Source organism: Pelophylax lessonae (genome assembly GCF_965119305.1).
Source record: "Pelophylax lessonae genome assembly, chromosome: 5".
Taxonomy (NCBI): domain Eukaryota; kingdom Metazoa; phylum Chordata; class Amphibia; order Anura; family Ranidae; genus Pelophylax; species Pelophylax lessonae.
The window spans coordinates 87,659,833-87,948,190 of record NC_138772.1 but is presented as its reverse complement, the minus strand read 5'-3'; the positions used below and the strand labels follow the sequence as shown (position 1 = coordinate 87,948,190).

Sequence of the window (288,358 nt, the reverse complement as noted above, 5' to 3'; positions counted from 1 at the left end):
AAGTACATCTAATCCCTGACCAGAAGACATTTAGACAGTTCAAATCTCTGCCGGTTCAGCAGGGACCAGCCAAGATTCTAACCATGCATGGGCAGGCTGACTGTACCTAAATTGATTGAATAGTCAACTTGGGTACAACCAGCCAGGGCCGGTGCTAGACTATCTTGCTCCCTAGGCAAGACCAGCTACTTGCACACAACCCCCCCCCCCCCAAAAAAAATAAAAAATAACTGTACACATTGCCACCTTTCTTATACATAATGCCCCCTTTTAACACTACACTCTGCTACACCCCCTTCCTGCACACACTGCCCCTCTTTAACCCTACACCCCCCTTCATATACACACTGCCCCCTTTAACCCCACACACCCCTTTATATACAAGGTGCCCCCCCCCCTCTCTAGAGGTGACATCCACCGAGGATAAGGAGGTGACAGGAGAGGAAAGTCTCACTGGCCATGGCTGCACCCTAGGTGGTAGTGCGCCCTAGGGGGCCGCCTAGTTTGCCTAGTGGTAGCACCGGTCCTGCAACCAGCATGTCGGATTTTACATGCAATAATTGCCAGCGGCTGTTATAGTCGCTAGCAACAATTAATGTGTGTTCTCCAGGCAGGAACAGCTCCCCCCCCCCCCCCAACCCAGGAGAACACAATAGCTACATGGGAGGGATTCACTACATGGGAGGGAACACTGACTGTTGATGGGGGAATCAAGCTATTTTATTTTCTGCAACAAAATCTCACCATCTATGGCCAGCTTTAAAGAGGAAGCAAACTTCCATCTTTAAATGTTACCTGTAGGTAAGCCTTTAGTAAGACTTACCTATTTGTAGTGTAAATAACTTCTAAACATACACCGTTTAGGAAATATTTACTGTACATGCAGCCAGTGACATCACTGGAGCATGTGCTCTGAAAGAACGGCCACCTGTGTCATTCCTTCAGACCCCTGCGCCGTGACCAGCGGCTCCCACGCGCATGAGCTGGAGTGATGTCATCACGGCTCTGACAAGTCACAGAGCCGGAGTCTGTGAACCCGGAAGCAAGTCGGGCGAAGATGGAATCTGTGCATACTAGCACATTATGCCTTTGCCTTGCAGATGAGAAAAAAATAAAATTAAAAACATGCAGCAGTTTTCAACCACCTCGTACACACTGCTAGCTTTTTTTCGTAAAAGAAAAAAAAAAAACGAAAAAAAAACTGACATTTCAAGTCGGAGCTGCTGTACTAAGAATCCGATGTTACTACAGCGATCTCCCCTGCTGTTCTATTGTTTCCTGACAGGGGCACGCCATACCTGGCTGAGAGCGCTGATCGGGAGCTGATCGTCAGATCTTTTTCGGTCAAGCCCCTTCAACAGAAGCTGGCCAAATGGCTGGCTTCCTTCGGACCAGTTGCAGTACACACAGGTTGAATGTCGGCCAGTTTCTACTGAACCCATCAATGCTGCCCAACATTCTACCCTATGTACGGGACTTAAGTTTGCTAAAGTACCTTATATCTGTAGCACTGCCCCCTTGAGGACTGCTGGATTTCCCACTTATGGATCCCCCCTGGGTTACCAATAGCAACTTTTGACATTTACAGTCTATGACTTTACTTCTTGGCTCAGTCAATAATCTGTCCAGGGGTATGTAGTTGTTTTGTATTTTGTTTTATAAATTAGGGATGGGGGAAGGGAATAGTAGGATACTCCAGATTGATCCACCTTGCCACTTAGGTGGGTTTAGGGTTAAGTCTCTTTCTAGATGACTTGATGAACTAAATTATCTTCGGGACACTGTTCTAGTATCCTCTTTCTTGACTACCGACACCCGTCTGCTGACTAGCTTACTCTTGGGGTGGCCCCCCTCAGGTCAGGCCCATTGACACAATCCCCTTTACTTACTATACTGTTTTTCTAGGGTCTTCAGTGTCTCCCCCTCAGTCAGCTCTCCTGGACCTCTGGGTTCATCTCCGTTCCTCTGGCCCTCAGGATGACCCCCCTGAGGCCACGTGCCACTGCTACAGAGGAAGAGGCAGCCGCCATCCTCCCTCTCTGCTCACCAGCCAAAGACCTTGCAGTACATGTGCCCCTGGCTTTTATACAGTATCCCACAATGCACTAAGGCGACCTGCCCCTGCCAATCACCAGGACTGTACCAAAGCCAATGCATCCATTTGTCAGGTTTCCTCCCGCTGTCCAACATGCCTCCCTATTGGACCAGTGTGAAACATTCTTTTGACATAATGAATTGCATACTGAGCACACTGAGCAGACCTTACTAACAGATCTTGCTCTTCAATAAGCAGAGAGCAATATAGATTTGCCTGCTGCTCCTCTGATAGGCAGACAAAGCCAAAAACTACACCCACTCACTAGCATCTACCTAGGAGGGTGCTACATATCATAAACAACTGCCATTGGTTTGGTTCCTAAAATACTGTATTCTGTATTCCTAATACTGTATTCCCCTCTTGACAGCCTTTTTGAATCTCATTGCTGCAGTTTACATCCAGCTTTTATTAGCAACTTCCTACCTACATGCGCTCATTCCAACATCACCATCACATTGCTCTCCAAATTACTTTTTGATGGCGACAACAGTGGACTCTATTCACATTGGTGCGATGGAAGATATTGCATGTGATTTGCACCACATTTCTGTGCAAATCACATGCAATGTCTGTGCGATGCAAATTCGGCCATACAGACTGTATGACTGTATTCGCATCGCATTCAGACCAAACTAGTGCAGACCCTTTTTTTTGTCCGCATCAAAATCAGATCGCGTGGCTGTTCACACCTCTGTGGTCCGAATTGACAGTTCACACTGCGATATGCGAACCGATCTGGGGGTGTCATTAACTTTGTGTTGACACTCCCAGCGGAATCGAGCCTCTGTGCAGCCACATTTGTTTATAGTCTTCACCAGGCACTGTTGGCAGGATCGCCAGATTTAATTTTTTTGAAAGCTGCAGATCCTAAAATATTTTATCCATGTAAATAAAATAAAACAAAAAAAAAAACAAGCAAGTAATGAACGTATATTGAAAGAAACAAGTTGAGCACTCTGTCTAGACCAGTCTTTCTTAGCCAGGGCTCAGTGGTATCCTAGGATTCCTCCAGAGGATGTTAGGGGTTCATTGAGCAGTGAACAGTTTCTCCATTTCCTATACAGTAAGTAACCTCTGACACCAATTATCTTTTTAGCAACCTGTAAGTGGGCATTCTTCCCACTGACCACAAATGTAAGGAGCATTCTTCCCACTGACCATCACATTAATGTACCATGTGTTGTAGATGTAGTAAATATTAGCAGAGGTTCCCTGAGACCGAAACAGTATTTCAAGCATTCCTCAGTGTTAAAAAGGTTAAGAAAGGCTGCTCTAGACCATCGCTATATTTTCAATTGAAGAGCAATGCAGCAATTCAGTAGCTCAGCCAGGTGAATTTGTGCTCTCTAGGTGAATTTCCACTAATTTGGCTTGGCACATGATGTGAATGTCATCAAATGTCTTCCAGCTGGATGTGCAGAAATTGCCCATCTATTTTTTTCATAAATAGACCCCTTGGTTAGCAAAGGCTTAAAGCAACCTTTCTCAACCTTTTCAACACAGAAGAACCCTTGAAATAAATTTCTGGTCTCCGGGAACCCCTGCTAAAAATGAAATATCTACAACTCAGGGCACATTAGTGTGACAGTCAGAGGGAAGAATGCTCCTTACTCTGGTCATCATTGGTAAGGATTATCCCCTTACAGCTAAAAGGAACAATGGTGTCATTGGGAACTTATCTGAGAGGCTGAAATTGTCCATTGCTCAAGGAACCCCTAGCAACCTCAGGAGGAACCCTAGTTGAGAGACCCTGGCCTAAAGTGTTACTAAACCATGGCCCCTGCATTCACTATATGTGGTCTACCACAGTACACAGAACATGGAAATGCAATCATTTTACTAAATGTAAACTGCTAAATACCTTTTCTCATCAGCCGTATCTAGCCATCTTGTGACTTCTATCAGGGTCTAGTTAAAGCTAGACAGGGATACTTAAAACCGACAGGGATACTTAAAATGATCAGCTTTTTTTTTATATTTGTATAAAACCTTTATCCCATAAGTAGAAAATGTTGCTCAACTGCTTATAAAGTTTTAGCTGGAGTTTGGCTTTGATTTGTTACTGTATTTAAATGTGTTGGTCCATCTAACACTTCTCTCCTCCCGGGTTAACAATGCTGCTGCCCTTCTTGTCTGGAAATTGTATTGTAACTGTACTTTACATTGTAAAACACTACACAAACTGTTGGCACAATATTAACCTTCTATGTGAATAATATAAAATAATATATTTTTTTCAGCACTTGATACACACAACGACAAACCTTTGTTCTGTGCACACTGTGAGTGTATATTGGTGTGCAATGACATGGGCACAAGACATTAGGCAACACTGGGTTGCGGGTCTTGATGCTTCTTGATGATTCTGCAATGCTGAACCGTGGCTCATACTAACATCAAACTAGCTGAACATGCCAGCACTTTGTGTGTCAGCCCACCCACTTGTACTGCAAAAGAGGTACACATCCCTAGGTGACAATGTCATGTCTCCATAGACTTACACAAGGCAAGGCAGCGTTGCCTTAGGAATGGAAGTCAAAAGCAAGGCTGATACCAGAGGGACTACCAAGTCCAAACAGGGGACTTGGTGGGAGGGGCTAGCTCAGCCTCTCAGCAGATTTCTGAGAGTCTGGGCTATGGAAGGGCTGGAGGAGCTGGCTCAGCCTCTCAGTGGATCGCTGAGAGGCTGAGCCAGGTGCCAATCCGGGCTTCTGGGTGGATACTGACCATATGGTCAGGATCTTTCCCAAACCTGGAGCAGCTCAGTGATGGCTCAGCAGCAGCAGCCGACAGCAGGCTTTAGTCTGCTGTCAGCTGAAAATGGGTCACAGGAGTGCAGAACGAACTGCACTCCTGTGATCCATAGGAGAAGTATGGCAAAAAAAGCTTTGGCCATACTTCTCCTTTAAGGTTGATGGTATATGGGTCACACCCCACGTAGAATCTCAATGGTAAATCAGGATCCCCTTCCCTGCCCAGCCAGGCACACCAAATCTTCAAAGTATCCCAGAGCCAAGAAACAGTCCAGTGCTTGTTTTTTATGTTGGATGGGGAATAGGTAAATTATGGGATGCCCACTCTACTTCAGAACTCTTCAGGGACAATATTCCTGTATACAGTCTATTTACACTCCTCTTCTGCCAGCATTTACTTGCTTTCAAGAAAAAACACAGACTCAGCTGAAACACTGTTTGATAAATCTGGCAAAGCACTCAGCCAGATCAAGAAAAAGCCTTTTACAGGCAGAGACCATGGGCCCCTTTGGTTGTGTAGCAAAGGTCAGTGTCCAGCTTAAATTCCACCTGTGGGTACTGATCCCAGCACCCAGGGCTGGCCCAAGACATTGTGCTGCCTGGGTCCGAGAATGAAATGCTGCCCCCCCCCCCCCCCCCAAAAAAAAAAAAATTCACGCCCTCCAAGATGTCCCCACATTCTATAGGACTATGAAAGCAGTCAGAGGGGTGTGAGTGTGTACGGAGTGACAGCAGGAGCAGGACAGAGCAGTAGACACTGGGCAGATGAGCGCACCAGGCTTTCTACTGTCTATAGTGCCACAGTGCCCTGCAGGGCTGCGGGCATGGTACAGGAGAATGCAGTTCTGCGGGCATAATACAGAAGAATGCAGGGCTGTAGGCATGGTACAGGAGAATGCAGGGCTGTAGGCATGGTACAGGAGAATGCAGTGCTGCGGGCATGGTACAGGAGAATGCAGGGCTGCGGGCATGGTACAGGAGAATGCAGGGCTGTAGGCATGGTACAGGAGAATGCAGTGCTGCGGGCATGGTACAGGAGAATGCAGGGCTCCGGGCATGGTACAGGAGAATGCAGGGCTGCGGGCATGGTACAGGAGAATGCAGGGCTCCGGGCATGGTACAGGAGAATGCGGGGCTGCGGACATGGTACAGGAGAATGCAGGGCTGTGGGCATGGTACAGGAGAATGCAGGGCTGTAGGCATGGTACAGGAGAATGCAGTGCTGCGGGCATAATACAGAAGAATGCAGGGCTGTAGGCATGGTACAGGAGAATGCAGGGCTGTAGGCATGGTACAGGAGAATGCAGTGCTGCGGGCATGGTACAGGAGAATGCAGGGCTGCGGGCATGGTACAGGAGAATGCAGGGCTGTAGGCATGGTACAGGAGAATGCAGTGCTGCGGGCATGGTACAGGAGAATGCAGGGCTCCGGGCATGGTACAGGAGAATGCAGGGCTGCGGGCATGGTACAGGAGAATGCAGGGCTCCGGGCATGGTACAGGAGAATGCGGGGCTGCGGACATGGTACAGGAGAATGCAGGGCTGTGGGCATGGTACAGGAGAATGCGGGTCTGCGGGCATGGTACAGGAGAATGCAGGGCTGTGGGCATGGTACAGGAGAATGCAGGGCTGTGGGCATGGTGTATGAGAATGCAGGGCTGTGGGCATGGTGTATGAGAATGCAGGGCTGTGTGGGCATGGTGTATGAGAATGCAGGGCTGTGTGGGCATGGTACAGGAGACAGATATGGTACAAGAGAATGCGGGGCTGTGGGCATACTACAGGAGATGCAGTGCTGTGGACATGTACCATGCCCGCAGCACTGCATCTTCTGTAGTTTGCCTGCAGCCCTGCATAATGACAGGTAGTGTGCAGTCTCACTTACCTGTTCCTAAAGGGCGCTTTAGAATTAAAAAATGGCGCTGCCCGGCGCCACACGTCAACATGTCCGCGGCCGGCCTGACATGCACACTGCGCATGCACCGCCGCCGCTCGGAAAAGCTAATACATGTTCGGCTATTCCCGGAAATAGGCGAACATTTACGGGCTTCGCCGAGCTGCGGCGGCGCATGCACAGTGTGCATGTCGGGCCAGCCGCGGACCTTTTTTTTTTGCGATAGGCTTAGAAGAGAAGAGGCGGCCGGGGGCCGCCCCTCTCTAAGTGCCGCTTGGGACCCATGGTCCCACCGGGACCCATGGTAGGGCCGGTCCTGCCCCCATGCATCTCTATGGGGGAATCGGATGTCAGCGGAGACATGTCCACTGACATCTGATCCGATCTGTCAAATCTGGACGGATGGAAACCCTATTTTTCATCCGTCCAGCGGATCGGATCGGATGAGAATGGACCAACGGTCCGTTCCCATCCGATTCCCGCATAGGGATGTATTGGGAACTGACAGCTGTGTCTCCGCACACAGCGCGGAGACACAGCTGTCATCCTCCTGCTCAGCGGAGGATCGACGGATGGATCCCCCGCTGAGAAAAACGGAATCCGTCCGACGGACGGATAGTGTGAAAGGGGCCTTAATAAGGTTGCCACCGATGTTGAGAGACATCAGGAGGAGTGCTGGCGGTCTAATTTAAGAGGCTCCTGATCAAAGTGTGAGCGAGACCGAGTGGACTGATGTGGAGAGCCAGGCTGAAATAAGCATACAAAGCAAGCAGCACCAGTCACATGACATACAGGTACATGTTTATAGGGGGCTCACAGAGGTATAGCAGCTAGTGTGTACATGCAGCCTTTTAGTTTTACACAGCCGTTTTCATTGCCTGGCTTAAAGTTATTATAGTAGCACGGCGTCAGTGTATTTTTTTTTTTTTTCATTTAATTTATTCTTTAAACACTCACCGGCGGTTCGTGCTCTCTCTGTCTTGCCTTGCGTGGTGCCTGGAAAGCTGCTCCGCTGAGTCCGCCGCTCTCCTGCACTGGCTCCGCCCCACAAGCCCGCCCACCCACACTGCTCAACCAACCGGAAGCCGCATTGCCGCTCCGGCTCGCCCCGCTCGCCTCGGCTCGGCCAGTCAGCACTGCAGAATAGGAGGTGAGAGACGGTGAGTGACCATGACAGAGACGGCGGCCAGACCCACCCAGACCCGTCAATTTGAACACTCTGACTCGCTCCGAGACGAGTGCAGTCGCCAGCCGCCCGCAACATTTACTGTCTGTGGTGGCAATTTTTTTTTTTCTTCTACTTCTTCGGCCCGCGGCCGCCCCTGCTTATCTGCCGCCTGGGTCCAATGGACCCACTGGGACCCATTGTAGGGCCGGCCCTGCCAGCACCACCTCTTCAGGCACTGCCAGCTGGCCTGGCTGCAGCTGCCCCTCTCACTAGCTCACATGTCTGTAGCTGCCCCTCTCACTAGACCTCCTGGCTACTTCCCACAGTCCTCCCAGACTGCACACTCACCAGCCACCCAGGTGACTTCTCATGAAGACCTCCTGGACGGGCTAACTCTCTCTCCTGCCATCTTCAAACTTGCTCACGTGCATCCAGGCAAGAATTTCTCGATGTGTTGTGGAGGATCCCTCCAGCACCCAAGTCCCAGCCTGAGGTCACCCCCCCCCCCAGACTAGGGGGCACCCTTAAGGGCCACCAACAGCCTCCTCAGCAATTCTTCTCTATCTTCCACCTGACTGCCCCTGCTGGCATGACCCAGGAGTATTTAAGAGGTGCCTGCCCCCTGCCCACCCATTTGGCTGGGGTCCTCCTCAATACTCCAAGCGGCCCCCCCCTAACCTACCTCCCATTCTTCTGGAAGCTTCTCCAAGGTTTCAGCAAGTAGGGGGAGGTACCAGAGGTTCTGCTTGCTGTGTCCTCCAGCCTCGCTAAATCACTCAACCCTGACCCAGATTCAGCCCAGGCTTGGCTGCCAGCCAAGCCAAATTTACCTACGCTAGCAAAACAAAAAACTATCTACAATGGCACCTAGCTAGAGGGTGCTACATATAGATCATTCTTTTTCAACCAGGGTGCCAGGGTGCTTCAGGATTCTATAGGTCTGCTTTGGAAAATTACCTGAAAATTGTATACAGGCCAACAGATGGATCAAGCCTGCCTGGAAAAAGCCATAGGTTTTAATTGTGCACCATTATAATAACCTTCCAGCTACCAGTATCTTAACAACCAATGATTTATTGGAAGAATAAATTGCCTCTAATATTGGATGTCCTATCTGTGTGGATGCTGCTGTGTTATGTAAAACTATTCGTTTAGTTTTTTACATTTTAGAATGGGTTGCCTCGAAATTGTCCATAATTTTAGAGACAAATATATTTTTATTCGTAATTACAAAAGAAAAAAAGGAACAAAAAACAATAAAAAGAAAAATGGGGGGACACTCCCCACTGTATAACACAAGTGTGATATAAGTAACAAATGAAACATATGTAGAATGGTACTACACTGGAGAGAGTATCTTAACTCGGTACTCTAAACTTAAAACATATGAACATTTTGTCTACAATTTTAACCACTTGCCGACCGCCGCAAGTACATATACTGCGGTGGTCAGCCCCTCACAGGCAAAGTGACGTATGGGTACGTCACTAGCCTGTGAGGCTCCGGGGAGCGAGCGCGCGCTGCCGGAGGCATGCTCCCGCTCCCGCTCGGTCACGGACCCCCCTGTGCGTGTGCCCGGCGGACCCGATGTCTGCCAGGCACTCGCGATCGTCTGTGACAGCGGGAGAAAGGCAGGCGGCTAATGTAAAAAATCCGCCTGTCATTCTCCCCTGTGTAAGAACAGTGATCATACGGTTCTACTATGTAGGACCGTTGATCACTGTTCCTACACCTCAAGCCACAGCCAATCACAGTAAGAATCATGGCCCTAGGGACACACACCACCCCTCCCTCTCACATAAAGTTAACCCCTTCACTACCAGTATCATTTTACAGTAACAGTGCATATGTATAGCACTGATTACTGTAGTAATGTCACTGGTATCCCCAAAAGTGTCAAAAATGTCAGTCAAGGGTCCGATCTGTCCGCCGCAATGTCGCAGTCCCGCAAAAAAAAAACGCAGATCGCCGCCATTACGCGTTAAAAAAAAAAACAACAAAAAGTACAAAAATCTTTCCCTTAGTTAGTAAACGCAATAACTTTTGCACAAACGAATCAAAATACGCTTTTTGCAATTTTTTTTACCAAAAATGTGTAGCATAAAACAAATTGGCCTAAAATGTTAAAACATTTTGATTTTTACATTTTTTTTGGAGAATTACATATACCTACACAGGTTGAACTGGATGGACTATTGTCTTTATTCAACCTCACCTACTATGTAACTATGTAACTATGTAACTATGGAAAATATTGTTATTTTTGCAAAATTGATGCTCTTTTTTTGTTTATAGCGCATGATCAAAAAATCGCACAGGTGATCAAATACCACCAAAAGAAAGCTCTGTTTGTGGGAAAAAAAGGACGTCAAATTTGTTTAGGTACAGTGTCGCACGACTGCGCAATTGTCCGTTAAAGTCACGCAGTGCCGAATCACAAAATACCCCCTGGTCAGGAAGGGGGTAAAATCTTCCGGGGCTTAAGTGGTTAAAGGGTGGCTTGACTAAAATAAGGTTGAAAGACACTGCTATAGATGACTATTTGATTTTTGCAACTAGAGAGGAACATTCTGTGTTTTAAAAGCCAATGGGTAAAGCATTCACTTGCAGGCCTTCAGTGCAGTTTGGAATTTTGGGGAATTTTTTTTTTTTTCACCATAATGTCTTAGAAAGCACCTATTTCTCTATTTTAAAAAAAATGCATTATAGGACTACAGAACCCCTCATCCATGGTTTAGTGTCAAAAGTAGGTTTGCTGTGTTATCAAATAATAAAGCCCTAACAACAACACCATGATTAACCCTGCCAACAGCAGAAAGCAGAACACAGAACACAAGCGTATTATGGACGAGTTAATGAGCAATTATCACCAGATGCTGCTGCTATGTGTTTGCCATACATTGCCGTTATTTACCGTCACGGTTAGTCATGGAGGGGCAGTTGTAAGCGGCTCTTCTGTGTGTGGAGGGAAGGGTCCTGTAATCACATTCTGCTTTTTGCAAGTCACTGAACCATAATAAAATCCTGCAGACAAAAGTAGATTGTGCATTGATGATTCCTTCAAGGTCTGCTAAGATGTGTTCGCTAAAAGGCTTTTATGCTGGTGATTTTGTGGCATTTTAGCACAGGACAGAAATACCTGATCAAAGCATAATAAAGAATCAATAGACCTAAAAACATAATGTGGCTTCCATAAAGGAATAAATAAAGTGTAACTCCAACTTAATGACAAATCTGATCTGATAAAATATTTGTAATTGTATGTTTTTATTTTATTATAGTTTGGTTGAAGGTAATGTATTGTGATTTCTATTTTTTTTCTTTACTATGTTCCAAACTTAAAAGTAAAATGTAAGAAATATATTAACCACTTAAGCCCCGGAAGATTTTACCCCCTTCCTGACCAGGGGGTATTTTGCGATTCGGCACTGCATGAATTTAACGGACAATTGCGCGGTCGTGCGACACTGTACCTAAATTAATTTGACGTCCGTTTTTTCCCACAAACAGAGCTTTCTTTTGGTGGTATTTGATCACCTGTGCGATTTTTTGATCATGCGCTATAAACAAAAAAAGAGCGTCAATTATGCAAAAATAACAATATTTTTCAAATTTTTTTATATGAAATTCCCCCCCAAAATTTTTTTTTAACATTTTTCGGCCAATTTGTTTTATACTACATATGTTTGGTTAATAAAAATCACAAAAAGTGTATTTTGATTGGTTTGCACAAAAGTTATCGCGTTTACTAACAAAGGGAAAGTTTTTGTCTTTTTTGTTGTTTTTTTTTAACGCGTAATGGCGGCAATCTGCGATTTTTTTGCGGTACTGCGACATTGCGGCAGACAGATCGGACCCTTGACTGATATTTTTGACACTTTTAGGGTTACCAGTGACATTACTGCAGTAATCAGTGCTATAAATATGCACTGTTACTGTAAAATTACACTGGCAGTGAAGGGGTTAACTTTTTTTTGAGAGGGAGGGGTTATGTGTGTCCCTAGGGGCGTGATTCTAACTGTGATTGGCTGTGGCTTGAGGTGTAGGAACAGTGATCAACGGTCCTACATAGTAGAACCGTATGATCACTATTCCTACACAGGGGAGAATGACAGGCGGCTTGTTTACATCAGCCGTCTGCCTTTCTCCCTCTCCACCGGACGATCGGGTCCGCCGGTCACACTCGCAGGGTGGGGGAGTCCGTGACTGTGCGGGAGTGCGCCTCCGGTGGCGCGCAGGAGCTCCCTAGACCCTCACAGGCTAGCGACGTAGTACTAAGTTGCTTTGCCTGTGAGGGGCTGACCGCCGCAGTAAATAGTCGTGCGGCGCGTCGGCAAGCGGTTAAAACAAAATAACACAGCGCTTGCATGAGAGCATAATAAATCAAACATTTAATAAAAAGTTAAAACATGAAGTGTATATATGCTCTCCAAAAAATATTAAAAATTGTGTCCAATAAATTGTAAAAGAGTTCATCAATAAATCATTGTGCACTACAACGTGTTCAATATTAAATAATAAATCAATAAAGTGCAAAAAGGTGCTCCAGTGCAAACATAGAATCATTTGTGCTCTTTGTGCCAGGTGACTTGTACCCCTCCAGGAACCCTACTCACCAGAACAAATGGACCCTAACAAGGGTCAAGAGAGCCTGTGTATGAGTAAATCCTTGGTATAAAAAGGGGGCTATATGGATATCCTTGTGGCATGGTGGTCCTGAATAGCTCCAATGAAATAATGCCAAAAAGATACCAAAAATAGTGAAGCCCGTTTTGAAATGTTTAATAATATATTTAGGCAAAGAATATACTCACAAACGTGGTAATATTGAAAGCAGGGAACAGCTGTAAATGGTTCCGGGAATGCCGCTATCGGCGTGCGTTCCACGGCAAACCAGGAAGTGAACCGGAAGTGACGTAGTCAAAGTGCCGTACTGGAAATACGTCAATGCGTTTCGCCCTCCCACTTGGGCGTTATCAAGGATAAGAAATAATTTCTAGTTTTCTAGACAACTAAATATGGATATAAATATTTCACAGTTCCAACCAAATGATTACCATGATAACCTTAGCTGCTTTACTGAAAACCTGCTCTTTGTAGAGATTTACAATTCAAGTTCTAATTTATGAACCCAACAGTTCCTACAAGGCAACAAGCAAATATGTAAATCATCGAGCTCTACGGCTTTGTTTGTATATTGGAGCCTCAAACCATTACCACCCACCCCAACGTCCCTTTAACCACTTCAGCTCCGGAAGGTTTTACCCCCTTAATGACTAGGCCATTTTTTGCGATTCGACACTGCATTACTTAAAAAAGGAAAATTGTGCAGTCGTGCGACGCTGTACCCAAATACAATTGATGTCCTTTTTTTCCCACAAATAGAGCTTTCTTTTGGTGGTATTTGATCACCTCTGCGGTTTTTAGATTTTGCGCTATAAACAAAAAAAGAGCGACACTTTGGAAAAAACGCCATATTTTTTACTTTCTGCTATAACACATTCCCAATAAAAAAATGTTAAAAATTAAATTTTTATATCAGTTTAGGCCAATTTGTATTCTGCTACATATTTTTGGTAAAAAAAAAAATCCCAAAAAGCGTATTCTAATTGGTTTGCCCAAACGTTATAGCGTTTACAAACTACGGGATAGATTTTTGGACTTTTTATTTATTTATTTTTTATTAGTTATGGCGGCGATCTGCGATTTTTAGTGGGACTGCAACATTGCAGCGGACAGATCGGACCCTTAACTGACATTTTTGACACTTTTTGGGGACCAGTGACACTAATACAGTAATCAGTGCTAAATAATATGCACTGTTACTCTATAAATGACACTGGCAGGGAAGGGGTTAATACTGGGGGTGATCAAAGGGGTTAAATGTATGTCTAACATGCTTACTGACTGTGTGTGTGTGTGTGGGGGGGGGGGGGTTCTGTGACAGCTTAGCTGAAACTGCTGATCTCTCCCTGCCTGTCTCACAGAAGATCCACCTGCTTTGTTTACATAAGCAGGCGGGTCTTCTCTCGGTTTCCCGGATGATCGCGGGAGGGCAGCGGCAATCGCCGCCGATTTAGTTTAGAAACAGCAGGAGCGCGGCTCAGGCAGTACGCACGCCACCAAAACCACATGCACTCCAGTCACGTAGTACTATGTGACTGGACGCAGCCGAGCCGCATATTACAGTAGTAATATTACAGTGGGCGGTCGGTAAGCGGTTAAACAGTCCTGAACACCGGGGGGGGGGTGGGAAGATATGATGATCCTGTGACCACTGTTACTGTGGTCACATGGCTGGAAGCCCCTCCCAACAGCTATTGGTTTTTAGTCTGGAGAGCTGTATTTGTGCTGGGAGTGCACAGTGCAGTGCAGTGTGTGGGCGTTTTGCCCACTCTTTTGCCACCACATACGTAGGCAAGTGCGATTTGTAGTCTACACTGTACGTAGTGCTCAATTGCACTAGGAGAAGGAAGTTGTGAGGAACTTGGTTCTTCTATGATTTCCTTCAGTCACAGGGAGACAGCTATCTGATTGAATGCTGATGCCCCCATGTGACTTTGGAGGCCATCTTGGGTGAGGACAGAGCCTATTAAAGACTCTGGCTCCCTGCTTTGGCATGCATTGTGTGAGTGGTTAGTTTAGGGACAGGTTACTCTTGCCAGAAATGCACTCAGCTCTTAAAATGCTATTCAAGTCTTGTTTATTTTTTGTTTCATAATAACAAACATGTTATACTTACTTCCTCTATGCAGTTGGTTTTGCACAGAGCAGCCCGGATCCTCCTCTTTTTGGGTCCCTTGTCGGCTCTCCTAGCCCCTCCCTCTTGCCGAGTGCCCGCACAGCAAGCAGCTTGCTATGGGGTCACTCGAACTGAGCTGCTGCATTGTGTGTCCATTCAGACATGGAGCCATGACTCTGCCCCCTCTCTATCCTCATTGGCTCCCTGATTTTGATTGACAGCAGCGAGAGCCAATGGCACCTGCTGCTGTGTCTCAGCCAAGTAGGAGGTAGAGTCCAGGAATGCAACATCGCTGGATCAAGATGGAGCTCAGATAAGTATTAGGGGTGGCTGCTGCACACAGAAGGTGTTTTATCTTTAAGCATTGAATGCATTAGGATAAAAAAAGAAAAAAACCTTTTGCTTTTGGAACCACTTTAAATTCTTTTGCAATGACAGCCCTGCCCAGTTGTCTTTGGCTTAACTACTCAGACCCTCCCATTCTCCCAACTCCACAATATAGATACTAATCATTCTATAGTCCAAGAAAACATTTAGCAGGACTAATTGCTCCCCTTGAAACTTCAAAGGAACTGAATACAGATCAACTCTGAATTTCTGACATGATCAATAGATATTTTATTGCACTTACTGAACAGATATAACAAAACACTGTAAATGGTTTATTTTGTAATTTCTTGATTTTTAGCTTTTCATACAAGAGACAAGAATAACAGTCAATACAGAGGTCTGTGCACATAATAGATCAAGTGTAACAGCGACTAATCCATACTGGCACAAAGGGCTAATGGCACAGTATTTAAGGCATTACATACATAGATCAAGAGATATTGTAAATCTGCCCAGAAATATTGTACTGATCCTATCCCATTCTCCCATGAAGACCCAAGACCTTTGAGTGACTGTAAGGTATTAAGGACAAGTGAGGAGTAAGACGAGGCTCATACAGTACATAGGAGATCACTCACAAAGAGAGAATTTAAGCCAGAAAAGAACTAAACTTAAAAGATCCTTCACCTCAAGGGGCCTGTGAGACATGAAAGGAGAAAAACAGATATCTTAAGTGACATAAGAAAGGAGAAAGAGATAGATATTGGAATAAGAACACAACGGAGACTAGCAAAAATAGATGAAACCAATGGATGAAAGTGTAAGAGTTTAAAGCACATTTTAAAACTTGTAACTATAGGGAATGGAGCTTTCTAAGTGGGGAATAAGAAGCAAAATATGGAGCTAAGAAATGAGCACATGCAGTAGAATGGTAGTCTGTACGGAAGTCATAGTCCCATCCAGGTATAGACATTTCTGCATAGTTATATTGGTACAGCTTGGGCCGATGCATGATTCATACCTGGTTAATGCCTGTGGAAGCTGGAAATCACTGTAAGCTGCACTGCTACTATATTAATTACCGTTAATTTCCGGGTTCTGTACAGAGAGGCTGCCTTGCAAAAAGATGCCAAATGTGGCAGCAGGGGGAGGGGAGGCAGACAAGCGGAACTTTCCCTTTTGGTTGGAGCTCCGCTTTAAAAAACTGAATGCCATGAAGGGTTTACTGTAACAATCACTGGAAAATAGTGCAGGTCCCCATTATCACACACAGATTTTGCATCATGTTTTGCAGTACAAATGCGAATTCCTGTGCAAACTTCTGTTCTCAAGATTGTTCAATGTTGGGATCATGCTAAAGCCCAAAATATTACCAGCATTAGGTTTATTTGTTCTGTACTAGACCAACGCCATCTATACCAAGTGTTCTTGTTTCATTCTCTTTCATATATACACAAACTTTATGTCTTGAAATCCTCACTATAAATTCCCTCTGAATGTTGTTTCCAGTTAGACCCGGGCTATCCTATAATCCCCAGACTATCACAATATAGATTTTCTATTCCGCTGTTCCTTATTGCACTTTCACAATTCAATATCTCTTCTTGGACCTGGAACCCTGTCAAGCTCTGAATTATGATGGTCAAAGATAACAGAGAATATTATATGTGTGTCTGAGTGTATAGGTTTTACTACAGCTCCAATATATGTTACTAAAAAGTACTAAATTGCTGTGTCTGGCTCCAGAATTATTGGGTCCATTTTCTCTGTCCATTACAAGCTCATTTTAACTGAGGGTGATTATTCTGTCTGAGTCCGTTGCTTATCACTGCCATTAAAAAGAACTGAGCAGTGAATAGTGGATATACTTTAAAAGCTGCTGATGTTTTTAGATGGCTCCCAACTGTCCCTATATCATAAATAAATGCATTGTTTAACTTTTAGATATGCTGATAATGCTCTTAAAGGATCCTAAACGGTTAAAGGATACTCCATCAGCAAGATCCCAGTGTCATCATTTCTGACTCTGTTCCTGACCTGTCACAAGTTAGCCTGTAGTTTTGTCTGTATACTCTTACCTCTTTGCTGCAGTGCTTCAATCTTGCTTCCTTTCACATGTGGTGTTTGGCTTCTCTGTTCTCCTATGGGCGTCACCTGCTCCATTGTGGGTTATATCCTTTTCCTGTCTATTACTTCCTGGGTCACCTCCCTGTTTGCTTCCCTATATATATACACATGCTCAGTGCACTGCTCCTTTGCTTGAGCGACTTCACTGTTCTCTTGAGCTCCCATCTGTATACCTCTAGGCTATTATATCTGATTTTCTGTGTACTGACCCGGCTATGTTTCTCCGTCTATGTTTGTTTGCTGCCTGTCCAGACCTTGGTTTGTCTCTTGGATATCCTTAAAGTCTGCTGCTTACTCTGCACATGCCACCAGTCTCCACATCTTCAGCTGGGCCTAACTGGGGGCTGCGGCCTGGTTCCAGTCTGCTGCAAGTCCATCCCCACCATCAGGGGCCCTGGTGAAGAAGCAAGGGGCTTAGACTCCGCGCCCTGGGGAACCCTGAGCTGGGGATCTATAAGGGCTCATTACCACAGACCCGCTGACATGACCGCCTGAAAGTTTGGGTTTTATTACCCATTTTCATGTGCTCCAGCATCTCCTGCTGCATTCTCAGTATTATAAAATTACTAGAAATTAATAGGAAGAGTAGAAGCCCTTATGATGGCCAATGCATGTGGGCATGCATGAATTATGAGGCCGTTTTACTCTCTAGCAGCTACCAAAACTGAAATATATTTTATGATTAGATCCAAATGAGCGTATGAGTGTGCGCGTAGACGGGGCCTATTTTAGGTACCTTGTATTGGGAGGGAATACTCGCACACAGGGTATGAATGTCTTTATGTAAATTGGCACAGTCTATTAACAGCACCTATAACTGCTCTTCAGCAGTAGTATTATTATACAGGATTTATATAGCGTCAACAGTTTGCACAGCACTTTACAACAGTTACAATACAATTCAATACAGGAGGACTCAGAGGGCACTATTATATGACATCCAAAAGGCATACAGTCTCAGTACTTTACAGGAGGTATTACCAGAGGATGGCTTCTGTTATTAGGGCTATATATTTTTTGGCAGTCTGTACTAGCTCCAAGCCTCAGCACTTGCTTACCAAAGCGTATACTGTGAAGAAGAAATCTTTCCTGACCTATCCCTCTTCGCTCGGAATCCGACCCTGCACTAAACACTGTCCCATACAAGCAGGTTCCTTTCCATATCACACACTCCCTATAAATGCACCATGACATGAATTCCACTATTTAAAAGGTTCCCTCGCCCACAGCGGCAGCCGAAGTTTCATAAGAGTTCAGTGTCCAATCAGGTCTTCTTCTTTCCTCTCTCAAGACACTCCATGGAAGCTCTAAGGGACCAATTGCCTTATGAGACTTCCCTTCTCATGTAATAATGGCACTATGCCAACTATAGGTGAGAAGGTTGGCTAAACCTACCTACATGTGGATGTATGCAAACCTGGCAGTTGTGATCTGCTTACTGGTCTGCTAAAGCACATACACATTTTTAATGGATATGGGTGGTCTCAATTTGCAGTGTGCATAGAAGATGCAAATTATGCTGCTTTTATGTCTTATATTCCAATAAATACAAAGGGGATACCCAACACACTTTCAAGCTGGCCAACAAAAACCCTTTCTAATTCCTTTCAACTACAGAGGTTTTAGGTGCATATGTTGGGAAATACACATGAAAACCACACTGCTGCAATAGGCACCTCTGAAAAGTATAGTCCTTAAATCTACCCTCTCTGAGTTCCCATCTATGGGACATTCTTTTGATTGGGCTGGCTAACACATCAAAATGCTCCAAAAAAGTGCAGGCAGCATTCACAAGAGCCCAGCTCATGGCAATACATGTTATATGCTGTGTGTTGGGCTACACTGCAATGAATGTGCGTTTAGGTGCATGTGTTACTGCAATGCTGTGCAACAGTGTAAACAAGGCCAAAGAGCTTATTCTGGGTTCCCACCCACTGATACTCTCCGCAGCCCCCCCCCCCTCACAGCCCCCAATAAATATCCTAAATGAGCAAAGTGACAGAGTCTATTTAGGAGTCATAGCTGGCCATTCACTAATATAAGCTTATTTGTAAAACTGTATTTTAGGAAGATTTGTTAGATTTTCTAATGGTTAGTGGGGTCAAAGTTATGTTTGTTTTTGACTGTAGTGAGAGGAAATTCAAAGGAGAGGGATGGAAACATTTTCTCAAGCAAACATAAATTCTAGCCTAATGTCCTACCAATCGCCTATTCTCTATCCAATATAAGTACTTCAGTGGCTAGTATGGCCACTGTTACTGGACAGAGAAAGAATACATGCCTGTATTGGCAGAGTGAAACTAAACCAGAGAAGTATTTTTGGCTAATAAACATCATGGCGGATAACTTTTTGCATCTTTAGTTTTTAAGTTTAAAAAATCAAGTAAAGCAGAGTAAATGGGGCTTTCCTTTAACATTAGAATGATGTCAAACTTTCGCCAGGCAAAAAACAATCTCAGCTTACAAATTGTAAACATGATTCTGTTATTTTGTATGGAAGTATGTTGAACAGTTAAATTTTGGCTTTCCTTACAAGTAAGAAGCAAGACCTTAATCGGCCATTTCCTCACTTTCCTTCCGGTCATTGTAAAATTGGGTATAGTTTGTATAACCTGCTTAGCATGAGCACTCCTTCTCTCTGTAACAAAAGAAAAGAAAAATATGTTTATAAAACCCATTGCTTTATCTCACGTAGTCTCTAGTACATGACAAAGAGACATGCTGAATTCGATTTCGGCTATTTTGTATTGTATTACTTTGTATAGCGAGCGTTGTTTGATGAAGTGACTTTTTGTTAAAATTGTCTTTGCTGTGTGTTGGGAAACAAGGGCAGGAATTATGTCAGAATTAAATATATATATATATATATATATAGGCAACATAATTTTCTGGTTTGTGGGTTTGTTCATTTTCTAAAAATCGTGAAGGTTTATTGCTTTTTGAACGCTCGCCCATTCCATACGAGAAAGTTAATTCATGAAAACTGGAGAAAGGAAAATAAAATTTGGGTTGTTGACTGTAGTGATTGTGTTTATGTTTTCATACAATAGGGGTTAGCCTAGGTTCACATATGTGCAGGTTGGGAATGCGTGCATAATCGTGCATGTTTCAGACCTACAGGCAAAATGCGCTGCTCTTTAGCAGACATGCATGGTGCCATTAATTCTTAATGTTGCCATTATTCTTATTGGCACCTCCTACACATTGGAAAATGTGGTGCATTTTCACGTGCACAAAAGCCCATGGTGCCACAGCACGTTTTTTTAAAAGGTTTTGGGTCTTCCAGGACCTGTTTCCCACAGGTACAGCAGGCCATTCAAATTAATGTTCCCTGGGTGACCTTTTGGCTGAAGCCCTGCACCAAGAAAACTGTTGTTTTGTAGTTTCTTAAAAATAAAATATATCTATTCAAGTAGAAAACCCTTCTTCATTCTATTCAAAACTAAGGAAAAGGTTTGGCTGGATATACTCCTTAAAGGGTAAGTTCACCTTGCAGCCGTACTTACCACTGTGGGTGATGAGCTGCCAGTGCCAACGCAGTTGGTGTAGTGGTCTGGGGATCTGAAATCGCCGCTGTTCTCCCTGCAGTGTTTCTGGGATGGATCAGAACTATGCTCTGTGCTGACCAATCAGAATTACTCTAATCTGCCCCAGAACTGCTGCACAGAGAAGAGGGAGATAAGCGGGGATCTTATATCCCCTTACTGCTACATGGGCTGGGTGATCATTAACAGCTCATCACCCATGAAGATAAGTATAGCCTGGGGGGGGGGAGTTGTAAAATGTTAGTTTCCCTTTTACATTTTCCTGAGAAAGGTGAACTAACACTCTAAAGGGTAATTCTACTTTCGTGGGGGAAAAAAAACTAAGAAAAAACAATATAGCGTATACAATTGCGACACAAATCATGTTGTAATTGAATGTTATTAAAAATGACCTTTCCTTTTCAATCTGCAGCTGTTGTAATTTTCTGAAAATGCAATCCAATATGGCTACCTGGAGCTGTTCTGTACACAGAATGTGTACTGACCACACCACAGAAACATAATTTCCTGCTTGTGTGATTGGCTCACTGATTTCCCCAGAAGTCTGCCTAAGATACAAGTCAGATTTCTGGCATCCCCTGCAACGAAAATGTAATTTTTGGTGAGATACTCCCAATAGGAACACGTCTAAAGGGATGCAGGCCCAGCAGATTTTCTCGTTAGAGCTCTGCAGCTGCCACAGCTGATAGATAATTATGAAATCACTCCCATTAGACCCACTCAGCACAGAGGAACAAACCGTGATTTCTTCAGAATAACAAAAGGTAGCAATCTGCTTGCTAAAATCCTTGCAATGTACAGAGATCACCCAGAGAGGAATGTATTTTTCTCAGCAAAAGTGGATTTACGCTTTAAATATACCCTTAAACCTAGTACACACAGGTTGAATGTCAGGCGACATCGGCCGGTTCAAAAAAAAAACACCTGACATTCGACAGGCGTGTATGGCAGCTGGTCCAAGAGGAGCCACCCGTTTGGCCTGCTTCTATTGGATGAGCATGCAGCCATTGGCTGGGAGCGCTGATCAGATTATTCTGGGATGGGGCCGCCCCCCTGTCAGAACACAACAGCTCAGCAGGGGAAATCGCTGTACTAACGTTGGCTCATTTGTACAGCGGCTCCGACCTAAGCTGTCGGGTTTTTTTTTTTTTTTTTAATGTGAAACATTTTATTGAAATTTTTTAAGGCATACAGGTAAGGTTACATTGAATGCATATAAAAAAAATTTAGGTTGGGTTCTTTTTCCATTCAACCCACCGGGTTGAACAAAAAAAAAAAAAAATCTGATAGTGTGTACCAGGCTTTAATAAAAAAAAAATGCCTGTTGATTTTGCCATAAATCTTTTGAGTGATAACTTTCCATGCATTGCGCTTGTATTAAAAGTTATCATTTACATTGTTCCTAGCTATCTCTGAGGACTACAGAACCATCTCCATCTATGTTATGGAGAAGAGGAGAGAGCGGAGTCCTGTAGTCCATTCTGAGTTCTGGTGTCCTGATGCAGTAGAGTATGCGAGAATTGTCATTTTAGGATTCTAGGTGTGTTACTTCAGATAGAACTAAAGAAAATATAAATGAATGCAGCCACCTCATCTAAGAACTGCTATGTTTCAATATATATACACATATATATATATATATATATATATATATATATATATATATATATATACGGTATATATATATATATATATATATTTTTTTTTTTTTTTTTTTTTTCGGTGTTTAAATACATTAAATATATTTTAAATACACACAATGCGATACTAAATGTAAATTGACAGGTGCTCTGGTATTTTAAGGGATGATGTAAGTTTGGTGCTGGGTGGAATTATTGTGGCTCCTGACAGATTTATCCTACCTTGGCTTTCACTGTCATTTCACTTTGACATGCCTGCTGTAAACGCTCACTGCACACCTGATCCCAGGGATCCTAGTTATTCAATGTACTCTGTAAAGCACTGACTTTGAGATATGTTGGCTCTGTATAAATGAATAAATTAAATAAATAATATATGGCAAGGCTTAGTCTGTCCCGCAGATTTATTATATTATTTCCTACTTTTGCATAGCACCAACATATTCCATAGTGCTTCATGGAGCACAGTGAACTGTTTAAGGTTATTGAAATGATTAGCATTCATCCTTTGCAGCATTTGCAAAATTTGTTAGCCATGTTGGATCATAAACTTCTTAAAGTGAGGGAACTGTTGTAAATGGACTATGCACTTTGTAAAGCACTGTAGAATCTGTCATCTCTATAAAGGTCCAGGGGTGAGGTGCAGGTGCTTAATCTGCATTTTTACTGCCCCGACTGCCCACCTACAATGTGACATGGTGGCTGTTTGGGTCTGAGGCTACAATGCTTAGCTTTGTGGTTTAGCAATTTTAAAGCGCCATGTTAAATTTGAAAGATCCCAATGCTTGTCAAACTCAACTATTGAACTCAATGGGATCACACAGCAACCATGTTCCATAATTGGCTGTGGCGGTTGCGACATGGTGAATCAACTCTATCAGAAAATCAAAAACAGGCATACAGGAGGTGGCCATATTGCCCCCTAAATGCCTGTAAACCGGCTCTAAACCACCTCTGGAAAAAGCAATCCACTGCAGATCACTTTTCACAGGGGTGTAGAGCCTGTCACCCACGTGAATGAGCCCCTATCAAGTACTGAGTAGAGCACGACTCTACAAATTGCTATGTGAAATACGATTGTAAAACTACAGAACAAAAAAAAAAAAAAAATAGGGATGAATAAAATTGAGAGTTTTCATTTAGCCCAAATTTCAGGAAAAAAATTGGGAGATTCTGGTTAAATATTAAAATTTTGGCGAAATACAATGGAGACAATAGCGAAGATAAAAAAAAGTTTTTTTTGCGTTGTTTTTATTGGTACAACTGGTTTTAAATGTCTCCTGAGGGTTTCAGAAGTGCATTTTAACTATCATGGTTCTTTTCTAGTGCCAAAAAACAGCCCCTCATTAATCTCATTATTTTATGTTGCCCTTTTTTAACAAAAATAAATAAAAAAAAACAGTGAAAAAGTAAAATAAAAATGTAAAATTACATGATAAAATTAATAATTGAATACACAAAAAAAAAAAAAAAAAAAACACAAAGAATTCACAAATATTACTAAATGAAATAAACCAAGCTACCCTAAATACACCTAGAAAACCTCTAAAAATGCAAAAACGGGCAGATTTTTTTCTTTCAAGCATATTTCACCTAAGGCGATCAACGATCAATACTCTTTATCGGTTTAATGATCGAGACTTTCCATCTGGGAAAAATTTAGCAATTTCAAAGAAACCCTCTACTTATCCTAACAAAGGAAAAATATGAAAGCCAACTCAACATTTACTTAAAGGTTTATGTTGCAGTAATGAAAAAACCTTGCATCCACCGGCATTGTAGTTTTCTTTTAACATCCTCCTTTCTCCTTGAGGATGGACACATGAATGAATTGTGTACTGATTCACAAATACACACAGGAAAACAAGTCCCAGCTTCCTGTTACTTGGACAAACAACTTGAACAATATAAGATTTAAACATCTTTACCCGGAGATGCGGAGGTAAAAGAATCCACAGGAAAAGTATAAAAGAAGCAAGGAAGCGTCCATTCACAGGGGTACAGTTGCTATGAATAACAATAACAATGGTAGCCTTGCATTCAGCAGCCAATCAAATGTTTTCCTCGCCAAAGAAAGTATAATCTGGAATGTCACTTCAGTGGATAACAAAACCATTTCCCTTTATTCTAGGTTTTCAGAATTACCCTTCTGGAGTCAGCGAGAATGTGCTTTTGTCTAGTACTGATACATTCTGCATCACTTTACAAAGTACATAGAACTACATATGGATTTCTGATTACTACTCCTATGAGTCTTCACTGATGGCATTTACAATTCTAGTCCTATCATACACACCAGTGTGTTCACCTACACCCCCAGTGTGTTTTTGGATTAAAGAAGACTACAGGAGCATTCAGATAGAATCTACACAAAGACAAGCGTAACATACTAATTTCATGTAATGAATGACCCTGGTGGGAAGTGAACCCAGGACATCATACTGAATGAGTTTGTTGATAACTAATCAGCCACTGTGCTTTCCATAATTTTACTCACTAAAGTTATGACCAACCACTGTTTTTTTTTAAAACAGAGCCTGTCCCTAGACCAGACTTTCTCAACCTTTTTACCCCATAGGAAGCCTTGAAAAAATTTTCAAGTCTTGGGGAACCCTTGCTAAAACCAATTAATTGGCGGTCAGTAGGAAAATCCCTCTTACATTGGTGGCCAGTGGCAACAATGCCCACTTGCTGTGGTAATCAGAATGTCACCCTTACCGACAGTTAACGACTTTACGTCTGCTCACATTGCTGCTACTGCAGCAATGTGGCTCGTTATTGTCCAGCGACGTAGACCTACAACGCTGGACGACTCCCCTTGTGGGCGGCGCGCGCACGTCGCCAGAGGCTCGCTCCCGCTGTATTCAGTTACAGCGGGAGTCGGGCCAGTGGAGGAGCAGTGGTGATCACCGCCGCTCTTCCCCCGATCATCGGGGATCGAGTGTGAAGATCCACCCGCTTGTGTAAACAAAGCGGGCGGATCTCCTAAGTGACAGGCAGGGTCAGATTGCAGGGTTCAGCATAGCTGAACCTGTGATCTGTGTCTGTGTCACATAGTCCCCTCCCCCCACACGTTAGTAAGCACCAGGCATACATTAACCCCTCCCTCTCCAATAAAAAATAACTAACCCCTTCCCTGCCAGTGTCATTTTTACAGTAACAGTGCATATTTATAGCACTGATTACTGTAGTAAGGTCACTGGTACCCCCAAAAGTGTCAAAAATGTCAGTCAAGGGTCCGATCTGTCCGCCGCAATGTCGCAGTCCCGCAAAAAAAAAATCGCAGATCGCGGCCATTACTAGTTAAAGAAAAAAACAATAAAAATGACTTAAATTTCCCGTAGTTAGTAGCTGCGATAACTTTTGCGCAAACTAATCAAAATACGCTTATTGCAATTTTTTTTACCAAAAATATGTAGCAGAAAACAAATTGGCAAAAAAAGTTAAAAAATTTTGATTTTTACATTTTTTTGGGGGGGAATTTCATATAAAAAAATTTGAAAATGTTGTTATTTTTTCAAAATTGTCCCTCTTTTTTTGTATATAGCGCAAAAAGTAAACATCGCACAGGTGATCAAATACCACCAAAAGAAAGCTCTATTTGTGAGAAAAAAGGACATCAATTTAATTTGGGTACAGCATCGCACGACCGCGCAATTGTCCGTATAAGTAACGCAGTGCCGAATCGCAAAATATGGCCTGGTCAGGAAGGGGGTAAAATCTTCGGTCTTAAAGCGGTTAAAAATACGCTCATTGAGAATTTTTTTGTCAAAGACATGTAGCTAAATACATTTTGGCCTAAATATATGACAAAAATTGAATATATTGGATATTTTTTAACTGTCAAAGTAGAAAAATATTGTTATTTTTTCAAAATTATCGCATTTTTTTATTAATATCGCAAAAAATGAAAAGTGCAGAGGTGATCAAGTACCACCAAAAGAACGCTCTGTTTGTGGGAAAAAAAGGACGTAAATTTTGTTTGGATAAGGCGTTGCATGACCGTGCAATTGTCAGTTAAAGTTACGCAGTGCCGAATCGCAAAAAGTGGCCTGGACATAAGACAGCAAAATCCTCCGGTTGTAAAGTGGTTAAAAATGATTATTGGTGCTATGCAGCTGCCTCTGCCAAGTGGAATTGGCCCTGGAACTATGCAGGCACCATCAATTGGAAGGTCAATCAGCCACAGCTTAAGGAATCCCTAGAAACCTCTGGAGGGACCCTGGTTAAGAATGATTGTCCTATCCCACTTATATCAACAACAAACCTCCCATAAGATTACATGTGAATATAGTGTATTTTATGCATTTTATTTATCTGTAAATGCCTACCTGTGTAGACACCCAAGAGCCATGAGATTGCTGCTGGGCAGCGCCATCTTGGATGTGACGTCAGCAGACTCAAAGCTCTCATTCAAGTAACACTCTGTAGTATTTTCTTACACTCCTCTCCAGACTGTCACATAAAAAGTTATGCAGGGAGGAAAGTAGAAAAGTGCAACCAGTTTTCTATCCTGGTACTAACAATATTATCAAAGTCCAAAAAAACGTAATTTGTAAATTGAGCCTTCAGTTCTTGGATATGGTCACTTATCATTCCTTCCAATAGCTTACACACTATTGATGTTAGGCTGACTGGTCTGTAGTTTCTAGAAATATATCTTGGCCCTTGTATGAATACTGGTTACTACTACCACTTTTGTTTTTTTCCATTCTGCTGGTACTATTCCAGTCAGTAAGCTGTCCTTAAAAATGAGGAAACATTGTCTGGCTATAACATGATGAGATTCTTTCCCTCAGGTGTAAGCCACCTGGTTCTAGTTATTTATTCACATTAGTTTTCTCTAGTCTTTTCTGAACACTGACATCTGTCAGCGACAAGGGTACTTTCAATATAACATGAACCCATCATTACAAGGTGAGGCAAACAAACAGTAAATGGAAAATAATTATTCTAATACCTAGTTAAAACAGCAAAACATTTGAAACCTTTGCCTTTAAGTTAAATAAAAACTCTGTAAGTCATTAAGAGTGCCTAACCTTGATCAGAAATGTTTACATTTTTTATTGGTAAAATAGGCAAGCTCCAGTAATCTGAAACATGCATGACCCTTTGTAGAACTAGCACAGACAGTTTGATACAGAATTATACAATGCAAGATGGCACACTCATGCACATGACTTTGATATATATATATATATATATATATATATATATATATATATATATATATATATATTTATACAGTATATACAAACTATATTACCAAAAATATTGGGACGCCTGCCCACGCACATGGACTTTAATGGCATCCCAGTCCTAGTCCGTAGGGTTCAGTATTGAGTTTGTAGCTATAACAGCTTCAACTCTTCTGGGAAGGCTGCCCACAAGGTTTAGGAGTGTGTCTATGGGAATGTTTGACCATTCTTCCAGAAGCGCATTTGTGAGGTCAGGCACTGATGTGGATGAGAAGGTCTAGTTTGAACTCTCTGTTTTTTTCATCTCAGGTTGAGGTCAGACCAGTCAAGTTCCTCCACCCCAAAACTCATCCATCAGCATCCATGTCTTTATGGACCTTGCTCTGTGCACTGGTGCGCAGTCATGTTGGAATAGAAAGGGGCCATCCCCAATTTGTTCCCACAAAGTTGGGAGCATGAAAATGTCCAAAATGTCTTGGTGTGCTGACTGCTTAAGAATTCCCTTCTCTGGAACTAAGGGGCCAAGCCCAACCCCTGAAAAACAACCCAACGCCATAATCCCCCTCCACCAAATGATTGGACCAGTTCATATAATAGGAGCAGGCTACAAATAATTAAAACACAGAGTGGCAATGAATGTATTATTTTACAGTTTGTCCAAAGGTACACTTTAACTATGATAGATAGATAGATAGATAGATAGATAGATAGATAGATAGATAGATAGATAGATAGATAGATAGATAGATAGATAGATAGATATGGATGGATGGATAGATAGATAGATAGATAGATAGATAGATAGATAGATAGATAGATAGATAGATAGATAGATAGATAGATAGATAGATATTTTCTTCTTTTGTTCTGAATGTAGAAATCATAGGACACAATGTACGGAGTAATGAGGGATTTTGTAGCAGAGGCTGTTTGTTTTTCTTGCTTCCCGTTATATAAACAGTTATAAGAAGAACAAGCGGTGGATGTTGAAGTCACATACTGTCTGAGATGTGGGAGAACTTGACTCAGATCCCAATTACAAGAGGTATGTGGCCTTTGACATGGAGAATGGTTTGCTATTTAACCCCCTGCATTCCGGGAGCTATTCTGACTCAAAGCACCCTGGTGGGTGGCTACTTGATGTGAAAGAGATAGCAGAGCCCATAGACACAGCATTGCTACACCATTGCCATGGCTTCAGTAAATATTATTAAGAAACCAGCAGAGTATTGCATGTTATCGGGAGGTCATTGTGAAAAGGTCTAAAAACGGAAAGCCTGGAAATCAAAGTATGTCCCATGAAAAGTCATGTGTCAGATTCAGAGGCTTGCACAATGCTGTGTTTCATTAGGAACCAAATAAAAAAGCAGTTTACGACTCTCCAGGATTGTTAAATGAGATGACATCGTATGTGGGTGCCTGAGCATTGGCTGTCTGGAGATACTAATCCCATGAAATGTGCATTCATTGGATTACCATATATGTCAAATACTTAGCTCACTTACAGCTCCAAGCTGTGTCTCTTTTGGAACTAAAAATTCTGGATGGACCCTCTGCACATTGCATCATTTCCAGCAAACTATGCAATGAAAAACAGGGATATTTAGTTTACACATATTGCAATACATGTTTAAGATGCCCAACTGCGTCAAAGTAATCCCTCTATGGCCAGTCCTACACTGCCTTGCCACTGCAAATGCTATGGTGGACACCATGCCAACATGGAGCATAAAGACTTAAGGTGGAGGAGAGGGACTAGGTCCAGATCTGGTCACTGACCTTTACAAGTTACAACAGGTAAATTATATACCTGTGTTTAAATCCCAATAGCTTGTTCATGTAGCGTAAAATGAACATAAGGAACACATAGTGTTCAAAAATAAAATGTTCATAAATAAAAAGGTGGGACTTTACATGAGGTGTGGCCAGTTGACACATGATGTTCTAATGGCAGTACATATACATTTGCGGGTAAGCATAGAAAGGCATATGATCAAACTCTAAGTGTTTATTAACATGTAAAATGGCAGTTAGCCTAGGTACAATAGATACAATAAGTTCAAGGGGGACATATACAGTATACAGCTAAATAGTATGGTAGAATCATAATGAAAAATGACAGAGGTAGACCAACAAACATAAGATTTGTACAACATGATAATTGGATGCATGCTAAGATGATATTGAGTGTACATGGCCTCTTCAGCTCGACGCGTATCGTGAAAAACGTTTCACTTCATCAGGAGCGGGCACAATTGGACTCTATGGGAACATATAAAATATATGACATAGCATCCAATGAGGGGGTGTAATGTAAAATATATAAGGACATTGGCTTACTGTTAGGATATTAGCTGTCAGTGAGGCTGTTATGGCCCCCATAAATGCGTCTGGAAGGGAACTGAGGGAGCAAAAAAAGATCCGCGCAAGGCCAGAGGCGCAAAGTCCATAGATATAGCGTGAATTGCCATATAGGTTCTCAGGCTGGGTGATCAAATGTGGCTTTATTAAGAGATAATAAAGTAATGGTATAAGTAGCGACCATAAGAATGTGTAAATGAAAATAGACCCGAGACCACGTGTATGAAGAGTTAACCGAGATTAGATAGCAAGACACCGGATGTGCGAGTAGGTGAGGTGTTGAAACAGTAGGGAAACCTCACAGCCCAGAAGCTTGTTCATGTATTTAAACTATCAGGTGTTAAAGGGGTGTGACCACATATTAATACTAAAAATTCTGGATGGGCCCTCTATACACTGCTATACCCTTTCCAGCAAACTATGCAATGAAAAACAGGGATATTTACACATAATATAGTTCACACATATTGCAATACATGTTTAAGCTGACCAACTGTGTCAAAGTAATCCCTCTTCTGGCCAGTCCTACACTGCCTTGCCACTGCAAATGCTACAGTGGACACCATGCCAACATGGGGCATAAGGACCCAAGGTGGGGGAGAGCGACTAGGTTCAGACCTGGTCTTTGACCTGCGTTACAACAATACCAATAGCTTGTACATGTATTTAAACTATCAGGTGCTAAAGGGGTGTGACCACACATAGCACCACTAAAAATTCTGGATAGACCCTCTGCGCACTGTTACACCCTTTCCAGCAAACTATGCAATGAAAAACAGGGATACTTTGTTCACATATATTCTTTTGGAACTACATCCCTTTGTCCCTTTTTCCTCTTGAAGAGGATCTGCACCCGCCATCCCCATTTTTTTGTCTTTTATTCTCCCCCCCCTTACCTTAAGGTGGTATCTGCAGATTTCAGAAATTCCCCCATCCAGCGATGTCACGTTGAGGTCCTCCCATGCCCAGCCACAGCTCTGTCCTGCACCACCATGTTTTTTACGATATCATTAAGAGGCCCGCTAGCTCTTCCTGGTTCAACAGACGGGCCTCTCGATGATGCTCCGATAGGCCTGCCCCCAGTGGCGTAGCGTGGGGGGTGCTGGGGGGGCCAGCCGCACTGGGCGCAACATTTGGGGGGGCGCATCCCGTGCCAGTGTCACTCCAGCAAACTTTAAAAATTCTTCCTAACGTGTCACCACTCCAGCCGCTGCCATCTTCAGGCTAAAGGATGGCCGGCTGGCGCCCTGTGATTGGGCCAACATTGTCATGTGCGGCAGCGGGGCTGGCAAGTAGCTGAGCCCCGCCTCACTTCTGGAGCCCCGCCTTGCTTCTGGAGCCCGCCTCGCAGTCCGAGTTGCTGTCTTCACCATGTGGCAGAGCGGATGGATCATGAAAACAGGTAAGTCATTTTGCTGGCTGCAGGACGAGACACAGTCTGGGGAGGAGGCGTAGTTAACAGTGTAGTGTAGTTTAGTGGGCAGTGTAGTGGGCAGTGTAGTGGACAGTGTAGTGTAGTGTAGTTTAGTGGACAGTGTGGTGTAGTGGTTAGTGTAGTGGACAGTGTAGTGTAGTGGGCAGTGTAGTGTAGTGTAGTGGGCAGTGTAGTGGACAGTGTAGTGTAGTGAACAGTGTAGTGTAGTGGGCAGTGTAGTGGAGTGGACAGTGTAGTGTAGTGCAGTGGGCAGTGTAGTGTAGTGGGCAGTGTAGTGGCCAGTACAGGAATCGGGTATGTTAGCGTAATGGACTGGTAGGTGAGTATAGGAATCAGGCTGGTCAGTACTATTGTAGGAAGGGACTCAGGGAGTGCTAAAAGTCCGCAGGTGAGGGGGCGCAAATGACTTGCCTTGCCCTGGGCGCTGACAACCCACGCTACGCCACTGCCTGCCCCCTCCTATTTTTCTGAATAGAAGGCTATGCTGGGATATGTGATGTGCATATCCCAGGAGGTACAGCAGGCAGTGTGCATGTCATTTGCCTAAGGGGACTGGCATGCATGGAAAGACATTTTTACCTAAGAAAAGGTAAAAAAAAAAAAAAAACGGCGAAATACATACAGAGGATGGAAGGAGGGGTGAAGTGGAGGGAAGTAGCGAAAGAGGGTGAAGGTTTAAAGTGACACTAGCAATATCCTTTTTTTTCAAAAATAATCCATACACATGCACTGCCTGTCATAAATTTTTCACAAAATTGTGTTTCCGCCTCCTTGTAATAGCCTCTGAGAGCTCAGGAACTATTACTTTTCCCTCTCACTTGCATTTTTTTGGAAAGAGCAGTGCAGGTTAGTTATGGCACTGCTATATGCACACTACAAAGTTTCATTGTCCATCCCGGGAGCGAGCAAAAAAGAGTGACTATGTTCCTACATATAGTCGGACCATAGAGAACAAACATAGTTGCCCTCTAACAGGAAGGTAGATCACAGCAGCAAATAAAAATTATTTTGTCAATTTGGAGGAGGCTGAGAGCAATAGAAGGGACTTTTCTGGATTAAGACAACAAACTTGATTAAAATGATTGTATTTATTTTTTAACCAGAGTTTAGTGTCAATTCAAGTTGTCCCTCTGTTTGGTCTGATGTGTAGATCTCTATAAAAAAATGAATATTTACCAATTATAAGTGTTATACTGTCCTAAACTTTTCATTTAACCTCCATATTGAGGGCAGGGACTAATGTGAATGTACAATGTATATGTAAAGCGCTGCGTAAATTGACAGCGCTATATAAGAACCTGAAATAAATAAATAAATATTCTTGCATGTTTATAAAACCCAATATAAAGGAAAAGCAGTGTTAAAAAAGTAAAAACATTGTGGGATCAACTATTATTTTTTTGCATATGAATTCTTCTTGGTCTGTGTATTTGGGGGTGTAGCACGTGCATGTCCTTTGCCTACATACTTTGTGTTAAAAGATGTCCTTCTCATCTCAGAAAGCTGGGAGGTATTTGTAAAATCTCAAGCAGCAGGGATGAGATTGGATTTGGACTTGAATCTGGAAATCAGCTGTATTGCTGGGGCAATGAGCTAATGGAAGATGGTTCCCCTCCCTGCAGCTGCACATATACAGAGGAGTGGGAGACAGGGCTGGAACAAGGTGTGGGCAGGAGGGGAATTTGCCCGGGGCGCAATGGTTTACTATAGGGATGTAAGCACCTTCCTTCTGTTCCAAGGCGAACAGGAGTAGTGACAATGGCAATGATTTTAATGAGTGACTGCTGGGTGTAGGATCCTCTAAGTTTGCACATCATGAATGGGGGAGGGAGGTCCAGTTTGGCATCTTTGCCCTGGGCGCTGGGTGACCCTGTCTGGCACCGGTGGGTGACGCTCATGATATCATTGACCTAATATATCCTCATGAGCTCATTCTGAGGATGTCTGTTCATCTAGCCACACCATAAATTTATTTTGGAGCCTGTGACATGTTCTCCTGATTTTAACTGGGCCCTAGATTGCAGCTTGGGGGCAGGATGATTCCAAGATTTTGAAACCATTCTTTGAGGAGTACAGTATCTCACAAAAGTGAGTACACCCCTTTTAATTTTTTCAAATATTTTATGATATTTTTTCATGTGACAACCCTGAAGAAATTACACTTTTCTGCAATGTAAAGTAGTGAGTGTACAGCTTGTATAACAGTGTAAATTTGCTGTCCCCTCAAAATAACTCAACAAACAGCCATTAATGTCAAAACTGCTGGCAACAAAAGTGAGTACACCCCTAAGTGAATATGTCCAAATTGGGCCCAAAGTGTCAATATTTTGTGTGGCCACCATTATTTTCCAGCACTGCCTTAACCCTCTTGGGCATGGAGTTCACCAGAGCTTTGCAGGTTGCCCCTCCTCTTCCACTTCTCCATGACGACATCTTGGAGCTGGTGGATGTTAAGAGACCTTGTGCTCCTCCACCTTCTGTTTGAGGATGCCCCACAGATGCTCAATAGGGTTTAGATCTGGAGACATGCTTGGCCAGTCCATCACCTTTACCCTCAGCTTCTTTATCAAGGCAGTGGTCGTCTTGGAGGTGTGTTTGGGGTCATTATCATGTTGGAATACTGCCCTGCGGCCCAGTCTACGAAGGGAGGGGATCATGCTCTGCTTCAGTTTGTCACAGTACATGTTGGCATTCATGGTTCCCTCAATGAACTGTAGCTCCCCAGTGCTGGCAGCATTAATGCAGCCCCAGACTATGACACTCCCACCACCATGCTTGACTGTAGGCAAGACACACTTGTCTTTGTACTCCTCACCTGGTTGCAGCCACACACGCTTGACACCATCCAAATACGTTTATCTTGGTCTCATCAGACCACAGGACATGGTTCCAGTAATCCATGTCCTTAGTCTGTTTGTCTTCAGCAAACTATTTGTGGGTTTTCTTGTGCATCATCTTTAGAAGAGGCTTCTTTCTAGGTCGACAGCCATGCAGTCCGATTTGACATAGTGTGCGGTGTATGGTCTGAGCACTGACAGGCTGCCCCCTATCCCTTCAACCTCTGCAGCAATGCTGGCAGCACTCATACATTTATTTCCCAAAGACAACCTCTGGATATGACGCTGAGCACGTGCACTCAACTTCTTTGGTCAACCATGGCGAGGCCTGTTCTGAGTGGAACCTGTCCTGTTAAACTACTGTATGGTCTTGGCCACTGTGCCGCAGCTCAGTTTCAGGGTCTTGGCAATCTTCCTATAAATTAGGCCATCTTTATGTAGGGCAACAATTCTTTTTTTTAGATCCTCAGAGAGTTATTTGCCATGAAGTGCCATGTTGAACTTCCAGTGACCAGTATGAAAGAGTGAGAGCGATGACACCAAATTTAACATACTTGCTCCCCATTCACACCTGAGACCTTGTAACACTAACGAGTCACATAACACCGGGGAGGGAAAATGGCTAATTGGGCCCAATTTGGACATTTTCACTTAGGGGTGTACTCACTTTTGTTGCCAGCAGTTTAGACATTAGTGTGTTGAGTTATTTTGAGGGGACAGTAAATTTACACTGTTATACAAGCTGTACACTCACTACTTTAGATTGTAGCAAAGTGTCATTTCTTCAGCTTCTCTTGGGTTCGGGAGAACTGGGTTCAAACTGATTTTGGATCAGAACCTAGCTCACTCCTATCTACCAGTCATTCTCAGTAATGGTGTGAATACACAATTAGAATATCGCCCGATCATTCGACCACTGACTTTTGAAAAAGTATTTGTCGGTCGAAAACGTTGTCAACCTACACGGTCCGAATATCGCCCGACCGTTGCCCGCCGACCATCGAAACAGTGTTCGTCGGTCGAAAACGTTGCCAACATTAACATATTATACAGATTTAAACTGAACGACCTCAACACCAACGTATAGAATATCGTTCTTTCGCAAACGAGACGACAGAATTTTTCTTGTTTTTCAAACGGTATTTTTCGTTCTCAATATCGATATCGCTCATTGATGGCTGGGCATTAACGAGCAGAATATCGGCTGATCGCTCGCTGAATGGAAATTCCAGCCATAAGAATTAGAAAAGTGTTTAAGAGGTCACAGCAGAATGCCAACCCTTTGCCAGTGCTGGCCTACAGGAAAGTGTTCTGTTGTGTATAGCAGGTCCAAATATCAAAAGTGCCTTGTTTCAATCTCTTTTCTCTATTTGGATATAGCAGGGAACAACTTCCTGCATTCATATGATTCTCTACTTCACTGCCTTTTTCCTGGGTGGATTTACTGTAGAGGCTGTTCAGTTGCAAAGTAAATGATATTAAATAAAGGGAACCTGTGCACACTTTGAATACCCAATCCTATGCAAAGGAAATTAAGGGCCAATTTACATTTATGCATTTTGGCAATACGCACATAACCACTACATACGTTACATGCATAGACATTTTGCGGTGCTATTTATTTAGAATAGCACCCTGACGCACCACACCAATGCACATGCATTTCAGCACATGCTTGCTTCACGGTGCATATAGGCGGAAATGTTGTGACCTGTCTGATTATTGGGACATTTTGGTACACCAGATTTACATTGATTTTAAGTGAACAGCCTCTCCTTTATCAAATCAAATTGTCGAGAAAAAAAAAATAGAGTTATTAGGGTAAGCATAGGAATAAATAGGAAGAAAACTGGAATGTTTTTATGAATTTTATCCTTGAGATATGTAAAGTGCTAAAAATAAATTAGAAAAACAAGCCCGGGGTCCAGGCACAGCAAGGGTCATTGGAAAATGCAGACTTGTATGTTTTCCTTTGTCTGCTTTGTGTGACTAGGATTGGGAACTTCCCCCATATAATGGGGATGTGACTTATGGGATTGGTTTACTGGAAATTGTAAAAACAAGTTACTTGTAATCATTCATTTCAGCTTTGTCATTCTTCCTCAGAAATAATGCACTCTGATCTTTCATCTATGTCTTACCCTAATGAGGGAGCTATTTACATGCTAACTGCCCTTCATTAAGGCAAGCCATACTTTTTTATTTAAAGGGTAATTCCACTTTCGTGGGGAAAAAAAAATTGCAAATAAAGAAAATATAATAGAGCGAATACAATTGCGACACAAATCATATTGTAATTAAATGTTATCAAAAATGACCTTTCCTTTTCAATCTGCAGCTCTAATTTTCTGTAAATGCAATGCAATATGGCTACCTGGAGTTGTTCTGTACACAGAATGTATACTGACCACACCCCCAGAAACATAATTCCCTGCTTGTGTGATTGGCTCACCGATTTTCCCAGAAGTCTGCACTAAGATACAAGTTAGATTTCTGGCATCTCCTGCAACAAAAATTTCATTTTTGGTGAGATACTCACAATAGGAACACTTCTAAAGGGATGCAGACCCAGCAGACTTCCTCATAGTGCTCTGCAGTTGCACAGCTGGTGGATAATTATGAAGCCACTCCTATTAGACCCACTCAGCACAGAGGCACAGAGGAACAAACAATGATTTCTTCAGAATAACAAAAGGTAGGAATTTGCAACAAAGGTTATTATAATCCATGCAATGTACAGAGATCACCCAGGGAAGAATGTATTTTTCTCAAAAGTGAAGTTACGCTTTAAAGCTGAAATCCAAGCATGGGTACTTTTGCAGCTTGGACCAATAAAAGTATACATATTTCATACCTGGCCAATCCCCTGTGGAAGAAGAAAATAATTGTAGTAGTTGCTGCTGCTACTACAGTGATCCTCATTGTCTTCCTGTGAGGGTTTCCTCTGCTGCATAAAAACAGGAGATCTCTTGCTCAGCACCGAAACCAATCAGAGAATGCATTGCATTTTCTTAATGAATGCAAATCGTTTTCTGATTGGATGAGATGGAGAAGCGGGGTGCTAATATCACAATCTTCACCTTGTCTGATCAGAAAATGCCTTGTATTCATGGAACAAGGCTTTCTGCGAATGGCATCTGTGCCAATCGAGTGACCCCCTGTGGTTACTATGCAGCAGGGCAGCCTCTCTGCACAGTATCCAGATGGCAGCAAGGATCGCTGTAGTAGTGACTGTTACTACAGTAATGTGTTGCTTCAGCAGGGATCAACCAGATATGGAATATGTATACTTACATTGGTCCTAGCTGGAGCACTGTAACTATGCAAACATATCCATAGCTTTAAAGTGGAACTATGGGCAAAACATATTTTTTCATTTTGGATAGAGTAAGGGAGGGTTATATAACCCCTGTCAGATATATATATTTTTTTGCCATCTGTGTCCCTTTGTGGAGATTTTCCTTCACTTCCTGTCCCATAGCCAAACAGGAAGTGAGAGAAAATCCCTGCAAATTAAGGGAATTCCTTGGGGACCCCCAGGTCACCAGAACTAGTGTCCCCATAGGAAGATTTTCTCTCTATTACTTTTCTGGGGACAACCCAACATTTAGGATTTTCTTTTAATTTCACTTTCAATGATAATGGTAAACAGGACAAATAGAGAATGGGAATCTCCTTAATGGGGGCACAGACAGCAATAAAAACTGACAAGTGTTCTAATCCCTCACTCCTCTATACAAAACTAAACAAAATGTTTTGCCTTTAGTTATACTTTTAAGTGGTTCTAAAGGCAAAAGTTTTTTTTTTTACATTAATGCATTCTATGCATTAAGGTTAAAAACCTTCTGGGTGCAGCCCCCCAGCTCATCCTTATACCTACCTGAGCCCAATCTCGATCCAGCTATGTGCATGAGAGCAGCAGCTCTCCTTGGTCTCTGTCTCCTCATTGGCTCACACAGTAGTGGGAACCATAGGCTTCTGCTGCTGTCAATCACAGCCCGTGGTGAGCCAATGAGGAGAGAACATGGATGGGGCCAAGCTCAGGACTGAGCCTGCCTGAGTGCCAGGGGCTGACTGGCAACCTTCAGCCCAGGGGGAAAATGCAAACCAGAGGCCCATGGTGCAGGGACTTGCCCCCCCCTCCCACTCTTCCTCTTCCCAGCCTTCTCCTGACCCCCATTCCAGGCTGAAGCTTCGCTCCAGGTACTCTCTACTCACTGACCGAATTTGGGTTCCCGATCTGGCCAGCAGGGGGAGGTTGGGGGCAGCTGGGACAGCTTGGTTGGGGCTGGCCGGGGAAGGAGAGTCTCCAGTGGGGCATGAAACTGGCCTTTGCTCAGACACAGTTTACACCATCAATGCTGAGGGAGGGAGGCTTGCGCTCTGTCCCTGTCTTCAACCTGCACTCAGTAGATCAGCAGCAGGGACTTTTCACTTCTCTTCACCAGAAATTCTTTAGGCATGTCTGTGGCAGAAGCTGTGCAGCCTTTTTACGTGGAACCAGAGCGGCCAGGGGGCAATCACCCCCCTGCCCCAGCCCTCCCCTGTTGAGTGCTCCCATAGCAAGAGGCTTTCTATTTGAGGCACTCGGCAGGGGGGAGGAGCCAGGATTGCTGATGAGGGACCCAAAAGGAAGAGGATCGGGGCTGCTCTGTGTAAAACCATTGCACAAAGCAGGTAAGGATAACATGTTTGTTATTAAAAAAAAAAAAAAAAAAAAACGTGAGACTTTAGTATTACTTTAAGATGAGACTCATTTCAGAACCTATAATCATGGCCAGGTATGAGGGACAAAAAAAACAATGATGGAGGCTTTGATTTATTGGCTTTAGGAGAGATTTCAATATGCTTGGTATTTTTTTTTTTCATTATTTACCCAATATTAAAAAAAACAAACACAAAAGTCCAACTCCGGCTACCTCCCATCCCCCAAATGAATGACCTTAAGACCCCGTTCACACTGGGGCGATCCGACTTGCCGGGGCGACCTCACAGGTGCGGCCGGCACGGACTTCATAACATTGAAGTCAATGCAGGTCGCTCCAGGTCGCCCCAAAGAAGCTCCGGACCCTTTTTCTAAGTCGGAGCGACTTGTGTCGCTCCTATTAGAATGGATCCACAGCTTCTCTATGGCAGGCGACCTACGGCGACCTGTCAGGCGACCAGGTCGCCTGACAGGTCGCCCCAGTGTGAACGGGGTCTCAGAAGGAGGAGGACCAGTGGGGATGCTGTTGATGTGGATTTCCTGCACCATAAGCTGTATTTGACTTTTCTTCATTAGAGGGTCATACATGTTGGTGGTGGTTCCTGGACCTGGTGTGACACCTTCAAAGATCTTTGCGGTGGAATCTGCGAGAGAAGAAGAAGGGAGAGGGAGGAGAGAGAGAGAGAGAGAGAGAGAGAGAGAGGGAGAGAGAGAGAGAGAGAGAGAGAATCCTCTCTCTCTCTTCTCTCTCTCTCTCTCTCTCTCTCTCTCTCTCTCTCTCTCTCTCTCTCTCTCTCTCTCTCTCTCTCTCTCTCTCTCTCTCTCTCTCTCTCTCTCTCTCTCTCTTCTCTCTCTCTCTCTCTCTCTCTCTCTCTCTCTCTCTCTCTCTCTCTCTCTCTCTCTCTCTCTCTCTCTCTCTCTCTCTCTCTCTCTCTCTCTCTCTCTCTCTCTCTCTCTCTCTCTCTCTCTCTCTTCTTTCTCTTCTCTCTCTCTTTTTTTCGTCTCTCTCTCTCTCTTCTCTCTCTCCTCTCTCTCTTTCTTCTCTCTCTTCTCTCTCTCTCTCTTTCTTCTCTCTCTCTTCTCTCTCTCCTCTCTCTCTTTCTTCTCTCTCTCTTCTCTCTCTCCTCTCTCTCTCTCTTCTCTCTCTCTCTTCTCTCTTTATTCTCTCTCTCTCTCTCTCTCTCTCTCACTCTCTCACTCTCTCTTCTCTCTCTCTCTCTCTCTCTCTCTATCTCTCTCCTCTCTCTCTCTTTCTTTTCCCTCTTCTCTCTCTCTCCTTTCTCTCTCTCTTTATTCTCTCTCTCTGCTCTCTCTCCTCTCTCTCTCTTCTCTCTTCTCTCTCTTCTCTCTCTTCTCTCTCTCTCTCTATCTATCTCTCTCTCCTCTCTCTCTCTCTCTCTCTCTCTTCTCTCTCTCTCTCTCTTCTCTCTTTCTTCTATCTCTCTCTCTCTTTCTCTCCCCCCTCTCTATCTTCTCTCTTTCTTCTCTCTCTCTCTCTCTCTCTCCTCTCTCCTCTCTTCTCTCTTTCTTCTCTCTCTCTCTTCTCTCTCTTCTCTCTCTCTCGCGTTTTTATACATACATACAAACATACAACAAAATGCTCATAAAACGCTCAAGTCGTGCATTTTCAGGCATTTCTATGCCAAAATAAACTCATGTACTTTTTTGAGCTAAAGGCGTTTTGCTTCAGGTGACAGAACACTCAGATGTGAACAGGGGCCATTGAAATGAATGGGATTTGGCTTGTTGAGCGTTTTAGAGCTACAACCTTCAAGCAGAAAATTGCTCAGGTGTGTACAGGGCGAGAGTAAATCAACCCCAGTGTGTGAACTTTTGTGTCATTACATTATATGCATATGTTTTTCACTTTTTTTTGTTTTATACTTATATACATTTAGTTATATGCTTTAATTATTAGCGCAAAACAGTGGACTTACAAGTTTGAAACTAAGATAAATATCTTATAGTGTGTTTGCTGATTTTTCATTTTCACAATCTTTACATTGACACAAGTGTGCTTTCCTTTTTCTTCTTTCAAAAATCGAATTTTTATGAAATTTTTCTTACTGTGTTTTTTTACCTCGTTGCAATGCCCTCTGTGAGCTCCTGAACCTCTCTTTTTCCCCTTAACTTTTGTTTGCTTGGAATGAGCAGTGCACATTAGTTCCAGTCATGCACCCTGCTCTATCTATGCCCAATACACATCCCAAAGCCCAGACTCCATCTTGAGAACCAGCAAGAGAGGAAGAAGTTTTAAAACCAGAGTTTAGTGTCACATTAAACTGTTTTAAAAGATCATTTTCTAATGCCATTTCTTTGGCTCCATTAAAGTAGACGTAACCTAATTACTAAAATCTTGTATAAGCTTTAACATGTTAAAGCAACTCTGCCACCAAAGTCAAATGTCCCAAATAAAATCTACTTGCAAAGAAGAGACTAACTCTAATGTCATTTCATAGTTCAATATTATCAGGGGCTGCTTCACATAGGTGTAGAGAATGCTGCCTTCAATGTACAGTTTTCTTTACGGATCTGAATGCAGCAATATTGTATCTTATAGGCCCCTGCATGTCGCTGCATTATGCTTAGTGATCTTACACTGCATTCAGCAAGATCTAAGTACAAAATGTTGCGTCCGTTGTCAGTAATTCTGTGTAGGTTAAACCACATGTGTGCCGCAGCCTATTGCATTAGGGCAGTGGTTCTCAACTCCCGTCCTCAGGACCCGAGATGTATAGTAACTAAGTAGAACTACTTCACTACTGTACTTAAGTACCGAAAGGCGGTATCTGTACTTTCCTAGAGTAGAATTTTTTTCTCCTACTTCCACTTTTACTTCACTACATTTTTTTGATGATTTCAATACTTCTACTCCGATATTTTTTTTTTGTGCTGCATAGTTACTCGTTACAATTATAAAAATTACCACTGCCAGAACAGTAGATGGCAGGTTTCATGAAGCTCAAAACATGTGTATTATCAGCGCATACGAAAATAAATGCTACTGTATGTATAAATAAAAGCTGCATTTGAAATAATAAAAAACAATATGATGTTCAAACTTTTGACTTCTTTCTTTAATAACTACATAACACAGTACTTGTACTTTTACTTTCAACACTTGAGTAGCAATTATTTTTTTCAAAACTACTGGTACTTTTACTTTCAGTACTTGAGTAGCAAAATTTTTTAAAAAAATACTTGCAATACTTAAGTACACAAAATGTTGAATACTTTAGTACTTCTACTCAAGTCACTTTTTGATCGAGCACTTCCACTTCTACTCAAGTCACTTTTTGATCGAGCACTTGTACTTTTACTCAAGTATGGGTTTCAAGTACTTTATACAACTCTGCTCAGGACCCACTAACAGGCCAGGTTTGCAAGATAACTGAAATACATTACAGGTGATATAATTTGCTGCTCAGTGATTGCAGTGCTCTAGTCTGCATCTCCCCATGGTAATACTTAAAATCTGGCCTGTTAGTTGGTCCTGAGGACTGGAGTTGAGAACCCCTGCCTTAGGGTGTGCACCCCAAAGCTCAAACACACATGCCTTTCTCTGCAGTCTCAGTTGCACTGGACAGTGAATGAATGGGGAGTGCTGTATGCTGAGCCTTTTCCTGTTCATTCACAAATGAAAGAATAGTAAACACAGTTTTCTATGCTTCAGTTATGATTGAACACAGTGAGTGAGTTTGTTCACTGTGTTTATTTAGAAAAGGAAGGGGCTGGTAAATGACATACTGATTTGCCCCTTCCCTCACTCTCCATCCTGAAACATCCCCCGGAGCAGCCTGGGGGATAGAAGGGAAGCCAGCAGCACTGTGGTGGGGGGGTGGGGTTGCAACACAGAGGGAGTGAGTAAGGTGTGCCCTGTCACACCTGCCACACCCCCTGTGCATGCCTATGAGTTATATATGTACACATGTAAATGTTTGGACATACTAGGATTGAAGCTGGAGAATTTTCTGGATGTGTTTTATGGATGTTTATGTGTGTAAAAAGAAGCACTTTATGTACCATTATATGCATTTTTGTATGCAGGATCTTTCTACCACAGCAACATATTAGAATTGTATTATGTCCATGTGTATGAGCCCTATATCTCTGGCTTCCATTACAGGGGTCTTCAAACTATGGCCCTCCAGTTATTCAGGAACTACAATTCCCATCATGCCTACTCATGTCTGGGCATGTCAGAGTTTTACAATGCCTCATGGGATGTGTGGTTCCACAACAGCTGGAGGGCCGTAGTTTGAGGATCTCTGAGCTAATACCTAGTGATCCTGACATAAGGGTCCTTGTCTGGACAATTTTGTTCTAGGGTGACAACGCTCTATCCCATTGCTTGTCACCCTGTTCCAAGCACTTTTGACTTAGGCTACAAGTGGCCATTTGGACCCACATCACGCCAGCATGGTCTGCCTTTGTCACCATCAACCCATCCGTTGAAATGTCAGAAACCCATCATGAGAAATGCCTTGCAGCCATCTTGCATGAAGACAGAGGTATCTGCAAAAAGGATGCAGGAGATTAGCAGCAGCAGATGAAAATCTTTATTATAGAATAGTAATAAATTATGATAGACATGGCATTAGAAAATGGAACTGTGTTGCTTTTCATGTGGTTGTAATTATTATGACCTGCTTCTTAGGCTAAAAAGTAACCAATCACCCAAATAAAAAATATTTAAAATGTTGCAGTTTGCATAAAGCCATAGACAGGCAGCAGCCATCCACCTGTAGACATAATATTGTAGCGATGTCCCTCCGATCATTGGATGTGATGTAGATGAATGGTGTCTGTGCCCCTCCAGGGCTTCTCCTACATCTCATACATCGTGCTGATGATTTGGAGCACAAGCCTGCCACCTAACGGCCGCTCTGCGAACTGCCGGTGAGTCCTAGAATAGAAGTCTATCACTTTGCGCTGTGCCCTCCTGCAGAGCAGACTCTTTCAGATCTGGCAAAAATCCTTTTGTTTTTCTAAATCGCTCAGAGGGGGATAATATGGGCAAAGACAACAGCTGCCCCCCCATGGGGTGACATGACAAGCCAGGGAGCCCTGACCTGCCTCCATCCAGCTAGAAAGACCTCAGCAGCTCCTGTACAAGGAAGGATAGGCAGAGCTGCTGCTGCTAAGTCTATGGACTCCTATGTATAGTCTGACAAAGAGAAAAAGTGACTGATCAGCACAAAAGCAAGTCCTTCCCTCCTTCCTCCCCAGTGATCACTCCCTTCCAGCCCTCCTCCTCCTCCTCCTCCTTACTGATATCACAAGCCAGAGAGAAGGAGAGCTCTGACACTCTCTCATGTTCCTCCCATCTCTGTGCTGACAAACTGAGATCTTACACTAGGATGTCACAACCACATCATACACACAAAGCAGCTCTAGCCCTCATCAAGGACAGGCACTGTTATTAATCACTGTCCCACAAGTGACCCTTTTGCCCTGGCATCTAAAGGGGGGGCACTCCAGCAAGCAGAAGGTAATCTGGATTTCTGTCTATATTGCTGTGTTCAGTTCATGCATGGCTGTTCTTTGCTTCCAGCAAATGTCCTGTGTGCGACATGCCTCCTTTGGAGCAGCAGGCACTGGGCATCCACAGTCAGCTCTGGGCATCCACAGACAACACTGGGCATCCACATTAGCACCTGACATTTACAGTCAGCACTGGGCATCTGCATTCAGCACTGGACATCCACAGTCAGCACTGGGCATCCACAGTAGGCACTGGGCATCTACATCCATCACTGGGCATCCACACTCAGCTCTGGGCATTTACATCCATCACTGGGCATCCACAGTAGGCACTGGGCATCTACATCCATCACTGGGCATCCACACTCAGCTCTGGGCATTTATATTCAGCACTGGGTATACACACTCAGCTCTGGGCATTTATAATCAGCACTGGGCATCCACTATCAGCTCTGGGCATTTATAATCAGCACTGGGCATCCACTATCAGCTCTGGGCATTTATAATCAGCACTAGGCATCCACTATCAGCTCTGGGCATTTATAATCAGCACTAGGCATCCACTATCAGCTCTGGGCATTTATAATCAGCACTGGGCATCCACACTCAGCTCTGGGCATTTATAATCAGCACTGGGCATTCACACTGTGCTCGGGCCACCTACACTCACCTCTAGGCATCCACACTCACCTCTAAAGTCTCACGTCTAAAGTCAGCTCTGAGCGTCTAAAGTCAGCTCTGGGCATCCATATTCAGCTCTGGGCATCCACACTGCACCGAGCATCTACAGTCCGCACTGGGTATCCACAGTTGGCACCGGGCATCTACAGCCAGCACCGGCCACCTTCAGTAAGCTCTGGACATCTACACTCAGCTTTAGGTATCTACAGCCAACTCTGGGCATCTATAGTCAGCTCTGGGCACCCACACTCAGCATTCACAGTCAGCACTGGGTATCCACAGTCAGCCCTGGGCATGCACAGATTTTGGGCATCTATCTACAATAAACTCTGACCATCTACAGTCAGCACAAGGCATTCACAGTCATCTCTGGGCATTCACAGTCATCTGGCATGCTCATTGGTGAGGGATGAAATGTACCCTAACTTGGCACTTGCCTGATGCCAGGGTCCCCTGCATAGCCTGGTTGGTGAATCCAAGCAGCTTCCTTCTCCTAATCCCCTGGTATGGATTATCTTGCTGACAGATCTGTGTTCAGTGGAAGTGTCAAGGCTTAGCAAGGCTTTCTAGTGATATGAATCAGAAGCACCAGATGTGCCACTGGTCATCCCTTTCCCTTCCTCTCTCCCTCTTCATATTCTTTATATTTTTAGTGGCAGAGGAAAGCAGTGGTTTGTAAAATGAAGGGAGTGCAGGAGCTGCCTTTAATTACAGAGCTTGTTACCTGATGCAGATGGGCAGGTCATGCCTTGTCAGTTCCACTTGTGTTTACCTGGCACAGGGGCTGCTCTCAGTAATAGGCTGCAGACCTCTTGGGGGATTCACTTGCTCTCTGATAAACAGTTGAAGTTCAGTGCCTGGGTGGATTAGTCCTTTCAATTTTTTTCTGCAGCCTTTCCACCAGCTTTGGCTATTGATCCTTAGAAAAACTAAGGTTGCTGTTTTTTCTTAATTGCCATCACCCAGTTTGGGTTGCAAGGCTGGGCACTACCTGTTCCACTGGCTGAAGGTATGGATGTGTATAGGGGCTGGGCGTATTGAGGGAGGCAGGCATGTAATGTGATGGATCGTAGATCTTGAATGCAGTCTGCTAGGGATGGTGTAGGGAGCACTTGCTGAGCTGTGGAGTAGAAGGCGTGCTCCTTGGCACACAGCTAATGCCCCTGAAGCTGGCACAGCTGCCAGTACAGCCCAGTAAGAGCCTGTATATAACAAAGAGGAGCCCAGGATGGAATGTGCCCAGATGGCTGAATGAACTCCCAGGGACACCCATGTGATGGAGACAAGTCATTAGCCTGGCCAATCTATTGAGCATTGCTGGTGGCTCTGCTGTGCTGGGCAGCTGCTCATTAATCATATATCTTCTTATTTCTGTGTCCTTCCTTATTTCTCCAGGAAAAGCCGGGAGTCGTTGGGTTTCCTTATCACTTCCCAAAGTGGCTCTAGGAGGAGCCTGTCTGTCTTCTCCTTCTTCCCCCTTGCTGTTTGGGGAGATGGTCAGACAAGTCAGCAGCACCAAGTGTGGGAAGTGCTGGAGGAAAGGCTGAAGTCAATGACAGGATACCGGACACCAAGGACCCTGAGTGCCAGCGATTTACTATCAGGAGCTGTGTGTGTGTTTTCCTGGGACCGAGCCGGAGGATCATAGAGGATTGTACGGAGATTATCGCTGCTTGTCTTCTATTCACCCAGCCAGAGGATGCATCGCAGGCTGCTCCGATTCTGCTGCTACTACTGCTTGCTTCTTCTACTGCTCATCAGTGTGGGCGCAGCTACCAGGAACGGTGAGTGGAGCCGGGGAGTCCTTCTATGCTGCCGGGGTGCGACTATTCCCTCCGATCCAGTGGGGGATCGGGCAATTTACCTGCTGGTTATGGTTACATCTCTGTTCTTCCTCCAATATCAGTCCTTACATTTCCTTCCATCTCTCTTCTCCATTCACTATCTTTTCTATCAAATGTTTCTGTCCATTCCCTCTACCTTCATCTCTACACATCCAGTATCCCCATCCCTTCTATAGTCGCCCTCTCTATAAAATCTATAAATATGTATCATATTTATAACATATATATATATATATATATATATATATATATATATATATCCCCTCTCTTATTTGCTCCTCTAGTCCTTGTATCTCTACTTTATTTTTTTTCTCTCTCTCTCTGTATATATATATATATATATATATGAGTGTGTGTGCGCGTGTGTATGTGTGTGTTTGTGTGTGTGTATATATATATATATATATATATATATATATATATATATATATATTTTTTTTTTTATATTCTTCACCCATTCTTATTTGCTCTATTTTATTTCAATATTTCCTCAATATTCTCTTCTCCCTCTTTCTCATCTGTCTTATCTACTCTCCTCTTTTCCATTTTACCTTTCCTCCCCCTCCTTGTCCCTTCTTGCCTCTACTTTTCCATTCTACCTTCACTTTCTCCTCTTACTCCCTACTCCTAGATCCCCATCTCTCTCTCTCTCTCTCTCTCTCCCTCCCTCTCTCTCTCACACCATCTCTCTCTCTCTTTCTCTCTCTAAATGTATATATATATATATATTCCGCCCTTTCCTATTCGTTCTATTTTCTCTCTATATTTCCTCCATATTTCTAAATTCTCTCCCTCATCTTTCTCATCTATTTTATCTATCCCCCTCTTTTCCATTCTTTCTTTCCCCCTTCTTGTCCCTTCTTGCCTCTACTTTTCTATTCTACCTTCACTTTCTCCTCTTACTCCCTACTCCCAGATCCCCATCTCTCTCTCTCTCCCTCTCTCCCTCTCTCTCTCACACCATCTCTCTCTCTCTCTCTCTCTCTCTCTCTCTCTCTCTCTATATATATATATATATATATATATATATATATATATATGTATATATATATTCCGCCCTTTCCTATTCGTTCTATTTTCTCTCTATATTTCCTCCATATTTCTAAATTCTCTCCCTCATCTTTCTCATCTATTTTATCTATCCTCCTCTTTTCAATTCTGTCTTTCCTCCTTCTTGTCCCTTCTTGCCTCTACTTTTCTATTCTACCCTCACTTTCTCCTCTTACTCCCTACTCCTAGATCCCCATCTCTCTCTCTCTTTCTCTCTCTCTCTCTCTCTCCTTATTACTCTCTTATCATGTAACAGTTTATTGTACATAAACATCAGACTTCTATAATACGTGTTGAATAGTTTGGAATTGTAGACTAAACACAATAAGTGAGAGAGTTGCTGCTTATGTGTAGTGACACATGTTCAGTGTAGGAAGCTGTTTAGTTATCATCAGTAGTAGCAGTTCATTTACATATTTGTTTGGAGGAAATGTCATCAGAAAAATGATGTGCTTAAGTGATAAATACTATTTTTTTTTTATCTACCACAGATAGCTGGGCAGGCATGATACTCAAGGCTTTTATGTCAGCTAGTAAGTGATGGTTGAGTAGTGCCAGCCTGTGCCTAGGAGTTTATTGTATATAGACTGTGCCAGGGGGGCACTAGATGGTTATTTTGTTCTTGGAATGTGCCAGTCTGTTTTATAGGAAATACCCGAGGGTGTGAACATTGCTTGAGGTTGATGGAGCATTGTGCATATTGATGGGATTGTGGCATCCTGTAGGAAATGGGTATATGCAAGCATGCTGGATCTTGTAGTTCTTCAACAGTTGGAGTACAGCACTTTCCTTTTTTATATCACTTCCAGCCAATGGTTGAGATGTCTATTGACAATAAAAAACTATTATTTGTAAACGAACAATATGTACTTCATATATATGAAAATAATATTTGTACAGGTTACAAATGTATTAAAGTACACAATAAAGTCAACCTTGCTGAAAATGTTGCTATCTACATTTCACATCTGCTACTATTTACCTTGTGATAAACATGCAGTTGACAAGGGTCAGATTTTACCTTTGCTCCCCCCAGCCCCCAGTGTATAGATCATGTATACAATGTAGTGTAAGGTAGATGCTGTTCTATGCTGCCTCCAGTCTTCTCCTCTACATGACTGTTGATTAAAGATTTCCCTGTAATGAGAAGAGTTGGGCATAGACTTGCCAGGAAATAGCTGATACACAGAGCAGCACTTTGCTAAACCGTATTACTTGCAGACACTATTATCTAAAGTCGGAGTGGTTAGGGACTGTTTAATGACCTTAGTGGAGTCAGCAGTGCCATTAACCCAGAGTGCAAAGCAGCAGACCTCTAGGAACTGAGTCCAGATATCATAGTCTGTTCAGTTCATTCATTAACCTTTTTCTTGAGGTCTAATGGTCAGGGAACTGTCCTCATCAATGCTGTACATTGGTGAAATGGAGCAGAAGCAGGCATTAGCCATATTATCTTATTATGGTGTCACTGTCTCAGAAGTCACAGATTAGACAGCAGTGCTTGGTACAGGATTGTGGCTGAATGTTGTACTAAGTGACTGTGTCAAGTGACTGGGACCAACACTGGTTTATGTCAGCGCCTGCCAGATCCCCCTTTTCCATGCTGTTAGCTGTGAGCAGGAGGTGGTTTTAATAGGAACTGTATCAGTCTCTTCTGTGCTCTGGAAGTGTATCTTCCTGCATATGCTTCTAGAGTGGATACTGTGGGGAAGACTTATTAAAACTGCAGCAAAGAAATGTTGAGCTTTTGCCCAACGCAACCAATCAGGTTTCATTTTACATTCTCTGGGAAAATTCTGTATTCTTTTTTGGAATCGTCTTATTTTTTTTCCCTCCTTCTCTAACACTTCGCATAATCTTCAGGATCCTTTATTGATAGCTGTTCTATAGGATCCATAAGCTTACATATGCTTATTTGGTAAGCAGAACTGCTATAGCTACAGGGCTTTTTTGGTCTTTATCTAAATATATATATATATATATATATATATATAAACAAAGGGTTCTTCATCCTTCAGTTTATGGATAATGTAGGACCCACTGACAATGGGGTACTTTGACGCATTGGTGGGCTTAAGCACGATATGGCCATATGGTGTGACCAAATCCCCATATTTACTCATTTATAACAGGTCTTAGTAGCCTTGTAAGATTTTAAATGTACTCCTTTTGTATGTGTGCGCTATCCTCTGTGGTTGTGTGTATATATATATATATATATATATAGATATAGATATAGATATATATCTATATATATATATACACTAATACCGTTAAATATATATATTGAGTACATACCAGAACCCTAGAGCTGCTGCTGAGGTTCCTAGGGGTTCCTTAAGACTGTGGCTAATTGACCTCCAATCTGATGGTGTCCACAAAGCAGACCCAGTGGCATTATACCAATGATAATTTTAGCTACCTGTAAGAGTGGCATTCTGACCACCACTGTAAGAGGGGCATTCTTCTAATTGGTTCCTATTGACCTCCAATGTACTAATTATCCCTGTGACTTGAACATTTTTTTAAGGGTTCCTCTGATGTAAAAAGAAAGGTTGCACTAAATAATGTTTTCTTACAATCACAGCCAATAGGATTAAACAATAACAGCCATATGGCAGAAAAAAGGAACTGTTCTGGCTAATAAGTTTTTCCATAATAGTAAACTGATCTTAGGATCCATTTATCTCTGTGCACTGTATTTCCAAAGATGTATTACATTTGCTGTAAACTGCCATGGAATATGATAGAGCTATTATAGGATAATAAAAAAAAAACAATAAACTGAACCAAGAGGCTTGTTCTTGACTTCAGCTTCAGTTTGTGCATTCATCAGCCCCAGTGTCTCCTCCTCATCCTATCCCAGCCCTGGGTGTTTATTACACCATTACCCCCTTCTTGTGCACCCTCCGACACACAAAAACACTTTGCTTAACAAACACCGTTAATGAAACTCATATTTCTTACTTTAATTCATGACAGGAGACATCTACAATGTTGCTGCTGCTACAGCATGCTGTATGCATTTTTCATGGGCATATTCTTTTCATTTCCAATTGACCTGGTTTTGCTGTAATAAAAAATCTGTACATTTAGAAATTCACGCTGAGAGCCAGGGATGCTATTTCCTTTTCCATGGGGAATCTATTAGGGAGCAGGACTTAGAAACAGAAAGCCTTATCAGTAATAAGGGAAGCCATGTGTGTTCATCCTAAGCATTTTGCTAAGGCTTTGTTAATGTTCATGCCATAGAGCAGCCTTTCTCAATCAGAGTTCTGTTGAACTGTAGGGTTCCTCCAGAGTTAATGAGGGGTTCCTTGAGCAATGTCTGGTTCTTAGATAAGTTAAGGCTAACACCAATGGTCTTTTTAGCTACATGTAAGGGAGGCATTCTTCTTACTGATCATCAATGTAAGACCCATACTTCCCACTGACCACCAGTGTAATGGGGCCCCCTTCTATTGACCATCAATGAAAGGAGGCCTTCTTCCACTCACCACTAAAATAAGGGGTCACTGCAATGATTACCAATTTTGGGGTCAAAGAAATGACCCTCAATGTAAGGGGCCACTGTGCTGACCACCACTATAGGTGGGGCATTAGAGTTTTCATGGTCTGTATTATACCAGCCTATAATTTAATTTTAAATTGCTGCAAATAATTTGTTGTATAGAGCAGCCCTGGGTGGGCGCCACGTGCTTTATTTCTGTATACACAAGTTATTGTTCACACTAATGTCTTGTGAACTGTGGATATAAGGAATTTTAGTGGGGGTGCTTTAAGACCTTAAAGTTATTTTAAAAGTTCCTTTGGGGTAAAAAAAAAAAGTTGAGATAGGCCGCTCTAGAGGCTTTGGCCCTAGGGGGCTGATGAAAAGGACAAGTTTGGGACAACATAAGAACCTAGCGTTCTCTCTGAAGATGTATTTTTTTTGTCTCCTCTGAGCCTGACCGAAACCAACCTCAGCACAGCATCAGGGGAGAGCACAGTGCGCTCCACTTTTCGCTCACGTTTGTCTGCTGCCTCTCTTAGGGCAGGTTATATGGGGACAGAAAATACATTCTTATTTAAAGAACACTCCTTTTCTCTATGCTGTCCTTCTCTTCTCTGCTTCTGTCTCTTCCCTGGCTTTGTACTAAAATGTGACAAGATTAGGACAGCCTGCAGACAGTTGTGTGAACAAGCTCTAATTAGTCCATGCAACTACTTAGCTATTTTCATTAGTTTATTTAATATATTTTTATTCTCCACAAAGCTGACGGCGTCAAATTTTGAATGATTCAGCAATACTTGAACTTAGATCCTATTGCAATAGAAGAGAATGAAACTGCAGAAATGACTTTTATATCTTGAATTTGTGATGGTTTTTGAAGAGGTATCATTGGTGGGATACCATTGAATTTGGTGTGTTCTTACATTTTCACCCCTTTGACATAAAGATGTAGTCATTCAGGGACTCGAGGCACTGCACTGTGCCTGGACACTGGAAATCATTATTCAAAATGACAATTTGTACAGCAAATTTAGCTTTATTGCATAAAATCAACCTGGAGGCTACTAACTCATTAATAAGCTCATATCAAATAGCTCTTTCATTGGTCACATGCTCCCTGTAGAGTTCGCCGTAGACAATTATGGATGTTTAGCAGCTCCTAGGGCATAACCTGATATCAAAATTTCACTTGTAAGATGCAATGTCTCTATAGACATATACTGAAATATAATAACTGCTAAAACATGCCATTGTCTTACATTGGTCTATTAACAGTGTAATTTCACATAGCTGGAACATTTGTCATGTAAGGGGACTTGTAAAATATTATGACCTGATTGGGGAGAATTACATGTCTATGGGAAGCCCCCAATCCTCCAAAATTGGAGAAGCCCTTCTCAACCTTTTTACAGCAGAGGAATCCTTTAGACCCCATTCAGACTAGCACGACTTGTCAGGCGACTTGTCAGCCTGGCAAGTTGCGCTCGGTCGCTCGCCATTGATTAGCACAGGGCCCGTTCTAATAGGAGCGACACAAGACACTCCGACTTAGAAAAAGGGTCCTGTACTACTTTGGGGCAACCTGGGAGCGACTTGCATTGACTTCCATTATGTGAAGTCCCTGCAAGTCGCGCTGTGCACCGCGACTTCACAGGTCGCCCCTCGAAGTCGGATCGCCTCAGTGTGAACCGGCTCTTAAAGAGAAGAGCTGGCTTAAAAAAATAAATAAATAAACACACATACACACCTAAGTGGATGCAGCATCAGTCCGATGCTGCATCTCCCCCCTGGCGCCTCTATGCCAGAGAACTGAGTGATTAAAGACTGCTGATCACTCAGCTCTCGCTCTTCAGTGAGCAGAGAGCCAGTAACTCTCAGCCACCGGCTCTCTGCTCTGCCCCTCCAGCACACACTGGAGCTCCAAGCTATGGAGGGATAGGAGCGGCTGGCTCAATCTCTCAACAGTGCACTGAGCCAGCTACTGGTCCAGGCATCTGGGCGGGTCCTGATGACCATGCAATTGTCAGTTAGACAGTAACGCAGTGCGGTATGACAAAAAATGGCCTGGCCATTAAGGGGTTAAAACCCTGTTGTCCAGAAGTGGTTAAAGTCGGATGCTACCGGAGTCTTGACTGGCAGAGTGATGTCAGCCAACAGCGGGCTTTAGCACCCTGTCAGCTAAATACAGGTCACAGGAGTGCAGAACGAAGTGCACTTTTGTGGACTATAGGAGAAGTAGGGCCAAAAGAGCTTTAGCCTTACTTCTTTAAATAATTTTCTAGTCTCAGGAAAATCCGTCTAAAATGAATTGCTCGTTAGTGGGGTAAATGCCCTTTAAATTGGTGCTGTGTGGGAAGATTGTTCCTTATATTGGTGAGTGGTAGGAAGAATGCCCCTCTTATAGCGATGGTCAGTATGCCATCCTTACAGACACCTAAAAAGATCATTGGTGTCATGCCATTGGCTCTTCCAAGTGGTGTTGGAACTTGTACTATACAGGCACTGTCAAATGTGAGGTCAAATAGCCACATTTGTAGGAACCCTTAGCAACCTCTGGAAGACGCTAAAGTTCCACAGAACCCTGGTTGAAAATGGCTGGGTTAAAGAGAGAAACAATGCTGGGAGTGCCACTCATCTCTTACCAATGATCGTTCCTGAGGGTGGTCTGATCAAAAGCGGAAATCTTCTTTATTGACAAATTTGATATTGTAAAGCAGGGCAGCTAGATAAACTCAATAGTATCCATACCTTATTTAGGATAAAGGTCTATGCAGGCTTTGGAATTACAAGTTATGCGCTGTTGAAATTGATTTTGCTTGATGCCAAGTATGGAGAGAGTCATACAACTATCTACAGTTAGGTACAGAATATAGATACAGTATTACATTATACCTACAATTCCCACAAACAAGTATAAAATAAAACAAAAAAACAAGCATGTTATACACTTCCATGCAGTGGTTTTGCACAGAGCAGCCCCGGTCCTCCTCTTCTCTGGTCCCTCGCGGGTGCTCATGGCCCCTCCCTCAGAGCAAGCAGCTTGCAATTGGGGCACCCAAGCAGGCTCGCTCCCGACCTGCGGCTCTGCGTGTCCATTCACACACAAAGCCGCGGCTCGCCCCCGCCCCCTCTCTCTCCTTATTGGCCCAGTGGCTGTGATGGACAGAAAAAAACCTTGAGCCTTCAGAACCACTTTAAGTACAACTTACCTTTGCAAAGTGAACATGTTCCTTATCCCTTATTAAATCAATCCTTTCAAGTCACAGATCAAGAAATATGCAAGCACACATCATAGGTTGAAGTGGATGGACTGATGTCTTTTTTCAACCTCACTAACTATGTAACTATGTAAGCATTGCAGTCAGTGTGAATCACTTACTCTCATTCCAGTATCAGTTTCTGATCACTGATTTACAAACTCTGGGTCAGTATGGCAGCCAGGCATCTAGCATTTTCATAAAGAAAAGCCAGCAGGTAGAACAACAGACAAATAAGGTATAATAAATGCTTACCTGCAGTGTTTATCTTTTTTTTAATTCACTTGCAATGCTCCTTTAAACTTGCTAGAAAATGTGACTACTCCAGGAGAGTACATTTCCTAGCACATCACCCTCCGTTTTTGCACATTATAGCCCCGCCCCCTTCTGGGATTGTCTCAATACTGTCTGTGCTGGTCCAGCTCCTCAACCCCTCCCTTTACCTCCCTCCATAAGCTTTTATGTAGCTGCTGGGGGAGGAGCTAAGAGGAATAGTATAGATTGACTGTTCTGAGTTTGTTGGGGCTGTTGATATCAAAACTAAGATGGCGGCATCTAGCAGCAGCCTCAGGGCTTTGGGATGTCTACTAAATGGAGGCTTTTACTGTTAAAAAAAAAATGCGTAAAGTACATTAAATGCACATATATCTGCTGTGGCTTTGGAGTGCCAATCGCTATTTTCATTACTGCAGTGTTCAGCTACTCTTAAGTTTTGTCATCTGCACAATTTTATACCACAGTGATTTCTGGTAGTCTTGGTATATTTTTCTAGATTCGTCTTTTTTTTATTTTTTTATTCTTTCATTCTTCTTTGTAAAAATGTGAAAAAATGTTCTTTCATTAAACAGTTCAAATTTTAACTTTAAATAATTTATATAAAAGAAAATGCACATATGAATATTTATTATATATTTATTTATTATATATTATTATTATTATTATTATTATTATATATTTATTATATATTTAATATTATTATTTATTATTTGAAGAATGTTGTTGAAATAAATGGTCTGACCACAGGGTCACTTTTTTGTCCTCTTGCACACGGATGCCTAACAAACACCACGTTTTTAGGCATTCATGCATTTCTTTTTGCTGATCTAAATGCAGACCATTGTTTGTATTGAGTCTGTGCACACAGGAGCAAAAACCTGTGCTGCGTAATGGTCAGTAAAAAAAAAGAAAAAAATCTGTGTTGCTGGACAGTATTTTATATGCGTATGTGCATATACAGACAAAGGCCTCTTGCACACTGCAGCTTAAAAAAGCTCAGTACAGCCTTTTTATTCTGAGCTAAAATACAGCCCATTCATTGTACTGTGCCTATGCACACAGGCGCGTAAATGAGCGCTGTGCGTTCTTCAGTATTCATTGTACTGTGCCTATGCACACAGGTGTGTAAATGAGCGCTGTGCGTTCTTCAGTATTCATTGTACTGTGCCTATGCACACAGGCGCATAAATGAGCGCTGTGCGTTCTTCAGTATTCATTGTACTGTGCCTATGCACACAGGCGCATAAATGAGCGCCGTGAATTCTTCAGTAAGAACAAAGTAGAAAAATCTGCATTTTTGGACAGTAATCTACGCCTAATGTGCGCAAATGCGCACAAATACGCCCGGTTGCGAACAAATGAACGCACTGGAACATACTGTTGATCTGAAAAATGCTAATTTGCATATTTTACAAAAACGCGAGAATACATTTGCACGAAAATACGCGAATTTGTGCAAAAAGATGCAAATTTTCGTGAACGAATATGCGCGAAAACGTGTGCAGTTCAATAAGACAAGTACGCATGAAATTTACAGCTAAAAAAGGAGATGCTCAAACAGAATTATCGTGTGTAAGAGGCCAAATATTATTATATACAGGATTTATATAGCGCCAACAGTTTGCGCAGCGCTTTACAATGTGTGCATATATGCATTTAGGACCCATCCCAAGAAAACCTAGAAGATTTTTTAGGTGTGTGTGTACGCATACGCACGAAATGTGCAAATAAATACATGCATTTACTATACTGCCTATCCTCCTTTTTTTAGCTAGGAACCAGATGTTCGACTTTGATTGACCCTTCTCTATGGGATAAAATATAAAAAAAAATGCTGTCTGCTGCACCAAATGGGCTGCAGGTCTGGGCATTGGCTGTTCATGTTGTCTGGATGAGATGGACAAAGGGTGGAACTGACCTGAGCCAAAACAGACACAAATGTTCAGTGACTTAGAAAGGTTTATCATGTAAAGTCAGGGTAGGGGGCACAGGGTATCTTTTTAGTGCATAGCCACTTAAACATGTCACCTAATAAGATTACACTGCTCAGCAGTAATCTGGAGCCTGCAAAGTGTCCAGATGTGGCCATCACTGCAGCCGCACATCTAGCCCTGAAAGGGCTGCAAAGCTGCTGTAGCTTTCCGAGGGAAGGAAGCCTTATTAAGTTGTGGTGTCTATCTAATTTACATCATGGCTTCCAATTAAGGCGAGAATCACTCCATTCAAACCGCAGGTTTAGTGGTTGACATTTCACTGCATTAACATTTAAATCATTTCCTCCCCAGACAAGAACAAAAATGGTATAGGGGGAGGAAAGAAAAGAAAAAAAACCCATCAGAGCAGGCAATTAAATACACAATTACATAGATCTGTCTGATTGCATCTCTTTTTTTTCTATGCAGATAAATGTGGTGATACTATAAAAGTAAAGGAAGCCCACTACCTGACCTCCCCTGGATATCCTGCAACCTACTACCCATCCCAGAGATGTGAGTGGACTATACAAGCCCCTGAAAAGTACCAGAGGATCGCCATCAACTTTAACCCTCACTTCGACTTAGAAGACAGGGAGTGCAAGTAAGTAGAATGAGACTGTCAAGGCTTGGGCGCCACCTGCTGGTCACCATGGGCAACTGCTGGTACCAGTTTCTTCAGTTCATGGGTTACTAAGGAGCATGGCTTGTCTGTGTGTCACATTATGATCGATCGGGGATTGAAACCCATGTCAGATCATTTATTCAAGGCCAAGATATTAAATCTAAATGTTCTGTTCGCTGGAAGTGAAGTGTGTTCTTGTTATCCACCTTACCAATGCATTGCTTGGTTTTCATCTCATTTATGTGCCTGTTCCAATTCATTCCTGGGAAAAAAAAAAAAATCAGCAGAAAGCAGGAGTGAAGGCTCTAATGGCCTGACATATGCCTCACCGCCGCCTCCTCCGAATACACTTCCCTGTGCCTTGGCTCCGCAGAGCATGTCAGTGCCGTAATGTCTATTCCATTTTGTAGCCAGAGCCTCAGGCTCTGCTCTCATTTGCTTGCTGTAAATAATGCATATGTATGTACATATTAAGCTCTTCCTTTGAGAGGGTTTATCGCTGCCTCTGTCGAATGCACATACAGTTATTTCTGGGCGGCATAGCCTGTGATGCTTAGCCAGGCTGCTGGAGGTGTTTGTATTGAACCTTGTAAACTTATTCGAGAAGAAAATAGCAAGAGCATTAACCAATCAGAATTATTACAGGTATTTATATAACCAGTGTTTTCCATATTGTACATTCACAACCATCCCTGCTGAAAGAGCTTACAATCTAAGGCTTCAACCACACATGCATACATACACATACTGGGGCCAATATAGACAGGAGCCAACTAACCTACCAGCATGTGTTTGGAGTGTGGGAGGAAACCAGAGAACCCAAAGGAAACCCACGCAGGCACAGGGAGAACATGTTGTGTTGTGATTAGGAAGGCTGGTTACTATGAGCTATTGTACATCACTATAACTCTTAAAAGGACAATTTTACTTTATGATGAAAACCTAAGCTAAATCGAATAATCTAACCCCCCACCCAATCAAGGGGCCCCCTTACCTCCAGCGGTATATACAGCCGCCACAGCCTGATGCTGCCCGCACCTGTGCAGAAACATCCCATAGGACTTGAATGGGGCCCTGGCGGGCCACTGTTGGAGAAATATAAATAGGCACCTGGGTGGGTGTGGGGGGGGGTATTTTGTTGGTTTATAATGGTTCAAAATAGATTAGGGAAGTGTGGGTGGGGAGGGTGGAGGTTTGGGAGTTTTTATTAAAAAATTAACCTGTCCTTAGCGAAATTTTGTAAGTATCTATCTTGCTTTTAAAATTTATTGAGCTGCATTTACAAACAGGGGGGCCTATCTGAGAATGTAAAATGTGGCTGGGTTGCAAGTAGAAGCCTGGACCTGTACTAGAAAAAAATATTATCTGATTGGCCAACAGCAGAGTTTTGTCTACAGTAACCCATGGCAACAATGTGACACTAGGATAATTTAGCTAAAAAACAAACAAATATATATATATATATGTATATATATATATATATATATATATATATATATATATATGTGTATATATATATATATATATATATATATATATATATAGATATAGATATATATATATATATGATCCCTGATTGGTCTACATGTGTCACAGTACAATGTTGCTCTTATTCATCTTTATACATAAGCGCTTATGTAAGAAGCTACTCCATATAATCCATTCTGATTGACTCATCGCTGGCTCAGCTCTGCCATCTGTTCTTAAACATGGATACGTTGTTGATTGTGATGTCTCCCTGACGCTGGACTGTGTTTTGTCAGCAATGTTATGGATTCAGTGACTTTCTGATGGAATTCGTATCAAATTTATCACTGAAAATGTTCATGTTAGTAAATCAACATGCTCCTTAGTAAATTAATTTCATTGTTTATAGCAAGCCCAAGTCTAGCATAATCCTGCTAAAATAGAGGTACCCTGTAAAAAAAAAAAAAAAAAGATTACTTATACTTTCCTATCCGACTTCAGCCTTAGCTGTCTTGGGCCCAATTCACACCTGCATGTTCCGGGAACATGTGAAAAACGCAGTAAAATGTGCATTAATTCTCAATGGCGCACCAAATGCGGCTAGCAGACAAAACTTGTAGAAAGCACACCAAAAATGTGTGAGATCTACTGCCCAAAAAAGGTGCTAAAGCTTCTTTGTTGGGTTGTTTTCAGGTAGGGCAAATTAATAAGCTGCCCAATACTGCTACGTGACAAATGCGCGGAAAAAAAAAGGCATTAGCGCAACGTGCTGATGTCAATGGGGCCTTTTAGAGCCTAGACCTCTGCCACTGTCTGACACTTCTACTGTGTCGGATATTGTTGGAGCATGCAAGAGGCCAAGGATTGAAGGAGCTGTATGCTGGAAGTATTGGTAATTTTCTTGTATAGGGACTTTATTTCAGCTTTGTTATTCTCACCACAAGTCCACTTTAATGTTTGCTGAATTTTTCAGATTTGTCTTTTGTAATATAGAAATTATTTTTGTTGCAATATGTATGTTGTAATTGCTGTTACTCAAAGATTCATTGAGAAAATATAGTGAATGACTCACTGTGAAGCATGTTGGTGAAGCACAGGGCTAGTGGAACTGCATTTCCCATGAGGCATTGCAAGACTCTGATGACCCTAGGTATCACCCCCAAAGGCAGAAGCATGATGGGAATTGCAGTTTCACCACAGCTGGAGTGCCATGGGTTACCAACCTCTGGTGTAGTCGATAGTAAATGCTGAGCTTTTAAACTCTAAATAGCTCCAGTAAAGTCATTGTCATAGATGTATTTTTTATCTGGTCATCTGAGATAGACTTGCATTTGAGTTTCTTTTCTTTCTAAACAATGTAGAATTGCTGATTGTAGAAAAAAACAATTGAAATAGATGACAGCTGGAGTGTGTTGAACGAAGTTTATATCATCTTTTGTTTCCCAAATAGGGACATAAGACAAATCTCCTCCAGCAGGATCACTGGGTCAGCCACTGTATTGCCTGTCCTCTTGTGACTCCATCTATAAAACATAAACCAATGATCTGTGTCAGAGGCACATTTTGGAATTCCTCTTATAAATCTATAAATGGTATTGTTTCTGCAGTCACAGCCAAAAGAAGATGTCAGCTTTTTTCGGTCCAAAGAATTGTTGTCTACACTCAAGCGTAACAGTCATTTTTTCCATCTTGAAGTAGAATTACAGCTAAAACCTAACTGACTAACCTGTGTAAGAAAGATATACACATACCTATTTTCAGCCCACTCTGGTCCAATCACGTGATCCAGCTTCTCTGTGTCAGTCAAGGATGGCTGCAGGGGAGAGGAGGGACCGCCGACAACAAATGGGTCACAGGATCCTATGGGTGTTGTCACCGCATCTAAGCATTGCCTGCCATTGTTGAGCACTTTCTCCTCTCCCCTGCAGTTGTCACTGGCTGACACAGGGGATCATGTGACTGGACCCAAGCGGGCTGAAAATAAGTATTTACATCTTTCCTACACAGGTTAGTCATCAAGTCCATCCAGACATAAAGGAGGGAGATTGGCGCAAACAGAATGTATAAACTGCTGTAGTAGTCTATACTGGGCTGAGGGTATAGGGGTAAAAGGTAGCAGTCCCAGTGTAAAGTCCGATGGAATTGCTGGTCCACTTAGATGGCTGCTGGCGGTTGAAGAGTGAAGTATGGACCATCAAGTCCATCCAGCTCTGCCACAATGCAAATTCTTGTCTGGCAAGGCAGGAAACCTGATTTTTCTCTGCTGCCCTTAAGTAACATTTAAAGTTCTTGTCCCTCCCCCAGCCTGTGATTGGATAGAGAAAGAGAAGCAGAAGACCGATGAGCTCATCATTCGGTTGCTTTACTTACTAATGAATACAAAGCTATATTAATTTGTGTCTTTTATATCTGCTTGGAGATCAACTTTAATGTTGTAAGGTTATCAGCATTTTTCATCTTGACTGATTTTCCGAGCTGGTCTAAAGGCAAATGTCTACAGATGTCTAGAACTAGTTTTCTTTTCTTTTCTTTTCTTTTCTTTTCTTTTCTTTTCTTTTCTTTTCTTTTCTTTTCTTTTCTTTTCTTTTCTTTTCTTTTCTTTTTCTGCCGCTGTTTGAGTTCCGGAAGCAGTGGCTCTGTTTCTAGTCATTAATATCTTACATTTTCTATACAGTTGGTCTCTTACAAGAGTTTGCAATGGCACTGTAATTGATGAGAATGTAAAATGATGGGTGTAACCATACAGAAAAGAAGCATTCATTGTTGTGTACAAGTGCCATGCGTCAGCGAGCAGATCGTATACAAATGGAAAACAAGTTCAAGGACGCAGGCATTCAGGCTTTCGGAAGCTCACTGGTGCACAGCAGAGAGGCATGTGGTTTTTGGAAACTGAAGGAAATTCCATTCTGAATTTTTACTGGTCTTTTAATTGGTTCCCAATGCTTAGTGCACATGAACGTCATCTGCCGTGAGACCCATTGAGCCATAAAATAAATATGTGCCTTGTAAAATGGTAATATTAATGAAGGCTGCAATGTTTATTTCCAACTAGCTTGAGGCAAGGAAACCTATAGCTTTATACGTGACTTATAACTTAAGCCTCCTTCCCACATTCTCCAAAAATGGATGCAAGAGATAAGATTCTTGGTCCCAAGGTTTTCGTCTAGAACTTAGTTTGGTTATTGAATTAAACGCGCTTCCTCTATACATTCACTGCACCTGTCTACACAGTATGTTAAAGACTTAGGCTTAAGGCAGCTCTTTCATATATACAATTCAGTAATGTTACTAGATTGATGGGATAACTCTAAAACAGCATTTCCCAGCCTTTTCACCCAAGAGGAACCCCCAAGATAATTTTTAGGTCTCAGGGATCACTTAGTAACACTGAACATTTTGTAGCAGCTTCTAGGGGCATCAGGCGTTTTTTTTTTTCTGCCTCTAAACTCCCCTGCATGTTAGCCTATGTGTCCATGCACACATAGGCTTTTTTCAGAGTTTAGGGACAGGAGATTTGGCAGAAAAAATGCTTTACGCTGCTGAATGGGCCTAGACGCTAGGCATGTTTAGCACTTCAGTGTTTATTAATTTCAATAGCCAGAATATATGATTATTCTGGCCAGTGAAATTAATTAACGTCCAAGCTCTTGACGCCTGTAAACGCATCTAAAAGCTTGTAAAAGCTTTAGACATTTTTACAAGCGTCAGGCTTTTTCTCTGCCAAAACGCTGCTGCCAGGATGAAAGGCTTCTAGGAGAGTTTGCAAAACGTCCTGTGTGCATGAGGTCATAAAATCAATTCAGTCAATGAGGAAAATGTCCCCTTACAAAAAGTCATGCTCATGGTTCTGACAAGTAGCATTGGCCCTGGAACTATGTAGGCACTGTCAGATGGCAGGTCAACCAGTCCAACTCAAGGAACTCTTAGCCACCTGTTGAGGAACCCTATGGTTCCATGGCACCTTGGCTGATAATGGCTACTCTATAATGTTTTTATTTCAGAAGATGCTAAATTGTAGGAGGAAAAAGAGCCATGCATTGCCTACAACTATTGCTGTACCACTTTTTAAATTTCCACTTCATGTTTGAAGGAAGATATCTAATTGGCTGCTTGGTCATCCCAAGTATTTTCTATTCGATTAGATTATAATGGGTCCTTCACAAACAAATGTGGGTAAAATCAAAGCAATCTAATGCTACTGTATATTGCATAAGGCAACCTATGCAGGCCCAGGTAAAGCATACAAAGACCATGCAGATAGTGTCTTTGAGGGGAATTGCTTTAAATACCCCAGGGCTGTAAGAGCATAAAAACTAACGCTATTGTTAAACGTGGTCATGTTTATGCTTATAGAGGGGAGGGGGTAGAAGCTGTCTGATACTCCCAGTAATAGGGTTTTTAACCTATCCAATAACTAATTTCCTCTGAGATTGGTTGGCCAGTAGGCATCTATTGAGACCATGGGGATCAGGCAGTTGCGAGACCTATGACTGTAGTCTCAATATCTTAGCCAGGCCAAACTATTATATTTCAACTATAGTATTCAGGTTTTAGTACAATTATACATGCATAGCAGGTAGGGTAGCTGACTAGATTTAATTTGTGTCGATGACTAGTTCACAGCATGCTCGGAACTGTAATTTTTATGGTAGCAAGTTCATTTATTTAATATTTTTAATACGTATTATAAATGTAAAAAACATTGTATAGGTTTCCTCGATTTGCTATTATCCTAGTGACCTTAAGTGTAATACGGACCCCCTACGCTGCCTGTAGTTACATATTACCTGCACCTTTGGGCTGCTCACATCGAAGGATTTTCAATTAGGACAAACAGTTGAGAGAGTGAAATGCCTGACTTAATTTTGTAGGTTTATAATTAACTTTTCAGTGCTGGCCCCTGGTGTAATGTGACCTGAGTCTCTGTCCTTATACCTACAGAGGGAAAAAAAAAACATGTCCTCTCTGCCCTCTACAAAGTACATTTCCACCAGGCCCACCAAGATAAGGGGGACTATCATCCAATTTGAAGTCTTTGTTGAGGTTGTGGTTAGGTTGTAAGACTGTAAGGTCTTATTTTTTTTTTTTTTTAGTGGAGTGAATGACTATTCTTTCAAAGCTCTTTACATTAGTGAAGGATGCCTAGACACACATTAATGGAGTTTTGGCTGCGTGGACTGAAGAATTATTTATACTGCTATTTGTGAATGTTTTATGTCTATGTTATGGGTAAAATACTGACTTGTCAATATGTTACACATTACATTTGACATGCTAGCTTTGCATTATCGTGCTTTACCATTAGTGTACATTTTTTTAAATGTTTTATCGGCATTTATTTCAGTTAACATCAATTAAGGTGCATTCTATAAAACAACCTGACCACGAGTGTTTAAAATTGTACTTATATGACACTTGTGTGAATTAGACTTACATCAACTCTAACCCTTAAATTCCTGAGAGTGACACCTTTTAGTACAAAGTATGGAGGCAGACATAGGATAGACATACTCCGGCTACACCCTCAAAATAAGAAATGTCGTAATTTAGAGGTTGAATGTAAGTTTTATGTAGTATTACACTTTGGTAGTAAACTGTATATTTTTATTTAGGTGTATATATGAGACCAAAATTAAAGAACAATTGAGGAAAAATGAAGGACAGAGTGATTTTGTTGGATTTTAGACTCATAGGGGTTGATTTACTAATAGTTAATAGACTGTGCAAGTGCAGTTGCTCCAAAGCTTAGTAAATGAGGTAAAGCTTTACTTTCCAAAGAATACCCAATCACATGCAAGGAAAATTTTAAAAAAGACAACGTTTTTGCTTGTACATAATTGAATGATCGAAGCCACTTTGCAAAGTGCACAGACTATTTGCCTTATGGCAATGTAAATCAACCCCATAATGCCTTTTACGGCTGGGTTCACATATGTGCCAATTGGATGCAAATTTTCCTGCATCCAAATCACATGACATGTGAGTGTGACCAGCTCTCTATGGAGCCCATTCACACAGGTCCGGGGTGGCTGCGGAGCAGATTGCAAAAGGGTCCTGTGCATGTTTGGGTCTGGTTCAGGTTCGTATTCAGGCAAAAATTCGCACCTGACTAGGTGTACAGACACTCACCAGACCCCGGGCACAAAGCCATGGCCACACATATGTGAGCCCAGCCTCAAGGACTAGCTACCATTTTGTTAAGAGCTGGTCCTGTCCTTTTTATGCAGAACCTTTCCCCAGATTTCTGAACTTTCCAATTTTTGTCAAAGCACTTGTCTGTATTATCTGTTAAATTTAGATACTAGCCATGAAAAAAATGGGTGTATTTTTTTTATCTTTGCTAATAATTCAAGGAATTGAGATTATTTTATTGGCTTTTGATGGTACATCATTTGGGATGTATCTATGTTAATTGCTAACTTTAAAAGAAAAATACATTTGGACATTCTAATTGTTGTCACACATGTGTTAAAACAGCTTTGATTATCCATAACAAGGAGTTTATGTTCCTAAAGAAAAAGGGTATGGTCCGCATTGCCAGGACAGTTCCAAAAGGACAGTTCGTCCAGCTGGGATCTATGCTAACGCAGCAAAATAAACCTAGATGCTCTTTAAAAGAAGACAGACTTTTGCTTATATTTGATTATGTATCCTCACGTGTGGGTGTACTTGTCCTTATTCTCTTCTGAAAACCAATAAAAATGTTTGAAACGAAAAGAAGAAGAAGGATATTTGCCTGTCCAGCAAGAGACAACTCCAGTACTTGCTCTCTTGCAGAGCTACAGCCTCTGCTAGTATCTGAAATTTTCTGAGGTTTTCAGCATTCTTTGTGGTGCCTCTTGCCGGGTCGCTTTGGAACCACTGCAAATGGTGAACAAAGTCAGGGTCAGTTTAAATGCCCATTACCTCCAGTTATTTAGGAGCAGGGGAGTTTCCCAACCTGACAGCACTGTTGTTTGTGATTACAAGGGCAAAAGGAGGCACCCAAACCTAAAGCTGGCCAAAGATGGGTCAACATTTGCCTTATTGAGGAATTTTGATACATCTATGGCCATTCCTACTCAAAAATAAATCTAATGATCGGCTTTCCTCAAATGGGACTGTTGGAAAACATTATTTGATCAGTGCCTGCAGCCACTCCCTAAGCAGAGTGCAAGGAAAGTAGCATATACTGCTAGAGGGAATTAAAGTCATCCTTTTGTTTTGTGCAGCATGGGCAAAGCACAAGTTTGCATTAGTTCAACAATTGGCATGAGTACAAGGTACCCTCACTGAAGAGTACTGATTAAATCATGCTTTACAGAAAGGACAGGGGATTAAATTATTGCTGACTTAAGATTACTTATGTCATATACTTTAGTGGCTCTACTGCATGCTTTTTTTTCTGTGATTTCACTGTCTAGGCTCTGTTTTTGCTGCAGATTCTTGAGATTCATGGCTTTGCAGGCAGACTCGCCACCATGGGTCCTGTCTGCTTCTTACTGCGTTGTGAACCAACAGCTGCCATTAATGAGTCTGAACTGTAATCTAAAGAAAACTTTCATCACTATCACTGACACTAAGCAAACAATGTACAAAGTGATGTCATGAAGGAGATAGCAGTGAACTTTATTATCCCAGATACAGAAAGTGGACAGGAGTTTGTTGCTTCTGTGCAGGCCGCTTCAGTTGGCAGATAAGGTGATGCTGGCCATGTTCCATCTATCTACGAAAGTTGGAAGATAGACGTGCGGAATGTTACTGTATCTTGTGGGATTGCTTTCAGCCTGAGCTATTCCGGGGTTAATCATTAAAATAGCCCTGGGGAAAAATGATGTAAAATCCCAGCTGCATAGCGGAGGTGATTGAGTACAAATGCAGGCTATGGGGTCATTAAAAGTAAATTACATTTTTGTGATAATTATGAGCAGAGGTTCATTTGGGCAAAGCTAAAGGGCCAGTAAACCTAAAGCATAATTTGGTTTTATAGGAGGACTATTAATAATAACACAGGCATGCAGAAGTGCCAGGAGGTATTAAAAACTGAAGGCAGGCAAGATAAAGTTATGACTGTAAGTAAAGATATTTTCCTTTGCTGGAAGCAAACTACTAATTACCTTTAAGGGGACTAAAATAAGCCTCTCTGCAGCCTTAAACTAAACCTTTTTTAAAACAAATGACAACATTTCCCGAATGCCAAGGTAAATGCCACCATGCTCAATGCCCTGCTACAATTAGTCGAGAAGGATGGTCAAAACCTCTCTTCTGGGTCACAGGAGTGCCCTTATTTTTGTTGGCCTGGTCAGAAATGTAGTGTCCTTGTTACTTACTGTAAATTAAACCGAAATCGCAAACAATGCTATCTTCCTTCTAAGATCTACCTTTTGTACCCTTTCCTGTGCCCCCCATGAAATGAAGATGAAGAGAGGAAGCTGTGTTTGTAGTCCAAAACAGGGGAGCAGCTTAAGGTGACAACCATGGCTCCTGTCATAGATATAGGCGAGAAATGAGCGTAGTTACCCAAGGCTGTTATTTGCAGGATTACCGGGTAAAAACAAAGGGGGAAAAAGCATGAAAAAAACAAACGTCTCTACCACGTCAAAAGACTCATAAGCTGCAATGAAGTATAGTTATGTTTTTGTGTTTAGAAATGGTTTATGATAGTCTACCTACATGAGAAACCCGAAGCACCACCCAACTACAGAAATATGATGAAGATCTAGGACAGCCTTTCTCAATACTTTAAACTCCAGAAGGACCTTTGAAATAATTTTCAAGTCTAAGGGAACCCCTTTTAGAAATAGTCCCACGGGGCCATAAGGAAAATGTCTCTTATATTGGTGGTTAGTAGGAAGAATGCCTCCCTTATAGTGGTGGTTACGATGCGACCCTTACAGTCAGGTAAAAAGATAATTGTGTCATGCTACTGACTCTGCCAAGTGGTGATAAACCTGGAACTTTGAAAGCACCATCAGAAGGGAGGTCAATTAGCCACAGGTTAAGGAATCTCTAGCTGAGAATGGCTGATCTATGAGGTAGATGGAATGAAGATGGATTTTACCTTAAAGCGGAGTTCCAGCCATGAAAATTTTTTTTAAATAAAAATACCCCCGGGACAGTCAGGGCTAGTACATTCCACAATGGATAGCCTCTGTACTGTCCCGGGTCGCACTTACCTGCAAGAAGAAATACTCACCTTTAAAATTTCTTCTCCAGCGTTGCCATCTCGGATGTGGGCAGCTGAAGCCAGCGCGATCCTCTTCTGCATCCTCTTCCGTGTCCTCTTCTCCCAGAATACGCCTGCACCGGCCCCGCTCATCACTTCCGATGCGGCGCCGTATTCCTCCACAGCTTCTGGGCATGCCCAGAAGCTGTTTAGCAGGGAATGCGGTGCCGCACCAGAAGTGACGAGTGGGGCCGGTGCCGGCGCATTGATTCCTGGGAGCGATGACGTTCAGCTCCCAGGAATCATTGCAAACCGGAAGTGACGGCACGGGCCGTGGCCGCCGAGGAAGGAAGTGGAAGAAAGGTGAGTATATTTTTCTACAATACAAGGTAAGAAAAAATAAATAAAAAATCGTAACTATCCATTTCCTTTTCAGGTGCCGAAAAGTAAGCGGATGGCCCCAAAATCGATTATGTAGATTTTGTGGCCGGAACTCCGCTTTAAGGAAGCAACAGGAGTAGTAAGTAAAATTAGTAGCTGTGGATTTTTACGTACCAAGAAAATCCCTTTAAAGTGACAGATTATTTGAAAAGCAAATGGAGCCTGTTCCTTGAGAAATCCAATGTCCGAAAGACAAGCATCTCAAGCAAGAAACCAAAAATATATTAGAAAACAGGATACTCTAAAATAGAATAGTATTAGAAGATTTGTTTTCAATGTATGCTGAGATATTGTTCCAAGTACAAAAATGTGAAAAATGTTCCTTTACATAATGCATCCTATTATTATAGTCTGTCTGTATAAATAATATTTACCAACATGTGACTATTTCTGATCCTATGACTGGACATTGCTGACACCTTAAGATCACGTATCGTGACCTATAAATGAACTACCCCAGACAGAACTACAAAAGCAGCATTTTGCTCAATGCATGCTTCCTTATAGAGATTTATTGCTGGCTTGTCCTACAACAGAATCACATTAACCATTTGCTGCACATAGTGTAAACATGGGGCTATAAACTATCATTTGCAGCCCTGTTTAAAGAAATCTTCTATAATCTGAGTGTATTTATCTTAATCATTTGCTTTGCTGGGTGCTATAAAAGTGATATTTATTGGTGCAATAAACAAGAATGTCACTGATGCAGTGCACTGTGTTCATAAAGTGGGCTGTTTCTTGGAAAAGTGTAGTAGTAGGATTGGTTAGAATGACTTGTGACAAATGGCGCAGGAAGAATAAGTACATGGTTACTGGGAGGTCAGATGTCATTATCTGGAGAGCTGTAAAAATTTCACAGACACAGCATTGTAGATAGATAAAGTGCAGGCTGGTTTTGGGTACAGAACATCAGAGCTAATCCAACGTCCCAGTCTGTGATTTCCACATAGATACAAAGTGCATTTGTATTGGTTTTGTTTTTTATAATATATATTTAATTGTTTGCTGGTAATGATTTTATATGGCTGCACTGGGATCACTAGGTTGTACTATGATCAGGTTGCAAAGCAAATCTTGTCACTATCATTAAAAGTAGCAACATTTGCTTATTCAGGATGCCCCTCCCTAAAACGCTGGATGAAAGTGCAAAAAAAAAAAAAAACATGTTGTAAAAGTTAGATCACATACTTTCTTCTCCCCTGGGTTCTGCCCACAGCACCTAGGCGAGGGTGACCTCTTCCTCCTTTCTGCAAGATCTAAAAGAAAGTTGAGTAACCCAAACTAACAAGAATATGATCCTGCACTGTGCTGTTGCGTCTTCTCATAAGATTTTGAATACTCAGCATCATCAATGATCTCATTGGCAGGAAAGTGACCCCCCACCCCCTGCACTATGGAAGTTGGAAATAGAATAATATATTTTTTTGAGGCCTCTTTTACATGGGTGAAAATCTCTATTGGCTATTCTGAGAAGTGATTCATGGTGGATAGTTTTTTACAGGGTTGTAGAACAGCTTTCAGGTGTTCAGAAGGTGATCCTGCCATCTCATGATTGTCTGGTTTTTGACAGATTTCTTTTTTTTTCAATCTCAAAGCGGATTTTGTATTTAAATGTTAAATACAAAGCCAAGTGTTTGGCTTGAGATAACGCTGTGGTTCCATTGACTTCAATGAGCAAGTCTGACGGCAGTCTCGCCTTTTAACCCCAGCGTGGCAAAATAAGTTTCACATGCCCTCAACATGTGCCCCCTACTGACATGGTAGCCCTTGGGTAGGTGGTCAGCTGACTGTTTTTATTGGCCTTTTCCCACCCCATAATAAAGGGGGCTAACTTCACCCCCCCCCTTTCTCTCCCCGGTTCTTTTTTGCACTTTCATGCAGTGTTTAGGGCAGGGGAAGGGCTTGAGTGCAAGGTCCACTTTAGTAAATCTGCCCACAAACTCTACATAATGTTGTCATTTTAGGAAGATAAAACACAAAACCCAGTTTATAAAAAACATACATAAACCCCTTTTTTAACACCTTGTATGGAGCAATAGCATGCAGCCACTTCACTCCACTACAATCCAGTCTAGTTTCAGCTTTCCATGGTTTAGCTACACCGTCCCCGAGTTACGAACACCTGAGTTACGAATGACTCCTACTTATGAACGGATGTCAATTTCGGTCACTTGTGCTCCACGTTGGTCACAGTTACCACTGAGCAGCCATCTTGCACCGCCAGACACATTACTTACTGCAGTAGTGTATGTATTGCATGGCTACAAGAGCCCCAGATAACATGACTGCACGCCCAGAAGCACCTGAAACATCCCACATCCCTGCACAGGCTGAAGTTGCACTGTTTCAACTTACAAACAAATTCGACTTAAGAACAAACCTTCAGTCCATATTGTGTTCGTAACCCGTGGACCACCTGTAATAGGCAATTGGTTGCAAAGGGTAACTTACCTTTGCATACTATGTTTTGCCTCAACAAGATCTGTAATGTATGCCCCATACAACCTTTCAAATGGTGCTGAACTAAAATCGCCACAACAGTCATCAGTGGGCCTCGTACTACCTGGACTGAACCTGTTTATAAAAATCTCCAGATACGAGATGCAGACGTATAAAAAGCCCAGTGACTCACTGTGATAGAAAACAGATCACACAATATATATACAAAGCCTAATACCTAAAAATATTAACAGCCTTATAAAGCAGATAAGTATTTTTCCTGGCAAATTGCTTGGCAGGTCTAGCAAACAAACACTATTTCTTGGTACTCATAGATATGTATGCAGACAGATTTCAGTTGAGATGTACAGTACAGATATTACATTTATAATCTCCTTGCAAGCGTGTCATGTGAGGATTGTTCCATGTCATATGGCGGCAGATTAAACTTAGCTGGCCAAGCCTCCTGACTGCCATCTTGTCTCATGTTAATAAAACCCTCTTTCCAAATCATAAACTCAGCTGCAGTATGGTCTCCTGTTATTGCAGCTCTAAAGTCTAGGGCAAGCAGGTTTTATGGTGCTTGCTAAATTTAGCCCGATATAATTCACACATTCGGCATCAGCTAACGCCGCATCTGATGAAGCAGAGAAAAAATACATTGTATATCTGTTTGATGTGGAGACAATACGCTCTTGCACTTAGATACTCTGCGTTTTATCTGCCAAAAAACCATTTAGGACTTTTCTTTTTCTGCTTCAAAACTTCTCCGTTTATCATGAAAGCGTTGATGTACTTTGTAGCTGAAATCATGACAGAAAATTATTTCTGGGCAATTACATTCACGGCTTCTAAATTAACACAAATTTAATAGAGAACTGAGAGCAGGAGAGAGGAGGTGACATGTACAGCAACACAAGGTACTAAAAAACTCCTTTTGTTGATGTTTGTTAGGGCGGGTTGGGTAAGTGAGGCTTCCGGTGGAATTTTGTAGGGTATTTCACGTGTTCATGTGCATTCTTTTTTTGGTAGCCAATGCTCACGGAATGGGCTGTCAATGCAGCACCATTCTCATTGACCTACCTCTACACAGGTTAGTCCCCCTCCAATCCATCAAAAATGATACTGCTAGACTCATCCATTTTAATGACTGATCTACAGCTCCCATCTTTCTCTGCCAATCTCTCTATTGGCTTGCAAATGATATAATTAAAAATATTAACAACAATATACAAAGCCATCCACAACATCAACAACCTCAACCAACCTCAACCTCATCAATCAATCATCAACCTCGTCTTGAAAATCCACCCAAGCTGGCCTATTCACTGCTCCCAAGACCTCCTGCTCTCTAGTTGCCTTGTCACCTCTTCTTATACTCTAAAAGCCTCTCCCTTCCTATGGGGCTCCCTAACCCAATCTCTAAGGCTGTCTCCTACTCTGTCCACCTTTAAGCAATCCCCTTTATCACATTTCTTTAGGGAAGCATATCTTGACTGCACCTATAAACTACTTTTAAGGCTTGTACACACTTGGCGAAAATCGGACGAAATATCCTCTGATTTCTCTCTCATGCTCAGCGGTCATAACCGTTTTTAGTTGACAGTGCATAATGTTCATGAAATTTCTCATCCACTTTTTTTTTTTTTTTGGAAGTTTGTACCTAGACTTCCGTGTCATCAGCAACTTCCGATCATGCGCGGTCTTTCGTATCCGATTTTTCGCGGACGTACTGCATACACATTGAACAAAAATTGGTCGTCTGGGGACGGACGATAAAAATTTTGGTGTTTGTCTCTCCGTTTTTTTTTTCATTGAAAATGTCGGCATCGGCTGCTGAAAGTTGTGTACACACTAGCTGAAAATCGTACAATTTTACCTCTGACAGGGATTTTTGGCAGATTTTCTACTAGTATGTACCCCACTTTACCCTCTCATCAGCTCATCTTCCAAAGCTATTACCCTTTGTACCATTCCCCTCTCTATTTGGGATTTTAAACTCCCATGAGCATGACCCTCCTAACCCTCTTGTATTGTTTATATCATAACTGACTCCCTTTATTTTGTAAAGCGCAAAATGGGCGCTATGAACTGGAACTTTTTTTTTAATTCATCACACCACAATGTGTGCATTGAGCAAAATGAATGTTAGAAAAAAAGTTAGCCTGTGTTCACTTTAAATGCTCCATCATGTGCAAGCAAAATTCGAAATACAGAATTTTTGCTAGCAAGAAATTGGATATTCAGAGTGAACACAGGTTTACCTTATTTACTAACATTCACTTTGGAGAGTAAGCATTATCTTTGCTAAATGAACAGACTCTTTAGTAAATCAACCTAAGCATCTTTTTCAGTAAAAAAAATAAATGTGCAAAGTCCAGTAATACATCATATCAAACAGAAATCTGGCTATAGCAAAGTGAAATATGATTGGTGGGGGATACTGCACCATGCACATCCTCATTGCTGCTAGCACTGCTCTGCTCCTGTGTATGCCGCACAGTTTCAGTTTAAAGGTGTCAGAGGTATTTGCCCCTAGCCACAATAATGGTGGTTATGAACATAAAAGACAAATTAAAGTTCGGGTGTTTTCAGTATTCATTTACAACATAAACCATTAAAGTGATTGTAAACGATCATCTTGTAAAAAAATCTATTCAGTTTAAAATAGAAATGAAAGGCAACATGTTTGTGTATAGATATTAAACTATATTATCAATACCTGTTTTCCCTTTTTTATAAATGGTCACATTCCCTGTGTTCTCACCTGCATAAGAGCTGGGGGAAGAAAAACAATAGTACACTGAGCTTCCAAGCAAAAGGCTGTGCAGGAGAGACATGTCAGCACAAGTCTGATTTTTGGAGGAGAGCAAGGTGAGTTCCCATCACAGCTAGAGAACTGACCATGGTGTGTTCTCCTGCCTAGTGTGGTCAGTGTTTTATAGGAAAGCAGAGGGACTGGCAGAAACGCTAGGGATTTCACATAATGGAAGCGATACAAAGAGTACAGAATACTTTTCATACAAGTACATGGTAGAGCAGGCACGTATCAGGAATATGAATGGTCGGGTAACACATTTTTTAAGCTTTCAAGTCATTTAAAGCATGGGATAGATTGACAATAATTGGATAGAAATTTCCTGTAAAATGTACGGATTCCCTTATATATGAACAAACATCTCAGGCTAGGAATTTTCCTTTTATTCCCAATGGTAATGCCTAAAAATTCACAATCAAGCTCCATAACTATACATACTGTTTTACCTTGTATGCAGTATTGGAGAGGTTTGGTTACAAATTACTCATTATAAATTGCAATCAATTTTAATTAACCTAAAGTCTTTTCTTTTCCATTAATCATTTCTGACTATACACACACACAAACATCTGGCTGTAACATAAACAGCTTCTGCTTGCATTTTCTCTGTGTAATTTCATGGCCTGTATCAGAAAGGATCGGTAACGAGCACAATCAGACCTGGAGGACTAGTAAAGTAAATTCAGATGGTCAAAGTTTTGTTGTAGTCTAAAAATATATTTAAAGGAACAAAATGTAATAAATTGCAGTTTACTAATCCCTAGATGTGGAGGCTGCACTAGTTTTCTTTTTTAAGCTTCTCTTTCTTTATTTGAACTGATGATCCTGCCATAAACACACATTTCTAAAGGTAACAACACTGTTGCCCTAGGCTGTTCTCTGCCAGTATGGACTAAAGAACACATCTCTCTCTTATCCCTTAACATAGGTGATGTTTTCTGTAAATCAAAGAGGTGAGATTTCAGTGCAGCAGAGGCAGAGTGCACAGAAAGTTAGGACCTCATTGGATTTTTGGCAAGATCAACATGTATTTTTGTGTACTTGCAAAATTTTTAGGCCTCGTTTACAGGATGTTTGGAGGAGGGATCGACCAATATCGTTTTTTCATTGCCGATACCGATATTTTGGTCATCGCGTAACGTACATTTAAAAAAAAAAAATTATTTTTTTTTTACTTCACAGGTACTGTTGTGGAGGGATTTGGGGGTCTAAAAGACCCCAAACCCCTCCTCTGCATTTAAAAACATTAAAAACGCTAAGTTTGGCTTTTTTGAATGCGGTCATTTTTTTGAGTCTGGCGCCAGTCATGACATCACTTCCGGGTTTTTGCATGGAGACCCGATCAGAGCCGAATGCGGCTTTGATCGGGTCTTCAACGGCCGTGCAGGCTGGTTGCCCGGGTCTCCCGGTGGGACAGGAGACCCGGGCGAGCCGCAGAAGGTGGCGGGAGGGGGGGGGGGTGTACCCTCCCACTCCTTCTAATGACAGCCGAGTGGCTTCTCAGCCGCATTGGTTGTCATTACAAGACAGCCGACCGTCGGCTATGGACACCGGTACTGGGGGTGATGCCTCTAGCTGCAGGCATCACTCCGGTACAAGCGCTTTCCAAAAGTTCTGTAAAATCTGCCACCTTGGTGGCCGATTCTGATATATTGGGGAAAGTGCATATCGGCCCTCGATTTATCGGCTTTGCCGATAATCGGTCGATCCCTAGTTTGAGGGATTTTCCCATGGTTTAGCTGCAGGTGAATGCCTCTAGGCAATTTCTTTTTGCATTGATGTTTTCCTGCACATGAGCATATGATATGACGTATATATCATATACTCATGTTTGTATGGCCAGCTTGTTGTTGAGGAAATGATCTAGCATACTAAAAGATCCCTTTTTTGTCCACATATATGCCTCAATACGTGTATTTCCTTCCAGTGAAATTGCATGGGAATTGATAGAGACTTATCAAATACCTGCACTGGCATTGATAAACAATAACCAACTGTCTGCAGATGTCCAGTAAAGTCGGGAGCACTTTTTCCTGAAATGCATGAGGCCATTTGGAGCAGTACATTGTTCCCTATGGACATTTCCACTGTCATCTGAAAATGAATAAGAATTGTAGGTATCAGACAGTTGGAATCTAAAATATGTATGTAGGCTCTAAAATGTCAAGGAGAAATGCACCAAAAATTCATTTGGACTGTGTGAGGGCGTTACAAAGACTTTATGAAGGGACCAATTCCATCTACTGTCCGATTGTTGTATTGTCTGTACTCTGTGGATGATGTACAGTGGAATGCATCCATTGAGGGATTCCTGCTTCCTTTTGGGTACACTGACAATGCTTTTGCAATAAACTCAATTGAAATGGAATCCTTCAAAAAATGCAAAGCGTGTAAAAAGCATGTCAACACAACGCATGATATCCCCTGCCATTTGGTGTGAACAAATCCTTACATAACTTAAAAAGAATTCAACTGCCATAGTCTCCATACATTCATGTGCCTTCACAGCATTGACCTTCTACAGGACAAACCACCATCCGCGACTATGAAAGGTCAAAAGAAAATAAAAGTGGCACAAAGCCAAATCAGTGAAAACCTTTGTTGTTGCTTTCAAAAATGGTTGTATCATACATCATTGAGCTGTCCAGTCTAGAGCCTGTGGGCTACACTGGCCTTGCAAGTAACACTATGTGGCCTGGGGCAGGTTGAGCTCCTTCATAGTCTATCCATTGTTGCATTCATGTGTAGACAAAGATAGTAAAGTATAAAAGTGTCTGAAATGGAATTAGTCTGCATTTTCCATAGCATCTTTCCGAATTATGCTTTTTAATTTCTATTCATCACTGGAAAATTGACCGGTATATTCTCACTGATTGCTAGTTAGAACACCAATACCTTCTTTTACATTAGCAAATGAGTTTGTGGGCACTGTTAGGCCTTTTTTGTGAAGCGTTTAATGAAGATCCATCTATCTTTAAAAGCCCTTTGGGAAGATTTGGCCACTTATCCTGGGTTGGGTAGCCAATCCTTTAACATATTTGACAATACACAATTTGCCACTTGGGTCTGACTTTCTTAGCTAGAATCTAGTCCTTCAATACATTTGACCATATACCTTTTGATACTTGGGTCTGACTTTCAAACTGCAAAAAAAAAAAAACCTGACAAAGATTCCCAACTTTATCCAAGCCAAAAAATGTTTTATATGGCGTTTGTCTGTAAATGTGAACTTACTAAATCCGTCATATTGCAGTATTCAAAATCTGCTTTCCTTAAGGACTATGGGCATATTTAATATCTAAGTGTGGCTTAAATTACACAGCTAGCAATGGCTTGTTTAATTCAACATCTACCTTTAGGCTGGGTATACACTAGAATTTCGTTCAACATTTTTCAATGTAAGAATGTTGTAAGAACATTTGTTCATTTTTTTCCAATCATTAGCAGTGTAATAAAAAAAATGTGAAGGAGCAGGATGGTAAAGTTTTGTGTATGTGGTATTTGTTTAGTAAAGTCCATTAAATCCAAAATTGAACGGTAGAAGCAAACTAAATCTTGAACTACTTGTAAACATTATTTGAAGTTTCTGAGAATGTTTGTACAAATTTTCATAAAACTTTTCCTAGAAATTTACGTACAAAGTGTTGTTCAAAACATTACTAGTATAGACCCAGCCAGTGTTGCCAACCTACCAGATTGACAATTACTGACATGACATCCAATATTTACTGACACAGCCAAGTTTTTACTGGCATTTCCAAAAGTTACAAAATTACAGTTTTAAGTGCAAATTTCAGTATTTAGTCTACAAACAAGTACAATATGCAATTAGCAATGTGATGTAGGATAGATATTAAGACAAAAAACATATTTCTTATTTTATCTTCAATATAGTAAGTAGATCAGGGACAGAACTCAGTAAGGCAAGAATTAAAATGGGCGGCACACACACATGAAAGTGACTCTCACAGTGACACTGACAGCAGTGTGCAGCAGCACAGAGGATGATGACACCTCTCTGACATGACATGTCCCCTCCTGAGTCACAGCAAGTGTCCCTCTCCACACCAGATGGTACCTTCAGGCCACTCCAGTCCAAACAGCACTGACAGTCCCGTTCCCGGCTTGCCTTGCTCCCATCCCATAGACCCGCACACGAGGCTACAGCCGCTCCGCTTGGCTCCTTTGCACCAGGGCGTCACACGACACGCTCATGCACTGCCTCCACCAGACCCAACAGAACACACTGTAGCAGGCACTTGGATGGTCTCTGCCAGCTCTAAACTGGAGCTGCCCATGTGAAGTAACGCGCTGAGCGTTACAACCATATTTTTTACTGGCAGCCTTTTCCTGACACTAGCATTTACTGGCAAGAGAAAAAGTGCCAATTTTTTACTGGCTGCCAGTAAAATACTGGCGGTTGGCAACACTGCTTTAAGTTGACCATAAACAGCTTCTGACACCACCCAGCTTGACAAACTTCAATTAAGAAATCAAAAGAGCTGGATGGAAAAAAGTTGGCTGAACCATGACTGCAGCTTATCAGATGCAGTGCTGTTTGTATATTCCGACAGCAGCAATAGCCGGCAGTGGGAGATTCCTCCAGCCATGCTATTTAGCAAGGACAGGCAAATCTATGAAGTTCTTTTCTTCAGCCCAGCAGGCTGTATGGTCAGCTTTAGTAGGCTGAAATTTGGCATGACCTTTTCCACCAAACAGCACTGTTATAAATATGGTATATTTATTGATAAATCATGTCTTATGCATGCAGTTCTCTTTATGTAAAGCTCAGGCAATACCTAGAAGCAGATACATGTAAAAGTAAACAGTGGCATTTATCGTCAGTATTAAACACTATCCACTAAATTGAAGGGTAGCAATGATTGAACACCAAAACATGGCAAAGGCTATAATTTTCCCACTCTATAAAAAAAAAAAAACAGGGAAAAACCTCTTGTAGAACTTCAGGAATGAAGCGGTAATAAAAGGATGCATATGGAATACGTTGTATTATAATGTCACTTGTGAATGAGTTATTTCTCTAGGCTTCAGCCTGACAATTTCTGCGCGTGAAGGCGCCCTTTTATTATTTTCTGTTTGGCTTGACTTGGCATGTCATTTTTTATTTGTTTGTTTGCTGTCGTTAAGTGGTTTTTGCCTAGTGATTTATCAGTCATAATGATTTAATTGTGGTTTGAAAAGTACAACCTTGCAAATGCACGGGGACTTGGCAAGTTATGAATGCAGCGCGAGTGCATGTAATATCTGATTATACAAAGCAGCAGAAAGGCAAATTGTTGGGTATTCATCATTTAGAATCAATGTGGGATTTTTCTGTGTGTTTTATTTTGTTAAGATTGCTGTTTAAATCACCGTTCCCTGGCAAGCTCTGAGTTTCTTCCTCCTCTGTTTGTTTTTCCCATGCTGACTGGTAGGACATAATTAGTAGGACTTGGGGCTGGACACTCTTCTTTTTTTTTGTTTGGATCAGTCTTGTCTTGTGTTTGTTCTATAAGAATGAAGTCTGATCATTTTATATGTAAATTAGTCTGCTAAAATGTTGAATTTCAATGTTTTAAAGGGCCAGTTCACTTGATCTATGAAGTACTGGAAACACCAGTCACTTTTACTGAATGCTTTCATACCCGTACAGGGAATTTTTTATTGCATTTGCATTCTTCAAGCTGAAGTTTATTCTGTTTTCCAATTTCATTACATACTTTATTTTAGTCCCAGTGATGTCATCACCTGTTCTATTGACATCTCTATGCAATGCAGGAAGACCATGGCTGGTGGGAGGGGCCAGCAGGATGCTATGCATAGCTTCCTAGAAACTTCACAGCACCCTTCCTCAATGCTCCTCTAAGGAGCTCCCAGCCCTAACGCAAGCAATGGGCTGGCTCTTAGGAGGAGCTATGCAAATATAAAAATGCCTTGGGTGGCCATTGCTAGGCAGGCTGTATTTACCTCCACACTGCCCTATGTTATGCCTGCATGTTATGCTGAGCTTCCATGATTAAAAAACTAAAAATCAATTAAATGAAAGGGGCGGGACAGGGAAGTAAAGGATAGATGATGCTGAATGTCCTTCTGCAAGGAAATGAGGGGGACTCTAATTGACTTGCTGCATCTTCTATTTCACACTGTGAGAAGCACACAGTGTGCAGTAAAATCAGAGGTTTTAGTACAGGTGAGGAGCCTGTGTGCAAGGCTGAAGGGAAGGCTGGAGTTCAGCTAAATCAATTTTCTTGCTTGTTTATGTTCCCTCTGATGTTGCTCAAGTGCCCAAATGCTGGTGATGTCATCTCTGCTGGAAGAGCATATGGGGCTGGGGCTGACTCTCGGGCAGATACAGCCAACTGGTAGGTCTGCCTGATCTCCAGCCTCCCCTGCAGATAGTGCCAGATCTATAAGTGGGCAAAAGGGGCAATTACTGGGAACCTGTATAACCTCTTAATGAGCTTTGGCAGCTTAAACGAGTCACACATAGAGTGCTTATGCTTCTGATTGCACGTGGGCCTGACCTCATAATAATGTCGAGTCACATACTTTTAAAAAGTGTGATGGTCATTGAGAGAGTAAACCAACTCCATAATTGTTAGTTAAATAGTTGGTAAAAAAAATTGATTACCAAAGAAATTTGGTGTAGAGGTAGGTCTAGCCAGCACCATCAGACTGGACCGGCCTCTATCTATAACTCATTTAACTTTTCTTCATATGTATAATTTGTCATTTCCAATGATATTCAGTGATGGGATTTAGTGATTTGCTGTATATCAGGGGCCACACTGAACATGAAGTGCCCTGGGCCCCTCCATAGTCCAAATCCAGCTGTGCTTGCAGCAAAGATTACGTGGTTGCTGCTCTGGTATTTGGTCATGGAAATTTTTGCAGAGAAAGTACATATTTCAGCTGATGTTTGTGGTGTCAGCTGGAAAGTTTAGAAATCTAGTTGCTAATGATTATCCTTTCTACCCTTTCCAGTAAGCCAAAAATAACCTAGACCCAAGCGTTCAATGTGCACACTAGCAGGCCCAGGGTCTGGAATGTGTTGGGGAGTGTCAGCAGATCCATATGCTCTCTTGTGCAAGAGATGGATGGTTCTGGTCACATTGGGGATGATCTTGTATCTGTGGGTCTTCCCTGGGCTGGCTGGCCACTATGAGAGACTATGAGGTTAAAAAATCCATCCCAATTACTTTAGGCACTCCATTGATAAACCAGTGCCACCTCATGCTGATCGCTCTCTCTTCTCCTCCTCCTCTATTGTAGTAACTTGTAAACTTGTTTGAGCTGAATCTAAAATTATAGAAATAGCACACTGCAGCACAATTGTAAGAATATAACCTAAGGGCAATGGTATCATGATGGTCCTTGATGTATGTATGTTTTAGATTCCCTCAGGTATTTTTAACTTTACTTGCCCTTTAAAGCTAAGGCAGTATAAATATCCAGACAATGTGCTATACAGCCTAGAACAGAGAAATACGGAACAGCATGAGGTAATGCAGCATACAAGTCATACTATCATTAAACAACAAGCTACACTGCCTTCAAAAGGGTCGTAAATCAGATAGGATAGCACCACTAATCTCTACAAGTCCATATAAAGGTAGATTTCTTTTTCCAAGAGCTGTTGTAATGACCTATTTGAATGAGATTAAAAGGCAGTTAGACAAAGGGCACCAGCTAGCTTTATAGCAGGACCATGCCTCTAATGTTGCTTAATGTTGGTTAGTACAATTTCCTTCAGGTCCCTCCTCTGTAAACACTACACGGGGTAATGAAAGAAAATGTTCAATAAACACACATCCAGCATGTTTTCCCCAAAGCAAAGGACCGGAGGTCATTTCACGGGTTGAAGTTGAACTCAATTGGCAGAAAAAATATTACGTAAAGAAAAAGATTGGGAAAGATTCAGAACATATATTGCTTCATTTATTTATCTGTATTTATATATAACCAACATGTTGCTCTACAGAGTACACAGGACCCTACCCAGTACACTGGATTCATATAAGACCCTAAAATGAGCTCACATTCTACTAAATGTAAACCCAATACCTAAAATAGCATCTTAATATCTTATGGATAGCTCTAAATTGTCCCTGTTTTGGAAGCAAGTCCCCCTGTCCATCTTTCTCCTCCTGAAAAAAGTACTGTATGTCCTATTTTGTCAGCACACACCACTGCAGTCCAGGTTTGTAAATTTAGCACATAGGACTCAAACTGCTTTGTCTTTGCATTGGGAATGCATTGTGCAAAGCTGCACAGCGCAGGCCAACACATATAGTGTGAACGGGTTCTACAAATGTGCTATTTAACTACCAAAATGTTATAATACAATAAACCTTTCATATACCCTTTGAGTAACTGCATTTGTTATTTTAAAGAGCCAGTAAAAAGGAAAACCAGTGATTAAAAAAACACTTTTTGCGCATTCATTTTTCATGTTTTAAGTAACTGGGGATGTGGCAAGGGTGTGTCCTTTGCCTACATACTTTGTTCTAAAAGGTGTCCCTCTTTATCATCTCATAAAGTTTTTAAGTACGTAAATTCAAATGTCAGTTTCAGTTTATTTTAACCTGCAGCTTTCATTAACCTCTCGTCGGGCACCCAACAAATATGGTGCACTGCTCACTCCCTGCACACTGGCCGGGATGTCTTTGACAGCTCTTGGTCACCATTAAAGTGCTAGTTCATCTTTTAAGAAAACACCCCCCCCCCCCCTTCCCAGGGCATGCTGTACTTACAAGTAGTAAGACCAAATCTCCTGCGCTCGAGTAATATCTTGATGGAGTAAAAAGAGGTGCACTACTAACTCAGATGTTGAAAGAGCTATCGGTCTTGCTGCCCCCTTCTGGATCAAGGGTATCCAGAACCAACTGGTAGAAAAGACAAAAAAGGGGCGCACCGACCTAGTGCATTACCATAAAACCATTTATTTAAAATATTAAAAGGTGTACAAAGTACTCACAAAGCTGGTGTGATACAACACACATCAACATAGCATATGCAATCTCCAAGGTAGCCAAAGTCCCAAATGTAGCAAATGGACATGCAGATGGTTGCATGGGGCTGCTGTGGCTAGGCTGACGCGTTTCAGGGGCGAACCCCCTTCCTCAGAGCCAGAAAGAATGCTGCTCATGCATTGTTGATGTGTGTTTTATCACATGCTATATCATATGCTATGTTGATGTGTGTTTTATCACACCAGCTTTGTGAGTACTTTGTACACCTTTTAATATTTTAAATAAATGGTTTAATGGTAATGCACTAGGTCGGTGCGCCCCTCTTTTTTCTTATTTGTCTTTTCTACATGCTGTACTTACCTCTGAGGATGCTGGGGATGCCAGTACCCACACAACCTGTCTAGCAGTCCAGGGGTTTGAAATCCCAGCTCTTCTCCCTCTGCTCTGGGTAGCGCTTCCAGGAAGGACAAGAGCAATTCACTATACAGTCGCTGACCAATCAGAATTGTTCTGGTTCATCCTGGAAGTGCTGCACAGAGAAGATGGAGAAGAGCGGGGATTTCAAATCCCTGGACAAACTCTATGAGCACTGACAGCTCATCACCCACGAAGGTAAGTACAGAGGGACCAGGAGTGGGAATGATGTACAGTGTTAGTTGACTTTTTCATTTTTTCTGAAACAGTGGACTAACACTTTAAAGATCAGGACTGGCGGGAGGGGACAGCCAACCACAGTGGTCACACGATCAGTGGTCAAAGGAACTCTGCCTCCCATTGTTCAGAACCTCCTAAATGGCTGGTGGAAGGCTTGGTAAGGGGATAAATCAGTACTTGATTATACTGCCATGATGTTCCCTGACCTTAATGTAATGCGACCATAACACTATGTCCCTATATCCAAGTTGTGCTCCTTTGTTGTCATCCTGTCATGTGGAGGCTACAGTTGGTCAAGTTGTTGCTCAAAGCATAGGCAAGTTTTCCATTGTCACCACCACAAATGCCCACCTTCAGCAATGACATACAGTCACAGCTGAAGTGCATATTGATATAAAGTGGCTGCAAAGAGATTGCAAGATATCAATATCACTGAGGATAAAAACACGTGAAAAATTTGTATTTTATAAATTTATATTTATTAAAGCAAAATAAAAATTACTTTTTTTAGAGATAAAATGTTATCAGTTTTAATAATTTTGTTTTTCAACTCCACAAAAAAGCGCTAATAACCTTAAACCACAATGATGGTGTTATGAGGACAATAAAACCTAAATTTAAAGGCAACTTAACCCCCTCTCCAGGCAACTTAATCCATTTGTAACAAAACGAAAAAGTTGTGTTTTCCTAACACATGACTCAGGGCTGGGGATTAGATTAAAAAAGGTTATTCCTGGACATTTACAGCCAATGTGCGGAATCTTCAGTTCTCCTCATGGACATTAAAGCCAGACATCAAAGAGAAGAAAAAGCCACTGAAAGACTTATTTCCAACTGACAGCCAGACTCGGCTTCCTACACACTGGGGAGGAGGAGAATTCTCCACCAGTTATAATTAATTATATAGCATCTTTCAAGAACCATTTATCAAGATTTAAAGCAGTCAGACAATTTTAAATAATTAATGGGAGGTAACCGACCACAAAAATAAACAGGGGGCAAGCTTAAATTATTTATTTTTAAAAAAGGATTTTTAAAAAAAAACTGAAAAAAGACCCTAACATGAAATAAGTTAATTAAAATTGGCTTTTGACTTCCATTTTGTTTTCACACACTGATGCCATTGGCTAAAAAATATGTCCCTTGTGCAGCAATTTAGACTTTTTAAAGTGAAAATTAAGCATTAAAGGATCACCTGATTGGCTTCTAGAGTGCTTTATTATTCCTGGCTCCCTAAGGAGGTCGTGTTTATTCACATTGATGGATAGATGTCAGTATTTCTAAGACTTTGTGGGAAATCATTAAGCGGTATTCAAAGGTTAGAAATATTAATGAAGGACCTGCGGGGCTGTCTCTGGGGTATTGCTAGGCTCTTAGTTAATTAGTTACAATTTGTCACGGAACTCCTGAAATATTAGCATGCATTTTTTTCTTTGGACTAAATTTTGTCCAAAAGATTTCTAAAAAAAAAAACAAAAACATTTTTTTGTTTCAACTTAGTTTCTGCCCAGCTGTTATTTTATGCTAATGATTAGAAATTCCAGATTTATCTAAGAAATGTGGATTTAAAGCCAACTCCATGCAGATATACAGAGGACATCAAACAGTGCAGTTGTTTTATTAACACAGTTATGTATTTAACGGTTATGTATTCAATAGGAAATGTATTTCCAAAGCAAGCTAATGTAAGCACCTACATTTGACTTAGTATCAGTCACCTGTAATCTCCTGTACAGCACTGACAGTGACAGAGATTAAGGGGGGGGCAGTGATAACAAATAGCAACCTTAAGGAAGGTGGGGGGGGGGGTTGGAGTGAGAAGAGAGATGGGCTAATCAGCCTGCTGCTGCTCCTTCACTGTCCTAGGCAGGCTCCGTTTGCATGCAGAATGTCCTCAGTAATGCCCATATGTAGCAATGAGCTTCTATGATTGAATTAATATCCAATGAATCAAAGAAGCAGGCTTGGAACAGTCAAGCTGGGGAGGAAAGGGCTAGATTAGCTTTTTTCAATGTTTTTACTGCAGAGGAACTCTGGAAATGATTTTCAAGTCTCAAGGAACCCACACAAAACAATTCTTTATTGATCAATGGGAAAAATGCACTTTACATTGGTGGCTAATACAATCATTGTCCCTCTTAAAGTGGTGGTCAGAATCAGAGGCGTAGCTAGAACCTTCAGTGCCCCAGTGCAAGAAACCATGAAGGGCCCCCTGGAACCCTGGCCGGGGCCCTTCCCTTTAAACCTGGGGCTCTTCTCACTGATCCTGGGGCCCTTTCCTCTCATTGCGGGGCCCTTTATTATGATCCTGCAGCGGGACCCTTTCACAAGTTCTGCAGTGGGCCCCCTTCCTGCCATCTTGGGGCCTCCCCACGGTGGTAGAATGCCAAGGTCTGGTCGCGAGGGCGACCTTTCTGATCCTGGGAGTTCACCCACTGGTGTCAGTAGTTTTTAGACTGAAAGTAAGGCTGAAGTTTAGTTTTAAGTTAGCCAGTTAAGGGTATCATCTAGCCTACAGACTTTCTGCAATAATTTATGACTAGCAAATTAGTCTACTACATTAGTTATGACAAAGGAAATACATAAATGGAACACAGTCTTCACCATAGTATTGCCTGAGTTCACCAGGTCCCCTCACTGATTAAAGTATTATTTATTATGCAGGTCTTTGTTATAAAACTGACTATAGCAACATTTTCAGAATCATTTCCTTTGTGCCTCCCAAATAATGTGAGCTCAGAAATTCACCCTGTTGAAGTTGGCACTATTACAAATCTATTGTATAAAGAAAGCTTTTTGGTGTCAGCTAATGAGATACTGACCAAAGCCATGACATCACTGTGCACATTCCATTCAATGCCAACATGGCTGTTAGGTAATTCTTTTCACAAACCTTTTATATGACACATTTCTAAAAAGGTAAAGTAAAACTTTAGGAGCTGTCACTGTGGAGATGGCGGAGGAGACATCTTGCTGGGATAGACAGCTGGGGGTTGTGTGGGCTGATTTACAATTTTGTTGATGATCTACTTTAGATGTCACCCTGTCCAAATCTTGGTGTCTGTCATGGCTTTCAAGATATATATTAGATTTCTGACATTGGTCCAAGCCGTCTGTATATTTTCTTATATCATGAGAGATTTATAGCACGTCAAGAAGAATATTTCATGGTTTTGACAAGAACTGAAAGCTAAGCATGTCTCTGTATATTTGGCCTGTGTGTGTATGTGAGTTTTTTTGTAATATTTTGTTTTTCGCAGATGTTAGGATTTTAAAGTAAATGTTGCGATGTCATAAATCTTTTATATCCTAAATGATACATTTAGAAAATTTACTTGCCAATAGCCAGCCATGCGGAATATTCTAATTCTGCTATAGAATAGTCAGCAAACAATGTGACCGAACAGAAATGTGCCACCTACTGTACAGAAATGGAAAGGCTTTGCCACTGAGCCTCATACATGGAATAGACTGTTAAGTATTTCTGACTTGTGGTTTGCTCACCCCTGCTAGTATAAGATGTTATTAAGAATATGAGTGACTAAGTTGGGAGAGAGTGTGGTGAGTCATGATTTTAAAAAAGAAGCAGAGAGATGACCCTACAGGCATTTAGGGTTATTTTCCTTATTGATCCCATACTTTGAAAAGCATGCCACGCTGTGCTCAGTAGGACTTCATAACAGTTTTAAAGGATAGAAACAGCATGAAGCAACTATAAAAAGAGAGATCACAGGGGCTCAATACAAGTATGGATTTAAGCACATAGTTCACTGTCCTAGCAAATTAATATTTTGTAGTATTTTCAGGTATGATCAGGCCATAAAAAAAGGTCAGTATTGTTTATTCCAAAGTATAGCAAGGCAAACACTAAAGTGTGTAACATATAGCAGTCAATAGAAATATTATGAGCTTAAAGTGATGAGTAAATGAGTAAAATCTCATTTGTTTTCTTTAAAAATAACAAACATATCATACTTACCTGCTCTGTGCAGTTGGCTTTGCACAGAGCAGCCCAGATCCTCTTCTTTTTGAGTCCCTCTTTGGTGCTCCTGGCCCCTTCCTCCTGCCAAGTGCCCCCACAGCGAGCAGCTTGGTATGGGGGCACCCGAGCTGCTGCTCTGTGTGTCTATTTAGACACGAAGCTGCATTCAACCCCACACCCTCTCTCTCCTCTTTGGCTCAATGACTTTGATTGACAGTAACAGGCGCCAATGGCGAAATGCTGCTGTCTCAGCCAATGAGGAGGTAGAGTTCCGGGCAGCCGAGACACTCCTGCAACATCACTGGATCGAGATGGTAAGTATTAGGGGTGTTGGGGGGGTGGGGCTGCTTCACACTGAAGATTTTTTTTTTATCTTAATGCATAGGATGCATTAAGGTAAAAAGCCTTCTGTCTTTACAACCACTTTAATTAATTGGCTTTGTGATTTGCCCTGTCTCCCTGAATCAGCTTTTACAGTGGGTGTTTCTTTTTCAAACTATAATGAGTATATAAAAATGGCGGCACAGTGGTGTAGTGGTTAGCACTTTCACCTAGCAGCAAGAGGGTCACTGGTTCAAATCCCAACCACTACACTACCTGCCTGGAGTTTGCATGTTCTCCCTGTGCCTGTGTGGGTTTCCTCCGGGTACTCCGGTTTCCTCCCACACTCCAAAGACATGCTGGTAGGTTAATTGAATCCTGTATAAAAAAATTGGCCTTACTGTGTATGTATGTGAGTTAGGGACATTAGATTGTAAGCTCCTTGAGGGCAGGGACTGATGTGAATGTACAATGTATATGTAAAGTGCTGCGTAGATTGACAGCGCTATATAAGTACCTGAAATAAATAAATAAAATAAAGAGAAAGTGCAAAGTCTCTTATCACTGAATTCTGGGCAAGAACAGTATAAACTAGAAAAAAAAGTAAATTTATTTTGCAAATAAATAGATGATGGCAGAGTTTCACCTCATTCTCTAAGTTAAGGGAACATTTCCCTGCAAAGTGAACAGCCTTTTTGCCTTTTGTAAATTAATTACTTTGCACCTGTTAGTGTTGTGTTACTGTATGTGTCATCCCTGGTGTTCTCCCTTTGGGACTGATGCTTGCATCACACTTAAATGACTTTTAAATAATAGGTACCATAATGTGCCAAATTATTCTGCCATCCGCCCTTTCAGCCAGCAAAATAAACCTGATAAAAAATCTGCTTCTAATCTATCAGCATTACCAGATCTAACATAAATACAGTTATGTGTCCTTCTGACCACAGGGGGCGCTGTTCAGCTGGAGTGTACAACTACCATTTGCAATGAACAATGCATCGGCTTCCGCTGATTTGATTAAATGAAGTAATCACTTTGCCTATTATTATATTCATTTTAATTACCAACCATGAAAATAACCCTATTCTGTGGAGCAGTCACCCTTGAAAAGTTATTCAAAAAATTTAAATTTACTTATGACCTTGCCCTCATAAGCAAAATAAATTTATGCAAACCTATTTTAATTAGCAACAGTTTATCGTATGGCTCTGCTCCACTGAAAAGCAGTTTGAAATAATCATTCAGCACAGTGACTTTCTTTAAAGTCTCAGAGTGCCTTGGTGGCCATTAAAGCAAATTTGTAACAAAGCAACAGCTTTGACTTCTGGGCCACATACCTGTTCAGGGTCAGTGGTGTCAGAAGCTGATGAGGTTCTGCTTTGCTGCTCCAGAGCTAGTGAAGGGCCTGAAAGTTGGAGGAAAGCAGCAGTAAGCATACTGACAGCAGAATGCCCACCCTATGGCAATAGTCAGGTGCTTTAACAAGGGGGACCAAAAACAAGCTCTCCCTTTCGAAAGCTACCAAGTGGCAAAGCAGTGCTGGCATTGAGTTTTTGTAGTATGGTTGGTTAGTACCTTTTTTAGGATGCTTTCTTTTCTTAACTGGACAAATCATTACAATTTATACTTCCCCAACCAAATCACATTATCATTTTTAACAATAAAGCTCTTTCTTGGCACAATTAAAATATTAATCTTCCAGTAACTGAATGGCTAGGCAGCCTGTATCACATGGTCTCTTCCTACCAATACATACCGAAGACAATCTGTTGTTTTCAAATTGCAATGAGTTTCAAAAAGGCTGTCAATAAATAATTAAAACTATACTGAGAATCAAGGAAAGTTTCATGTCCAACTTGAAATGATGGGCTACCACTGATTTAGAATGGTATCAATTCTATAACGAATTTTGTAAATACTGGAAAGTCTATAACCGATATACAAAATAGACTTTTTCTGGGGGTTTTTCACCTTAAGAAAAACGGTGAAGATGAGAGGAAAATGGTGAAGATAAGAGGAACAATTGCCAAGAGCAGTTTTATAAATTGTCAGAACTTGAAGAAGATGGCATAGTATCACTGCAATCATTTTATGAATAAGCCCTATAGCCTTCTATCTCCTTATTTCTAAACTCTGACTGTGACCCAGTAATTTTCAGGAAATTGTTCTTCGTTTGTAATATACTATGAGTTGGGTTTTCAGACACAATTCAGTTCCTTTCCTTCTGAATCTGTTTAGCACCTCATTCACGCAGGGGAATGAAGTGTTTCTAATTTTCTTTTTTTGTGTGTCAGAAGGATGACTAGACCTCTGGGGTATTTGTAGATTGCTCTACGAAGATAATGTTCTCCAGAGGGCTGACGCTTGTTATCAAAATATACAATAATATTTAGTAAAATTTCCAAGTTCCTCAATGCATACATAAAAAAGTCAGACGCATTGTCAAGTGGTAACTTTTAGTGTTTTACTAACAATAAGAAAAAGACGCAAGTATTTGGCGATCTAATGCTCCATCTTTAAGTAGACTGACGGATAAGCTAGCCACTAGACAGTACCATGTTGACAATATTTTTTGTTTGTCTCCTCTTCCTGTGCACCCTTATCTGCCAGACATCTCTTTTTGCTTGGAACTGATTGATTGATCAATTAAATTAGATGTATGTCTTACGTATTTGTATTTATTGTATTCCACCCAATTGCCCTTTCCACTCTACCCTGTGGAAAAAATAATGGGAAAAGCTGTAACACACAAAGATGGATGGAAAGCCCAAAGCTTCTAGGTGTAGAGGGACAAATAATGACAGAGAGTTCGTGCTTTAAGTATCCCAGGGGGGGGGGAACTCAAAACTCTGTTTTGAAAGCTTAGGCTAATCAATGATTAAAAGGGGCTCTCTTTAAATATTCTTCTGTAATCATACTTAAAGTGGATCTTCACCCTTCCAGATGAATTTCCTCCACTCCATTCTGCCCCACTCTGCTGCACAGCTATTGGTCTTTATTTTTCTCCTTTTGTTTATTTACCTTTTTTAAGGAAACATATTATGTCGATCTCCCTCCTCTGTCCTTTGCATTGGTGGATGATGTCAGTACCCCTGGTACCCCCTGGGATATGCATGTCACATATCCCAGGAGGCACCAGGGGGTACTGAGGTCACCCCCTCCGGAAACATCATACTCATTCCATTCACAAAAACAGGAGGGGGCGGGCCTAGCATCGGATCATCAGGAGGTGTCCCTGTGCCTCCCAATGACATCCTAGAAGAAGAGTTCCAGCTATAGAAAAGGGAATTTCAGCGGGAAAACACTAAATCCACTGCGTGGGTGAGTATTTTTCCTTTACAGTACACCGCATCAGGGAGGCAGGGGGAAAAAAATATATATTAGGAGGTAAAGTAAAGTTCCTCTTTAATTACCTGGTGATCCTGCTCTTTACATGGTCATGGACCTATTACCTCCTTGGTCTTTAAAAAATTATGAAGCCACGATTGAAGTAGCTTATTCCCTTAGCATTGTCGGGACCCAGAAGCATCAATCTCCCTGCAGGAACAAATTTTATTTTAAATTGCATATGTTCTAGAAACAATCAAGGAAAGGACAATGCAACATCGCTTCCAGTATAAATGTCAATTCTGAAACAAGTCTTCTACCACTGGCTATTTTTATCAATATCCAGCATAAATGGGTAGCAGTCACATGGCCGTAGAATTAACTGCTAGAATTACCCTAAAAAAGGGTATTCAAAGTTCTCATTTTGAAAAATACTTAGTGAGGAAAGACAGAGCACTACTCGGAAGACCAATATTTAGGTTGTGTTCTTAATGCCTTCCCATCTAATTTAAAATGAATGGAAAGATTTCAACTGTTCAACCAAGTGGGCTGAATGAGAGAAATCCATAGATTCCTCACCCATGCTAAACAGTGGTTTCAGTTTTTTTCTGCCCCAGCCCTTTCAACCCTCAATCAAAGTTTTTTCAAGTCCGGTGGTGTCAGCAGAGCCACCTACAGCTTAAAAGTCATCTGATTTACAGGAATCCCCCAAAATTCAAGCTGTTCATGTCCAGCTTTAGCCCAACAAGCATAAATATCACTTTTGGGTGGTCTGAACATTCAACACAAAGACCGATATGACGATGTGGTTATTATGATTTTTATATTTTAGCATACTGAGCTATTTTGGTGTATCCCCCTAGTTCTACATATGGAGACTATGAATTAATTCCCATATGATGTTCATTTACTACAATAAGCCATTATACATTGTTAGAGTATGAATGAGCTCTTGGGCTTTTTACGCTGTTTTTTTTTTTTTTTTTTTTTTTCCTATAAGCTCCTTCTGGTTGCTCTGTATTATGGCAGATGGCAAACATTCAATCCTCTGAAGATAATGAATGTGTTTTTCTTTTATTCTTGATTAAACAGTTCTGTACTTGAGCAGTTGTATTTATTGTCTGTCAGCTGTGCTACATATTTCACTGGAACAGGTAAACCTAGGGAAACTTGTGTGTTCCAAAAACAGATTAATTACACCAGACGGCCCGTAAAAATCTCACTGGAATAAAATGCTTCGGCAAGCTCCCTGCTCCTGTACAATCGGCTCAAGGACAATGGCTGGAACTGCAGAGCCATTTCAAAATGTGGCAGGACAAACATACATATAAAAATATATTTTGATGGAAAGGATAAGATCATGACCGGTCTGGTGAATGTTTACCCAGAATTCCATGGCTGTCAGGGAGATCCCTGTCAAAGACATGGGCATACCTAAAAGTCATGTACCAGTAAAGAATTTAAACTGGGTCTCATATATGATATAAACACCACTCTTCTAATCATTTTTTAAACTGATATTTTTAAACAAAATTTTAAAATAACCCTTTCTGTTTTTTTCTGTGATCTGCTTCTCATATGGTGAATACAGTTTTTCTTCCTGGCCTGTAGAAACATTAGAAAGTAAGTGAGGATATCTTCTGTAAGACAGTTGTCGCTAGAACAGATTTCACCAATATCCCTGTTCCAGTGACACCTTAAAATGCTGCAACAAAATGGTGAGCGTCTGCACACAGACACTGACTCCCTGTTGCATAAATGTGAATGTGATGAGTAAAAGACGACTTCAGCTCCTGATCTTCACCTGTAGTGAACTCCTCAGACGTGTTTCGTCCTTTTTGGGGCTTAATCATAAAATGCTGGATTTTCTTTTAATTTCAGTACTAGTGACAATGGTCACTAGGACAAATAGGATGACTCTAAACCACAGAATGAAGAAACCTCCCTGCCTCTATCCTGTGATTGCACACTAAAGGCACAGTAGGAAACTGACAAGGTCATCTCTCTGCTCTTGCTCCTCCTTTTAGCATTTTGCTTGAGGACTATATTGCCACCCCTTCCTCTCTCAGTTTCTCAGTTTTGTTGTACAGGCAAGAGGCCCTGTTTCAGTGACACCTTAAAATGCGGCAACAAAATGGTGAGTGTCTGCAGACAGACAATGACTCCCTGTTGCATAAACATGAATGAGATAAGTAAAAGGCAATTTCTGCTTCTGTTCTTCACCTATTGTGAACTCCTCAGATGTGTTTCGCCCTTTTTGGAGCTTAATTATAAAATGCTGGATTTTCTTTTAATTTCAGTACTAGTGGCAATGGACACTAGGACAAATAGGATGAATCTAAGCCACAGAATGAAGTAACCTCCCTGCCTCTATCCTGTGATTGCACACTAAAGGCACAGTAGGAAACAGTGACAAGGTCATCTCTCTGTTCTTGCTCCTCCTTTTAGCATTTTGCTTGAGGACTATAGTGCCTCCCCTTCATCTCTCGGTTTTGTTATACAGATGATTACAAGAGGCCCTGTTCCAGTAACACCTTAAAATGCTGCAACAAAATGGTGACATCTGCATACAGACACTGACTCCCTGTTGCATTATTGTGCATGAGATGAGTAAAAGGCGCCTTTAGCTCTTGTTCTCCACCTGTAGTGAACTCCACAGACATGTTTCCTCTTTTTCCGGGCTTAATCATAAAATGCTGGATTTTCTCTTACTTTCAATACTAGTGACAACGGTCACCAGGACAAATAGGATGAATCTAAGACACATAACAAAGCAACCTCCCTGCCTCTATCCTGTGATTGGACACTGAAGGCACAGTAGGGAACTGACAAGGTCATCGCTTTTGCTCATCCTGTTAGCATTTTGCTTGAGGATCATGGTGCAGCCTCTTCATTTCTTATTTTAGTTGTACATGGGATTACAAAAAGCTACAATCAAGTCAATAATTTTTTTAAGGTATATGCTTTGAAACATATATTTTATATTTTGTAATAAATACATAACTATATTAATTGGTATTTTTTTCTGCTTGGAGTTCATGAAATTGTATCTATTCCTCAGCCTAAAATATATGTGAAAATCAATGCCTTGTCTTCTTCCAGAGGGTATGTGATGACATATAACCACATTGTAGATTTTCTTTAACGCTGAACATATGTGTTGCATGCATTCAGTTAATTTCTGAGATGCTACCCGTGTATATCATAATGACTTCCACAAGTGTGCTCAGCGATGTGCAGGCAGTGTGTGGACTGCAGGTGCCATAGACTCATGTCAATGAGGTGCTAACGGGATTCAGAGGGAATTTACAGGGCTTTGTGTGCTAATGCTGAAACCCAAGAGCAGCTAAGTGTGAGGGTGAACCACACGGCAACCCTCCCTCCTACAGACACTGCTCTCCGCAGGTGACAATGAACTCCCAACCATCTCACAATGAAATGCATTTTCCAAACCATGCTGTCTGCTTCATAAATATTTAATGCACTATTGTAAGTGGAACAATGAAAACACAGTAAAAAAAAATAAAAGGCTAAAAGTCTTAGTATTTACTGAACAGCAGGCGGGGAAACTTGGCGTCGTCTTGTCATTTTTGAGTTGCAGAGTTACATATATTTTCAAATAAATGGATCCCAGATGAGGCTTCCAGTGCTTCCAAAAAAAAATCAAGAAGGAAAGGGCAAGGAAGGTAATCATAGCCTGTTTGGATTTGTTAGTTGGGAAGTTTTACATGGGATGTGGGTTTTAAAGAGAACCTGATATAAAAAAAAAAAAAAAAACTGCTGCAGATATTAAGTACAGGCACACGGACGTCCTTGCTCATACTTGCGACATTCTCTAATCCTCTGCTTTTATGGCCGCCTCTCCACACAATTACAAACATACAGTAGACTAGAACAAGAACATGTGTGTTTTTACCCCCTGCACATTTCAGTTGGCCAGTAGGGTAGCCCACCATAGTAATGGGCCAATAGAGATGTGGGGGATGAGAGGTAGCAGAGCAGCAGGCATCAAGAAGAAAATGCGAGGCCCTCTTACAAGAGATGTTCCAATAGGTAGGAAGCTCTGCTTATTCAGTAATCAGTGCCTACTACTGCTGGAGGCCCTCATTGCAACTAAACAAAAATGGCCAACTAAACAAAAAAAAAAAATCCTTAAAACTGAAGCATCACATGCTAATAACTTGTTTATTGGTATGTTTCCTTTTAAATTTTCCCTAACAAGTCATTCGTCTTGACACTGCTGGTTACAGACTATATCCAGACCTCACACTGCCTTATCTTTTAATGCAACCTAATAAGTGTGAAAAGTTCTTTGTTTGGATAGTTTTTCTATGTACCAGGGGAAGCCTTTCAATAGAAATATATTACTTTAATGTATAGTTTTATTTTGCATAGTTTATATGACTATCCAAACGCCTGGTGCCTATAACAGCAGCATACACAGGCTATACCTCCCTAGGTGTAAACAGCACATACCGCTGAAAGATTTAGAGGACACATGTGGGGGGAGGTCAAGGGTCACTGAAACTTATACAATGTAGTGTAATTTGGCTTTCATCATTTAGCTCACTGCACTTGTAATTAAATACAAATTAGTCAAGGTTAGGCAAAGATTTTCATGGCATAGATATGGTTAGATACTATATATTATTTGACTGTAAGAATGTGTGTCATAGATTCTTGCAACAAAAAATAGATGTGTATTGTAGAAGTGCTGGACCCCTTGAATGTATTAAAATAGGTATCCCAGGTTATGGAAATGTGCTCATGTGATCGATTATAAGTGTCAGTAAATTAGAAGAAGCATGTCTCAATCTGATCTATGTAGCTCTACATCTGCTGAAGGCTGGCAGTTGATAGTGAGGTACGTGGCAACATCAAATCTTGGAAGTCTGGAAGTATGGTACTTTTTTTTTTATCACGGAGGTATTGTTAGTAACGGACAGTCTTCTTTAATCTTCTACCTTGCATCCGAAAAATGACAGCTAAAATCTGATTTGTTGTTGTGGATGACACCCGTTCCTTTGTTACAATTTTTTGATTTAACAATGTACTATTTTTTTTTTTTTTTTAACTTTAAAGTCTTTGTATGAACAGAATGTGTTTTTTTGCACTTTGTGTGAATTTCCAGAACATGTCCTTAAATAGTGATTTAAAGTTGATTATTAACATGTGGGAGATACGGGAGACTGAGCTGGGAATGTTTACAAGTGAAAATAATCTGACCTTTCTGCAGACAAGTCCAATATTTAGGGTGAACATTCATCGCTCCCCTGACACCACACTTGATCTGTTCTTGTACGAACCGCTGTGTCTCACTGTGCTATATTGTAACAGTAGAATGACACAGCCCTCAGAGAGCCATAAGTCAATGTTGCCTTGAAATACAGCTTGGTTTAGTGGATGTCTGGCTGAGCTATGCCTTCTATGTGACAACAGACATGTGTTATGTCCTCATTAAACAGGATGAGTCAATGGACTACTTCTATAGCTGACTTCCCTATGTCAGAATGTTAGAACTAGGTCTCCTACAGGCCCACTGAAGGGGTGGACAAATTAATTTGCAACTCAGCAACTAGTTTTTCCCATCAGCAGACACTTCTAGGAGCTGGAGCGCATGCGCATCCTTTGATGATAGCAAATTTTAGGAAAAAGGTAGGGTGACCAATTTCCCCAGATTTCAAAGGGTTTTCACACCTGAATATTGACCCTGATAGCGTACTTGGGAATTAGAACATGTGCCTGGCAATAGGTAGCTTTTATATGTATACATACCTCTTAACGTTCTGAAATGTTTAAGAGGGAAACCTTTTAGCGCATTGTGGGGTTGATTTACTAAAACCGGAGAGCACAAAATCTGGTGCAGCTCTGCATGGTAGCTAATTAGCTTCTAACTTTGGGTTGTTAAATTAAAGTGATTGTAAAGGTACGTTTAAAACAAACCTGCTCTGGCTTTAATGGAATTTTTTTTTCGAGTCACCCGCCTGGTGCTTCTGGCCCCTCCCCTCTGTCCAAAGCCCTGCTGCTGCATCCATTGACACAGACTGCGCGACTCAGCCCCGCTCCCTCGTCACTGGCTTTGATTGACAGCACTGGGAGCCAATGGCTCTGGGTACCCCAGGCAAAGCCAGCAAGACCCGGGAGAGAAGAGTTGCAGATGTGCACGGCATTGGATTGAATGAGAGCTCAGGGGGGGCTGAGGGGGGATGCTGACACCTAAACATTTTTTACCTTAATGCAAGGAATGCATTAAGGTAAAAAATGTTTAGGCTGTACAACCACTTTGAACTTTGACAAAAAAAACCTGGAAGCTGATTGGTTTCTGTGCGGAACTGCACCTGATTTTGCAACCTACAGGTTTAGTAAATAAACCCAAGTATGTAGACTATGGACAAGTCTCTGTCACGGCCCCAGTTACATGGACCACAAAGATCTAATATGCAAAAAATGATTGGATTAACCACAAAAGTGCTTTTCTTACTCTTATTTTTCATTTATATTGGCTTATCAAAATATAAAATGCTGTAATATATTGGTTGAATAAAACGTTTAGTGCGGCATAACACTTTTGGAAGTAAAATAGTACATTTCCTATGGAGATGTACACATCAGGCATAAAGAGGGACAACTGAGGCTGCATGAGGGACAGAGGGATTGGTCTCAGAAGAGGGATATTTTGGAGCTATTTGTATAGCAGTTGGCAGGTCTGTCTATGTAAAGGTTGAGCTTTCTGGACCAACTAGTGACAGTGCACAATAGAAATCAGAAGTGCAAACAAGCTGTATGGTACCAGTAATGAAAGAAGAAGAAACATGCATATTTGAATAGGCTGGAGAATCTAAATCAGACAAGTCCAGTTTAAAATGCCGTTCAAGAGACACAACAGCAACTGGAAAGACTTCTTTAGTTTTGGATAAAATAGGCTTTGGTTCATATCCCTGTCCGGTTTACCATCTGTGTTCCATTGGGGAGATTTCTCATCACTTTCTGTCCCATAGGCCCATCAAGTAGTTATACACAAAAAAAAAAAACTGACAGGGGTATCAGCCATTACCTACACTATTTAAAATTAAAAAAAAAATGTTTTGGATTTTGATTCACTTTAACTTTTCTCAATTCTTTCAAAATAATTAGCTATATATACCCTCTAGTGCCTCTTTCACAATGGGGGTACCCGAGGGGGCTGTTCCCATGCTGCAGCAAGCATATGTCAAGCCAAATCCTTTTTTCTTGGATTGAGTGGAGAAAGGTTTAGATCTGCTATCAGGTCCATTTAGCTACCCAGGGCTCTGTTAGAGCCATTGATCTTCATGTCCTGCCTTGGTGACAATGTTTTACTAGGTAGGAAGTGAGCGGAACAATCCTGTAGCAACAAAGAAAGAAATAGGGATTTTATTTATTAGAGTATAGGAAGCCTAGAACTCTATTCAGGTTTCTATTTCTGTATGTATTGCTGTTGCAGATTTCCCCCCACTTCCTGCCTGTGGGAACTGTTGTCAGCAAGACAGGAAGTGAGGGTAAATCTCTCTAACCGATTAGCAATAAAACCCAACAGGAGTTCTAATCCTTCCCCAGTGTTTGGCTTGACATACAACTCAACACATACATTAAGTATTGCATGTTCTTAAATAAAACCTCTTATTATATACAATAAACATACAGTAGGCTAGAACAAGAACATATGTGTTTAATAATTTCATCGTCTAGTCACTTTCCAGAGCATTTTTTTCATCAAAACATTTTATTTTGGCTCAGCAGAACATTCTTTGGTGCTTTCAGTAGCCAATCCAAGCCTGAAACTGTACAAGTTGTTCACAATTTTCGTTTCGGCACCTCTGTGGTGTATTGTATGGAAACTCTGGGAAGAGCTGACAGGATGTCTTTGCCTCTGGGACACGTTCTTGACTCGGATCAGTCTGGTAACCTCATGTGTAAACAGAACACTTACAAGGTATATTATTCACTCTTAATACATCAGCACATTTAGCTGATGCCTGTGCTTGGCTTGTACTCATGGGATTAGGTAAATGCGATAAACTGGTGTTTTAGTAGCTGCTCTTTTGAAAAATGACACTTTAAAAACAAAACTAAGGACAATTAGGATTTTTTTTTTCTATTTATAGTGAAATGTCTTTGCTGAAATCTTGTGCTGAATAATCGGGCCATACATCATTTCTGAAAATAATCTGATACAATTTAGAGGGATTTGACAATCAATGTTTGCTTGAAACAAGGGCAATTTTCTTACAGCCGATCTCCAGTAAGATATAAAAGACATATTCATTCAGCTCTGCATTCATTAGTAGGTTGTCAAAGGTATTTTTTTTTTTAAATATTAGTGTAAGTATATGAATTTCTTCATATACTCCTTTATCCCTTGATATTTTTTTTTTCTTTTTTTCTTGATATAGGGATGGAGACGCCGGGCACTACCTGCTTGGGTCTCACTTAAAGTCCCACCTAGCCTATTGTGTCTAAATATCCCTTGATAATGTTCTTTTGAATGAAACGAGTTGGGAGGAGCTACAGTGGTGACTTTATCACACACCCAGGGGTGTCTGCATGTAATTGATTGTTTTATATGCGATTTTACTCCTACCTTCTTGTAAGTAGTTTTAACCTTCATTAAAAAGCCTATATTTTAATTACTACACGATGGGTTCCTTCTTTGTCTCTCCCTTTTGCTGAGCCCACTGTTGAACATCCTGGTTGTATGGTAACCCATCCTAGAGTCTTGGCTCCTGATATCCATCCATCCCATGGGGATACTGGGATAAAGTGCAGCCAGACCCTCATCTTGGGGTCAGAGTAAGAGATAAGCGGCTTGCGTGTTGGGTGTGCACTTTCAGGTGTGAAGAGTTTGCTATCCTGGATTAGTATAAATGAACATTTTGCACAACAGCACTCTTTTTTTCTTTTTTTCTGATGGACTTTACTGGATTATTTATGAATGTTTTTAACACATTCTTATTTACAGTTTTAGATATATGATTTTTTTACTTGATTGAATTTATGCACTCTATGTTTTTCATTGATATTAAAATTTATAATGTTTATGTGCCATTTTGTGAGTGCTGCTGTCACTAAAAAATTATAATTTTTTTTACTATTTGGTGACACTTTTTTGCGCAACTTATTTTTTTGTTAAGTATATGAATTTGACTTGATTTCAGCCTCTTGCATTCCCTGTACAGTCTTCAGACTAGTAGAGGGAGGGGCAGCACTGGGAGTCTATCAGGCATGCTGCATGCTAATGTGCTGAAAAGGAACATGATGATAGGAGGGTAGATTAGAGCGAGAAGAGGGATGACATCAGCAGTCTGTTGCTGCTCCCCCCTTCTGTCCAATCAGCAGACTTGGGGGTGTGGATATAACAGCAGCGGAGTTCCACCCAAATATGGAAGCTCTGCCATTTTGCTTTCTCCCCCCCCCCCCCACATTTGGCACCTTTCGGGGGGGGGGGGGCGGATATCTGTCAAAAACAGGTACCCGCTCCTACTTCCAAGTAAGGGCGCCGCGGCGACCTACATCATTTGCGCCCCCCGCTGCCTTTTGGGAGACACACAGAGGTCCCAGAAGACAGAGGGACCATTCAGAAAGCCTAGCGCAACTGGCTCATGCGCAGTAGGAAACAGGCTGTGAAGCCACAAGACTTCACTTCCTCTTTCTCTTAGTAAGGATTCGCCCTGCTTGGGAGTGCGCAGTGCCCCCTTATCATCACCCTTGTGACCTTAATGGGGCACATAGAAAAAAAAGGAGCAGACAGCGCTAATGGGGGACTACCCCAGGGAAGGTAAGGGACAGCTTTATGCAATATCGTTACAAGGCAGGTAAAATAGCATCTTTTTTTTATTTCAGCAAAAGAGAAACCTTTAATAAGAAACCCTTTTAATTTGAAGAGCAAAGTATACTGGCATATGGTGCTAGCCCCAACTCATGTCTGAGTGCCGCTGGCTCTTTTATAATTGGTTACTCCAGCAGGCAGTTGAAATGCCTTACCACAAAACAGTTGGACCTTAAAAATGCACCAGTTATATGAGGCAGTTTACCTTAGATCAGTATAAAGTGGTTTAAAGTCTAAATGTTTTCATGCATTAAGATAAAAAACATCCCACTACTTGTTTTCCCTCCCACCCCGCCATTGGCTTCTGCTGCTGTCATTCACACTCTTGTGAGGAGGAAGTGGGGGAGTGGCTTACTGGTGCTGTGTGTGTCTATGGATGCACACAGCCCTGCTTGGGAGTGTGCAGTGCCCCCTTATCATCACCCTTGCTGATGGGGCACATAGAATAAAAATGAGCATACAGCGCCGATGGGGGGACTGCCCTAGGGAAGCTAAGGGACAGCTCTATGCAATATCATTACAGGGCAGGTAAAAATTGCATCTTTTATTTTTTTCTTTTTTTTATTTCAGCACAAAAAAAAAGCCTTTAGTAAGAAACCTTTTTAATCTGAAGAGCAAAGTATACGGTAAAATTCAAGAAAAAAAAAAAAAAAAACTGATTTCATGAATATTTGTATTCCTTAGAATAAATTAAATATGCTGCACACTGTAATTTTTAGTGCTTGCTAGCAACTGATGAATATTTTTGCATTTTTTTTTTGAGCCTATGACAAATTGTCACCAGCGGGACCTTGCTTCCATAGGAGTCCTTTATTGTGAGATAGGCTGGTTTGAAATGATTTTGTACACTGTGCTACAAAAGCTGAGACTTGAATTCTAATTAGCACAAGGGTAAGATGTCAAATCCACCTCACGAAATACAGAAGAATTATTGCTTCAGTAATAGCTGAAAATTTGAACTTGGCAGCTTTATGGATTGCCTAGTGACAAAAAAGGCGTTTAGATTTAAAAGCCTCGTGAAAAGGTTGCTTTCTATAGACACCCGCAGAGTGCTTATCTATATAAAAAACACCCAATAATTTCTGTTACTTAAAAAAGTATTGATGGCAAAAAAAAAAAAAAACCTTGATAAGCCATCAATAACCTTTCTAGGCCTATGGTCTGCATTCAAAAGCATCATAAGGAGCTGGAGAGAGAGGACCGTAGGAGGGAAGGGTCACAGCAAAATTATTAGTTGAGAATTTAGTCTTGCTTTTAACAGCATTAAAACACCTCAGACATTAACTCCATCTTTTTTAAGCAACCAGTTCCTGAGAAAAGAGGCCGCTCATTGTGATTAGATTTTACAGTAATGCATGAGTGCACTTTGCCCTTTAACCATAGAAATGAAAAATGCCATTATTGACACTAAATTGCTCTCTCCTTCTTTTACTACATTTTACCCCACTATTTTTATAAATACATTTTCAAGAAAATCCAGAGTGCTCTACTTCCTGGCGGTAATGCTGAAATATTAAAATGTAAAAAAAAATAAAATAAAAATAAAAAAATAAATAAAAAAGGTTTCTAGTAGAAGCATTTAATATTAAAAATATATGGAGTGGCGCTAAATTTATCATGTAGCAAGAATAAGCGTGCACAAATATACATAAAAAAATTCATATACGTTATATATACTATAAAATAAAACAAATAATAAATGACACACAAAAAGTGACCACAATTTTCAAAAACGTGAATATCCAAAACAAATACTGTTCAAAAGGATTCTATGACAATATCCCCCCGGACAATATCCCCCCGGACAATATCTCCCCTGGACAACATCCCCCCGGACAATATCCCCCCTAGACAACATCCCCCCAGACAATATCCCCCCTTGACAACATCCCCCCTAGACAACATCCCCCCTAGACAACATCCCCCCGGACAATATCCTCCCTGGACAATATCCCCCTAGACAATATCCCCCCTCTAACCCTAACCCTCTAACCATAACCCTTTGTCCAGGGGGATGTTTTCCGGGGAGATATTGTCCCGGGGATATTGCCCGGGGGATGTTGTCCCGGGGGGATGTTTTCTGGGGGGGTATTGTCCCGGGGGATATTGCCCGGGGGGATAATGTCCGGGGGGATATTGTCCGGGGGGATATTGTCCTGATACCGTTCAAAAGTGACAACGATACTGTGAAATTACAAAAGTCCAGTGCAAAAAAAAGTGTGAATGTCACACTAAAACACTGTTCAAAGTGAAAATGCAAGTTAAATGCTCTAGAATTCAGTGATGAAATACAGATTTATGCAATCCGGGATTTAATCCTAAAAGATAGACCCACTTTACCAATAACTGCAATGGCCGCTCACCTCAATTATTAAAATAACAGGCATTGGATCAAACATAAGTCTCCATAGGGTATCTGTCACTCTTTCTGGATGATGCTCGCACATGGAAGATAATGAAAACTCCTCATGGTGTAGTATAAACAACTGGGTTTTATTAAAATAAAGAAACTTACAGTTAAATACTGCATCCAGCACAGTCCGAGACCAAGAGGTCAAACATAGGACTGAACGCTATAGAATCCACTTTTCTTTCTTTTTTTTTTTTTTTCTTACTTTATAGTAGAATCATTTGTTTCTCTGTATCTGAAACACAGTAATTAAAATATGGAAGAACAGGTTAAAAAATTTGAAAATCACATAAAAATTACTTTTTCATAAGCTACTAAATTTACTTTTACATTTTTAATAATTCAATATGTATACAGCCAAAAAATGTGGAGTTTCGCTCTAACATAGCATAATTATAGTCAGACAATGCAAAGAACCTAAGCCATCGTATATAAGCTGCTACAAAGAGGTGTTTGTGGTTTAAATTAAAGGACGTTCTTTAAACCTTTTAAAGTTAAATAGATTTTAGATATTTTTTTCTTATAACAGAAATAAATTCTGCTCCTTTGAAGCTGAACTGAGTTTATATACCTTTTCTCCTAAAACAAGTGCGTGTTGACCTCTGACAACAGTTTCAAGGTTTAGCTGATTAGTGCTCAGGCATCTCAATTGCATGTTTGCTGAGATAACCACATTTTACAGTTCATTTGTTTTCTGTAGTTTAAATTAAAAAGATTTTTTAAATACCTGTGAAGCTAAACTGATTTTAGATAAATTGTCTCCTATAACAGGTGCATGTTGTTCTCTGACAACAGTTTCAAGGTGTAGCTGTCTTGTGGTCTCAACTGCTTGTTAGCTGAGATAAGCACATTCTACTTTTGGTTTGCAGTTCCAATTAAAATGATTTCTTTACCTTATTCTACAGCCCAAGGCATTGACCCAATAAAATAAATATGGTACTGACTACACCAGCTAAATATTTATCTTGCCTCAAGAGAAGGCCTGTAAGGTACCTGTAGGTATTATATTGTCATTATCTTATACTTGCAGTTGGGTCAGGTTCATTAGCCAACTGGATGATCTGTACAGCATGAGCAGCGATATTCATCTGGGTTGGAAATTATCTGAAAATCAACAGTTTTTCCTATCTTCCATGCTTACTCTAATTTTCCAGCATAGGTCAGTGAATGGCCAACAGCTCCCAATCAGGGAAGTCAAACAGGTATTTCAGGACTTTTTGTTGGTGGGTTGTCTCTTAAGGAATAGAAGACTCACATACATAAGATAACATCAACCTTTATTTACTAATGTAGGGTGGAAGAGACACCAATAAAGGTTGCTTTTACCTTACGTATGTGAGTCTTCTCTTCCTTGAGAGACAACCCACCGACAAAAAGTCCCGCAATACTTGTTTGACTACCTTGATTAGGAGCTGTTGTCCATTTACACTTTTCTGGGATGTGGTGCTGGTTAGCACTTTGTGAAACCCTTGGCCAATTATTGAATAGCTAGGTCAGTGCCTGTTGCTTGTGCCTATTACCTATGTGCATATGATCATATAGCTTCCAAATGACCAATGTGTGCTATGTTTATGGAGGTACCTGAACACATCTGTCTGGAAATTGATCCAGCAACATATGCCAACAGTTGATTGATAGCCTTAGCTGTGCATGTGTGAGACTGTGTAGAGGGGGGGGGGTGTCAATTCCCTCCACTCAGGTGCCAGATTACACTTCGCTCTCTGCTCTATGCTGTGCAATGTGTGATGTGAGATCCCCATCCTTTACCTTCTGAAGCTAATAAATGCTATGTAAGTTGTGGACTTTGAACTTATATAGAGGAAATCACTGAAAACACAATCTGAAGAAGGGCCCTGTCTGAAACGCATTGTCAGGACAACAGATGACAGCTGCATCCCCTTCTGCTTCCCCCCTTTTTCATCTGCATTCCATCAGCAGTTCAAGCCACCCACCATCAGTGGCTCAAGCCTCGCTTTGGGCGGCCACCCCTGGTAGTACTGACGTCACGTTCGGCTCTCCTCCCGCTGTGCGTCCACCGTGGAGGAGCCCTCCGGCTTGTCACGACCAGCCATGGTGACACCATCACCACTACACTCTTCTTTTGCCTCTCTTCCATCTGGCACCATGTGAGTCTGGCCGTCCTCCTCCATAGCTCACTGCTACACCCTTCCATCACCCTCTCAATGGCTTGAAGTACAGCACGGCCACCTGTACCTCTGCACGTCCTGGCTGGTCCCATGTCTCCAACAGTGAGTTGGTTAAGAACGTTTCTGTGAGTTATCCCTACCGTTTTAGGTGTAAATCGCAGATTTGGGGTCCTTGCATTAGGGTTGCTATTGTCTTCTTCACAGCCACATTATTTTGGAATTGTCCTTTATTAAACATTTTTATACCATATTTACAATGGTAGATTGCACCATGTATGATAGCTGTTGTCATCATCGCCCATTACCCATTGGGTTCATTCAGCACTTACATGTGGTTATTGTTGTTGTGTTATAGAGGAAAGAAGGCTGAAAAAAAAAAACAGGTACAGCTTATGTAGGAGGATTTGTTTTATCTCTATGTATCACCTGATGTAAGGGTTTACAACCACTTTAAGCCTAGTTCCTACTTTTACTTTTTTTTTTTTACTCTCCTTACTTGGGGGAACATTCATAAATAGAATAATGACCAAAAATATAATATTCTTCCAAACTGCATTATTATTTTTTTCTTTTTTCAGAATGAATTGTCATTCTGAATTTTCCCAGAAAAGGTTAAATTTCAATTTACTTGGTAAACCAATTTTATAATTTCCATTGTTTAAATATGACAATACATCAGCGTTTTTGCCAGAAAGGTTCCCGGATCCTATTTCTTAAAGACCTAAGCGTATGACTCTGATTTTCAATTTCAATAAAATCTAATCTTTGTTTGAGTTAAGGACAGTACAAAAGGGTATTAGATTTCAGAGAAACAAGCATACATCACTTTGGAAGTAGCCAAGACCTTTTCAACAAGTACGAAGGCGAGAGTGCTGGGGAGGGCAGGGAATAGAAGAGGAGGAGGAGGTGGAGAGCGTGTGACCCCTGAAATTCCCATGTGGCCAAACTAATAAAGGCGACACACATTTCAATCATGTAAAGAGGCTATTTAGTATTTGTAGTGTGCCATGTAAGGGGGAGGTAAAGTATTTTTAACAAATGAGTTCAGATCTCTAGCAAAAGTGTTCATATCAAGACTGCTGAGATTTTGACTTACTTATAATGATATAAAAAGAGATTTATTATCATTAGCATTTTAGGCACATCTTAGCGTTTGCTTCCTAATTTTTTTAGCCACCTGTAAGGCTTCTTGTTTTTCATTTTGTTTTTTCGAATCCATCATTATTGATTTATAGCCAGTGTGTTGTTTTATTTTTTTGATTGCCTTAATCTCTTTATTCTGTATTCGGTTATATCACTTTACAAATGTAAAATATGGATTTTTTTCATCGCTTTATGTATTGGTGAAAATACTAGAACAAATAGAGAGGGCAGTAGACACAGACAGCAACATAGACTTGACAGGGGTTCTAATCCTTTCCTACCCCAACCAAAACGGAACAAGAAAAAGCTGGCAATACATAAACTTTAACCCTATAAATTGTGTTTGTTTTTAGGCAGTAGAGACTTGACCCATAGGCTGGCAGTGTGAGAGGCATAGTAAAAGTACAGTCACTGTGCAGTTCTGCTAAGCAGAAAGCAATACCTGCATATGTAATGAACAGATATGGATTAGAAAACCATACAGAGAAGCAAAAACATTTGAAGTGGTATAAACCTCTTAAATGAAAAGTGGACAAATGATATCCTTCTATAGTGCATACTAACTTCAAAGCATTTAGCATGATTCATACCTTCTCTCTCTTCTCTCTATTATCAGCATGAGTCACTTCTGACAAGTTATGTCAACACCACAGTATTCTGGGAGATGCCCCCATTCCCATCCAACACACACAATGTGATTGACAGCCTCAGCTGTGCATGTTTCCTTATGAGACTTTGTAGAGGTGTGTCTACTCCCTCCACTCAGGTCTCAGATTACTCCTTGCTCTTTGCTCTGCTGTTTGTGACATCAGATCGCCACTCCCCACCTTCTGAAGCTTAGAAATGCTTTGTAAACTTTGCGCATTAGAATACTGTGGAAATTAAAGAGTTTACAGATAAATAGATACAACTTATGTAGGAGGATAGTCACTTCAGTGGGTATATGTAAGGGTTTACAAGCTCTTTAAGTATATGTTAATCCAATCAATAAAATGTAATTTAGGTTTTTAATTTTAGGAACTAGCTGTTATGGGGCAACTGTCTCGTCATCATGTAACATGCTCCCCTGATTGAGTCTATGTGCATGGACACATATTGCACATGCATAGTCCATAGTCCACTAGTATCACTGTCAGGAAGCCGATCCAATGATGTGCAGCTGATGCTCAAGTAAGTGTATGTAGACCAGAAGTGGCTGATAGAAGTCTAAATAGATCAGCAGCACTGAGTTTCACTTTAAAGAGTGCTGATTAGTACTATCTTTATCTAACAAGGACACATAACACATACCACAAAACCAGAATATACCTCAAGAAAATCTACAGAAAACAAGATTTTCTGTAAAGCATCTCACAATGAGTTTTTATGTAGGTCACCTATCTCTGCTGATCATAGATTGAACACCAGCTACAACCCCCTTTCTCACGTCACCGGCCGGGAGTATATTTCATATTCATTTCATCAATTATCTAGTGGCAACACAACACCGCCCTTTTTTAAGTCCTTGTCTTGCCTTTGGACTTTGAATAAGGATTTTTTTCAGTAAGTAAAGCGTCCTGGGAGTCTACAGAGCGATCACGCCATTAAAACCTCATACATCATCTGGGCACACACAGGGATAGAACAGTTCATTAGACAGACCTGGCTATCTCCTGAAAATCCCACACTGCATTACAAAGTATGTTGGAAAAACACATTGAGGGCTGTGAGCCAGGACATCACGGAGGACTGCCTGTGATCCTTAATATTATTTCTAGGTGACTATAAAGAGACAGCAAATCTAAAACAGTAAAATCTTAGCTTGTATGAAAATGCAGTTGCTTACAGTTATACTTAAAAAGCTGTTTTTCATTGCATGCACATTGAAAGGATCAGTTGTGTTCTGCACGAGAAAAGGAGAAATCCTTAAAGTGGAATTTAACTGTATCTGAGCAACACTAACTGAAAATGCCATTTCATTCATTTGTATTATTCAAAGCAAACTCACCCATCCATCCTTGTCTCCATGCTTTATTTTGTTGAGAAATTACTTTTAGAAAACACCATTTCCAGCCATGGCCATCTTGAGTATGGCCAGATGATTCATGTAGCATTTACTTCCTGGAATCCATCTGCTCTTATAATCTAGATTATATTCCTCACATATATATATTTTAAACGTATTAATTTATTATTTATACACTGAGTGTCCACCCATCCAAATAGTCCTTAGCGCGGAAGTTTTATATCTTTCTTATCTTCCATCTGCTCTTTGCTCATGCATACAGACAGCAGGTCCAAAACAATGCGGTGATATCACCCTTCTCCTGCTCTTAGAATCCAAGCTCCCCGACCACACTTCCCACGGGACTAACATATGGCATCTCGGATGGCTAGAGTCTTGCTGCCCAAAAAAGGACTGGGGTAGTCCAACAGTACTATAGGCAAAAAGAAACAAAAAAACCTAGCGCTCAGGTGAAACTCAGCCAAACATGTCGACCACCAGAGCTTTCAGTGTTGATGATTATGGACTAACACATGGACTATTCCTGACACTGGGGCGATTGAGCTTGATATGACTATTTTCTACCTTTGTTTGTGAGTAGCCATTTTGTATGTTGTACAAATAAAAGCCTATTATTGAGGATAAGAGCGGGTTCACACTGGGGCGACTTGTCAGGTGACCTGGTCGCCTGACAAGTCGCCTGACAAGTCGCCTGCCATAGATTAGCACAGGACCCGTTCTAATAGGAGCGACACAAGTCGCTCCGACTTAGAAAAAGGGTCCTGAGCTACTTTGGGGCGACCTGGAGCGACCTGCATTGACTTCAATGATATGAAGTCCGTGCATGCCGCTCTGAGGTCGCGGTGCGAGCTGCGCACCGCGACTTCACAGGTCGCCCCGACAAGTCGGGTCGCGCCTATGTGAACCGGCTCTAATGCGCTAGGTCGATACAGAAAGCAGGGCATGATTATCTAAGAAAGCCCCTAAGCCCCTCCTCCAGATGAAAGAAAAAAAAATGCACATGAATGGGATGTGTGACATCAATTTGGCCTAGGCCAGAAACCAGGAAGCAACTGAAGAAATGAAAAAAAAAAAAAAGAAAAAGTTTAAAACAATTTAATATACCTTTCTAACTATTTACGAATGCTAGCAGCATAAGGATTGAAAATAGGTAATGTTGAATGAGAGAGTTTAGTTCTGCTTTAAAGCCCAACTGAACTTTCAGTTGGGCTTTCAGTTCGGTTCAGTTAAATACTGTTCATTCAAGGTGTATCAAAACAAAGGGTGTTCAAAAACTTGCAAATCGTTTTCTTTTTTTAAAAGCTTTTCCTCACTAGCATGCTGTCAAGAAGGATCCTTGCTCCCTGTGTGTAAGCAGTGATCTCTCTGTAGAGGTCAAATTAGCTTTACTGATTGTAAAGACTTTGCTGATTCTAGAGCTAAAGACCTAATGGATGGAGGGTTGGATGTCTTCAGAGAGACCACTGCTTCCACAAAGAGAGAGAGCAAGGGTCCTTCCTTAAAGTTTCTGCCCAGTAATAGGCACTATAAAGTATGGGTTACAGTACTACATGTATTCATCAGAAGCATCTTCCTTTATGTGCATGCCTCTAAAAGCTTGACTTTCTTGGCCCCTGGAATGAATCTCGCCTCCTAGAGCTAAGCCGCAGCGATCGGAGCATACACATTTCCAGTAATAGTGCTTTATAGCTATGGATGGGCAATCCTTGAGGTCACATGACAATAACAGGCTGCTATTTTCGTAGCTAATAAGAATTTCTCAATGTTACTATGTATATAGGAACTTTTACATACCTATTTCAGAAGAGTCTTAGCAGTTACAGCAAGGTTTTCCAGTCCCTATTCAGCATTCTCCAAGACATCCTAGAATAATAATGAGGTTTATGCATTGTATACAGAACAGGAGCACTGTGATAAAGATTAAGTAATTACATGTTATTTTCCTTTCTGCAAAGATGTAGTAAACAATGGGATGCATCTGCAGAATTACTTGCATTCTACATGGAAAGCTAGTTAATATTGGTATTTTGGCCAAAAATTTCCAAACCAGCTTCTACTGACTATAAACTATGACTATAAACTATAAGCTACTTCAGCAACATGGATTACAGCTCCATCCCTAGGTGTCCCCTCATCTAAATCAAACCACGTCTTCTGCCTAATTATCAAACTAAACAAGACCTTAAATCATCAAATCTTAACCAAACATTAGTTATTGGGCAGTGATATTCTAAACCAGGGGTCTCCAAACTTTTCAAACAAAGGGACAATTTTTTGTCCTTCAGACTTTAGGAGGGCCGGTTTGTGGCCAGCGGGGACAGAAAATATCCCAGGCCGAGCATTAGTGTGAATAAATGTGGCCTCCAGTTTGGTGGTCAGTAGGAGCAGGAGTAGTGTCCCCTCATTGGTATCAATGGAAGAAATAGTACACTGCTGTCAGTGGGAGGAATAGTACCCAAAGGACCGGATAAAGACTAGCAAAGGGCCACATCTGGCCCTCGGGCCTCAGTTTGGAGACCCCTGTTCTAAACAAACTACCTTTCAGTTAAAGTCTTTTTTTTTTTTTTTTAGTCTGGGTGTCATGACCCCTTAGCTCTATGACACCTGTACAAGAAATATCAGGGATGGTTGTCACTGGGACAGGAAGGCACAGGTCGCAATAAAAACACAGTCAGAAGTTTTAACACTTACCCACTCTGCTAAAAATGTGATTTTGTTCTGTGTCTATCTCCCTGTTGAAAAGATCTTATCGCTTCCTTTTCCAACAGACAGTAAGGGGCAATCTCCCCAACAGAGACACAGACAGCAGAGACAGAGGCTCCTCGCTCTTCGGCTACAGATGTCCATTAAAGTGTATCCAAACCCCTAAACAAAAATCTAATATATTGCAGCTTACCAGTCCTTAAATGTGGTGGCTGCATTCGTTTTCTTTCTTCGTGCTTTTCAATTTTTACATACCTTGTAATTCTGCCAATAACACACAACCTTTCTGAGGGTGGGTACATTTTCCTCCATTAATTGAATCAAGTTGGAATTCAAACATAACCTATACAGCAACCACATCATATGAGATCAGACAAGAGGCATATAATATTATATTAATAAATCCAATAAATCTTTATTTATTACAAAAATTGGAACATTAAAAGTACAACAAACTATCAAAGAATACCCCCATCACCTTTGACACAGCTTAGGACTAGTAAACTGTAATATAATAAAATGTTGGTTCTGGGCTGAGATACGTCTTAAAGTGGAGTTCCGGCCTATTTTGTAACTTTAGTGATTCCTGGAGTGCTCGCTATGCTGATCAACAATTGGGCATTTTCAATTTTTTTCGGGGGTCCCTTACCTTATTTTCAGGGCATTTTTGATTGTACTTCCTCCTTCCCCCCCTCTGTGGCCGCGGCCACTGACATCACTTCCGCCTTTGCATTGCATCCTGGGAGCTGTTTGTCATCACTCCCAGGAGGCTGGAATCAGGAAGAACTCCCAGAACACTCCCTGGAATCAGGAAGAAGGACACAGCAGATTACACTGCGGCTTCAGATACCCACATCCAAGATGGCCGCGCTCAGACAGCGTTTTTAAAAGTACGATTTTGACTAAAATCCAATACTATACACCTTGTAAGAAGTATGAGAATAGCGGTTCTGTAAAGGGCAATGGATTAGTATTTTAGGGGTATTTTTAGTTAAAAAAGGTATTTGAGGCCGGAACTCTGCTTTAAAGTAGTTGTAAAGCCTAACAATTCCTAAAAATGTTTTGTCTACTGTCCCTCCTACCTATCCTGCATACCCAGGATAAAAAACTCTGTATACTTATATTTATTAATGCAGCTTGGTCATGTCATTTAGCAGCTCTAGCTCCCCTATATAAGGGTTTGAATTTTTCCAGGGCCATGACAGCACCCATAGACTCCCATAGCCCAGCTTCTGTTGGTGCTCCCTCCTCTTCCCTGCAGCATCCGCTCACTGACACAGGGGAGCTGGAGCTGCGGGATCACGTGACCGAACCAGATTAGAAATAAGTAAGTACGAATATATTTTTAAATAGGGTGTGCAGGATAGATAGAAGGAAGAGAGGGAACGTTTTTAAGAATCGTAAGAGTTAGCCTTTTCTTCCACTTTAAGATTTTTCTGATTCCACAGCACTAAAATATTTTACATTTGTGGTTTTAGATAGAAGAGGTTAACTACAAGGCCAAGTGCGTACAAAATTAGTAATTGCTCTGATAATTTAAACACCTTGTAATGTGCTAAAGCCGAATGTCCTCAGTACTTGCGCAATATAAATTCTACGGCAAATTGGTACATAATTTTTTTACTGGTAAAGTCCTTAATACCGGACGAGGATTAATAAACCTCACTGCACTAATAATTATTGCTAATTAATCAGTGGACATAACGCAGCAAATTGAATGCCCACCAGCAAAAATAGTTAATGGCTGAGTTCTGAGTTTCATGGAAATAAAAAAAAAAAAAAAGAATTACAGGTCTATAATATCGCTGCCAAACAATCCAATCCTCATGCTCCGGATTCACGTGGATCGCTGCGTTAGTGGCTGCAAATACTAATTAGGTTTTTTTCTCTGAGATTCAGCAATATCTACTAAAAGCACTAATTCTGATCATTAAATCAGTCGGCTACATCAAAGGAGACACTTAATGGATTTGGATTTTTTATATCCACAATTAAATGGTTATTCCTGTCTAATTGCGCTAATTAAGTTATTTTAACTGTGCTGGCACAAAAGATCTGCACTCAGGGTTTATGGGATGAAACATCCAAATATTCAGCAGTAAACACCTTCATGTTGGCAGCTTGAAATTGTGTTTACGAAAGTTGTGTTTGTTTCAGTTCTTTGTTGATCAGCGTGTCGGAGACACTTCTACTTCTTAGACATGGAGAAAAGTCAATTTAGGGTACAATGCAATGGTATAAAACATGCAAAACTGAATGCGGCAAAAAGCTACCTGAGCTACTTTGTTGCGTTCGTTGCACATAAGGCAGCCCATTAAACTGATTGTAAAGTCTCATTAAAAAAATAAATAAATGACATGTTATACTTACCTCTGTGCAGTTGGTTTTGCACAGATCAGCCCGGATCCTCCTCTTCTTGGGCCCCGCTTTGCTGCTCCTGGCCCCTTCCTCCTTTTGAGTGCCCCTACAGCAAGCAGCTTGCTATGGGGGCACCCGAGCCAAGTCACAGCTCCCTGTGTCCATTAAGACATGGAGCCCTGACCCGGCCCCACCCCCTCTCACTTCTGATTGGCTAGCTGACTTTGATTGAAGGCAAGTATTAGAGGGGCTACTGCACACAGAAGGTTTTTTTATCTTAATGCATAGAATGCATTAAGATAAAAAATCTTCTGAGTTTACAACTCATTTAATGTTTGTCTCCATATTGAGCTTTACCTTTTCCAGGGCTTTTTTTTCCCAGAGATTAGGTGCAGGAACTCCCCCTTTGTCACTGCCCCCTACCCACCTCTGAGCACTGTCCCTTGGTTACACCCCCTACATACCTCTGAGCACTGTCCCTTGGTTACACCCCCTACCCACCTCTGAGCACTGTCCCTTGGTTACACCCCCTACCCACCTCTGAGCACTGTCCCTTGGTTACACCCCCTACCCACCTCTGAGCACTGTCCCTTGGTTCCACCCCCTACCCACCTCCTAGTACTGCCTCCTTTTAGAGAATACAGAACGAAGTATCATTTTGTGGTGCTAAATAATTCGTATGGAATTTGTAAATAACAAGAAAAGCAGTAAAATAGGTCCCCTGCAGCTAACAACAATGGACCCCATGCAGCAACAACGGACCACCCACAACAAAATATCCACCCCAGCAACTTTACACCTCCCCAGCAACAACAACAGATCTCCCAGCAGCCAGCAGCAATAGACCTCTCCCCCAACAATAGATCCCTACCGGCAACATAAGACTTTCACACAAACACAGATCCCCACCAGCAACAATAGATCCCCCAGCAGCCAGCATCTATAGACCCCCAGCACACCCCACACCCCTTGCTATTACATACATTTAGTACTAGAGGTGCCAGAACTGCGTTTTCCGCGTGTCTGCTGAAAAAAAGCCCTGACCTTTTCTGACAGTTCAGCTTGCGTCAGAGGTCAGAGGTTATCTGAAGCTGACATTCGTTACACTGTCTACTACTGCACCTCACACTCGGGTTTGATTTGCTGAAGAAATACAAAGTTCAAATAGCTCTGTCATTTTTTGTTCACTTGAAATATGCAATCATGCACAGGGAATTTAAACATAAAAGGAATTTCCCTTGCACATTATTGGATGATTGAAGTCAACACATTAAGGGCTCATGCTCACTGTAGCTCAAAGCTCAAAAGGAGCTCAAAGAAGCGGCTCCTACAGGCTTTTGAGCTCTTTTTAGCGTCTATTTTTTTCTGCCTGGAAACTTCCCTCCATGTTAGCCAATGTGTCCATGCAAACTAGGGCTTTTTCAGGCTTTTTTAAGCATATGCTTCTATAGGCAGAATAAAACCCCCCACTAAACGCGTGTTTTTGAGAGAAGCTAGTGCCCCAAAGAACACAAAAAAGCTCAAAGAAGCTTAAAAACGTGCAAAAACATTTGTTCCAGCTTTTTGTTTTGTTTATACAATGGTTAAGAAAATATTATCCAGGAGGGTTTGTGAATAAAAATGCTTATGCTCAAAAAACACAAAGAAACTCAAAGGAGCTTAAAAAAACTTGAAGAAGCTCAATAAAAATGCACAAAAGCTTCTTCAAGCTGAAATAAAAGCTCAAATGCCTGTAAAAGCAGGTTTTGTTGAGCTGCAGTGTGCATGAGCCCTAACTGTCTTGCAGCTAGCAGCAGATGAGTCAGCCTGCCGTGTGCACTCCATCAGTTGACAATTGAGCCAATATAAATTCATATATCTAATACAGTACTGAAAATATATATATACCACATGCCTGTAAATAAGAAAGGCATATCAAAATTAACTTTTAGCCAAATAGTACAAAATATAACTATAACTATATAGCTCTATTTGTAGGGAAAAAGGCATACATTTTATGTGGGTACAATGTCCCACGATCACGCAATTGTCAGTTAAAGTAACGCAGTGCTGTATCACAAAAAATGTCCTGGTCAGGAAGGGGGGTAAACGTTTGTGCAAACCAATTAATATACGCTTACTGGGATTTTTTTTTTATTTTTATTTTTTTTACCAACAATATTTAGCAGAATACATATTGACCTAAATTAATGAAGAAATTAGATTTTTTACATTTTTTTTATTGGATGTATTTTAGGGCAGAAAGTAGAAACTATTTTTTTTGTTTTTTTTTGTTTTTTTTCTCAAAATTGTCAGTCTCTCTTTGTTTATAGCGCAAAAAATAAAAAAAACAGAGGTGATCAAATACCACCAAAAGAAAGCTCTATTTGTGGAGAAAAAGGCATACATTTTATTTGGGTACAATGTCGCACGACCGTGCAATTTTCAGTTAAAGTAAAGCAATGTCGAAAGCAAAAAATGTCCTGGTCAGGAAGGGGGGTACACCCTCCAGAGGTCAAGTGGTTAAGGAATCAGTAGATAAAAGATCAATAGTATGGGGGAAATATAACATAGTAGAAGGTTTCATTAGTTACATAGTGTGTGAGGTTGAAAAAAGACATCACTCCATCCACTTCAACCTATAATGTGTGTGTGTGTGTGTACATTGTATACCTCTGTATGTTGTGGTCTTTAAGGTGCCCATCTAATAGTTTTTTTAAACTATCGATACTCCCATGAATGCTAATTAACAAAACAGGCCTTGTGTGCCACATTCCTGATGTTTAGTTTATTCCTATATGATGATGGAAATGATAGCAGTTTTCTGTTCAGTCCTTTACATGTGAAAAACCCTCCTTCAGTATAATCCATAGCTCCCAGTCCCTAATGGTTTAACACAGCAACAAAATGCCAGAACACACAAATGGCACAACATGTGTTCAAATATTGATCTTGTAATGGTCTGCTTGCGTTACTTGCCCACGGTTATTTGCCAAATGTTTTGGCCTTATCAGTGAATTCGGGGTAATCTGGAACAGGTAAACAAATATAAATTACAAGTCTTTTTATTGGCTAGAAAGTTGGCAGGACGGAGGATTTTGCTCAGAGTGAATCGGAGAGATGCTACAAATGGCTTTATAATACGTACCAGATGGCAGAATTCCGCCTGCATGTCGTATTTAGAGGAATCATTTAAATTTCTCATAAATAGCAGAGATTCTGCCTGATAGGGCTATCAGGGAACGTCAAACCTGCTCAGGAAATTGTAATGCTCAATTTTACAGTCAATATTTTGCAAACCTAAAGTGGACCCATCATACTGAATTAACTTTTCCGATTCAGGAGTAGATCAAAAGTAAATATACAGAGTGTGCTGGCAATTTGTCACTAAAATGGCCACTTTTCTGCTATTTTGCAATTTAGTTGCTGTTTCCCTCGGTCTCCCAATGCTGCATCATAGCAAGATCAGGATCAGTTATATGGAAGATGTTTGTTATGCAGAATGCTTTTGGAAAGAGTATATAAACGAGTTTAATCTTAGCCAAAAACCCAAATTTAAAGAATAAATTTACTTTTACCCACCCTCCTCTCACCTTCCTCATCTGTTCTACACCACCTACAACAGATCACAGATTATTTGGTGACTGTAATAGAGCATACATAGCTCCCAACTTTCTGAGACAGGAAAAAAAGGGGTTTTATTAATTCTGTACCCTATCCAAAATGAGAAAAAAAAGTTAGTAGACAAGTAGACAATCAGACCATAAGAAAAAACTATTGTATTTTTTTTTTTTTTTTTTTTTGAAAAACCGGATTAGACAATTAGATAAGGCAATTAGAAGGAGGTAAAAGTGATAGTGAAAAAAGTTTGGGGCGCTACAAAATGATATGAAGTGCAAATATGAATCAACATAAATATATACAATAAATAAAAAAATATTCAATGGTGCAAATTCAATTTGTAGCGCACCAAACTTTTTGCACTATCGCTTTTATTTCCATTATTGGATCTTTGGTTGCAGCACAAACAATTTTTTACTAGTGCACTTTCTCATTTTCTTTAATTAGAAGGAGGTAAACCAGTGTGAAAAAGGCTCTGATAAAAGCAACTCTTTGCCAATTCTTGTTCCATATCAGTTGAAGCTGCTCATTTGCTCTCTCTTTTAGGACTAAATCCATCGGTCCCTCGTTCCAATCTGATATACAGACCTTTGAAAAAATGTATTATTATACTTATTATACTAATAGAATTATAATAAAAGTTAAAAAAAAAAGGAAAAATATATTATTATACTAATAAACGTAATTTTATTACACCAATACAAGAAAAAAATATATATTATTATACTAATAGCTGTAATTTTATTATACCAATAGAAAAAAATATATATTTTACTAACAAAATGTACATTGTTAGAAAAAATATAATTATATTATTATACTAATACAATTAATATTAATATAAAAATTAAAAAATTAAAATAAAATTATTGTACTGAATTGAATTGTATTGTAACTGTACTGTCTGCCCTCATGTTGTAAAGCGTGGTGCGAAATGTTGGCGCTATATAAATCCTGCATAATAATAATAATGATAATACTAACCAAAGTGTTATTATGCACTAACCTTTTATATCCAATCTATAAATCACTGCATTTGTTGAAAAGCCAGTATAAAGTATAAGTAGCGGTCAAAAAGAGCACTTATGGATTTTCATTTACTAATTCCTGAAGCTCTGTGCAATAGGTAGGGAATGGGGGGGGGGGGGGCGGGTGAATGGCGGGGAGGTGTCCTTTGGCTACATTACACCGCTTTTCAGTCTCAGAAATTTGGAAGTCATAGCTGTATTTCATGAGTTGAGGAAAAGATTATTTTATTAAACTGGAGTGTCAGAAGCCTACAGAACCAATTTGAAGTGTAGTAAGGTGAAACGTGCAGTACAGCAACCTGCATTGAATAAAGTATCTGATGATGCATACCTCCCTCTCATTAGACTTATTACATTCTATGTGCACACAGTAACATTGTGCAGGCCTGTACAGATGGCTCTACTAAAGAACCTGCCTTGAACCTTATTATTTATCCAAGCAGAATGTAGAAACATACTGTATTTATTTCATACTGGCAGAGATGAAAATACATACTTGAAATACAGGCATTTTGTTTTTCTCAAGAAAGCTCCGTCTGCATCTGAATGAGCTTATTACAAAACATCATTTCATATGGAAATCACAGCACATTTTCTCTTTTTTTTTATTATTTTTCTTTTTTTTTTTTTGTGTTTTGAAACGGGGGTTGGAAAATGCTGGTAGTAGTGTTTAGATGCTCATGAATCTCAAGCATGAAAAGTCTTCTAGTAGTGGAGCCACCCTTAGGATTATCTGTCTCCAGTGCCTCTAGGAGTTTTGGCTCTAAATCATTAGGAACGTTGGAATGCATGGTTATATTAAATGCTTTTTTTTTATTATTATTATTTTGCTTGTCTACTACTATGTACCATTAAAAAGTAGGAACATGTTTGTCTTTGTGCATTCTTTAAAAAAATAACAATAATGTTGATGGGAATTCTATGTGATAAATGATAATATTATTTTTAGCTGCACGATAGGGTGAGCCTAGAGCAAAACTGAATAATTTTAGCGGAAAAGTAATGCCTCGTACACACGTACCGATCGTCGGCCGAACGATCGGCCGTCTTTTGTCCAGGGCTGTCCTGTCCGCTGAAAACTGCAAAAGACTGCACACGAATTTTGTCGGCCAACAACAGCCGACTGCAGAAGTGATGTCATGTGATGGTTAACTTTCCGTGTCTTTTTTCTTTTCTGAGCATGCCCAGTCTTGCAAATCTGCTGTCTGTCGGCCGAAATCTGTACTGACTGGCAAACAATCGGCCGTTCTGGTGACGGACAACAAAAATTTTAATGCCTGCACGACAGATTCTGTTCGGCCGAAAATGCGCTGTCGGCTGTCGGAAGCATCATACTAACAAGCCTACAATCGGCCGATCGGTCGTCGGCCGAATATTTACGGCCGACAATTGGTACGTGTGTACGGGGCTTCAGTGTGAAATAGAGTATAGATTTTCACATACACTAGTGGAGTGACTCAGGGTATCATCCAATATGTATAGTAAAGGAAAAGTAAGGGAGGCTTTAGGACTTAAAATATACCCTTAATGGCACTTATGTATGATTCAACAGAGCATATAGTAAGTTAATAAAACCCAATTTTATTAAATACAGTTTAAAACCATATGGAAACCATTATTGGCATCACAAAGACACGCAATCTGGGTCCTTCAAATGAGGTCCTCTTGAATCATACATAAGTGGCATTAGGGATATATGTTAAGTCTCCCTTACTTTTCCTTTACTAAACCAAAACTGAGTTATCAGGAAGCCCTAAAGTCCCGTACACACAGGCAGAATGTTGGGAGACATTTTCCGGTACAAAAAATAGCAGCTGACATTCTCCCCATGTGTATGTCCGCTTCTGGTTTTCCAGCATGCACCTCCAACAGAAGCCGACCGACTCCCAATATGTGCTCTCAGCCAATGGAAAAAAACGCTGATCAGAGTGTTCTGGCGGGCGGCTGTCCCCTTGTCAGAACACAACAGCTCAGCGGGAGAGATCACTGGACTAACCTCGCATGGTTAGTACAGCGGCTCCCGACCGGAGCTGTCAGTTTTTTTTGGTTACACAAAGAAGAAACGGTGGTGTGTACCAGGCTTTAGGTTCATTGTAGCCTAATACGATTTTATTTTTGCCTCTGTTGAACATGCTCATAAGATTTCTTTTTGCCAATATGTTTTGGTGGCAAATACAGGAATATTGCAAAAAAAAAAGAAGGCTTTTTTAGATACCACCAGCCATAGACCTGAAGATACCACTGGTCTGCTTCAGCACAACTATGACCAACTGAACTTGAAAGTTCAGCCTAGATAGAGTTGTCCCTGGTTTAGAGGACACTTCAAGCCTCACACCAATTTTTTCTCTTTAATTTTATACTGATGTATATCATGACTTTTACCTAATACTTGGAAATGCATTGCAGTGTCCTTGCCTTTATAAGTAAAAATGTGCTTCCTATTCTCTATGCGCCTATAGATAAACAATGGCTACACTATTGTATGGTCGTGCTTAAAGGGATTGTAAATGATCACCTTGTAAAACAACCCATTCCGTTTAAAATAGAATTGAAGGACAAAACATTTGTGTATAGATATAGAAAGCATTATAAATACATTCTTTTCCATTTTTTTTTAATCTATTCCCTCTGTGTTCTTTGTTCTCAGCTGCATAAGAGCTGGGGGGAAGAAAAACTACAGCACACTAAGATTCCCAGTGAAAGGCTGTGCAGGAGGGGGCGTGTCAGGACAAGTCTGATAGTTGGAGAAGAGCAGGCTGAGTTCCCAGCACACCTAGAGAACTGACTGCAGTGTGTTCTCCTTCTTTGTGTGGTCAGTTTTTAATAGAACAGCAGAGGGACTAGCATAAATACCAGGGATTTCACACAAAGGATACAAAATACACAAAGGATACAAAAAATACAAAGAGAACAGGATACTTTTCCATACAAGTACATGGTACAGCAGCCACAGATTAGTAATATGAAATGTTGGGTTTTCATACTCTGCAAGTAGAGAGGTCTTATGGACAGTCAACCTATAGTGCACAACTGATATAATAACAGGAAAGTGGAGCTAACACTATAGAAATGGAGAATGATAGTACAATGTCTGTCGCACTGTAGATCTATTTCTGTGACTTATATTTTTATGGAGAACATACTATAAGGTAGGTAATGCCATTTTTTTTGTGTTCTACACTCTTTAGTGGAATCTTTACAGATTCCAAAACATCATCCCACTGCTACACCCCTCCCTTGGTCCTCTACTCAATTAGTAAGCTTTTTTTAATTGATTTACTTTTATTTGAAGAAAATATTTATTTAGCCCTGCCATACCCCCTTCAGGTTATTTGCATAGACACTGTACTCCCTTTGCCTCCTGGGATATGGACGTCACATATCACAGGAAGCAGAGCATTTCATTGAGGAAAGGAGGAGGGGCAGGCCTATTGGCGGATCATCAGCAGGCGTGCTGGCTGAACCCGAAACAGCTGGAAGCCTATTGATGATGTCATAGGAAAATAAGGCTGCGTGGGACAGAGCACTCCTAGAAGAGAAGAGGATCTCAACAAATAAATATTAGAGGGGGGAGGGGTAAAAATCTGCAAAAATAAAAATCCCAAAGGTGATCAAATACCACCAAAAGAAAGCTCTATTTGTGGGGAAAAAAGGACATCAATTTTATTTGGGTACAGCGTCGAACGACGTAAAGTAAAGTAATGCAGTGCCGTATCGCAAACAATAGCCTGGTCATTAGGGGGGTAAAACCTTCCGGTCCAGTGGTAATAAGCATGGCTAGGTTAAATAAAAAGAGCTGTGATAGCTACAAAATGTTTAAATTCATTCAGTTTGTTGGCAGCTTAAAACATTTGTTTTGTGTAAATCTCTTTTCAGATATTTTTAATGAACCTCTCATCCAGTAACCTGTCTGTTGACAACTGTTTCCTAATGGCCCAGGAGGGTAGATTCTTATCAGGGCTGTATATGTGTTTTACTACAAGGTAAATCATTTGTACTGGCCCCAAAAGACTACAATGTGTACCTTTTTGACATTCGCTATAGAGAATTAAATATTCAGCCGTGATCTTGCCACAGGCTCGCCAGGACGCAGGCTCCCTAGTGGCCAGAGCTCGTGTTCCTGGGGCTTTCTGTCTCTTTGCACAGGAAACAATAATGCGAGGACTTATTTTGTTTTCACTGCAGAAATTTCTGTGCAGGCAAAGTTATATCAAGGCATGTACCAGTTTTTATGACCTATTTTTTTTATCAATTTATACATTAAATGACACAATGAAAAAGATCTGCTTTTCGCACCCTTTGGAATGTGTCCTCATAGCACAATACCTCTTAATTGACATTGAATTTGACAGATATATCTCAGCTTTCCTAGTCCTAAGAAAGTAGGGCTGTAGGTACTCCCAGACATTAAACATCACTCAAAAGCTTATGCCTCTCATCTCATGCTGCAGTAGCCCAGGTGCCAGTTCTAAAGGCTTGTCTGTGCTTGTTATTCATACCGCACATTGTCGTTCAATTCAAAAAAAGATTTTACTGATGTATCAAATAGTACAGCTACACATCGGCATGGTCCCTATCCCAGACCACTCCTCCATAACACGTCATACCAAACTGGCTTGATCAAAAGGAACCGTGTCCTTGCTTTCAAGACAGTTTGGTGAAACGCGTAGAGGAGGAGCGGTCCCAAATGGGGACCATGTTAGTGAAAGGCTGTACTACTTGATACATCAGTAAAGATCTTTTTTGGATTGGACAACAATGTGCAGTTCTCCTTGTTACAATTTAGGGTCGTAAGTCTACTGAGGTTGTACCCCAAATATAGGCAGGCTAAGGTGAATCTGGACTGATTTAAAGCAGGTTTCATAAATAACCTGATATTTGAGATACCATTAGTATATTTCATTATAATAAAATGGAAAAAGTCAACTGATATTTTCAGAAGTTGAGTTTCAGGCCCATTGAGAAGGTGGGATTACCAGCAACTATAGGAAAGGGAAGTCTGTGAAGGGGAGTTTCTGATCATTTTGGTTCACATTAGTTTGGGAAGATGTTGCAAGCTCAGATTTAGGAGAATGCCTCTTTTCTTTTTTCTTTTTTTTTTAAAGTATTTTTTATTGGAATTTCAAAATATAACAAATAAACAGAGAACATTTGTAACAATATAACAGCATAGAAACAGTTTAGTAGCAGTGTGCATCCGTCGAACCAAGCAAGGTGAATACCGTTAAGTATAGTAAAGAATATTCAACATGTATTTATAAGGAGCTGTTCCAAGCTCCTAGCAAAGAAGTAGAACATAAAAGCGCTAAGAGTATAAGTGTCAGAGAAACGGCCATGCTGCAACTGGCAACTCTGCCAGTACTTCCAATGGCCGCAATGGACTCAGGCCATAGACTCATTGTCAGTGAAATGGCTGTGCTGCAACTGGCAACTTTGCCAGTAATTCCCATGGCCGCAATGGACTCAGGCCATAGACTAATTCACTGGCCTATAAAAGGACTCTGCTCAGCCCATCAGATTGCTGTATTGTCTTCAGCTCTTCATGTTTCCTGAGCATTGCTACTTCCTGGATTCCAGTTTGACCCGGCTTGTTCCTGACCTGTCTGCTCTCTCTCCTGGCTTTGACCCCCGGCTTCGTCTGACCATCTGATCCCGCTCCAGTGTTTGACCCTTGGCTTGTGTGACCATCCCTGCTCTTTTGCCCTCTGCCTGACTTCTAGTGTACTGATCCCGGCTTGCTCAACGGACTTGCTTCTGCTCAAATCCCCTTGTCTTGGCCCCTGTTTGGACTGATACCTGTGTATGACCCTCGGCCTGGCTTTTACCTGCACTTTGCTTGATTCCCTGGAGGCCCTCAAAGTTTTTCCGGATACCCTTGTGAACCTTTACTTGCACTCCACAAGCATCCAGTGCTTCTTAGGACGCGTCACCTCCTGTCCCACTTCCAGGGGTGATTCGCACCGAGCTGCAAGGGAAGCCCTCTCAGCATTTCGGCCTCTACCAAGAAGTGATTTGACAATAAGAGTACAATCATCCTGAGACCTCTAGAGCACTAAGAAAATATCACATGTGCCACTGGATATGGGATTGGAATCCCCCCGTTTGTGTCGCCCCGGTAGGGACACCGCCACCCGGGGGGGGGGGTTCATTTCACAAAAGTATGAATAATAACAGCAATCAACCATAATGACTGAGCAACTAGTTAGAGGACCAGAAATTGTAGCATGTATTAAATCTCTTCAAAGAGAGGGAGTTAATGGCCAAGGATTTTTCAAATTGGTAGTTCGTTTTCAGCATGGTTATGACTTCAGTGACCGTCGGGGGTGCAGTGTTTTTCCACTTGCGCAAAATTAGTAATCTAGTAGCCAGTAAAACATGGAAGTGGAGAAGGCCTCTTGATACGGGAGCAGTCTCAGCCAACACTGTATGCCAAAAGAAAACCAGACCACCACCCAAAAAGTGTGCTTCTGTGCAAGAGTTCAGGTTCTTGTCACATGATTCTGTGCTGTGTATACTTCCCTGAACATGACAGACTCCAGAACTTAGAATACAGAAACACCTGGCCTTTTTAGCAAGATACAGTAAAAGCCAGGGACATTCACAAATAAGGCTAACCACAGCCATTTACGCAGCTGCACAAGATGAGTGTTGGAGTAATAATTTGAGCCATTCAGTAAATGTCCCCTGAGCCAAATTAAATACAAAATGTTCTTGTTTGACGGTACTGTAACATATTGGAGGCTCCATGCTTTATTATACAGGCTGAATTCTCATACAAATGTTGGCTCAAGCCACAAAACGGTGGCCTTTGATTTGTGAAGACCCCAGGTGTACATAGAAACTGCTATCATGTGCATTGGAAACAATCACAACCAAGTCATTTCCACAGGCCAAACGCAGTTAAGAAAATAGCAACAGATTAAATGAAACCAGTCACTAATGAGTTCAGGCCAAACAAATGAAATACACATACTTAATATATCCTTCATGCACAACTATACTGCCAAAGGGTTTGTGGAAAATTGTAACTTGGCCATTTAGCTTACAAAGTTACAGGAAGTGACTTTTTTAACCATGCAATCATTCCAGTTTTATTGCAAGTAATCGTTTATGGAAGAATAATAGATGTAGTGTTTTTTGTGCAGTCCGTATCATTCAGGAAAAGCAGAGCAGACATAGGCTTATTTGTCCTGGATTTCCAAACAGCCTTCAACTCCCAAGCAATTTGCTATGAATTTGCAATAACACGGCATATTTAGGTTGCTCAAGAACCAAGAGCCACCATAACAGCCCAAATGTATTGAGCGACGTGTAGCTAATTCAATAATCCACATATGCTAATGCGTATGACCCACCAGTGTCATTTTTCTTTCTTTTTGATGTTCAGCAATACTGGAATACAAATTAACTTGATGAGGTAATGCTTTTTTTTTTTTTTTTTTTCAAAGAAGACCCATTACCTGCCTACTCTAACCAGTGATATCATTGCGTCTTGGTCCCAGTGGACTTCTCCTGAACATTTGTCTTATGCTTAAGAAGGCTTGGTACAAGACAGCTGAAAGCAGCATTATGAGCCATAAGAGGAAAATAATAAAACTATAAAAATGTTACCCTAATTTTTATATTTTCATAAAGGGATCTATATATACATACTATATATATATATATATATATATAATTCTGTGTAATTTATATGCTATTTATGTTAAATTAATGTAGGAAATAATGTACATATGGGCAAATACAACATGATTACATTAGTTTTAACTCAGCTAATAATTTAGTATAGTTGTGCCGCTTATGTGATGCATTTTAAAAGCACATAGATCTTAAAATTAAATAGCTGCAGGCATTTAGCTAGAATTCTAGATTGTAAGCTCTAACGAGCAGGGCCCTCTAGTTCCTCCTGTTTTGAATTGTATTGTAACTGTATTGCCTTCCCTCACATTGTAAAGCGCTGCGCAAACTGTTGGCGCTATATAAATCCTGTATAATAATAATAAATAATAATAATTATTGCATTTTGTGTAGATCTGAGCTGCATATTTTATAGAAAGATCTTTTTAATCTCTCATCTTTTTGTGTGATGCTGCATTTTTCTTTAGTATTTAGTTTTATCTTGTTAACCGCTTCAGTCCCGGAGGATTTGGCTGCTCAAAGACCAGGCCCTATTTTGCAAAATGGGCACTGCGTGAATTTAATGGACAATTGCGCGAACGTGCAACGCTGTACCCAAATTAAATTGATGCCCTTTTTTTTCCCACAAACAGAGCTTTCTTTTGGTGGTATTTGATCACCTGTGCGATTTTTATTTTTTGCGCTATAAACAAAAAAAGAGTGACAATTTTGAAAAAATAATAATATTTTTCACATTTTTTTATATGAAATTCTCAAAAAAAATGTAAACATTAACATTTTTTAACATTTTAGGCCAATTTGTTTTCTTCTACATATTTTTGGTAAAAAAAATTGCAATAAGAGGATTTTGATTGGTTTGCGTAAAAGTTATTGCGTTTACTAACTACAGGAAAGATTTATGTCATTTTTATTGTTTTTTTTAAACTAGTAATGGTGGGGTTTTTTTTGCGGGACTGCGACATTGTGGTGGACAGATTTGACCCCTGACTGACATTTTTGACACTTTTGGGAGTACCAGTGACATTACTACAGTAATCAGTGCTATACATATGCACTGTTACTGTAAAAAATGACATTGGCAGGGAAGGGGTTAACTTACTGGAGATCAAGTATGTCCCTAGGGGCGTGATTAAACTGTGGGGGGCATGGCTTGTGATGTAATCACAGAGACATACGATCCTACATAGCAGGATCGCATAGCCTCTGTGATTACTTTAGTGAGAATGACAGACGGCTGTGTTTACATCAGCCGTCTGTCTTTCTCCCTCTCCTGCGCTAGATTGCGAGTGGCCTGCGGACATTGGAGCCGGAGCCTAGTGAACAAGCGGGGGCGGGAGCGCGCCGGCGGCGCCGTGCGCTCGCCCCCTACAGGCTCGTGGGCGAGCAATGTAGTACTACGTCGCTTTGCCCAGGAGTGGCTGACTGCCGCAGTAAATAGTACCGCGGCGGTCGGCAAGTGGTTAAACTGGATCTGTTAATTTAATTATAGTGCTATTTTTTTTTTTTTTCATTTAGAAAGATTGCCGATGCCTTGAACTCTTTTTTTTTTTTTTTTTATTCAAAATTTTCTATTGCTTAAAGAACAAAATGTATTATATACAGTATATATAATTTTGTTTACCCACCCAATACCCAGGTCAAATAGGCAGTGGTGGGGGGGGGGTCTATATCTAACAGTTATTGAGGGTTTCATGGATACAGTGGTCCAATTATCCACATGCGGCAACACCGGCCAACCACTGTGACCTAAAGTAGTTAGAGTGCACAGTGTGAAATATTTTGATATAAACCAATCTTTATCAAATCTTTTAACCAGAAGGGACCCTTTAAATAAATTTACAGGTTCAAGGAACCCCCTGATAAGACAGTTCATGGTAAATTATCATCATGGTCAGTGGGAAAAATGTTCCTTACAGTTATGGTCTTCAAGAAGAATGCTCCTTTTATGGTGATCATTGTGGTCATTGAGAAGAACCCACACACGGTTCCCTTACAGATAATTAAAAAGATGTTTGGTTTCAGTAGTTGTTTATCTGAGAAGCAGAAATTGCTGAAGGAACCCCTATCAACATCTGGAGGAACCTTAGGGTTCCACAGAAACATGTTTGGGAAAAGCTGCCATAAACTAAGGGGATGTGAACAAATCTGATCAATCAGTGACTTATAATCAAGGCATGTAGATCAATCAACAGTGCCTGGTACAAAGAAAACACTGGGGTTAAGTCTTCTCTTCAGTACTCTGAATGTTCAGTTTCAGCTTTAAAATGCAAAACATGGCTAACATATTCATCCAGGCCACTTCATAACTTAAAATCACCTTGCTACCAATTTTTTGGATACAGATGTTGCTAATCCATGTGGATACCTAAAACTGGGTGTTCTCAATCCCACCCACAAAGGACCTAGTGCTGTCTAACAGAAGAAGAAAAATATGACACAACATAGAATCATGTGACATGAAGCTGCAGCTTCTTTTTCAAAGCTTTCTGGAATTTAGCTGCATTCATCACATCAACGTTAGGTTAAGGGAAACAGAGTGGCCTTTCTGACTATGCTCAGCTGTAGTATTTTCAGAATGCCATTAGCAATTTGTTAATTAGGCTCAGTCAAAGAACCACAAGACTTGATACAGAACTTATATTATTTTTCAATGTGAAAAAACACAACCTAACATTTCATAATGTGAAATAATATATTTCACATATATATATATATATATATATATATATATATATATATATATATATATATATATATATATATACTGTATATATCATTATTAGAAACAAATTCAACCCCAGCTAAGCCCTCAATTTATTATTATATTCTTGCTTACACAAAACAAACCCATTTTGTAGAATGGCCTGCACCTTAAGGTGTCCCAAATGGGGAATGTCCTGCCTCAGTAGGGAATATTTTGGGACATATGTAATTAAGCTAGGGAGTTATACAAAGAGGGCTTTCTGCAATTTAACAGCATATTAACAAACCTAGGATTTTTCAGAACATTATTGTTTTCCTTTCCTTTAAAATATCTTACAGGCTCAGATAAACCTTCACAAAAGTCTTGATCATTTTGATTTCCTCAGGAAATCCCCAAGTTTCCAATGAATATGGCTCCCATTTGATGACATCATTGCTTCAGCAGTTCATTTATGATGATGTTAGGTTGCAGTCAGCCCTGGAAAGTCATGTCAGACTAATTAATCATTAAAAATCAGGTTTTCACAAGGAATGGTACCCCCACTGTAATAAAGACAACGTTGCATTCCAAATCTATGAGATAAATGTGTTTTTGCTTTTCATCAAAAAAATCATAGGGGCACTGTATTTATTGAAAAAGCAAAGTTTGCATACGGCTGCCAAAAACAGTTACTGAATGAGCGCATACAAAGGGCACATAAAAAAAAAGATGTTTTCAGATCATAAGTACAGCCTACATAATAAAAATGAGATGAGTCCAATGTTTAATACAGCTGTTGTTTCATATGTATGATCTTGTAACATGACAAACTGCAAAATCTTAAAGTCTAAACTATGGCCATGATCTTGTAAACATATGAATGACCAAAACATTGTTCTGTCCTTTCTTTACCAGATATGACTATGTGGAAGTGTATGATGGAGTGAATTCTACTGGCCGCCTCTTGGGGAAATTCTGCGGAAAGATTGCACCACCATCGCTGATCTCTAATGGACCATCCTTGTTTATCCGATTTGTATCAGACTACGAAACACATGGTGCTGGATTTTCAATTCGCTATGAGATTTTAAAAGCAGGTGAGTCCCAAAGAACACATTTCACATACAGTATATGACATTTCACCTGGTAAAATTATTTATTACAGGTATTTACGCAGTGCTTTTAATATATACATATTTTTATATATATATATATATATATATATATATATATATATATATATATATATTGTACATCCACATCATTCCCTGCCCTCAAGGAGCTTAAAAATCGAAGGTTTCCAACACATATACAAGAGCCAATATAGAGGCAATAAACCTGCAAGCATGGAAAGTTTATTCGAATTAGATCAGGCAAGGACTTTCGAGGCACAATCTTTAAAACAAACACAATTTATTTAAGAAGTTATTAAAATCAACAATGTGGGTGCATATACCTAATAACAAGAGGACAACAAATAACAGTACATACAGCAATATACACAAGATATATGAGTAGGTTGAAAAATTGATATCCTACTACATTACAAATTGGGCCTTGTGATCGGTGACAGGAAGGATAACTGTCGTCCGTCAGGATCCCATGACTTTACATTCAAGCGGTAGATGGTAGACTGCAAGCATGTCTTTGGATTTCTGGGAGGAAACACACACAAGCACCGGAAAAACATACTCCGTTCAGATAGTGGCATGGTTGGGATTCAAACCAATGACCCTAGCGCTGCCAGGCAGGAGTCTTAACCACTAAGCAAGCATCTTTGCATTTTTACACACTATATGGTCAATTTACTAAAGGGGTAGAGCATGCTCACATTGCAAGAGAATTTTCATTTAGCCTACTGAATGTGGTGAAAATTCACGTTGCAAAGAATACCCAATCATGTGCATGGAAGATAAAAATAACAGCAATTTTACATGATTGGACAATTGGATGATTTAAGTCAGAACAGCTTCCCCATGGGGATTGCTATCAAGTTGTCTCCCCCTTACCTCATCTTTGCATCCAAAACCACATAGACTCTTCTGTGACGGCTTTCTACAATAGTATGATGTATGCCTTTGGGAAATTGTGTCCAATCAGCCAGAAAAACATTTGTGGAGTCAAGTATTGATGTTGTACCCAAAGATCTGCCTTACAATCAGCAATTCAATACAGTTCGTTCTGCACTCCTGTGACCCGTTTTCAGAGCCAGTCCAGGCTGGCGCCACAGAGCCAGTCCAGGCTGGGAAAAGATTGCAACCATATGGTCGGAATCCACCCAGAAGCTTGTACCAGCACCTGGATCAGTCTCTCAGCAAGCCACTTAGAGCCTGAGCCAGCAACTTCCGCCCTCTCCACAGCCCAGCACTCCAGAAAGCATGCGCGGGGCGCGGGGGGGTGGGGGCGGGGGCAGGGGGTGGTGGATGGTGGTGCAGGTGGAGGAGAACTGAGCAAACAGCAGTGTTTGATCGCTCAGTTCTCAGTCTTAGAGCCAGCTGGGGACAGATACAGCATCGGGCGATCCACCTAGGTACTTTTTTTCTGCATTGTACAGAAATTCCAGTAGAACCCAGTGTAGCTGTAATTCTCTGGAATGTGTTGCTTCTGTTATGAAATCTTCAGCTACATTCCAGGAACTTCTGATAAATGTTGTTTGATTTTTCATGTTCCTGCTATTGCTCTGTAATATATATATATAACTCTTTACTTAAAATAATGTTTAGAAAAACTAAAATTCCCAGGACTGCTTACATTTTACAGCTGGGATTATTCCTACCTAGGATAATCTGTTTTCCACTCAACACTGTTTTATTTCATGATTTTGGAAAAAAAAAGTGTGTTTTTTATCTGTTTAAAATTAAGATTTTTAAAAGAAAAAATAGAAAGTGTAATGGCTATATTCATGTTAAGAGGGGCACCTAAGTCTGGTACAGCCTTTAGCTCGGGTCTCTAGCATCAGACTTGCTTTTTTGTATGAAGAAAGTTTTGTCCTAAAACCTGTCACAATTCTCGGCCTTTCATTCTGAACTTATGATTAAAAAATAATTTACCACAGGTAAATAGGCATTTCAATTTGCAAGGGAAGTTGCACTTAACAATGGCATTTTCTTCAGAGCTTAGTAAATGCAGTGAAGGAGCTATGCTGGCTTACATCATCCAATCATGTTCAAGCAAACATGCTGTTTTTTTTTTTATTCCCTTGTAAATGATTGGGTAATCTTTGCAAAGTGAAATTTCACCACATTCATTAAGCTCTGGGAAACATTCCCTTGTAAGGTGCAACTTTTCCTTGCAAAGAGAATAACCTATTTGCCTTCAATAAGTCAACCTCTTTATATATATATATATATATATATAAATGATTTGTATCTCTAGACAAACAGGCAGCTGAAGTTATTTCCAAATCTTCACATTTTCTGTAATGTCGAACTTGAGCCTGTAGCCTGCCACCTATCAAGTGTTCCTATAGGTCAAAAAGTGAGCCATTCCATATTTAGGGCCGAAAAGGGCCCATCTTGACTTTTACAGGACCGATTAAGGTTTATATATCACTTCAGCAGCATCTATATCTCCTGGAGTAGTAATATTAAAATATAATAAATATAATATAAATATTAAATTGCATTGTTTGAATCATATTCTCAGTTTAAATGTACCAAGTTTGAGACAGGCTAAAGAATACTTTGGACTAATTTTTTTATTTGATCATTTTTTTTTGGGCAGAAACACCAATAGTCCTGCATGTAGACCAACTTGACACATCTTCTATAAAAATATCAATGCCCAGTGTATGTAGCTTCAAACATTACATTTCTACATTTACATTTCTACATCAAGTAATTAGGAGCATTGCTTCCTTTTAGTGGTCATATAAAATTATGTATTTTGTTAATCTGATAAAATGAGATCACAGTGAAAGGTTGCCATATAGGATGACATCTGGGGAACAATACTTAAAAGTTCTTTTCATGGATGTTGTGCCCTGCCTTATCTCAGGATCTTCAATTTCCTATCCCTTCAGTACAGTTGCTACCCTTGGAAAGCCCAGTGTGAGTCTCTTCATGCCCCTTCTAGCAGCTAGTGAAGTGTGATGTTGACACAGCTGCTCAATTCAGCTTCATATTGATATTGAAAATACTGAAGTCTATTCCTCCTGCTGCTGGAAAAGCCTGTAGAGGCAGCAGTGTGAGATCATTTACAAGGGTTTATTATTACCATTAGTTAATATAATGCACATACTGCACATACTCACTGTACATGTCTGCATTCTAATAGAGCAATGCATTATTACTAAACTTCACTGTCAATGATTACATGTTCAAAGCTTATTGGCAACAGTAAAATAAGGTCAACAGGCTTTTTTTGTGCTCATGTCATCAAGTCAATAGTCATATAATGATATTTATATATCATTTGTGGTCAGGGATTCCAGCCGAGAGAGTGAAAATAATTACAATAAACGAATTACGGTTTTAGTGTGCCGAAACCATCGTTCGGGCAGGCCTGTAAATAAAAGAGGACACACCAAGATGAAATTCAGAAAAAGAGGGAGTGGTGGGTGGGGTAATTGGTGATGTTGGCCCTGCGAAGAGGGCAGCCTGAGCTTAAGAAGGCTGGCTCCTCCCCTCCCACAACTGCAGGCTCCGGCTGCCCATTTGTGGTCAGGGAACCCAGCCGAGAGAAAATAATTAAAATTAATGAATTACGGTTGTAGTGTGCCGGAACCGTCATTCGGGCAGGCCTGTAAATAAAAGAGGGCAAAAAAGAGATTTCAAAGAAGCAACCTTTAAAACGTGTATGCTCATTAACGAACAACGGGAAGACACAAAGTCTCTGAAGCTAGTCTAAGCTTGTTTCCCGGTGGGGGAATGTAGTGGTTGAACGCGGACGATTTCCACGGCCCCACGCCCTTGGTGATGTGGACGGGTATGTAAAGATAGAGGCTGCGGAAGCTTACCCTAAGCGGAAGGAATGACCAGTGAAAGCGATATAATGATATATAATGATATTTATATAATGATAATTATTTGCTAGTAGAGTCAATGAAATTACTCATTCCAATGGAAACTGGTTAGCTGGTAGGATTGAGCAAAGTGATTTTGGCAAAATTGATTCTGCCTTGGAAATACCTAAATTAGGCCAAAGTATAAATCTGCTCTTTGAGCCATCTAGAGCAAATTAGCTTTTTAGTACTTCACTTTTCATTTCATTTAGAGCTATTTTTTCTTTGCTTGTTATTTAATCATTATTTGTGTATTCCCACTTTCAATTTTTATTTGAATTTTTTTCCACTATTTTTATTTATGTAAAGAAAAAAAAAATATTTGGCTAATAAGTTAAAAACGGGACAGTTAAAAAGAGTTTTTATGATCCTCCAGGGCCATTTGTAGCCTGTTGCACCCTTGAAAAACACCTTCATTGCACCTTGAGTCCCTGTTGGTTTCAATGCACTTTGCCAAAATGGTAAAAACTTTACTGAAATATCCTGCAAAAATGTCAAGGAAATGAAAACTCTCCATCTCAATCATCCCCACTGTTGGCAACAACAACCAAACAAAAAATTATATTTTTTTGAGTGCAGGCAACAAAAGCTAATCCCCGATTGGCTGTCATGAAAAACAACCATCTTTTTCTTTTTTATTTTTTTTAACACATGGGGTCTTCTGGGTTCTTAGAGGCTTTGGAAGCCAATAAATGATAAAAAGTGTGAACTTACAATCCAAGCTCTATTTCTTTTATTTTAAAGAATAACTAAAGGCAAAACGTTTTTCTTTTTAGTTTTGGATGGAGTGCAGATGGATTAGAACACCTGTCAGGTTGTTATTGCTGTCTCTGTCCCCATTAGGGAAATTTATCCTCTCTATTTGTCCTGTTTATCATTATTCCTGAAACTGAAAGTAAAAGAAAATTCCAAATTTTAGGTTGTCCTCAGAAAAGTAATAGAGGGCAAGTCTTCCAAGGGGGAGACTAGTTCTGGTGACCTGGGGGTCCCCAAGCGATTCCCTTAATTTGCGAGGATTTCCTCTCACTTCCTCTTTTGGCAATGGGACAGAAAGTGAAGTTAAATCACCCCAATGGGACAAAGATGGCAAAAGTAAACCTTACAGGGGGTATAACCCTCCCTGACTCTGTCCTAAGTGAAAAAAAAAAACGTTTTGCCTATAGTCTTTAAGTCTTTTTTTGCTGGCACTTTGACCTCATGTGGGTGAGACAAATAAACTTATTTTATTATTAGCATAGTCCTGGTGGAATTATTTGGTCGCACTTAAACTGAAAAGATGGCAGCATTCTTTTGTTGCCTTTGAGGGCGCTATACCTATATGGGCCATTGTAAGCAGAGTAGGAAGTTGGTTAGGAGAAAATGTTTAGTTTGCCCTATCATCCTACTTAACTATTTACACCCATACATCTGTAGTCATATGAATTAATAATCAGATGAAGGGCATCAGTGAGATTTCAAAGAGCTATCCAGAAAGAAAACACACTTTTACATCTGAATAGACAGAACTCTATTTGCCTTAAAAAGCCGCTGTAACAGTGGCATATCCAAGGAACGCTTGCCTGATTTAGGACTTACTTTGACACAGTATTGGATAATCAAAACCCTGCTGTGGCTTGATGTGCATTTAAATAAGTAATCTGACTTGATGCATGGCTGGAAGTAACATATTGCCAGGTAGAAAGAAATAACAGAGGGATATAAAGCTTCATTAAATCAAGGTAGTTGCTCATATCCACAGCATGTGTTATAATGATACCTGTCTCAGGACTATTTCTAATCTAAATCAATGGACTCTTCTCACTTTCCATGCCAGGCTGATTTTATCCCCCTTTACTTTTATATTTATTTTGTACTGATTGCATGTATTCTTGTATCGAACCCTGCTGACTTGTATAAACTGTTACAACCTGGTAATATTTTTTTCACTTCCTTCTCAATGCCTGATCTGCTGTTGTTATTATTGCAGTTTTGCAGTTGGTAAAAGCGGCCTTCCCTTCCATACTTATATCTTTTTTCTAATGACCCATTTATTGTAAAGTGATTCTAAACCCAAGAATAAAAATGTAATATTTTGCAGCTTACCAGTCCTTAGATGTGGTGGCTGCATTCTTTTTATTTTTTTATTTTTTATTTTTTAGGCTTTTTTCCTTAAAGTGGTTATAACCCAAATGTGTTATTTTCAGGCACTGACCTGTCTTCCTTCATACTATGTGCCCAGTGTATCTTTTTTATTAAAGAAATGCTGTTCTATACTGTATTTCCTTACACCGCTCATGTGATCGGCCGCTGCTCCCTCTTCTGATCTGACAGCTACAGTGGGAGGGGCTGAGAATTCCCTGCTGACGTTAGTCAGGAGGAAGAGAGGAGTGGAGGAGAGAGGCAGACGGTCATGTGAGCGCCAAGCGGCGCTCAGGAAATACGGTATAGAATAACATTTTTTTAAATAACAGAGATACACTGGGCACATAGTATTAAGGAAGACAGGTGAGTGTCTGAAAATAACAGTTATTTTTGCAGGAGGGGAGGGGAAGGGAAGGCACTGACACAGCTGACAGGCAGGGAGGGGGGTTAGAGAGGACAACGGATGACGGAGGCACGTAAACTGACCACCGTGTCAAGGCTCAGCAGCCATGATAAACCATGGTCAGATTACAAAGGGGAGGGCAGAACCAGGCAGGATCAGCCAGGTATTTAAGGTAATAGAGAGGCCCAAATTACACAGCACAAGCACTGTGCTGTTATTCATGCTTTAAGGGAACAGGATCAATATATATATTTTTTTTTTGGTTAACAAATGCTTTAAGTTTCATCTGGTGGTCCTGCCATTAACACGCTTCTTGTCCTATGGTAAGTACCTATTTCAACTATGTCTATGGAAGAAGAATCTAATTGTCACCTTAAAACAGGAAGTATTTAGAACTACAAACTCCCCCTCTTCTTATCTCAATGACATAAGGGGAGTGTTCTGTAGTTCCCCCAGCATACTGGGAACCATTTTAATTGTTAAGGGCAGGGGTTTGATTTACTAAAACTAATCTGGTGCAGCTGTGCATGCTAGCCAATCAGCTCCCATTTTCAGCTTGTTCAATTAAGCTTTGACAAAAAAAAAAAACCTTAAAGCTAATTGGTTTCTATGCAGAGCTGCAGCAGATTTTGCATGCTCCAGTTTTATTAAATCAATTCCCAGGTGTCTCTATATCCTGTCCTTCAGACTTTAGTGGGACCAGACTGTGATCGGTGGAAAAAAAACAATGCCCCATCATTGGTATTAGTTGGAGGAATAATATTGTTGGTGTCAGTGGGAGGGCTCCATCTTGGCATCAGTGTGAGGAATAGTGCCTTGTATTAGTGGGAGAAAAAGTGCTCCAAGGACTGGATAAAGTCAAGCAAAGGGCCACAGTTTGGAAAAATTGTTAAGAGTGTAACACTGCTAGAGTGCACAGAAAGTTATTAGCTCACAAGATCTAAAAAAATTGCTGTCACTCACGGACTGGCATACAACCATGCTCTTTCTTGGCTATCGCTTCCCTATCTTTGCCAGGCTGTAATTTTTATATACATATACAAGTGGAGTCCATTAAAAAGGTAAAGGAGGCTTTATTTCAAACAGCAAATACAATAGCCAAATGCCTTGACATATTTTGCACTGTTGAGTTTAGTTATAAGGCTCATATGACTAAGCACATCGACATTAAATGCGTCAAGGCCATTGGTTACTGTACAGTAAGTGCTCTTGGGAATAAAACCTCCCAATGCTCTACCTCCTCCATGGATTCCACTTGTATGTACATATCTCAATATTTCTGTTATTATCAACAGGTATTTAAATGCTTGGTAAGCTTGCTATGTTAGGCTTTGTTCACACCCATGCTTTTTTTAATGTTTTTTGCACTACACTAGAAATGCATTACAGTCTATTTAACATGGTTTCCTATGGGACACGTTCACATCTATGCTTTTTTCAGTCGGTGCATTTTTGGGAAGGTGCAGGGACTTTTTTAAAAGCAAAAGGGTGCATTTTTGGTTCAATAGACTTCAATGGAGAAGCCACAGAAAAGCACGTAATGCGTTTTTACCGTGATTTTACCACAACTTTGCCGCAATTTTTGTTTTGCATTTTTTTTAAACATCCAACAACAAATTGGACAAAAGAAAGAATAAAAAAATGCAAAACGCAAAATGCATAAAAAAAAAAATGTGGGAAAAGTGTATGTGCAAAAAAGGAAAATGCACTGTATAAACTAATCAAAGCAAACTGCATGGGTGTGACCCAAGTCTTAGAGCAGATCAATATATATATATATATATATATATATATATATATATATATATATATATATATATATATATATATATATATACTGCTCAAAAATTTTAAAGTAACACTTTAAAAACACATCAGATCTGAATGGGAAAAAATATCATGCTGGATATCTATACTGATATGGACTGGGTAATGGATTAGGAATGAAAGGTTGATGGAAATGAAAAATTTCAACCTACAGAGAGCTGAAATCAAAGACACCCCCAAAAATCAAAGTGAAAAAATGATGCAACAGGCTAGTCCATTTTGCTAAAATCTCATTGCAGCAACTCAAAATAATTCTCAGTAGTTTGTATGGCCCCCACCTGCTTGTATGCATGCCTGACAATGTCGGGGCATGCTCCTAATGAGATTTGGGGTATTTCCTCCCGGATCTGGACCAGGGCATCGCTGAATCCCTAAACAGGTTGAAGTGCAACCTAGTGATGTCGGATGGACCGAAACATAATGTCCCAGAGGTGTTCTATTGGATTTAGGTCAGACGAGCGTGGGGGCCATTCAATGGTATCAATTCCTTCATTCTCCAGGACCTGGGTGCATACTCTCGCCACATAAGGTTGGGCAATGTCCTGTTATAGGAGGAACCCAGGATACACTGCACCAGCATAGGGTTTGACAATGGGTCCAAGGATTTCATCCCGATTCCTAATGGCAGTCAGGGTGCACAAAGAAACAGATACCGGTCCTGATGAGGGGTTCAGATACTGGTCCTGATGAGGGGTCCTCCTACGGCCCTGTCCAGCTCTCCTAGAGTAACTGCCAGTTAACTGGAATCTCTTTCATGCTCTTGAGACTTAGGAAACACAGCAAACCTTTTGCCAATGGCACGTATTTATGTGTCATCCTGGAGGAGTTGGACTGCCTGTGCAACCTCTATAGGGTCCAGGTATCGCCTCAGGCTATCAGTAGTGACACTGATCCTAGCAAAATGCAAAACTAGTGAAATACAGCCAGAAAAAAAAATGAGTAGGGAAAAAAAATTTCAGTGGCCTTCACCTGTAAAACCATTCCTGTTTTGGGGGTTGTCTCATTGTTGCCCATCTAGTGCACCTGTTGTTAATTTCATTAACACCAAAGCAGCTGAAACTGATCAACAATCCCCTCCACTACTTAACTGTCCAGATCAATATCCCAGGAGTTTAAATGACTTGATGCTGTACTCTGATTAAAAAGTGATTGTGAAAAAAAATAAAAATAAAAAGTGTTCCTTTAATTTTTTTGAGCAGTGTATAAATAACCAAAAGGGAGCAAATGATAAAATCCGTTGATAGTAGTTTTTAATTCCACAGTTGTTCTCTTCAAGATAGATGTTTGAGATTATAATAATAGTAATAATAACAACAATAGTAACTGTTACAAATTCTAATTAAAAGGTCAAAAGTAAACAAAATAAAACTATTTTTTTTTTTTTAATTGTTTCAAAGAAAACCAGCCAGTCATTCTATTCCTCTTGAGGTCAGCGAGGGTGAGGTATAAAGCGATTCAGAGAATGAAAACTCACCTTCTTAGGTTTACTTACTCTGAAAGTGTTTAAAGCCAGCCTGCTGTGACATAAATGTGACCTTTTCTAATAACCCCAATAGTTAAAATTCCACCAGTGTCTCTAAACACTCCCTTGAACTCAACATAATTCGTCCAGTGACATCTGAGCAAATGTTAAGCTGACGCTTTCGCTAGGGTGTAAATACCTGTAGAATATACATGGTGTGCTCTAATTTCACAATGCTGGACCCTTGAGAAACATTAAAAATGTCAGTTGCAATAGTGCATTATGCTGACCTATACTGAGCAGTTTTAAAATATTTGTGTTTATTTGCTTAAATTTCCAGGAAGAACTTTTATGCTTAACCAAGAAAATTGTGTTTTTTTTTTTAAATGCAACCAGTATAAAATCCTGAATCTGTCTTCATATTATCCTCCTCTACAGAGCAGAGCTAAGGCTGATAGAGGAAGGATAAAAACTTTAAGTGGTTCTATTGCTTTGCACATTGCTGTTAGGAACATAAAAGAGGGCAGATTAGAGGGTTTGGACAATGCTGGTCCTCTCATTGCCTCTCCAAACATGTCCTACAATGAGCTCAATCCACTTTCCTAGCAGGCAAATCTCACAGGATGAGGAGGTTTGAGTAGATCATGTCAAAATAAGGGACAGTGACCTAAGAACAAAATTGTAATATATCAAAGCTTACCAGTCCTTAGATATGGTAGCTGCATTTGTTTTCAGCTTTCGCATATTTTTTTCATTTTCATCTGGTAAATTCCAGTAACACACTTCCTGTAGTGGGGTGACAACGCTCATGCACCATACTGTATCTATAGTGTATCTGTAAGAAGCAAGGTTGTCTGCCTAGGACAAGAAGTGTTTAAAACTACAGAGCCCCCCTCCACAGATCAATTTTATTGTTAAAGTGATTGTAAAGTCGTGTTTAAAAAAAAAAAAAAAATAAGAAACATGTCATACTTGCCTCCTCTGTGCAGTTGGTTTTGCACAGAGCAGCCCGAAACCTCCTCTTCTCAGGTCCCTTGTTCCTGATCCTAGCCCCTCCCTCCTATCAAGTGCCCCCACATCAAGCAGCTTGCTATGGGGGCACCCGAGCCGAGCTGCAGCTCTGTTTGTCCATTCTGTGTGCTCCCCCTCTCTCCTGATTGGCTCACTGACTTTGATTGACAGCCGCGGGAGCAAATGGCGCCGTGGCTGTATCTCAGCCAATCAGGATGGAGATGCCCAGGACGGCCGAGGGACTCATGGACATCGCTGGACAGAGAGAGGGCACAGGTAAGTATTAGGGGTGCTGGGGAGGCTACTGGACAGGAGGCTTTATATCTTAATGCATTAAGATAAAAAAACTTCCTGACTCTACAACTCCTTTAAAGTTTACATAAACTTTAAAGCTGTTGAGTAGGTAGAAAAAAATTCTACCTTAATGCATGCTCTGCATTAAGGTAAAAAAATATTTTTGTGCAGCTCCCCCCCTAAATACTTACAGTACTTTAGCCTGATCTTGATGCAGTGCAGCGCCCGTGAGCAGCACTTCTCTCTGCTCTCTTCTCCTTGGACATGAAGGCAGCAGTGGAAGCTATTGGGGGAGTGGGGGTGCAGAACCACGCTCTGTGTATGGGAGCCCACAGCAGTGCCCCTATAGGAAGCAACTTGCTATGGGGGCACTGGTCAGGGGGAGGAGCCAGAAGCGCTGGTGTGGACCTGGAAGAGGAGGATCTGGGGCTGCTCTGCAAAACCATTGCACAGAGAAGGTAAGTAGGACATGTTTGATTTTTTTTTTTTAAATATGTTTATAATCACTTTAACAGTAAAGGAGAAGTATAAGGTTTACCTTTTTTCCTTTGGCTGCTTGCTGATGGAAAGCACCTTTTTCAATTTAATCCAACAGTTGAATACCTTAATGTACAAAATAAAAAATTAAAGCTTCAGAACAAACAAATTCTCAGGGCCCATGACTACATTCCCTACCCTTCTTTGGACTATAATGTTTGGTGCAAAAGTGATTAAAAAAACTTTTATGGAGAAAGTAAATGAGAAAAGAAGAGATTTAGCAGGGCAGCACAGTGGTGTAGTGGTTAGCACTTTCACCCAGCAGCAGAAGGGTCACTGGTACAAATCTCAGCCATGAACACGCCTGCCTGGAGTTTGCATGTTCTCCCTGTACCTGTGTGGGCTTACTCCAGTTTCCTCCCACACCCCAAAAACATGCTGGTAGCCAATTGGCTCCTGTCTAAATTGGTCCTAGTATGTGTATGTATGAATGTGAGTTAGGAACCTTAGATTGTAAGCTCCTTGAGGGTAGGGACTGATGTGAATGTACAATATATATGTAAAGCGCTGCATAAATTGACAGTGCTATATAAGTTACTGAAATAAATAAATAAAATATAGCAAGCAAATGCAGAGGATGAAAAAGGGTTCTCATAGTTACAAATTAGATGTTTGTTTTTTATTAAAGTGGAGCTCCACCCAAAATAGGAAGCTTTGTTTATCTGTCTTCTCCCCCCACTTCGGTGCCACATTTGGCACCTTTAGGGTGTGGGGGAGCGGGTACCTGGTTTTGCAGCAAGATTACCCAGAAGTTCAGGCTCCCTCCTCCTTTCCCCGCTGCCAAGCCATTCACAAAGCACAAGGCTTCACTGCCGGTTTCCCTTACAAGCAATGGCAGCGAAAAAATTGAAAAATCAGCTGGGGTGAAGACACCGCTGGATTCCTGGACAGGTAAGTGTCCTAATATTAAAAGTCAGCAGCTACAGTATTTGTAGCTGCTGAATTTTAATTTGTTCTGAAGGAGCCTGGAGCTCCTTTTTAATTTTACCATGACCAATTCAAGGTATACAAAATGTCTTATACATAGGACTGTTGAGAAACAAAGATGTACTAACCGTTATTTCAATACAAGCTAATTTGATGTACATAAGTGGTTGGAAGTATAAGGTATCTTATCTATAACATAGCATTCAATTCCATGAGCTCTTCAGAGATACTAACAATCCCATTCTTGGTGCTTGCTTTTATTTTGAAAGTACACAAATGAACAATTGGTGGAATACGATTGGCTGGTATGCATACCATAAAATGCCGTTAATTTCTGAATAAGTGAGCTCCACTGACATGCATATATGGATATTTGTGGGGGAAAAAAAGATGTACACTAAACAGATGCAGTGAAATATATATATATATATATAAAACATGCAGGAAGGTTTGCAATAAAATTATCTTATCTGAAGGTGGATAACCCCCTTTAAAGTTTCCAAACATAAAATTTCCATTGTTGCACTAGGTTGTGTTGGTATACATGAAGTGTAATTTATGCAACATGAGTTCCTGCTTTGATATGGATGAACCAAATATATGGATAGTTTATGCATTTACATAAGCTGTTTTATGTGAGAACTTTCTAAACCAGCTAATTCTCCCAAAGTTTGCAGAAGATTAACATATGAACACCAATGTGAACGAACTTGTGGCCACACCGACTGTAATCGGACAGTTTATCATGCCAGCGCCCAATAGAAAACACTTAACTGCTCCACCTGTGTCAACATTGTTTAGAAACAGTCATTCACCCTGGATTTGACCAAGAATTGCCTTTCACATTAACTTGGTCATAAGGCAGAGGTCACATCTGGCACAGTTAGAGGTTTTCTGCAGCACAAACGTAGAAGAAAAATTCTCCTTCTACATCGCCCACTTGTGCAGAGTCTTCTCCGTAATTCAAAAATAAATGGCTGTCAACCTCCAACTTTAAAGATTTAAGATTCAAGGGGCTGTAATTATATCTCGAGGGATACGTCAAGATTTTTACAAGTTGAATTTTTATTGTTCCCACATGACTTAATATTTGTCACAATTCTTCTGCTTAAATTGCTAGGTACAAATGGAAATTCAGATCCGACTAGCAGGCTGCGTGAGATGTGCTAATACAAAACCCTTGTTGCTTGCAATTAGTTGTGAGAACTGTGGAAATATGAAATGAAATCCCTAGTCTCCGTAAAGCAGGCTTCAGCTAATCGTGTACATTTTTTTCTTTTTGTAGGTCCAGAATGTTCCCGCAATTTTACAGCACCCTCCGGGGTTATAAAATCTCCTGGCTACCCAGAAAAGTACCCCAACGCTATCGAATGCACGTACACGATCTTTGCACAAAAGATGTCAGAGATTATCGTGGAGTTTGAAGGATTTGAACTTGAACCAGACTCTAGTAGCCCAGGCCGGACGTGCCGATACGATTACTTGGAAATATGGGATGGATTTCCTGGAGGTAGGTGACTTAACACCTAACAATGTGCTAAGAAATGGAATGTTTCCCCACTGTAACCAAGCACATTCAGAAGTTTAGGGCAGGCTTAAATTGGCTCCTGCTGCTGTCAATCACAGCCAGTGAGGCGGGGTGGAGCCAAGCCCTATTCTGTTTGTCTTATGGATACAGAACAGGATCGGGAGTGAACACGCATGAGAGCCCCCATAACAAGCAGATTGCTATGGGGGGCACTGGGAAAGGGGGAGGGGCCAGAGCGATGGCAGGGCAACCAAAAAGAAGAAGATCAAGGCTGCTTCATGCAAAACCATTGCACAGAGCAGCTAAGTATAACATGTTTGTTATTGAAAAATATAAACAAGCCTTTAATATCAATTTAATGTCAAACTGTGGATAATGTAAAATAAAACTAAATTTAGAAAATGGTGCCCTTATCCCACTCACAACCTGGTAAAAGAAATCCCTAAGTTACTGGAATCCACATCAATAATTTAATTCCTTAAATTGATTCTAAAGGCTCGAGGTTTTTTACCTTTATGCATTCTATGCATGAAGGTAAAAAAAAACTTTTCTTTGCAGCCTCTCCCTAGCCCCCCTAATACTTGCAATGCAATGCAATATCCAGCAATGTGCACGAGAGTCTCAGCTCTTTAGGGAATCTCCCTCCTCATTGGCTGAGACAAAAGTGGGAGCTGACAGCCAGTGAGCTAATAAGGGGAAGGGGGTGTGGCTGAGTTGCGGCTATGTGTGTGTGAATGGACACGCAGAGCAGTAGCTCAGGAGCAAGCCTGCTTGGGTGGCCTCATAGCAAGATGCTTGCTCTAGGGCAGTGATGGCGAACCTTGGCACCCCAGATGTTTTGGAACTACATTTCCTATGATTCTCATGTACTCTGCAGTGTGGTTGAGCATCATGGGAAATGTAGTTCCAAAACATCTGGGGTGCCGAGGTTCACCATCACAGCTCTAGGGGCACTCGGCAAGTGGGAGGGGCCAGGAGCGCCAACAGGGGACCTGAGAAGAGGAATCTCAGGGCTGCTCTGTGCAAAACCACTGAACAGAGCAGGTAAATATAACTTGTTCCTTTTTAAAAAAATTAAGATCACTGTAAGCTGGCTGATTTTCATTCAAACATTCATAGAAAAAAAAATTCTTCCGAACATTCTTTCTTGCCAACATTGAGTCAACTAATTTAGTTTGAAAGACCTTAAAATTTAGTCCAGACCTGCTTTTTGAATGGAATACCAGACTTATCTAACAGGTTTCATTACAATATGTATCATTTTTCCCAAACAAGAACCACATTCACAGAATATAGTTCACTTGAGAAAAATTTTCCATTCAGCTCACTAAAATTTTTGCTACACTGTGGTCAAAAACAAACTCCGATTAGACCCTATTAAGGTTCAAGTTCTACCATTGAATTTTTAAATGACAGATTCATGTAAAGGTTGACATTTTGGTTTTATATGGTTTATTTTAACTTGAATGTCATGCTGACCACCAAAAACCTTTAAGTACTATGGGTCAGTCCTCATATGTGTTGTGCAAAATGAGAGGGGTGAACACAGACACCTCTTGAAGATTCCACAATGAGACATTTCCACCGGAAATCCTAATTTTGCCCAACCGATGCCGCCATTACAGAGCCAATTATAGCATTTGACTGAATGATTATCCATAGTGTAGATGAAGAAAAAACATTTTATTTGTAAAAGTCCATTTTGCATATTTGATAAAAACTTTAAACCGTGCCTTGTTTGACTCAGCTCCACAATACTGCTTTCTTGCTTCAGGTGTGACAGGTTTGCTTTATACTACTGCTCAGTGTCTGTGGGACTCCATGTCAGTATTATCATTCAATCGTTAGAAGTGCTTTTCAGTAAGAAAGGAATTGGAGTAGAAAGTGCTGTTTAAGCACAGCCAGTTCTGAGAGCAGGGAAATTGGTGCATGAATGTTTCCATGTAGTAGAGATGAAAGCTTGGCAAGCCTAGTGACTTCTACAAGTGGTAATGTGCAACCAACTGTCCCTCGCAGCTCTCTGCTCACAGCACTGAACACAAAAGGCATCTTTTCAGCATGCAGTTTTCACACTTTGGATCCAGTGACCACGCCGGAGAACAATGATGTCCTTTTATTTTCCCGGCACATAATCTACATGTCAGAAAGACTTGTGTTGTAGAGCAGAGGACGTTACATAAATATTCCCCAGATATCATCTGACAGAAGTCAAATCTTTGTCTGAGATAGAAAGATATGGAAGCTGGTAATTAGTTGACATTTGTGAATTGCCAGGTTCCTGTTCAGTTCCTGTATGATTCAACTCTATTTCATATAACTGTAAATAAAAAGGGAGGGCTGTGTGTTTAAATATTGGCGTAGTTTATGATATTAACGTTATTATCACTTTTATTATCATTTATATCACTATATAACTCCCAACTGGCATCCACTTTGAAGGGTCTGAACCCATTCTCTCCTTCCTTCTCAAACGTCCGTAGGTTAGACGTGATGTAGGGACCCATATTTAGACCCCTTTCACACATGCGGACCATTCATTTCATCAGTATTTAGAGCATTTAGAGGGGTAAGGGGGTGATACTGCTACTGAGACATGTTTTACCTTAATACAGGGAATGCATTAGGGTAAAGAATGTCTAACTTTTAGAACCACTTTATATAGGGCAGAGAGGTACTGCAAAGGGGTCCCATGTAGCCTCATCTGGGAGCAGCTTTAGCTTGTTTGCTGCCCACAAGACCATGAGATGATTTGCAAAATAGGATACCTAGGATACCTAGATCTGTTGTTTGCCTTACTGCTGAATGGGGCAGTTCAATCTAGCGTTTGCACGTGGCAGCAGGGTGTCAGTGTGGTCGGTTTTCTCAATGTGAAATCCCCCTTAAGACTGAAAAACAGGTGTTCAAGTGGCGAAATATTCCCTGTAGAGCCTGTAAACGGGATCTAGACTAGATGCACCATGGATCGCTTTTCAGAGCCTGCTGCCCATGTGAAAGAATCCTAACTTGAGCTCTGCACACGTGGGCATCAAAGCTGCTTTATAGCCCAACTGTAACGAGCCATACTCTAATCTATAGCCAGGGGTGCTGTTAAAATCCACGGGGCCCCGTAGAGCCTTCCTGGCAGGGCCCCCCCCCCCCCCCCGAATTTATCAAGCCAATATTTTCACTAAAAATACTCTAAACCATTATAAGCGGACATAAACATAACAGAGAACCTGTGTGAATTAGCCCTTTTTAAAATGGTTTTTACATTTTAAAAAAAAAAAATGTATAACTTTTTTTTATATGATCAAAATTATTACAATTACCGTATTTTATTTTACAATTTTTTATAATTGTTACAGGACAGGGAAGCTAGCAGCGCTGCAGGGGGTGGGGGCACAATGAAAGGGGGACACATGGGAAAGTGAGGTTCAGAAGCAGGCAGAACAGGGAGGGGGGTCTGTGTTGGAGAAGTAATTACAGGAACGATCCCCTATGTCTGTGTCTCTCTCTGCAGCAGCTGAAAGTTGGCAGGAGTGTGAAAAACTGACTTTCAGCTGCTGCAGAGAGTTGCACAGGGCTTCCTTTTGTAATTTCCCCTCCGCCCGACCGCATGATTCCCCGTGCTGTTGGGCCCCCCCCCCCCTTGTGCCCGGACCCCTACAGGAGGATTGGTGGCCCCCCCCCCTATCAGCGGCCCTGTCTATAGCATCAGTTGTATTCATTTACCCACATATGGGCCAGCTCAACATAAACAAGACAAGGGCTGTATATTATAGAAATCACGTGCATCTTGCTTGTTCCCCAGATGAAATTCATTTTTTTTTTCATGCAAAATATGTTTTTTTTCTTTCAAGTGGGCCAGACATTCAATGCTGCCGTCTGTGGCAGCTAATGACATTTCTCACCTCTGCAGAGCAATATATTACAGCCAAGAACATTTCCTTCCCTGAACATAGACGGAGATCTTACATGTTAATTAGTTCTCAGAATAATAGAAAACCAATGTGTTATATAGCTGAAGTTTGCATGGTAACAGGGGTGTGAGAAACTGTATCAACTTTAAATAATATTAATGAAATCTGCAGAACTGCGCTGACAGAAGCAATCTGCTCAGCGCTGCTGCAAGATTTCTATTTTCTATAGCCAGATTTAATCCTATAAGTCACAGATCTATATCTTACCTCTAGAGAACTTCCTAATCACGTAAGTGTTTCATTTTTCCATTTGGTGTTGGTGTCTATGTGGATTTTTCTACAAGATGTGTGGTCTTCTAATTAGCTGTGAATCATGGACCTGGGGTGGAGCGGAAGGCAGGGGACCTATCATCACATTTAATGTACTTGTTAAAGAGAAATATCAAAACACCATTTACTTTGCTGAGGGCCCAATCACACTACTCTGGTTAAAGCAGAACTCCTGATGTAAAGCACAATTAAAAAATAAATGCTCTATTTGCTTGAAAAAATTAAAAAAGCAGGGTTTGCAGCAATACTCACCACTTTCCAGGTATTGTCCTGCTTTGTACCATGCTGCTGCTGCTGCTCGTCCAGGTTTAATGATGTCCTAGTTCAAATCCCTTTCTTTGGGCACAGGCTGTCAAGTATATACCCCTAGGGGTACATAATTACATCAGTATAGGCTTTAATAAATGTTTACTTTTGGAAAGCATATACACTATATTACCAAAAGTATTGGGACGCCTGCCTTTACATGCACATGAACTATAATGGCATCCCAGTCTTCGTCCGTAGGGTTCAATATTGAGTTGGCTAGAACAGCTTTAACTCTTATAGAAAGGCTGTCCTCAAGGTTTAGGTGTGTGTCTATGGGAATGTTTGACCATTCTTCCAGAATTTGTGAGGTTAGGCACTAATGTGGACGTAAAGGCCTAGCTCACAGTCTCTGCTCTAATTCATCCCAAAGGCATTCTGTCGGGCTGATGTCAGGACTCCTTGCAGACCAGCCAAGTTCCTCCACCTCAAACTCGCTAATCCATGTCTTTATGGTCCTTGCTTTGTGCACTGGTCCAAATCCTTTGGTGGAGGGGGGATTATGGTGTGGGGTTGTTTTTCAGGGGTTGGGCTTGGCCCCTTAGTTCCAGTGAAGGAAACACTTAAGGCGTCAGCATACCAAGACATTTTGGGCAATTTCATGCTCCCAATTTGAGGGAAAAGTTTGGGGATGGCTCCTTCCTGTTCCAGAGACAATGAGGGAAAGCCACTCAGGTGTATGTTCCAAACCTGGTGCAGGTCAGATCCGTCATCCAAGAGTAGAAGAAATCCAAGTTTGAGACCGCACTCAGGGTGTTATGATGAAATCAAAAGGTTTCTTTATTCCTCATAAATAAAGTAGACAGACAGTGTACAAACAGACGTGTCGGGTTGACGCGTTTCACGACGCTGTAGGTCGCTTACTCATAACCACACACCTTCCTGTTCCAACATGACTGCTCACCAGTGCACAAAGCAAGGTCCATAAAGACATGGATGAGTGAGTTTGGGGTGGAGGAACTTGACTGGCCTGCACAGAATCCTGACCTCAACCCCAAAGAACACCTTTAAAATGAATTAGAGCACAGACTGCAAGCCAGGCCTTCTTGTCCAACAAGCAAACAAGCAAATTTGCTTCTGGGAAAATGGTCAAACATTCCCATAGACACACTCCTAAACCTTGTAGACAGCCTTCCCAGAAGAGTTGAAGCTGTTATAGCTGCAAAGGGTGGGCCAACTCAATATTGAACCCTACGGACTAAGACCAGGATGCAATTAAAGTTCATGTGCGTGTAAAGGCAGGCGTCCCAATACTTTTGGTAATATAGTGTATACAGGTATGGGACACACCTATCACTAGCTTTTGGGGGCTTTAGCTGCAGCATGTTCATAGGTATAGATCAGAAAGTTTACCAGAAAACTGCCTATGCAGATAAGGGGCATCTCTAGATAAAAACAAGCTGTGCAGCCTTGACCAAAGTTGAAAAATACCCTTGCTATATGTGTAGGCCATTTATGTACTTTATGAAGCCTGACTGAAAAACTCCTAGGATGCTGCTAAGAGACACCTAGTTTTTTTTGTTCACCTTCATCATCACAGAAGTGAGCTCTTTCTCTGATTCAAACCCCCTGACATGCACATTCTCTCTCCTGATGCAGTAGCTCAGAGCTCAGCATTTGAGAGCCCGCTCCTGTGATGGTGAAGGTGAACAAGTAACAGCAAGGCTTCTCTTAGCAACATCCTTAGCAACATCCTAGGAGGTTTTCCCTCAGGTTCAATGAGGTGTGTAAATGGCCTACACCCTTAGCAAGGGCATTATTCAACTTTGTTCGAAGCCGCACAGTTTGCTTATGGAGCAGACACTCCCAAAACAATGCATTTTTTGACAAAAATAAATGAAAAGGTATTTGTTTTTCTACATTTCCTTGCAGCCGTACTCTGCTATAAGCAATCAAACCCCTGCATTCTATGTCAGGCCATGGCAGTACATGTTCTTCCACAGGAAAATTAAAGCCACAGGCTGCCCAAGCCTGTTGAAAATTACGAGGAGGACGATTGTGCCCAGACGCCTGGTGTTTTCATTTGAATAAAAATCCTTTTCCTTAGATCGGCAGCATATTATTTCACGCCCGCAGCTGTGGGTCTATTGCTGCAGCAGTCTTCAGCAGGCAAGCTTGATTAAAGTTTCTCACCTCTCCGTGGAGCCGGAACACATCACCGGTTTGTCACTCACACGTCCCGGAGTGGGAAACAAGTAGCCACTGTTGTACCAGCAAATTCAATCCCACAAATGGAACACGAGTAATGTCTTGTAACACAATAAGACCCTAAATAAGAAACACACATCAACATGCCTGTATGTATATATACTGTAGATATTGCTATATACTGTATATACACTTATGTGTATAGTGTGAATGTTAAACTTTATCAAAATGTTTAACAGAAACCTATACTAGAGTACTAGAGTAATATTTAGGTTCCCCTTGCTACCTTTCTGTCTGAAAATCTTAGTTGCCTGACTTTCATGCTGATCCAGTGGCTTCAATACTTTCTAAGTCAGTAGGCCAGAACAAATCAGTTCAACATCACTATGACTTTGTAGTCTGCAGGCTTGTTCCTGGTCACTAATTCAGAGTACATGGGCACCAGATACAGCTAAGCAAGAGCAATGGCAGCCTCCATATTTGTGTCAGCCCAATAAATAATATTTTTTTAGGGAGACTGATATTAAACCAATGTTTCTCAAACCTTTTCATGTCAATGCAGCCATTGAAGTAGTTGTACACCCTCACATATACTCTGTGAAGTGAATAGCCTCAGATGATACTCAGATTATACACAGAGATGAAACAAACCCTCCTACATACATTTTACATGTATTGTATATCTGCTATCTTCCCCTTTCTACACACTTTTTGAAAAGTTCGGATTGTGTTAGAAATCTTTCCTTCTCTTTTCAGCAGTACATAGGGGTGGGTGTGGAGTCTGGACTTATACTGTGTGTGAGCTGATTGGAGGACAAGAGACACACCCCGTCCACATAGGCAGAAGAATGAAGGAACATGCAGAGATGTATTCTAAATAGACAAGCTCAGTGCTTATCTCCCTCTAAGCTCCTTCCCCGACACAAATTTTTAGCTACTGTTATCTCATGTGTTGAACTTGTCAGAAGGGATTAAGGCTGATAACAGGGGAATGGAGCACCAGAGGGAAACGACACTTGCAGCTTTGGAGAGAAATAAGTAAACACTACAGATAGATGTGCTTAGTTCAAATTTCACGAATGGGGTTTACAACCACTTAAAAGTATGCACAGTCTTGAGACACCCTATTTTAAAATGTAAAAAAATGAAACTAAAATGTTAACGCAGTAACACCCACACAGGTAGGATGCCCAACCTTAGAGGTGAGGCTCCTGTCTAAATTGGCCTTGGTATATGTATGTATTAATGTGAATTAGGAACCTTAGATTGTAAGCTTCTTGAGGGCAGGGTCTGATATAAATGTTCAATATATATGTAAAGTGCTGCGTAAGTTGACGGCGCTATATAAGTACCCGTAATAAATAAAATAAATAAATGTACACTAAAGAGCATACTCCAGAAAGAATGCTGGTCTAGCTTTAGTCTGAGTAAACCCCATGGCAAAGAGTCCAAAGACAGGATCTCTAGTGCAGATACTGCATTGGTAGCATCCCTGAAAAAGGTAACAAGATTCTGCACATCATCCGTTTCAGTCTTAACTGAAATACAACTTTTGAGCAGATTAGCCCTTTATGATCCTATTTGCTCTGTCTTCTCTTATTGCTAGAGGATGCATCTGGCCAGCAGCTTTTGGTGTTTTTCTCTAAGCTTGTGTCACACTACACTCACCTGCTATTCTCCTTAAGAGTGTTTGCCAATGCTAATTGAAATGCATCGGTCATTGAACATGGGTGCTTGGCTTCAACAATAGACAGAAGTCAATAGGAAGAAGTCTTACAGGCCTTTATCAAGTGTTATGTTCTAGTCCCTTTGTACACTGACAGGCTGGCTTTCCTTAGAACCTAGCACTACTGGAACCATAAGTGCAGCATTAGTTCATACCGCTGTACTTAATTATATCGAAAAGTGATTTACAATTCGAATGGAACCCATGTATTTGTTTTATCCCCTTCTCCCACATTTGTTTTTTTTCAGTATGGGGAACTGTTGTAGATTTTGCTGGGGAAATCAGGTATTTAAGCCCAACCCCACAGAAAATTGGTTCACAATAACAACTGCAGTGGCCATAGAGTGTTCAGTTTCTAGTTAGTCTGCAGGACTTAGCAGGGCCAGGACTAGGACCTCCATTGGGCTTCTTTAATGCACCCAGCGGTCTTTGCACATATGTATCACTTCCTGATACATGGAAATTTCTAACTGCATCTTGCCTCAAGTTTAATAACATCATCGCCACCTTCAATTATAATAAAATGCATCTTGGATTGCCAAGGATGTACTGTTGCCTTCAGCATTAGCATCATTGCAGCTTGTTTTAATGCTGAACCAGTGATATTCAATCCTTGAACAGGGCTAAGGCTACGACCTCCGCTGGGCTTTTTTTAAGCCACCCCAATGGCCTTTGTACACACATATCATTGCCTGATACTCAAAGGGCTCCTGAGTCCCAACATCTTGGGTCCAGCGTAATGATATCTTCACCACCTTCATTGGTATTAGCATGCATCGTGGATTGCCAAAGGCATGCTGCTGCTCTCAGAATTAGAGTAATTGCAGCTTGTTTTGATGCTGAACAAATGCCAATCAATCCTTGAGCTACGACCTCCACTGGGCTTCTTTAAGCCACCCAGCAACCTTAGCAAACATATATCACTTCCTGATACATGAAGGCTCCCAACTGCATCTTGGTTTTAATGTAATAACATTACTACCACTGTCAGTGGCATTATCATGCATTGTGGATTGCCAGGGGTGTGCTGCTGCTTTCAGTCTTAGCGTCATTGCATCTAGTTATGATGCAGAACCAGTGTCAATCAATCCACTATTAAACCATGATATCACTGAGCTATGAATACAAATAAACAATTTTACCACACAAAACAGCCGCCTGTATTGGGTGGTCACCCGTGGTTCGATATTGAGTAGTTTACAATTATTTCTGCTTTCTTCTAAAAATCTTTAGTGCCCATCAAGTTGCTTTTGTGTATAAAATGATAAGATCCAAACACAAAAGAACAGCTTAAGAGTATGGTTTGATATGAAGATAATCATCACATTTTTTTCCCTCAGCGCCTCCGGCTCTCCTGCCTTTAAGGAACGTGTGAGTGATACTGAGAGTGAAAAGTAATTTAGAAGAGTGTGCATACAGTTTCAGAACTATTGCCTTGGCAAGTCATCAATGCTTAAGTCAATAAAATAAACACACTTTTGAATGAAGGCACAGAAAGCACTGTCTTCCAATAGATGTTAATGCCACTGCAAATTAAACACTCTATTAATCTCTTTTATCTCAACTTCTTCTGCTTCCTGTCTAACTTCACTGTCATTGCGACTTACAGCTGGAAAAGTAATGTGTATATAGAAATGATGGAATGGAGCCTGTTAGAGAACAGACCAATCCAAGAGGGAGCAGAGTATAAAAAGAACTATAAACAACTTAATAAAACAATATTTCACCAGTAAGGAGCTTGTAAGGCAATTACAAAGCAATCTCCAAAAGATTTATCTGCATTGTATATAAAATGAAGCAATCTATTGCAGGCAATTATTTCCTTCTTTTGTGATTTCCATTTATATGTAAAAGTTTTTAATATATGTATTTGTATTGGTCTCATATCTTTGCCTTTAGAATTTATGATACTTATCATCCTTTAATATTCTGTGACATTTTCAAGTGGGTAATACAAATATGGTAAATACCTTATAGTGAACATATGTTTGCCTATGGAAGGCAAAGTAACAGGTTCACTTTTATTTAGCCCTCCCCAGTTGCACCTACTTGCCTTCTTTCACTCCTTTATGGTTCTATTCACCTGCCAAGAGCTGCATTAGAGCCACTGCACCCATAGCTATGGACAACGCCTATTGGTCATCTTTTGTCACATGCTCCTCAATACTTGGAAGCACCAGTTATCTGCTCCTCAATACTTGGAAGCACCAGTTATCTGCTCCTCAATTTTTGGAAGCACCAGTTATCTGCTCCTCAATACTTGGAAGCACCAGTTATCTGCTCCTCAATACTTGGAAGCACCAGTTATCTGCTCCTCAATACTTGGAAGCACCAGTTATCTGCTCCTCAATTTTTGGAAGCACCAGTTATCTGCTCCTCAATACTTGGAAACACCAGTTATCTGCTCCTCAATACTTGGAAGCACCAGTTATCTGCTCCTCAATACTTGAAAGCACCAGTTATCTGCTCCTCAATTTTTGGAAGCACCAGTTAGTTTCTTTGGCCGCTGGCGCTGAACCATGTAGGGAGGGAGTGATATGCTGGAGGGGAGATGTTAGCAAACCTATTGTATCCCTGAATAGGAAATATGCAGGTTTGCATCAATGAGATCCTGTCATCTTATTTAAAAAAGGGTGTGTGGAAAATAAGTATTTTAATGCTGACCTGTCCCACTGCTCACTGCACTATTCTAAGCTGTATTTAAGAGATGGCACTGGGTAAAGAATTCTCTGTGTCTCACACTTTCAGGAATGTTAGATACCTGGTCCTCTTCTCCGTTCTATGGTTCCTCCCACTGACCCCTACAGGACACAGTGATGACATAAGGATTGGCAGAGGGAACCACAGTGCTCAGCAGGGGACCAGGAATCTGACATACTGAAAACAGTGCCAGATGCTGAAAATACTTCAGGCAGCAGAATTTCTTGGATTCAGTGGGGAATGGTGACATGGGACAGGTAAGGATTAAAATACTTTTTCCCCATACATCTTTTTTTGTTTTTATTTAGTTGATGATAGGGTTGCATTAAAGTAGACCTTTACCAATTATAAGGTAATTTTATTTAGGATATAATACTATTTCCTGCAGAAAAAATTGTTCTCCTGACTTCCTACTGTGGCCATACATGTGACCAATTGAAGGGATTGGTCATGTGATCTCTGCCAATGGAGAAAATGGTGTTCAGACTGAGACAATCTGCTACTCTGCCTAAGTTGGGATCTTCTGCTTTGGCAGAGACCCAATGCCCTTTGTTGTAAGTGTGATAGTTGAGCAATAAGTTTGGCATGGGTTTTGCCATATACTGTAGCTGTTACCTTTACTGAACCAAGGGCATAACTGTTCCCAGAGCATACCATGTGACTAGTGTTACTAAATAGCAGTAAGGCCAGGATGCAAAATGATGTAGCAATGCAGGAATAGCATTTTGCAAACAACTATGGATAGAATGAATAATTGTAGTTTGAAAGCCTGAAAATAGATTGCTAAGAAATAAGTTTGATGGCAGGAGTAGTTATGGCAACACTTAATACTGTATGCATTGTAATGATACTATTTCCAAAAGTACAAGTAATCATATTCAATTTGTGGATAATGTTGCTGTTGATACTTTAACCTTTTGTTTCAAACAGACCATGAGTGGAATGTACTTAGCACAAGAAGCTAATTGATTTGTTCCTAAGGCGCTGTTTGGTTGTAATACATTTTTATATTAAAATGTATAAAACCTGAAGGCTGTCGGACAGAGAGGACAGTAATTTCAGTAACAAAGAAGTAGGAATAAGAGATGTTTTCTTTTAAATCTTTTAACCCTCCTGGGCAGTCATTGGACACTAACACATGCAATAATTGTCTGTTGTGTGACTTGAGGAATCAAATAAGTTAGTTGGGTTATTGATGACACACATGATGTTACTCAATCTGATCTGTATTGATAACGTAGTTTTTGCATTAGTTGTTCTTTTCTTCTGGCACCTGCCACACACATCCTCTTGATTTTTTATTTAATCAGTTTTTAAAATAATTGTATTAAAATAAAAAAGAAATTACAACCAATAAGTATACAATAAATCTTTAATAAAAATAATATGAAGGTTGCAATTGTAGACCTTTTAAAACTACTATAGACTGTCTTCCAGAGTTATCCAGCTGGTTCCTTATTGTCTGTCCGTATACAACTTGTGCAGTTATGTATGTAAATTAGTGTGCTGTGTAGTTAGAGATCACCCACTCTGGATCTGAACACCTAGGACTAAGAGTAAGGCAATGGTATTCCTTACTTTTCAAGCCAGAACTAGAGTGAGTAAACTGTCTCTATCAGCTTTACCTTGCCTTGTGTGACATCTGATCTTGGTAGCATGATACTAAAGTTGGAAAAATTCTCAGTACATTGACTTGACAAAAGTTGTTGGAAAGTACTTTAGAATTTAGTTTGCATTTAGTCCCGGTTCACACTTGTGCGATGCGGGAAGGCTGCAAATTCGCAGCCTGTTCCCGCATCGCAAACGCACGTCTGGCAGTTCACACTGCCAAATGCGATACGCAGGGGGTGTCAATTAAATGTTAACGACACCCCCAGTTTGATCACATATCGCAGTGCGATCTGACAGTTCGCACAGGATCGGATCGCACAAGTGTGAACCACTGTGCGATCCGATCCTGATGCGGCTGGACAAAAAGGGTCCTGTGCGTCTTTTGTGCGGGGACAGTGCGGATTTCAGCCATACAAAGTGTATGGCTGAATTCGCATCAGCACATCCAATCGCATGTAATGAAGGAGCAGTGCGCTCCGAATTACATGCTATCGCCGCACTCGCAAGAGTGTGAACCGGCCCTTAACATTCGATTTTGGAAAGAATAGACTTTCTCGCACAAGAACTACATACACTTGAAAAAAATTTCCTATCCTGCTCCTTTAAATTTTTCTATCACTGCACTCAAAAACAAACCCCCTAATGATTAGAAAATCAAATGAACAGTCTTAAAATGAAAATATTTTGAATAAAACTCTACTGGTGTATGGACAGCTTAAGGTTACCTAGTTGACTATGGTAAGCCCTGGTTCACACTAGAACGCAACGTGGGAAACTGACGGTTCGTGCGCGTATCCCACACTGCGTTCAGAACGCAATGTCCTTGCGATCTGTAGCGGGTTTCAGCGCAATGTTATTGACACCCTAAATGCAGGTTGCAAATGCCCCAGACTGCATGGTACAAAACTACCCTGCTGCCTGGGTGCAGTGCCTTTCCAAAAGAAGTGCGTATTACTTTGGTGAGATATGGTGCAATTAAAGCCCATTCAAAATGAATAGGCTCAAATTGCACCTCATTGAATAGCATGTGAATTGCACAGGAATACAATGTGCATTCTTTCCAATTCTTAGACAATTTATATTTGACGTTTGGGCTAAGAGGTGGGTGAAAAAAGATGCATGAGCACTTTTTTGGCAATTTGGTAAAGGTAGCTAGAAGAAGCTCAATACGGTTATGCATTCTGCTCATAGACATGAATAACGAGGAGCCCAAGTTGGTGCAAATGCTAAAGTGATGTGTAACATTGTCCAATCTTATACTAAAGTGGCATCTGAGTTTCTATTGAACATAGAACTTATTATTCAGGCCAAGAACATTTGGCAGACATGGGGCAAAAACTGTTTGCCTGAGGCAGTACCTAAGTGATTCAGTGCATGTGGATTTCTGAGCCGGTATAGAATTTTGTATTGAAGTTTTGCACCTTTTATGGATCGTATTTGTAGACTAATGCAATCTCACCTATACTGCCTTACAGAAAATATGTTTAAAAGGAATATAATAACCTCATATTATCCAATACCATAATATTCATTCGAAATGATCCTGTAGGTTATTTTTCAGTCCAATCAGCAGACTGGGCACCTGTACAGCTAGCAACACATTCCCTAAAGCAGCACCTAATCTGCTTAGTGAAGAATGAATTCCTAAACAGAGCATTAGTGTGTTATGGGTGATTATTTTTGCAGCTATTATAGAGCTCAGTGTTTAGGCCAGGCAGCAAACATGGCTTACACGTGACCAAGATTAGATTCCCTGAGACACTGCTTAGGCTACCTACTTGGAAGCGAATCCCTTAGTGAAACAGTTCTAGACTTTCAATGAACCTAATAAGATTGGTTACGGGCATAAATACTGACTACATCAACCTGTCTTTTGCATTGCTTAATCTGCAGACAGACCGTCATGCAAATAGATTCTCCATTTGTACATCTATATTGATCTGTAATGAATTCATGTCTGTAGTTTTGTTTTTTCCCTGACTTGACAATATACAGGTTTTCTCCACAGAGGCCCTTGATAGACAGGAAAGAGATAGGTCGTATAAATATATGCATATAATTAGCTACCGAGAGATAAGCCAAGTATAATTACTTCCTCTCATCCACTGTTGACTAGACATTTGGGCAGCGGTTGTTAATTATAAGCGTTAATAATAGATTCGCGAGGATGATTTGCCACAGTTCATAGATTTAATAGGTCTAACAAAATTAGGAAATATTTTGTTGCTAGTAAATATGTAATAATAGATCCATTAGAGAAATTCAGCCTAAGCGCTCCTTTTTGACAGTAGGAAACTTATGCTATTATAAGTGATAATTACAGGCTTGCTGGATGTATTAAAATATAGTGAAAGAAATTGATGTTTCTCTTATATGTAAGCGTGATTAATACTTTCTGCCTTATCCCGTGTTCTGACGATCAATATTGCATTAGCTTGTCTAGGAATCCCTGTGCGAACAAATTCAATACTTCTTTGTATTGTGTTGGCCCATCAGTTTCTGAATGTACAGTGTTCACAGAGACAGAAAGCAAAGATCTGAGATGTCCAGGGGGCAAAATACAGACAATCTAAATGTAGACGTCCCGAATAAGTCCTTTAGAATTATAAGACAGAGTCATGGACAGACTCTTCAATCACAGCTTCCAGATGAACAATGTCCTTCTTGTTCCATTTTCAATGCTCGACTTGTTTATATGTCAAAGAAGGCACCTGAGTTCAATGGCTGCCCTTTATTGTTTAAGTGGTTTACAGCTCATTTTTATGGTGGCACCAGAATGTTTTTCTTCCAGTGGAAAATAAATACTTTCCGTTGAAGAAATTGCAGTCTAGCTTTTGGAAGTTTAGTTCTTCTTAAAAATTGAGGAGACATTAAAGAAGGTGATGGATGTGGGAAGGAGTAGAGTCTGCAAAAAGGTCTTCCCTAGTAACTAAACCATGCTTTAACTCCAGGTCACATGACTAAGGCCTAGCAGGAGATTATATGGCCCGCAGCAGCTCTAGAAGATTTTTGTTTTAGAATGTTCATTCAATTTTTTAATAGTTGGTGGGGTCAAAACCATGTTTGTAATTGACCACATCAGTGCTGTATTTTGGCCTAGGCCAACAAGGCCCAGGCCTAGGGCGGCACTTTGCAGGGGGCAGCAAAAAAGCTGCCCCCCCCCTTCCACCTGAGACTCTATTGGCCTCTCTCTCCCTCACCCTTCTCTCTCTTCCACCCCCTGTCAACCCCCCCCCTCTCCTGAGATCTCAGGGGTTCATCATGCTGGGACTTGTAGTCCTTCAATTTTGGAGGGAGTCACATCTGTTAAAAAAGGAGTGGGGCAAATTTACATAGAAGGGGGGGCGCTCAATTTTAATCTTGCCTAGGGCAGCATAAAACCTAAATACACCACTGTACCACATTGATGAGAAAATTAAAAGGAGCAAGAAATACATTTTTCTCTTGAATAAATTATTTTCTAACAGTGATTGTGATTTTTGTTTGGTAAAGTCCATTCCTTCCAAAGTCAATCTTTAAAAGCAAACAAAATTTTGTAGAGGTTTAGAATGACTTTTGCCAAGTCAATAAATGTATTCGGAATGCTCAAACAAATATTTGTTTGGATCTACTAGAGCAGTTATGGTGACCTTGGCACCCCAGATGTTTTGGAACTACATTTCCCATGATGCTTAACTACACTGCAGAGTGCATGAGCATCATGGGAAATGTAGTTCCAAAACATCTGGGGTGCCAAGGTTCGCCATCACTGTTCTAGAGTATGGCCAGATTTTGCTGAAGAGTAGGCTGAAGATGCTGCCCCAATGAATGACCTACATAACTCAGTTATTTCTCCTAATGTGTCCTTCCTACTGTTCAAAGCAGACCTAAATGTTTATTTTAATGTAGTGTAAAAAAAAAAAAAATGGAAAAAAAGTTGAGTTCCTGCCTGTAGTGGTGTGACACCTGGGTCAAGACACAAGTTTGCCTGTGGATAGGCAATTTCTGCATTGCTGTGTACTAGTAAAACAACCTGTTACTGAGCTGTTCATAGCTGAATGATGAACAGAGAGAGCTTGTAGCAGGTTTTTCATCATTGTAGACGTTCTGCAATACATCTGCAGCCAGTCAATTCTAGTTAGAATCCTTCAAGCTATGCCCCGTACACACGTACCGATCGTCGGCCGAACGAGCGGCCGTCTTTTGTCCCCGGGCTGTCCTGTCCGCTGAAAAGTGCAAAAGACTGCACACGAATTTTGTCCGCCGACTGCAGAAGTGATGTCATGTGATGGTTAACTTTCACTGTGTTTTTTCTTCTCTGAGCATGCCCAGTCTTGCAAATCTGCTGATTGACGGCCGAATTCTGTACTGACTGGCGAACAATTGGCCGTTCTGGTGTTGGCCAACAAAAATTTTAATGCTTGCACGACAGATTCTGTTCGGCCGAAAATGCGCTGTCGGCTGTCGGAAGCATCATACTAACAAGCCTACAATCGGCCGATCGGTCGTCGGCCGAATATTTACGGCCGACAATCGGTACGCGTGTTAAGAAAGCAAAAGGTTTGCTGGTTACAGTTTTTTTTTGCATCAGTTTTTCAAATGGAAATATAGGTAGACGTATGACAGTTAGCCAGATAGATAGATTTATATGAGTGTCTGTTTAGAGCCTAACTCTGTGTTTAATGTCCCTTTAACCACTTAAGGACTGTAAGGTTTTACCCTCTTAATGACCAGGCCATTTTTTTGCGATACGGCACTGCGTTATTTTACTGACAATTGTGCGGTCCTGCACCGCTGTACCCAAATAAAATTGATGTCCTTTTTTCCCACAAATAGAGCTTTCTTTTGGTGGTATTTGATCACCTCTGGGGTTTTTGTTTTTTGTGCTATAAACAAAAAAGAGAATGACAATTCTGGAAAAAAAAAATATATATATATATATATATATATATATATATATATATTTATTTTGCTTTCTGCTATAAAATATTCCCAATAAAAAAAAAAAAAAAATCTAATTTTTTCATCAGTTTAGGCCACATATTTTTGGTAAAAACAATCCCAATAAGTGTAAATTAATTGGTTTGCGCAAAAGTTATTGTGTCTACAAACTAGGGGAAAGATTTATATCATTTTTATTTATTTATTTATTTTACTAGTAATGGCGGCGATCAGCTATTTTTAGCGGGACTGCGACATTGCGGTGGACAGATCGGACACCTAACTGACACTTTTGGGGCGACCAGTGACTTTACTACGGTAATCAGTGCCAAAAATATGCGCTGTTACTGTACTTGCACTGGCAGGGAGGGGGTTTAACACCAGGGGTGATCAAAGGGTTAAATGTGTGCCTAGGGGATGATTTATAACTGCGTGGGGGATTTACTCACTGGATGAACACAGAGACCTGTGTTCCTAAATAGGAGGAACACAGGATCACTGTGTTCATCAATGGCACAACAGCGGTCTGCCTTGTTTACATTGGCAGACACCCATTCTGTCTCCATGGGGAGCGATCGTGGGTGCCTGGTGGACACCCCATCTGCCGCACCCGCTGATTGGCTCCACCCCTCGCCAATTGGTGCGTGCACGCGCCCCCACTATCTGCTACAGGAAGCGAAGTACAGGTACGCCGTTTCACATAACAGAGCCTACCTGTCGTAGTAAAACTACAGCGGCTGGTCGGCAGATGGCTAAATAGTTTGCTTGGGCCAAGCAGATTGAAATAAGAGTTTAAATATGTATGTTGAGGCAGGAAGCGCAAAGACCCTGTTAGATGGTCTGTGAATATTTGACTGCAGGAAAGTATATGCAACTCAGGTTTTTCTAAGCTATTTTTAATGATCACCTAGCATTTCCATCTTTACTAAAATGCTTTTTTTTTCCTTTTTTTTTTTTTACAGTGGGGCCTTATATTGGACGTTACTGTGGACAGAACACACCAGGACGTATTCGTTCCTCAACTGGAATCCTAACGATGATTTTTCACACGGACAATGCTATAGCCAAAGAAGGATTTTCAGCAAACTACACTGTGTTACAGAGCAATGCCGAGGAAGGTTGGTAACTATGGAGATTGTTATGTATTCTCATACCCCTCCAGTAACATAAAACATTCAGAAACTTCTAAATAAATTAAATCTTCTCCAGAATAGAATATTGTTTCTTTATAACAAGATGTCATTTTTTTCTTTTTCAATTAAACACATATTTTTACAAACTGGAGGACAGACTTGTGTGTAGAACTTGTTTATAGTGATCAATCACATAGCTTGTTTAATTTTCACAGAGAAATAAATATGAAAGCTGATTGGTTGGTATGGGTCTCTGCTCCACTTTTGTGGATATGCCTCTGTTTTTAAGGGTTGTCACCTCTTACTGGCTTGCTTAACAGTATATCAAGCTTCTTTTTTGTTTTGTCACTGCCCAGAATATAATATAATATAATATAATATAATAAAATATAATATAATATAATATAATATAATATAAAGACGAAACAGAAAAATCAATTAGTCAGCTAACTAGGTTGCATTTACCAGGTTGTATCTTGGTGTTTTGAACTGCAGGCAGGATGGTACAGAACCAATTAAAATACTGACATTTGCTTACCTTTTTTGTTTTTGTCTTGGCTGCCATCTAGACATGTAAGAAAGCCCAGGATTAGAACCAAAAAAAAAGGAGAGGAGTCATAGGGATCTCAGCAGCTCTAGAAAAGTGTAGCCATTTTGTTTTCTCTCTGCAAGTTATTTGGTGTTCTTCCCACACAGTCAATTTCCATCCATAGCATTGTCATTTCATATACATCTTGAAAGATTATTTAAATAATTTTTTCAAGATAAGGTTTGAAGAGATAGTAGAGTTGGAGACCTGGTAAATTTAAATCCGGAATATGCACAGGTTGCGTACCATAGCCAAGCCCCTATGGGCCATACCCAACTTTCTTACCTCTTTCCTGCCAATGGAAAAAGTAATTAGGCATCACATTGCTGTTCTTTTCGTATGCATGTCACAGAGGTACAACCCACAGGACTGCTATATTTAAATGAGATTGCTGAAGATCTATACAAGTGGTGGTCTTTGGATACAGCTATTGAACAAGTACATACTCTATTTAGTCTTGAGCTTATTTTTGTTTTCTTTCCACCTACTAAAGTAATAGGCACTGCTACTGGGAATACCATTCATTTCAGACAAAAGGCAGTCCTCCTTAAAATAGGCATTTGAATTGTAAAGTATTTGCACCATATAAATCCTGTAAAATATAAATTTTCCGAGTCACAAATGTTTTTGGTCCTTAGGAATGCTTAGTGAAGAACAACTGGAAAAGATTATGCACCCATTTGCAGTTCCGTTCCATTGTCAGGAAAGAGCAATGTTCTGACCTTCTCGTGGTAGGCTGGGTTAGAATCCATAATAGGTATAATACCAAGCCAGTTAAACTTCAAAGCATTCACATGTGACCCCAATTACCTAGACAACAACATCATATATTATTTAAAGCCAGTGGCAGGAAGAGGGTGTCATGCCTGACAGTCCTAAAATCCACAAAAAAGATAATACTTGTCATGAAGATCTATTTAAATAACAGGTGACATATGTATATAATTTTAAACCATATGTCAAGGCAAAAAAAAATGCCACAAAATAAACATATACAGTCTATCTCTTCAACGCATGCACAGTTTCCCATGTTTTATCCATTTGAAGACCCAGCAGGTACAGAACAATACCTGTTGACCTGCCAGACTTGCACTCACCTCTTAAACTCTGTTGCGGACTGACAACACACAACATTTGTGGCCTTAGTGTTGTCAGCCCCACTCATTGTCTCTGACTAAACTACTCAACCACTCCTCTCTGAGATCTCTACTATATAAATGCTAATTATTTTTTTGTCCGAGATAAAAACTAAGAGGGCTCTTTGAGATGACATAGAAAATGTGCAGGGGACACAGGACAGCTATGATTTTTTTTTTTTTTTTTGCTCATATATATTACAAACGTATACAACAAAAAGCTCCCAATGGTAGATTAGACAGAGTGAAAGGGAGCAAATAAGAGAAGTTCATTGTTCATTGATTTATATATATTATAAGTGAAAAATGTTCTATCACAAATATTGTGAAAAACAAGGGCATTAGTGTAGGCATAGCAGGCCATTCATCTGTTGTAGGTTCTAGTTTAAAATCAAGATGCTAGTTTTTTGCTTTTTTTTTTTTTTCATTTAGATTTTGAATGTAGAGAACCTCTTGGAATGGAATCTGGGGAGATCACATCAGATCAAATCACTGTATCCTCACAGTATAGCACCAACTGGTCTGCAGAAAGATCTCGATTGAACTATGTTGAGAATGGTTGGACACCTGGTGAAGACAATGTTAAAGAGTGGATACAGGTATGTAGCAACTACAACAATGGCCAAATATAAAGGCCAAATATAAAGTGTGAACTTATTTATTTAATTGAAGACATATATACATTTTGCAACCTCTTTCTGCATTAAAGGATTAGTCCACCCATAATTGATGAAATCTTCAAGGTCAGTGTTTCTCCAAGTCCAAGTACTAATATGCCAGGCTGCAAGGTAGTCAGGTGCTGGCCCCAAAAGAGCACGTCCTCACTCAATAAATCCACCACGAGTACACAGCAGAGACACAAACTGATAATATTGCCCTGCAAGTCTTTACTTGGCTAAAAGCCGGCTTCCCAAAGAGAAGCATGGCCGAGAAGTCGTGATGGTTTGGGAAACTGGCTTTTGGCCAAATAAAGACTTACTGGGTGACATTATCAGTGTGTGGCTCTGCTGTGTACTCGTGCTATTTGTGAGTGAGCACCCAACACTGATGTTTCAGATTTTGGTAGTTTATTATTTCTTTTGGATACTCTATTGAGGAAATATCTGTGCTTAACTTTCTGCATTTGCATACCTGCTGTTGGCATTATGAGGAGTTTCCACTCAGCCTGCCTGATAAATTATTCTTACTTTATAAGATGGAGAATGTATCAGGAAGAATTGAATTGCCTAAACGACCAGGTGGACAGGAACAGGATAGAGCAACATGACAGGAACTCTGTTGGAGTAGCCAAGACATATAAGAAGCCAGGGACTAACCTAGCCACTCAGAAATAACGTATAACTGAAATATTACTATTTATTGGACTGAGCCCTTAAAGAGGATCTTCAACCGGGAAAGAAAAAAATTAAAGTCAGTAGCTACAAATACTGTAGCTGCTGACTTTTAATAAAAGAACACTTACCTGTCCAGGGATCCAGTGCTGACCTTACCCAGGCCAGTTCTTCGCCGGTCTTTTTACTTTGGGAAGCTGGCTTTGACTCCTTGAGGCTTCATAGCTAGCCTACAACTGTGCTGTGCTGTGTGAATGGTCCCGCAGTTTTCTGGGACCTGGGACATGTCTTAGAAGGTTGCCGGCAAAGAGAGGGGGGCAAATTTCTGCTCAGATTGCCTATGTAGTCTGAGCAGGAGTGGGAGCGGGTACCTATAAAAACTAGGCACCTGCTACCCCCCAAAAAAATGTGTGTGCCAAATGTGGTAGAAGAGGGGAGAGAAGGGCATAAAGCCAAAATTCCCCTTTAGAGTGAAGTTCCGCTTTAAATGTAGATGAGGAAATTACTAAATATATTTAACCAACACATTAAAACTGAGATGGCCATCCATGCTTTTTAGCCATGCAGATTTATAAAAAAAATAACTGCCTGTCCCTGGGTTCCCCGGGACCCATTTAATAGATCTATGGCATTAATTAAACAAGTTGTAAGAGCACATCATCACAACGTAGGAAAGCATTCCCTGGTTCACTCCTGATCTTCACAGACTATACTCAGCTTAGGCTGAAATTAATTGGAGGTGCTGTGGTTTTGGCCTATTCTCATCTTTGAATTAAAACAATGCATGGGAATGTGCAGAGTGTGGTGTGTTTCATTCTGTATAGTCCCCTCCATAAAAGAAATCCTCAATGTACCACAAAAAAAACTACATTTTAGGGAACCACTGGCTGTGCTGAGGAAAAAGAAAAGTTGCAGGTGTGTTAAACCTCTGTTATATTGTATCAATTTGAAATGGCTGCCTTACAGCAACCTATTTTACCACGCAACATAACTCCCGTTAATGTGTGTGCAGTAATCCTTTGCAAAGGTCTAAATCTGACCTTAGGCGTGTGAGTTATACATGTTGTACAACCAAAATGCTAAAAATGCACTGTGAGGAGCAGGAAAGGTCTACAAGTAATGTCAGAAAACATTTATATTCCTACACACCCCATTTCATGTATAATATCCTTTGGAAAAGTTTTTTCTTCTTACTGACGTAGGTTCCTCTTTATGTAATAGGAAGTCCAGTGCTAAAAATAGCAAAGCTCACAGCAGGGGAGAAAGTAAATATAGCCAGACTAAGGTTTGTAAACATCCCTTGAAAATCCCATTGTAATGGACTACTGTAGAGAGAGAAAATTTATATATATGCATGCCTATATCATTTATTCTGCCAAGAAAACCATATATTGTGCTATAGGAATATTTGTTTACTATTTCGAATATGCAGTAAATGTATGTAGATTGATATCTGCTCATTTTACTGAAACAAAAAATTATGGATGATTAGCCAGTTAGCAAAATGGTGTATTGTGGGGTTGGTCTTCCTAAAAATATTTTAGTTATAGATAAAGCCTGGTGGGTTAAGTCAAGCCCTGGCCCATTAAATTCCTTCCCCAACAGTGAGATCTTCCTAAATCTGACATAATCATGAGAGGTTTGGCTTTATAGTGAACCTGTGGTCAGGCTGTGGATAATTTAATATTTGCATATTCTTAAAGCCCAACTCCAGGAAAAGTAAAAATTCTCCCTTGCAGTGAGGTTGTTCCCAAACTGCAAGGGTTAAATGCTCATTTACATCCGGGGGACCGAAAAAATTGTTTTACTTACCTAAACCTCCACTTACCTAGCAGATGGTGCTCCACCATGCTCCAGCAGTGCAATGGCCCTTTGTGGTTTTGGGGTTTTGCATTGATCTTGATAATGCCAGTGGCATCCGACTACCAGAGCATAGGGGAGATAAGACTGTGGGGACCAGACTTGCAGTGCAGAGGACCTTGCAAATGTGGAGGATCAGGTAAGAAAACTGCGTTATCAGGTCCCCTAGATGTAAATGAGCAATTAACCCTTTCTATCCTTACAGTTCAGCTTTAACAAACAATTGTTCTATCAGCTTCATAGCCCACCTTGCCCTTCCTTGCAGAAGTAACTTGGCAACCTTCCAGCCTTCTGGAAACACAAAGTACAAGCTCTGGTAAGGGGGAAAGCAGATTGAGCTGAACTGCTAAGGGAACAGTTTGAATTAGTTCAGTACTTCTGCTGTCAACTTTGAAGATGAATTACTCCACAGTACAAACAGATACAGAGGTCAGCAAGGACTTGTTTTATAGCTCATACTGTTACCTGCTATTATTCTAAATATCCTGGGCACAGGTTCATTTTAGGGCAAACTGAATTAAGTTATCTACCTTAATTTCTACTCTTAGAAGTTCAATGATTCATTATTTGTTGTCTGGAGCTTTGACTTAATTTATTAAAATGCTTGGACTGCAATGTTAAATATAAACATGTGGAATGTGTGCAGGCCCATGACCTCTGTTTAGGTCACTCAATACTTTAGACCTGGTCAAGTATTTGTCCTCTGCTTCTATACCACCTCTCAAAATCAACACCATAATAATAACCATCATGAATGCATATCCTGTCAACCCATTAAACATTACATATACAATATAATTGAAATGTTACCTGCTTAGTCTTATTGGAACAGATTGTATTTTACATTTTGTGGTCCTTTTGGGGCCATTCTGTAAGGTATAAGAAAGCCTAATAAAGGACAGATTCATTAGAGGACTGGATGAAAGCCAGTGTAGGATGATGCCTTTGCATCCTTGTCATTGTAATAAGGTGCCTTTTACTGCCATAAAGTGTTACACAGGAAATTACTCAGCTTAATAGATGTGGGTTAAAATGTCGGTTCTGATTAGTGAAACTGCAACGGGCAATAAATTGTATTATATTTTTATAGTTACAATTACTATACAGGTAGAAAATAGCATAAGCTTTCTGGCAGGAAAATTATTTCGGAGTAGCAACTGACAGGGTTTAAAGTGCTTTATCTTTATACCAGTGTATTTATGGGAAGACAGGGCTGCCTAATCATTTTTGGTACCCATACCAACTGGGAAAGAGGACACAGTAGTATTGGAGTTTGGTATTTGAAATTACCTTACATTTAAGTACTCTGGGGAACCTAGAGGTCACATTATCCATCTACCAAGGATCATCAAAGATTTTCCCATACCATGAAGATATATTGGTATATCTTATATGGTTTTTGATTTGCCTTTTTATGGAATCAGAAAAGGCCAGTCATTGTAAGCTTCTGTCTCGTTTTAGCTTTTCAATGCCATTGTTATGGATTTGTTAGAGTAGTCCAATATACAATTTGCTACAGGGAGATGTGCCTATTAGACTATGCTGGAGATATAAAAAGTATTTATGGGTTAGTGTCCTACAACACTAAGTAATCAAGATTGAGTAGCGTTATCCTTTAGATATTTACTTACTTTAGAAAAGACCATCATCTGGTTTTTGTTAATAGTTAACAGTAGAGCCTTCTTAAAATGGAACCAAACCCATCGATTTAACTGCTTCCTAAAATCAAGGCATGCCATGAATGATAACTGTCACTGTTGGTTGTGCTCTCAACCCAACTGTCAAGCCATCAAATGGCTGGTGCCATAATTGATCACATGTGCAGCACCATGGCAACTGCAGATAAAATAGAGATTAAAGCGGAGTTCCAGCCTTTTCTGTGTTTATTAAAAGTCAGCAGCTACAAAAAGTGTAGCTGGTGACTTTTAATAAACACACACTCACCTGTCCCACAGTCCAGCGATGTGGCTGCCCGAAGCCTCGATCCTCACCCTCTGGTCTCGGCGGCGCCGGCATCACTGGTGTGGGCACCCGGCTGTGACAGTTTGCGGCTTCACAGCCGGGTACGCACTGTGCATGTGCGAGTTGCGCTGCGCGTCTTGATTGGCCGGCAATCTTCTGGGACCTCTGACATGTCCCAGAAGATTGCAGGGAGGGACAGGGAGAGGAGAACTTCCGTTCAGGGCGCCACGGCGCTCCAAGTGGAAGTGGGAGCGGGTACCTGTCAAAACTAGGTACTCGCCCCCCCCCCAAAATATGACATGCCAAATGTGGCATGTCAGGGGGTTATTACTACCTAAAACGGAAGTTCCACTTTTGGGTGGATCTCCACTTTAAGATGGCCTCTCCTTGCCTACAAAAGGATAGGAGGGTTTAGTTCCACTTTAAAACAAAAGGTATGTTCAACTTGTAGCAGTTACATTCAACTGGAAATGTTCTATATTGTTGAAATATTTCACAGCTAATCTAATCAACTTCTTCAGTTATAACAAGTGTTGGGAACATACCCCAGCATTTATAGCCACATGGGTAACTCAGTCACCTTAGTACAATCACCATGCAATCATATCACATGATTTTATTGGACAAACATCATCTGCCCCAACACATTCCATGGTTATTTAATTAGGTGACAGAGTTACTCATGTAAATACTGGAATGTGTTCTTGACAATCCTTAGTGTCTGTATCTGTATTGATAAAAGCTACAGTTCTGCTCTAGGCATGCCTTCAAAATTCAAGTGTTCATTTTTTTATCCATCATAATGAAAACCCTTCCCTCTGGATGGGTAGCATGATCACATGGTAAATTACAGACATTCTGAAAACTTAGAAAAATCCTAAAGAATGTTGTGTGAATTTTCACAGACCACTTATCAATCAGTATCCTGGCCAGGCATGACTTTTATAGCTTTCTTTCATCTAATGCTGCCAGGCCCCTGCTAAGTCAATAATTATTTTCCTGTCTGGTGAACCATTACATTATACACAATTGTTAATCGATCTATAACATTGGCACATTTTATAGACTATTGGCAGGCTTTATAACAGTGAAATATTTTAATCATTGTTAATCAAGAAGAGCCAATTCTAAAAATATGCTGAAATCTCTGAACAGTACACAAAGAAGTTTTTTGCTCAACACGAGAACGCAATTCATGCTGAGAGGCAATGTGCCAAGATTTACAGAGAGGAATATTTGCATATTACATCATATCCATGAAACAGAGGATGCAAAGGATATTTTAATTAAGATTTTTAATTTAGGTGTTCCCTGCTGTGGCGTTATTACTGCAATATCTTAAAAAACTGCCATAGAGGATAACAGATCTTTGGCGACTAGTATATATTATTGATGCACTTACAAAAAATATTTTTTCTAACACAACAACTCAGTCTATGATTGCAAGGATTCAGAAAATATCACTGATCACACATTATTAACTTACTTACTTGTTACTTGTTATGATGACATGTTCATTATATCAGAAATATATTCCAAAACTCTAGGGGCTCAGGCACATAGACATAATTAAATACTCATATGCTGGATCTTGATGCCAGACAAACACTTGTGTAATGTTGGATAAAATCTACATGTTTATGCACATACAGTGTTTCGAAGTGTACATGTGTATATTCATTCTAGTGGCTAGAATATTAATTTATTTTAGCCACTAGCATTAAGTAGGAACATATACATGTACCCTTCCCTTAACGTGGGCAGTTTACGTGTTATGTCTCTAAATGCTGCTGTAGTAAACAGAATTAAAGTGGTTGTAAAGTCATTAGGTTTTTTTTATCTAAATGCATTAAATGCATTAAGATAAAAAACCTTAAGCAGCCCCCCTCAGCTTCCTTAATACTTACCTGAGCCCATCTCAATCCAGCGAAGTTACAAAAACGTCTCGGCTGCCCAGGACTCTCCCTCCTCATTGGCTGAGACAGCAGCCTGGCGTATTGGCTCATTCAAAATCTGTAGGCCAATGAGGAGAGAGAGGGGGCAGGGCCAAACTGTGGCTCCATGTCTGAATGGATACACAGAGCAGCAGCTTAGCTCGGGTGTACCAACAGCAAGCTACTTGCTGTGGGGGCACTCGACAGGAGGGAGGAGCCAGGAGCGCTGACGGGGACCCAAGGAGAGGAGGATCTGGGCTGCTCTATGCAAAACAACTGCACAGAGCAGGTAAGTATAACATGATTGTTATTTTTAAATTAGGTTTTAGTATCAATTTAAATATATACACGTGCATGGGCTCTTTCGATTTATTAGTGTTGCATTTTTTACACAAAAAAAAAAAAAAAAACAATGTACAGATTTAAATGCAACATTTTTGACACCTTTATGGACAAGGCCTACTGACTTCAAAACAAAAGATCTGAGTTTGCTGTTCTGCAGTTATTCATTCATCCCAACCGCAAGGTCAGCTATGAGCAGGTGTATTTCCCAACAGATGATAGCCTAACTCCAGCTAAAACATATTTTTGTTTAATTTTGAACAGAGTGAGAAAGTGTTCACATTTTTTACTTCTGTCATGACACTATTGGGGATATGTTCCACTACTTTCTGTCTTGTGATACCTGTAGAAGAAATGTAGGTAAGGTTTTTCATCAGACCAGAAGGACATGGACACAAATAAAACACTTTTAGAAACTGTAACTCGTCCCCACTCTTCCTAAAAATGTGCTTTTATCTATGTCTGTGAATGAACAATTCCTCAGGTTGGTGGTCAATGGGAGTAAAAAAAATTACATAGCGACTGTGGTCATTAGGAAGAATAGTGCCCCATTGTTGGTGCCTTCGGGAGGAATTCTGCTTTCCATCCTTGGTGTCAGTGGGAAGAATAAAGCCATAGAGTCTCATATCTATAGGAGAAATTGTGTCCTAAGAACTAGATAAAGGCAAGCAAATGGCCGTATCTGGCCTGCGGGCCACAGTTTGGAGGCCACTGTCCAAGAGTAATGTTCAAAATAGGTATTGGTAAATAAAGGTTTAAGTATAAATTTGCACTGTTATAATAGTTTATGAGTTAATATTCTAATTCTAATAATGACCGGTTGATATTCAGCAGTATGAGCCATGAAAGGAATTTGCAGTGTTTTTCAGAATAACAAGGTCAGCTGTAGTGGGATCATCAGACAAGTGGTTGTGTATTCTGGGACAGAACTTCCTGTAAACTCCTCTTCAGGGAATATCCGAAAGAGCCCAGTTTGTTATAAATAGGATGACATGCAATTCTTCTGTGCGTGCCTACTGTCAGCTAACTATTCTTTTCAACATCAAAAATGTCGATGTTCCTTCCCAAACATTCATCATCTATACTCTCCTGACACAGCTAATGGGCAAACAGATTGACCTCTGAACCGCCATAGTTTCCATGGGAGGAAATGGCACTTGACACAAAAATGTTACAGCTTCCTCTGGTTGTCTTTAAGAAGGGAAAACTATATACGTTCTCCACATGTTTGTGTATGTACTAAATATAGGTCTCAGTACTGTACAGCAGAGGAGAAAATAAATATTATTTCTTCTTGGTTTCTACATATGTATGTTACAAGGGCTTCCTCTTAGTCCAGTTTGGGGCTGTTCAAGTCTTGTTCACATGACCTTCAACTTAAGAACAGCATGTACAGCAAGCTGTACAAAGCAAAGCAACTTTGATGAATTTAAAGCCCAACTCTTTAAGTTTTACCCTACTAAAAGCAACCTCTTTTCTGTTCTGTGGCCACCACTGGCAGTATTTTATGCTGTTTTGGTTTAAATACTTACCTTTTTCAAAGTCTTGAGGCAGGGCAAGGGGGTCTTCTTCCTCTTTGCCTTTTCTCAGGCTAAAGGGCCTTATCAATGCAGGGTTCAGGACTGATGTGATGATATCAGTGCCATTGTGCACCATCACATTTTGAATGAAGGTAGTTGTGGTGACGGCCCATAAAAGGCCACAGCCATGACACCCTTCAAGCTTTTCATGTTGCGTTGCACAGAACTTAGTTTGATTGCATATTGGCTAGTGGTGCACCGAAACCAAAATTCTGGACAGAAACCGAAAATTCAGCATGCACTTGGCTGAAAACCGAAATGGACAGTTTTAAAAAAATATACATATGTTTTTTTATATATAATTGTATTGTATTTAACTTTTTAAATAATAGTTTTTGAACCATTTTTGTGTTAAAAAAAAGCGCAAAAAAAGCTCAAGAAAAATGCATCCCTTTAAATTCTTTGTATATCTTCACATTGCACTTCCATTGCGATTAAATTCACCTCCCCGTTGAAATGCATTGAAAACACAGCAAAAAAAGTATTAAAAAATGCACCCGTGTTGTATTTTTGATGCGGTTATTGAGTCCCATGACCTGTGAAAATTGTGGTCATTTTCTGTGGCCATTATCGGCAACTTGTTTTCTTTTGGCAAAACACAGATAACCCTATGTTTGGCTGGCAATTTCCCACGCCCAATAGATCTGTGCATTCCTAATATTGGTTTCTCTTCTATTGCATGGAATCGTGAATTGTTTATAATTTTTCAGTGACAAAGTCACAAAAGGAAATTTTTAGATTCCTCATTCAACTGCTAGCTCATAAAAAAACTGTAAATGCTGGCGCAACAACAGTGTACTGACAAGTTCTATAAAGGGGTACGCAAAAACAAGAGATAGTTTAGTTATATAAAGAACTGCTATAAAAGAGTCCATAAGTCCTTGTATTAAAAAAATGACAGCATCTATCCTAAGAGAAAGCCAGCTCTGTGAGATATTGATTGCAGTGTTCCCAGCCATTTCTCTGCTTCTGGTGATGTCATTTCCGCCATGCATTCCACGCTGGTTCTTCTGGACTTCCTGGTGACCACAGGATGCTTTACAGACATCTTTCCACTTTCAGAAGTGCGAGGACGTAAGGACAGATCAGAGTAAACTGTCTAATGTTATTACTAAGCTCAGGTGGCGCTTCCTGTTTTCCCTCCTTAACTGCTAACCCATGTATAGGATAGATAGATAGATAGATCGATAGATAGATAGATAGATAGATAGATAGATAGATAGATAGATAGGTAGATAGATAGATAGATAGATAGATAGATAGATAGATAGATAGATAGATAGATAGATAGATAGATAGATAGATAGATAGATAGATAGATAGATAGATAGATAGATAGATAGATAGATAGATAGATAGATAGATAGATAGATAGATAGTCCCTATGACCCAGAGGACCAAGCATAGCTGAGCAATCTGTGCAAATGGTTAAGTAGTCCCTGTATTAGTGAACTAAACAGCTTCTCTAGTCACACATGGAGTTCTCCTTTAAAAAGATGGAACAGTTGGGCACCAGGCAGATGTTCTATTAATATATCTGTAATTATACATTCTTGTAACTAGAACTGAAAAGAAGGTCACCGGCCCCCCACTCTTCTCTGTTACCTGGTTTTCCTACGTCTGCTGAGAATCTGCACTACTTATGATATCCTAATGGAAATGCATTTCATTCCATTTTACCAGTCAACTATTAATAACACTGAGACATAAAAATTTAACACACATGTCCAAGCTGGTCTACATTGAAAATGACAGCTGAACAAGTAGTTAGGGAGATGAGGAATCTGGAATGATGCTCTGCCGTATTTCTTTCGGAAAGAGCCTGAGTGTGCAATGAAACACTTGAGAAACCGCATCATAGCACAACAGTAAACACCATCCCGCTTAAAACAATGTGATGAATAATGGATGGCCAATCAGTGCATCTTCCAGCCCTATATACATATTCCAGTGGCGGATCTGCAAACGAGAAAAAAAAATGTCATCCGTCTTTGCCAAATAACATGGTATTCAGCAACAATTACTCACTCATGGAGTCAAGAAGCGGTGCATGGGAAACGGTGGGATGAATTGGAATCGAGCGACGTGTGTTTCTTATTTATGAAATGATTCTTCACTGTCAACATCTGCTCCTCTATCTTCGTCCACGGCCAAAACTCATTGCTGTATAACAGAGTGGAGCTAGACATGAAACAAACCCCGGGCCCTCGTGATGGGGGAAATACAATCTGCTTCACTATAAAAATGAAAAAATAACATGTTTTTATAAGCGCCCACTACACTAATTAATGAGAAATGTACGATGTTTATGATGTAGGTTGTTTTCCAACACCGAGATTAAAATATATGCATGTGACTCATTCTATGTCCTAAAGAGGGCCCCCACCACATAATTGCATTGGAGTAAAGCAGGGTTCTTCACTACTGTGAAGGTCTCTAACATTTCTTGTCACAGTAATAACAGACTGGGAGTTGAACTTAAAGTGAATGTATAGTACCTATTTAGATATTTTCTTTCTTTATTACTTATTGGTCCCTTTAAAGTAGACCTATTATTACAATGCAGAGTTAAAGATACCTATACAATTTATAGTTCATTCATATAACCCATTGAATAAGTTGAAATAACGTTGAGAACAGCACTAGTTGGCATGTGAAGAATTAGCGAAATCTGTTTTGGTTGGAGTCACCCTTTATTAATTACACACAAAAAAAACAAAACTTGGCCCCGTGTTGTGGAAATATAAATGTTTCACATATTGTAATTAATGTAATGAAAACCTGCTCAAACTTTCACCAATACTTACATGACTTTGCAGTATACTAATAAAACAGTCCACATGGAAACCCTGAATGCCCCCTCCCCTTCCACCGCCATTATGTCTCTGAGCTTGTTGCCAGCATTTGTCCTCAGTATATAAAATAAATATTTTATAAAGCTGTATTGCCCCAGGTGAAAATAACTCCATTAATCATCCATTTTAACAAGAGGTTTTGTGCTAAAAACAGTTATTAAAGTAGTGAACTAAGTGCATGAAATATTTACGTCTTTTCAGTTATATAGAATACGTGGTTAATCATTTACTCTTAAGACTTGGTTTGTCATCTGCTTACTAAATTAGTAAATTACTTGTTTGTGTATTGTGCTGTGTTTGCCAGGGCCATCCTGTATGTGCATTCTTTAAATTAGTCATTTTTAGGCAATCAAGTTATGTGTCTCGCGTGGGTAGTGAATTTCTTTGTTCTCCGCCAGTCTGGGCTTTGGCCAAGGGCACCTGGGATACCAGGGGCAGCACACAGCCACTCCATACATCATACTGCTGTCTTTAACATTTTCTCATATATAGCGAAAGCTTCCAGAAGGCTGCCTTGCTGATCCTAGTGGGTTCTCATTGTTGGTCTACACAGTTTAGCATTTTTGCTACTGGAATAGTTGTGTGTACATTGCTGGCGAGTAACTCTCCTGATCCAGCAATTAGCTTCCCTACACAGATTCATGAAGAAAAGCTCTATTTTGAGTTCATTCAAGCTTTTTTTTAATTGGAGGCCTTAATGAAGGGGAAGTTTTTTCTGATCCCTGAAACACATTGTCTGATTTTTAGTATTAACCAATAAACTAATTTGGACTCGTATCCTTTGGTCTAGTACTACTTCTAGTTCACCTAAGTAAGATTACTCACCTAGATAGTGCTGGCCAAAAACTCTCCTGATCCAATAATTAGCTACCCAACACAGATTCGCACAGGAAACCTCTATTATGACTCCATTCAAAGTTCCTATTTTAAAGGAAGCCCTGATAAAGGTGGAGTTTTTTCTGACCCTCAAAATGCGTTATTTATTTTTTTAGTGCAAACCAAAAATTAATTTGGACTCTTATCCTTTGATCTGGTGCTCCTTCCATTTGTGCATGTTTTTTTTTCTCTTAAATTTATCCAGACTTTATATTTGAATAGAATCCCAGACATATTATAGCAGAGCTCCTGGCTCCTTCAGAAAAAAATAAAAGTCAGCAGCTACAAATACTGTAGTTATTTACTTTTAATATTAGGACACTTACCTGTCCACTAATCCAGCAGTGTCTTTACCCCGAGCCAATTTTTTAATCGGCTCTCGGGTGCTGCTGCCACTATCTTGGGTAGGGGAAACCCACAGTGAAGCCTTGCGGCTTTACAGCCAGTTCCCTACTGCGCATGTGCGAAGCACGCTGCGCTTTGTGAATGGCCCAGCAGCGGGGAAAGGAGCAGGGGGGTTGAAATTCCAGATGAGTTTGCTGCAGCAAAGTCAGCCAGAAGTGGGAGCAGGTACCTGTCAAAACCAAGTACCCGCTCACCCCCCCCCCCCCACGAAAGGTGCCAATACAGGATGGGAGGAGGCAAATAAGCGGGGCTTCCCCTTTTGGGTGGATCGCCACTTTAAATTGGTTTCTTTTTTGCCTAGAACATGCACTTTACAATTTGTACAATTATTCCCAAATTAAAACTACATTCACAGTTACTATTGTGTTCATTTTTGACCCCACTAACCATCAGACCAGTTGTCTCCAAACTGCGGCCCTAGGGCCAGATGTGACCCTTTTGCTGGCCTTTATATGACCTTGGGGTACTATTCCTCCAAATAATACGAGGCATTATTCCTCTCACTGATGCCAACTGTGGGGCATAATTCCTGTCACTGACACTAATGATGAGGCACTATTTTTCACACCAACACTGGGTCTCTATTGCTTTCAGTGATACCAATGATGGGGCACTATTCTTCCCAGAAATACTAATGGTTGGGCACTTTTCCTCCCACTGATAACAATGATGGGGAACTGTTCCTGCCACTAATACCAATGATAGGACTCTATTCCGCCCATTATTACCAATGATAGGACTCTATTCCTCCGACTGATACCAATGATGGGGCTCTAGTCCTCCCACTGATACCAATGATGGAGTCTCTATTCCTCCCACTTATACCAATGATGGGGCTTTATTCCTCCTCCTACTGACTAACAACCCTGAGGCCATATTTTTTCTTACTGATGCTGGGCCCGAGACATTTTATACCCTCACTGGCTCCAATCTGGCCCCCCTAAAGTCTGAAGGACAGTAAATCAGCCCTTTGATTGAAAAGTTTGGAGACCTATGCATTAGACAATCAAGTGAACGTCCCAAAAATGAAAATCCAAGAATGTAAGAGATATTATAGCACATCAATACAAAACTAGTGAAAGTATAAGAAAAGTAAAGTACTATAAATGTTTGTTTATTGCTTTGGTCAAAATGAATTTTCACTGAAAAAAAGCCCTATAAGAATAAAGAATTATAATGAAACTGTGAAATAATACAACTGAACATACCTTATGCTTCACAATACATGGGTTGTGTTCAACAACAGCCCTATTTGTGATGTCATTAGTGCAGCACCCGTTGGCTAAACATATTTGACAGCTAGAGACCTTCCTTCAATAACCTTTGAACCATTGGATGATGCTCAAGTGTCAAGAAATCCTTTTAAAAGTCACACCATCATTTATTTGTCACAGAACGCCAAATCCGAACTCTGAACAAGGCTTCTATTGCTGAACGCCAATATCCCCCCCTCCCTTTTATAATACAGCAAGGCGTCCATTGATTGTTGGTTTCCAGTGATCTACAGACATGAACTTTTAGCTTTGTGTGTGACAGAAGCCTGCATTATTGCCGTGTCAGAGTAAATAAAATAGACTTTCTCCGTCATCTGTCTCTTCTGTGCATACAGGTTTAAGGTAAAAAGTGCATAGGGCTGCTTTATGGAGCTTAGATCATTTTTCAGCTTCGTATGCTCTGGGCTAAGATAAATTGGCTCTTTAATGAAACACTAAAAGCAGCTGCTGCAATCAGCTGAGAGGTGTAATGTGTGGATTGTTCAGCTCTGTACATGTGCCCACTTCACCGCTACACGCTACATGTATCAGTAAAAGGAAAAGCTCTGTTTGTTAGCTCTTGGAAAAAATTAACATATTCTGTGATAATGATAAGCATGTTTGTGCATTTCTGACTTGATAATGAACTTAAGTGCTAGTGAAAAAATATAGAAACCTTGCCGTTTCTCAGAAGTAACTATTTACATACGTTTTACTATGCATCCACCTGACTATTGTTCTTGTTGCAGAGCTTGCAACACAAGAGCTGCTTATTAGTTTATGCAAAGCAGAGTTATCCAAGTAACACTGTTGCTACCTTTCTGTGTATTATACCAGAAATGTTAAATAATGGTGACCTGTTACCTGGGCTGGTAGAGTCCTGTACAAGATCATGTGTTTGTAGACACTTGCAGGTTACCCTGCTGTGTGGGACAGCTTAAAAGTTTACACTTTTATTGATATAAACTGATGGTTTACATTTTATTTAAATATATATACATATTTAGAATGTTTATTTTAAATATTAAAACTAAGCTTCAGGAATTATGTTTTTAAAAATCGCAGCTTCTTAGGAATGACTACAACTACTGTTTCTGTAAACTTGCAATCAGATCAGTGACTCCTCCCTCTCTCTATGACACAGTTGGGCGGTTAAATGAGAGACAGCCTACCTGAAAGGAAAAAACCTTTTTTCACTGTTTTAAATTTAAAGTGGTTCAAAAGGCAGAAGTTTTAATCTTAATGTATTCTATGATCCATAGAATGCCCCAGCCGCCCAGGACTTCCCCTCCTGATTGGCTGAGACACAGCAGTTCTGCCATTGGCTTCCACTGCTGTCAATCAAAGTCAGTTAGCCAATGAGGTGAGAGAGGGGGTGGAGCTGAACCGCTGCTCCGTGTCTGAATGGATGCACAGAGCTGCAGCTCGGCTCTGGTGCCCCCATTGCAAGCTGCTTGCTGTGGGGGCACTCAACAGGAGGGAGGAGCCAGGAGCGCTGGCGAGGGACCCGAGAAGAGGAAGATCCAAGCTGTTCTGTGCAAAACCAACTGCACAGAGCAGGTAAGTATAACATGCTTGTTATTTTTAAAGAAAAAAAAAACTTTAGTATCACTTTAATGCTGAACTCCAGGAATTTTTTAAAAACTTACATTGGTTTAGGTTACATCTAATTTTATCTCTTTCATATAACTTTAACTTTATATTTCATAGATAGAGGGCCTTTGGGGATGCAGAAATTCACAGTTAGTATCCTGTGCTACATACAAATTAACGCTGGTCTCTTCTAGGTGCTTCTCAAGCAGCTTGTCATCTGTATACTGAACATAGGGGTTTCTTTAAACCCCTCCATCCAGAGAACATTTTTTTTTTCAGTGAATAGAAAGCATGACTTCATAAGTAATTTCTGCCTTGTCCAATCAGAGAATGTCTCCTACTTTTCTACACTCCCCCAGCAATGCTCCTGATGTGATATATGAAGAATTAGAATAAACCAAGTCTGGCCAATGCAAGATTAAAAAAAAAAAAAAAAGATCACTCCTGGAGCATTCCTTTGGATTCTCCTTTGGATTTTAGGCTGTAACAAAGGATTTCCAGAGCATTATGAGTTTCTAAGGAGAAAGCAAGCCTAAAGTTTTTCCTTGCAGGTAGGCTGTCTCTCATTGAAATGCCCAACAGAGTCATAGAGAAGGGGGAGGAGTCACTTTGCTGACTGCAGGTTTACAGAAAATCAGTTACCTTGTAGTCATTTATAAAAAGTTGCACATTCCTGGAAACTTTTGCAATCTTGACTCTCAGTAATATTTGATACTTTCTTTTCGTTATTATATGTACCTTGTGTATGACTGGTGATTTAAGTCTGGTCAATCTCTGTTGGACCATTTATACTATAGATTCACTGGCATGCAGTAAATGAGTTGGATTGGTCAAAAGCACGCATTTCAGCACGCATCAGCTGATTTCTGTGATTTGGTTACCTGGAAAGCACACGTCTATGCTGCAGATTTAGTGAATGTGCACGTGTTTGCAACTAGCAAAGATAAAACAATTCTTTCAAAGCTTAAAATGTGATCCCGCATCTGATTTCTATCTTAGATGAAAGGATACCTATACATTGATCTAGCCAAACATACATATGGTACATGGTAAACTACATTAAACTCATTTTCATAGAACACATTTAGATATTTATGTGTTAAAATAAAACTATTTATGCATATTATGTTTTTATTTCTGCAAAAATAGCTTTTCCTGAAAATGTTCTAAAAGCAAAAAAAAATTGTAATTTTTTAATTAGTTGTAAATTTTGCCTTTTTGCTCTACAAGCTGCTTTCCATACATCTTATCCCTCTTAGCAGAAGGCATGGAACTCACCTGTATAATTATCTTTATTGGTCGAGTTTGTAAAAAAAAAGATTAAAGAGTTAACAGCTGGTTTAGAATTCTTTCAGGGGGTCTCCCAGTTCATGTAACATTCTTTTCAGTGGTTAAAACATTATTAAAACTGTTTGCTTTGATCAAAAGCAAAAAAAAAAAATTGCACACCTGAAAATAAGACATGTTTTTCTCTTTACGGAGCCATCTCCTCGAGGTAAAACCAGGCTATCTCTATTCCAAATAAACTAATAGGTAACAATTGCTGAGCACTGTTCAGCCAATTGGAGCTCAGGGTTCCACATCTGTTTTGTAAAAAGCCATTTGTGCCTGTGGTATTTAAATGTTAGGGAAGTTCTGTTATTGTACAACAGGGAATCCGCAGGGAGGAAAACGTTAATGAAAACCATAACATTCTCCGATTTTATGATTGCAATTTCGAGATGATCGCTGAAAAGCGTGTGTTGATTTCTGTACTGGAAGCCATAATTGTCTTTTTCTAGAGCGATCATAAGTTTTCACATTGAGAATCAACTGCTAGGTTGACACAATGCAGCACTAGAAATCATTACAGTGTAATAGCTCTTATGTTTTGCTGTAAGCCTGCGGGTAAAATCTGAAATTATGGAACGATGATGTATGTCAAGAAGGAAACCTCCTGGATTTTATTAGGGGACAGATACACACACATATTTACTGTGTGTATATATATAAATATATATATATAAATATATATATATATATATAAATATATATATTATATATATATAAATATATATATATACATACATCAATCAGCCATAACTTTATGACCACTGACAGGTAAAGTGAAGAACATGGATTATCTTGTGACAATGTGATCTGAAAGTGGGTGGGATATATGAGGAAGCAAATGAACATATTGTCCCTGACGTTGGGCAAGCTTAAGAAACTGAGCGACTTTGACAAGGGCCAAATTGTTATGGCCAGATGACTGGGCCAGAGGATCTCCAAAACTGCAGCTTTTGTGGGATGTTCCCAGTTTGCAGTGGTCAAGACCTATCAAAAGTGGTCCAAGGAAGGAAAACTAGCGAACCAACAACAGGGTCATGGGCAGCTAAGACTCATTGATGCATGTGGGTTGGCCTGTGTATTCAGGTCCAGTAGAAGAGCTACTGTAGTACTAATTGCTAAAAAAACGTTAATGCTGGTTCTGATAGAAAGCATAATGCATTACAGTTTGTTGTGTATGTACCCATGGTGACCTGTATCCACAGCCAAAAGCACCTACAATGGGTATGTGAGTATTAGACTGGAACATGGAGCAATGAAAGAAGGTAGCCTGGTCTAATGAATCATATGTGCATTGCTTACCTGAAGAAGAGATGGCACCAGGATGAACAATAAAAAGAAGGTATGCTGGTGGAGGGCAGTGATCTGCTACTTGTGTATTGGTACCAGATACCACAGCAAACCTACAGAGGTCTAATGGAGACCATGTCTTGACAAGTTAGGGATGTTTTGGGAACAAAAGGGGGAGCTACTCAATATAAGATAGGTATTCAAAATGTTTTAGCTACAACTATATATATATATATATATATATATATATATATATATATATATATATATTTATATATATATATATATATATATATATATATATATTTATATATATATATATACATATATATATATATATATATATATATATATATATACACATATATATATATATATACACATATATATATATATATATATATATATATATATATATATATATATATATATATACTAATAAAGCCACATTTATGTGCACATATGTATGTGCTTGTAGGAAATCCCAATGTGCTTTTCCACAGAGTCTGCAATAAAAAAAGTCGTTCCTACTCTACTCCAAATGAATAAAATATTTGCCTTCGCATACAATTTTAAAAGATTTGTAACTGATGATCAAACATTATAGGTTAGGGGCCCTTGGCTTTAAAATAATCTAGGACCCAGTTATGCTTGAGCCCAATATAATAACCACAGGCAATGATAAAAGCCAAAATCTGCAGAAAAAAATTGCTATCTTTTCAAAGAATATAAACTGTACCCATGTGTGCCAAATGAGGTGAGGATTGGGTGCGCTGGCACAAGAAGATGGACAGAAGTTGCACTGTCTATTGATATCAGTGAGTCATCTATTCTTTTTTAGCCAACCCTTTATAGTTTTCATATGGATAGAAGCTAGAACAATCATGGTTGAGATACTTCACTTGTACATCACTGTGTTTTTCTTTTAAGAAATTCAAAACTTCAAAAGAAAAAAAATCCCTTTTCCAATGCTGTCTAACTTTTCCAGCTAGAGACATGCAAGAGATATCAAGAAGTGATGTCATTCAATATGGAGCTTGTCAGTTGGAGGGAGAGGGGCAAGAACTGCCAGAAAATATTAATACTTTAAAATGTAATATAGAATTTAGGGACACAGCCAATTCCTGATTATTTCTAGTCTAAACAAATGTATTATTAGATTGAAAACTCCCACTCAGTATTAAACAGTCACACAAGGCTTATTGTCAGTTTTTTTTTACATTTTGAGATGCTCTGCATACTTTTCTAAACTCCCCCTGACATAGAGTAATGTTGGAGAAGACATATTTGAGTTGGCTTGGTATTTATCATTTGTTTTCACATTAAAGGCAGAGATTAGATAAAATGCTACAGATGAGTGGTGTTTTCCCTGATTTGGACGGAAACATGTTTTAGGCTCGATAAATTGCTCATTATCTCAGCTTTGTAAGTACAAACGGCACTGGTGATGTTTCTTTATGAGATAAACCATTCCAAAGAAGGGAGGAAAACAACTGCTATAATAACTAGCTACACTCAATAAAACCCAATGGCTAGAATGGGTCCCTAAACATACAGTATGTGCTTTTCATTGTGAAACTAAGCTATTCTACTGGAGCCGCAAGCATAATTCAATATGTTATTAGGAATAGAAAAGTAGATGGGACATATGTGACACTAAGTGGAAGTTTTTACGGGTTTTGCTGGGAGCCAGAACTAGGGTACAGTCCAATATTAGTCCACTGCTACGGGATGATGACATAGTACAAAATCACTGAAGACCCCAGCCATCTTCTGTGTGTAAGACCTCCTGTAGCACCCTGGTATCTCTGCCAGAGTTAGCCATTAGGCTTGCAGCACAGGGTGCACCAGGTTTCACATGACTATGCATGTCCATGAAGGCATGTCCGAAAAACATTTTTGAGCCCCTGCTGAGAAACAGCTCCATGCTTAAACCTGGTATCACATGCCTTGACATCTTCTTCCCACTCTGTATTTGTCCATGAGCCTAAAGCCCCGTACACACACACAGATTGTTGGCCGTAAATTGTCGGCCAACGTCCGATCTGCCGATTGTAGGCTTGTTAGTATGATGCTTCCGACAACCAACTGCGAATTTTCGGCCGAAAAAAATCTGGTGTGCATGCTATAAAATTTTTGTTGCCCAACAAAGAACGGCCGATTGTTCCTCAGTCAGTTCAGATTTCGGCAGACAAAAATCAGATGAGCAAGACTGGGCATGCTCAGAGAAGAAAAAACACACTGAAAGTCAACCATCACATGACATCACTTCTGAAGTTGGTTTTTGTTGGCCAACAAAAGTCCAGTGCAAGTCTAGAGCACATTTCAACCAACAAACAACACTGGACAAAAGTTGGCCGATCAGTTGGCCAACAATCTGTGCGTGTGTACAGGGCTTTAATTCCACCAACCAAACATGGGGTTGGGCTCCCACCCCAGCAATTAGACCTTCTCAGGACCCAGCTGCACATCCAAAATCAAGGGACCTGTAACTACTTAAGCACCACTGACATGAAGAGTAGGTTTACTCAAATCTGATGGATTGGGATGGGCATCATGAAAGGGTGTCTTCCTAATTACTCTGGTAAACTATTAGGAAGCTTTCAACACAAAAATTACCAATTTTTCCTGACTTTTACTACTCCTATTGTACCGTCCATAATGTAACAAAAATATAATACAAAAAGGGAAAAACCCTGGTGCGATAACAAAGATCCTACCTCTCTAGTTCCCTTGATATATTAAAATTTAGGTTAGTTTTATTTACCAGCATCTGCATAGAGCTAAAGTACCAGGAAACCTATTATCTATTTACCCAACTGTTGACTTATTTTAAACAGCAACTACATATATATCACATTTGTCGGGGGGTTATCATATAGTTCCTCTATGTTCATATGAGTATACACTATTGCACTTATTGTCTAACTAGCTTAGAGTTATCATATACAACTGAGTGTATAAACTTTTGCTTTAACTATATATGTATATATATACCGTATTTTCCGGCGTATAAGACGACTGGGCGTATAAGACGACCCCCCCCCCCCCATTACATGATCTACCGGTAATACTTATACTTAGGTTACCTTGGAGATATTATACTCGGCGTATAAGACGACCCCCCATTTTTGGGGGATTTTTTTGAGGTTCAAAAGTAGTCTTATACGCCAGAAAATACAGTGTGTATATAGATAGATAGATAGATAGATAGATAGATAGATAGATAGATAGATAGATAGATAGATAGATAGATAGATAGATAGATAGATAGATAGATAGATAGATAGATAGATAGATAGATAGATAGATAGATAGATAGATAGATAGATAGATAGATATAAATATATGCAGGGGAGAGGGAGGAGAATTTTACAGCTAGAGAGTGCAATGATTTGCAATAACTGGGAGCAACCAATCAAATGTTACCTTTCCTGTTGAAGTGTATCAGAATTGCTGATTGGTTAATTATTTTATTAGTACTTGCCCATATTAAAGAAGATTTAGGAAGGTTAGAAAGCAAACCTTACATATAACTTTTTCCTTTTAAGCTGCAAATTGTTATTCTCTCCTTTGTGTTTTCCTCTTTAGAGAGTTGGATTGCTGCTGTAATGTTGAGTCTCTCCAGACAAATTACATTAAGTGAACAATAATCCAGCTGAAATAAGTTTTGCTAGGCATTTTTAATAAAGTAGTAGAGATGCCATGTTTTTCCCCATCTGGTAATTAAATTGTAATTAAGTTTAGTACCAGGGTTACGTGGCCCGAATTAAGTCAGCTTTAAAGATTTCAAATTGTGCATTGGTTGTCCATGTTTTTTTTTTTTTTTTATTAGAAACAGGTGAATACTGATTGAAAATTCATTGTAAAGGAGAAAGTTTTTAATACTGAAGTATAACTGTACTTGGAAAAGAAAAATAATTTTACCTACATTCCTGTATTTCTATGTGTCCAGCTATGTCTCCAATTGTCCTTCAGAGTAATAGAATGTTTACAAAGGAGTGGCAATTATTAACTTAACAAGGAGTTTCAAGAACCAATCCAAGCAGCTATCAGCAGTGGTTTCTATATATACAGTCAAGCCTGGTGGACTGGAGGACTGACGGTTTGAGAAAATGTCCTCTCGGAGCCCAACTTAAGCCAAATTTTAGTTTTTTTTGTGGGGAAATGATTGGACCTCTCTAAGTTTTTATTGTAGCCTGTGTTCCCAAGTGAGATATTTCCTCTAACTTCCTATCTCAGCAACAGAGGGCCAAAGGTACAAATAAAATAGTAATAGGAGTAAAATAAAATAGTAATAGGAGATATCAATTCAATGAAAACAAAAGCACAGCCAATTTTTTTTTTATTTTGTGAAGATTGAACAAACATTTGGGTTTTTATGACTGTCTCTGCCTTCCTGTCCCCATTATTTTTTTTCCTGGTGTCACACGGATGTCACTAGGACATACTAGGATTGATTTACTAAAACCGGAGAGAGTGCAAATCTGGCGCAGCTCTGCAAAGAAACCAATTAGCTTCCAGTTTCTTTTTTTTTTTTGTCAAAGCTTAATTGAACAAGCTGAAGTTAGAAGCTGATTGGCTACCATGCACAGCTGCGCCAGATTTTGCACTCTCCAGTTTTAGTAAATAAACCCCACAGTTTGGAAAAATCAACTTCATTTAATTGGGGACCTTTACAAATATGATAGAGGGTCTAACACCCCCTCACTCTTTTGAAAGCTACAACCAGTTTGTGCTGCATTGGACTTTAACGTAGCTTGACTATTAAATAATTCTGTTTCCGTCAGAATGAGACAGCGGTAGTAAACTCTAATGACAAAAAAAAAAAAAAAACCCTGCAAGACAAAGGCATAATGAGCTAGTATGCATCGCATACTAGCTCATTATGAATTACTTACCTTAGAAAGAAGCCCCGACACGGAGCCCCGGACACCGCTGTGGGAGCGGACATGATCCTACGGCGTCTCTTCCGGGTTCCGCAGCTCCGGCGCTGTGAGTGGCTGGAGATGCGATGACATCACTCCCGCGCATGCCAGCGGGAGTAATTTTCCGGCAATTCCCGGCAAGGAACTCTGAAGGTCCGCCGGACCTTCAGAGCGCATGCGCCGCACTTGTCAGAGGCTGCATGCAGTGGTAATATCTCCTAAACTGTGCAGGTTTAGGAGATATTAATTGTACCTACAGGTAAGCCTTATTATAGGCTTACCTGTAGGTAAAAGTCAAAAAAAGCGGGATACTACTGCTTTAAAAAAGTGATTGATATGCTGCATTAGGAGTATTTTTGCAGCCCATTAAATAACTACCTGCCAGTGGAGTATATAGGCAGATGGTACACCTCAAGACAAGTTTACCCTGGACTAGTAACCTAGGAATTCCAGCATTTGCTGGGAGGGCTGCAAAATGCAAGCATTTGTGGATTGGTTAAAGTGCCCTATCTTTATTAGCCCTGAAAAATTGTAACGTTTACTGAGGCTTACAAACCTTGCACAACCCGTAATAATTCTAAATTGTTAGAGGCAGCAAAGTATAGGCAAATGCTGCTCTTTATTCTCAGTCTAACCCTGGTGACAACCTCAAATTTCCCTCTTAGAACCTTCTCTCTTTCCATTCTTCAGCCATTATTTGGTCTGCAAAAAGCCAAATTGTTTCCTCTGAAGTAAGTCTTCTAAAGTCATTAAAGAGTGCAAGTTTTCTTTCAGCATATTCAAACAAGGTTCAGTCACAATTTACAACTGTCATAAGTCCCGACAACAATTTTCAGTGTCATTTCACGGCTCCTAATGCATTTCCACCAAAGGACAGTCACAAAAGTGGCATTAAAGCTGCAACCCATATTTTGCTCTGCCAATTATCAAAAAAGCACACTTCCATCAGGACCCAATTTTACCCTCATGAATCACTTGGACTGCCTCCATCTCCTTTGTTCCACCGACCGCTCACAAAGATTTGAGTTATTTCACACAATAAGTCAAAGTATTAGCTTTTAAAGAAAAGGCACTTTTAATACATAACCCAAAGCTATAATCCGGCAAAGACACTTGCAATGCCGTTGTGCCACCACAATACCCGCCTGTTGTAAGAGGCTGTTCATTCTTCTCCAGTAGGCTTGGAATGTTTTTTTTTTTCTTGTGTGTGTGTGTATGTCTCCTTTTCACACACTGTGACATGGCAGTGTCCAAACCTGGAGCACTGAGTTTCTTTTGTTTCTCCCCTTCACTGAAGTCCATTCTTGCCAATATTTTACGACTAAAACAGATTTCTTTATTCAAACAAGAACTTGATAGGATGGAAGTTCAAAGGACCCATCTGAATTAAATATTTCTTCTTTTCGCTCCTGATTTATGCACGGGGAGTACAAAAGCATTAAAGAGTCTAAGAATTCCAAGCGCAAGGCAGGCTGTCCCCGCAAGCATTGTCTTTTTTAATCTTCCAGAAACACATTCATTTTTTAATCTTCTAGACTCTGTGATGTGTTCTGTTTCCTTTTTTGTTGTTGCGTTGTTGAAGATGACACCATTGCCGTTTGAACATACATCACATCAGACAGGAGTGTGCAAAGCCAGACCATTATTCAAGTGTTAGGGGGCCACAAAAATAATACTTTTTGTGCACAATGGCTGGTATAAACCGCAATATGTATATAATCTAGTTGGTAAATGTGTTTATTGTTAAACTGAATTCAAGGAAAACGGCTAAGTACAAAGCTGAAATACATGTGGAAGAGCTATATTAGTTCTGTCAATTCAGTTCTGAGATTTACATAGTCTTACCGCACAGCACAGCCACCATTGGCACCTACCTTTTATCTACTGCCGTCAAAGCGGAGTTCCGAGCACAGAAACATTTTTTCAATGAACATACCCCCGGGACAGTCAGGGCTAGTACATTCCACAGTGGATAGCCTCTGATCTGTCCCGGTTCGCACTTACCTGCAAGAAGAAATACTCACTTATAAAATTTCTTCCACAGCGTTGCCATCTCTGTTGTGGGCAGCTGAAGCCAGCACGATCCTCTTCTGCGTCCTCTTCCGCGTCTTCTTCTCCCAGAATGCGCCTGCACCGGCCCCTCTCGTCACTTCCGGTGTGGCGCCGCATTCCTACACAGCTTCTGGGCATGGCCAGAAGCTGTTTAGCAGGGAATGCGGCGTCGCACCGGAAGTGACGAGCGGGGCCGGTGCCGTCACATTGATACCTGGGAGCGATGACGTTCAGCTCCCAGGAATCATTGCAAACCGGAAGTGACGGCGCGGGCCGCGGCCACAGAGGGAGGAAGTGGAATAAAGGTGAGTATTTCTTTCCACAATAACAAGGTAAGTAAAAAAAAAAAAAATCCTAACTATCCAATTCCTTTTCAGGTGAAGCAAAGCAAGCGGATGGGCACAAAATCGATTAGGTGGATTTTGTGCCCGGAACTCCGCTTTAGGCAATACAACTTGGTCACTTCCCCACTCCCAGGCTATGGTTGGACTGTAAAGGAGAAGCAGCAGACTGATATGCTTATCTGTCTGCTTTCTCTGCTCTCTCCTCCTTTCAGCATGCTCCTTGTCAGCACATGTGCACTGCAGCATACCTGATTGACTCATAGCATGCACCCTCTCTCTTTCAGTCTAAACTCTACTGTAAAACGGATCAAAGAGACTTTTATTAAATCTAGGTACTTACAAAAGTTGCACTTAAAATACATTTAGGTATTCCAGCCATATATATGCACAGTTAAAACAAATATGATATACAATGAAAGTATTTTATTTGCAAATGCGGCCCCTGACATCACCAAAGGGCAGCATGTAATGTTCATTATATGTAATGCTTGAGTGGACTGTCAGAAATTTTAGACCTATTAGAGCAGTGATGGCGAGCTTTGGGTCCCCAGATGTTTTGGAACTACATTTCCCATGATGTTCATGCACTCTGCAATGTAGTTGAGCATCATAGGAAATGTAATTCCAAAACATCTGGAGTGCCAAGGTTCGCCATTACTGTATTAAAGGAAATAAGAGTCAAAGAGTGTGGACACGCTACTATTTTGGCTGCAGAAGACAATAGAAAACTCGGAATATATTACAGGAGGCCAGTAGAGATCAATGTTATTACCCTGAAGTGGTTCTAAAGCAGAGTAAAGGAGAAGGCGCCACTCAGTGAAGCAGTTATAACAAATTTATTTGGCTCATATTAAAAACTTACATAAAAACAAAGGTTGTCCTATGAGGCTTCAGGACCACTGACCCTCTGTCTGGACAGTGCTGATTGGCCCTGTGCTGATCACATGCACCCTCCCAATTTAAAAAAAACTCTCTAGCAATATATACCAAACTGAGCAGCCTGCCCCCAAGGCTCTGTTCTATTAGGAGATGGTTTGGGGACAGTGGAAGTAAAGGAGGTTCAGAGAAGACAGGATCAAACAGCCTTTGCTGAGGATTAACCCCTTAGGTTCCACAGTGAGTATAACAAGCATACTTTACTGCATATATAGACTTTTGTGGGTTTAGTAACACTTTAAGTATAACTCTAGCCAAAACCTTTTTTTTTTCAGGGTAGAGAAGAATTAGTAGAACTGTTTGTAATGCTGTCTGGGCCCTTATGACAAAATTGTATCCAGAACAGGAAGTGAGGGAACATCACCAGCGGTAATATAGACAGCACTAACACGCTGACATTGGTTCTAGCCTTCCAATAATAAATAAAATTGCTGTCTGTGTCCTTGTTGGAGATTCCCCTCATTTCCTGTTCTGGTGACAACTTCTGCTAGGTTGGCTGCAATTTCCTATATCATAATGATACATGTATCCTACACTCTAGTTAGAACCATGGGGGCCCATACCTACAAATTGATTGGTTTTCCAGGAAAGGTTGTTTTTGTGAAATCTGATTGGAGTGAAATCTGATTAGGCTCTGAGGGGTGGGGCAAAATGAATTGGGGGCGTGGCCTGGTTGGAGCCCAGGCTGAGGTTGCCATACACCAATTGCCAGTGGGATCGCTTCGATGTGCGGCTACAAGGATATCCATTCCTACTGATTGGAGTTATGTTACATGGTTTGCATAGTTTTTGATGGATTTCTTCTTTATGGGTCGGTTCTCCTTGTACGTTAGTTTTATGGTATTGTTCTAAGACTTGTCTGACAGTAGCTTTGGGCAGGAATGTGGATCTTCACAGCTCCTGTGCATGTATTAGTAGTTATGCTGATTTCTTTTGGCTCTTAGATAGTGTTTGAAATGAAAATCTTAGTGGCAATTTCTGGGAAAATCAATAGAAAAATGGTTAATTATGAGCTGCCTCAATGGCTGGAAGGATTCATTCATAAGATGTAACGTTTTATGGCACGATTAAAATTGAAAGCAGCGTGTTGCCTCACTGTTACAAGCCATTACATCTTAATGTTTAAATGAGCTCATTTCTATTCTCCTTTTGTGAAGAGCTGCGTTTCAGCATTCCATTTGTGTGTCTGTTTTTCTCTTGAACATAATGGGAGACTTCCTTCAGATGTGGGTTTTTGGAACCCTGAGTACAAATATAGAAGTGTCCTGCAGATGATACATGGGAATGTTTTATTATCTTAGACAAAAGCACGGGAATAGGAGATCTGATGGTGGATTAGAAATGTTCCTGATTAAAGTAACAGTAAACATAAATCATCCGTTGATACACTAAAAAAGCTTTTAAATAATGTGTGAATTGGTAGAATTTGTAGCATAACCCAGCCTTTTTCCACCAGGGTGCCCAGGAACCCTGGGGTGCCTTGAGGTTTCTTCAGGGGTACCTTGGCAAAATGCCTAGAAATTGCCCAAAATATGTATAGAAGCCGACGTGTGGATGAAGCCTGCCTTTTAGTTACACAAAGCCACAGGTATTCATTGTAAACCAATACAACCTTCTACCTTAGTATCGGAACAACCAATTACATCATCAGTTGATATGGAGGATGGCAGTCCTGCATGACATCCTTGTTTGACCCTCATCTGCCCCTCCTGATCAGCATTGGAGTCACATTAGCTGAGTGATGGAGAAAAACTGAGGGAGAAGAGAAACACTGGAATACTAGTCAGTATCAGTTTGCAAAAGTGTATTTGATTTGGAAGAATAAATCACCTCTAAAGTTGGGTGTTCTACTTGTGTGGATGTTGCTGCATTGTGTTAAACTATTAGAATAGGTTTTACATTTTTTTTTAGAATGGTGTGCCTTGAGAATATCCATAATATTTAAAGGGTGCCTTGACTAAAAAAAAAGGTTGAAAAATGCTGGCATAACGCTTTTAAAAAAAATCACAAGCTCGGCATGTATAGAATGGGCAAGTTATAACTTTACCTTCCCTGGTATAGACAACCTAGTCTGAAACACATTGTCCAATATGTCATCATAAAAGTGACACTAAAGTCTGGTGTTAAAAAAAAAAAAAAAATACATATATATATATATTCAAGTACGTATTCATAACTTAAAGTGGTTGTAAAAGCATAATCCCTCGATAGCAGTGGTATCCAAACTGCGGCACAGGGGCCATATGCAGCCCTTTGCTTGCTTTTATTCAGCCCTTGGGGCACTATTTCATCCACCGACACCAATGATGGGACATAATTCCTCCCAATGACGCCAACATTGGGGCACAATTCCTCCCAATGACACAAGCAATGGGGCATAATTCCTCCCAATGACACAAGCAATGGGGCACAGTTCCTCCCAATGACACCAACAATGGGGAAAAATTCCTCCCAATGACACCAACAATGGGGCACAGTTCCTCTCAATGGCACCAGCAATGGGGCACAATTCCTCCCAATGATGGGGCACAGTTCCTCTTGGTGAAGCCAAAGATGGGACATTGTTTATTCCCATTGATGCCAAGACATTCTCAACTCCCAATGGCCACGGCTCAGCTCTGAAGGACAGTAAACTGGGCCTTTGTTTAGAAAGTTTGGAGACCCCTGCTCTATAGTGTGTACTTGTCTCATTCCAGTAAGTGTCATTTCTGTCTACTGCCTCGTTCCTATGATATCTGCATGAGTCACTTCTGACTAGTTTATCTGACACTGAAGGGGGTGTGTCCGTTTCCTCCAATCAGCTCTCATAGCTCTCCTTACTGATCTCTGCATTGTGTAACTTCAGCACTCTGCCCCCTATTTTCTGACAGCTTTATCATTTCTGGACTTTGAATGGATGTAAAGAGAAGACTACAAATAAACAGGTACAACTTATGTAGGAGGATTGGTTTTGTTTCTGTGTATCACCTGAAAATCCTTTTTATTGCTCTAAGCCTCCTCCATATCTAAATTTTTTTTTTTTTTTTTGCTGTTGTGGTCTGACTTTATGTTAGTGGGTGGCTGTGTTGGTCCTCCATGTTCGTTCTCCATGCTCCCATTGTTTGTAGGAACATAGCCACCCTCTATTACTTGCTATGGGATTTGTAATGTGCATAGAGCAGTGCAAATGACCGCAACTAACATGCATTGCTTGTTCCAGACAAACAGAAGTGAGAGGGAAAAGGAAAGGTTCAAAAGCTCACAGAGGACAATACAAGGAGTCTGAAACAATTTCATGAAAAATGGATTACAGGGCCAATAGGTTGTGGATGTGTATGAATTATTTATGAAAATAAGAGCCCATTCACACCAGGTGTGTTGGGACTGCACTAAGATCAGTTCATCGGCACTGTTCTTGCACACCCACGGCAATGCGTTCATCACAAACGCTCTCTGTAAATAGCATTAACACAGCAATGTCCTCATGTAAGATAGTTTTATCCTTCCAGCAGATCTGTTATATTTTCCTTGGCTTTTAACATGTCAAGCTGTCCAGCAAAAGTGACAGCTACAGTTGGAACAAATCATAGCACACCGACAAGGGGCATATGTGTCACTTTTTATTTTTCCTATAGTTCCACTTCAAGTGCTGATCATCCAGAATGTGGAGGGGAAATAGAAGCAAATGCAGAGCCTCATGCACACAGGGTGCGCCCCTCTGAATGCCCTTCTCCTGGCAGGAGAAAAGCTGCCTAAAAAACGTGCCCATAGCTGCGTATTGCACTCGTGTTTAGGCATTTAGGCTTGTCAAGCATTTGAACGTTAATGGATTCCATTGACAAGAATATTAATTTATTCTAGCCATTAAAATGCATTAACGCTCATAATGTACCTAAACACAGCTAGAATTTACACGCATTTAGGCGCATTGTGCGTTTATTCTGCTCTCCATCTTCTCTTCTGAACGTGCTCTTGATGAGTTTTTTTCCGTCTGTAAACACCTTTGTGTGCATGGACACATAGGGGGAGATTTACTATAACTTGTGCATTAAAAATATGGTGCAGCTGTGCATGGTAGCCAATCAGCTTCTAACTTCAGCTTGTTCAATTAAAGCGGAGTTCTGGGCACAAAATCGACCTTCTTTTTTTGTGCCCATCCACTTGGTCTCCTTCACCTGAAAAGGAATTGGATAGTTAGGCATTTTTTTTTTTTTTTACTCACCTTGTAATTGTAGATTGAAAATACTCACCTATTCTGTACTTCCTCCCTCTGTGCTGCGGCTCCGCCGTCACTTCCTCCTTTGCAATGATTCCTGGGAGCTGAACGTCATCGCTCCCAGGAATCAATGCGACGGCACCGGCCCCGCTCGTCACTTCCGGGGCGATGCCGCATTCCCTGCTAAACAGCTTCTGATCATGCCCAGATGCTGTGGAGGAATGTGGCGCCGCACCGGAAGTGGCGAGAGGGGCCGGTGCAGGCGCATTCTGAGAGAAGAAGACGCGGAAGAGGACGCAGAAGAGGATCGCGCCGACTTCAGCTGCCCACAACAGAGATGGCAGCGCTGGAGAAGAAATTTTAAAAGTGAGTATTTCTTCTTGTAGGTAAGTGCGAACCGGGACAGATCAGAGGTTAGCCATTGTGGAATGTACTAGCCCTGACTGTGAAAAGTGATTCTAAATGACCACTGTGTAAAGCAACCCATTCAGTTTCAAATAGAAATAAAAAGAAAAACATTTTGATGTGATTACATTTCCTCTGTTCGCAGCTGCATAAGAGCTGGGGGGAGGAAAAGCAGCAGCACACTGAGCTTCCCAGTTAATGGCTGTGCAGCAGGAGCGTGTCAGTACAAGTGTGATTTAGTTCCCAGTATAGCTAGAAAACTTATCACAGTGTGCTCTCCTGCTTAGTGTGGTCAGTTTTTAATAGGAACAACAATAAACATGAATAGTTGGGCGCTAATGCGTAAACATCTAATTACAACACTGCACTGCACAATGCAAGTGGTAAGTCCATACAAAAGTCCTTTTGGAATCCTTAGCAAGGAAGAGGTAAGTCCACTGTACAGGGCTGCCCTTCAGAGTGGGGAAGAGGAAGCAGCTTTCCCAAACATGTAGAGAAAAAAAAGACAAAAGGCACCTCTGAGTTTCGACTGTATTATACGATTTAATTCAATACATAAAAACTCACATAAGAAGTTCTTGGTAACAGGCCTGTAGAGATGCTCAGGTGGTCATCTGGAGGAGTGGGGGCAGGGATGCCCGTCTGGATGCTGTGTGTGGTCTCCCTCTCATGTCCTGCTGTCTCTGGCCGGAAGAGGAATGAGATCTGCTTGCCACCTACTGCGCATGCTCCGAAACGCGTTGCGGTCCTGTGACGTCAGAAGGAGCGACGCTACTTTCCATCGTGCGTCTCTGCCTTCGCTTTCATCTCATTCCTCTTCCGGACAGAGACAGCAGGACACGAGAGGGACACAGAGACCACACGCAGCATCCGGACGGGCATCTCTACTTCTTATGTGAGTTTTTAATAAGGAAAGCAAGGGGACTAGCAGGAACACCAGGGATTTCACATAAAGGAAGCAATACAAAGAGAATAGGATACTTTATCATACAAGTACATGGTACAACAGGCACATATCAGGAATATGAAGTGTTGGGTTAACACATGCTTTAAGCATTGGCAATAATACCTGGAAGCTGATTGGTTTCTATGCAGAGTTGCACCACTCTCCAGATTTAGTAAATAACATCCATAGGCTAACATAGAGGTGCATTTACAAGCTGAAGAAAACAAATGCCAAACATCTGTAAAAGTGATGTTTCTAAGCCCAATGTGTTTGAGGCCTAAAGGAACCACATACACATAAAGAGGCCCTTGTATCACTCAAACCAAGGTTTGGATTCTTTCCTACTAGCTTATAATAATCAACTATAAAAGTCAGGTTTGTACTCTTGTACAATAGAGTTAATGCAACAACAGGAATGTTTACTCTACAATAATTATGACTGCATTAGCTTATCTATGATAGACTTATACTTGCCCCTTTATTTAGCTTACACTTGGCAATGAGAGCCAGAGTTCAAAGGTCAGCTGAGGTCTGACGGTTGCATTGACCTCACACTAATAATTGTGTGCTCTCAGCATGGGGTCTGGCAGTTGACATGGCAACCACTGCCATAAATCATCCGCTTGGCCTGCCTTACCGAGGAGATTTGTTGCCGTGTTCTGCCTGATTTGGCCAATGGGTAAAGGCACACACAGTATCAAATGTATTTCATTTACTCCATAGAAAACATTGGTGTCCACATGCAATGAGACCTGCAACTGCTGTATGAAAGAGGCAACTTTAGAAGGTACTGTTATCAAGAGCACCTAGCCTGCGTAATGTTACCAATGGCTGTTGACTGCAAGTACATTTTGGCCCTTGTATGTTGTCTTCTGCTTTCTTTATTGTAAAAAGGCAAATCATATGCATTAGTAAGCTGTATATTAAATATGAGTAAAGAGTTACATACCTTAAAAGAGAAGTATGTACTTTTTTTTTTTTTTGCAGAATTAAACTTACCTAGGTGGATGCAGCATCACTCCGATGCTGTATCTGTCCCCCGGCAGCTCTGAGACTGAGAGCCGAGCAAACAAACACCGCCGATCGCTTGGTTCTCAGGGCTCCCTGAGCAGAGAGCTGCTGGCTGTCAGTCACCATTGTCTGCTCTACCCCCTCCTCACTCACTGGAGCACTGGGTTGTGGAGAGGGCAGGAGCTGCTTGGCTGAAAGGCTTAGTTGGGTGCTGGACAAGGCATGTGGGGGGATCCTGACTTAATTTTCACGATCTTGCCTGAGCCTGAACCGGCTCTGTAGTATCAGCTTACAGCGTGCCTTAGCTCAGATCTGGGCTCTTGTTGGGCCATTCCAAAACTTTCATCTTCTTCTGGTGAAGCCATTCCTTTGTTGATTTGGGTGTATGCTTTGGGTCGTTATGCTGAAAGATGAAGTTCCTCTTCTACCAAAAGCCTGAAGGTTTTGTGCCAAAATTGCTGGTATTTGGAACTGTTCATAATTCCTTATACCTTGACTAAGACCCCTGTTCTAGCTGAAGAAAAACAGCCCCAAAGCATGATGCTGACACCACCATGCTTAACTGTTAGTATGGTGTTCTTTTGGTGATGTGCAGTGTTGTTTTTGCGCCAAATATATCTTTTGGAATTATGGCCAAAGAGTTCAACCTTGGTTTCAACAGACCATAACACATTTTCCCACATGCTTTTGGGAGACTTCAGATGTGTTTTTGCAAAATTTAGCAGGGATTGGATGGTTTTCCTCCTAAGGAAAGGCTTCCATCTTGCCACTCTACCCCATAGCCCAGACATATGAAGAATACGGGAGAATGTTGTCATATGTACCACACAGCCAGTACTTCCCAAATTTTCCTACAGCTCCTTTAATGTTGCTGTAGCCCTCATGGCAGCCTCCCTGACCAGTTTTCTTCTCGTCTTTTCTTCAATTTTGGAGGGACGTCCAGTTCTTGGTAATGTCACTGTTGTGCCATATTTTCTCCACTTAATGATAACTATCTTCACTGTGTTCCATGGTATATCTAATACCTTGGAAATTGTTTTGTACCCTTCTCCTGACTGATACTTTTTAACAGTGAGATCCCTCTTGGAAGTTCTCTGCAGACCGTGGTTTTTGCTATAGGATGCGACTAAGAAAATGTCAGGAAAGACCTACTAGAACAGCAGAACTTTACTTGGGGTTATCAGAGGCACTTTAAATGATGGAAGGTGTGTACTGACTCCTGTTTAACATGGGTGTGAATGTGATTGCCTAATACTGAACACAGCAACCACATTATTTTAGTTTTTTATTTTTACTCCCCCACCCCCCCCCCCCCCCCAAAAGATTTCCGTGTGTTTTTCCATTGAGCTGTACAGTTTATAGGTCACATTAAAGGTGGTGAAAGTTCTGAAATTATTTATCTTTGTCTCATTTTTTTACATCACAGAAACCTGACATTTTAACAGGGGTGTGTAGACTTTTTATATCCACTGTTTCAACAAACAAATAGTTACAATGATACAAAAACAATGTTACTAGATACATTTTAATGAGCTGGCTGATACAAATATTACCTGAGGGAGTATTGATATTTTCTTTACAGCACCTAATTCCCAGGTCTTAGATTAGTTGTACGTCTAGAACTGTTCTGATTGGCTATGATGACAAGGATTAAGCGCATCCAGCTTGAGGTGCTCTTGTTAAAAATATGTCTAGAATATGCATTGTATAATGATGCAACTCCCATATGTGATTGTTGCATCAGTAACGTCTCGAAAGGTGTTTTTGTTTTTGAGCTTTCTATGTAGTTCTGGAATAGTTTCATTTGGGGAATACATGCTGCTCCATGATGATATATTTTAATGCTGTTTTGACCCCCAATCATTTGTTATCTGACCTGGATAACAGCTTTGGGAGAAGACAGCAGACCTTGGCTCCTTCTCAAGACTTTAATCCTTTTTCGTCTATGAGCAACCTTTCAAGAAAATGTATGTGTCTAGGAATGGCCTATATCATTTGTTTTATTAAACGCCCACTATTTTTTATAGACATGGAGACCTAGCTTCCAGAAAAAATAATATTAGATATCTGTCAAAATTATTTACTATTCCTGCGAGGCTCACAGTCACTAGCAGTACATGTTCATGAATGTATTGATGTTGTCCCAAGTGCCGTATTGCATAGCAACCAATCAGAAATTGTCTCTTCAGTGCTATGAAATTGGCAATTTAAATGTTTACTATGGAATACTAAGCTTTGCACATCATTGTTGCTCAGTCTCCTGCATTACTTGTACCCAACTCCTGGCACAAAAAAATACTTTTGCAGTGCCCCCCCCCCAATCTCTCAACACACTGCAAGGGTAAGCTGCTTATTCAGTCTAGGGGTTAATGAAGGAGGTGTAATTCTTTTTGCCCTTCTGTCCCTCCAGAGGTCCCACAAAGCCTCCTCTGTATGGTGCTTTTGGTTGCACTCCTGTCTCCTCTACCTACAAAGCCTCCTCTGTATGGTGCTTTTGGTTGCACTCCTGTCTCCTCTTTGTACAAAGCCTCCTCTGTATGGTGCTTTTGGTGGCACTCTTGTCTCCTCTATGTACAAAGCCTCCTCTGTATGGTGATTTTGCTTGCACTCCTGTCTCCTCTACGTACAAAGCCTCTTCTGTATGGTGATTTTGCTTGCACTCCTGTCTCCTCTACATACAAAGCCTCCTCTGTATGGTGCTTTTGGTTGCACTCCTGTCTCCTCTATGTACAAAGCCTCCTCTGTATGGTGCTTTTGGTGGCACTCCTGTCTCCTCTATGTACAAAGCCTCCTCTGTATGGTGCTTTTGGTTGCACTCCTGTCTCCTCTATGTACAAAGCCTCCTCTGTATGGTGCTTTTGGTGGCACTCTTGTCTCCTCTATGTACAAAGCCTCCTCTGTATGGTGCTTTTGCTTGCACTCCTGTTTCCTCTACGTACAAAGCCTCTTCTGTATGGGGCTTTTGCTTGCACTCCTGTCTCCTCTACGTACAAAGCCTCCTCTGTATGGTGCTTTTGCTTGCACTCCTGTCTCCTCTACGTACAAAGCTTTCTCTGTATGGTGCTTTTGGCTGCACTCCTGTCTCCTCTACATACAAAGCCTCCTCTGTATGGTCTTTTTGGTTGCATTACTGTCTCCTCTACGTACAAAGCCTCCTCTGTATGGTGCTTTTGGTGGCACTCTTGTCTCCTCTATGTACAAAGCCTCCTCTGTATGGTGCTTTTGCTTGCACTCCTGTCTCCTCTATGTACAAAGCCTCCTCTGTATGGTGCTTTTGCTTGCACTCCTGTCTCCTCTACGTACAAAGCCTCCTCTGTATGGTGCTTTTGCTTGCACTCCTGTCTCCTCTACGTACAAAGCCTTCTCTGTTTGGTGCTTTTGGCTGCACTCCTGTCTCCTCTACATACAAAGCCTCCTCTGTATGGTGTTTTTGGTTGCACTCCTGTCTCCTCTATGTACAAAGCCTCCTCTGTATGGGGCTTTTGGTTGCACTCCTGTCTCCTCTACGTAGAAAGCATCCTCTGTATGGTGCTTTTGGTTGCACTCCTGTCTCCTCTATGTACAAAGCCTCCTCTGTATGGTGCTTTTGGTTGCACTCCTGTCTCCTCTACGTACAAAGCCTCCTCTGTATGGTGCTTTTGGCTGCACTCCTGTCTCCTCTTTGTAAAAAGCCTCCTCTGTATGGTGCTTTTGGTTGCACTCCTGTTTCCTCTACGTACAAAGCCTCCTCTGTATGGTGGTTTTGGTTGCACTCCTGTCTCCTCTACGTAGAAAGCCTCCTCTGTATGGTGCTTTTGGTTGCACTCCTGTCTCCTCTATGTACAAAGCCTCCTCTGTATGGTGCTTTTGGTTGCACTCCTGTCTCCTTTATGTACAAAGCCTCCTCTGTATGGTGCTTTTGGTTGCACTCCTGTCTCCTCTATGTACAAAGCCTCCTCTGTATGGTGCTTTTGGTTGCACTCCTGTCTCCTCTATATACAAAGCAAGGTTACTAACCCCTACCCTGCATTGTACATGATGATGCCGGGGGACCACCCATAGATTGCAGCTTTGGGGAGAAGAGGATATCGTTGTGCTTCTTGGGTATAACCCTTCCTGTTTTCTACCCCCTACACATAATGATCATAAACCCTTGCAGTGTGGGGGAGGGGACAGGAAATGCCACTGCAAGGGTAGATTTTGTCTAATTTCTGGATTTTGGGCTTAACTAAATACACAGATGAAAAACATATAAAGAGACTTTGTTAAGCCCCGTACACATGATCAGAAAATCATACAAAAAATACCGCTTTCAAAGAGAACATACGAGAATCTGATCGTTAGTGTCCGAAATTGTCCGAAGGGACAAACACAAATTTATTTTCTCATACAATACCAGATCGTATGACTTTCATTTAATCAGTACAGTTTTCATCTGAAAATACAATAAAAATACATTACAACTAGGGTTGAGCGGACACCTAGATGTCCGTGTTCGACGGGTTCGGCCGAACTTTAAAAAAAAGTCCGGGTCCGTGTCCCGGACTTTTACCGAACTTTTCCCGGACACCGAACCCCATTGAAGTCAATGGGGACCCGAACTTTAAGGCACTAAAATGGCTCTAAAACACCAAAGGAAAGGGCTAGAGTGCTGCAAATGGCAGCAAAACGTAATTAAGAGCATGGCAAGTGCTCTGCAAACAAATGTGGATAGGGAAATAACTTAAAACAACAAAAAAAAACAGAAAAATAAAACAATGTTCTTCTTCATCTCTGAAGGACGAGGCCCATATGGAGTAGGAGGGAGGTTGAGGTGGTGGTGGATGTGGCGGTGACATAGGCGTGCGCACAGGGTGTGCTGGGTGTGCCTGGGCACACCCTAATCACCTAGGGCACATAGCATTGCCAGTGAGGAGATGGGAAAGATCTCCCTGGGACCTGCTCTGCTCTATTTCTCCTTGCCTACAGGTACATGGCCCCGATACATTACTCTCCCTGCTGGCAAACACATGCATGTGTATTTCAACTTTGGGGTGCACACCTTAATGCAATAGGCTGCGCACACCTATGGGCGGTGTAGGTGGAAGCGGCGGTGGAGGAGGACCAGGGCCGGATTAACAGCATCATGGGCTTGGTGCTGAGGATTTTGAAGGGCCTTAGGGCCGTGCCTTGCCATGCACCCAGAGGAGGAAGGGTGCAGCCATGCATGCCTAATTCAACATGGGATGCTGTCTCTGAAGCCCATAAACACATCCATGCATCGCCAACTGTCCCTCCTTGTCCGGCCTTCACGCTGTGTGGGGAGGTTCTGAGGGTGCTGCCTGGGGAAGCGAGCATAGAAGCCAGACTTCTGTGTTTACAAGTGACAGAAGAGCGGTAACAGTGAATATGGCCAACCCGGGGCCTATATAAAAGGTAGGGGCCTGGAGCTGCAGCTCCAATAGCCCCTACATTAATCTGGCCCTGAGGAGGAGGACGAGGTAGCCAACACTGCTTCTTTTCACAAATTTTAAATGAGGGTACACCCCAAAAGAGTGAGAAAGAGCAAAAATGGAACAATGGGTGGGTAAGGTCGGTATCCATTGCTATTCTGCATAAGGTACGGAAAAGTCCCGTGGGATCCATGCCTGGTTCATTTTAATGAACGTGAGCTTGTCCACATTGTCTCTGGACAGGCGGCTGCGCTTGTCTGTTATAACGCCCCCAGCCGTGCTAAATACCCGTTCAGATAATACACTGGCTGCAGGGCACGCCAGCACCTCCAAGGCGTAAAGGGCAAGCTCAGGCCATGTGCCCAATTTGGAGACCCAGAAGTTGAAGGGGGCAGACCCGTCATTCACTACATGTAGGCGTGTGCACACATACTGCTCCACCATGTTGGTAAAATGCTGCCTCCTGCTAAGACGTTCCATCTGAGCTGCTGGTGCTGCTGTTTGTTGTGGCGTGCTGACAAAGCTTTTCCACATTTCGGCCATGCTAACCCTGCCTTCTGAGGTGCTGGCGGTGCCCTGGTTGCGTTGGCGACCTCCTCCTCCTCCTCCTCTGCCTTGTGCTTCCACTGTGGCCCCGCTGTCAGATGGGAATGCCAGCAGCATGGCGTCTACCAGCGTGCGCTTGTACTCGCGCATCTTGCGATCGCGCTCCAGTGAGTGAATTAAGGACGGTACGTTGTCCTTGTAACGGGGATCCAGCAGCGTGGCCACCCAGTAATCAGCACAAGTTAGAATGTGGGCAACTCGGCGGTCGTTGTGGAGACACTGCAGCATGTAATCGCTCATGTGTGCCAGGCTGCCCAGAGGCAACGAAAGGCTGTCCTCTGTGGGAGGTGTATGGTCCGTGTCCTCTGTATCCCCCCAGCCACGCACCAGTGATGGCCATGAGCTGGCCTGGGTGCCACCCTGCTGTGAACATGGTTCCATCTCCTCCTCCAGCTCCTCCTCCTCCTCATCCTCCTCATCCTCCAGAACTGTGCCCCTGCTGGACAATTGCGTCCCTGGCGTTTGCGTGTGCAGGAACCCACCCTCGGAGCCCCTTGCGAATGACTGCCCTGAAAGCCTTGGAAATGTTACCTCTTCATCCTCCTCCTCCTCCTCATCCTGTGCCACATCCTCTTCCATCATCGCCCGAATTGTTTTTTCAAGGAGGCATAGAAGTGGGATAGTTAAGCTGAGAACGGCGTCATTGCCACTGGCCATGTTGGTGGAGTACTCAAAACAGCGCAACAAGGCACACAGGTCTCGCATGGAGGCCCAGTTAAATTAAATAGCGGAATAGAAAATATGATCCAAAAAAAGTGTATGTATATCACACGTACACAACCACACTGGGCCCCAATTACTATTGTTTGTACCCCTAAAAGGCTAGATGAGGAGTAGGGGGAGTATGGAACAGGCAGCACCCTCAAACCTTCAGAAGTATGAGATGAACCCCAACAACTTGGAAAGGTGGATCTCTCTCACACGTACCGACACAGACTATCCCGCAATTCAATTGATCCTCAAAGGTTTTTATTGAATAGCGGAATAGGAAATATGATCAAAAAAAGTGTATGTATCTCGCACGTACACAACCACACTAGGCCCCAATTACTATTGTTTGTACCCCTAAAAGGCTAGATGAGGAGTAGGGGGGGTATGGAACAGGCAGCACCCTCAAACCTTCAGAAGTATGAGATGAACCCCAACAACTTGGAAAGGTGGATCTCTCTCACACGTACCGACACAGACTATCCCGCAATTCAATTGATCCTCAAAGGTTTTTATTGAATAGCGGAATAGGAAATATGATCAAAAAAAGTGTATGTATCTCGCACGTACACAACCACACTAGGCCCCAATTACTATTGTTTGTACCCCTAAAAGGCTAGATGAGGAGTAGGGGGGGTATGGAACAGGCAGCACCCTCAAACCTTCAGAAGTATGAGATGAACCCCAACAACTTGGAAAGGTGGATCTCTCTCACATGTACCGACACAGACTATCCCGCAATTCAATTGATCCTCAAAGGTTTTTATTGAATAGCGGAATAGGAAATATGATCAAAAAAAGTGTATGTATCTCGCACGTACACAACCACACTAGGCCCCAATTACTATTGTTTGTACCCCTAAAAGGCTAGATGAGGAGTAGGGGGGTATGGAACAGGCAGCACCCTCAAACCTTCAGAAGTATGAGATGAACCCCAACAACTTGGAAAGGTGGATCTCTCTCACACGTACCGACACAGACTATCCCGCAATTCAATTGATCCTCAAAGGTTTTTATTGAATAGCGGAATAGGAAATATGATCAAAAAAAGTGTATGTATCTCGCACGTACACAACCACACTAGGCCCCAATTACTATTGTTTGTACCCCTAAAAGGCTAGATGAGGAGTAGGGGGGGTATGGAACAGGCAGCACCCTCAAACCTTCAGAAGTATGAGATGAACCCCAACAACTTGGAAAGGTGGATCTCTCTCACACGTACCGACACAGACTATCCCGCAATTCAATTGATCCTCAAAGGTTTTTATTGAATAGCGGAATAGGAAATATGATCAAAAAAAGTGTATGTATCTCGCACGTACACAACCACACTAGGCCCCAATTACTATTGTTTGTACCCCTAAAAGGCTAGATGAGGAGTAGGGGGGGTATGGAACAGGCAGCACCCTCAAACCTTCAGAAGTATGAGATGAACCCCAACAACTTGGAAAGGTGGATCTCTCTCACACGTACCGACACAGACTATCCCGCAATTCAATTGATCCTCAAAGGTTTTTATTGAATAGCGGAATAGGAAATATGATCAAAAAAAGTGTATGTATCTCGCACGTACACAACCACACTAGGCCCCAATTACTATTGTTTGTACCCCTAAAAGGCTAGATGAGGAGTAGGGGGGGTATGGAACAGGCAGCACCCTCAAACCTTCAGAAGTATGAGATGAACCCCAACAACTTGGAAAGGTGGATCTCTCTCACACGTACCAACACAGACTATCCCCCAATTTAACTGATCCCCGAAGGTTTTTGATTAAATAGCGGAATAGAAAATATGATCCCAAAAAAGTGTATGTATATCACACGTACACAACCACACTAGGCCCCAATTACTATTGTTTGTACCCCTAAAAGGCTAGGAGTAGGGGGAGTATGGAACAGGCAGCACCCTCAAACCTTCAGAAGTATGAGATGAACCCCAACAACTTGGAAAGGTGGATCTCTCTCACACGTACCAACACAGACTATCCCCCAATTTAACTGATCCCCAAAGGTTTTTGATTAAATAGCGGAATAGAAAATATGATCCCAAAAAAGTGTATGTATATCACACGTACACAACCACACTAGGCCCCAATTACTATTGTTTGTACCCCTAAAAGGCTAGGAGTAGGGGGAGTATGGAACAGGCAGCACCCTCAAACCTTCAGAAGTATGAGATGAACCTCAACAACTTGGAAAGGTGGATCTCTCTCACACGTACCAACACAGACTATCCCCCAATTTAACTGATCCCCAAAGGTTTTTGATTAAATAGCGGAATAGAAAATATGATCCCAAAAAAGTGTATGTATATCACACGTACACAACCACACTAGGCCCCAATTACTATTGTTTGTACCCCTAAAAGGCTAGGAGTAGGGGGAGTATGGAACAGGCAGCACCCTCAAACCTTCAGAAGTATGAGATGAACCCCAACAACTTGGAAAGGTGGATCTCTCTCACACGTACCAACACAGACTATCCCCCAATTTAACTGATCCCCAAAGGTTTTTGATTAAATAGCGGAATAGAAAATATGATCCCAAAAAAGTGTATGTATATCACACGTACACAACCACACTAGGCCCCAATTACTATTGTTTGTACCCCTAAAAGGCTAGGAGTAGGGGGAGTATGGAACAGGCAGCACCCTCAAACCTTCAGAAGTATGAGATGAACCCCAACAACTTGGAAAGGTGGATCTCTCTCACACGTACCAACACAGACTATCCCCCAATTTAACTGATCCCCAAAGGTTTTTGATTAAATAGCGGAATAGAAAATATGATCCCAAAAAAGTGTATGTATATCACACGTACACAACCACACTAGGCCCCAATTACTATTGTTTGTACCCCTAAAAGGCTAGGAGTAGGGGGAGTATGGAACAGGCAGCACCCTCAAACCTTCAGAAGTATGAGATGAACCCCAACAACTTGGAAAGGTGGATCTCTCTCACACGTACCAACACAGACTATCCCCCAATTTAACTGATCCCCAAAGGTTTTTGATTAAATAGCGGAATAGAAAATATGATCCAAAAAAAGTGTATGTATATCACACGTACACAACCACACTAGGCCCCAATTACTATTGTTTGTACCCCTAAAAGGCTAGGAGTAGGGGGAGTATGGAACAGGCAGCACCCTCAAACCTTCAGAAGTATGAGATGAACCCCAACAACTTGGAAAGGTGGATCTCTCTCACACGTACCAACACAGACTATCCCCCAATTTAACTGATCCCCAAAGGTTTTTGATTAAATAGCGGAATAGAAAATATGATCCCAAAAAAGTGTATGTATATCACACGTACACAACCACACTAGGCCCCAATTACTATTGTTTGTACCCCTAAAAGGCTAGGAGTAGGGGGAGTATGGAACAGGCAGCACCCTCAAACCTTCAGAAGTATGAGATGAACCTCAACAACTTGGAAAGGTGGATCTCTCTCACACGTACCAACACAGACTATCCCCCAATTTAACTGATCCCCAAAGGTTTTTGATTAAATAGCGGAATAGAAAATATGATCCCAAAAAAGTGTATGTATATCACACGTACACAACCACACTAGGCCCCAATTACTATTGTTTGTACCCCTAAAAGGCTAGGAGTAGGGGGAGTATGGAACAGGCAGCACCCTCAAACCTTCAGAAGTATGAGATGAACCCCAACAACTTGGAAAGGTGGATCTCTCTCACACGTACCAACACAGACTATCCCCCAATTTAACTGATCCCCAAAGGTTTTTGATTAAATAGCGGAATAGAAAATATGATCCCAAAAAAGTGTATGTATATCACACGTACACAACCACACTAGGCCCCAATTACTATTGTTTGTACCCCTAAAAGGCTAGGAGTAGGGGGAGTATGGAACAGGCAGCACCCTCAAACCTTCAGAAGTATGAGATGAACCCCAACAACTTGGAAAGGTGGATCTCTCTCACACGTACCAACACAGACTATCCCCCAATTTAACTGATCCCCAAAGGTTTTTGATTAAATAGCGGAATAGAAAATATGATCCCAAAAAAGTGTATGTATATCACACGTACACAACCACACTAGGCCCCAATTACTATTGTTTGTACCCCTAAAAGGCTAGGAGTAGGGGGAGTATGGAACAGGCAGCACCCTCAAACCTTCAGAAGTATGAGATGAACCCCAACAACTTGGAAAGGTGGATCTCTCTCACACGTACCAACACAGACTATCCCCCAATTTAACTGATCCCCAAAGGTTTTTGATTAAATAGCGGAATAGAAAATATGATCCCAAAAAAGTGTATGTATATCACACGTACACAACCACACTAGGCCCCAATTACTATTGTTTGTACCCCTAAAAGGCTAGGAGTAGGGGGAGTATGGAACAGGCAGCACCCTCAAACCTTCAGAAGTATGAGATGAACCCCAACAACTTGGAAAGGTGGATCTCTCTCACACGTACCAACACAGACTATCCCCCAATTTAACTGATCCCCAAAGGTTTTTGATTAAATAGCGGAATAGAAAATATGATCCCAAAAAAGTGTATGTATATCACACGTACACAACCACACTAGGCCCCAATTACTATTGTTTGTACCCCTAAAAGGCTAGGAGTAGGGGGAGTATGGAACAGGCAGCACCCTCAAACCTTCAGAAGTATGAGATGAACCTCAACAACTTGGAAAGGTGGATCTCTCTCACACGTACCAACACAGACTATCCCCCAATTTAACTGATCCCCAAAGGTTTTTGATTAAATAGCGGAATAGAAAATATGATCCCAAAAAAGTGTATGTATATCACACGTACACAACCACACTAGGCCCCAATTACTATTGTTTGTACCCCTAAAAGGCTAGGAGTAGGGGGAGTATGGAACAGGCAGCACCCTCAAACCTTCAGAAGTATGAGATGAACCCCAACAACTTGGAAAGGTGGATCTCTCTCACACGTACCAACACAGACTATCCCCCAATTTAACTGATCCCCAAAGGTTTTTGATTAAATAGCGGAATAGAAAATATGATCCCAAAAAAGTGTATGTATATCACACGTACACAACCACACTAGGCCCCAATTACTATTGTTTGTACCCCTAAAAGGCTAGGAGTAGGGGGAGTATGGAACAGGCAGCACCCTCAAACCTTCAGTATGAGATTGTGTTCACTGTACCCCACAAAGATTGAGTTCACTGCACCCCACAATGATTGTGTTCACTGCACCCCACAAAGATTGTGTTCACTGCACCTCACAAAGATTGTGTTCACTGTACCCCCCAAAGATTGTGTTCACTGCACCCCACAAAGATTCTGTTCACTGTACCCCACAAAGATTGTGTTCACTGCACCCCAAAAAGATTGTGTTCACTGCACCCCAAAAAGGATGTTGTTCACTGCACCCCAAAAAGGATGTTGTTCACTCCACCCCAAAAAGATTGTGTTCACTGCACCCCACAAAGATTGTGTTCACTGCACCCCAAAAAGATTGTGTTCACTGCACCCCAAAAATGATTTTGTTCACTGCACCCCAAAAAGGATTTTGTTCACTGCACCCCAAAAAGGATGTTGTTCACTCCACCCCAAAAAGATTGTGTTCACTGCACCCCAAAAAGATTGTGTTCACTGCACCCCACAAAGGATTTTGTTCACTGCACCCCAAAAAGATTGTGTTCACTGCACCCCAAAAAGGATGTTGTTCACTGCACCCCAAAAAGGATTTTGTTCACTGCACCCCAAAAAGATTGTGTTCACTGCACCCCACAAAGGATTTTGTTCACTGCACCCCACAAAGATTGTGTTCACTGCACACCAAAAAGGATTGTGTTCACTGCACCCCAAAAAGATTTTGTTCACTGCACCCCAAAAAGATTGTGTTCACTGCAGCCCAAAAAGATTGTGTTCACTGCAGCCCAAAAAGATTGTGTTCACTGCAGCCCAAAAAGATTGTGTTCACTGCAGCCCAAAAAGATTGTGTTCACTGCAGCCCAAAAAGATTGTGTTCACTGCAGCTCACACACAGAAAAATGGATGTGGATCACTGACACCTGCCTATCTCCAATCCCACACCACACAGCAATATCGATTGTAGTTTGTAGAACACAGTTTCCCTAAAATTCAGCAGACTCTGTCCCTAACAGGATTGAGAAGAGATCGTAGATCAGGATTGAGTGCAGACCCCACCCCCCACACAGCAATATCGATTGTAGTTTGTAGAAGACACTGACCCTATATAATTCAGCAGACTCTATCCCTAAAATGCCTACAACTCGCCCTGCCTAAACACTCCGACCTGTCCCTCAATTCTATCCGGACACAAATGGTTTTTTCCTGCCTATCTTTCCCTAATCAGCAGCCAGCACGTTGATGTGTGCTCTGTCCCTGAATCTAAGCAGCATAATGACGCCGCTGCGGCTGCCTCGAACTTATAAAGACTTGGTCACATGCTTCAGACGGCCAATCACAGCTACTGAGACATTTGCAGGCATGGCTGGGATGGCTTAAGGCACACCAGTTAAACGATTGTTGATTGGCTGTTGAAAGCCCGCCATGAAAAGAGCGCCAAAGCATGCAAAACCCGGAAATAAAACGACCGAACACGGATTTTTACCCGAACATACAGTAAAGTGTCCGTGTCCGTGTTCGGGTACAAAAAATCCAATTATTCGGTACGAACACGAATAATACAGTCCGTGTTCGCTCAACACTAATTACAACACTTCCAAATTTTTACTCTGTCGTATGAGAATTTTTATACTCTAGTAACCTATTAATTTTCAATAAGAAACTAGCATGCAAAAAAAAATCACATCATGTGTAATAGGCTTTACCCGCCAAAGGATTTGTATGTCCGTCCTTCCAGTTCAGTAATTTACACGCTACTGAACTCTGGCATTTAAAACAGAACTACACTCCAACTGAGCATCCGTCCATGTCTCCATTCTTTATCTTGCTGAAAAATCACTTTGAAAACACCCCCTAGCATTTCTGGCCACAGTCATCCTGAGTAAGGGTGGATGATTCATGTAGCATTTTCTTCCTGGAATCCATCTGTCCATAACTCAAGCATACATCCCCCCTCCTGAAGACTCCTGGGATGTATGGCATCACTTGCCTAGTCCTGGAAACCAGGAAGTATCTAAAGAAATGTTAAAAAAAAAGTTTAAAACAAGTAAATATGAAATACTTTTCTATCTATGTACTAATACTAGCAGCAAAGGGATTAAAAATAGTCAATGCTGATTTAAAGAGTGAATTTTCACTTTAAAGGTTTCTCTCTATTCTCCCTATGACTGGGCAGCAAAAGGAGAAAAGTCAGACTGATGATCTCAAATCCTTGTCACTTTGCTGGCTCGTCGCAGTGTAGCACTACAGATTGGTTTGTTGTACTGCAGACCCCTATTCCCAAATCTGCTGTACAAAAACTAAAGAAGCTGTTTTGACCACCAAAATGAAGGCACCAAACTATATCTTGACTGATGAATGATGTCATTATGCAGGTGTTAAACAGTAACTTATTTCAAGTATGTTTCACTGAAAGAGTGAATGCATCTTCAATTCTATGTGTCCCCATAATAGTCAACTGATTTTGAGAAACTAGCAATGGTCACGTGACCTGTCATCAACTGCCATCACTAGATTTAATAGATGTCAAAGGTGACTGTAAAGACATCAAGTTCATACTTCAAGTTTATTTTTGCAAAACCACAGTTCTAATCTGGCTTTGAAAGACTTCTCTTATGGTGGATAGTATTACTAGTTAGCTTATAGTACCATGGGCAAACATAAAGCCCTCCACTAAACCACAAAAAAGAACAGCAGAGCCTTCCTAAAACAAAATCGATTTACATATCATCACTTCACTTTATCACAATTCCTCCCCAAAACTGTGTTATAGACAGCATCTGGAATTAGGTTTATCATTTCTTTGTTACCTTGTGGCCAACTGTGCATCCAGGACTATTGTTGTACAGTAAAACACAAATAAAGCCCAATATTACCCAGCCATTGCATAAATGCATATCGTTGTTTTATGCTTATAGGTGTAATTTATATTTGTATTCACAAAGCTTTAACACATAGATAAGTATCTTTATTTTAGCTGTATGATTGGAATTTTCACATTTCATTGGGCTCAAATAAAAATAACTGTCATTTTTTCAAAAACAAGTGTCTTTATCTTGCTGTGTTAGCTTCGTGAATTTAGCCTCATTGCTTCTATGGAAAATCAGTAGCAGAAAAATGACCTAATACTAAGCATTTTTGTATTCCGCTGGAATAAATTACGTTATAAATGAAGGCTGTATCTGTGCACAGTTGACCACTGCCCATTGTCATTAAAGTGGAATACAAATATACCCTTGCACTGAGGTCCCCCTGCAATGCAATGGTTAAATGTTTGTTATTTCTAAGGGATAGAGGAAGAGGTTCTATTATGTACCTTTTCCAAGGAGCTCCAACCTGTGGATGGTTCCCAAACCTTTTTTTTTTTTTTATAACCACATTTTTATTTAATTTTTGCAAGAAGGATAAGTACAAACGTTGTAGTAGCATAATAAGGAAGAAAAAAAATTATCACAATGGTCACAGATTCGAAACAAGAAACATGAACATAATAACAGGTCGAGTCACGGCACTTCATGTGAACCTTGCCGATGACACATGAGTGTGTTGAGCCTCCACCATGTGAGGACCAAACATTAAGATACACCGGGCTCCAACTACCCCATATGGGAACCAACTGTAGTCAGGACCGGGTACAACAGGGGGAGTAATATAGGTTGGGGTTAGCAATGAATAACTTGTGGAAGGCCAATCGGTGGGGGGGGGATCATGTACCGGCAAGGTTCCACAAAAGGGAGAGGAACGGGAACAAAACCCAAGAGGAAAATGGTTTGATAAGTAGGTGGACATCTGATGCAGAAATCGTGGTTCCCCAACTTTATTTTATACAATGAAGGGCTATGAACCCTGCATTCTGTAGGGGGGCATGTACAAAGAAAGCCTACTGGAGCATAGAATAGGGTAAATATATACTCAATACATAATCAGTATTTAATCTTTGCAGTGCAGGGTTATTTTAGTTTCAGCCTGGAGTTGAGCTTTAAAGTGGTTGTAGAGCTAGAAGGTTTTTTTTACCCAAATACATATCTATGCATTAGGGTTAAAAAAACCTTCTGTCTTCTGCTCTCTCTCTAACCCTATGCTTACCTTAGCCTGATCTCAATCCAGTGACATGTATGACAGCACAGGCTCTCTCTGCTCTCTTTCTCCTCACTGGCTGAGAGACAGCAGCGGAAGCCATTGGCACCGGCTGCTGTCAATCACAGCCAATGAGGAGAGACGACAGGTGGGACAATGGACACACAGAGCTGGCTCAGAAGTGAGCACTCACTAGTGCCCCCACAGCAAGCAGCTTGCTATGGGGGGCATTCAGCAGGGGTGAAGATCCAGGAGTTGCAGTGGGAGACACCAGAAGAGGAGGATCAGGGATGCTCTGTGCAAAACTATTGCACAGTGCAGGTCAGTATAATATGTTTGTTATTAAAAAAAAGAAGAAGAATTGTAGGTTTACAATCATAAAGCTGTATGGGCTGTAAAACATTTTTTGTATTTGCATTGGAAATAACCCTTTAAAACTTTTTTTTTTGCTGTGCTTCACTTTAAATCTATAAAAGTCTTTTTATTTTTGAAGCTCAGTGACCAGCAACAGAGCACTTTGTTCTGACTCCCAAAGGCAAAGCTGGCCATTAATGGGGTGTGACCATTGTGTGTGTAATAAAAGCACTAGACATGAATATATGAGAGTGCCTATAAATAGAGCGAAGTGCGATCCCTGTGAAGTGCTTCACCTTGCTGCATGCAAATAGAGGTTCCCTTCTGTCTTCCTGGCATAGGACGCTGCCAGAACACTTCACTAAACTAAACCAAAGTTTCCTAAAAAAAAAAGTAGCAGAAGATGGACTGAAATTGGTTGCAAGTTGCTGTTCTGTTTTTTATTAATAACATACTTCCTTTGTCAATTGAGTCATTCGGGAAGCAGCTAAAATTAGCATCCCTTTGAACATTTTTTAAAACGCTTGCTCCTTTACTTACTGTCGTTGGTGTTTTTTTAAAAACCAAAGTCAGGCAACAAATAAAGTCATTCTCTATTCCAGTGGTTGTCAAACTATGAGCCTAAAGGCGGCCTCAAAATGCGGCCCCTGACATCACTAAAGGGCCGCACATAATGTTCAATATATGTAATGCTTGGGAGGACTGTCAGTAACTGCATACCTAATGGCGGAAATGAGGGTCAGAGAGTGTGGACAGGCTACATTTTTGGCTGGGGATATGCTACAGAAGACAATATGAAAACGGGAACCTGTTACATGAGGCTAGTAGAGATCAATGCTATTACCCTAATCAATGTTCCCGCTACAGAATTCTGAGGTCCAAGGGCTGCACATCACATACCAAAGGGCTTCATGGGACTCTCAGGCTGCCGGTTAGGCACCAGGGTTCTATTCTTTTAGGGACATAGTATTTTGTCCTTTAATTGTCTGCTGTGCTTTTCCCTCTCTGAAAAAATATAACCAGAAAAACCAAGGCTTGGGATGTTGCTGGTCCAAATTAAAGGAAATCAGTTCTGAAAGGAATGTGTTGGCTGCCATCACTGGCCTCCATTTGAAAATGCTATTTGCATGGGTTCAATACTTTCAGAGTCACTGTCTCCAAAAATGCAATAACCCAGAATGAAATTAGAAGTTTCAATGTGAACTTATTCCAAGCAGAGGCAGACATCTGTTCAGATGCACAATGGCCCTTTGGGACTTGAGGGCTGATATATAATAGATGTGGGTCTGGATAGAACCAGGTCTGCTATCACATAGACCTGGACACTCCTTTCTTATATGGCAGGTTGGAAGCTACCTACAGACTATGAAAAAGTGTTTGTACTTGGGCAGCTTCTAATTTCAGCATGTTCAACTAAGCTTTGACAAAAATATTGGAAGCAGAATGGCTTATTTGAAGAGCTGCACTAGATTTTGCACTCTCCAGTTTTATTAAATCAGCCCCATTATGTGTTGTGCTATGCTGCAGTGCATTGCACCTCCCCCCATGCATTTTGAAGGTGTGCTGGGGTGCCATTCCTGTCTGTTTTTATATTACTATATCTGTCCCTCAGTTCCTGTTTTAATCCCCTCGTGTTACAAATGTAATAAATGTTCTAACTTTTCCCTACTATAGCCAATGAAAATTTTGACTAAGAATCACAAACTTTAACAGAATTCTGTCTGTATTGAGGAACCTTAGCAAGCAGACACTGTATTACAGTGAAATATTGTGCTCAATATAATGCTCCATATTACAGTGATTAAAATATTGACTCAATTAGTAAATTAAATTGGCAACAAATCTTTTCTGTCAAAGGGAGGTGGTTTAGGAATTTAGGAAAAAATAAGCATCAGCAATAGAAAATTCCTTATACTTACTACAAGTCTGCTCATTTGGTTAGAAATAACAGATTTTTTTAATTTGTTTTGTCCCAGATCTGTTGCACTGTGGATTTCTGCTCAGTGCAGCTAATGAAGCTTTGTATAGTCGATGGCCAGGTCAACGGGTGAAGTATGGGCACTTCAACGTCTAAAAGCATTGCTTAGTGATCAGCCTAGCACACCGTGATTACAGCTACTCTTAATAAATTAGCTTGAAGAAGTAAATCAAATAAAATGAAATCTATTTGTAAGTTGTGTATACGTCAACAAAAAGTATGGGCTGTCAGTTCAGAGGGATATCTGCTCATTACGTAAAGTGGTAATCAACTCAAAACTTTTTTTTTAATTGAGCAGGGAGGCATTAGAACCCTGGTGCCCAACTTGTGGCCCTTTGGTACTTATGGTTTGGCCCATCCTTCTAAGAAGATCCTGGAAATCAAAGATGACCCTAAAACTTTGTGAGAAGATGTTCCTGCACAGTGCATCAACACTTTCTCATGACAATTGGTGTACTTTGCATTCCAAGGGTTTTACCAGAAAGATCATGTCACCCTCTCCAATGAGGAAATTGGGTGTAATATAAGGCAGTGGCCGCCAACTTTTCGGACCTCATGGATCACTAAACTCATAATTTTGAATCCTGTGGACCACTAATATGAATTTTACATGACCTGTACACACAATGCTCTGGCTCTTTGATCCCCTCCTTCACCTGCATGCACGCACTCTGTATCACACTGATGCCTTACACAGACTCATCATTGGATCTCACCTCCTTATCCAGCCATGTGATTGAGCTCTGTGCTCCCTTCCACTGTCTGTAACCAGCGCTGCCATTGGAAATCCCCTCCTTCACTACCCCCGGGGGCCTTCTTCTGAGTTCACAGGAGCTGGAGCTACAGAGGAGACATTGGGTATCAATGTGTGCAGACAATATTGAATGTTAAGCCCCGTACACACGTACCGATTGTTGGCCGTAAATATTCGGCCGCCCACTGATCGGCCGATTGTAGGCTTGTTAGTATGATGCTTCCGACAGCCGACAGCGCATTTTCGGCCGAACAGAATCTGTCGTGCAGACTTTAAAATATTTGTTGGCCATCACCAGAACGGCCGATTGTTCGCCAGTCAGTACAGATTTCGGCCGACAGACAGCAGATTAGCAAGACTGGGCATGCTCAGAGAAGAAAAAAGACAAGGAAAGTTAACCATCACATGACATCACTTCTGCAGTCGGCTGTTGTTGGCCGACAAAATTCGTGTGCAGTCTTTTGCAGTTTTCAACAGACAGGACAGCCCTGGACCAAAGACACCCGATCGTTCGGCCGACGATCAGTACGCGTGTACGGGGGTTTAGCACACATTGAGAACAACATTGTAAACAACCCTGGGCAGTATACATCTGCCACAATGTTGATTTGCAACTACCACTAAAGTTTTCTTGTGGACCATCAGTGGCCCATGAACCACTGGTTGGCAACCACTGTAATAAGGTAAATATGTTTTCTACTTTTTCTCCAGTTTTTTAACAGGTATGATCCAGAATTTTGGCATGGGGGTTAAGTGGCCTGATGTGGTAAGTGGACCCTGCCCTTTAGTGCATGGTCTGCTTTAATTGAAGGCGCCAGCTGTTCCCCACTTGATAAAAGCTACATTTCCTCAAATCATTTTGCAGCTGAATACTTCAAAAATGTTTTATAGTCCATTTATTTGGAATAAAAAATTACAATTATTCCAATAATCTTATTTAACAAAGCAGTATAATATTTTGTGAAATGAACCAAGTGTGGTCCCTTGAAGATTTATTCCTTTCGATGCGGCCCTCTTTACATTGTCCTTCCCAAAGCCATTTTAATGCATTGATCTTTCTACGTATGTAATAGCCTCGTTCGTTAAAAGCGGTTGTGTATTAGAAGTGCGGCTGTCTGTGTTACCAACCACTTCCTGATATTTTAATGGATGCATTTTACTTTATGGTTCTAATTGAACACAATGGCTGGAATCTCTCTGAAATTGTTGCCACTCTTTTTTTTTCCCCCAGCCAGCTGTAATGAATTGTTCAAGCTAGACAACTGGTCAGTAATTAAGGGTTACTCATCAAGCGAGCTCCACGGTCAGAATATTGGAGTCAGCTAAGGCGCTCCTAGCCTGAAAATAGCCTGACGAGATCAGAAAAATCATTCAAATGCGCGTGCAATTAATCATCTTAATCAAAGCCATTACAAGTTTTACAACTGCAAAAATACAGCCTGGATGTAATCCAGCGTTAATATAAATCAGATGCTATCCACTGTATGAAATAGGGAGGGGGTGCATTTGGGACCTAGGGAAAAGGAATTGTGAGTACGATTTCAGTGAATTACAATTAAATGTGGTGTAATTGCAGCATTCTGAAAGAACCTGAATGCAACAACATTCCTCATAAAAAATGTCATTAAAAGCAATGGAAATGAGAAGCTCTTTGCTAAAAATGTTTTACTCTCTGAGGGTTTTAATAACCTGGAATATACCTTAGGATTTAGACTCAACACAAAGTATTTAAAGTTAAACTCCAAGCAAACAGCTAAATGGACTGTTGAAACACATAAATGTGAATTATCTTGCCTGGCAACAGGTTTGTCTTATGATCCAGGCACTCCTGCCAGATGACATAGCCAGGATGATGAGCTCACTTTTTGCACTGCCACCTGATCACCCCCAGTCTGCTGACTAGGGACTAATGATTCATCAACAACCTGATACAGTCACCACTATGCTGTATGTGTTAGATTTACAGCACTTTGCAATGAACGAGAACCTGATTTGTTTCACCGTTGGCCTTTGTCTTCTAGTTTTTATTTACAGGTATGAATATATAGCTGAATGTACATGTGGTCAGCCTAATGCAAATAATCTTTGTGTATATTGTCATACAAATCTTTATACATTTTCTTTACCAAAACAGCAAATGCCATGCTGCAGTTTAGGCATTCAACCTTAAAGCTGACCTTTTAAAGTGAAACTAATTCAATTTCAAATTAATTCTATTTTATTTCATTCATTTTTAATATTCAGTGTAAACTCACCTATCCATCCATGTCTCCATGCTTTATTTTGTCCAGAAATCACTTGAAAAAAATAAATTAAAATTAGAATTTTTAGCCATGGCAATCTTAATTAAGGGCAGATAATTCATATAGAATTTACTTCCTGGAGTCAATCTGCCCTTAGTTTAGGCATGCAAGCAGAAGGATGTGCTTAGCTGAGAAAGCCCCTCCTCCCCTCTTGAAGACTCATGCCAACATTTGAAAAAAATTTCCAGGGACACTTTGCAGCACAGCTATCAATTACTTACCACACCCACTTCTGTGAAGCTCCGCCCACTCCACATAATTAATCTCCGCCTACTTATCATCAGATTATAGGGTCTACTCAATAAAGAGAGAATTACAGGAAATTGAAAAGGGAATTTCAAATTTAAGGCCAAAGTAGCAGAGTTGGAATAATTCTCCCATTCAGCTGCACTACTTCTGCCTAAAGTTTAAAATTCTCATCACAATTCCCTGCAATTCTAAAGTGTCAAATGCTCAGGTGTGACCATAAAAAAATGTAATAAGTAAATATAAATAAAGTGCAAAGTGTAAATAAGTACATTGCTGGGACAATGTAAATTACCCGGGACAGGCTCCTATTTGCCGGGACTGTCCTGGCAAAAATGGGACAGTTGGCAAGTATGCTCATAGGAAGTATGACATAATTTTGGCCTAGGCCAGGAACCAGGAAGCAACTGAAAATGAAAAAAAAAAAAGTTTAAAACAAGCGAATATAATATACCTTCCTATTTATTTACCAATGCTAGCAGCATAAGGATTGAAATGAGGTATTATAGATTGGTGGATTTTAGTTCTGCTTTAACTTCTTTAGAAGCCCCTTTAATAAATAGCAATCTCTGTCAGAATATTAGGCTAATGAAAAATTAGTTATTTAGGTGCCCTATTTTGCATTTCAATATCATCCCCCGTGCTGTTTTTTTGGTGCCTGAAAACTTCATTCATAATGGTGAGGAGGGCTTCAGGTGCTACAATAATATAGCAAAGGAAAGGATGCAGACCTCCCAGTTTCAGAAGCTAAGATAAAAATCTTCATAGCTATGTATCTCTGTCCAGTGCCATCTTAGGAGCATTAAAGGGCCCCTGGGCAATGCAGTGCACTGGGGCCCCGCCTACTCAATCACCCACGAGAATAAAAATGTAAATTATCGATAAGGCGATATTTATTGGTACAGCAGTTCCAGGCTAATGACAGCTTCCAAGTTCGGGGGCTGGGTCCGGTGAACACACACAGATGGGAGTCAGACTCACCTGTCCTGTGTGTGCCTGTTCCCGTGGAGGCAGACAGGCATTCCTGCAGTTCTGGGCTCCCCCTCCACGGCCCAAGTGGCCTGACAGCAGCGCAGGGCCGACAGGTGCTTGCCACCTGCTAAGTTCAGTGGCGGGATGTACAAGAGAATCTGGACTTATGCTTGGCTGGGGCTGGGTCCCTGGACAGGTGGGGCCCCCGGGCAACTTCCCAGTATACCCATACAGTAAGATGGCTCTGTCTCTGTCATTAGAACTTGTGGAATGTTCTGGTTGTGGCTGGAGCTCTTCTTTAACCACGTCATGTGCTACCATTCATCTTCCTACACAAGGTTTGGTTCTTATATCATATTAATGTCTGATCGCAGGATTCCACAAACAATTGTCAGTTATCCCGAATCATGCAAGTAAGAAAATATTCTTTATGGTTCTGTAATTTTTGCAATCTTTACCCTGAGACAATAATTGCTATACATGACACGTGTGCTGGGAAACTGAAGTGTGGAGCTGGAGAAGTGTAATTAAACTAAAGCTGTAAATGAATGAGAATTTTAATGAGTTGTAGATACACGTTTAATCCAGGGCACTGAACTGAGATTTATAGCTACAGAACTTGAAAAAAGGACTTATCAGGACTGGAACCTTTTTGTGTGAAGCTGTTTATCATTGCTAAGCCTGGGACTTGGGCAGTGTTAGGGTAGCCATAGATAAGACAATAAATCCAAAGCAATGTGACCATGTTGACTATCACTTGTAAACATACAAGGGGGAAATTTACTAAAACCGGTGAACACTGTGTTGCAACTGTGCATAGCAACAATCAGCTTCTAGGTTTTATTGTGAAAGCTTAAAATGATTGTAAATGATCACCTTGTAAAACAACAAATTCAGTTTAAAATAGAAATGAAAGGCAACACATTTGTGTTCAGATGTAAAAAAAAAAATAATACCCTTTTTTCTTTTTTTTTTGTGATCACATTCCCTCTGTGCTCAGCTGCATAAGAGATGGGGGAAGGAGAAGCAACAGTACACTGATCTTCCTAGTAAATGTCTGTGCAGGGGAGGGATGTCAGGACAAGTCTGATCATTGGAGGAGAGCAGGCTGAGTTTCCAGCAGAGCTAGAGAACTTACCATGGTGTGCCCTCCTGCTTAGTGTGGTCAGTTTTTTAATAGGAAAGCAGAGGAACTGGCAGGATCACCAGGGATTTCAAATAAAGGAAACAATACAAAGAGAACAGGATACTTTTTCATGGACGAACATCGTACAGCAGGCACATATCAGGAATATAAAATACTCTTTAAATGAACAATCTGAAGTTAGAAGCTGGTCACTATGCACAGCTGCACCAGAGTCTGTGTGCACCAATTTTAATAAATATCCCCCACAGTAAAAAGAGCAGAGACAATGTTTGTTAATACATTTTCCAGTATTGTTGAAAATCTGAGAACAGTACCCAATTTCTCAGAGAAGACCATATGTGGACTGCCAGATCGATCAGTTGGACAAACATCCATCAAATTATCCACTTTACCACCGGAGGATTTTCCTGCTAAAAGACCAGGGGTTATTTTGCGATTTTTTACTGCGTGACTTTAACGGACAATCGCGCGGTCGTGCGACGCTGTACCTAAACGAATTTCACGTCCTTTTTTTCCCACAAACAGAGCTTTCTTTTGGTGGTATTTGATCACCTGTGCGATTTTTTGATCACGCGCTATAAACAAAAAAAGAGCGTAATTTTTGCAAAAACAACAATATTTTTCACTTTTTTTTATATGAAATTCCCCCAAAAAAAAATGTAAAAATCAAAATTTTTTAAAATTTTCGGCCAATTTGTTTTACGCTACCTATGTTTGGTAAAAAAAATTGCAAAAAGCGTATTTTGATTGGTTTGCGCAAAAGTTATCGCGTTTACTAACAAAGGGAAAGATTTTTGTCATTTTTGGTGTTTTTTTTTTTAACGAGTAATGGCGGCGATCTGCGATTTTTTTTGCGGTACTGCGACATTGCGGCGGACAGATCGGACCCTTGACTGACATTTTTGACACTTTTGGGGGTACCAGTGACATTACTGCAGTAATCAGTGCTATATATATGCACTGTTACTGCAAAAATGACACTGGCAGGGAAGGGGTTAACAGTATTGGACAGGGAGGGGTTAAGTGTGTCCTAGGGGCGTGATTCTAACTGTGCAGGGACAGGTCTACTAGTGTAAAAACAAAGATCAACAGTTCTACATAGTAGAACTGTTTGATCTTCACTTTTACACAGGGAGAACTGACAGGTGGCTTGTTTACACAAGCCGCTCTGTCTTTCTCCCGCTGTAGCGGCGATCGTAGTGTGACCGGCGGACATCGGGTCCGCCAGTCACACTCCCGCACTCCTCCGTGAACGAGCCGAGGCGGGCGTGCCAGGAGCACCCAAGATGAGATGGATCTGGACTGTTCTGTGAAAAACCAACTGCACAGAGCAGGTCAGTATAATATGTTTGTTGTTTTTAAACAAAAAAGAAACAAAAAACAAGACTTTATGATCACTTTAATGCTCATGTACTTTTTTGAGCATTGGGCGTTTTGCTTACAGCGTCAAAACGCTCAGATGTGAACAGGGGCCATTGAAATGAATAGGATTTGTCTTGTTGGGCGTTTTGAGAGCTGATCCTAGAGCAGAAAAACTCCCCAAAAACGCCCCAAAACGCCTAGATGTGAACGGAGCCTAAGGCTACATTCACACCTGAGCGTTTTTTTACCGCGATTTTTACCGCGATTTACGGGCGTTTTTGTGCAGGTGTTTTTTGATTGAATAGATACCAATGGAAAACGCCTGTAATCTGCCCAAAAAGAAGCTCATGTACTTTTTTGAGCGTTGGGCGTTTTGCTTACAGCGTCAAAACGCTCAGATGTGAACAGGGGCCATTGAAATGAATAGGATTTGTCTTGCTGGGCGTTTTGAGAGCTGATCCTAGAGCAGAAAAACTCCCCAAAAACGCCCCAAAACGCCTAGATGTGAACGGAGCCTTAGGCAAATAACTGCAAGAGCAGTTGCTCTTGATTGCTCTAGATTGCTCAACTGCAAGTGCAGTTGCTCTAGATCTGAGGGGAACATGCATTTTTGCTTGCACATGATTGGATGATAGAAATCAGCAAAGCTTTCCTTTATTTCAGAGCTTCCTCTCAGATCTAATGTAACTGCACTTGCAGTGCACAATACAATATTTGCCTTTAGTAAATCAACCTCCCTGTGTCTTCATAATAACATCTTCGGCACCAAAATTGCTTCCACCAGGCTCTATTTTGTATGTGTGAGCTCGGAAAGACCACCATTATGGGATATGCGGGAATAGAAAGTTGCCGAATGTGTATAATAAATGCTTACAAGCTGTATTGGTCCCTGAAGGGATAGAATATTTTGAACATTGTGATACATTAGAATCAGCTAGCTAATCAGTGGCTGACTCTTTTCTGTTGTATAAGCTCTGAGACAGCAGAGGCCTCGTCTTTGCTTGCACTGTATTGGTCCCAGAGAGCACAGAATAATTACTGTCTTCTGGTGCATTTTAATGGCACAATGTATCAATAGTAACAGTGTGCTTTGTCTATGTACAGCTGCTTTATTTAATATGGCAGGTCAGTTATTTTTGTTTTGTTAACTAATATTGTTTTCTTACCAGTGAGATTTTAAGCACACGTTTCCATTTTAAAAGCCTGGAGACCTTGAAATAATACCATTAATTAAAACAATGAGTTCATAGCTGGCATGCCAATGACTGCGCAGTTGGATGCCAAGATGATCCAATGAGAAAGCGTGATGTCATTAATAGTATTTAAAATGACCCATGACAAGGGAATTGTAGTTTTCGATATCATTCACATAATTAAAAAATATTAACTGGAAAATAAAATCGGTAATTTCTGCATAATTATTTTCTGGTTGCTATGTGAACCTTGAAAATTTGCCAGGGGCACACAAAGTCACATTTTTCACAAACAGATTTTCTCAATGATTTAAGCAGCTTATGGAGTCTTGCCAGATATTTGAATTTCAATATTAGTTTGAGCTAACAAGCATCTCTTATGTCTTTTGATTGCACATATGAACTGAAATTTTCATTACATATATAAGAAGCCCAATGCTTTCATGTAATACAGCTTGACGTTGAAGGTTTGGACTTGTTGATAACACACACTAGTACATTATACCTAAATGTGAGTTACGCAGACTATGGGGTTGAAAATATCCAGACTGGGGCTAAATGCACCAGTTCAAATTTGGGTTTTTGGTTTTGGGTTTAATACAACTTTAAGTAAACAAGCCCAACCTGACCTATAAATTGTCTTAGGTAAAAACAGTGCTGACAAGCAGCTACCATGTAGTTCTTGGATTTTTCTGTGTTAAGCTGACCATACATGGCTCAGTTTTTTTTTTGTTCAGCCAGCAAAACTCCCCAACTGGCAGAATACACAAATCGGTGTCACATCCGATTGGCTGCATGTGCTGATCAAAGCAAAATTTTCCAATAAACCTGTTCATCAAAAATCCATTATTAGAATAACTTTTCATGAACAGGAATGGTCATTGATGGATTGAAATTCAGTCAGTCCCTGCTGAACCAGTCGATTTTCAATCCATTTTTGGCCAGCATTTTTGATTTAATATCAAATACTATGTCCCTTGGAAACTCCTTTGAGATTAGCACAGGACTACAACTTTTCTCTATCTCAATACTAAGCCCCATCCAAGCCATTCAGCTGTCAAAGCCAAGTGCTTATACTGCACTATGAGACTTTGACATTTGATGGCTGAATGCAAAAGAGATGGCTTAAATCAGAAGGAGAGAGACATAATCTTAACTTGAAGTGAAGCCAAGGTGCTTTGTGCATTCCAGGCCTAGGATAAAAGCGTTCCACATAAACCCAGGGATAAATTTGAAGACTTAAGTGGGGTACACACTAGTAGAAAATCTGCCGAAAAATCCCGTCCGAGGTAAAATCGTACGATTTTCGGCTAGTGTGTACACAACTTTCAGCAGCCGATGCCGACATTTTCAATGAAAAAAAACGGAGGGACAAACACCAAAATTTTTATCATCCATCCCCAGGCGACCAATTTTCATTTAATGTGTATGCAGTACGTCCGTGAAAAATCGGATACGAAAGACCGCGCATGATCTGAAGTTGCTGACAACCCAGAAGTCTAGGAACAAATGTCCCAAAAAAAAGTAAAAAATCGGACGAGAAATTTCGTGAACATTTATGCACTGTCAACTAAAAACGGTTATGAAAGCTGAGCAAGAGAGAGAAAAATCGGAGGATATTTCGCCCGATTTCCGTCAAGTGTGTACGGGCCTTAAGGCTCTGTTTACATATGCTGCGGCTGCAGTTAACAGCATGGGGTCCAGTGCTTCCCCATTCACTGATTCAAGTTCAAATCAGGTCTGATTTTGTGGCTGAATTTGTACCTAAATCTGAACCAAAGAGGCACAGGACCCTTCTTAAATGCAGACCCCCCCCCCCCCGAGCTGTGTGAACCGGCTCCATTGAGAGCCAGTCACACCCGGTCTAACACAAGGTTTCTGCACTTCAACAATGTTGAGCACTTTTAGAGCCAAACAAAGTCTACTTTAATGATTCTCTTAGCAGCTCAGTAGTCAGCATTGAGCAATTTCACTGTGCCATTGAGGCATTCCAATCATAATTTCCTTAGCATGCAATACATACTTCTGATTGGCTCTGTGTGGTCATGTTACATTTTAGTGTAATAGTTCTTGCTATTACATTTCTTAAAAAGCAGAAAATTAAGAGAGTTTTGCAGCCAGTCAATTCATTTAGAAGTGTTGACATTGGTTTTCCATGTGGCAGTGATGCACTGATGATTCTTCATATTTCTAGATTGGATATACAGAACAACTGCCACTGATTGCAGGCATTTGAACAATTTAACTTTATTACCAAATGTACCACTTGAGGCAAAGTTGCATGTCTCTCCAAAGTTTATAAGCCGGAATAAACATTTAAGTTTTTCTTTTTTTATAATCAGTCTGTGCAAGTCAGTGGTTCTAGGCCTATCCATTCTTAATTGCTGAAAAGCTTTAAGAGACGTCACAGAGAGAGCACAAGAGCCTAAAGAGCTCTTCATTTTGGTTAGAGCACAGGATGGAATATGAGCTTAGAACACTTTATAATCACTTGAGAGGAAAAGGTTTAAGTGTCACGGTGCATCCTCTGTACAGTGCAAACTTTCTGCAGAACTAATCATTTTATCCTAATCAAAATAATGACGGCTTACATCTAGATTTCTATAGTACGCAAAGCCTTGGCTCCAAATACAAAAGTATCCAATAATATGAATTAGCATATGAACGCTTCACGAGGATCGGAGACAATGGCGATGCTAATTAAGATGAGGGTCCTTGTAATCTGCCAGCGAAGATGTTATTGCGTTTTATTAATGTGCAAATAAATAAAATGAATGAGGGCTAAATATAGAACTGCTGGGAGCAGGATATGTTTACTCATGAAGTGAACATGAAGTGGAATCAATTTGTCTTCTTCTGCTAAGTAACAAGCTCAGTAGGAAAGAAGTAAATCATCTGAAATCAACAATACACTGGCTTACATAAGTGGTAAAAAGAAGCATGCAACCAATCAGAAATGATCTTCCCTTGTTCTAGCCAATGAGAAGTGAGATTGCACTGGCTGTATCCTGCAAATCATGATTACTTGTTGCATTCAGTTTTGATTTGTTTGTTCATCATGAAAGCCTTGTTCATACAACCATTAAAAGAAGGCGCCTAGTGTTCCTTCCACACAAGCACCAACTTAAGAAAGAAAAAGATATATTTAGTTGAACGGAACCAGTGTTTAACAAAGCATTCGCTATTCTTAACACTGCACAACAGTGCCCCGAATATTATCTACACTATCTATATCAGTCACTGCAGGCCAATTAACAGAAAACAGAAAGCAATATATTAGTTGTTCTTCTTTTATCTGTTACTGATCACTTCTTTTGAAAATTCTGCATTTTAATGATCCATTGACTACTTTCTGTATCACTGGCCTTGATTACATATGCAGGAGTTCCAAATTTGTTCCTGACTTCAATAGCTGTACTAGTGAGTGACCCAGAAACTATTAAAATCAGAGGATCGGAATAGCTTCAAGGCAAGTGGCATTTGCAAGAGGAAATCAGCAATGGCAGTGATTATTGTTTTAGCACAGATCAACTTTAATTAAAGTTTATATAACAGGAACTTTTTCAGTTTTATCTAGAAATGACAATTGTTATTTGTGTACCATTAAGGAAATGTCCCTTTACTTCCGGCCTAAAGACACAACAGGAAGTAAAAGGGACATTTTTCATAAGTAAGAGCAAATCCCTTCTTAGACCAATAACACAGAAGAGGTGTCACTATTGGAATATTACCATTACCTACTCTATGTAACATGTTATGACGTTAGGTTTATTTGCTCCCCAAAAGGCCCCAAAATCTCAATCTTGCTCTTTTGTGAATAAGGCCTAGAGATTAAAAGATCACCATTGCTAGTGTTAAACTTACCCCCTTTTTTTAGTGCCTGGTTGGACTGATTATCTGTAGGTTAACACAACCCTAGGAATAGTCACTTAGTCTAGTAATGAAAGCTTCTAAACCTCTGATTGACCTCAAAGTGCTCTATTTTTTTTACGTATTTGATCTGGCTGGCTACTGTGTAGGTAAGCACTGTTTGCCTTAAAGTACATCAACTCCTTCTTATAACCATTTTTTTTGTGTTCTCTTAATACAGGTAGACCTCGGACTTCTGCGTTTTGTTTCTGGCATTGGAACCCAGGGAGCCGTATCAAAGGAAACAAAGAAGAAGTATTATCTGAAATCCTATAAAGTTGATATTAGCTCTAATGGAGAAGACTGGATTACGTTAAAAGATGGAAGTAAACCTCTAGTAAGAACCAACATTCTGCTTTTTTTTGCCTGTCGTTTAAAAGCCATAGCAACTATTAAGCATAAAAAAATATATACCATGACTGGTATTAAATGCCTTAAAACACATTATTAAACATTGGTACCATTTCTGTTTAATATGTTAACAGTCACTTGCAGAAACCAGCTTTCCCAAATGGGCCTGTTCAATTTAAAAGGACTTAGGGGACTCTTATATAGAATGCAAGTAAAAGGAGCTATAAAAACACAAAGGCCCCTAAACAGATGAAAAAGGAACCATTCTAGTTACAAAAAAAGGAAAAAAATCTGTCAAGAGCAAGCACAGTATAGGCATGTTTATAAAGCACAGTTGGAATACATAAAAAATGATTTGTGATTAATTGTTATTTTAGGCCACTATTCGCTTCTGTTAATGACCAAAATAAAAATGGACTGTCCCTCAGGAGAAAGCCAATATAATGTTTTATTATTTTAGACAGCATTACATTTTTAGAATGCAATACAAAAAGAAGATTTATGCACTGTAATAAAACTCAAGACCATTGTTTCAATTTCTGGTAGATGTTGATGAGGTAAAATGACCACCAGCATACTCTGATTTTCAAAGATTCCTGTGTTGAAAGCTCCTAAATATAGTTCCCAGCTCCCCAAACTCTGCTTCCCAACATACACCAAACTTGCCTTGAAATTTCAGAATTTAGTTGGTGATTGAACCCAACAAAACTGACAAACTCTTTAAGCTGATCCTTAAAGGTAAACATAGTGGTACATTCATCATATTCTCCATCAACTATTTCAAACACACTCTAAACAGTTTTGGATATGCAGATTTCACAAATTTTATCAAATGTCAAGAGCTAAGCTCAGCTCCACCTCTTACCACCCTCCATTCTCTGAAATGTACAGAATAGCGACACATGACTGTAATGGGAAGGGCAAAGGGGTTTCAACATGTGGGCTGTGATAGACAGCCTGGCTTCACCTTTTCTAAGTTGTTCTAAGGATGGTAGTGTTAAGTGGGGAAAAGCTGGGTCTCAGGGGACTGCCTAGAGTAGAATTTTTGCTTACTAATTTTCCTCTGGGAATGTGTTATTAGGCTAAATAATTCATATTAGGTAGTGGTTTCTGTAAAGGTAAGGGTTACTTTAAAACTCCCAGTAGAATGGCCATTATAGCAGTTGTAGTTCAAAACATTCACTTTAGTAGGTTCAGAAGATGACAACTACTGAATCGATGTTTTGTATATTTTTTGTGTTAAATGTGTATTGCACATTCTTCGTTGATGCAGATTTTTCAAGGAAACACAAATCCAATTGATGTTGTATACCGAGCATTTCCCAAGCCTGTGCTAACAAGATTTATTAAACTCCGTCCTGTGACTTGGGAGAATGGAATCTCTTTAAGATTTGAAGTCTATGGCTGTAAAATAACAGGTAAGGATATAAATGTGGACCTATAAGGAACCTTACAAGTCTGAAATGTGAAATCTGTGTCTGAAATGTACTCACAGTCCAGAACATAAGTCTATTGCCCAAGAAGTAGGATTTATATATGGGAAATCTAGTTATGTTGCCCCATTACTGATTATTCCACCTGTGTTCCCAAGAATAACACCACTAAACTTGAATTGTGAATGAGGACTGGAGTTTGAGGACCTCTGACCTAAGGTGTGGCTGTATTAATATGGGATGGCCAGAACATTTCCTACAAAACAACCATATATTTTTATATAGGGACATCTATTTCTGCTTCCCTCTCTATGAAATGTACAACATTCTCACATTTTAACTTGTGATAAGAATGAAAGGAAGCGCCTTTTTTATTGGAGCTGTGGGGAGAGTTTGAAGAGATGTCTCTAAGGCTGGGTGCACACAGACAATTTTATTTTAGAGCAGTCATTAAGCTGGAATCTAAAAGCTAAAAAAACATAGAACTCAGAGGTGTGAATCCTTCTCCACTCTACTAAAACCAACACTCTATTAAAAAATTCACTCCACTCTTTAAAAAACAAAGACACAATGAAAAATATGTCAACAAAGTCTTCTAAAAATGGTAACACTAGATGTACACAACAATAAAATAGCACTTTGGAATAAAACAAAGCACCTTGCCTGGTTACAGTCACACAATAAAAGTGTTTATTGTCACTAAACCGCATAGATTCACTTTAGTCAAGGTCATCTAATATAGGACCTTTGCCTCTACCTTGTGCTAATCCCTTTGTAATTGTACGGCTTTCAGTGGAAAGACATTGTAAATGTAACTGTTTTATTCTTTGCAAGGCAACTTTCTTGTTCAGCTTATACACTGTTGAGACTGCACCTTTGTTATTAATTGATATCATTACATATTCACATGCGGTACATGCAACATTATTGTTTTGGGTTTGAAAGCCAATTTAGCACCAAGCAAACTGCACTGCTGATGTTCTTGAGGCCCCTGTGTGTGCAATTAAGAGCTGATTGCACCTGACTCCCACCGCCTGCTGTCCCCAGGTTATCATTTAAGCCGAAATAAACACCTGAGCACAGCTGTATAGCTTAATTTAGTATGGCATATATACGACACTGAGAAAATGTTTAGAGAGTCTTTTTTCTTCTTTGTGTGGGTGGAGGAATACTAAAAGACATTTATAAAATAGTGTCACAAGAAATATTTACAGGAAAAGCTTCTAGAGGAATTTGAACATGATATATTCTTCAAAATCTTATTAAATAACCAGTCAGCTTCGGTGTTTGATTCCTGGACCATATCCTCAGCTGTGATAAATGACAGATAGTCCCACACTGACTCATAACTGAAGCCAGTGTCATACTGGGACACCAGCCCACATTAGTATACATTACACCACTGTAGAAGGTACAGAAGAACAAAATGGTAATTTATGGCAAGCCTTTCTCAACCCTTATTTCCATGAAGGAGCTCTTGATAAAGTTTTCAGGTCTTAGGGTACCCCACTAAAAATTATATCTACAGTTTATGGTACATGTAGATAATTTAAATGTGCAGAGAATTTAAATAAAAGAATAAAGAATGAGGTATACTCTATATCAGTCTTTTTCAATCAGGATGCCTCCTGGGATCTTCGGGGATGCTTAGAAGTTGAAGTACGAAGGGCTAGCGCTTAGGATTACCTCCTAAATAAATACGTGTAAAAGAAACCAATGAATAAATATATATAATATATAAATAAGCTGCTGCTGGTAAAAAAGGGGGTACCTTTCTATCAATAAATTCACAAAATACCTGCACTGCTTATAAAATAGAAGTGTGCTTAATAAATATGTGACCAAATTAATAATTGTGCTTAAATTAGGCTCATCAATGATGTGCTAAAAGTGCTCGTGCATACACTATATCTAATATAATCATTACCCAATCATTACAAATTAGTGTAACGATACAAAATATAACTTAGTGAATAATATCTTCCAAAATTAATTCTTGTGCAAAAAAGTTCATATGGTCTTCATTCAATATTATTATGTTAAAGTGAAAGTCTCTGTGCTCAACATAAGAAGTGCTTCGTGCTCATATAAAGTGTCGGTGCTCAGTCCTAGTGAGTAGGTGCTCCCCTCTCAGTCCCCCACTCACCAGAAGCCAAGTAATAAATTGCCTTAAAAGTAATCCTAGGTGATGATCACCTCTAGGGGCCGCCAGCCAGGAAGTTGTAACGGTTCTCTGCCGCTCACAGCATCCAGATATTGCTCATAGATTGCATGAAAAGAAAAGTGCTATCATCTTAGGGGAAAGCAGTGGGATGATCTCACCAGTGATCTGATGCTCCTATACAGTCCAAAGAAGTGAGGAGAAATACCTCTAAAGAGGGCACATAGAAGAATATAAAAAAATAAAACACATAGAACAATAACAACTTGACCTTCCCTGTATTTGCTGTCTGGGTCCCTTTCAGAGAGGCAGGTGAGAAGAAGTGAGGGGACCTCCCAAACAGGCCAAACACAAAACCCAATAGAAATTTTAACCTTTCCTCACTTTATGACAGTGCTTCCTCACGGTACGGTACGGTATAATTGGAAAGCAATATCTATATTGTAACAAAATAAGATTATGCTCTGTAGCAAGAATAGTATATTTACAGTATATTCCTTGATGTATACATATTAGTAAGTGTCGGTTCACACTGATCCGACATGACTTCGGGCGACTAATGCCGTCGCCCGTGCACAGCGACTTCGGCGCAGCTTGCAACGACTTCACATAATTATAGTCAATGCAAGTCGCTCCGACTTTGCAAAAAAAAGGTGCAGGAACCTTTTTCTAAGTCGGAGCAACTTGAGCCGCTCCTATTAGAACAGGAACCATTGCACAGCATGGACCGCTACTTGTCAGGTGACCAAGTCGCCTTACAAGTCGGAACAGTGTGAACCGGCAGTAATAAAAACAATTTAGTGTACACATGAATAACAGTTATATTTCATTGTAGATTATGTTTTTTTTTTTAACTTTCATTTCGCAGATTACCCCTGCTCAGGAATGCTTGGGATGGTTTCAGGACTCATAACTGATGCTCAGATTATGGCCTCTAGCCAGTTTGATCGGAACTGGATACCTGAGTATGCTCGCTTGGTAACCAGCCGATATGGCTGGGCTCTGCCACCTTCTAACAATCACCCCTACACAAAGGAATGGCTGCAGATTGACCTTGGAGAGGAAAAGATTGTTCGGGGCATTATCATTCAGGGAGGGAAACATCGGGAGAACAAAGTTTTCATGAGAAAGTTCAAGATCGCCTACAGTAATAATGGGACTGAATGGGAGATGATCATGGATTCCAGCAGAAACAAACCAAAGGTGAGAAAGGCTGTTGACTATACAGTATGTATACATGTGTGTACCCAATCTGATGAGATACTTTACATTTTCACACACAAAATTAAGTGAAGCTTAAAATGTTGGGTACATTTTTTTTATTCTTTTTGCATATCTGAACATTAGGGTTGTATAACTTCCCTGTAAATGTTGGCTCCTTGCTATTTTATTTATGTTAATTTGTATATAAAAACACAACTTTTTTCATATTCAGTTTCTTTCCTTGTTGAGGTATTTAGGAATATACTGGAAATCGGTAGCCAGACTCTTTTTATAAACAAATGTTGTCTCCTGTATGAAAGTGTCAGCCTTGTCCATAGCAACAGCTGGAATTGATTGTTTGTTATGGTGAGACATTTTTCTTTCAGCCACTTCATAGTTAAAAGGCCCATTTTTCGCAACTGTTTTTCCAATTTAAACAATGCCTAAAAGCTTGTGTTGGCAGGCAAATACAGTCTTGCTTTATGGTACATTCAGCTTGTATTTGAGATTCTTCTGGCCTCCTTCTGAACTGCTTCTGATCTCCTTCTAAGCTAATTCAAGGTGCTTTTGCATTCCTGTTGTAGAGTGAGACAAACAGTTCAGATGCAAATAAATGCCCATGTACACAGAGCCTTCAATATTGTTGGAATACTCATGCATTAGCTGTATGAATAATAAGTGTATTTTGCCAATAACAACGTATCTGATTCTATTAATCGCTTTTTTCCTAGTCAGGAAAAAAAATAAATTATACACCCTATTGGTCACTATGGGGAACAGATATTTTTTGCTTCAAACATTTTGATACACAATGCCCATGAATCTCATTGATACCACTAGTCCTCAAATAAATGGAAAATCTTCACTGTCAGAAAGGCAAGTCTGTCATTTGAAAATGCCAAATAAACTCAATTGATGACAAAGATGCTACACCAATAGACATTTAGATACTGAGACTGTATAAAGTGCAATGTAAAGTTTGGGCAAAATATGGTAGAAACCAATCAAAGTAAATCAGCTACATCACTAACATTGTCTTAAAATACCAACCAAACTGTTCCCTCCGCTCCTCACAAGACCTCCTGCTCATTAGCTCCCTCATCACCTCCTCCCATGCTTGCCTCCAGGACTGCTCCAGAGCCTCTCCCATGCTCTGAAAATTCCCACCCCAATCTGTCTCACTATCTCCTACTCTATCCACATTCCTGAAAACCCTTCTCTTTATAGAAGCCTATCTTGCTGCTAACTGATAAACTGTGTTTACTGTCTTTTTACTTTTTTTATCAGCTCATCCCCCAGAGTTATTATATTTTGTATCGCTTGACCCTCTCAATAGGATTATAAGCTCTAACAAGCAAGGCCCTCTGATTTCTCTTGTATTGAATTTTTATTGTTAGTACTGTCTGCCTTCAGTATTACATTTATTTCAATATAATGCCACTGGCAAAATGTGGAGGTGAGGAAAGAATAACTGTTTTTACTCACTGATTATTCATTCTGTGCTACATTAACCAACAAAATACACATTTCTGATGGTGATAATGAAAGCTGAAACTGATAACTAAATTATAAGTGAAATACACGATCCTTTCCCATGTAAAGCTTTGATCTGTATCAAATATTAATGTTTCAAGATGATGTCCTTTTAACACGCAGCGTTATTAACGTGAAATATTCAGAGATCTTTGAATAAAAAAGAGAATTTTATACAATCTCAGAGATAAATCTTTTGTCAGATTGCTCTGATGGAGTTTGGCATATCTAAAATGTTAATGGAAGCAATGTATTTTGTTTTACCTGCATAGAAAGTAACCGAGAAAGTGAACCTACCATGGTTCAGACAAGATTATGGCAGACAAATTAGCGATATATTGAGGAAATCAGTAGGGATGTATATAAGCATAATTAAGTGCATAAACTTTAACGATGAACTTAAGTTATTTTCCTCACTTGTTTATTAAATTGTCCAAAGTGATTTTTTTCTTTGTGTGATAAGCCCTAAAAATACCTGTTAATCCTGCCAGAAAGTCAATAAGCTCTTAACCTCCCTGGCGGTATGATTCTGTCAGGAATTCTGTTCCAAAAGCGGTACAATTCTTTTCATGGAAATTTGGTGTTATGTATTATAGGCCTACAATTCTTAGTAATTACTGACTTAAACCTGACCAAAACAAGTCTCTAGTAGACATCCCAGATGTGATAAATTTGAAACACAAACAAGTGAATTATAATCGAATCAATAATATTATTTTATTATTTAATATATAATATATATAATAAAATTATATTATTGATTAGATTATAATTCATGCGTTATATATTATATATATGTGTGTATATATATATATGTGTGTGTTACGCATGAATTATAATCGAATCAATAATATAATTTTTTATATATATATATATATATATATATATATATGTGTGTGTGTATATAGGTATATATATATATATACATATATATATACATATATACATATGCATATATATATATATATATATATATATATATATATATATATGCATATATATACATATATATATATATGCATATATATATGCATATATATATATATATATATATATGCATATATATATATATATATATATATATATGCATATATATATATATATATGCATATATATATATATATGCATATATATAATATAAAATGTGTTTTGTGTTTTGTGCAACGTTTTTTTTTTTTTTTTTTGACTTTCCCTCCCTAGTTCCACTCCCATGCAGCATTGCTGCTGCAGGGAACGGAACTAGGAAGTCCTCCTACCGACAGACGAGCGGCGGAGATCTCACTGGCGGTCACAGCAATGAGAGCTCATCGCTGGATCGCCAGGATAAGGTAAGAGAAGCTCCGCTGCGCTGTCTGCACGCTCTGCCCATTGACCCCGAGCGTGACTCGGGGATACCGCTAATAGCAGAAAATTCCTACCCCGAGTCACGCTCGGGGATACCGCTAAGGCGGTTAAAGTGATTGTAAAGGTTAGTTTTTTTTTTTAAATAACAAACATGTTATACTTACCTCCTCTGTGCAAGGGTTTTGCACAGAGCAGCCTCCTCCTCTTCTGGGGTGCCCCGGCGTTGCTCCTGGCTCCTCCTCTTCTTTGGGTGCCGCCACGGAGAGCCGCTCTCCGTAGGGGCACCGGTGCGGGTGCGCTGATGAGTCCCGCTGCTGTGTCCATTGACGCAGACAGCAGGACGCAGCCCCCCCCCCACTTGTGTGTCACCCAGATTTGATTGCCAGCAGTGGGAGCCAATGGCTCCTGCTGCTATTAATCTATCCAATGAGGACCTGAGACAGCGGCTGGAGCTGCTGGGCTCGTGCTCATCGCTGTTCGGGTTCATCACACGATCGGGTTCAGGTAAGAAAAAGGGGGGGGTCTGGTGAAGTAGAAAAGGTTTTTCAGCTTTTAAGGTGAAAAACTATGAGACTTTACATCTCCTATAACTTCCTCTGTTCTCTGCCTCTGTTGCACTGATATGCAGCGTTACCAGCCCTGCCTAATTTACCATTGTGAACTACAGAGCACCTCTCCCTAAGCTATGGAGGTGGTGAGAGGAGATTTGGTCTGCCGACCTGCCCTAGGGTGTCAACAATACTCTTCTAAAAATGAAGTACAGTGAGTAAGCTCTGTCGCCATAGACAGTATGTGTTACTGGCAGAATCACCAGGTACAAATAAAGTAAAAAAGCCCAAAAAAGAAAACGAATGCTGTCACCACGTTCATGGACTGGTGTGCTGCAATATATACAGTTTAGTTCCTGGGTTTATATACACTTTGCTAAACCAATAAAAAAAATATTATTATTACTTAATAGGAGGTCAGTATATACGTATGCACCAAGGTGAATTTATCATCCAGAATGAAAGAATAAATTTGTCCCTTGTTGACATTTTTCATGAACTTTGACTTAAACCTTCTTTCCCATTTATAGACGTTTGAAGGCAATACAAATTATGACACCCCAGAGTTACGGACCTTTGCCCCTATAAATACCCGCTACATCCGCATAATCCCTGAAAGAGCTTCGTTGTCGGGTCTTGGTTTACGACTGGAACTACTGGGCTGCGAAATTGAAGGTAACTAATCCCATCCACGTCTATATTTAATACATATTAGATATGTATATACATCCTTATTTCTGCTTGCCAAAGAATCGGCCTGTCACACATATTTATTGTCCTGAGAGCTGAGTTACATTATCACTAATGCTTTTTTGTCCCTTCATTGATAATCTATCCTATGGCCAATCTTTGTGGATTTACAGTCCTTAATAGAGGGGATATTAATGTCCCATACAATGCTCTGACTTCCATATCCTGTAGATGGTCCATTATGGCCATTTGCATCTGTCGTTATTGCTAATGTATATTGTTGGGGGCCAGCATCTGTTCAAGCAAATGACCCTATTGTGTCCTGCACTTAAGTGGTTAATGAATCAATGTCAGCTAAGACTTATTACGCTGTGGTTTGAGAAGGAGGAAAACCAAGGTCTCTAACACAGTTAAAGGTGCACTCCAACCAAACATGAACATTCTGCAGTAGTAATTTTAGCATTACCCTAATGCACTTGGCTGGCCCACTAGATCAGTGGTCTCCAAACTGCAGCTGGGGGGCCAGACACAGCCTTTTGCTTGGCTATATCCCACCATTGGGATACTTTTCCTCCCACTAATATGAGTCACTATTCTGCCGACATCAACAATGGGTCTCCATTTCTCCGACTGACACCATCCATGGGGTACTATTCCTCCCAATGATGGAGCGCTGTTCTCCCCCCTAATACCATGTGTGACAAGTTTACTCCCACTGATGCCAGGAAAATTTCCACTCCCACTGGCCACAGTCTGGCCTACCTAAAGTTTGAAGAACAATAAACTGGCCCTTTGTTTAGGAAGTTTGGAGACCAATGTACTAGAGAAACACCTATAATTGCTGGCATCCTCATCTTCTGAAAGCTCCTAAAATGCAGGGCACCGCATTTACAGCACTGCCCACTGCTGCCACTTCTGGAGCATTAGAGGAAAGTTAAACACAGCATCATATGCTGAAGAATTCCAGGAATAAATTTGGAGTTAATCGAGTGTGTCTCTTTAAGGAATGTATAACTTATAAAAAAATTGCATATGAATATTTCTCATATACTCTCTTTAGCCTGGTAGCAGGCTCCCAGCTACATAGTACTAGATTCCTGCCTTTTTTACAGCTATTATTTAAAACCAACCTTGGAAGCCAGAGAGATCTGGTTACATGGACTGATAAATGACTCTGAAGGGCCATACACACTATCAGATTATCTGAAGACTTTTTCCTTCAGATTTACCTTTTCTATGTAGTGCAAAGGCCTGCCGGATTGCATACAAAGTGTTTAGGTTTGACCTCATATTATATGGTTTTGGTAAGTCTACAGACAAAAGTCTTCAGATAATCTGATAGTGTGTATGGCCCATAAGAAAAAACAACCTCCCCCCCTCTCATTCTGCCCTAGCAAATAAGCAATTTCTGGTTTAGTCATTTATACATAGGCTGCCAACAAGCATGCAGACAGTGCTTAGAAAGCTTATCATGCTTAGCAGTCTAAGTGAAAATAAATATTTGGTACCAGTAAATTAGAATGATATACAACATACATACAAAAAAAAAAAAAAACACTTTGCCTCTATATGTGATATTTTTCCATTGGAGTATACCTTTAATTTTATACAGAGTCATAAAAAAGAGCATGTAGAATGATAACACAATGATAAGAGCACATCGCTACAATGTAAGTGCTGAAATTTTTCCCATGACCGCGGTGTGTGCTTTTTGGATCAGCTGCATTAGAATTGTATTAGATCTGAAGCCCATTATATATTCAGAGCTAGAGGGCATCTCCTCGCCTTATCACTACAAAGGGAAGACAAGAATCTGGCATTACATTAACTACTCTGAGCTGTTTAATGGTATCTCTATTGGGAACCCACAAGCTTAGAGGAGATAGAGGGGGAAAAAAAACTTGATTACATTCCAGAAAAGTACTAGGTCATTTCTGAAGGAAGAAACTTTTCAGAAATATTATAACTTTCTAAAACAAGAAAAAAAAAAGGAAGCGATATGAACAGGAAAAGATCATTATTGCCATTCTAATAATATTCTTTTCAATGCTCCAAATCTAATTTAAGAAAGTGAAGCAGACAAAGCCTATCCCCGACACAGGGCTGCTTCTTTGTGTTGGCAGCACAGAATAGCTTTTGCTCACAATAAAATCTTATCTGACATTGGACAGTACTAAATCCAGATTAGTGCTGATTGCAGATACCTGAGCTCCTGTTGGGAGTTGAAGTCTAACCTTCAGCGCTGACATTTCTGCATCTGACAAAAAAGGAATATAACATGACTATGCAAGCTCACTGGGATTGATGCAGATGAGAATTCTCCTTTACAGTGTCTCTGAATCCAAAAACACATTTTTTTGGTTGTAGTTTGGAAAGTTTTGAACCACTGTCCTGTTTTTATTTCTGCCTGTGTCCCCATAAGGAGAATCACACTCCATATTTCCTGATGGGGATTGTTGGGACTGCAAAATATGGAAATCCAAAATTGTTTAGTTGCCGGGAATAGGAGGTGAGGGGAATTCTTCCAATAAGGACACTGGTGGTAGCAAAGATGGTTCTTCCCCTCACTTTGGAAAATGTCCTGCTGTATCCTCAGAAAAGGAAGTGAAGAAAATTCACCTTAATAAGAGGACACAGAGGACAGAAAAAAAGTAAATTACTATAAATATATATATATATATATATATATATATATATATATATATATATATAAAAAATATTGGAGATGCAATCTCAAAGTGTAGATATTGCATTTACTTCATATCTTCAGTCATTTACAGGTAATAGTACATTTACAAGCGACTGCACAATTTCGAAAATGCATATATCTTTCATCAAGCTGCATGTGTAGCAATAATCTAGTCGACAACCTTTTGGCCCCTGTCACACATACGGTCCGTTTGTCCGTTTTTCATCCATCTGTTGACGGATGAAAAACGGACATCAATGCATCTCTATGTAAAAACGGATAACAAAGGATGATCATCCGTTAACATCCGTTTTCATCGGCTTCCGTCAGTGTCCGTTTTTTGGAACGGATGAATGCCCTATTTTTCATCCGTCAAAAAAACGGATCGGACAAAAAATGGATGTAACGGACAAACGGTCCGTTTATCATCAGTTTTTTCATTGGTTGTGGATGTAAAAAAAACGGATGAAAAAACGGATGAAAAATGGATGGAAAAACTGATGAAAAACCGGATGAAAAACTGATACATTTTGACGTGACTGAACTGATAAACTGAACGGACCGTATGTGTGAAAGGGGCCTTAGGCCCCTTTCACACAGGCGGACCGTTCAGATCCGCCTGTCTGTTTTCTTGGCGGATCTGAACGGTCCCCCCATGCATCCCTATGGGGCATCGGATGTCAGCGGAAACATGTCCACTGACATCTGATCCAATCCGATCCGTCAAATCTGGACGGATGGAAACCCTATTTTCCATCCGTCCAGCGGATAGGATCGGATGAGAACGGACTGACGGTCCGTTCCAATCTGATTCCCCCATAGAGATGTATGGGGCTCTGACAGCTGTTCTCCGCACATGGTGCGGAGAACAGCTGTCGTTCTCCTGCTCAGCGGGGGTCGGCGGATCGATCCCCCGCTGAGATAAACGGAGTCCGCCGACTGAGCGGAGTGTGTGAAAGGGGCCTTAATCTCCCTTCACACAGTGAGTCTAGCCCTAAACACAGGTGTATCCCATCATTCAACATTTTTGCTTGAGTACATGAATTAACCCATTTCTATCGCATCACTTCCACCTATGCACCATATTTGGAGATCAATATATCTATTGATATAACTATCATACTCATTCCCCAATTTCTATATAAGGTACAATACAACTACACTACATCTCATTATATGTATACTGATTGTTAACTCCAATAACGAATCCCCAACCAACACACACATATAGAAAAATACAAAATTACAAAAAAAAAATTTCATACACCATTTTACAAATTAACAAAACATTAACCCCTATTGTTTAACATCTAATTCCATATTTGGACAACCATCGACATAATATTTTCCGGACCTTTCTCGATTCCTCATTTTCTACAAAAGGAATACACATACACATAATGATAATAATAATCATCACCATTCATCTCTCTGTTCTACAAAAATAGGAATAAGTCATGATCCTTATTCAACCCAAGAATCCTGTCTCCTCCCCTTTTGTCCTTTTTTTTATCAATTCTAGGATCATAAATTGTATATCTGTGTCTTTATGGTTATGTTGCATGCAGAGTTTTGGAACTGGTAAACCTGGCTGTTTGCTCCTAATTGAAGACCGATGGGACATACGATCTTCTTCTTGGGTTAATTCACATACTTACCCATTTTGGAAGATGGGATACACCTGTGTTTAGGGCTAGACTCACTGTGAGAATGAAGATAAAAGGTTGTTGACTAGCTTAGTGCTACACATGCAGCTTGATGAAGGACATATGCATGTCCGAAACTGTGCAGTCGCATGTAAATGTAATCTTACCTGTGAATGCATGAAGATATGAAGTAAGCAAGATATCTACAATTTGAAATTGCATCTCCAATTCATTTGATTAATGTCTGATGGAAACATAGGAGTGCCACATCAGTTATAATCAGTGTTAATTTCGTCGACTAAAACCGACTAAAACGTTTTCGTCGACTAACACAATTCAGATGACTAAAATACGACTAAAACTAAAATGGCATTTTAGTCTTAAGACTAAAATACGACTAAAACTAAAATGGCATTTTAGTCAAAAGACTATAACTAAAACTAAATCGAAATTTGCAGCCAAAAATTAACACTGGTGCATGCTCAAAGCATAAATAATAACATATTAGATTTTTCACTCCAGGACCAGCAGTAGTATATAATGAGTTTGGAAATTGTAGAGAAATGCTTAAATAATGCATTACAAATTACAACTGAACTACACCCATTTGATTATAGATGACTAAAATGAGTTTTAGTCGACTAAAATGTAGGGCGTTTTAGTCGACTAAAATATACTGGAGTTTTAGTCGACTAAATACGACTAAAACTAAAACACTTGCAGAAGACTAAAATAGAACTAAAACTAAAATGCCATTTTAGTCCTAAGACTAAGACTAAAACTAAATTGAAATTTGCTGCCAAAATTAACACTGGTTATAATCCTTTCTAAAGGAATTTGTTACACAGCAGAGGTGTCCCTGTATATATACAGTGGGTACGGAAAGTATTCAGACCCCCTTAAATTTTTCACTCTTTGTTATATTGCAGCCATTTGCTAAAATCATTTAAGTTCATTCTTCTTCCTCATGAATGTACACATAGCACCCCATACTGACAGAAAAACACAGAATTGTTGACATTGTTGCAGATTTATTAAAAAAGAAAAACTGAAATATCACATGGTCCTAAGTATTCAGACCCTTTGCTCAGTATTTAGTAGAAGCCCCCTTTTGATCTAATACAGCCAGGAGTCTTTTGGGGAAAGATGCAACAAGTCTTTCACACCTGGATTTGGGGATCCTCTGCCATTCCTCCTTGCAGATCCTCTCCAGTTCTGTCAGGTTGGATGGTAAACGTTGGTGGACAGCCATTTTTAGGTCTCTCCAGAGATGCTCAATTGGGTTTAAGTCAGGGCTCTGGCTGGGCCATTCAAGAACAGTCACGGAGTTGTTGTGAAGCCACCCCTTCGTTATTTTAGCTGTGTGCTTAGGGTCATTGTCTTGTTGGAAGGTAAACCTTCGGCCCAGTCTGAGGTCCAGAGCACTCTGGAGAAGGTTTTTGTCCAGGATATCCCTGTACTTGGCCACATTCATCTTTCCCTCCATTGCAACCAGTCGTCCTGTCCCTGCAGCTGAAAAACACCCCCACGGCATGATGCTGCCACCACCATGCTTCACTGTTGGGACTGTATTGGACAGGTGATGAGCAGTGCCTGGTTTTCTCCACACATACCGCTTAGAATTAAGGCCAAAAAGTTCTATTTTGGTCTCATCAGACCAGAGAATCTTATTTCTCACCATCTTGGAGTCCTTCAGGTGTTTTTTAGCAAACTCCATGCGGGCTTTCATGTGTCTAACACTGAGGAGAGGCTTCCGTCGGGCCACTCTGCCATAAGGCCCCGACTGGTGGAGGGCTGCAATGATGGTTGACTTTCTACAACTTTCTCCCATCTCCTGACTGCATCTCTGGAGCTCAGCCACAGTGATCTTTGGGTTCTTCTTTACCTCTCTCACCAAGGCTCTTCTCCCCCGATAGCTCAGTTTGGCCGGACGGCCAGCTCTAGGAAGGGTTCTGGTCGTCCCAAACATCTTCCATTTGAGGATTATGGAGGCCACTGTGCTCTTAGGAATCTTAAGTGCAGCAGAAATCTTTTTGTAACCTTGGCCAGATCTATGCCTTGCCACAATTCTGTCTCTGAGCTCTTCAGGCAGTTCCTTTGACCTCATGATTCTCATTTGCTCTGACATGCATTGTGATCTGGAAGGTCTTATATAGACAGGTGTGTGGCTTTCCTAATCAAGTCCAATCAGTATAATCAAACACAGCTGGACTCAAATGAAGGTGTAGAACCATCTCAAGGATGATCAGAAGAAATGGAAAGCACCTGAGTTAAATATATGAGTGTCACAGCAAAGGGTCTGAATACTTAGGACCATGTGATATTTCAGTTTTTCTTTTTTAATAAATCTGCAACAATGTCAACAATTCTGTGTTTTTCTATCAGTATGGGGTGCTGTGTGCACATTCATGAGGAAGAAGAATGAACTTAAATGATTTTAGCAAATGGCTGCAATATAACAAAGAGTGAAAAATTTAAGGGGGTCTGAATACTTACCGTACCCACTGTATATATATATATATATATATATATATTTTCATCATCACAACATGGGTCTGGTGAATCACTCTGAATGTGGGTGCCAGCTCTGAGAGAGCCTGTCCCGACCAAATGTACACATGTAGAGAAAGCAAGAAGGAAGCGCTGCACACCAGAGAAATAGCCCAAGTGTAACTATAGAGGAATCAAAACGGCTTCAGCTCTCTCCTCCAACGCCATTCTCTGATGCATTTTACCACTCCCATATTGCTTAGTCATGACTAAGCCCAGCGAGCAGGGCAAACACGTCGAAAGAATGGCCTGGGAGAAGCCAGATTGAAACCATTTGGATTCCGGTGTACACTTGGACTGTTTCTCTGGTGTGCAGCATTTCCTTCTTACTTTTTCCAATTGTTCTTTGAGAAAGCCTCACTCTTTAGGCCACTGGCCAACTTTAGAAAATCTGTTACTGCTGAGAAGATTGTGGTAAGACTAGAACATGATCATATTTTTTTATATCACTGTTTACAGCACCAACATCCATTCCCGCCACCCCAAAGATGGGAGCTGATGACGAATGCGATGATGAACTGATTCCCTGCCACAGCGGAACAAGCGAAGACTACAAACTTACAGGTGAGCCTTTGATCCACTTTATAAATCCATGTATAACTTTTTGTATGCCAGGCAATAAGAGCATGGACCTCTAGAAGAGCTCATTTGGCTTTTGATATGGCTATGAGCCAATTGCATAGTGCAATAAAACCTGGAGCACCCAATTTAAACTTATCTTAGTCTAATTACCCTAAATTGCGGAAAATTGTGCGATTGCTATAGAATACTGCACATCACTACACTGTATTTCTTAGTTATAAGATGCAGGGGAGAGAAAGGGGTTTAATATTGCTTCTAATCAATCCTGTTTCAGTTGCTGACGCTCTACTGCAGGTATTAAAAGTGAGATCTGATCGGTTACTATATGTACTGTATAGTGAGCCAGACACTTCAGGCCTGTCATTGTGCCATTCTGTTACCTTCAGGCATCAGTGCATCCCTGAAGAAGGCCATAGAATTTCATACGAATGTTCCTATGAAAATTCTTGTCTCTTTCATGCCATCACTGAGTTGAATCATTCAAAAGCTCTTAAAATGTTGTCCAGATCTGCTATTTGAATGTATTCTTTGATGTGCAAAACAGGTATTTTTACAATATGTACATTTTTTTTTTTCCCAAATGAGCACCACTTTCACAGTTAGAATCGTTTGAGAATATATTCTCAGCCTGTTCCTTCAAATTTTTATGTCACTACAGTTGAAAAGAAAAGTCGTTTTGACCCCGATAATAAGTAATAAATCGACTGAACATTCCAAAAAAAGAGATTTTTCATTGACATTCTACTAGTGGAGACAGGCTTTAAGCCCCGTAGACACGATAAGAAATTCGGCCGGGAAATTTCGTCCGACGACCGATCTGCCGATTTTCGGCTTGTTAGTATGGTGCTTTCGACAGCCGACTCCGACTTTTCGGCTGACAAAATCCTGGTGTGCAGGCTATAAAATTTTTGTCCTCCGTCAAAACACGTCCAATTTTCGTCTCATTATTACATATTTCGATAGGGAAAAATCTTATGAGCAAGACTAGGCATGCTCAGAGATGAAAGAACACATACAAAGCAATCCAACACATGACATCACTTCTGAAGTAGAATTCTGTCGTACAGGAAAATTTGTGTGCAGTCTAGAGCACATTCCAACCAACAGACACCACTCTGGACAAAAGACGGACAACCTGTCGGCGGAAATTCGTTGCGTGTGTACTAGGCTTTAGGAGTGTAAATCAAGGGGGTGGGTTAGCTACAGACATGGCCAGGTAATCTCTGGGTAAGCCCTAGTTCAAGTGAAGTTACACGATTTTAAAGCCGCATGTCAGTGCAACTTCAGATGTGACTTGGCTGACATCTGTGTGACTTCATGCACAGATGTCTATTCAATTTGCAACTGAAAGCACCAAAAATAGTGCAGGAACTACTTTTTAAAGTTGGTGCGTCACCGCAAAGTTGGCATTGCACCAATTTGAACAGTTCCATTGCCAACAATATGGTGTGACTGGTGTGAACGGGGGCTTAATCAAAGTTTATGGGAATTGTGTTTTTTTTTTTTAAATTGCTTTAGAACCACATCCTTCTAAACTGCCGTGGTTGCTTTTAGTGCAGCATGTGCTTCACAAGTTGCTAAAACGTCCTACTATAAACTAGGAAGGAACTGAGCTGTCCAGTTATCCTTTTTGGCTTCAAACCATAAAAAGTTTACACCTTGTTAACACATCACCTGCTTGGCCTTTTACAAGTCTTAACTTGTTGAATGCTGGAAAAAAATATATTTGTGGACCCCAGGATGGTTATAATCAGCCTACTCCTGGTATTTCATTAAAACAAGCTTTATATTTCCAGTAAAACTCAAACGAAGTTTGTTGTGGAGTTGCTGAGCTCCAGCAGTCCACTAAATAATGGTTTAGAATTTCATTCTTTAATCATTTTAACTTTTCATTGTTAAGGAATCAACATCTTTAAAGCGAATAATCTTAGTGGAAAATATACACAGCTCCCCAGAATTTAATAAGAGCCATTTAATAGTGTGAAGCCAAGCCACATGTTCCTTATTAAGTATCACCATGGTACTGCAAGAATGGACTTTTTTTTTTTCATACCCAGTAATTACCGGCTCATTAAAAACTTCTTTTCTTTGCTGCCTTGAAAGTTCATTATGTTAAACCTAGATGGACAATGGAGTAGAATAGACCGGTTTCCAAGAAGTGGTTCCCAGAACTGTTGTAAAACCAATAATCCAATAATTGCTTCGATTGCTCCGAGATATATTACACCTGTTAATATTTTCAACAACTTAGGAAAACTGCCATTCATAGGTAATATGATAGTCAGGCTCAGATCATTTGGGATATTTTAGTCCATGTAGGTTATAAAATTAATAGAGAACACATGAGTGACACAAGGCCTTGTAATTGTTTCCAGCGCCCTAAGTGTGAATCTTATTTTAATTGATGCCAGTTTGATTTTACATCAAAGACTATTACAGTCAACTTAGACCTTTTACATGATCAGGGGTGATTTTGTCGTGGAGGAAAATAACCTCTTTGGCCATTATGGGATTGTGAAAAGAATTTAGTTTAAAACCCAAGGATTGACCTGAGCTCCACATTTTTGCAAAGATAAAAAAATAAACTTTGCAAACTGGACGATTTAGCATAAGCATATGGTCTAAATGTCAGTCCACCGTGAGTGGTTACCTACAATTAAAACAATCTGCTATCTAGAAATCTTATATGCAGATCTCTATCATATGTGCATTACATCCTGAAGACAATGGAAGGTAACAAGCGTGCAGGCTTTGCTCTGCAAACTAAAAGTCATGGAAGCCCCATGTAATAAATGTTTATCTGTAAGGCCTCATGCACACTGGACATTATAAAAATGCCAGTAGCTTTGTATTGAGTTTTTCAGCCTTCTTTAGGTTTTTTGCATTGGCGTTTTTAGCTAAAAATCACCTCTCTGCTATTTTAGTAACTCAAGCCTCGTACACACGCATCGAAAATCGGCAGGGAATTTTCGTCCAACGACCGATCTGCCGATTTTCGGCTTGTTAGTATGATGCTTCCGACAACCAACTCCGACTTTTCGGCCGAAAAAAAATCGGGTTTGCAGGCTATAAAATTTTTGTCCGCCGTCAAAACACGGCCGATTTTCGTGCAGTCAGTACAGTTATCGTCAGGGAAAAATCTAATGAGCAAGTCTGGGCATGCTCAGAGAAGAAAGAACACAAAGAAAGCAAACCAACACATGACATCACTTCTGAAGTAGAATTTTGTAAAATTCGTGTGCAGTCTAGGCACATTCCAACCAACAAAACGCCACTCTGGACAAAAGACGGACAATCGGTCGGCCGATAATCGTTGCGTGTGTACGGGGCTTCAGACTTTCTCACAATGCAATGCTTGCCAGAATCACACCCATGCAATAAGATTTAGGTGCGGAGAAAAAAAAGGTTCTACAACATTTGCAAATGTGGACCCTTTTTTCCCTGCATCAAAATCACATTGCATGGGTGTGAAGACCCATGCAATGCAATTCCATCAAGCTCACTGCATTTTGCAATCTTTTTCGGGGTGTCGTTCATGGAAAATAAGCCCCCTTTCACATTGGGCAGATTTGACATGCAACTTGACATGTCAAATCGCAAGCCAAATCAGAGCATATTGTTGGCAACGTCACTGTCTGAATTGGTGCAACCCTGACTTTGCGGGGACGCACCGATTCCCAAAAGAAATTTCTGCACTACTTTTGGTGACTTCAGGGCGATTTCAATAGACATCTGTGCATGAACCCATAACGCGGTCTGTCAAATCGCCCCTGAAGTGGCACTGACATGCAAGTTTGAAATCGTGCGCATTCAGCTGAATGGCTTTAAACCCGCCCTCAGTGTGAACCGGTGCCGTTGCCAGCAACAGTGTGAACCCAGGCTATGTTCCATGAAAGACACCTCAAAACTGAACCCAGGATTAAAAAAAAAAGCAATGGAATAAAAAAAGTCAAAAAATGGCAGTTAGCAGCTTTTTTGGCATCTTTTGGCGTTTATCAGCGTTTATTGATGTTAGAGCGTTTTTACAGCTGAAAAACGCCACTCAAAACCCACTAGCTTTTATTTTTTTTTTACAGCAAACTGCCCCTGCCAAAAACTGCTGATAACAACCTATGTGTGCATGGACACATAGGATAACATGCTGGGGCGTTTACTGGCTGTAGAATAATATGTCTGACGCCAAAAACAGCCGCTGTAATAACGTCCAGTGTGCATGAGGCCTAAAATGTATGATTTTTTTTTAAGTAATGCGAAAATTATGTCCAAGATCAGATTATGAAATTAAATTGGAATAATATTGATCAAAAACATCGTCTGCCCTAACTCCTTCCTAGCCTACCCCGACGTTCCCTCAATAGGATCTTTACACACAGGGAGCCAGAAGGATCTGTGATCGTTTGACCATTGTGATTGGCTGTCACAGTGATCACATGATTGGGAACCGGTCCCACCAGCTACCGATCTGGGGACCGATGGTGGGGACCGAGAGCTGTCTACCACAGTTTGGTCTCTTTGTTGGGAGCTCAGTGAGCATGTTCCCATAACAGAGCATTGGCCGCCCCTTGACGCATATATGCGGAATTAAAGCCTACCCTTTTGCTGCTGCACAAATATGATATGGGGTCAGCAACAAGATTTCAAATTCATGCAAAAAAGTCTGAGTTTTTTTTTTATACAGTATATGAAGATGTTAAAGTAGAACTATGGGCAAAACTTTGATTTTTAATTTGGATAAAGTAGGGGAGGGTTATACCCCTGTCAGATTTTTTTTTCGCCATCTGTGTCCCATTGGGGAGATTTTCCTTCACTTCCTGTCCCATAGCCAAACAGAAAGTGAGAGGAAACCCCTGCAAATTAAGAGAATTTCCAGGGGACCTCCGAGTCACCAGAACTATTGTCCCCATTCAAAGATTTCTCCTCTATTACTTTTCTGGGGACAACCCAAAATTTGGGGTTTTCTTTTACTTTTACTTTCAATGATAATAGTAGACAGGATGAATAGAAAGGGTGAATCTCCTTAACGGGGGCACAGGCAGCAAAAAACTTATGGGGGTTCTAATCCCTCCACTCCATTTAAAACTAAAAAAAAAGTTTAGCCTTTAGGTATAATTTAACTTTTTATTTTATGCATTTTAGGTGGAACCACATTTCAGAGCACAGAGGCACCAACCACTGAAGACCTCACAGAATCAGGTAAACATGCACGTTGACTTTTATTAGCACCACACAATTTATATTAACCAACACACAAAAAGGTGTATTTATAAAAAAAAAAGCCAGAGCTTTTCATCCTGTGAAACATGGGCGTGGGTGCAGGGGGTGTGCCAGGTGTGCCTGGGCACACCCTAATTACTACATGTAGTGTCGATTGCCCCTACTGCGCGGACTGTGTTGCCCCCCCACAGTGCTCCGGGCTCCCCTCCTTTCCTCTCCCCAAGGCAGCTGCGAAGGATGTTTCAGGGGAATAAACATGTCATTTACCAGTGCCTTCCTTTTCTAAATAAACACAGTGAACACACTCACTCACTGTGTTCATTCATTCATACCTTAAAGGTTGTAAACCCCCACTTTAAAGACTTTTACCTATAGGTAAGCCTATATTAGGCTTACCTATAGGTGCTATAAATATCTCCTAAACATTTGGCGTACAGAGGGACTAGAATAGCTTTCCCATTGACAAAATCAATGCGAGCTACGATTCGGGCGTGGGGTAGGGTGGGATCCTTGACTACACTTGATGCACAGGACTACTCCCCTGCTACGCCACTCTGGAATAATCCCAATCTGTCGCACTTCCGTATGCTTCCTGACCCGGTGGTCTGGGAGAGGGTTGGTGTCAAACAGCTGAAGGATGTTGTGGGAGGAGGGAAGTCACTTACCTTTGACCAACTCAAATCTAAATATGATCTGCCCAATAGTTACTTTTCTGGTTCTTGCAACTGAGACATGCCTTCTGGGCACAGTTTTCATTGGGTACAGTGTCCTTGACCTGCTCTCCTATGGAGGGCCTACTCCTCGATGACACACTGAAGAAACCCTTATCGGCGGTATATAAGGAACTTTTTGGACGGAGGCCGCCGGCGCTGGTGCGGTGCAGGGAACGATGGACCGCGGTGGTCCCCAACTTACAGGGGGAGGACTGGGATGACATCTGGGAACTGCCATTTAGTATGCTGATCTCGGCTAGGGAACGATACATTCAGTTTAAAATTGTACACAGGGCCTATTATACCCAGGCTAGGCTGTTCAGAATTTACGAATCGGGCTCTGTGGAATGTTGGAGATGCACGGCGTCCCCGGCTGACTTTGACCACGTTTTTTGGCTCTGCCCATCGATACAGGACTTCTGCCGTGGCCTAACTCTGTATGCAGCCTTTAGCAGCATCAGGCGTTTTTACAGCTTAACGCTGCTGCTCCAGTACGCGTTGGCCCTAGGTTTTTTTCACAGCTTCAAAACGCCTATGCCACTTACAGCTCCTAAAGGCCTGTGTGTGCATGAGGCCATAGAATAACATGGAGGGGCGGTTTAGGCTGCAAAAAAAACGCCAGACGCTTCTAAAAGAAGCTATAAAAACGCCCTGTGTGCATGAGGCCTATTGGGCCATACACACTATAAGATTTTCTGAAGACTTTTTCCTTTAGACTTACCAAAACCATATAATATGAGGTCAAACCTAAACACTTTCAATTAGTATGCAATCTGGCAGGCCCTTGCACTACATAGAAAAGGTAAATCTGAAGGAAATCTAACCACAAAAGTTGGATAGTCTGTATCCAGCTTAAGAGTGCCGCACAGGCAGAGAGCTCAGGATATTATCAGCTCACAAAATATCTGGCAGGGTCAGCAAGCATTTTTTTGCTCTTATCCAGCAGATGTAACAAAACGATTTTAAATGGTATATTAACCACTTGCTGACCGCCGCACGACTATTTACATCGGCAGTCAGCCCCTCACAGGCAGAGTGACGTAGATCTACGTCACTAGCCTGTGAGGGTCTAGGGAGCGAGCGCGCGCCCCCGGAGGCGCGCTCCCGCTCCCGCGTGCTCACGGACCCCCCCCCCCCCCCCCCGCACGTGTGACCGATGCGATGGACCCGATGTCCGGCGATCGTCGGTGCAGAGGGAGAAAGTCAGGCGGCTGATGTAAACAAGCCGCCTGTCATTCTCCCCTGTGTAGAAACAGTGATCATACGGTTCTACTATGTAGGACCGTTGATCACTGTTCCTACACCTCAAGCCACAGCCAATCACAGTTAGAATCACGCCCCTAGGGACACACACCACCCCTCCCTCTCAAAAAAAAGTTAACCCCTTCACTGCCAGTGTAATTTTACAGTAACAGTGCATATGTATAGCACTGATTACTGTAGAAATGTCACTGGTAACCCCAAAAGTGTCAAAAATGTCAGTCAAGGGTCCGATCTGTCCGCTGCAATGTCACAGTACTGCAAATAAAATCGCAGATCGCCGCAATTACGTTAAAATGACAAAAATCTTTCCCTTTGTTAGTAATCGCAATAACTTTTGCGCAAACCAATCAAAATGCGCTTTTTGCAATTTTTTTTGCCAAACATATGTAGCATAAAACAAATTGGCCGAAAATGTTAAAAAATTTTGATTTTTACATTTTTTTGGGGGGAATTTCATATAAAAAAATGTGAAAAATATTGCTATTTTTTCAAAATTTACGCTCTTTTTTTGTTTACAGTGCATGACCAAAAAAATCGCACAATTGATCAAATACCACCAAGATAAAACTCTGTTTGTGGAAAAAAAAGGACGCCAAATTCGTTTAGGTACAGCGTCGCACGACCGTGCAATTGTCCGTTAAATTCACGCAGTGCCGAATCGCAAAATAGGCCCTGGTCTGGAAGGGGGTAAAATCTTCCGGGGCTTAAGTGGTTAAGCAGATGAAAAGGGACCAGATAATAGATGTTCATTGTTAGGGACTATATACCCTTTACAACACAATTGACATTAGTTGGAAGTAGGTCAGTTTTTCCCAATAATAGTGACATGGCCATATTGTCAGAGTTAAACACCCCCTCGGTGGAGACGGAACAATGTACCGCAGACCTATGGCTCCTGGAGCTCCGCTCCTCGGCATCTGTTCCTGTTCTCTCCATAAATATATTTTGTCTTTTTATCCGCATGTAAATTCTCCATGGTGAGTAAAGGAATGTGCCTTGTTTGTGTGAATACTAAGCAGAACACAATTTACATCAAGCCGCCTTAACGAGTCTATTCACAACTACACATTTACATCCATAGCTTTCCTATTTGCAAACTTAATTAAATAAAAAGGCAGGGATGCGAGTGAAGATCAATGGCTTACTTTGCTGGAAAAATAATAAGGCTCTTATTTAAGAGAACAGATGCCATGTAGATATTAAATGCCGGTGTTTACACCAGCTGTATTTTAGTGTCACTCCTTTGTATGAGAGCTTGTTTAACTCTGTTTACTAGGTTTACTCTCAAGGAGCTGCAACCATTGACCCAAGGGGACTACATACTAACAAGTTAAGAGTTCACAGAGGGAGAAACCATATTACCTTTTAGAGATCTAGTAGGATCAACCAGCACTAAAAGGATCAGTCTACTCCTAAATCTGCAGTTTTATTTTTTGATAGCTGATGGAGGGTTAAGCTGGCCATACTTGTTTATATCTTCAGTTGAACGTTCTTACAGAAATTCGGAAAAATCATTTCTCAGAATATTCTTTCTGGCCATCTTCCCAACTATTTTCATTCAAAAACCCTTAAAATTTCAAGGAGACCCGCTATTTGAATGGAATCACAGATGTACTGTATTGACAATAAGTACAATTTTTCTGGAATGAAAATCACATTCACAGTTAGGCCTCTTTCACACGGGCGTTCCGTATGTCCGTATATCACCCCATCCGTTTGCGGGTGATATACAGACATAATGCATGTCAATGGGATTGCGGATGAGCATCCGATTTTCGTCCTTTCAGTTCTGTTCCATTTTTTGGAACGGAACAGAACCCTATTTTTCTTCCGTTTAGAAAACGGAAAGGACGCAAAATCGGTTGTCAACGGTGTCATCCGCTGACATCCCGCAATCCCATAGACTTACATTATGTCCCTATATCATCCGCAAACGGATGGGATGATATGCGGACATATACGGACCGGATGACACAAGTGTCATCCGTGTCCGTAAAAAAAAAAAAAAAAGTGCCGTAGCAGATCGCAATATAGCCCGCTCCGTGTGAAAGAGGCCTTAGAATTTCACTCATTCGAGAAAAAATTTCCATCTTGCTCCTTCAAATGTTGTCATCGTTACTGGCAAAAAATGGATCACTGGTTTGAGCCCACTAACCATTAGAAAATCAAACGAATATTCACAAAATGAAAATTCTTCTGGGGTATGGCTAATCTTAATGAGACACTGCCATCTGGTCCATTCAGGGCACATTGACAATGTCTATGCCCAGGGTCCCCCTGACCCACTGATATTCCCCTTACCAGCACTGCCCCATTGCTCTTTCCTCCATTACAGCTGTCAATAAAACCATTAGGGTGGGCTGGTGTCGGTCAGTGATGGCACTCCCCTGTCACAATTACTTTTTATATGCTTCTTTTTATATTACAGTATGGCGTTATAGTTATATTTTAGTTTTTTAGCTCCTTTTGTTACATTCTCCATAATATAATATAAATAAAATAGACACATATGAATTTACATTGGCTAATTGGTTGGCAGCACTAGGGTCAAATTCCAACATGGTGCTACCTGCATGGAGTCTGCATGTTCTCCTTATGCCTGTGTAGGTTTCTTTTGGGTTCTCGAATTTCTTTCCACAATCCAAAAACATGCTGGTAGATTATTGGCTCCTGTCTACATGTGCCATAGTATATGTGAGTTAGGTACCTTAGATTGTAAGGTCTGATGTGAATATACAATATATTAGATGTTTTCAAAAAGTTTCTGCACTTTTATATATTTAATAGAGTTAAAAAAAAAAAAAAGTGCGGAAACTTTTTGAAGAACTCTCGTTTATGTAAAGCACTGTGTAAAATGGTATATAGGTTTACAGGTATTTACAGGTTATTACAGGTATATAAGTACCTGTAATAAATATTTTATTTATTTATATTAAAATTTGGAGAATGTAACAGAGGGAGCTAGAACAAGCAAAGGTGGACGTAAATACCTAGAGCTCCCCAATGGATAGGAAAGGGAATTAAGCCAAAAGGGATTTTGTTGTTGGATTAGCCAAGATTATTAAAAGCAAAGGGCTGATTACGCTCCACCTATAAATAAATATCACTTTCAGATGGGGTGACTCTTTTATGTAGAGCAGCAACTACAGAATATTTCTGACTTCTCTTTTTTCATTCATGCTCTCCTTCTGTGACATTTTCTATGGGTCTCCACCTGTGGTCTGTAATGTTTGCTCTATTCTGTATTCCCCATGGTTTGATTACCTCTGGAGCTCTGCTTGGTTCCTACTCTTTCTTGCAACCTCTATTAACCATTAAGATGGACATACACTCTAGGATTTCTCTCACTCAACCCCACAGGACTGAACCAGAGAAATCTATTCATCCCCCCCCCCCCCCACCCATGCTGAACAATAGATAAAGGAACCTTCTTTGCCAGCTATTGTATTCTGACAGCTGACCCCCATGACTGTCCAAACACCCAAACAGTGGCTGCATCTGATTGGATGCAGGTGCTGTTTGGCCAACAGTTTTCAATCTGGCTTCTTCAATTTTCAGTTCACAGGGTATTGGATGTGTATTAGTGTTCCTTGCTTGCTTTGAGCTGGACCTTTGGAAATCCCTCTTCATCAGTCTCTCTTTCGCTATCTGTCTGACTCTTATCTTCACTGAGGGCCAGAGCCTGGATTTATCAAAAAGTCCAAACAGTGGCTACATCTAATTGAATGCAGGAGTTGTTTGGCTGACAATTTTCCATTCAGCACCTTCGATTTTCAGATCAGGAGGTGTTAAATGTCCATGGCCAACTTTGGGGTTCCTTGTTTGCTTTGAGTTGGACCTTTGGCAGTCCCTGTTCATCAGTCTCTCTTTCACTGTCCATCTGTCTGACTCGTATCTCCATTGAAGGCCTGAGACCAGGTTTGTCAGCCACAGAATCCCAGCCCAGTATGAGGAGCTGTGGCAAAGACCAGGCATTCTTTCTGTACATGGCAGAGGCCAAGAATTTACACCTCTTCGTAAACATATCTAGATTTACAATATGACATTCACGCCACAAAGCCACAATCACAGATCAGCAGAAAGGGCAAAGAGAACCGCTCCAGTGATAAGGTAATCCCAAACCATCAAAATAAGGTGCAGCAAGGATCCGCAGTCCAGACAATTGTAGTGTATAAAGAGAAATAGCCACACTCCAACTTGAAGGTGAAAAATATAAAATCTGTTTTTTTCATATCCAAAAGATAAAATCAATTCAAAGTGTATCCATAATACAGTCAGAGACAAGAAATGAACGCATAGTAGTTGACGCGTTTCACGGATAAACGTCCGCTTAGTCGTAACCATTTGGTTACGACTAAGTGGACGTTTGTCCGTGAAACGCGTCAACTACTATGCGTTCATCTCTTGTCTCTGACTGTATTATGGATACACTTTGAATTGATTTTATCTTTTGGATACGAATAAAACAGATTTTATATTTTTCACCTTCAAGTTGGAGTGCGGTTATTTTTCTCTATACACCACAAAGCCACAAAACATCACAAGAGCACTTTCAATACATTTATTATGTAGCTCTATGATTAAAAAGTAGACTCTTTTAGATTATATGGCATTTGCTTCATGCACTGTAAATATATTAGGGATGGATTTAATGGCCATGGAGGAATTGAACCACTGCAGCTCCATACGTCATTCCGCAGCTTGTTTTCTCTTTTACCATGCCAGACATTCTTAGAAAATGGCCAGATGATTGCAGCTCCTTCAATGATGTGTTTTCACTATCACATAATGTATGCAATGATTAAAACATTGCCTCTTCTACTGCAGTCATACGTTCTATAGCAAAGCACAATTCTGCTTCCTGCATTCATTTTAAGAGAAAATTATAACCAAGCATATGCTCAACTTAACAGCTTCTGAAGGTTCCATACTTTAGCCCGCAGCTGTTGTTTTTTTTATGTGTATCTGAAATCTTCTGAATTTTTATCAGTAAAAACCCTAAGATAAGACGCATAGAGGCAGCTATCATTCTTGTTAACCAAGTCAGACGTGGCTGCTTCTGTTCCAATGCGGTATTGACATTCTGAGATACTTTGCTTCTATTAGGTTTATGCAGCTGTCATCGTTCACAAAACAGATGTCTCACTGATCAGAGCACTTAGAAAGAGACTTTATCATAAGAAAAACTAATATCTACCAGTGTAAGGGGTGAGATGCCATGAGGATGTTCAGTATGAACCCCCTGAAAAACATCCACCAGGTAGTGCTCAAATATTTTCCTGTACCAATAGGGTCCTAAACAGGGGAACATACACCGCGGATATAGATTTATATCACCCCTTTCAGATAGTAATTGTACAATTTTAGGGCTGTGTCCAATTCTTCTTCTGTTCTTCTCCATATTCTCAAATATTTTGGATCCTAGCTGATTAGACTTACCTAGAAAGACATACCCCACCAACAGTGGTCACATATATACTTGGCTAGCAGGCCACAGCATTAAAAAGACTCTTTTACTTTGCCCATTTAGGGTCTCGAATGCCCATCCTGTCCCATTTATCCTCACCTACTCTCTGCTTCTCTGTTGCCCTCTCAAAACATCTGATACTTCCTTTGGGTAGCATGACCTTCTCCCATGATGCAGTTCTCAGGCAGGCATGAGCATTCTCAATTGGTGTCACATAAGTGGGGTGTCATCAACTCTGTGTAAGCCCTGATATGGAGCTTGCACAGGGTTTGGTTTCTGGATTCCAGCAGAGGAACAGAGAAAAGTTAGGCATGCATGGGTCAGGAGTTTGGCTTTCCAGTTTGCCATTTTACTTCCTCAGTGGGCATTAAAGTGGGTGTAGACTTTAAACATCAAATATGAACAAAGCACATCCTTCTATAGTGTGTTTGTCTCAATTAAGAGCACTAAGTGTAATTTCTGTCTGCTGCTTCATTCCTCTGCTATCAGCATGAATCACTTCTGACAATTTTTCCTGGCACCAAAAGAAATATGGTGACAGGGGAGGGATCTCCTGCTGATTGACAACCTCAGCTCTGTTCCTGTGTGCTGTGTAAAGGGGTGTGTCTCTTCCATCCAATCAGCTCTCATAGCTCTCCTTACTGAGTTCTGCAGAGTGTTATTTCCTTTATTCTGGCCATTGAAATGAATGAAAGAAAAGTGCTTGCTACACCTAGCGTTTGACGCATTTAAATTCGTCCAGGGTTTTTCTTCCAAAATGCTGCTTCTTCTGGAAGCGTTGGTAGTAGTTTTTTTTTTTTTTTTTCTGCCCCTGCCTCTAATCGCCTATGTTTACATAGATACATAGGCTAGCATGCAGGGATGTTTAGAGGCATAAAAAAAGCCAAATGCCCCTAACAGCAGCATTAAAAACATCTAGCCTGAATGAGGCCTTACGTTTCGAAAATAGCAGTAACATCATCACTGTGCTTTACATAACATATACAGAAAGCAGAGCCATGGGACCCCCAGCAGGCTCCACCTACTACAGGCTGCCTGCAGAAAACTACAGGAGGGGGGCGGAGACAAAAGCAGTCACCCTGCACAAGGAGGGAGAGCAGTGACCGCCCTTTATTACAGGAAGCTCTGCACAGAGGCAAAGATTTACACCGGATACTGGATTACTGCTCAGATTAGGAAGAAATACACAAAGCACAATCTGGTTAAAGTAACAATACACATGACCTGTATATAACCAGTATTTGCCTATTTTTTCCAGTCTTAAATTAAATGTAAGGGTGCTTTATCAAAACGTTGGGTATATATTAGGGTTGCCCCGATACCGTTTTTTTTTTATCACACACATGCACACACACACACACACACAAGAGCAGTGAGGGAAATTGCATGCGATTTGGATAGGAATCACACCACATTCCTGTTAAAATCGCATGCAATTCCGTGCAGTGCGATTTGCGCCATTTTTTTTTTGTATTGATGCAAATTACACCCCAAAATATCGGTGCTTGGTATTGGCGAGTAATTGAACAAAAGTATAGACACTCGTATTCGCCGATACCAAGCACCGATACTTTATCGTGTGATTTGCGTCAATACAAAAAAAAATGGCGTAAATCACACTGCAAGGAATCACATGCGATTTTAACAGGAATGTGGTGCTATTCCTGTCTGAATTGCATGCGATTTCCCTCACTGCTCCTGTGTGTGTAGGAAGGGAAAAGTGCCAACTACTGTTCAGTTTAAAAAATGTTAGAACTCACAGTACATATCTGGCCATATGTAAAATATTCTACATAGGTGACCCAGTCCGCTGATGATAGCAAATCAGGCCCGCTGGAGGTGCTCACAGGGCTTGAGAATACGTTTCAGGACCCCATGGGTACAGGGCAAAAGTGATGTCAGCTTGGGAGCGGACCGCCTCCATATCTCTTTCCGCCCTGTGAGCACCTCCAGCAGCTGTGATTTGCTATCATAGGCAGTCCGGGACACCTAGTTTGGATTATTTTGCATGTGGCCAGATGTACTTTGAGTTCTAACATTTTTCAAACTCGCCACTCATTTTATTTTGATGCAAATCGCACCCCAAAGTATCGGCTTCGGTATCGGGAGCTTTTGGACAAGTACCGATACTTGAGCATAGGGATCGACCGACTATCGGCAAAGCCGATATATATCGAGGGCCGATAAGCACTTTGCCCGATATATTGGAATCTGTCTTTTGATTTACCGATATTGACAATATTTCAGGAAAGTGCTTGTCTGGGGGTGATGCCTGCAGCTAGAGGCATCACCCCGGTACCGGTGTCCATAGCCGACGGTCGGCTGTCTTGTGATGACAACTGATGCTGCTGACAAGCCGCTCGGCTGTCATTCCAAGGAGCGGGAGGGGACGCCCCCCCTCTCCTGCCGCCATCTGCGGCTCGTCCAGGTCTCCTGTCCCACCGGGAGACCCGGGCATCCTACCTTCACCGCTGCTGTCTGATCGGGTCTCCATTTCTTTGAATTCGGCACCGCCGAGTACCCAGAAGTGATGTCATGACATGACATTACTTCTGGGTACTGGCAGCACCGAATTTATAAACTTACTGCATTCAAAACAGCCAAACTTGGCGTTTTGAATGCTTTTAAGTGCAGAGGAGGGGTTTGGGGTCTTTTAGACCCCCAGATCCCTTCACCACAGTACCTGTAGACATTAAAAAAAAAAAAAAAACATTTTTTAATGTCTGAAAATATCGGCAGATATCGGCCAATACTGATATCCGATGACCAAAATATCGGTATCGGCGGTAAAAAAACGATATCGGTCGATCAATACTTGTGCAAATGCTTGGTATTTGTACTGATACGGGTACCTGTTAAAATTGCATGCGATTCCTTGCATTGCAAATCACACCGCAAAGTATCGGTGCTTGGTATCAGCGAGTTTTTGACTGAAAGTATCGATACTCATGCTGGCCGATAAAAAAAACAGTATTGTATCGGGAGCTTTGGACGAGTACCAATACTTGGTGCAAATGCTTGGTATTGGCATTGATACCGGTATCGGTGCATCCCTAGTATATATTTAGTATTTACAGTATATAGTCACCTTTATTATATAAGCTTAATAACTTGGGAATACATGGGAATAGGTTCTCTCTAAACGCACGATGTGACCTAGCAATGTCAGACACATAACTCTGAAAGCCCTTAGACACGTAAACCTTCTATTCTTTTCACTTGTAGCTTTCCATGAGAAGTCAGGCTGCCTGTCCTGGCTGTAGTCTGTGTGTTCCTGGAATCTCATGTGATTCTATCCCCAGCACAAGGTCAGGCCACTGACTGCTCTGTAAATGTTTGCGCTACCAATGTAGAAGTTACGTGATTCCAAACACATCTATGTGCTCTTGTCTAGTGCATATCCTTGTGTAGAAGAAACGTCCTTATGTCTAGAAATATAACCGGTTGACATTTTGAACTGCATAAATTATTCTGTAGACATTTAAAAGGCGAAAACTTAAATGTTATTTGACTTGATTTCTATAGCACGCTATTTAACCTTTATCACTGTCCGCTCTTTCTAAAGAAAAGTCTAATCTATTGTAAAAAGGTATTCTCAAGTAAAAATAAAAATCTAAAAAGGCTTTTCAGTATTACAGGTTTGTATCTGAGCCCAGAGAATTTGATATCTGTGGCATTTTTCAGAAGACTGATGCATTGTAGCTACCTACATCCAGTGTAGTCTGTAGTGATTGCATGTCAATGCCGATGCATTATTTACCGCAGGGGTCTCCAAACTTTCTAAAGAAATGGCCAGTTTTCTGTCCTTCAGTTTTCTGTCCTTAAGGGGGCTGGACTGTGCCCAGTGAGAGTGAGACAATGCCCGATCTTTGGTATTAGGGGAAGAAATACAGTAGTTGGTGTCAGTGGAAGGAATTTTGCCCCATTTTTGTTGTCAGTGGCAGGATATATGCGCCATCATTGGTGTCAGTGGAAGGAATTATGCCCCATCATTGGTGTCAGTGGAAGGAATTATGCCCCATCATTGGTGTCAGTGGAAGGAATTATTCCCCATCATTGGTGTCAGTGGAAGGAATTATTCCCCATCATTGGTGTCAGTGGAAGGAATTATGCCCCATCATTGGTGTCAGTGGAAGGAATTATGCCCCATCATTGGTGTCAGTGGAAGGAATTATGCCCCATCATTGGTGTCAGTGGAAGGAATTATGCCCCATCATTGGTGTTAGTGGAAGGAATTATTCCCCATCATTGGTGTCAGTGGAAGGAATTATTCCCCATCATTGGTGTCAGTGGAAGGAATTATTCCCCATCATTGGTGTCAGTGGAACAAATTATTCCCCATCATTAGTGTCAGTGGAAGGAATTATTCCCCATCATTGGTGTCAGTGGAAGGAATTATTCCCCATCATTGGTGTCAGTGGAAGGAATTATTCCCCATCATTGGTGTCAGTGGAACGAATTATTCCCCATCATCATTAGTGTCAGTGGAAGGAATTATTCCCCATCATTGGTGTCAGTGGAAGGAATTATTCCCCATCATTGGTGTCAGTGGAACGAATTATTCCCCATCATTGGTGTCAGTGGAACGAATTATTCCCCATCATCATTAGTGTCAGTGGAAGGAATTATTCCCCATCATTGATGTCAGTGGAAGGAAATATGCCCCATCATTGGTGTCAGTGGAAGGAATTATACCCCATCATTGGTGTCGGTGGAAGGAATAGTACCCCATTGTTGGTGTCAGTAGCCGGAATAATACCTCAATGGCCAGATAAAGGCAAGCAAAGGGCCGCATCTGGCCCCAGGGCCAAAGTTTGGGGACCACTAATTTACTGCATTACAAAATGATATAAATGCCACAAATATCAGTCTGTCTGTAGGTATGTGTATTGAAACATGCACAGGGTCAGTGTTATTTGCAGTTCTTTCAAATAATATAACTTTTTCATATTTGATTTAGTCATTCTTTAAGGCCAGATTTGCACCAATGGGTTGCGCTAATGTGTAGTAGCATTGTAGTGGAATGTATTCCAAATGACACCCAATGTATTCCAAATGACAAAAGTAAGTTCTGATGGACCCCAGATGCAACTGTTTGCGCCCCGGGGCAATCATTTGTCTCTAACCGCAGCTAATCATTCAATGTACATCTAAACAGCTGCGGCTGCTGTCTGTCTCCCATTGCTTTGTATAGGCTAAGTGGCCACAACTGTTCACATACATGGGTGACTCCAGATACAGGAATCCTTTGGCAGGAGGTAATTGCCCATTTGAAGGAGAGCTATTGCAGGTGGTAGTGTAAGGGTAAAGTTCAACTTTAGTGAGAAAATTGAGTCCTGCTAGATGACTTCAGTCTGGGCCCTTTTTTAGGTATGCACATAAACATATATAGTAATTTACAATCTATTGCTCTACTGCATAAACAAATTATAATAAGTAATAGTTCATTTTCCAACAGTGACGTGTCAAATCCAATCACTACACTCCAGATAAAGTGCTGCTTTGGTGCATATAAAAAACTAATTGGTGTGCTTCCACCTCCTTCTGCCACCTCTGTGCTCCCAGAATGCTCACTTTATAAAGGCAACAAATAAGCCTTATCGTTGTAGTATAAATGCTTGTGTGCATCAATCTTGGATTCGTTCCAGATATTCCAGGAGTGTGCCGATAATTTTTGGTACTGGTCCCTTTAAGACTCCCACGCTAGCCCCATATATTAGGGTAAAAGAAGATATTCCTCCATGGTGTAGTGTTTAAAAGTGTCAAAATGTCTTAAAATCGTAACTATTACATTAAAAAACGCTCTGTACTGTGTAGATTAGGCGATTTGCAAGTCCCTTACATCACTTCTGGTCCGGAATACCCAACGCGTTACATCACTGCACATTAAAGCAGTGTTCCAGCCTCCAGCCTCCCCCTCCAAAAATTAAAAGTCAGCAGCTACACATACTTTACACATACTGTAGCTGCTGACTTTTAATATTAAGACACTTACCTGTCCCGGAGTCCAGCGATGTCGGCACCGCAGCCGATGTTTCAATCGGCTGTCGAGTGCTGCTGTCGACATTGCCGGTGAGGGAACCTGGCAGTGAAGCCTTGCGGCTTCACGGGCGGGTGCCTAATGCCCATACGCAAAGTGCTGCGCATTCGGATTGGCTCTGCTGCGGGGGAAGGAGGAGGGGGTCAAACTTCAGAGGGACAGCGCCGCGGCGCCGTCTCCTTGAAGTGGGGAAGGGTACCTGTCAGAAACAGGTACCTGTTCCCACCTCCCCCCTGAAAGGTGCCAAATGTGGCATCAGAGGGGGTAGGAAGCAAATGAGCGGAAGTTCCACTTTTGGGTGGAACTCCGCTTTAAGGCACTGCTGAGTTTGTAGAGGTTGATCTGCTGGCAGCCTTAAATCAGAATTGAACCCTCCTATCCTTTACAGTCAAGGAAGCTGCTTCTGTTTGTTATGCAACTCTCATGGTGTTGCTCATGTAATCGTTTGACCCTGACCATTTAAAGGTTGGACAGTTTGGTTTAGGGCACAAGCAAATGTGACAGATAGCAATTCCAAGAATGTTTTTTAAAACCGTTAAATAGGTTTTGTTCCACTTTATGATTTACTGCTATTCAGGGGCTCTGGGCTTTAGCAAAATGGCAGCCTCTGGCAAGAAGGAACAGGAGCAATGCTGGAGGCAATTTAAAGCACACACAATTTTTGGTAGCATAATTATTAATGTAGAATGTATGTTCTTTGTTAAAGAACATTCACTTTTATCAAGTTGTTATGGGTAAAGTTCTGCATAAAGATATGAAGGGAGCTGCCCCCCAGTGGCCCACCTGAACTGCAACAATACACCTGGACAGGGCTGTACACATGCTGCGATCATAATTGCTTTGCTTCACAGCCAAGGCATTTTAACTCAGACTTCAGAGTTTGACGGGCAGCACCGACTTTCAAACTCCCCCATTGAGTTCAATGGGGCTGCACCACAACCACAAGCCAAGCACTCCGCTCACAGCAATGTAAAACTGCCGTTCAGCAAATACAATATAAAATGAATAAAAACACAAAACACAGGTGTCTCCTGAACACCTGTCAACTGCAGATTTACCATCCTCTGAAAAGCCATCCACCCTAGATTACTTTTCACACGGCAGGAAGCTTACTGCAATTTTAAAAGAAGCCTAATGCTATCATTGTACATAAATGTTTTAGGAAACTTTGTATTATATATGAAGTCTCTGCTTCCTGCATTGCAGTGCTACACCAAGGTTGGACTTGCATGTAGGTAAGACACTACACTGTGAGCCACCTACATACATGTGGTGTACAGTGTAGTGTAGACCCCATAGTTTGTAGTCCATCTCAGGATCAAGCAAGAGGGTGGCTACGTTCCTACATACAGTGGAACTGGTGGGCAGCAAAAAAAAGGGGGGGGGGATTTGGAGATTTGGAGGAGGCTGAAAGCAACAAAAGAGACTTTGTTCATATAGTGTCACTTTAGGAAAAACACATTTTTGAAGTTCTATACATGACATTTAGAGAATAAAAGCCCATCATTGGTGACTTACACTCACCCCTGGGACTAGGTATGAGCAACAATCCCTGAGTCAGTGAACACCGCTCAGATCACAGGTGGTTTATCATCATGGTGGGTTCCCAGACTGACAGAACCTACATTAAAGCATTATGTGAAGAGCGTACAATTTTTTTTGTGTCTTTCAAATGCCGCTATTATTCACTCTGTTCTCGGAGAAAGTACAGCGATGAAGTTCAACACTATACATTATTAATTATTTCATCTGTGTCTTGTAAGACAGTTCTGACTAATCCAATGTGAGTCATCCCTGACAGATAGTTCCCTCTGTTTGTCCGCATTTGGTTTTCTGTAGATTGAATTTAAGAGGAATTTCACCCCCTCTGGTAAAGCGGTAATAAACTCTCATGTTTCACTTGTACCTACAAATAAGGTAATTACACACTATATTACCAAAAGTATTGGGACACCTGCCTTTACATGTACATGAATTTTAATGGCATCCCAGTCTTATTCCGTAAGGTTCAATATTGAGTTGGCCCACCCTTTGCAGCTATAACAGCTTCAAGTCTTTTGGGAAGGCTGTCCACAAGGTTTAGGAGTGTGTCTATGGGAATGTTTGACCATTCTTCCAGAAGTGCATTTGTGAAGTCAGGCACTGATGTGGGGAACAAAATGCCTGGCTCACAGTCTGCGCTCTAATTCATCCCAAAGGTGTTTCATCAGGTTGAGGTCCAGGCCAGTCAAGTTCCTCCATGCCAAACTCGCTCATCCGTGTCTTTATGGACCAGCGATGGTGGAAGTGCAGCAAGCAGAGACAGCACAGCGCTGGAGGGCTTCACTTGACAGGTAAGTCTGCTATAATGTGCCAGTGATGTGCACTGATAAATTAAATTAGGAAGGTCATAGACTTCTGAGGATAGTTGGTTTATGCATCTATGAAATAGCATACTCACCTGCCCAACAAATCCATTACTGTCCTACTGTGATCTTCCAAAAGCCGCCACGCTCAGGATTGCACCGCCCTCTTCTTCACAAACATCATCAGTTGGCCGGCTGTCTCTTTTGGGTCCTAGTAGCATGTTCCCCTGCACATACGCAGTGTGTTTCATGTAGTCTCAGTCCCATGAGACTTTGGGTGGGGGGAACATTATTTTTGGCCAGGACAGAAGCAGGTACCGCTTAATTTTTTTTTTTTGCTATTTCCTGAAAGATTGAAGGGGGGGGGGGGGTCGGTAAGATGCATGAAAGTAGTAAAAATGTGGCAAGACGTGGACATACACTATAAAGTGGAACTAAACCCTCCTTTCCCTCTCCTTTACAGCCAATGAAACTGCCATCTTAAGCTGGGTACATACGGGCCAAATGTCGGGAGACTTTTGCCGGTTCAAAAAAAACGGGTGACATTTGGCCCATGTGTATGTCCAAACACACACACAGAAGACCACTCAGGTGTGAGAAGTCCAACAATTAAAGTCGGGTGAACGTCAGACCCGCATTCCCGGCAGCTGTAATCTTTAGAAGTAGAGGACTGCACCCTGACTTGAAAATTGTAAGAATTTATTGAAGAATCCAAAAATCCATTAGATATAGTTGACGCGTTTCACAAAATCGAATTTGCTTAATCATAACCGTGTGTATGTCGGTCTGTCTGCACTTGGCTTGCTTCTGTCGAATGTGCATGCCGGAAAACCAGCAGCCAACCAACCGACTCCCGATCAGCGCTCTCTGCCTCTGCCATCTGCCATCGGAGTGTTCTGCCGTGGAAGGGGGGGCGTCTTTGACAGGTTTTTTTCATTTAACCCACTAATGGTGTGTACTAGGCTTTTGGCTCTTTTTGATCTGCAGATGCCATGGTGCTGCACGTGATCAGTTATCACCCCAGCCATTTGATGGCTTTTCAGTTCAGCTGAGAGTACAAACAACTGTGACAGTTATCATTCATAGCATGCCTTGCTATAAAAAAAAAAAAAAAAAAGGAAACAAAAAAAATGTATTTAGGGGATTCAAAATTTATTGAGTGGCTATTAAACAGGGGCTTGTTGAGCTACCGTAAATATTGGCTCAGGAAATGATATACTGGGCTGTATCTTTACTGTTCATCCCTACGGATGTGTCAGAATAATATTAAAAATAATAATATCACTAGGCTTATTCAGGGAACAACATGCACATGGAGGCATTCCATAGAACCAAGGAAAGGACGTATTTCCCTAATCTGGTTTCAGAAATGTAATTGGTTGCCGTGGGTTACATTGCTTTGTAGTGTTTTATCCATCCAGCTTTCTTGTTTCTTTATGACCGCCCGTGCTGTGCTTGTTTCCATTCTGATGGAACTCTGCTGCACCCCCACTTATTATAAACACGAGGAGGAGGATGAAAGTGCGACAGAACGCGGATTCTCTAGAAAGCGGAGCTCCAAAATTCAAGTGCTGCTGTCGCCACGACAACCGCAACATTATACCGCTAATCATCCCCTCTTACTGAAAGCAGAAGCCATTAACTATCCCTTATTACTACTAGGCGGCTTCATTCATGGCTTCACAGCTATTAAAGAGTGCATTATAAAAGAGGAAATCTCAGTGAATTTCCCCAGAGCTCCTTCACCAGTAATTTCCCTGGCACGGTCACAAGATGCCACTAGACACACATGCCGGCTTCATCTCCACCTGATAGTAGTCACAGGACATGGGGAAATCTGCAGCCTTTCCAGGAATGGAAACAGGCAACGGGGGAATAAAAATAGAGACTGATAATGTGACGGGAGCTGCACCGCCAGACCATGGAAATTACTGATATAAACTGGAAGAAAGAAGGGTTTAGCATTACCTACAACAACCCCAATTATATTCCAGCTGTCACTTTTATTGGTGTAGACTAGAACATAGCTGACTTCCAGAGGCAACACATTCTCCTCCACATCTGTACTTTATTATTAATAATTAACCTTCAGCATGTGTAAGTAAAAATAACCAAATCTTTCCATTTTTTTCTCTGCAATTTTAATTGAAGACTTCAGATTTCTTATGTATTATATAGCTACAGGGGTGGGGACAGCCCATACACATGTAGGGGGCCCAGGCATCCTGAGGGTCCCACTCACTGGGCCCCAACCAATGAGACCCGAGTTGTTGCTGCTATAGTAACTAGCAATTGCTAAAACAGGGTGGCCACGGAGTAAGCCAATGCAGCTCAATTAGTTCCAGCTGCAGGGGGGAAGGTGGCATTATATCATCTGCACTCCTCATCTCCCTGCAGACCGGATGCTGGTTTGGGCACCACGCCAGTCGCAGCTCAGCCATGTGTAAGCATGCAAGACTACTCACTGTGGACTGGTCTGGGGACAAGCTGTTAGACATCACAATGGTAAATTGATTGACAATGTTGCTGGATGTGGGCCTGTGTGTCTCTTTGTTGGACTGGGCTGTTTGTGATTGCCTCTTTGCTATATGGGGAGTCTCTTTCCTATATAGGGATGTCTCTTTGCTGAAATATATGAGGATGTCACTTTGCTGGATTGGGTTGTCTCTTTGCTAAATATATGGGGATGTCTCTTTGCTGGTTTGGGCTGTCTCTTTGCTGAATATTTAGGGATGTCTCTTTCTAAAAATATGGGGATGTCTCTTTGCTGGATTGGGTTGTCTATTTGCTAAATATATGGGGATGTCTATTTGCTGGATTGGGCTGTCTCTTTGCTCAATATATTGGTGGATGTCTCTTTCTAAAATTATGGGGATGGCTCTTTGCTGGATTGGATTTATTTTTATATATTATGTTGTAAGAGTGTTAAAATAAAAGTGGGTGCACTGAAGGACTCAGTGGGATGGGCAGTGGGCAGATTTGATGGGACAGCCAATGGGCGAGCCCTGGGGAATGTTGGTGGTGAGACCCAGGGGGGCTCATTCCCAAAGCTGTGTAAGGGGCCCCAACATTTCTGATGACTGCCCTGTATAGCTAATGCAAAAATGTTCAGAAGTATTTTTTTATTTACATTAGGCCTCATTCACCAGAGGGCGTACTATAGCGTATGCTTGTCCAAGGGCCGTGTTCACCCATGTGTTCTGTGCATCCCCTTGCTGGCAGGCTAATTCATGTAAATTGAGATGCAGCGGCAGCACGGAGACAGCTGCTGCTGCCAATTTGACACCCATGTGGGTGCAGGTCCCTGAACTCAAACTGTCTGCGTTTGAGGACATGCACAAATGTCAAATTGGGAGCAGCAGGTGTGTCCATGTAGCTCCTGCATCCTAATTTGCATAAGTGGAACTCTGAGCAGGGGGATGCACGGAACACTTGCGGGTAAACATGGCCCTTGCATGGGCATTTGCTATAGTACTCCCTATGTGGACAAGACCTTAAAGTGTTACTAAACCCAGGAGCCTGCATTCACTATATCTGATCTCCCACGGTACACAGAACATGGAAATGCAATTATTTTAGTAAACATAAACTGCTAAATACTTTTTCTTATCAGCAGTATATAGCAGTTTTGTGACTTCTATCAGTGTCTGTTTAAAGCTTGTAGGAGGAGTTATCATACTGCACTGGCTGTCCTATCAGGATGCAGGACCCCTGACCCTCTGTCTGGAGAGTGCTGATTGGCCCTGTGGTTATCACATGCACTCTCCCAAGAAAAAAAATAAAACTTGTAACTCTAGTAATACACACCAAACTGAGCATGTGCAGCCTGACTCCATAGACTCTGCCTTATCCGGACATGCTTTGGGGGCAATGCAAGATGGGGAGGACCTGTGCATACAGGATCAAACAGCCTTTTTACACAATGCTGAGAATTAACCCCTTAGGTTCCACAGTGAGTATACAAAGCATGCTTTACTGCATATAAAGACTGATTTTACTGTAGTTGGTTTATTAACACTTTAATGCTCAACTCTAGGCAGATATAAAAGACATCAAAGCAGATATTTACCCCCATCTCCTGCTCCACACCCGTTAAACCTTCGGATAGTTTTTTGAGGGGTGTTAGGTGCTTTCTTAGCAGGTCCTTGCACTGCTGTAAATCTTGCCTAGGCAAGAACAACATTCTATCCTGACAAAACCCTCCTGGAATACTAACATTACGCATTCCAGGAGGCATTGGATGATGCTGCACATCATTAAGGGGCTAGCTCGAAGAACCCAGAAAAGACAGCCGGCCCCCTGATAATGAAGAACTTCATTCAATTAACATGTAAATAAATGCAGCTCTGAGATCATTAATACATCACTAAGTCCCGATTCACACATATGCCATGCGGGAACCATGCGAATCCACTGTGGGTTCCCGCATCGTTTTCAACTGGCAGGCAGTTCACACTACTATATGTGAATCGCTGGGGTCGTCAATACAAAGTTAATGACACCCTCAGATCAGTTCGCATATCGCAGTGCGAACTGTCAGTTCGGAACAGGAATCATATCGCATAGGTGTGAATAACTATGTGATCCGATTCTGGTGAGGACCAAAATGTGTCCTGTGCGAGTTGCATCTAAATGCGATGCGAATTCAGCCATACAATATATAAGAAACTGTCAGGTGGTTTAACTTTGCAAAAGCTACCAAATAGTTTGTATTCTCATTTTGAATAGAGTAGGGGAGGGTTATAACCCCTGGCATTGTGTCACATTGGAGAAATTCCCATCACTTCCTATCTCATGGCTACAACAGGAAGTGAGAATGAAGGAAAGCCCTGGATGTCACTGGGGTCGTCTAGTGACCACTCAGAATGTCAGGGTTTTCTAGTGACCACTCAGAATGTCAGGGTGTTCTAGTGACCACTCAGAATGTCAGGGTGTTCTAGTGACCACTCAGAATGTCAGGGTGTTCTAGTGACCACTCAGAATGTCAGGGTGTTCTAGTGACCACTCCGAATGTCAGTGTGTTCTAGTGACCACTCCGAATGTCAGTGTGTTCTAGTGACCACTCTGAATGTCAGGGTGTTCCAGTGACCACTCAGAATGTCAGGGTGTTCTAGTGACCACTCAGAATGTCAGGGTGTTCTAGTGACCACTCAGAATGTCAGGGTGTTCTAGTGACCACTCAGAATGTCAGGGTGTTCTAGTTACCACTCCGAATGTCAGGGTGTTCTAGTGACCGTGACCACTCCGAATGTCAGGGTGTTCTAGTGACCACTCAGAATGTCAGGGTGTTCTAGTGACCACTCTGAATGTCAGGGTATTCTAGTGACCACTCCGAATGTCAGGGTGTTCTAGTGACCGTGACCACTCCGAATGTCAGGGTGTTCCAGTGACCACTCAGAATGTCAGGGTGTTCTAGTTACCACTCCGAATGTCAGGGTGTTCTAGTGACCGTGACCACTCCGAATGTCAGGGTGTTCCAGTGACCACTCAGAATGTCAGGGTGTTCCAGTGACCACTCAGAATGTCAGGGTGTTCCAGTGACCACTCAGAATGTCAGGGTGTTCCAGTGACCACTCCGAATGTCAGTGTGTTCCAGTGACTCCTAAGGAGGACATAGACAGAAATAAAACACTGACAGGTGTTCTAATCCCTCTCTACTCCTATTTAAAAAAAAAAATAGTTTTGGACTGCTTCCATTTTAATAACAAAATTAAAAAAGAACAATGCAAATTAAATGAGCAATGCCAACCTATCATCTTTCTTTGGTTCACTGTGGCAAGTTGACTTCCGAATGGTTACCATTATTTACCGCACACCATTGCTGCAAAAGGTTAGGCTGGCTGTAGATGATTTGTTGTTTTTTTTTGGTTTATTAACCACAGGGCTGATAAAAAATGGATTCCCCCATCCACACAAGTGGATCCTGTGCCATAGCATTCTGACAGCAGGGACTCCTCAGCTATCATAACTGTCATAATTAGTGTTGAGCGAACACGGACTGTATTATTCGGGTTCGTACCGAATAATTGGATTTTTGTTACCCGAACTTTACTGTATGTTCGGGTTTAAAATCCGTGTTCGGTAATTGTATTTCCTGTTTTGTATGTAATGGCGCGCTTTTAATGGCGGGCTTTCAACAGCCAATCAACAAGCGTTTAACTGGTGTGCCTTAAGCCATCCCAGCCTACTAATGTATTAGTAGCTGTGATTGGCCATCTGAAGCATGTGACCCATGTCTTTATAAGTTCGAGAGACCCAGCGCGGTGCGTCATTCTGCTGTAGTTTAGGGAGAGAGCACACATCATACGTGCTGGCTGCTGATTGGGACAGACAGTGAAAAATTGTGCCCGAAAAGAATGCAGGGACAGGTCGGAGTGTAGGCAGGGAAAGTTATTTGAGCATTTTAGGGACAGGCTGAAGAGATTAGGCAGGGACAGTCTACATCGATTTTGCTGTGTGGGGGGTGGTGCAGTGAATGATCTTTTTGAGCATTTTAGGGACAGGCTGGAGAGATTAGGCAGGGACAGTCTACATCAATTTTGCTGTGTGGGGGGTGGTGCAGTGAACAATCTTTTTGCCCTCACTTGAGCCCCATGAGGAGGAGGAGGAGGAGGGAGAAAAACATCTATTTTTATCATTCTGTTGTGTGCAGCGTTCAGCTATATTTCACTACAGATTGCTGTTCTAATCTGCTATTTAAAAATTACAAATTTAAATGGGAATTTTTTTTTAAGAGCACTTGCCATGCTCTTAACTACATTTTGCTGCCATTTGCAGCACTCTAGCCCTTTCCATTGTTTTTTTAGAGCCATTTTAGTGCCTGAAAGTTCGGGTCCCCATTGACTTCAATGGGGTTCGGTGTCCGGGTAAAGTTCGGAAAAAGTCCGGGACACGGACCCGGACTTTTTTTTCAAGTTCGGACGAACCCGCCGAACACGGACATCCAGGTGTCCGCTCAACTCTAGTCATAATACAACGATCAGTGCTGCAGCCAATTAGAAGCAGCTGCTGCTCAAATGGAAATTTTCCATCAGTCCTGTTCAAAAAAAGTTGAACGTTAGATTGACTTCTGTCAAGTAGGAACGGCCATAGATAGATCACAATTTAAGCCGGAATTTCCATCCATTTATGGTCCTTTCTTCCTTTCAATCCGGACATCAAAAAGTATTTTTATTAATTGTTTTGTATATATGGCACATTGTACTAGCAAAAGCACAACAATACTCAAAGAAACTGCACTTCATGCATTGATACCGCAGGGCGCCGGATATGATAAACGCCATTACCGGCGGCTTCTCTGTAGAATTTACAACAGCCGTCTGCGGCGGGGCGGTGGGACGTTGAGAGAATTGGAGACCTATTTTTGAGGATGTCGCTCTTACAGAAAAAGAAAATAAAGGCAATTGTATCAGGAAAGAAATATGCAATGGCAAGGGAAGGATGTCTGCTTTCTAAGACCTTATATGACTTTGTTGTGAGCCATTGCAGAATTCCTGAAGAATATTTTTTTGTTCTGCTAGGCGGGTGTTTCCTTCCTTGGGCACAGAACTAGCAGCCAGGGAATTGAGAGGATGTTAGGGATATGATTTTTGCAGCAGGCGGCAGAAGTCAAAAACATAAACATGATTAGCTTTATCTGTCTCTCACATCCTACAATTCATCTTCCTAAACCTTTAGGAAAAAAAAAAAAAAAGAAAGAAGAATGCAATTACATTGTGTAAGGCTGTTGGGGAGCTTGGAATAGAAAGCACACAATTTTATAGGATCTCATAATGTCATCTAATACCAGCTCCCTTGCTGTACACGTGCCTTGGTCTTAACTCAGCTTGGCATTGAGCCTTTCCAGAGGATGAAGGGCTTACAGTGACATCTAGTGGATGATTTCTATATAACACCCAACCATTATCATAGAAAGTGATGCAAATACGGTTCTTAACCACTTTAAGACCGGAAGATTTTGCTGCTGACCAGGCCCTATTTTGCGATTCGGCACTGCGTGACTTTAACGGACAATTGCGCGGTCGTGCAATGCTGTACCCAAACGAAATTGACATCCTTTTTTCCCACAAATAGAGCTTTCTTTTGGTGGTATTTGATCACCTGTGCGATTTTTATTTTTTGCGCTATAAACAAAAAAAGAGCGATAATTTTGAAAAAAACACAATATTTTTCACATTCTGCTATATAAAATTCCCAAAAAAAAATATGTAAAAATCAAAATTTTTTAACATTTTAGGCCAATTTATTTTCTGCTACACATTTTTGGTAAAAATTTTAGGCGTATTTTGAATGGTTTGCGTATAAGTTAATGCGTTTACTAACTACGGGAAAGATTTATGTCATTTTTATTGTTTTGTTTTTTTTTTTTTACTAGTAATGGCGGCGATCTGCGATTTTTTCGGGAGTGCAACATTACGGCGGACAGATCGGACCCCTAACTGACATTTTTGACACTTTGGGGTGACCAGTGACATTACTACAGTAATCAGTGCTAAAAATATGCACAGTTATTGTAATAATAATGACACTGGCAGGGAAGGGGTTAATACTATGGGTGATCAAGGTGGTCTGTTAGTGGGGAGAGATCGCCGGTGTCAGGTGGCCATCGGAGCCGCCTGACACTCAGGCCAGCTTCCCTGCTGACAAGCAGGGGCGGGAGCGCGCCGGCAGCGGCACGCGATCACCCCCTAGCCCCTACCAGGCGAGCACCGTAATTGTATGGGGCTTTGCCTGGGAGAGCCAGCCTGCCGCAGTACATCTGCGGTGGCTGGATGTAAAGTGGTTAAAGCCTTAAAGCGGTTATATCCTCACAAAAAAAATCAAACCCTGCAGGACACAGGCATAATGAGCTAGTATGCATCGCAGGACCTAGCAGGACTTATAGTGATACTAAAGACTTGTTTTTTTTTTTTTTCTTTAACATAACAACCATCTTAAACTTACCTGCTCTGTGCAGTGGTTTTGCACAGAGCAGCCCTGATCCTCCTCTTAGATGCAAAACAATCCTCCTGCACTCAAGTGAAAAAACAATGGGGGGTAAAAGAGGAATACTTCCAACGGGCTTAGATGGATATGACTACTGGTCTTGCTGCCCCCTGAGGACCAAGGGTATCCGAAAACAACTGGAAAACCACAAAAGAAAGGGGCGCACAGACCTAGTGCATTACCACTAAAATGTTTATTAAAATAGTAAAAGATAAGCATTATACTCACAAAGAAGATGTGAATATCGCACCTGACAACATATTCAACATAGGGTCTCCAAGGTTGCCACGGTACTACCACAGTGGTTTTTCATGCGGTACACAGCATGCCATCCAGCATCGCGTAGTACCCTGGCAACTTTGGAGAGCCTATGTTGAATATGTTGTCATGTGCGATATTCGCATCGGGTTTATAATGCTTATTTTTAACTATTTCAATAAACATTTTAGTGGTAATGCACTAGGTCGATGCGCCCCTTTCTTTTGTTGCTGATCCTCCTCTTCTCGGGTGCCCCGTCTGCGCTCCTGGCTCCTCCCTCCTGTCGGGTGCCCCCATAGCAAGCAGCTTGCTCTAGGGGCACCCAATAGGTGCGCTCCCGACCGTTGGCTCTGTGTGTCCATTTACACATGGTGCCGCAGCTCCGCCCCCTCCATCTCCTGATTGGCTCACTGGCTGTGATTGACAGCAGCAAAAGCCAATGGCCAAAAACCAATCAGGCGTGCGAGTCCCCGGCAAGACTCTCGTAGACATCGCTGGATCGAGAGGGGGCTCAGGTAAATATTAGGGGGGGGTTGCTGCACACAGAAGGTATTTTACCTTCATTCAATAGTCTCTCAGTCTCCCTACTTAACAACTGTTGACGTTATCAGGCACACAGGTAGTGGATTGTTTCAGCGAATAGGCAGACCCATTGACATTCATTATGAGAGTGAGCAGTAAAGCACAAACTTTGTGTAACATTGTAAAGTAGAAAGCGTGGCATGTGTATGTGAGGAGTGCTGCCATACATTCATTAGGCTTGCACTGCAACAGTTAAATGCTCGCTTAGCTTTAGGGGTCATGGAAAAGGCATGGGGGCATGGGATAGATTTACTTACCCAATGCTCTGCACTGTTAGACCAGTCCCTGCAGCATCTGGTCCCTCATGCTCCCGCAGTCTAAGGTCCTGATGTCAGCCAGACTGATTAAGGGTCCATATCCCTCCATTGGACGTGAAGATGTCGAAGGACAGTCCACTGCTGGATCATGGGGGTGCACCTGTCTGCTGGAGGAATGAAGCATCAGGTAAGAAAAGTGCTTTTTCTTTCCCCTAGACTAAAGCAGCTAAAGGGGAACTCCGGTCTTACATTAGCTAATTCTAAAACCGCTTCCACTTTGTTTTAACACCTAAACCAAGTACCTTGTGGAAGAAAGAAATGTATGCTTACCTGTGTCTGCACAACTGCTAGACAAAGCAAAGGGGGAGTTTTTTTTATTAACCAACACTGTTTTTTATGTTTACACAGATTCATTGCAAAGCAACCTGGACTGTACATTTGGCTGGGGGTTACGGAAAACATTCTGCCAGTGGGAACATGATCACACCTTGAGCCTCAAGTGGACTTTGGTGAACAGCAAAACAGGCCCAGTGCAGGATCACACAGGTAGGTCAAAACCCGCTTTAATGTTAGAATGCCTGTTGTATAACTCTTCTGGTTTGGATGTGATAACAGTGCCATCTAGTGGAAATAAATGTATTACATGTGTCAGCTTCATTTCTTGCCGATCGCCCGCAGTACATTTACATCATGAGTTTGATCAGTGTCATCTTAAGAGCATTATAGGCCTCTGGGCAATGAAGTGCACTGGGGCCCCACCTACACATTCACCCATGAGAATAATAATGCAGATTGTAGATAAGGCTATATTTATTGGTACAGCAGTGCCAGGCTAATGACAGCTTCCAAGTTCTGCGGCTGGGTCCAGTGAACCCACACATGGACGCGAGTCAAACTCAACTGTCCTGTGTGTGCCTGTTCCTGTGGAGGAGGAAGGCATTCCTGCAGTTGTGGGCTCCCCCTCCACAGGCCCAAGTGCCCTGACAGCACCACAGGGCCAACAGGCGCTTGCCACCTGCTAGGTTCGGCGGCGGGATGCACACAAGAGTCAAGACTAATGCTTGGCTGTGGTTGGGTCGCTGGGCAGGTGGGGCCCCCATGGCAGATGGGGCCCCTGGGCAACTTCCCAGCGTGCCCATTCGGTAAGACAGCCCTGAGTTTGATGTTTAGTACTGGGCTTATGGCTGGCATATCTCCAGTATCATTTTATTTTGTGGGCGATTTGACATCAGATAAAAGTGATCTCAGTGGCAGATTCCCCATGGGATCACTTTTAGAGGCAGTGGGAGAGGTGACCCCCCTCCCTTAGCTTTTAGCTAGTTTCCGGGTTTACCGGAGTCATTGGTAAACCCAGAAGCGATCTAATCTGTTGGATGGATAGGCATGAAGTCGAGTGAGGGCAAGATGGCCCCCACTCAGCTTTATGCCCTTGGAGGACTAGGGAAACCTTCAACGTATTTTCCCGGTTCTCGGGCTTAAAGAGAAGATTTTTTTTCCAAGTCAAAGGGTTTTTTCTTTTCTTTTTAAGGAAAATTTGAGATCTGGGGTCTTTGGGGCCCCAAATCTCTCAATAAAGAGGACCTATCATGCCTATTTCTATTACAAGGGATGTTTACATTCCTTGTAATATGAATAAAAGTGATTAAAATGAATAAATAAATAAAGAGACAGTCAAAAAATAAAAGGCAAAAAAAATAGAAAAAAAAAATAAAGCGCCCCATCCTTCCGTGCTTGCGCGCAGAAGCGAACACATACGTAAGTCGCGCCCGCATACATGAATGTGTTCAAACCACACATGAAGTATCGCCGCAATCATTGAAGTGAGAGCAATAATTCTAGCACAGAAACGGGTAACCTTTAAAACATTTGAAAGCACCACCAATGGAGATTTTTAAGTACCGTGGTTTGTTGCCATTCCACGAGTGTGCGCAAATTTAAATTATAAGTTAGGTATCTATTTCACATTATACAAAAAATTGGGCTAACTTTAATTTTTTTTTTTTATTATTCATTAAAGTGTATTTTCTTTTAAAAATTGTGTTTTTAAAATATTGTGTTCATAAAATATTGCAATGATCGCCATAAACATTCTCGTAGGTCTCTGCTAAAAAAAAAATATATATATATTTATATATATATATATATATATATATATATATATATATATATATATATATATATAATGTTTGAGAATTCTAAATCATTTTCTAGCAAAAAAATACAAATATTTAAACTTGTGAATAAAAAGTTCAAGAAAAGGCCTGGTCACTGAGTGGTTAAGTTTGAGGCCAGGTTCACACATGTAATTTGCATAGGAATCGCAGTGCATTCCGGGCCATGGATTTGTATGGCTCAAATGGCACTGCATTCACACCAAACTCGAACAGGACCTTTTTTTTTTTTGTCCGCACCAGAATTCACACTGCATTTTGCAAACTGATTTTGGAGTGTCGTTAACTTAACATACACTCCGCAATCTGTTCGTACCTATGGATTAGGATTTTGATGTGGTGTGGATTTGCAGCCAATTCACTGCATCTAGTGTGAACTGAGCCTTACGCACGTTTTCGCTGATAGCACATCAAGGATGCAGCAAGCAGAATTTTTATTTTATGCACCATACCTTGGGCCCTTTCACACGAACGATCCGATCAGATCCGCCTGTCAGTTTTTTAGGCGGATCTGATCGGATCCTCCATGTATCCCTATGGGGCAGCGGATGTCAGCAGAGACATGTCCGCTGACACCCGCTGCCATCCGCATCCGGTCCTGTGCATGAAATCTGGACGGATGGAAACCCTATTTTCCATCCATCCAGGGGATCGGATCGGATGGGATCGGATGAGAGCGGACGGGCGGTCCGCTCTCATCCGATCCCCCATAGAGAGCAGCGGGGATCTGATATCTCCCTCTCCGCACACTAATGAACTAAAAGGCACATAAAACACACAAGTGATAACCAGGCCTCACACAAATTGTTACCAACAAGCTTAAAGATAATCTTAGGTAAACAATAAGCAAATAAGGGGGTTGAGTTACTAAAACTGGAGAGTGCAAAATCTGGTGCAGCTGTGCATGGTAGCCAATCAGCTTCTAATCTCAGCCTGTTCAATTAAGCTTTCCCCAATAAAACCTGGAAGCTGATTGGCTACCATCCACAGCTGCACCAGATTTTGCAGGCTCCAGTTTTAGTAAATGATCCCCTTTGTATGAATAAAAGAGTCATGCACATTCTTTCTTGAATCTTGGTGTGCGTTGTGTATTTCCTCCAGATCTGTAATCCAGTGTGAAGCTTTACCTCTGTGCAGAACTTCCTGTAACAAAAAAAACGGTCACTGCTCTCCCTCCTTCTGCGCAGTGACTGGTCTTGTCTCTGCCCCCTCCTCATGTCTCCACCCCCATCTCATGTCTCCGCCCCTCCTCATGTCTCCGCCCCCTCCTGTAGTTTTCTGCAGGCAACCTCCTTCTGCTCTGCTTATGCACAGGATATGTGCAGCACAGTAACGGGGTCAAAGGGTAATATCTGGGTTTACAAGGATAATTTAGTACACACAAAGCATATTTATATATTTTGTCGCTATTGAGGAACATATTTAAATTAAACAATTTTGTGTCCGGAGTTAAGCTTTACCCACTTGCAATAAATTAAATTATATTAACTATGTAAAACGAACAACAAAAGCAGCCAAACCAACAGGTTTCAATGTTCCCATTATTTCAGTAAGATGTGACCGTTCTGTGCTACAGATTGCAGTCCCATACTCAGCTCGGAATGCGTTACACAAGGGTACATGTTTAAAAGGGTAAATTTATATCAATTTAGTCACAGACAGCATTGTTTGTATTCTCCTCCCTGCTGTTTGATGGGCAGCGTGCAGAAAATTAACATTGTGTTTGATGAATTGAGCCGCTAATAAAACATGATCTAATCGAGTTGAACGGCCAAGCCTCTCTTCATCTTGGACAGTGAACTGACTGCAGCTCTGCAGCTGAGCATTAAACAGCCTGCTGCTTTGTTCCGCACAGCTGATCAGGAGCAGAGCCATGCAGCTATCGCAGGAAAGCTCTTAGACCTGCTGGAATCTAGGTCACATGACTTATTTATGGCATTTTTACTAATAGGAAGTTTTCTCATTTTTGCTGCAGAATCGCCTTACTACAAGTGTAATGACATTGCACATAGGAAAAACAGGCAGGTTATAGTGACGAGAGAGTGTAATATCTGCCACCAACAAAAATTATTTTTTATTTATTGCAGAATTCAGCAAAGATTCAAAAGCCTCGCTGTAGCAAAAATAACAGTTTTCTTCCACAGTGAATCTATACTCAAAATAAATATATATAATAAACATTACGTATGTATGTATTATATATATATATATATATATATATATATATATATATATGTATGTATGTATTATATATTTAATAAAGATTATATAAATATATATAAATATATAATGTGTGTGTGTGTTATATACAATAATAATTATATATATAGTATTTTTGCTGGGATGGGAAAAAATAAAAATAAAGGCCAAAATATATATAATTTTTTATTATGAACTTGGAGCAGCATTTTCTGCAGGAAAGGTAGATATTTTGGCCTTTCTTTTTATATATATAAAATGCTGCTCCGGGTTCATAATAAAAAATTATATATATATATCTTGGCTTTTCTTTTTATTTGTTCCCATCCCAGCAAAGAGAATATATATATATATATATATATATATATCATTTGTGTGTGTGTATATATAATTATTATTATTGTATATAATACACACACATATATATATATATAATTATATATACACACACACAAAAGATATATATATATATATATATATATATATATATATTCTCTTTGCTGGGATGGGAACAAATAAAAAGAAAAGCCAAGATATATATATATAATTTTTTATTATGAACCCGCAGCAGCATTTTATATATATAAAAAGAAAGGCCAAAATATCTACCTTTCCTGCAGGAAATGTTGCTCCAGGTTCCCTCTAGTGTTGGGATTTGGCCTGCCCCTTCAGCAGTTATTACATGTTCATTAGCTGCACACCAGGGACTTGCAGGTTTTGGATAGGTGAAGGATATTTCCAATATTCCACTATGACTTTTTGTCTCACTTCCTTGCTATGTTTGGAAATTTAAAGCTGAACAGATAGAATATTCACAAATTAGTGCCTACATTATTATAACATTTATTTATCGGATGTAAGCAGTGTATGTATGAAGATTTGACCTGGATGAGCCCTTGTTTAGTCCTTGCACAGCAAAACTGGAGTGTGAGAGGAAGAAACAGTACAAGAAGCCTGTCAGTGTATGTGCTGACAAGGAGCATGTTGGTAGGAGGGGAGAGCATGACAAAGAGATAAACAGGATATGATGAAAGCTTGAGTAGTTTAGCAAAAGATAACTGGGCAGAGCTGACACCACTAAAGTCCACAAAAGACACAGCATTTGAAGTTCACAAAAAGGCTGTGTCTTGTCAGCACATGACAGGAGGGAGTTTGGAGCTAAGGTGGGGTAATGTGCATTTTCTTTCCCTGACAAACACTTTAAGAACACCTTTCTTTTCTTTTTCTCAGGAGATGGAAATTTCATTTACTCTGAAGCTGATGAAGGACACAGGGGTAAAGTGGCCCGACTGTTGAGTCCTGTGGTGGACTCCTCCAAATCCGCCCAGTGCATGACCTTTTGGTACCACATGTCTGGTGCCCACGTTGGTTCTTTAAGCATCAAGCTAGAGTACCTAAATCAGGAAGGCTTCGGTCAGATGTTGTGGACAGCCGGTGACAACGAGCCCCGGGATGACTACTGGAGGGAAGCCCGGGTGTTACTACACAAGTCACTGAAGCAGTATCGGGTAAGAGCAAACACACGTCCTCTTCTTTTCCATGGTGTGGGCTTGCTGTCTTTACAGGGATTGGGTTCCCGCAATGGGACTATATGTTTGGCAAACCTCTGTTTTGTCTACTCATTAGAGAGATTCACCTTTATTTCCTGTCCCATTGACAACTTGACATATTCTCTACCCCTAGATTTTGTTGGAATTTCATCCTGGGTTAAACAGGTTTTTATAACATTACGTCTTATTTCTACTCAGGTGGTGATTGAGGGCACGATTGGCAAAGGAAGCAGTGGAGGAATTGCTGTGGATGATATCATTATTGCTAATAACATACTTCCTGAACAATGCAAAGGTAGGTTGCCTAACACAGGCTAAGCTTGCAAGTCACCATCCACTTAGACCCCATTCACACTAGCGCGACTTGTCAGGCGACTTGGTCGCCTGCCATTGATTAGCACAGGACCCTTTCTAATAGGAGCGACACAAGTCGCTCCGACTTAGAAAAAGGGTCCTGTACTACTTTGGGGCGACCTGGAGGCGACCTGCATTGACTTCAATGATATGAAGTCCGTGCATGTCGCGCCGTGCACCGCGACTTCACAGGTCGCCCCAGCAAGCAGCGTCGCCCCTATGTGAACGGGGTTTTAATGTTGTATTTACTAAGCTGCAAAACATTTATGAGCAACATCACTGAGGAAGTTTGGAGGTCATCGATGGCCTTTGGTGGCATTTATGTGAATGACTTCAGCAATTTCACTGGCCTGGAACAAACGTAGATTCTGAGTTCACAGTAACTTCACTTACTCAATGCTTGTTCCAGGTCAGGGACTCAGAAAGCCACTAATAGCCAGGAAACTGAATAATTCAGCAAGCTTCAAGCTTCTTGTGGAAGCCTTTACCATAATCATAATTCAGCTCCAATTTGGGGAGGTAAAACAAAAATGTTAATGGCAGTGCTGACTGTGCTTGGAGGCAGAGAAAAGTGCCATCTGTGAAAGCAGCTATATTGTTGCTAGCTGCATGTTTGGATGGCCATGGGGAAGGGGCCTATCCAACCTCACAGCTAGCCTTAAGCCCCGTACACACGCAACGAGTGTTTTTTTGTTGATTGGAATGTGCCTAGACTGCACACAAATTTTCTCGCCCAACAAAAATCTACTTCAGAAGTGATGTCATGTGTTGGTTAGCTTTCTTTGTGTTTTTTCTTCACTGAGCATGCCCAGACTTGCTCATCAGATTTTTCCCTGTCGAAATCTGTACTGACTGACGGAAAATCGGCAGTGTTTTGACGGCCAACAAAAATTTTATAGTCTGCACACCAGATTTTTTTCAGCCGAAAAGTCGGAGTCGGTTATCGGAAGCATCATACTAACAAGCCGAAAATCAGCAGATCGGACGTTGGCCGAAAATTCCCTGCCAATTTTCAACGTGTGTGTACGGGGCTTTAGACAGCACTTAGGAAGATGGGACAAAGTACTACATTCTTTGTACTTTGTCCCCTAAAGAACAGAACACAAAAAAAAAAATCATATTGAGACCTTTTCTTTAACCACTTGCCGACTGGGCACTTTTACCCCCTTCCTGCCCAGAACAATTTTCAGCTTTCCGCACTGTCACACTTTGAATGACCATCGCACGGTCATGCAACACTGTACCCAAATGACATTTTTATAATTTTTATTCACACACATAGAGCTTTCTTTTGGGGGTATTTAATCACTGCTAGGCAAAAAGAAAGACTGAAAATTGAAAAAAAAAAAAAAATACTAGTTTCTGTCAGTAGATTTTGTAAATAAGTAATTTTTCTCCTTCACTGATGTGCGCTGATGAGCCGACCCTGATGGGCACTGATGAGGTGGCACTTATAGGCACTGATGAGGCAGCACTGAAGGGCACTGATTAGGTGGCGCTGATGAGGAGGCACTAATATGCTGCACTAATAGGTGGCACTGATATGCAGCACTGATGAGCACTGATAGGTGGCACTGATGGGAACTGATAGGTGGCACTGATGGGAACTGATAGGCGGCACTGGTGGGCAATGATAGGTGGCACAGATAGATGGCACTGATGGGCGGCACTGATGGGCGGCACTGATGAGCACTGATGGGCACTGAAAGCCGCACTGACTGGCATCAATAATGGGCACTGATTGGTGTCACTGATGGGCAATGCTGGGGCTGTACTGTAATCAGGGCATGATCGCGGGTGGCCAGACCCACTGATTGACTCCCGCTGTGTCCAATCACAGTGGGAGCGTGACTCTGACTGTTTGCGTGCCCCCCCCCCCCCCCCCCAGAGCCTTTGTAAAAAATCAGGTACAGGTACGTGATTTTGCGCTTAAGGGCCATCCTGCTGCAGTAAATGTATGTGGTCGGTCCTTAAGTGGCTAAAACGATTTCTAGGAGAACCAGTAGTAAAATCGATTGATCGAGATTCAAAATTCCTCATACATTGTTGGTCAGTAGAAAGAATGCCATTCTTACAGACAACTAATAAGACAATTGGGTCATGCTGCTGGTTTTGCTATGTGGCATTGGTTCTGAAACTATGCAGGCACCATTAAATGGCAGGTCATTTAGCCACAGCTCATGGAACCTCTAGCAAACTCTGGAGGAGCTCTAGTGTGCCACAAATTCTTGGTTGACAGTGGATGGCCTACAGCGTGTGTGAACAGTCTGCTGGGGTGTTTAAAAGCCAATTGTAGAGGGCGCTTTAAGAAAAAGGGTTCTGTACAAGCCTAATAGTACAGTGCACATTACAAGACTTCTACTGATGATTACCAGTGGCTTCCTCCTTATCACAGCAGCTTGCACAAACACACAGGGAGGATGCAATCCCGATAGGACCAGTAAAGCCTTCAATTAGCTTGTTTAGCACAGGCTGCTGGGACAAGGGCCGATAAATAATCTGCTGTTGGGAGGGTTTTTATTCTTTATTTGAAACTGAGCAATATGAAAAGTAGGGATGAAACCAATTGTAATTTATAGCGTGACTCAGTTATACTTACCTTGGTTTTAGCATAAGAGGCTGGCATTTTTATTTGCAGTAAAGCTAATTGTGTTTTTGTGGTTATTTAGGTCCTGACTCGTCAGAACCTGGGATAAGAACCGAAGACAAAAATAATGATAAGCCAGGTATCGCCAACTTCTCTTCATTATATACAACTTGATGTGATATAAACATCTTATTAACCTGACTGGGAAACATAAATAATAAAGAAAACAGAATAGAGATTGTCAGAAAAAAATAAACAAAGCTTTAATATTCTAATCTCCAAAAATAAAAGAACCATATTTAAAATCATGTTAAATAATGTAATTCATCCTGGAGTGGGTGGATTCATTTCAACGAAGAAATATAAGGTTTTTTTAATTATTATTTTATTTATTTTCTTTCATTTATTTAGTTATTTATTTATTTTCTAGAGGGCGGGGGAGGGGAGGGGAGCAATAGGCTGGGGAGGGGGTAAAGGAGAGGGGGTAAAAAATTTTGAGGAAATTATGTAGGGCTCTGTGTATCATCCTCGCAAATGACATATACATCAAATTATTAGGTAGAAATGCAATAGTCATGTATTGCTTTCTTAAGAGCCATGAGCCGAGCAGGCGCACCAGGTACATATGGGTGTAATGTAAGTGTGTATGCTGTACTCGACAATTAGATTTACAGTTCTTATTTTGATCTGTTGTATATTAAGGATTATGTATGTGTGGGATGTTTTATAAGTTATTATAAATAAAGTTTAGTAGAAAAAAATAAAGAAAAAAAAAAAAATTAATTCATGACCTATTGCTTAAAATGTACAATTTATTAGGGGTACATAGTACATACTCAGTACATAGTAGTCATATACAGGCAAGAGCTTTGACTGATAAAGTAAGCCTTTATACTACAGCTAGCCTGAAGATATCACTGTTGCCTGAAGGTAGCAGTATTTTCTGTTCTGTTAAATACTGTAATTGTTCGATACAATTATCCTATAAAAGAGAATAATAAATGAAAATAGAAAATGTACCAAATAAAAGCCCTATATGTCCTTAAATAAGATAAAACTTATTTAGGTATGCAAATGAATCATAGAGTTATTATCAAGTTAACCAACTTACTTGGCCTGAGCATCTAGGCATCAGTGATCGCTGATCTCGAACAGGTTAAACTCTAAATTTAGGACAGCTTTAAGTCCTACTTTTGTAGAGCTTATTTTACAAATTCAAGTCTAGCCTTCTATTTAAGCTCATTTTACCAAGGAAATTGGTAAAAAAAATAATTTTTCTTAACAGTCTTTATTTTTTCTTAAACAGGGATTACTCCAAATTACTCTGGTGATGACCGTGCTGATGAGAGCATCTCCAAGAAGCCAGGCGGTGTACTAAAGACCCTGGACCCCATCCTCATTACCATCATTGCCATGAGCGCTTTGGGAGTCCTACTTGGTGCCATTTGTGGCGTGGTTCTTTACTGTGCCTGTTGGCACAATGGCATGTCCGAGAGGAACTTATCTGCCTTGGAAAATTATAATTTTGAACTTGTGGACGGTGTCAAGTTAAAAAAAGACAAACTAAACACACAGAATACATATTCAGAGGCATGAAGCAGCAAAAAGGAAATAAAGATGTTGCAGATAAATTCAGCGGAAAGACTAAAGTCAGTTTCGGTGGAGGCGGACCAATGATCTTTTACTGCTAGGCTATAAAATGCATTGGTTGACGTGAAGCCAAACTTCTCTCAGGAGCTTCGGTGAAAATACCTGAAAACTATGGACGCATATACAATCTGAATCATGTACAGCTGGCTTTTCGGTTTTTTTTTTTTTTTTGGGATAATCAGATGCTGGTTTTGAGACCAATTATGATTGACTTTATGGTTTTGTAAACTCCGTTCCATTTTGTTTTGCTTTTCTGCTGCGGATATCTTTGTTGTGAGCAGAATCCAGAATACTGTCACAGAAATACACTGAGTGGGGTTCTGCGGATGGTCACATTGTATGCCACCTCCACCAAGTCCCCCACCACATGCATCATAGGACTTGCAGCACGAATTTCTCCTCCTGTTTGTGCATATCTGTTTGTGCTGTGTATAAAGCAACAAAGGCTTAGGAAGTCCTAAACAAAATGTGCCACTATGATGTTTTCTGGCAATTTTTAAAGCAAAGCTACCCATTAATGTTGTGTTTCAGTGTTGTTCTGGAGCATAGTGCTTTAAAACGTCTCTAGGGTTCATGCACCGTCATCAAATGCAATGGGCAATAGAGGGTACAGCCTACCCTTAAGACAATGTTGTTGGCACTGGCTAGTGGATGTCCTCTCAAGTGCCTTTTTTGTGTTTGTGTTAGTTTTGACTGTGTTCTCACTGATTGCAACAATGCTTTTGTTTCAGTCGTTATCATTATACGCCCTTGTCTAGGACTATGTACCATGACGGCCAACAAAAAAAATGTGATGGCCTCTCAAAGGCAAGGGCTACCACTGAATCATCAACTCAACTGAAAGTTTTTATTTTGAAACAGAATGATTTTTTTTCTTTTATTTTACTGTGGAATCCATTAATTTTTTTTTTTTTTTTTTTAAAGGCTGCAATATCCCATTTTTTTCTCTGTAGAATGTATTCAACAGTCTATACTCAACTCTGAGTAAACAATGTAAAGGTTTTTGCCATAGATTGACAGGCAAAACACAGCTCTGTTTCCGATACTGAATGATCCTCTGGTGTAAATCCAATAAGGGAAACTTCTTACATTAAACCTACAAAGTCTAACTTTGGCTTTCTGTCTGGATGTTAGAAGATACAGTATCATTTTTCACCATAGGGCAAAGCATATGAAGTTTATTTAACAATGATAGAAGTCATTGCTTGACGAAAGACAGTACAGCCAATAGGATAATAGTCCTGAGCAGAAGGCAGGTTTGTCTAATTGGCTGTTCTGAGTTATACCACAGCACTTTTGTTATTTAATAATCCTTAAGGCTGGGTTCGCACTATCGCGATGTTAGACATCGCATGTGGTTCGCATTGCACTGCTGTGCAGATCATGAGATGTCTGTGCGATGCAAATTTAGCCATACAGCTTGTATGACTGAATTCGCATCACATTCACACCAAAATGGTGCAGGACCCTTTTTTTTGGTCTGCACTGGAATCGGATCGCATCTATGCAATCCGATTCCTGCACCATTAGGCAGTTTGCACTGCAATCTGCGAACTGATCTGGGGCGTGTCGCTAACTTTGTATTGACACCAACAGCGGTTCGCATAGGGCAGTGTGAACTGCCTGCGAGAGACATGTGATGCTAGAACCCGCACTGGAATCGCGCTGGTTCCTGCATCGCAATAGTGTGAACCCAGCCAAAGGTCAAGTGTTACAAAATAAGCAAAGGAATGTAGGAGGTTTCAGTGTTTGGTAAAGTGTTTTGAAACACTTGAAACTGTTGTTTATTGTATCCAAAAAAATACCTACGATATATCACCCCTTAGTAGGTGTACTGGAGCAGTGTAGGGCGGGCGATCACTCTACAAACATTCAAAGAACGAGACAGTAAGCCAGTTTTATGGCCAGGACTTCCTTGTCCTTTCGTTCTTCTACTCGTAGAGGCCAGTGTAACCCAATGACATCTGTGAAGGTGGAGGTGCACTACTCATCATATTGTACAGAACCCCATTCTACCAACACACATATAAAAACAGGCCCTTAGCCCAGCAAAGTATCTATGTTTATGTCAATGGTGGGGAGAGGAGGCGGTTCTTATCTTAGTAGGGAAGAGTGGAGGAAAACAGAAACAAAACAACAAGATTAATGCTGAATTTCCAAGAAAAAAAATGTATTTT

The 288,358-nt window shown here is 41.0% G+C and overlaps 1 protein-coding gene across 1 annotated transcript; it reads left to right on the top strand.

Moving 5' to 3' along the window:
• Positions 1 to 46,033: 46,033 nt before the first annotated feature.
• On the top strand, positions 46,034 to 287,047 carry NRP1 (neuropilin 1). Its single transcript, XM_082258742.1, has 17 exons — positions 46,034 to 46,781; positions 57,320 to 57,494; positions 129,562 to 129,743; positions 143,516 to 143,740; positions 162,361 to 162,516; positions 164,689 to 164,855; positions 227,998 to 228,153; positions 229,441 to 229,585; positions 232,630 to 232,964; positions 236,920 to 237,064; positions 244,424 to 244,528; positions 249,683 to 249,739; positions 276,079 to 276,216; positions 281,271 to 281,548; positions 281,789 to 281,885; positions 284,614 to 284,670; positions 285,838 to 287,047. The coding sequence occupies exons 1-17, from the start codon at positions 46,697 to 46,699 to the stop codon at positions 286,125 to 286,127; spliced, it is 2,793 nt and encodes a 930-aa protein (XP_082114868.1). The 5' UTR covers positions 46,034 to 46,696; the 3' UTR covers positions 286,128 to 287,047.
• Positions 287,048 to 288,358: the final 1,311 nt, after the last annotated feature.

What these genes read in the sequence shown, in the direction of transcription:
- NRP1 (XM_082258742.1), top strand. Translation starts at nt 46,697, where the DNA reads ATGCATCGCAGGCTGCTCCGATTCTGCTGCTACTACTGCTTGCTTCTT. An exon ending in TTAGAAGACAGGGAGTGCAA is followed by an intron (nt 57,495 to 129,561) that starts GTAAGTAGAATG and finishes TTTCTTTACCAG; the next exon opens with ATATGACTATGTGGAAGTGT. An exon ending in CCCAGTGCAGGATCACACAG is followed by an intron (nt 276,217 to 281,270) that starts GTAGGTCAAAAC and finishes TCTTTTTCTCAG; the next exon opens with GAGATGGAAATTTCATTTAC.